General features: G+C 26.4%; 24 protein-coding genes, 2 long non-coding RNA genes and 1 pseudogene across 51 annotated transcripts in view; 10 read left to right on the top strand and 17 right to left on the bottom strand.

The window, feature by feature from the left end:
* Positions 1–2,645: 2,645 nt before the first annotated feature.
* Positions 2,646–28,372, bottom strand: LOC114126031 (phosphatidylinositol-binding clathrin assembly protein LAP). 11 transcript variants are annotated; one of them, XM_050206505.1, is made up of 19 exons: positions 28,074–28,371; positions 27,912–28,016; positions 27,604–27,806; positions 15,565–15,707; positions 15,428–15,503; positions 15,270–15,290; positions 15,001–15,103; positions 14,663–14,871; positions 13,891–14,039; positions 13,728–13,819; positions 8,332–8,482; positions 8,138–8,248; positions 7,839–8,082; positions 7,477–7,755; positions 6,944–7,049; positions 6,765–6,876; positions 6,468–6,521; positions 4,559–4,679; positions 2,646–4,440 (listed from the first exon to the last, which is right to left on the bottom strand). In XM_050206505.1, exons 3-18 carry the CDS (start codon positions 27,731–27,733, stop codon positions 4,560–4,562), a joined length of 2,100 nt encoding a protein of 699 aa, XP_050062462.1. In that variant the 5' UTR covers positions 27,734–27,806; positions 27,912–28,016; positions 28,074–28,371; the 3' UTR covers positions 2,646–4,440; position 4,559. The 11 variants fall into 11 exon arrangements, with proteins under 11 accessions (XP_050062462.1, XP_050062457.1, XP_050062459.1 ...); XM_050206500.1 differs by having other exon boundaries at positions 27,604–27,810; positions 27,912–28,371; XM_050206502.1 differs by having other exon boundaries at positions 27,912–28,371.
* Positions 28,373–28,546: 174 nt separating this feature from the next.
* Positions 28,547–33,163, top strand: LOC114126033 (probable arginine--tRNA ligase, mitochondrial). 2 transcript variants are annotated; one of them, XM_027989900.2, is made up of 6 exons: positions 28,547–28,884; positions 30,256–30,572; positions 30,668–31,497; positions 31,782–31,909; positions 32,265–32,416; positions 32,867–33,163. In XM_027989900.2, exons 1-6 carry the CDS (start codon positions 28,819–28,821, stop codon positions 33,090–33,092), a joined length of 1,719 nt encoding a protein of 572 aa, XP_027845701.2. In that variant the 5' UTR covers positions 28,547–28,818; the 3' UTR covers positions 33,093–33,163. The 2 variants fall into 2 exon arrangements, with proteins under 2 accessions (XP_027845701.2, XP_027845702.2); XM_027989901.2 differs by lacking the exon at positions 28,547–28,884 and having other exon boundaries at positions 30,362–30,579.
* A 3,969-nt stretch (positions 33,164–37,132) lies between these two features.
* Positions 37,133–37,475, top strand: LOC126551334 (uncharacterized; annotated as a pseudogene).
* A 5,280-nt stretch (positions 37,476–42,755) lies between these two features.
* On the bottom strand, positions 42,756–43,330 carry LOC126552086 (histone H2B-like). Its single transcript, XM_050206575.1, has one exon. It carries the CDS (start codon positions 43,181–43,183, stop codon positions 42,803–42,805), a length of 381 nt encoding a protein of 126 aa, XP_050062532.1. The 5' UTR covers positions 43,184–43,330; the 3' UTR covers positions 42,756–42,802.
* Positions 43,331–43,356: 26 nt separating this feature from the next.
* LOC126552072 (histone H2A-like) lies at positions 43,357–44,030 on the top strand. Its single transcript, XM_050206554.1, has one exon. It carries the CDS (start codon positions 43,498–43,500, stop codon positions 43,975–43,977), a length of 480 nt encoding a protein of 159 aa, XP_050062511.1. The 5' UTR covers positions 43,357–43,497; the 3' UTR covers positions 43,978–44,030.
* Positions 44,031–46,639: 2,609 nt separating this feature from the next.
* Positions 46,640–49,500, bottom strand: LOC114126017 (activating transcription factor 7-interacting protein 2-like). 3 transcript variants are annotated; one of them, XM_050206531.1, is made up of 3 exons: positions 49,347–49,500; positions 48,060–48,482; positions 46,640–47,865 (listed from the first exon to the last, which is right to left on the bottom strand). In XM_050206531.1, the coding sequence occupies exons 2-3, from the start codon at positions 48,440–48,442 to the stop codon at positions 46,962–46,964; spliced, it is 1,287 nt and encodes a 428-aa protein (XP_050062488.1). In that variant the 5' UTR covers positions 48,443–48,482; positions 49,347–49,500; the 3' UTR covers positions 46,640–46,961. The 3 variants fall into 3 exon arrangements, with proteins under 3 accessions (XP_050062488.1, XP_050062497.1, XP_050062492.1); XM_050206540.1 differs by having other exon boundaries at positions 49,343–49,498; XM_050206535.1 differs by lacking the exon at positions 49,347–49,500 and adding an exon at positions 49,088–49,336.
* A 1,756-nt stretch (positions 49,501–51,256) lies between these two features.
* On the bottom strand, positions 51,257–51,667 carry LOC126552099 (uncharacterized; the record flags this gene model as incomplete). Its single annotated transcript, XM_050206588.1, has 1 exon — positions 51,257–51,667. A coding segment is annotated over one exon (306 nt), but the record flags the coding sequence as incomplete, so codon positions are not given.
* Positions 51,668–54,961: 3,294 nt separating this feature from the next.
* LOC114126008 (serine/threonine-protein phosphatase alpha-2 isoform) lies at positions 54,962–61,754 on the bottom strand. 2 transcript variants are annotated; one of them, XM_050200662.1, is made up of 8 exons: positions 61,382–61,754; positions 61,128–61,259; positions 59,046–59,276; positions 58,772–58,986; positions 58,589–58,702; positions 58,386–58,529; positions 57,959–58,029; positions 54,962–55,973 (listed from the first exon to the last, which is right to left on the bottom strand). In XM_050200662.1, exons 1-8 carry the CDS (start codon positions 61,434–61,436, stop codon positions 55,865–55,867), a joined length of 1,071 nt encoding a protein of 356 aa, XP_050056619.1. In that variant the 5' UTR covers positions 61,437–61,754; the 3' UTR covers positions 54,962–55,864. The 2 variants fall into 2 exon arrangements, with proteins under 2 accessions (XP_050056619.1, XP_027845665.1); XM_027989864.2 differs by lacking the exon at positions 57,959–58,029 and having other exon boundaries at positions 61,382–61,749.
* A 2,614-nt stretch (positions 61,755–64,368) lies between these two features.
* On the bottom strand, positions 64,369–70,498 carry LOC114126025 (probable ATP-dependent RNA helicase DDX55 homolog). Its single transcript, XM_027989883.2, has 11 exons — positions 70,119–70,498; positions 69,931–70,041; positions 69,582–69,860; positions 69,311–69,519; positions 69,074–69,253; positions 68,875–68,966; positions 67,625–67,830; positions 67,363–67,537; positions 66,747–66,873; positions 66,376–66,673; positions 64,369–64,466 (listed from the first exon to the last, which is right to left on the bottom strand). Exons 1-11 carry the CDS (start codon positions 70,221–70,223, stop codon positions 64,422–64,424), a joined length of 1,827 nt encoding a protein of 608 aa, XP_027845684.1. The 5' UTR covers positions 70,224–70,498; the 3' UTR covers positions 64,369–64,421.
* A 3,765-nt stretch (positions 70,499–74,263) lies between these two features.
* Positions 74,264–79,818, top strand: LOC114126026 (RING finger protein 121). Of its 2 annotated transcripts, XM_050197401.1 has the most exons (10): positions 74,264–74,466; positions 74,577–74,858; positions 76,025–76,177; positions 76,261–76,313; positions 77,029–77,170; positions 77,231–77,385; positions 77,754–77,982; positions 78,290–78,423; positions 78,504–78,605; positions 79,655–79,818. In XM_050197401.1, exons 3-10 carry the CDS (start codon positions 76,148–76,150, stop codon positions 79,773–79,775), a joined length of 966 nt encoding a protein of 321 aa, XP_050053358.1. In that variant the 5' UTR covers positions 74,264–74,466; positions 74,577–74,858; positions 76,025–76,147; the 3' UTR covers positions 79,776–79,818. The 2 variants fall into 2 exon arrangements, with proteins under 2 accessions (XP_050053358.1, XP_027845685.1); XM_027989884.2 differs by lacking the exons at positions 74,264–74,466; positions 74,577–74,858 and adding an exon at positions 75,597–75,907.
* A 9,804-nt stretch (positions 79,819–89,622) lies between these two features.
* Positions 89,623–94,866, bottom strand: LOC114126029 (uncharacterized). Of its 3 annotated transcripts, none has more exons than XR_007606988.1 (9): positions 94,596–94,866; positions 94,441–94,521; positions 94,068–94,185; positions 93,004–93,095; positions 92,597–92,726; positions 91,530–91,744; positions 91,299–91,441; positions 91,008–91,207; positions 89,625–89,936 (listed from the first exon to the last, which is right to left on the bottom strand). XR_007606988.1 is itself a non-coding variant. In XM_027989889.2 (8 exons), exons 1-6 carry the CDS (start codon positions 94,686–94,688, stop codon positions 91,698–91,700), a joined length of 561 nt encoding a protein of 186 aa, XP_027845690.2. In that variant the 5' UTR covers positions 94,689–94,866; the 3' UTR covers positions 89,623–89,936; positions 91,008–91,441; positions 91,530–91,697. The 3 variants fall into 3 exon arrangements, 1 of the variants encoding a protein (XP_027845690.2); XR_007606989.1 differs by having other exon boundaries at positions 89,629–89,936; positions 91,008–91,125; XM_027989889.2 differs by having other exon boundaries at positions 89,623–89,936; positions 91,008–91,441.
* Positions 94,867–99,140: 4,274 nt separating this feature from the next.
* LOC114126027 (T-box transcription factor TBX1-like) lies at positions 99,141–122,440 on the bottom strand. 2 transcript variants are annotated; one of them, XM_050197410.1, is made up of 9 exons: positions 122,015–122,440; positions 110,100–110,313; positions 108,699–108,815; positions 108,370–108,526; positions 108,064–108,219; positions 107,417–107,484; positions 106,744–106,874; positions 100,997–101,231; positions 99,141–99,484 (listed from the first exon to the last, which is right to left on the bottom strand). In XM_050197410.1, the coding sequence occupies exons 2-9, from the start codon at positions 110,162–110,164 to the stop codon at positions 99,340–99,342; spliced, it is 1,074 nt and encodes a 357-aa protein (XP_050053367.1). In that variant the 5' UTR covers positions 110,165–110,313; positions 122,015–122,440; the 3' UTR covers positions 99,141–99,339. The 2 variants fall into 2 exon arrangements, with proteins under 2 accessions (XP_050053367.1, XP_027845688.1); XM_027989887.2 differs by lacking the exon at positions 122,015–122,440 and adding an exon at positions 115,417–115,929.
* Positions 122,441–125,204: 2,764 nt separating this feature from the next.
* Positions 125,205–127,224, bottom strand: LOC114126011 (39S ribosomal protein L44, mitochondrial). Its single transcript, XM_027989867.2, has 6 exons — positions 127,054–127,224; positions 126,521–126,632; positions 126,169–126,426; positions 126,005–126,089; positions 125,619–125,928; positions 125,205–125,538 (listed from the first exon to the last, which is right to left on the bottom strand). Exons 1-6 carry the CDS (start codon positions 127,106–127,108, stop codon positions 125,312–125,314), a joined length of 1,047 nt encoding a protein of 348 aa, XP_027845668.1. The 5' UTR covers positions 127,109–127,224; the 3' UTR covers positions 125,205–125,311.
* Positions 127,225–127,368: 144 nt separating this feature from the next.
* Positions 127,369–144,069, top strand: LOC114126021 (uncharacterized). Of its 3 annotated transcripts, XR_003592554.2 has the most exons (9): positions 127,369–127,534; positions 127,675–127,841; positions 127,971–128,138; positions 128,201–128,465; positions 128,653–128,961; positions 129,040–129,190; positions 129,369–129,505; positions 142,642–142,893; positions 142,987–144,069. XR_003592554.2 is itself a non-coding variant. In XM_027989879.2 (8 exons), exons 2-7 carry the CDS (start codon positions 127,687–127,689, stop codon positions 129,455–129,457), a joined length of 1,137 nt encoding a protein of 378 aa, XP_027845680.2. In that variant the 5' UTR covers positions 127,369–127,534; positions 127,675–127,686; the 3' UTR covers positions 129,458–129,505; positions 142,642–144,069. The 3 variants fall into 3 exon arrangements, 2 of the variants coding, with proteins under 2 accessions (XP_027845680.2, XP_050053971.1); XM_027989879.2 differs by having other exon boundaries at positions 142,642–144,069; XM_050198014.1 differs by having other exon boundaries at positions 127,384–127,544; positions 142,642–144,069.
* LOC114126022 (acidic phospholipase A2 PA4-like) lies at positions 131,668–139,134 on the bottom strand. The gene is made up of 6 exons (XM_027989880.2): positions 138,447–139,134; positions 137,614–137,753; positions 132,600–132,739; positions 132,369–132,528; positions 131,901–132,032; positions 131,668–131,826 (listed from the first exon to the last, which is right to left on the bottom strand). The coding sequence occupies exons 1-6, from the start codon at positions 138,450–138,452 to the stop codon at positions 131,691–131,693; spliced, it is 714 nt and encodes a 237-aa protein (XP_027845681.1). The 5' UTR covers positions 138,453–139,134; the 3' UTR covers positions 131,668–131,690.
* Positions 144,070–146,266: 2,197 nt separating the features above from the next.
* On the bottom strand, positions 146,267–153,406 carry LOC114126007 (apolipoprotein D-like). The gene is made up of 5 exons (XM_027989862.2): positions 153,248–153,406; positions 152,301–152,448; positions 148,097–148,313; positions 147,141–147,292; positions 146,267–146,841 (listed from the first exon to the last, which is right to left on the bottom strand). The coding sequence occupies exons 2-5, from the start codon at positions 152,427–152,429 to the stop codon at positions 146,566–146,568; spliced, it is 774 nt and encodes a 257-aa protein (XP_027845663.1). The 5' UTR covers positions 152,430–152,448; positions 153,248–153,406; the 3' UTR covers positions 146,267–146,565.
* Positions 153,407–155,640: 2,234 nt separating this feature from the next.
* LOC114126028 (ubiquitin-conjugating enzyme E2 L3) lies at positions 155,641–158,245 on the top strand. The gene is made up of 5 exons (XM_050198015.1): positions 155,641–155,771; positions 155,918–156,044; positions 157,284–157,379; positions 157,458–157,644; positions 157,726–158,245. Exons 2-5 carry the CDS (start codon positions 156,018–156,020, stop codon positions 157,878–157,880), a joined length of 465 nt encoding a protein of 154 aa, XP_050053972.1. The 5' UTR covers positions 155,641–155,771; positions 155,918–156,017; the 3' UTR covers positions 157,881–158,245.
* A 1,562-nt stretch (positions 158,246–159,807) lies between these two features.
* LOC114126005 (POC1 centriolar protein homolog B-like) lies at positions 159,808–161,576 on the bottom strand. Its single transcript, XM_027989860.2, has 7 exons — positions 161,262–161,576; positions 161,024–161,201; positions 160,854–160,962; positions 160,495–160,789; positions 160,235–160,431; positions 160,035–160,157; positions 159,808–159,976 (listed from the first exon to the last, which is right to left on the bottom strand). The coding sequence occupies exons 1-7, from the start codon at positions 161,317–161,319 to the stop codon at positions 159,941–159,943; spliced, it is 996 nt and encodes a 331-aa protein (XP_027845661.2). The 5' UTR covers positions 161,320–161,576; the 3' UTR covers positions 159,808–159,940.
* Positions 161,577–163,063: 1,487 nt separating this feature from the next.
* On the top strand, positions 163,064–168,018 carry LOC114126004 (vacuolar protein sorting-associated protein 53 homolog). Of its 2 annotated transcripts, XM_027989859.2 has the most exons (17): positions 163,086–163,140; positions 163,230–163,334; positions 163,410–163,595; positions 163,657–163,871; positions 164,206–164,326; positions 164,396–164,541; positions 164,609–164,824; positions 164,888–165,050; positions 165,111–165,307; positions 165,381–165,623; positions 165,716–165,865; positions 165,933–166,058; positions 166,119–166,197; positions 166,285–166,433; positions 167,200–167,355; positions 167,421–167,580; positions 167,682–168,018. In XM_027989859.2, exons 2-17 carry the CDS (start codon positions 163,248–163,250, stop codon positions 167,835–167,837), a joined length of 2,550 nt encoding a protein of 849 aa, XP_027845660.2. In that variant the 5' UTR covers positions 163,086–163,140; positions 163,230–163,247; the 3' UTR covers positions 167,838–168,018. The 2 variants fall into 2 exon arrangements, with proteins under 2 accessions (XP_050053970.1, XP_027845660.2); XM_050198013.1 differs by having other exon boundaries at positions 163,064–163,334.
* A 654-nt stretch (positions 168,019–168,672) lies between these two features.
* LOC114126019 (electron transfer flavoprotein subunit beta) lies at positions 168,673–170,153 on the bottom strand. Its single transcript, XM_027989877.2, has one exon. It carries the CDS (start codon positions 169,684–169,686, stop codon positions 168,925–168,927), a length of 762 nt encoding a protein of 253 aa, XP_027845678.1. The 5' UTR covers positions 169,687–170,153; the 3' UTR covers positions 168,673–168,924.
* An 816-nt stretch (positions 170,154–170,969) lies between these two features.
* Positions 170,970–171,848, bottom strand: LOC126549566 (uncharacterized). The gene is made up of 2 exons (XR_007603670.1): positions 171,467–171,848; positions 170,970–171,176 (listed from the first exon to the last, which is right to left on the bottom strand). It is a non-coding gene; the product is annotated as an uncharacterized LOC126549566 (long non-coding RNA).
* A 73-nt stretch (positions 171,849–171,921) lies between these two features.
* On the top strand, positions 171,922–177,679 carry LOC114126012 (vacuolar protein sorting-associated protein 33A). Its single transcript, XM_050199034.1, has 12 exons — positions 171,922–172,264; positions 172,337–172,536; positions 172,735–172,819; positions 172,924–173,028; positions 173,800–174,100; positions 174,162–174,273; positions 174,664–174,824; positions 174,924–175,078; positions 175,144–175,296; positions 175,356–175,581; positions 177,231–177,344; positions 177,414–177,679. Exons 1-12 carry the CDS (start codon positions 172,163–172,165, stop codon positions 177,512–177,514), a joined length of 1,815 nt encoding a protein of 604 aa, XP_050054991.1. The 5' UTR covers positions 171,922–172,162; the 3' UTR covers positions 177,515–177,679.
* LOC114126010 (low molecular weight phosphotyrosine protein phosphatase-like) lies at positions 177,508–178,461 on the bottom strand. Its single transcript, XM_027989866.2, has one exon. The coding sequence runs from the start codon at positions 178,153–178,155 to the stop codon at positions 177,673–177,675; it is 483 nt and encodes a 160-aa protein (XP_027845667.1). The 5' UTR covers positions 178,156–178,461; the 3' UTR covers positions 177,508–177,672.
* Positions 178,462–178,553: 92 nt separating this feature from the next.
* On the top strand, positions 178,554–181,069 carry LOC114126014 (D-aminoacyl-tRNA deacylase). Its single transcript, XM_027989870.2, has 4 exons — positions 178,554–178,742; positions 179,870–179,960; positions 180,298–180,530; positions 180,828–181,069. The coding sequence occupies exons 1-4, from the start codon at positions 178,700–178,702 to the stop codon at positions 180,959–180,961; spliced, it is 501 nt and encodes a 166-aa protein (XP_027845671.2). The 5' UTR covers positions 178,554–178,699; the 3' UTR covers positions 180,962–181,069.
* A 1,025-nt stretch (positions 181,070–182,094) lies between these two features.
* Positions 182,095–190,532, top strand: LOC114126024 (cyclin-dependent kinase 8). 4 transcript variants are annotated; one of them, XM_050199023.1, is made up of 13 exons: positions 182,095–182,340; positions 182,447–182,645; positions 183,177–183,243; positions 183,311–183,421; positions 184,110–184,250; positions 184,309–184,498; positions 184,825–184,939; positions 185,884–185,982; positions 186,084–186,156; positions 186,239–186,336; positions 186,406–186,499; positions 188,483–188,665; positions 189,508–190,532. In XM_050199023.1, the coding sequence occupies exons 2-13, from the start codon at positions 182,518–182,520 to the stop codon at positions 190,126–190,128; spliced, it is 1,920 nt and encodes a 639-aa protein (XP_050054980.1). In that variant the 5' UTR covers positions 182,095–182,340; positions 182,447–182,517; the 3' UTR covers positions 190,129–190,532. The 4 variants fall into 4 exon arrangements, with proteins under 4 accessions (XP_050054980.1, XP_050054965.1, XP_050054971.1 ...); XM_050199008.1 differs by having other exon boundaries at positions 183,168–183,243; XM_050199014.1 differs by having other exon boundaries at positions 182,095–182,385; positions 183,168–183,243.
* Positions 190,533–221,799: 31,267 nt separating this feature from the next.
* LOC126549565 (protein tipE) lies at positions 221,800–276,876 on the bottom strand. The gene is made up of 2 exons (XM_050199086.1): positions 275,646–276,876; positions 221,800–222,524 (listed from the first exon to the last, which is right to left on the bottom strand). The coding sequence occupies exons 1-2, from the start codon at positions 276,446–276,448 to the stop codon at positions 222,434–222,436; spliced, it is 894 nt and encodes a 297-aa protein (XP_050055043.1). The 5' UTR covers positions 276,449–276,876; the 3' UTR covers positions 221,800–222,433.
* An 8,512-nt stretch (positions 276,877–285,388) lies between these two features.
* LOC126549567 (uncharacterized) overlaps positions 285,389–288,358 on the bottom strand; it is a 4,599-nt gene continuing 1,629 nt past the window's right edge. The window contains exon 2 of one of the 2 annotated variants that reach the window (XR_007603673.1): positions 285,389–287,912. This is a non-coding gene — a long non-coding RNA (uncharacterized LOC126549567). The remainder of the gene's footprint in view (positions 287,913–288,358) is intronic. The other variant, XR_007603674.1, reaches the window with a different exon arrangement.

Below are 288,358 nucleotides of genomic sequence, written 5' to 3'. Positions count from 1 at the left end.
CTTTCAGTAAACCAACTAGGTTAGGTTAGGATAGCTACATTGTTTTTGATCGCTTCAAACAGTTTTTATTTGGTATTTATCATACGTTCAATGTAACATTTTTATGACAAATAACTACACAAATATGAAATAGTATAACTACGCTCAAAACATGTTTTGTAATTAATTATTTAACATTTTAATTAATACACATGAGCGCCTATATAGGTAACATTTTAGGGGGGGGGGGGGGGTTGAAATAAAAAAAATTTCTCAAATGTAAGATAATATAGATAGACCTATCTATTAATAATATTATGGTTATATTTATTGAGCTACAAGTTTTTAATATTTTTTGTCCAGGGGGGAAGGTGCCCTATCTTGCCATCCTCCAATTGGTGCTCATGTTAATACACATTGAAAATTATTCATAAACTATTAAAAATCGTTGAAAATGTGTGTCAATATAGTAAAATAATTAAAAATATGAATAAACAAGCAAAATAAAAAGTTATATTTGAATTCTCAACAGGTAGGTACCTACTACAAAACGCATATTTTTTATATTAGGTTACCTACTCTGCAATGTAATTTTAATATCTATTTGTTTGTAATGTATACAATATACATCTATGTTTTACTACGTCATATATAACGGATATGCAAGTTCTATAAGTAACGAATCCTTATTATTGGAATAAGAAATACAAATACTCAAATACGTCGTATACTTAAGTATACGAGTAGGTACTGGTACATATTATACGAAAGAACAGATTATACAATTAGTTACGACAATATATTCTTCGGTTCTAACCCGTTTTTATTAATAATGATGAAAATACTTAAATACATATAATTTCATTATAACAAAAAAAAAAAAATAATAATAATAAAATCAGTCGTACACAGCAGCAGTTAAAGTAGTTTTAGAAGAAGTACCTATTAAAAGTTCAAAACGACTATGCTGCAGCATTGTGATTAAACATATATATATATATATATATTGATTCGGGGAGGAAACGTCTCAGTCCGGGGGGAGGGATTCCCGGGGGAGAAGGAACAGAGGGGAAACATCGATATATCAATTAAAAAATACCATTTTTTTCACAAGCAAATAGTTATAATCTTATAGGTATATAATAACTTTTCGCTTAATAAAACAATGACATTTATGTCAATATGTTATTTAGGCTGGCAGGCTGCAATAAGCCGGTAGGTATCATAGAATATTTTTATTACGTTATTAATGTATTATTATATATATTGTCATTTGTCATGGTCAATAACGACAATAACCATTAGTCATCCGTTTCAAAACAATATGTAGGTACCTATTTAAATAGGTAACTAAATGTATCATAATATATTATATATCGTACGTTATTCAAATAGGAATAAATATTACATTATTAACTTTATTATACTGAATAATATCCTATAAAAATGATAAACTATCATTTATCATCATGAAAAGAATACTATGCGGAAATAATTCTATAATAATACTACATATAATACCTGTAGGTATTAATATAAACGACACTTATAACATAGGTATATAAAAAATATATCACTATCATCTGATACAGATAGACGCGTTGAATAAACAGTTTAAAATTCTGAGTGGAGTGTTTAATGTTTAATGTAATTATTTTCAATTTTCAACGCTTATTAAAATAATATGGGAGAAGATTCCGAACTTACCATCACACATGATTGAAAAAATTATAACATTACTGCTATTTACTATATGTCTAGTCAATATCAATAAATCACTTGATGAAATTCAATTTTAGACATTAAGTGATATGTTGACAAAAGTATGGACGGAACTACGGAAGTAGTGTTTGTCAATGAAGAGCTGGGCACCATATCTACTTTGAATCAAATCAAAATAATTCCTCAGAACATAAAAAGTTTTGATGAGATAAATAGACAACGTAGAAGAAAATTATGTGGACCATGATTAGGAGCTTACATGAAAGGAGAAGAGGAAAGAAACTATGAAGCCAAGTTTCTCTTACAATTATTGAGGCTTTTTTTTTGGCTAACCAACTGACCAAACAAATTTTTAAAATAGACCCACTAACTGAAGTAATGTTGAGTTTTAAAAGAGCAATTTAAGAATTACTGGTGTCATACGAAAATGTTTGCAAGAGACATGGAGAATAAAAAATAAACAGACTGTTTATTAAACACATATCACATATCACATATCACTTCCTAATATAATCCTAGATAGCTAGATTAATATTTCTTGTATAATTAATTAATAATGTAAATAAAAAGTAGTTAATAAATAAAAATATTCACTTTATTCTACTTAAATAAAACCTAACCTCCTTTTTACATTGCTTTATGGTTTTGTTATTGCCGATTATGTTATCTAAGCAACTTTTCTGGAACATGACCTTCGAGGATAACAAGGAATTACAGTATTACTACTTAATAGTAATTATTACACAATAAATAAAACTAAGAATAGTTATTCATAATTCACAACAATTTAGAAAATCTGTTTTTCTGATATTACTTCTTGTATTCACTATCCAACATTGATCCTTTTTTATAGAAATAAAATAAAGATTTCAAAAACATTTGTATTTTAAAGAGATAAAGGTACAATAAATGATATATTATACTTTTTAAATTAAAGGCTCATATATAATAATAATAATAATAATAATATATTTTGTGTATCTACATGTCAATACACTAATTACAATAATAATTATAATGATATAATGATAATATTATAATTTATAAATTATATTATGTTATTAATTTTATTTTGGAATGTTTATTAGAATTAACTCCAGAGTAAAAATTAATTTTAACTTTAACAAAACCAAAGCCATTTTACAATAAATAAGTTAAGTAACATAAATATACAAAATTCATAAATTATATATCACATGCAAATAATAAAAAAAAAATTAACTAAAGGTGATGCCAAAAATATAATATACTAACAATATTTCTGTTAAAATAACATCACAATAAATCCGTAATAATAAAAAACATATACTTATAAAAATGGACTGAATTTCTAAATGGAAGGTAACATAAAGTTGAAAGAATACAAACAAAAAAATGATAATAAAACAAAATTATACCTAATAAAATTCATGTAATATACCATAAACAATAATTGTTAATTTCATAATTTTACAATATTTAATTATTTTCAATTAAAATAAAACCATAGTGATGAATTTGATAGAACAGACATTTATAATCAACATAAGTAATTTAAAATTAAATAAATTATAATGATAAAGGTTATTCATAATTATTTTAAGTAAATAAAAATTGAATATAAGAATTATGTTTCTACATAAATATAAGGGGTTATGTTACTTTTGAAAAAAAAAATATAAATATATTTATATTCCACTAAGTTATTACAGAATTCCCAATACATCATTTTTGATGTTTGTTTAGCAATTCTAAGATGTTTACTCAAAATCGTATCCAAATAGTGTATTTAATTTAAGTATTTAACTTATAAATAATAAATTGGGTAACTAATGTATAATTACATATTTTTGCAACAATTTAGATATGATTTTGTTTAAACAGAATACTGTACATTAGTATACTATAAACAGGGTAAATATCATATACCTATTTAAATTTGATACAAGTTTTTCAATAATTATAATTTATATTATATAACATGTAATATACTAAATATTGTATTTTATAGACATGGGAGTATTTATTTTTAATTGATTAAATATAAATATATTACAGTTATACCATATTATAATTAATGCACAGTACCTACCTTAATTATAATATATTATAAGTATATCTGATAGAGAGTGTCATAGTATTAAATAATTATATAGCTATATAACTTTTAAATGGATTAACAATATATTGTCTATTTAATATTTAATATTATATTATTATTACATAAAATAATATTATTCATCATAAAATACATAATATATAGTTTCTGTATTTGTAAATTAATAGATATTCATGAGGTAAACGAATAGGATATAATTTAAATAAAATTTTATTTTATATTGCACTTAATATTAAGTTAAAAAACTTAACAAGATCGTAAGCTAAAACTGTTACTTTATTCCTAAAGGAACAATCTATTTTTCATAGAACACACTTTTCTTATCTCTAAACTAGAGCTTGGCTATTTTTACGTAATAATCTAAATATAATACTTTATGTTTATTTTAAAATAATTTAGGCTAAAATAGGCAGAAATTATTTTGGGCATTTTTTTTATTTTTATACTTTCACAATATAAGTATAAATAATAGATTCTTTAACTAAATAACAGTAATACCTGAAATTATATTCATTTTGCCAATTTAGAGTTTGAAATTATGGCACGAGGGTTGTTGCAACGATGATAGTTATTATATGAACCCTTTATAATGTGTACACAATAAAAACTGTACATTTTGCTTTTCAGTCCCAGTTTATTTCCTAGAACAAATAATAATGAATATAATATACTAATACCTAATTTGTTTGTTAGATTAATTCACATGATTTTTTTTTTTTTTTTTTTATATATATATACAGAACATAATAAGTAATTTACCTTATAAACCAAAAGGATCTAAGACAGGCTGTGGTTGAGAGGTCTGAGTACTGGAAGGTCCAGTCATTCCAAGATTACCACCACCTACTGCACTACCACCAATACAGCTGGGTTGTACACCCTTAAGATATAACACAAATGTATGTAATAAAAAGTATACACAAATTATAACTCATAGTTTTTTTTTTTTTTGTTTTGTTTATTAAATAATAAATAATTCTTATAATCAACAAATAAATTAATTTAGGAGTATATATGAATATTAACATTTGAACAATGATGATTCTATTCAGTAATAAATATAAAAATATATAAGTTACTTTAATAATTAATTAGATTAATTAGATTAATAATACAGATAGAGGAAAAGGTAAACCCATCTGGGCTATACATAGGCCACAGATACACAAGAAGTAAATTTAGGCTTTGGTAGCTTAACCTTCCTTCTAGTGTCAATATTAGTTCCCCTCCTGAATTATTGCTGTTTATTTTGTTTAACAGGTTGACTGCCACATGGCCGCCGGCGACCACATATGAATTTGGTTTTACATTATTAACTTTTCTATGGCGCTTTAATAATGCACTAAAATAAGGACCATGGCGTAGCAGGAATCATTACAATTGTTCTGATATACGTTTTTTTCTCGCATTTTTTTTTTCAATTTTTATTTTTCTATTTTTTTTATTTTTTCCAAATATTTGAGGTATACAAATTTGAAATACATTGAAAAATATGCTTGGCATATAACAAATACCAATTGAATGACCGCCGGCAGTCATGTGGCAGTCAACGTGTTAAAGTAAATTGTGTTTATTATATTGAACTTTTGGTGAATATTATATTATATAATTAAATAATTTATAATGGAACTTTAGCCCCCTCAATATACTTTATTACCATGTGCTTAAGAATTAAATTTAAGCATATAAAATAATGAGAATTGGTAAATATAACCAGAATAGCAATAAAAGTATTATACTTAACAGCAAGTTAAAAATATTCATTACAACATGATAAGCTTATATAAATTTCATATAGATATTTATTTACATAACAAATGTACACGGAAAGTTTCAATAAATTATATTATATCAGTGACAAAAAAAAAATGCATTCTATGCAGAAAGTGAATGTGCAATGATAGCCAAAATAGCAAAGCTACTAAAATTAAAAACAAACTTTTTACAAAATCAAATATTTTGGTATGAAATTACCTTTAAATTTTAAACAAAAAATCATAAAAAAAAACTACGTAATTATTGATAAATTCATTTAAACATGCTGACTAATAAAGAAGCAATTTTCGAATAATAGGTTATTTAGATAAATAATAAATGGGATTTTCAAGTTGCATGTATAAAATTAGATAGGTATTTAATTATACCAATTCAAAAATATAAGCAACAGAGGGACAAAAATATTTAATTGAGACTCAAAGTTTTATATAATTCATTTTTAAAATTATTTTAACTAAACAAGTAATTAAAATAGCATAAATATAGTGGTACATGCTGCCACTGAAATAAAGCAGAGATGAGCAATTATAATTTACTAATGGGACAGATTTTTAACTTTTAATTCTTGCAAGCCGGATTCTATTCTTTTTTTTATTATTTACTTATAAAAAATCAAAAATATAAATTATGTGGCTAACGAGTTGCATATTAACCATCTTTGGTATAAAATATAAACATATTAATTTTTAATTTTAAGTATTTAACAGTAAAAGAAAACAAGTAATTTAAAATATGTTAAATACACATAACATTTTATTAGAGCTAAACATAGACCATATCCATAAATTCTTGTTCAATGTTATATTGAAAATTGAAATTGATTTAAATATTATAATAAGTATATTCGATGCAAGTTTATTTTAAAGCAATTTTACAAGTGAATATGACTTACCATTGGACCATAAGTTGATACAAATGGTGAAGGGTTGGACATCATTCCTTGACCCTATAAACCAATATACAGCAAGCAAAAAAATAAAATAATAATAAAAATGTATGTACATAAATAAAAACATGCAAAATAAAATGTATACAAAAGAAAATACCAAAATACAAGCATAGGTATATTACATAGAAACAATTCAATCAATAAAAATAGATTTTTTTAAGCTGTCTACTACAACTCAAACAAATAATTTTTTAATTTTATATTGTAAACATTAATCAAAATTTACTATATAGTACATACCATTGGTCGATAATTTGCACCAGTTGTAGCGGCCATAGGCTGAGGGCTCCAACCCATTCCTGGTTGACCATTTCCAGGTTTTGGAGTATTTTTAGGAGAGTTCCATTGAACACTTAAAAAAAAGAAATCCCAAATTAATAAAATCATTTTTATAGAATAAATATAAAATAATTACTTACGGTGGCGGTTGAGTAACTTTATTGATAGTAAGATTTTCTGCTAACGATGCTAAACTGCTATCTAAATCTCCAGTTAATACCTTCTTATTACCTGAATCAGGTGCACCTAAAATTAAATAACAATAATAAAATTAATTACAAAATATTTTATCAAAAAAACCAAATCATTTAAGCAAATAAAATATGATAATAATGGCAACTGAATACTGAAAAATCATATTAATAGCTAAAAATAATAATAATAACAATAAATTACAATAATGCCCATGCCACTTATATAATATAGCATTAAATATAAATATTTAAAAAAAAACCACTGAAATTTGTTCATGTACGGCCTTACAACATGTTAAGCCTATAACTTGTATTCTTGCAAAAGCATTAAATAAATTAAAATAATGTGCTACAGGGCAGTAATTGAGTGCCTGCCTTTGAAATAAAAAACTACCCGGAAATCAAGAAAATCATAATTCACACAACATAGAAGGCCGATACATATATGTCTGAATACAATATCATATTATATTGTATACCTGAAGCAATTGCGGCCATATCAGTTTTGCCAGGAGATCCATATATAGGTGGAGGAACACTTTCAGCAAGGAAAATATCTGCGGCCAAATCCAAAACCGGATTAGGATCAGGATTAGATGACGGAAGAGTAGTAGAAGGTGGAGGAGGTCTTGGTGGAGGTATTGATGCCCCACTAGATTTTCTGGACTGTGATTTTTCAACAGATGAAGGACTTGATTCAAAAACATTTGAATCAGAAAAAACATTTGAGGAGATAAAAGATGTCCCAGAACACGCAGCTTGAAAGACATATACACTCAGGGAATTTTTTATAAACATAATCTTCTATTCAAATGTTTTATACTTAGAATTATTAATTTACCTGTAGCAGTGGGAGCAGGACATGATTGGTTAGATTCAGGTTGACCAAAAACAGATGTAAATGATTTATCATCAACGAATGCATTGGTAGTATTTGTATTAAATCCATTGCTCATCCAGTTGTTGGCAAGAGGAGAAGATATATCATTTGAAGTATTTGATTGTGATCCTGTCATAGGATTTGAAAACATGTCAGCAAATGGATTACTTAATTGAAGTAAATCATCTGACGCTTTAGTTGACACCTAAAAAAGGTAAAAGTTAAATTAATTACTCACTTAAAAATATCTGATGTAATACCTGTGTAACCGGGGCTGGACATGAAAATAAGTCAACAATAGGCTCAGATGAAACTAAAAATGGATTGTTGACCGAAGCAATTGTACCATTTACAGGGCTGTTGACTTTGGCCTGGGAAGATAAGATAATAATTATAAAAAATAGTTTTAAAAAAAAGACTATTGAATAATAATAACGAAATAACACTATATTACCTTATATTGATTTAAAACAGCTTCTTCTTCAGCCAAAACAGCTTGCTTCAATGACTCCTCAACTCCATCCGCTTGCTGGGCAATTGTTCCAAAAGAGCTGCTAGTAGAAGAAAGGGCAGATACACCAGTCTTTACATCTGTCCGATGAGTGCTATATGATTATGTCAAGGATAGGATAGGAAATGGAAAATAAAAACAAAATAAAATACAAAATTCAAATAAAAAAGACAACCATAAAATAAAAAAAATGCAAACACTACAATTACTTATTTCTAAAAAAGTTTTAGCTATTTAAAGAAACTTAGTTATAAGTAGATAACATAGGGTGACCATATTTATACAAAAAAACAAAAGAAACAATAATGACTTTAGACTGTGAAAAATTATTTCACCCTTTTATATTTTTTATGATAATGACCTATTTATCTGTTAAACAAAGTGTATTGTTTGATAAGCTAAAGAGTAAAATAATATTATATGAAGTTGAACTTTGAACATGAACCCTATAAGCAAAATTACACAATTCCTAAAAGGCTTGTATTATATTTCATTAAAATCACTAAAGAAAGTGTTAGACTGTGGATTTATATAAATAAATAAAATACGAAATTTCAAAAAGTGTTGATATGCTCATCGTTATAATATTAGTTTCTATATAAAATTGCATAAATATGGTCTAGTGTACAAATTTCATACTTCCCTTACATTTTATTTTTGTTTAGAGACAATGGGATTAGAATGGGACAATTTATTAAAAACAGGACAAAATTTGTCCCATTAGGTCATGGGACATTTTTCTTAAAAAAATAACAGAATTGCTTTAAAAGGGACATATGGCCACCCTAAGGTAACATAAAGTGTTGTCTACAAACAAAAGTATAGATTATTAACAAATCATTTTTACAGTTTTTAATGGTATAAATATAAATGATTAATTAATACCAAAGTTATGTAATCCTATTGGTATTCAAAGGAAATATAATAAACAAATCATTTATTTTTTGCTTTTGTTTTATAAATTTTTATTAGAATTTTGTTAATTTAAATTATTGATTAATATATTTATACTATTATTTATTAACATAACATGTGTATCTAATGTCTATGTATAAAGTGACTATTGTGTACTAAGCAAATTAAAAACCAATAATAAAATATAGGTAAATAAACTAGTTTTAATAGTGTAACATACAGTTCCACAGTAGCAGCTCATTGGGAGAGGCATGTTTAACACAATTTCACATTTATAATAATAGAGAAGGAAAACAGTTATACATTTTTAAATATATCATTTTCATTTGTAGTAAATTGTTGTCTTAGTTCATCAAAAGGAACAATTCATTAAAGATATAAAATATATTATGATAAAATAAGGCAGAAAAATATTGCCTTAGGTGTACATTAGTTCTTTAATCAGTTAATAAATTGCAACATTTCATCAAAGGGAAATTGGTATAATATTCTGATTTAAATAATTGTTATCAAATCAATCTCAATCATTCGTTTAGCATAATTAATATGATTTAATGTGTTGTAAGTTTTGTAATTAATAGTTTTAAGAACATTTTTTTCTTTTTCTAGATTATAAGGAAGTATCTCAAGTATCTACCTCACCAAGAATTTGCTATACAGGTGGCCATTAGTAGTAAAGTACCAAGAACTAAAAACATATTATATTCTGTCTGAAAATGTATAAATCATTTGATGAAAACTTGTTTAATTTTATACAGCAGTAAGAAAATTTTCACAACATTTAACATAATTTATTACCTTTTTAAAGTTTAGTTTAAAATATATAAATCTGTTTTTATGCATGCAAATTAATAATTGGAAGCATAGAAGTGTAAATTTCTATTCCTATGTTATTCAAATAATATTTCGATAAATTTAGATAATTTTTTCTTCACTAGTGAACATGAAAAATTAAAAATTAAAACAAAAACTTCAATACTTTTTATATTTGTATACAAAATCTAAAATGGACAAACGATAATTGACAACTTTTAATGAATATTTAAATTGTATAAAGATTATATATACATTGTATTGAAACATCAACAGGTGCACCAATATGAAACTAACTAATAGGTAGGTAGTACTCTAAGGGAAAGCAAAGTAAAAATAATATAATACATATAAGTACTATATAATAACAGTATTCATTAATTGCAAGAAACACAAAATAATCTTTATAAGTGATAATGTTAAACAACTAAATTTTATAATATCTATTCAATTTAACTTAAATATAATACATAAATTAGTAAATTTTGATTTGTTTTATATAAGTCACTATAAATGTCCAAATTCCAGCAATGTAGGTACAAAGACTAGGCGAAATCTATATTTCCAGAAGTCACTTGTCTTTATTGGTAATCAGTATATCTTTTTGTAATTAAATGATACATTTAATCAATGTAATTTATTGGTATTTTCTAATTCAATTACTCATCAAATAGATTTTAAGTTAAATAAGCACTTATTAAGTAGTAGAAAGGGGTCATGTGCAAATTATTACAATAATTTTTCTTATGAACAAACAGATAATGAGTTGTAAGAACAGTCATCCAAAAATAAACTAAATATCTATTTTATGATTATTTTTTTTTTATTTTGAAAGTTTCAATAGATGTGTTCTACATACTAATCCAAATTTTTTTAGTAGTTTAACTTATGAAAATAAATAAAATATTATCAATTTTGACTATTCTCTAGACCAAGGATGGCGAATCCATGACACACCTGAGGATGCACGAGAAAATAATTTTGAGGGCACGCAAAACATTAAAATATTTTTATTACATATATATCTATAATATAAAAATCGCAAAAGTGTTGTAAGCGCATAACTCAACAACGCCTGGACCGATTTCGCTCATTCTTTTTTTGTTGTCAGGAGATATTTTTTTTTTATATAATATAGTATACAATATTATATAATATTTTTCATGGTAAGATTGAAAAAAAAGGTAATTTTTGACATTGAAATAATTTGCCATCCCTGTCTAGGCAATAACTATATTGTTTAACCAAATTAGTATTTATTGAAATGGCTAAATTCCGATATTTATGGTAACATTAACATAATGTAAGATAAGAAAAAAATAGGTGATTCTAATTATTATACAGAATTAACCAAATAATTAAGGTATTAACTACATGTAATGTATAACATATTTTAAATAATAAATTTATGGCTATTATAATGATATTGCACAAAAACAATTTCTATTTGAAAATACCTACTCAATAAAAATTATTTACTAGTATTATTGTAACATTAGAGTTAAATAATATCATATTTAATTAAATAATAAATTATTAAATTATTATTATTAAATTTAATTTAATAAAACATTGGTTTTAAAATATATTTATTTGTATTTTGCCAATAAAATATTAGATAGTTGTTATTTTTTTAAATTAATTGGCAACATTTGAAAATTAAAATACACCTAGTATGATTTTATTATTTATTTTTATATTATATTATTACAATTTTGAATTTCAACTAAAAATAAAACAAACTTGATTCAAAAATACATAAATTAATGTTGTTTTTCAAATAATGTGAATAATTTTTATAAGATAAAAATTTCTAACAAACAGTCAATTATTAAGTAAAGAACTACCTACTTAAATCACATTCAAACACAATTTTCTAAATAATATTTAACTATAATTAATAAGTACAATTGGATAAAATTTATATAATTAGGTCAAACTAAACAACAACACGCACATAAAATAATAAAAGGATAATTTGAGGATTTTGAAAAATTGTAATGGAAAGGATCTCATATATTTTTAATTTTAAAATTTATATTAAGGAAAAGTGATATAAAAAATATGTAGTAAGAAAAAATATTCATGAAATATATTTGTAAATGTATTAATGGAATGATTCATTTGATATAAGACACTCAATATTTCAGAATAAACAAATATTAATGAAAATATTGATTTGAGTATTTCAATCCATAAAATAAAATTATTGACAATTAGCTTATAATTTGTTTGATTTTTAAACACCATAGTACCTAATTCAAAAAATATTCTATTTTGAAAAAAAAATTTAAATATGTTTCATTAAAAAAGTATATCAATATTAATAGTAAAATAAATTATTTAAAAACTTTGTTTTACAATTTAAATTTATATAAAAATTTTGATTTTTTTAATCATGACAAAAAAAAATTATCAAGAAGAGGCTACTGTGATAACATAATTTATCATTGGTTGTCAAGTACAAATGAAAAATGTATCCAGTTTTTGTGAGTATTATTTATTTAGTTGATATGGTAATGTAGAAGTAGGCATTTTAACATAAAATTAGTCTGATAATGTAATTATATAGTTCACCGGTTGCTAAAGGCAATCTAATTACTATAACATTGAAGCATTAATTTCTTATTTCTTATTATTTGGTTATCAAAATCAGAAAAATTATGTATAATATGAAACATAACATATTTTAAAAATTTGTTCAAGAAGTTAATAATTTTTAGAAATAGTGAGTGTTTTACGATAAATGGTTCCATTTATGATTCAAATCTTATAGCTAAATAACTTATTTTATTATACATTTATACCAAATGTTAATACGACCATAAAGTATGTTTTTATTTACGCACAAATGATTGTAACATACTACATAATATTACTTTATGGTAACATTAAATATGATTTACAATTAAACCAAAATTAATAATTTTTATAAAAATATAAAGTAGTTGAAATTCCAAAAGATACAAGTTATTTATTATTAGTGAATTAAAATAAATATGATACAGAATAATATAATAGTTAATAGTTAACAAAATAATTTATGACACATTTTCATAAAAAATAAGAAATTATGAAATAATAAGGTTTTAACATATTATCATAATACTTTTATTAAATGGTTAAAGAATATGAAATTTAAATGTATCTTTAAATAAAATATATTAGGAAACTTTAAAATCATAAGCTCATGTGTAGTCTTTGTAACAGTCTTACAAACACACAGCATTGCAAATCTAAAATTCAGAATAATCAATTTAACTAAATCTTATTAATATATCATAAGTTTTTTTTATGTTTTAAATTAATAAAAACAATTAAACACTAAATTGCTAATAACTTGCTAAACTAGAGTAAAGTATATTTATATTTAAGTATTAAAAGAACTAACAAGTAAGTATGGTATTTTTTCATACAAACTGGTAATAATAAAATTCATTTACATATTAAAAATAACATAGCAAAATAGATTATTCTGAATGAGAGATTATGGTATGAGTATTAAGACGGAATAAAACAAAAAATGAGAGTATGACATCCTCATAATATTCCATATCACATTCATTAGTCACATAAAAAATAAATAGTAAGAAAAACAATTCTTTACATACCTTGTTGCTTGTGTGGGAGTGTTAGCTGCAGATTTTTTGCCTTCAATAGAAGCTAAATGTTGTTCTAACGCATCCAATAAGCTACTCGGAGCCTAAAAATATACAAGTAATTTAATTATATAAATAATATTTAATAACAATCAAATGATTGAATTTAACATACTTTAGTCAGATCAGGGATTTCACCCTTGTCGATTCCAACATTTTCTGCCACTTTGAGAAATTCGCCTACACGATCCATCCTAATAAGAAACTTTTTGTACAAGTCCAAAGCATCCCGGCATTGCTTTTTATTCATATCAAAATATTTTTCTGAGAAAAAAAACAACATATTTGTGTTTAATATACAAATATAAAGTATAAATAAATAACGATATTACATTTATCTAGCTATTTGAAACAGTGATGAGCACAAACTATGTTTGGTTTATGCAATTACTAATTAATAAAAACACTAAAATGTTTTATGTTTATATAATTACATATACACAAAGCCTACCTAGAAAAGCATCTAAAAAACTAAGTTTAATTGAATTCATTACATAGCACTTTGGATTGGGATATTACTACGTAATATTGGAGGTTTGAAAGTTATACAAATAAATAATTATCATTGGTAAAAAAGTAATTGGTATTATTACAATTTTTAGAATGTTACAAATAAAATTTAAAAAAATATAAATTTGTAAAGGAACCCTTCTATTTGTAATTATTAGGTAATTCAGTTAAATAATACTATTAAGAGTACCAAACCAACAACCAATTTTAATTCCCTTCCATTTTTCCACATCTAGCTGCATGATTTTGTTCCAAAACACAGTCTTTTCAAACAGTTTGGCAAGAAATTTTATATTCATTTCTAAATTTTAAATATTTAGACTTTTGTAGTTAAATGCCCAACACTGTTTTAAATTAATTTATCGTCATATAAATACCTAAAAGGTTAATGATGCTATCATTATAACCAGCAAACAATCGGATCAGATCACGAAATAACAACATGAATGCCATGTTAATAACACCATTTGTAAGATCAGCAGCAGAACAATCAAATTCAAGTAATGCATCAAGTTGTGATTGTAAAACTGGTAATGTTTTTAATAGTTTTTCTGAATTCATGGTGCGTAGTACTCCATCTTCTTTGCTAAAATTAAATGAACAGTATTCAATAAAAATAATTAAACAATTAGATTAAATTACAAGAGCATAATATAAAACATTTTATTATAATAATTTGTTAATGATAATTGTTTTATTAGTTTTATATTAATACCTTCTTTTAACTTTACAAAAATCAAATGCCACAGTACGGTAAGATAAAGCTTTTTCATTTAAGTATTTTGAATAACGTCGAATAAATGGTGACATATCATAACCTAAAAAATAAAAAAATAAGTATAAACATTTTGAACTAATTATATAATAAAATATTACTTATATTTAAAAAATTATAAACAATAAATACCTACTTAAATTTATTTTATTTTTTTTACAAGATTTTTTTTTTTTAATTAACTTAATTTGTTAAATTGTTATTCTTACCAGATCGTACTCCGACAGGTCCTAAATGTACCAAGCATAAAAATAAAACAAGCATATTTTTAATACTAATTTTTCTTCAATTTTATCATTAATATTTTATATATTATAATATTATGCCTAAAAATTTAACATTACTAACATAATTTATAATTATTCACCTTGTAAACTGCTTTTATCCAAAAAATTGCTAAGTTGAAAGGAACTATTACTGGATGCCAAATATTGTGTAAATCTCTAAATATACATAAAATATTAAAAAACTATGATGAAATAATACAAGAATTTGTATACTAACCTCGTTCCCATAACACATTAAATGATGAACTGTGATTAATGATTTAAATACTACTACCCAACTGGCATTTTGTGACCGTTCAATTAATAGATTGGCAAGTTGAGGAATTGACACGTTTGGTTCATTAGTACAATGTATCAAGTCTGAAATAATAAATAATCATGTTAGTCGATGGTTTTTTAGGGCATTAAAATCACGGCCTTAGTTATAATTGTGCGTATTAAAATTATATTATAAAGCTGTTACAAACTATAACACTCATTAGTGTATAAGGTAATTAACGATAAGTAAATAATTAATATTACTGGTATCGATATTGAAAAAATATCAAATCCACTAACACAATAGGTATACCAAATGCAAGCCATAACAATTTTGTGAATGAAAAATTAAGTTAATATTTATTTTATTTCAGTTTCATGATACCCTTGATGTCTTTCTTTCTCTTTTAAATAATCATAATACAATATAAAAATATCGTTTTTTGTCATATAATTGATAATATTCATTGTAGGTATATGTAATCATAAAATTTAAAAAATGGGATTCTAGATATTACTCAATGAACCTAATAATATTTCCTTTAAGTTTAAGGGGATATCGCAACCGCATGTGTTGTTTCCGTCTTATAAACGTACGACATAATAAATTTTCGAGTAAATTTATATTTAAATTAGTGAGTTATGAGTGAAAAATATTAAATATTTTAAAATTATCATAATTCACTTACAAATTAAAATATCGTACAAAACCAACAAGAGAACACAGAAAATGTTCTTACCTAAAAGTTTGATAATAGGTCGTCCTAATATCAAAACATTCAAAAATAAAGACACGCTATTGAAAGTGTGAACGAAAATTTACAATGTCGTAAGTGTGTAAAACGGACACAACACATGCGGATGCGACGTTCTCTCAGCAGCAAATAGCAATATTAATATAACTATTATAACTAATTACTTATAAATAAAATATATTATATAGATATACATCATGCAGGTATATAATATGATACCATAAACATATTATAACAGACAACAGATATGTTTGGACAATTTTCTATAATTATACAAACAATGGTTTGTGATAGATGTATAATACATTTATTTTACAATAATGCGTTTTACGAGGTGTTTTGACAGTTTTGATTATGTATGATGTATACAAGATAAATAACCGAAAAAATTGCTTCGATTTTCATAGTTGAGAATGATGTTTTCAGATAGAAAATTGTGTCTAATTTTTTTTTAAAAGAAGTTAAAATTAAAAATTCCAAGTATTTTTCAAAAAAAAAATCAGGAAAAATAAACAAAACATATAAGATAAACTGAAATTTTTACGCAAATGCGATATTCAACTAAATTTATTTAATATTTTTGTTTTGATGCAACTCATAAATGAATAACTGTAGCAAAAATTTTCACCAAATAATTATATGATCATTATAAATACATAATATAGTTTTCAAAATATTCACTCTTTTTGACTTATTTATTGATACTTGAAATTTCTTATATTCTTTTTAGTTATTTTGTTTTATAAATGTCGATATTTATTCGCTGGGTAAGGATACTTGAAAATTTCATACGAGATCCCATAAAAATTGTTCTTACAGATAATGCCTATGTAAAAATATTAATAATACATCATCACAATTTATTTTATCAAGCATTTCAAGTTCAAATTTTAACAAAATCACATGGTATTTGAACTAGTATGATGAATTACGGTTATTCATTATTTTGTTATAGTTTAAAACATCACCATTCATGAGAATATACGTATACGTATACGTATATTATTATATTTTAAACACAGAATATTTTTAAATGCTATGTCTTCGACAAAAATTATTTCAGACTACCGCAAGTTTTTCTAATAGAAATATCAAAAAGCGTAACACAAAATATATTTAGTAATTAGTGATTATACTGACTGTCTCTGTATCCTTTTTCGTATTCATCAATGATACATCAATGAATTATAATTTATCACATCGTCACAACGATTGTATAGTGACCCTCTCGACACCTACCGTACCCACTTGCCATTTTTATTTTTTATTTGTTATTCTTATTTTATATTGTATTAAAATCTAAATAGTTTATTAAAACTTTTTAAGTAACCATTTAGATTGGAATTAAAAGAAGTTATAAATTTATAATCAGCAACTAGTATTTATATATTTTAATTATAGTCAATTCTAGCTAATATAATATTTTATCGGTTATGGGTTTTATACTCTAATATTGGTAACATACGGTTACTACGGTCATACGGGGTTCGGCCTTATCCTTAGCATAATACTACTTTAGTATACACTATACACCAGACTTTATAGAAATAATAAATACAAAAAAAAACCAGGACTTTGTAACCAACACAATAAAATTAAGTATAGTTATCAGGTTGTCAAAAAAAAAATCAGATATTGAAAACCTGTTTGAATATTTAGGAAATCAATATATTATCTAAATTTAAACTCGAATATAAAGTATTTAGAAAACACGTGTAGTATTATTTTGTATTAAAATTGTATACAATCATTAGATTTTTGTACTAATTTGATAATTTTACCATAGACTACAAATATTACAAATATAATATATAAAATATTATTATCTATGGTATAGGTCAGATGGCAAATTATTTTAACGCTACGGCCTACGAGCCAAAAATGATCTTTTTTTTCGAACATGCCATGAAAAATATTATAAATTAAACTATTTCTATATTAAAAGAAAAAAATACCATAATCTTATTGTATAATTAATACTTAATAGATTAATATAAAAAATATACTATATACATGTATATAAATTAATATGTATAAAAAATATTTAAATTTTTTGCGTGCCCTCAAAATCTTTTCGAGTGCCATGGATTTGCAATCCCTGGTGTTACTGTTTTAAATGTATATTTATTAAATATTAATAGAATAATAAACATAATATCTTTTAGTTTTGAAATAATACAATTTTTAAATTTTTAATTATAGTATCTATTGGGTATTTAATTTCGGGTTTTGACAATATTTTGATTTCGGGTGTAATTTTAAATGGGTATACCTCCGCCCTAAAATGTTTGGATGAATTAAGTTCTTCAATAATTATTTATCTCCACCCTATACACCTAAAAATAATTAGGTCTATAAACACCAATGTTGAGTATATTGACTGAATTGGGTATTTCGTAATTTGGACGTAAAGCACAAAAAAACAAATTCATATACTAGCTAATTGGCTATTAATAACTATAATAAGTAATAACCAAGATAATATTACTTCATAGCATAGACTATTTTAGATACAAAAATAAAGATAATAAAGTGCTGTGTTGTAATGTAAATAGTATTTACCTTTATAATATAGGTAAAATATAAAATATAGATTACCTATAGTTAACTACAATACGGTATGCAAGTATGCGACTATATGATCACAATTAAAATACTTATATTAGTATTTTATATTTCTCCTTTACTGTCATTGTTGTTATAATTGTATAATTTAATATCTTGTTATTTTATATTTAAATTATATTATATAATATATTATTATATTTATATTTATATATACGTACTTTGCACAGTAATATTAATTTTCAAAAAATCATCCCTTCTCCCTACAAACACTAACCAATTTACACCATTTATATAGCACAAGTATAACATATAATATGATGTATACCACTGAATTTTATTTAATTTCAATATTTATCAAATAATAAAGTTTAAAATATGTGTTTGTATACTAAATAATATATTGTATTATTATTTATTACTTATTAGAGTACAAATCAGACAGACAGGATACAGAAACTGGGTGTGGGACATTAGTCTGTTCGTTCATTTCGACAGAAGAGATAAATGAGCAATGATAAATTATAAAAGTATAGTTTTGGATAGAGCTAATGTCGTCATGTCGATATGAGTTAATGAAAATAACAATAATTCTAATGTTTCGTGTACAACCTTCATTTAAAACCTTAAAGTATGAAATTTTAATTATAATGAAAAAAATCTAAAAATAAATTTTTATAACATTATGATTTAAAAATTAGGAAGTAGTAATTATTAAATAATTCAAGCATTAACGAAAAAAATATTTAAAATTGTATTTAATTAACAACAGTTAGTGATCAATGATTATAATATCATCGCATGTAGGTACTAACAATAAAGTATATGTTTAGGCTATAAAGGTGACTACACAGATGTAAAAAAAGTAAAAACGCAATTTTAATGGTAGATTATATTTTTGAACAAATTCTTATGGTATGTGTAATTTTGCAAAGAAAAAAAACTAAATAAAAAATATAATCAAATAATTATTTTATTGTAATAATTTAAAAATTATATACAAGTTAACAGACTAGATTTTGTTTGAAAAAGTCAGTAGTATATTATTTTAAAATTTAAATAATATAAGATTAAAAATTTAATGATGATAGCATTAAAAAAACTTAATACTTTTCAATCGTTTTTATAGAACATACTACAAAAAATTTAATTTGTTCGCAAATTGTGAGCTAGTAATTAAATGTATCTACCATTAGAACGCTTGACCATAATAATTTATATAAATATACAGCACTATTTTAGTAACGTTATTCCTAAGTGGATTAAAGAAGTGATTAAACACTTAAAAATACGATTGTTCAACAATATAGGATAACATGATATGATTTTTGATTAAAAGAATGTATAAAGAACATTTTAAAACTTAAAATTAAATATTTAAAATTAAAATAAGTACGTCATAAATTATTGTAATGATGAATCTATACTATAAAGTAAGCTTAAAATATTTAATTGAAATATACATAAAACTTTTACATGATATTTTAATTTTTCTATAAATTAAATCTGCTAATGATTGTTTAAATATTTAATCAGTATTTGGATTATCTTTCACATGTTAAACTTAATTTGTATTTATTTTTATTATTTTACTAAAAACAGCACAACATGAATGGTTTTCATCATGGGCGGATACCACTATAATTGATAAACCTATCAAATTAAGTAAAATTGTACAATAATACAAATTATAAACATTATTTGGTACCACATACCTAATTATATCAATCAAGCTGAGGTGAAAAGTCAAATTTAAAACGGTCAAAATTTAGGATCAATATTATTATAGGGTCATCATTATATTAACAAAAACACATTTAGCTGAAATCGAAGGTTATATTCATCAAAGAAGTTCATGTTGGATTCAGGATTGATACTTGTTAGTTTTGGGATAAACAAGATTATACAAATATATATCCGAGTATGTATCTGTAGCCAAGTTACATTTTAACTAATAAAATTTCCTACTGGGAAATAGAAATTCAATATTTCTAAGGTCATGTATTTTCTATTTTCTCCCCTTCACAATCGATGACCTAGTTAAAATTGACGTTAATATACTTGAGTTACTATGAACGGCTAACAGGCACGATTATCCTTTATTACAATAAAAAAACAAATGTAAAAATTTTTGTTAATACATAAATACTACCAAGAATACTACATAGTACATAAATTAAAAAATATACGTATGGTACTAGCAAATACATTTTTATATATTTATTAGGAAAAAATATTTAAATTTAACAACTGTACTATAATCACCGGTCTGAGGCATATTTTTGGGTGATTTTTCGGTGGATGTCCAAAATCATTATTGACCCGATGAAATTCATATAATTCCGGTGTATTACAGATAAACTATAAACTGAACTTAAAAATATAGCTCAAAACATGTCGTCAGGTCTAATAAAATTAATTTCACTTATTGTGCAGTGCAGTTCAAATATAAATACTCGTATTTATATAAGAATGAGTAAAATACTAATACATAGGGCAATTAGTATTTGGGATCTGCGGTGCCCAAACATCCGCAGATCCACAATCCTCCCCCCCTCCAAAAAAAAGTCATTACACCTGGTTTAAAATAAAAATTAATCATTTTAAATCAATTAAGTACTTTTTAATCTTTAAGTTATTATAATATAATGTAAAAGTAATGTAGGTACCGATTATATTTTTCGTGCTGAGTAAGACACAATTTTCTTTCACTTTCAAATAGTTATATTGCTTAGGTATTTAGTTATATATTGTTTTAAGGGCTACGGCGACACTGCCTACTGTACTGTAGTACTGTACTCAGTACACCGTGTACTGACATTAGTAGGTGCAGGTTTTACCTTTACTGTACAGGTAAAAATCACTTCCCGCCCGACTATAAGGGTATTTGAATCACATTTTATTTACCTGTTTTTTTTTTAAATAATATACTATTAATGAAATATATATTTTCAAAAAGTAGGTAATCGGAGTTTGAGCTACAAATTTATAATATTTATTAACTATAGATAAATAAAATGATACGGAATATTTCTGCGTACATCGCAAACGCGTTTTCTAACATAAGCTCACGATAAGCAAACAAATATTTATAATTATTAAAAATCAATCATTTTTTTTTTCTTGGGCATTATTATAAATTAAGAGATAAATTATGAATTCTATCGCATTTATTTAAAAAGCTAATTTTACTCGTAATATTACCCATAATATTATTACTACATTTAACATAGACCGTAAATAGTTATTTTTAATATCACGATATTATTTAAGGATTACGCTTTTGGCTATTTTTATTCGTTTATTTGATGACAACCTACAATATTATCGTCGAAGGTGATAATTATAATATATCATTGGCTAATAAATTAATTTATTTCAATAAAGTATACATTGCTACAGCTTACGAGTAAAGGGTTTCATATAAGTTACAGAGATGAACCAAATTATATGTATATATAAATAATATTTATTATTTTATTAAAATATAGTGGCAAATTGCCTAATTGCAGTATACCTTTTTGAAAACAGGTTCATTGTGGACTAATTTTGGATTTTCTATATAATAGGAATAGGCGAGGATCCAGATCATATTTACGGGGGGGGGGGAGTATCTTGAATAAAATTTAAATTAAAAACGCGATCGGCAAAACAATGCATTTTATCAGCTGACGAAAGAGATCAGCGCTTGGATAGGAACCAGTTAATATTTTGAATACAATTTTATGACATCTACAATATATTTATTTTATTTTTAATACACAATAATTTACAAAAATTAATAGGTATTGGTTATAACTTTAATGATGATTAAAAATTAGTAATTTATTATCGAAATTTATCATTATTTATTCTTTTTAATTTTATATTTTTACATTACCAACTAAAATTAATATTTTTATTTTTTTATTGTGTACCTCAAAATATGAATAGTGTATCACCATAATACAAAGATTGAGAAACATTTATTTATACTATAATATCAAGGGAGCGTAGCCCCCAAAAATGCCTATTTTATTTTATATTATAATAATAATATCACCCTGAGAAAAAAACTAGAAAGATAGAAACAGTAATTTATTATACACTGATAAGCCTGTTGTCTTCTGCATTTCCAATGTATTATAATATGGTAAGTTCAGATAATGGTTCAGATTGTGTCTAATAAAATATTTTATAATCTGTTTAAAAATAATTAATAAATTGGGAATCGATTATCAAATATAAAAACAAACAGGTCGACAATTTTAAATTGTTTATGCATTTTAAAATGTTTATAATTTGGTTTGAAATTAAGATATTAAAAAGCCTAACCTAACTTGCAAGGTTCATTAGATAACATTTTTACATGAAATATTGATAATTAAGAAAATTCACTATGGTATTAAGCATACAGAAATTAAATAGATTTTGCCGTCCTCTTAACTGTTGTAAGTCTTATAAATAAGAAAATCACCATTATAGAATGTCAGTTGTTTGTATATTTGTAACTATAAGCCAAAATATTATTATTACAATCATTACACATGTAGGTACACCTGTGTTATTTAATCTAAATACACTACAAAACTTCACATTTTTTATTTCAACAAAAAATAGGTATAATTTAAAAAAAAATAATTATCTATTTTGTTCTGTGATGAAGTTGAATGATTGCATTTTATAAGTTTGTGATGTGTGTAATTAATTATATTTTATTAAATCAAGTTTTTATTAAAAAATACAATATAAGGTTATAATTCTGATTATTATTTTATTAATACCATAAAGGTACCTAATACTGTATACCTAAGTAATTTATAGACACAATATTTTTTTCTTTTAATGCATATCTAGGAATGTTTAGTTTATCATTTTGTATTTGTAATTAAAAATTTTAATTATTACAAGTAAATTAACCTAATATACATGACCCAATAGCATGCCATTCCACAGCAAACTCAAATCAATGAGGACCAGTATAAATAATTCCTACCTTACATAAAACAATTTATGAAATCACTTTGATTTATAACCCTTATAATTAATTCTGAAATTAATTTATGATACAACAATTTTCAAAATACTATATTATACTTGTATTCTAAATATAAATAAGACTTACAGTAATGTAGGTATACTTCAAACAATAAGTATTTACAAATTATAAAATAGATCTGGTGATAATAACCTAACCCTTGATGTTGACACATATATTAATTTAATTTAAAAATAATAATAATAGATATTTTTAGTAGTTTGTTAAGCTATTTAGTTTTGCCCTCTAGATATGTATAACTCCGTGTATTTATATTATTATCTATTAAATTATTCATTTTCTTGAATTTTCAGTTTAGTTTTTAATTAATATAAATGTATAAACTTATTGAAAACATGTATATCATAAGCTTTAATACAGACAAAATCACTTAAATATCAATGAATTCATGAATTTTTAAGGATCAAAATATTTTGGTATTTAATACTTTGTTAAATAACTACATGTCTAAGGGTAGTGTTGAAATCCAGAAGTGAAATTCACCTTAAAATGTACTTGTATCATAGTTAGCCTACTTCTATTATAATAGCTATAATAGCAATCTATAATGATAGTAAAATCTTGTTCAGTCGAGTCTAAATCACTCGAATTTTAAGGGAGGTAAAAATTAATTTGACTTTTGTATTTTAAATTTTTGGAGTTACAAATATTGCATTGTGTATAGGAATTCCATAGGAACAAAAAAGTTATCGAGGTTTTCAAGTTATTGAAACTCGACTGTATTAAGTTATGTCTAAGGAATAAGTATATAAATCTATACTTGGACTAATAGTCAAAATTAAAAAGCATATTTGTAATTATTAATGTCTACTATTCATAATCTTTTACATAAATATGAAAATTATGACCAACCCAACAAACAATTAGATGAATAAATGTTAGTGTTTAACATTTTTAAAATAATAATGTATTACAAAATGCTTACTAACCAATATGCTATTAGTCTAGACAGAAATTGTATATAGATACACAAATTGTAAAAGTGATAGGAGTTAAACAAAAAATGCGGATTTTCTAATAACCATAAACATTAACATTCTATACAAACTTTAATTTCGATTATTTTGTTTGTATTAACAAAATGTTAGCCACTAATAAAACAATAAATAAGAGCGAATAGCCAAGAAGATACCTACCTATTATTATTATTATTATGATTAACAACTAATAACAATGACTGCAAAAATGTATAAGAAATTAAAAATATACTTGAATAGTTCTTCTCACGTGGATTGGTTTTCTAACCGATAAGTTAACTGTTTTTCTCAATTAATGTTAAATATTATAACATAATATGATATGGATGATTTAGAAATTGAAGGCTGATTTAAATTAAAAACAAATTCATAACTATACTTTTAGTATAATAGTTAATTTAGTTATTCATCAGGTAAGCATGTTGGCTACAATATCATCATTTTCGACATGCACTATAAACTGAATATTTGTTAATAGCCTATTTGTAGTATAATCATCAAAACATAAATTAAAAAAGTAATTTTTTTTAAATCTTTAACTTTATTTTTGGTTAACCAAAATTGTGATTTAATGTTTAATATTTAATAAGAAATAGAATTAGATGCATCATATTAATATAGGTAGATACTTTATAGTAAATAATATCATTCAACAACTTGCATCCAAAACGCAAATAACTTGAATAATTCTTTTTTAAAAGACCTTAATAAAAAGTACTAGTTAACCAAAAACTTGAAAAATATTTTATTCTTCAATATCAATAAATGTTGATTTATTAATTTATTCAGTAGTATAATACATCAGTGTTATAATATAACTAATTGAAAAAGTTTTAAGGAATAACCTGTGTGTAATATGAAATATTTAATTTTCCCTGAACAATCTACTTAATTTTGATTTCTAATTTTAATGATTTTTAGTATTTAACACTAATACATTTAGCACTAGAAACCCAAATAAATGATTTAGGTGTAAACCAAGCAAACTCATTGTACTTTTTTTTGGAACAATCAATAGAATAAATATTAAACAAGAACTTTTAAGTAAATTTAAACTAATAGGTAAACTATACTTTAAGCCATAATTTCACTAGAAAACAAAATTAAATATTTTTTTATAAAATTAACACTTCATATTATCTTTCTGACCATTTCAAAAATTATCTAGTATTAAGCTAGCAGTGTACCTTAACAGTGTATTTATACCAGACTAAAAAATAAAAATAGGTTAATCCAAATTAAATCTATACATAATAAATATAATTCTTAAAAACGTTGAAAAAAACTACTACTGGGTACCTAGATAGGTAATATAAATATGATAGTTATCAATTGGTACTTTTCTGTTTTTTATTTTTTTGTAACAGATATTAATGAATAATAATGACAATAATCTATAAAAAATAAAATGATTAATTCAGAAAAAAATATCGATAATTATTTACAGAGAAATTTAGATTTAAAACCAATAATTATAGTTGAACTATTATTAGTATCGTCTAAGTACTAAAAACACCTACAACTGTTTTTTGCTCTATACATGAAAAAAAATACTTTAGTTATGTTAAAATCTCGGTTAGAATAAATTAAACAACACACATGTACCTAAATAGGCATTTAAGTTATATCATGGTTAAAATGTAAAGTAAAATATATGAAACTTTTGTCAAAAGAAAATTAACTTAAAAGATTTTTAGCAGAATAATACACCTGACTTAAATAAAAAGTATAGAATCAAAATAATTTAATAGATATGTACCTACCTAATAAAAATTAAAATAACAGATAATTATATAATTGATTTTTACTTAGATTCGAATGAGGTACCTAGATTATGTTATTGTAAAAAGAACTAAAAGATAAACATGGATAGATACCTACCTACTAACAGATATACCTATTATTTATTTAAATAGGTAGCTAAATTTAAATAAATCCTATATTATGTTCCTATACATTACCTATTGTTTAAAAAAATTAGTACCTATTTGTTTAGTAAATAGAAGTTTAATGTTTAGTTTCTCTAACAAATAACATAGCCTATTTAACTACCCATATATTGGAAAAACTTATGATGCTTATTTATCTTTCACATAAACTAATTATTATCAAGATAAGGGTACCTATTGAAATTTTCTGAAATAGTCATTTGAATTAAATTATGAATATTTCAACTATTTTTTTATTATATAAAGTAGGTATATTGTTTTAAACCAGAATAGGTAAACCAACTTATTTTAACGATTAGATCAAATGATGCATACCTACAACATAAACAATAACCTAGTGTTTTTACAGATTACAATATTCTTAACACCCTATTACTTTCGTACCAATTATTTGCCAAAAATATTAGATATTAAATATTATTTAACACTTTTCCTTCAATACTTTATCAGTTAAATTATTTATCTAATATAGATTTGAAAATTATTTTTAAATAAAACATGGTGCTCGAAAGTTGCAATCATAACTACAACACCTACTTATTGGCTATTACACTGTATATCTGTACCTATCTATCTTTCATAAAAATAGGTAGGTATAATTTAAGTTGTATTGCACATTTGCTCTCAACCGTGAAAATTACAAATGATTTTCTATTTCGAATTATAGTTTACGTTTACGTTGATGATTATTATAAATAATAAGTATGCACTCACAATCCAAGTGTTTCTTTTTTGGTCCGATCAGCTCTTCGGTAGTGGCCTTGCATACGGACTTGGCCAAACCTTGTCCAGCTAAACTGTGTCGAGCAGCCAATAGCCTATCTTGTATTGTTTGGCCGGCCATCGCGAACGATTCTTCGAGTATAAGTGCTGCGCGGTTATCTCTCTCTCTGTTGTTTAACCGTCAGATAAACTGCCTACCTAGGTGGGTTTTAATGAGTCGAATCGAAAAAAAATTGTGATCGATCGCTTGGAAACGGATATACGAACGATTTTGCACGTAAGCGATTTTTTATCCAAACCTTAACGCGTCGTTGAGGAGAGAAACGAATCCTAATTTTTAGCTAACGTCAAGTGTGATGGACTGCCGTCTCAGTCTGCCAGCCAGTAGCCTGTCGCCGACGTTCCTGATAATAATAATAATGACAGCGATGAAAAAACACAGTACACACACGCACACGCACTACTTATCACGGTTCAATAAGACCGTCGTCAGATTTGTTTTGCCGGTAGATCGCAGCCACCTCGTCATCTGTAGACGAGATTATATTATACTTGGTGGTGGTTAGGTCGTTGTTTTTGTGCAACGCGAATGTTTGAATTATTCGTCGTTTCCCCAGTTCCCCACTGGCCGACGTGCACGGAAGGACAGGATAAAATGAAAAACTTTATACGGGGGGGTGCCGAGATAGAATCCTGTTCGCAATTTCGTAACTCACGAGTCACGAGTCACGGGTCACTGCGACTGTAGAACTGTTCAGTGTTCACTGTTCGGACTTTCGGAGGAGAGGTGGGGTTTCGCACCCGTTCGCAGGCGCGAAAATATTTCGAAACCGTCTGCGCATGCGCAAGCAGGGTCATGGTCGAATATTATTCCCATCCCCAAAACAACTTCACTGTTATCACTTATCTCCCACCCAACTGATAACGAAATATCGCTTATTCGAATTATTCGATATTCGCTTCGAGTGCTTCGACAATTTATTTTAACAATAATCCATTATCGCTTTACTGCTTAAGTTTTAAATTTAAATACCTAATACTCGTTGCTGAAGTCCATATTATGCACTTTTGAGTTTCGTACGAAACTGCAAACATTTTTGTATTATAATTATTGACGATTAATGAACTCGTATACCTAAGTCGCGTAACGTGTCTGTAATAAACGAGTATTTACTATACGACGCTAAACTAGAAAAGTTTATAACGATGGTTCGAACTGCTATTTTGTCCAGATCTAGTTATCGACTATGTAAACAATACGTGGCGGAAAAGGTAACAACTATGTTTATTTCTCTTTTAATTGTAAAAATCAATTATTTGTACAAAAAAGTGTCTTTTAAGTAATTTATACTTGGATAAATATATTATATTTAAAATCTATATAATTATTAAGCAATATAAATAAATAATATCTACAGCATAATATTTAATAAAATTTATTATTATCTACTTAATCTTTATTTAATTTTTTTGCTAGATTAAGATTAAAGCTGAAAAAAATAAGACGAATGATTTTTAGTTTTAATAATTCACTACCTACCAATAATAGGTACTTATTTGTAACAAACCATTACATTATTTGTTCAAATAATTTGTATTCAAAGTATTAGTGTGTAAACATATCTATATGTATCCCATAAAATATATAGCTGTATACTCAAATAGTTTTGAAAAATAATTATCATGTTATCCAAACATAAAACAATAGGTACATTTAAATTTTAAATTAAACTCATGTAATTAAACAATTAAATGAGTATACTTTTTATTGTACAGGGTGCAGCATCCAGGACTCCCATATTTCAAGTAATCATTAGCGTGTAATCAAACTGATTAGATTAAAACAGTTTATTTCACTGGGTTAGGTTGTTAATAAGGTTTTTAGTCTTCATCATGCTGTGGTCTGGTAAACAATATGGTTTCATTATTGAGACATTCTTCTAAATCGCCAAATGTGTGACTGCAATCTAAAGAGTATTTCACGCTCAATTCGGTTTGAATCTGAATGAAAGTGTCCTAGATTAAAAACAATTTTGAATTAGTTACAAAATTTTAGATTAACTTAGAACCATTAAAAACTAAAGGAGGTTATCCGTCAAGAAATCTCCAAGATTCCACTCTATATGCTGGCGAGTATGCCTAGAGTTTTAGAAAATGTTCTAGAATGGCTCTAGTGATGTTGCTCGTTAAGGCAATCATTTGGAGTATATAATTTATAATATTTTTTTTTTGAATAAAATTTTTTTATATATATCCTGTATCTTTTTTTTTTTAAATTCACTTCAGAAATGTAGGAGTCCATTAAGGCGCACCCTGTACAATAAATTAAAACTCATTTCATCCAAAAAGTATTTATATGAAGAAAAAAATTACCTCAATTATTGCTGCCTCCAGTCATATTTCTTTGATCTTTTTAAAATATGAATTATAGAATACTTTAGATTTATATTATTATAGATAAATAAACTATTAAGTATTAACTATTATACGTACTATTTACTAAAATATGTATCGATGAAGTCTTATAATTGTTTAAAACTTTTTGAAATATTAACAATACAATTAATAATGTATTAGTTATAAGTTCTATTGAGTTTGTTAGATATCCTATAAAGACTAAATTTTAACTTTAAAATGTTTCAGGTTGCCTGTGCAATTAATAAAAATTCAACAGATGTAGTAAATGATTTTATAGCTAATCTGAAAATAGGTAAAGGAAATTCTATGAATGATATTGGTTTACGTATGCCTCTTAATATTCTTCAAAAACATTTTGGAACAAATTCATTTAAAGATTTTAAAATACCGAGTCATGAAATAACAACTACTCAATTAAATCCTCAACATGTAATAATACATTTGGATAAATATGATTTTATAAATGATATACTTAAAAACAACATTGGTAAAACTCATCAACATTATATACAGAATTCTAAACCGTTCATCGTTGAATTTAGGTAATTGGTAAGTTAAGTTAATCCTATAACTATCTTTGAAATATAATTACTTTTAAATAACTGTGTCAAATTAACATATATTTTAATTATTACAGTTCTCCAAACATTGCTAAACCATTTCATGTTGGTCATTTACGTTCAACTATTATTGGAAACTTCATTTCTAACTTAACAAATTTTATCAATGGTCATGTTGTACGTATAAACTATTTGGGTGATTGGGGACCTCAATTTGGTTATACTTTACTAGGATTAGAACACATGAAATCAGATATGTCTAATAACAACATGACAATTGAATCTTTGTACAATGCATATATACTAGCCAATAAAATGGCAAACAGCGACTCAAGCATTCATAACAAAGCTAAATCTATATTCAATGATTTGGAATGTGGTAATTCTACCACAGATATCAAAAACCTATGGAATGAATTTAAATCAATTACTATTAATGAATTAGAAGTTATTTATAAGAGACTGGGAATAGTATTTGATGAGTACGATTGGGAATCAAAATATTCAAAGGAGAATATTCAAGATGTTCTAAAAAGACTTAATGAAATTGGCTTATTAAAGTTTAAAGATGATGGATCTACTGTTTTGAATTTTAATAACCAAGAAATCACAATTTTAAAAAATGATAGTTCTACATTATACCTTACACGAGATATTGCTGCTGCACTTAGACGTCACAAATTGTATGATTCTGAAGATTTATTTTATGTTGTTGATAATACTCAGAGCAAACATTTTTACTTGCTGAAATCCGTGATTTCACAAATTAATTCAAATATTAATATACATCACATTCCATTTGGAAGGATACATGGTATGAGTTCAAGAAAAGGCCAGGGAATATTATTAGAACAGCTTTTGAATCAAGCAAAATCGACTATGGACTTAAAAAGAAAATTTTCTAAAAGTTGGTATCTATTATATTTAGGGTTCAATACTTTTTGTATTTATTTATTTTAATCTATGTTAACCTGTTTTAGTTTTAAAATATTAAAAAAATGTATATAATAATTTTTGTATATTTTTCACACATTTCATACAAGTATTTTAATGGTATTATCTTTTTAGGACATTTTTCATAATTTTAATTGCATTTTTAAAAAAAAAAACTGTATTACTTTAAGTCTTGAACTCTGACAATAATACTTCATTAGTATTAATATTATAATCATTTGTTTATTTAAATTGTAGCTACCAAAATAAATTCAATGGATGATAATGACATAGCAGATGTATTAGGAGTATCTGCTATAATAATAAATGATCTAAAACAAAAACGAAAAAAAGATTACAACTTTTCTTGGGAATCAGCATTACAGGTATATACCATGTTTACTTCTTTGACTCGACAACAAAGTTTAGTTTAAGTAATTAGTTCGTTTTTCAATATTTAAATAGTTATCATAAGTAGAGTTCTGGATTTATAGCATTTGCATACCAAATAATTACCAATCATGATGTAGTAAAACATAGCAGAGTAGTGTAAAAAATTTTTTTTATAGTAAGAGAATTTAAATATAACTTTTTATATTACTTGTTTTTTGCTTACCTACTTCAAAGGTTTTTGCATGTTTTTAATTTTTTGCTATATTGAAAAATCTTCAAAAATGTTTAACAATTTATAGATAATGTACGACATGTATCAATTAAATTTATCTTATTTAATTTCTTTAGGTAAATGGAGATACTGGTATAAAACTTCAATATACCCATTGCCGTTTAATAAGTCTAGAAGAAGTTAATTCCAATATAACTATACCTGATGAAGTTGTTGCAGAATGTTTTACAGAAACTGTTGCATTGGATTTAATTTTAGAAATATGTCGGTAAGATATTTTTAATGACAAAATATCTGGTTCTAATAATTATATTATTGCATTACACATTTATCATTTTAGTGAGAAGTATTAAATATTGAATTTTTTTTATGAATTTATAAAAAGTTTAATGCATCAATTTTTAATTTGTTGTATGTGAGATATAGATATAAAAAGATAAAATAAAAAGTGTAGAGTTCATGACAAACTAAATTATGTCTTCAGTTATCTAATAAATCAAATTAATACAATTATAACATAAGTAAATAAAAAAGATATCTAATTACCCTTTCTGATCTTAAACTACATTGATTGAATATTAAATCTTAGTATAAATTAATATTTATAGTTATATAAATATAAAGATATATATATAGATAATATATATAACCTATCCTATATTACTGTAGTTTTAATGCATTTTATAATATATTAATATAATATAATTTTTTTTTTCAGATTTGAAGATATATTAACTGAAACTAACCAGGAATTAGAAGCATGTATTTTAGTTAACTATTTATTTCGATTATCCAATTGTATCAACAAAGCCTTAAAAGTTTTAAATGTTAAAAATTCTAGCAGTATTATTGCTCAGCAAAGGATTTTGTTGTTTCGCAGAGCTAGAGAAACTCTTAGTACTGGAATGAAAATTTTAGGATTAGTACCATTAAAATGTATGTGATTTAAAACTTCATTAATGTAATTTTTTTTCTCCTGTACAAATATGAAAAATAAAAATAAATAGTTTTTTAAGTGTTTTTAATTAAACTTTCATTTAACATTAAAATCTACCATAAATCTATGTTTTTAGATTTTAATAATATAATAACCAATTTTCATAAACTGTAGATAACTTTCAACCCCCCACAAATTAACTCAGTGATATCCACTAATCTAATACCAATTAACCATATTTTAATCTGGAAAATAAATCATTATTATTGAATTATAATTTGAGTTAAGTAGTTTTTTTTTAAGCATGCATTTACTATTAAGTTTTGATTTAATTTCTGTTTACAATTTAAGTATATTTAGCATTGCTAGTTTATTCAATTACTATACTTAAAAATAAAAATTCATGTTTACATAAAATATGTATATTAACATATTTATGATCTGTTTAAACAATTAGATACTTTTGAAATTCATCATTCATCTATACTTGTATTATTTGTATTGAGTATGAAACAGTTAAAAATTACACATGTATGTGTCAATCGTCAGGTGCTATATGTTTAAATAATTACAACATATTTACTCATTCATTTTTTATGGTCATATTGAATCCACCTATGTTTAAAGATGCTTTCTAAACTATACATTAAATGTATATTGATAAAATGATATGTGTGTGTATATAAGAGACAGAGAGAGAGAGAGAGAGCAATCCTTAGCTACATTTACATTACTCATATTTCAAAAATTTTATGCATAGATATTAGGTACTATATCTAAAAATGAGTACTTCGAAAATAATTTTAAGTTTTAATATGGGTTGTTAAAAAACAAATAATAGCCGTTCGAGATCAGCTATAACTAATAAATATTTAATATATGATAGTGATGTATATATCTGTATTAACAGTTTTGTTCTAACTGATGGCAAATCAATTTAGTCAAAATCTAAGTAGACTTGGGATTTTGGCAGTACCTTGATTTCATAAATTATAATGTAAGTGCATATTAAAAAAAGCGGGCAAGTGAGTACTGCTCTGCTGTACATTAGGTGCCGTATGGATCATTATTATATATTATAGGAGTGTTAAATTTGAATCCAATGATAGTTATCATTGTATACGAAAAACGATTCTGAACGAAGATGATTTGTCAGCCTAGGATATAATTTCTAGTGGTTGGTGAAAAAGGTGGTTTATGTTTTAATGGGCTGAATACAACAAAATTTAAGTTCTTTTATAATAATTGTAAGTTAAACTTATGAAAAACCTTGTATTAAATTTTCAACTCTTAGCTACTTATACAAAAATTTTTATGAAATATACCTACAAAATAATTTGCAAATATTCATGGTTTTGAAGAATTTTTGTCAATATTTGAACTTCAAATGCTAATAAAAAAAAATTGTGCCTATGTATTCTTATAATTTTTTAATCACTATAATAATAACTTATGAGGAACTTTGCATTAAATTTTCAAGTATTTTGATAGGGCCAAAAAGATTTTATCGACACATAAAAAAACAATTTTCAGAAAAATTGAAAATTTCAGTTGTCTATAAATAGCTCAAAAAAACTCAAAGTATTTTGAAAATTAAATCAAGTAAATAAAATGCCTGGTAAAATCTAAATAACTGGTAAAATTTTCAAGTATCTACGACTTATAATTTTTGAATTATAACAAATATCAAAAATCGTTTGAGGCTAAACCGTTATTTAGCGCGGTTTTGTAAAAATTTAAATTTCAAACATTCATAAAAATTTTTTGTCTGAATCCGGTAGAGTTTTTTTAACAGATATTTGAAGAAAAATGTATGGAGAACCTTTTCAAAACTTAGTTATAAAAGAAAAAAATTTTATGATTTTTCAACTTCAAAATTACTTGCAAATTTTCGCGTTTTCGACAGATTTCGTAAAAATTTGAACTATAAACTCTTTTTAGCTACAATAAAAACAACTCATAAGGAACCTTGTATTAAATTTTCAAAACTTTTTGGTCATCCAAAAATTTTTTATCGACACTTTAAAAAAAATTTCTCAAAAAAATCGAAAATTTCAGTGGTCTATAAATAACTCAAAAAAAGTCAAAATTTTTTGAAAATTTAACTATATACAGATACTACTGACATTAAAATTTGGTGAAAATTTCAAGTATTTTCAGTGATTAGTTTTTGAATTACAACCATAAAAAAAAATCGATTTGGTCGAAAACTGGTTTTGCGTAAAAATTGCCGTTTTTCCATCATTTTTTTTTTTGTTTTGTTTTTCTCGATTTTTTTGAAAACCGTTGGAAAATGTTAACTTTTTACCTCTATAATGCACCAAGGATATTCACTTTTACATCGGAAACCACCCCCATAGTTTGAAATTGGAGTATTATTTCGACTAGTTATGCTGTACACAGACACAAAAACAAAAAAAAAAAAACACTCATCATTGTAAAATCAATACATTCATCACTTCATTCAGAATCTAAAAGTGGTAAATCTAGCACCAATCTACCGTGAAGAATCAATTATTGCAAGGAGGACGACCGTCTGTTTTGGTCTGTGAACTCTTTTCAGGCGGATGCCTATGAAGAGTCGAATGAAATATCAAGTAGATTATTAGGTTATGTATGGAACTACTAGAATGGTCTTATTTTTGGAGATGTCTTAATTGTCATTACGGCTTCGTCACGGCCTAAGTTCATTACATGGTTATGATTTGAGAAAGTGTTTTGATTGAATAGGCGTATTGAGTTGTCCATGACTACTTCACGAAGGGTTTTTAGTTTGGCAGAGTCTCGAACGTTTTGGTTGGATACGAAACTCAGCAGGCCAGCGCTGGTCCATGTGTAATTATTGGTCTGAACTGAATCAATGAGATTCCAGTTTAAGAGCGAAATGCAAGGACAGGCCTGATATACATTAAGTAGATTTGTATTTTAGTTTTAAGCGGCAATGGGCTTCAACTATTTAGGGTGGGTGTAAGCATATTTTTGCACCTACGCGCTTTAACAAAAGTATTCTTAACGTGGTTATGGAAGGTTAGGACCAGCTCTGCGAGAATCATAACGACAAAAAATTTACTCCAGCCATCTTTCTCGACGTGGAAAAGGCCTTCGATAAGGTCTGACACGAAGGTTTACTCCACAAGCTAATTAAAATCGGTACTCCAATTCACGTGGTTAAACTTATCAAATCTTTCTTATCGGACAGATATTATAACGTTCGTGTCGAAAATTCCATCTTCAGTATCCCCAATCAAAGCTGGTGTACCACAAGCCGGCTCCTGACTGTCACCATACTTTTACCTGATATACACTAACGACATACCTGTTAACGTAAACAGCATTCTCGCATTATTTGTCGACGACACCATCTTTTATATTTCAAATCATAAATTCATAAGCCTTAATACGCAATTACTGCACTTCAAATAAACAAATTAACCTAGCCTTAACGTGGTTAAAAACCTGGTGGCTAGTCATCAATACAAGTAGGACAGTAGCTATTCATCACTTTTAACTTAAATAAATTTATCACAGCAGATGTACACACCCGTAAACAAACCATGCCAAGTAGTAAGTAGTAAGTACCCCGGAATTACTTTGATGTATTTCTTCAAAACACAGAAACTGCCAACTGGACTTGCCTTTAAAGATGTAGAGTAGGGGTGAAAGGCAGGAACCCTACTTGTATTTGTCTTGTCGTTGATTGTTGGTCGACTACTCGTACTTGGAACGAGCGGTCTGATAGGAATGATTTGATTAGGTAGTTTTATTATATTTATTGGAAGTTCAGTACCTATTAGTTCAAAACACAGAAAAAAAAAAGCACCAGTATTTATACACGAAACGGATTCGCATATGCGGTTCTTATTGGTCGGCGTGTGAACGATAACCAGAGAGTGGGAGAAATTCGATAGCGCATTTCGATTGGCCGAGCGTGCACCGAAAAACGCATAAATACAACGGCGTTCGTTCTTCGGACAACAGTCACCGTTCAGTGTTGTAAGCAGCAACTCTTCCAGACCACAAATAGAAAACTACATAAAATCATAATGACTGGGCGCGGAAGGGAGGAAAGGTCTTGGAAAAGGAGGTGTCAAACGTCATCGTAAAGTGTTGCGTGATAACATTCAGGGAATCACCAAGCCCCGCCATCCGTCGGTTAGCTCGTCGTGGAGGTGTGAACGTATCTCCGGTTTGATTTACGAAGAAACTCGTAGAGTTTTAAAAGTATTTCTGGAGAACGTGATCCGTGATGCAGTCACTACACCGAACCACGCTGAGAGGAAGACCGTCACCGCTATGGATGTCGTCTATGCCCTGAAACGTCAAGGACGTACCTTGTACAGTTTCGGAGGTTAAATACTTACAAGCTTACACACATTATCAATTATTAAAAAGGCCCTTTATAGGGCAACAATTCGGTCATTTCTTTTTTGACTTATTGAATATTTCACGATACAACAATAAAGTAATCAACGTATTATTTCTTTGCTAAAATATTTTTATTCATTTACTCGTCATACATATATGACCTATATTAATCTTATGTAGTTTTGGTATATAATTAAATTTTAATATTAATATAAGTAATAATATATATGTTTTCTTCTCATTGCTTATATTATTATATAATACAATAACATGTAAAAAATTGTGTAGCTAAATAATACATTTATACAATAATACATATATTATGATTATATAAAACAAAACTTAACAAAAATTACTAGTTATACTACTAGAATCACCAAGCCCCGCCATCCGTCGGTTAGCTCGTCGTGGAGGTGTGAACGTATCTCCGGTTTGATTTACGAAGAAACTCGTAGAGTTTTAAAAGTATTTCTGGAGAACGTGATCCGTGATGCAGTCACCTACACCGAACACACTAAGAGGAAGACCGTCACCGCCATGAATGTCGTCTATGCCCTGAAACGTTACGGACATACCTTGTATAGTTTCGGAGGCTAAATTCTACACTTACATGCTTAAACACAAACACTTATTAAAAAGGCCCTTCACAGGGCCACCACTTACAATTTAGTAACTAATGACCACCACTTACAATTTAGTAACTAATGACCACTAATGCATTTATGTTTATGCCACTTAAACTTTACACATAAATAATTACTGAATAATGTAGACTAAAATTATAAATTGCATAAACTCTCTTAAGCTTTGACATTTAAAGCTTCAGTGTTAGTTTGCATCACGTGTATTTTTTGTATTTTTTTTATCTGTGATCTGCATTAAGTCTTAGTGTCTTACTGAATCAGTAAAAACTGCAATATACAACAAAATTTATGTGTCTGAGACACTCAAAAAACGAGAAAAACCACAACTTCACCAATTAGTGTAACAACTATATAGGTGCTATTCGACAATAGGACCCAATTCGAAGCATAACTTTTTGTATAGGTCATTCCTCAAAAGACCAATTAAAACCAGGAGGTAGTTTATAAAAGATATTGGTTTTATTTATTTTGGAAATCACTCATCGGTGACCTGTAAAAACATGGAATATTAAAATCTGGAATTTTAAAATTCGAATTCCGTAGAATCTGGACCACAAATATATATTTTAAGGGGCATACTAAAACTAAAACTAAATATAAATAAATTAAATACCAAATTTAGTGCTATAAGGTACACCTTTTGTATCATGATAAACTAATTAGTTATTAATAATGGCACTGCATATTTTATTTTTTTACTTCGATATTTCTCAATTTAACAACTGTAAAATGGTATTAAATTAATAACATTTGCCGTTATATCGACGAAAATGGTTTTTTATGGTAAAAATATAAAAAAAAATATCAGCCAATTTATTATAAAATAGCTAATATATTTACTGCAGCAGTATCAGTGTGCTTAGCATTATTTTTTATTTTGTTTTTGTGACTTTATAATTTATTGTTGTACATGTATATGAGAAATATTAAATGCGATGGATAAAATTATTTCACGCGCAGATTTTTTAATTTGAAGATTTGTTCACGATTCCGGAAAGTGATTTATTATTAACTACCTAGTACCTACTCTAATTCAATTAAAAGGACAGTGCTTTTACGAATTGTTTAAAGGTAAGTTTATTTATTTATTCTATATTCTTTTATAAGATTGAGACAAATTGAACGCAGATATTTCGACCTTGCATTCAATTTTTAGAAAGAGTAGACTTTTAAATGAACAGTGTCGCAAAACTGTTACTGATACTGATACTGGGCCGTATTTAGAAATTTGTTACCTTGAGGCAACAAAATGAAAAAACGCCTCGTTATACCAAATAAAAATGTAATGTAATTTAAATTTAAAAAAAATACAGTGCTTGACTTGGCAAAATTAAAGTAAACTGTAAACTTTTAAAAAAAGAACGTCCCCATCACTTTTTAAACATTACTGAGTCATGGGGGGCTACGCCCCCACACCCCCTATTTCCTCTCTTTAAACATATAAAAAATATTTATAAATTATCAATTACAAAAACCTGAATATAATAAATGGACTTCATTGGATCAAAATCATACCCATTTTTCATTGATTTAACATGCGTTTTTCTTTAATTAAATGACTTTTTTTTGAGTATATTTATGGACAAATGTTCCTATGTGAACAATGATTGTTTTATTAACTGTTTATTTAGTATAAACCCCATACGCCGTTTCTTGACTAAAAGAAAAGGTAATTATGTTCACCGTCCGTATAAATACGTGATAAAACAATAATAATCATTAGTGTTGGCGAACAATATCGATTATCGATATAATCATATTATTATAGCATTTTACATAGCATGGCTAATTTTTAAGGTTTTCGGTATCGATGTGGAATTAAATTTTATCGACATAAATACATAATTATACAATATTAATAATTATTATAAACAAACCACCGACCGGTGACGGTCACGACTCACGGTGTCACATAGTGTTTTCAAACAAAAGTTATCAGTAACATTACCACTGTCAGGTTTAATAATAGAACATATTTATAAACATGCAGTGGAAAAACCCAACTGCGGTCTGTGGAAAGATATTCTGAGTAATGGCTATCGTGTTTATTTTACAACGATCCCCGTCCATTAGCATATATTGACCATTACCGCTTCTTCGTTGTTACCGAGCTCTGCTTATTCTAAAACTATAGATTATAGAATGGCTTTAATTTATTAATTGCTGAATTTTAATATTAAAATATTACAAATATTAAATATTTAAGATATTTTAATGTAGAGAACAGTGATTAAATAGTTAATATTTGATAACTGCCTGTTTCAATACGCCGTGTGCAAGTATGAAGCAAATAGACCAATTAAGAATAAATAATAATAAATAATCCAGACCTGTAAAGAATACTTAACTATAATACTTAACTAGATACTACTCAAATACTTAAATTGTATAGTATTACCAAATACTACTCAAATAGGTACTTTAAAAAAGTATTTGGATTACTTTTAAAATAGAGCGTCCCCATCACTTGTTAAACGTAGAGACGTCTATGCCCCCACTACCCTAATACACATCTTTAAAGTTTAAATTAAAATTGAATTATTTATGTACAATAAATTAAAAAAAAAAAAAAAAATAGTTAATATAAGACATGGGTTATATAATTACTGAAGGTACGTAATATAGTTATAAACTTATAAATAATAACAAACACAAAATAAAAGTAAATAAATTAATGGTTTAGTTATAATTAGTTAATATTAACTAGTTTATGAATTAAGCAGATATGGTACCTATCTAGGCAATTTTGAAGAATGATGAATCCCGTGTGTTCCCCCAAAAAATAATAGTAGGGGTACGCTAAAATTACTCCGTCCCCTTGTGTCCACCCACAAGTCAAGCACTGCCTATGCATGCCCCTTAAAATATATATTTATATGGTCCAGATTTTTACGGTTTTCAAATTTTTAAATTCCAGATTTCTACTGTCCAGATTTTTACTGTCCAGATTTCTACAGTTCAGATTTTAACATTCCAGGTTTTTACGAGCGCTCCACTCATCGTTTTCCACATCCCTGTAATCAGAGTATATGATTGAACGTGACATTTGGTGTGACACACTGTTAAATTTTATTTATGTCATATTTATTTTTAATATTTAAATACAGATGAAAATACATCCATTCTAAAGGTATATTTACTCGCGTACCTACCTTTATTAAGAACGTTTTGGATAAAAAATTATTATACCGCTAATAGATATTATATAATTATTATATATATAGGTAGATTCACACCCGGTTTACGTCATAAAAGACGAAAATAATGTTATACATGTAATAATCAGATCCAAAATAAAAGTATGATATAAAATATAACCAATTACTTCTGGGAGGATTGTCTGGTATAGGCAATAATATACAATATTACCGTCCCCTAGAAATTAATATATCCCACACAATTATAGTATTTTTTAAAAAGACACTACCGGTCAAGACCGAACGCAATCGTATCGTGCGCTCTATAACACATAACAGTCAATCACCAATTATAGAGGCACTTGCAGAAAGTTACAATATAATAATATGTTGCATATTAATAGAAATGCAATTTCGAGATACGACCATAAAATCATATTCGCACAACTCAAAAATTTGTTAACTCAATATTCATCGATGAGTATAAAATTTGTACATTAAAAATTTAAGAATAACTATTTTTTTTTTTTTGAAAAATCCTGTTATATAAAACGTATATACACAAATTCAGAGTGGTCATGATTTCTTTTTATTATGTTTAATGAACGAAAAAAATACTTCATCAATTAACTTAGCATATCAATGACGAATGTATAGTGTATATACTTTGTATAGTATACTAGTTGCTTAGGAAACGATGAGTAGTTTGGGTTAAACAAAAATTGGTGGCTAAAGGTTACTAAAGGTTTAGTACCGAATATAAGAAAAAAAAGCTGATATAAGCAATATTTTACAACTGTTTTCCTTTCTTTAATCCACAAAACGTTGTTATTACTGAAGATGTTATGGCTAAACAATCTAATAAACTCTAATTTATCAATATTATAACAATGATAATATGATAATAGAAATGATAGTCCTAAGTATGGGAAAATATTGATTGAAAATTTTTAACGTAAATACCTACATTTTAAACTTTAAAAAAATATCACGGAATAAGTTGACCACTAAAGCTGTGAATTGATGCATTTAAAAACTATTAAATAATAAATATGTATGTACTTATGACCTTAAAACCGAAAAAAAAATGTTCCACAAATTCTTATAATAATATGCTTTCATTTTTCAACTATATGTTAAAACAACACTAAATATAACTTTTAATTTTATTCTGATTGTCTATATATGTCATCCGTGATCCGTTATATTATACTTAAATATTACTTATTTTCAGTAAATTAATTTGATCTCGACTTGTAGTAAGTTGAATATAGTCAATAATACTTATTAACTATTATTAAGTACTCAACTAAAAATAGAATAGTCACAATGAAAAAATAAAAGTATGGGTATTATGTATTAAAAATAAACTAGTAAAACTAGTAATGCTAAATATTAATATGTTAACATATTTTGTTTTTCTTAATAACAGTAAATTAAAAAACTTCACACAAAACGGAAGTAATATACTTATTAAGTGATCGTGTTCAATAGTAGTTATAAATTATGTAGAAATAGAGTTTGGTGGCCCTTAAAAGGGCCTTTTTAAAGAATGTATTTACAGAATTCATTTATTTGGAGCTGGTGTATTTGGTGACGGCCTTGGTACCTTCACTGACGGCGTGCTTGGCCAATTCACCAGGCAACAAGAGACGGACGGCGGTTTGGATTTCCCGACTGGTGATGGTCGAGCGCTTGTTGTAGTGGGCAAGACGACTGGATTCGGCGGCGATGCGTTCGAACAGATCGTTGACGAAACTGTTCATGATGCTCATGGCCTTTGAGGAAACACCAGTGTCGGGATGTACTTGTTTCAACACTTTGTAGATGTAGATGGCGTACGATTCTTTCCTCTTTGGCTTGCGCTTCTTGTCGGACTTGGCGATGTTCTTTTGAGCCTTGCCGGACGACTTCTTCATCGCTTTTCCTGCGGATTTACCTCCTGGAGCCATTTTGATTGGTTTTAGGTTTAGGGTGTTTGTTAACTGTACGACGGTAGATACACGATTGATACCGGTGGAGCGAAAACGACGGTATATAAAGCTAAGACTAGGTGATCCGTCGTTCGTTCATTGGCCGCAATGTAACAAGTATAACAGATCAAATAGGATTTGACAGCGGTCATGTGTTTAATGAAAATACTCGTTTCTCCAGTAACAAATACCGTGATGATGTCGATTAAAAACGACATGGTTTCGATAGTAGTGTCAATGTATTCGGTGTCGTTTTATAGCGTCATACCGTTTAAAATTGTCCAATCGTGATAATGTTTTCCAGTTTTCGACTATATAACGGCTGCCATATCGGTATGAGCACACACACCATCAACGTACACGGTACCGAACAGTCGTTTATCAAAACTACAATCATGAGCGGAAGAGGCAAAGCAGGCAAATCCAAAGGAGGTAAATCCAAGACCAGGTCGTCCCGTGCCGGACTCCAGTTCCCGGTCGGTCGTATCCACCGTCTGTTGAGAAAAGGAAACTACGCCGAACGTGTCGGAGCCGGAGCACCAGTGTACTTGGCCGCCGTCATGGAATATTTGGCAGCTGAAGTATTGGAGTTGGCCGGTAACGCAGCCCGTGACAACAAGAAGTCTCGTATCATCCCCAGACATTTGCAATTGGCCATCAGGAATGACGAGGAATTGAACAAATTGTTGTCCGGCGTTACCATCGCCCAAGGCGGTGTATTGCCAAATATCCAAGCTGTTCTATTACCAAAGAAAACCGAAAAGAAAGTTTAATTATTTCAAGTTTTGACTATTCCAAATTATGTCTATTAAAAAGGCCCTTTTCAGGGCTACTAAAATTATTTTTACTGTATAATGACACAATCTTCTTAGAATTTCAATCCAATACGGCAATACATACTTACTGTCATTATCCCTTTTTGAAACAACCTTACTTAGGAGTTAAAATTTGATCAATCAAGACTTACAACGATGAATTTTATGTCAAACAGTCAGACAGACTATCAAAGTTCTATAAAAAAATTATTCTAAAGTAGTTCAGGTTATACAAATTCAATTTAAAAAAGTATAGCCCAAATATTTATAACTTATCTTACTAACGAATAAACAACCTACGACAGTAATAATTATAACAATAAACGTCATATAAAATTATAAACTATCTTATGAGTAGAGCCCGAAACTTAAAACTTATAATCTAAAACTATATATAAAAAAAAAAATTCATAAAAACGATATTAAAAATGTTAATTTTAGTGTAAAAATTGATTATATATATATAAATTATTTTGATATTATTATATATTGTTTTGATACAAATTATAACTATAAATTAATTAAATACAACTGTATATTATGTACTACAATTACTTTTTTTTTATAATTAAAAAATGTACTTTAAAATTAATGGAAATGAAAACACGGAACTTAACACTATACAGTAGACACTATCGAACTTATAATGCTGTTGAACTCAAATTAAATGAAAAACGGAGACACGAGATTATAACAAACACGGGTTTATGTCGATTGCGATCTCCGATTCTGAAACATGTGTCCCTGACCTAATTTAGTAGGTACGCCTTACAGTTTTTTAAATAATGGTAATATGCGAAATAAAAGATAAAAGATAATAAACGTTAATAATAAATAAATGGAAACTGCATACTTTATAATAAAATGTAACTTTTAACAAGAAAAATGCAAATACCTATAGTACCTATGTAAAAAAATTCTAAAAATGAATAAAATGCACGAAAATTACTAAAAACTGACCGTAAAGCATAAAACTCCCTAAAAACGCAAAATAAAAAAAGTAGGTACCATAAAATGTTGTACTTCATGAATTAAAGGCTATAGACGCGTCTTGAATGTTGACACAAAGCAAATTTCAAAAAATAGCTTATTGATTGACTGTTCATTGAACGTCGTTTATGATGTGTAATTCAATATTTCACTCCCCAACATGGCTGATAGGTACCATCGTCACCACCGCTCCAGCTGCAAACCGCAACATCAAGTTTCAGCATTTTAGTTGTTATTATCTAATGATACTAACCATACTGCAAATTGAAATCTCAGAATAACATAATATATTAAGTAGAATAAGTAGATATATTATTTATGGATATCTTAATTTAAATATTTGTTCAATTTCTTTGTTGTTATCGATTTTGGATATTTAAATAAAAATTAGATAATGATTTTAGGATTTTTCTATAATTTTTATAATAGTTTTATGAAAATTTCCATATCGCTCTATTTTAAGTATTTATTGATTTGTAAGTTAATAATAAGTTAAAAACAAATCATAGGCATAAATCGGGGGAAGGCTTGCGGAGCCTAAGCCCCTCAAGACCCAAAGGTTTAAGCCGTTTAAGGTACTTATTACAGCTGCTCTAGTACAGTAGTGCATATAGATGTAATGAGCGTATAATATTAATCAGCCCCTTCCAGTAGTTTCATAAAATTTCTGCTTATGAAACAAAATATGTAAGTGGTACTGCGAAAGGGTTTGAACTGTTTGAAGTTGTAATTTTGTAAATTGAATTAAATTCTGCATGGGGACTCTGAACACAACTATTATGGCTTCAACTACTTAAGTTAATTTTCTTTTGTTTAACTACAATGTTGTACATTAATTTATAATTGTTTATTTTAATAACGGCGTCGATGAATTAATGCGGAAGCAGTTTCCACGATGTCGTCGGTTCATTCAAACATGAAAAAATAAATAAAAATGTGTCTGCTAGCACAATGAGTGGTTATTTTGAGTTATTTATTTGAGCTAGTTAAAACGTTAGCAGCACTTTATTGAAAATTGAAATGAGTATTTTGACACCACCAAAACGATCAATTTCTGCAATGTTTATGAGTCTAGGACTGAGATTTTAATACCCTAAAAAATCTCAAAAAATACCCTTTAAAATATACAAAATGATTTCAAAAATTCACTATAAAAATGCATTTAAATTATATTTATTATACCAAATTGGAAAAAATATTTTGTACATTATTTTTTTTTTTATAATATAGTATTTGTTACTTGTTTAGTTCTAGACGTACTAATTGGTTATACTAATTTTGTAATACTTATGGAAGACTAGCTATGATAAAATTGTTATCGATGATAACTTGTCGTGCTACATAGTTAGGTTCATACCATCGGCAGTTCAGTTAATATTTTAATAAAAAAATTATATTTTCTTGTTTATGCATAAAGGGCACCTACAATGCATTACGCCCACAGGCCTCCACATACCTAAATCTACCCCTGATATTTCTTATGTAAGAAAGATAATCGTCTAAATCTCTTTAGAGGCTGTCTTTTTTAGATATTTATTCTGTTGTAAGCTGTCTGGTATCTGATTGATATTATCCAATATTGATAGACATTAATACCTAAAGAATCTAGTAAGTGCATTTGAAAAAACCATTAATAGGTAAGCAAATACTTTATTTGTACATAGTATTGAATGAAATATAATTACAAAAATCAAATTATTCCTTGTTTTAAATATGCAGGTAAAAATAATAGATATCAATAGGCAATGGTTTACAGTGGAACAAATTTAAAAGGTTTATATTTAATATTTCATAAATATAAAAATATATCCTCGACATTAAATTACTAAAACAAGGTTAGGTTATTTAATTATACATTTCAAAAATATTATTACACAATACTTAACCAATTGGCTAATAACTTAGTTATAATAAATGGTTTAATATTTAACATACTTAGTAAAATTGTTAATCTAGATCTTAATTTGTTGTAAAGCAAAAGGGGCACATCTATTGTGAACATCCACCGCTCTCAGAATAAAATAATAAATATAGCCTAACTCAAACATTTCTAGTTCACAAGCCATAGGCAACGTTTTTGCTTCTATATTACCCTTCTTTTTCCACATTGACACGTCTGGACGTGCATCTGTTTCTTGACATACAAACAGTTCATACATCTTGATTTCTGCAGTTGGCAAAGACAAATTCAAATTCCATGATAATGTTACTTTATTTCCGGAAACTTTAATTGACATATTAGGTGTTGGTGGCAAGTTTTTCCATGATGGTTGTGTATTATGTGGCGGTACTAAAGGATACGGTGGTGGATACTTTGAACTTGAAAACTTAGGGCGAATATTAGGGTTTTTAGTAACTTCTTTTTTTGATGAATTACAATTTGACAAATTTGTTGTTTTTGATTTTTCGTCATTAATACCTTTATTTAAACACATTTTTTTTTCATCAGGTTCCTTACTGTAAGAATAGGAAGAAATCATATCATCAACAAACATTGTTTTTGATTTTGGCCCAGGTTTTCGTTTACACCTGATTGTAGATAAGCATTTTACAGTAGTTAAGTTTTTTTGGTCTAATTCAGTATTTAATGGCATTACTTTATTGGTACCATTAAGTTTTACTTTTAAGTTACGTTTAGAATTTTTTTTTTTGGATTTCGGACATGGCTTATATTTTATATTCAACTTTTTGGAACTATTATCCGATTCTGAATTACTCAAATTAGTATTATCAATTTTTGTCATTGTTGTTGGTTTGGTTATTGATGTATCAGTGATAATGATTGACTGATCTTCACTATCTGAAGATATTGTAAATATTTCATGATCCTTTATAGTATTCCCACGGACAGTGTCTCTAAACAAAAGTTAAATAATAATATTACTATTTAATACTCATGATATTGTATGTTAATTCGTGTTTATCTTAAATTATTTGTTTTAGTATGATAGAAGTAATTAACAAATCCAAGCTAATTTTATGTTTATAATTTTAAAAATGGCTTGAACCATACAATTATTTAAAAATATATTATTTTAAATTTGTCTTACATTTGTCTTTCCAATTGATTGTAAACGTTAACATTTTGACCAAATGTTAAATATGTACATCTTTTTGGTTGAGCAAACTTATTTCTTTTTAAATCTTTTTCCAATCGTTTTACAACCTTATGAAAAACTGTTGCCTCAATACTCAACTTTTCAAATTTTTTTTTCCAAACCTCAACATTTACCAACTCTTTTGGGTCAATAATATTTTCGTCAGCAGCCTCATTGTTCAAGATATATTTAGTGATTTCTCTATCTAATATTTCATCAAACTTTGATCGTGGAAGTTGAATTACTTCATTGTCTACTTTAATAGATATTTGAGGGTCTTGGTTTTGGTCATTAATTTCTTCAGCCTTATCATTATTCATTTTGTTTTCATTCATGATTTTATACAGCGTGATTTTTTTATGATGGTTTTTGTTACTACAAATTATAAAAAAATTTTAATTATTCATAAAATAAAAATATAGTAAATGAATAGGTAGTTACTATGCTGTACAACAGTTAATAATATATAATGTTAACATAATATGAAATTTTCATTTATTTTACATTACTGTTATGAAATGTAAACCAATCCATAGAAAAGTATCTAAGAAAACAGTATATATATATAGGATTACTACAAATAAATGTACATTTTTTATAATTTAAAATATATAGGTATACTTGTGTAAAAAATTTAGAGACTTAGCTCTTAGAAATATCTTATAAATAAAATTAATTCACTGTTATACACTAAATTAAAAGAATTGGTGAGCACACATTATCATATACCTAAATATACTTAAATGATATATTAACACATAACAATAGTCATTACTCATTTACATAGGGTCAGAAGTAAGCTGAAATTATTATAATTTAATGAAAAGTGGAATTTGTATTTTAAATGAAAAAAAAATGTATAATATATGTACAAATAAATCTGGGTTAACTTTATGAAAGCTCGTTTTTTGAAAGGGTATGACAAAAACTTCGAGAATACAAATTTAATTTCTTCAAATAAAAAATAATTAAATACTGACCAATAAAATGCTGCGTAGAATAAACAAAACAGATAGGTTCCTATTGTCTACAAGTAATTTCAACCAACACAAAATAATAAATTATCATCGCTGCTGGTTAATTATTATATATAAAATCATGTACTTAAATAACCACAGAAACAATAAATTTCAACGCCGCCGGGTGGTTAGAGTAAGATCTAAAGGTGTATGAAACTATGAACTATTGAATTGAAGTATCAACTATCAACAGTGAACACACATATTGGCTGTTACCTACTTGGATTTTGATTTTTGACCGTTCTGAAACACTATAGGTAATAAGCAGAAATAATAGTATTAATAAATAATAGTAGTTAGTATAGTATCATAAAAATAAATATAAACAATAAACTGAATAAACATTCAAAAAAAAAAAAACAAAAAAATAACATCACATAATGATAAAATGTGTAATTACATTATCAATGGACCACATGGTAGAGCAGTGGTACCACACCAGCGGTCCATAGAGTAACATAGATCCGACGATACTGGATTGACGTTAAGCCGTTAAGGTGAGGATCGACGACTTGGACTAGTGCTACCACTTAAAATGGGTAAAAATATTGTGCACAATGTTTAATACCTTGAATTTATTTATATTACAAAAGAAAAAATCAAAAAAATATTTAAATTTATAATAAATAATAATAGAATAAATGTAGAATAATATTACAATAGGCATGATAATTTTTACAAAAATTATTTAATCTTGACAATAAGTAACTAGGTACACAATAATTAATAAATCATAAAAATTTACAAAATAAAACAATAGTATATTTGCCAAAAAAAGGTATAATATATTAATATTTAAAAATTACAAATGTAATACATTCATGTTATTTTCTATTGACCTCTGAATAAGATTAGTTAATTGTACCATGTCTTCAAAGATAGTTACTCGTTTTGGTTTATACGTGAAAGAAATTGACTTTGTTAGTAAAGTAACATGGTCTGATAAAGGACTCGTGGCATCTGCACTATGTGATTTTATTGATTTAAACAATGTCTGGTTCAACAAAAAATGATGAAGAACTTAAAGAACTAGGGTTTGTACTTTAAGAACATTGCTATATTTTGGTAGTTTTCACTTCTAAGTATTTTCAGTATGTAAACAGATTAGTATTACATTCTCACTTGGATATGTAAGTCCTCCTTAGTTACCACCTCTATTCTTTAAGGTTATTAAAGAATTCAAAAACGAATCTTTGTCAACACTACATAAAGATTTCAAACATATATCACAATGAAAAGTAGATGTTAATTTGTGAACAACAAAGCCTGCAATATAAATAATTATTTCATTTGAAAAATTACTAACGGTAAATTGATTTCGTGTACTTATCAAATAATCATGATCATTAATAAGTTCATTAACATGATTTATGTTTTCCTCAGATATAATTATATCTGAATTAGGATTTGATGAAGAACTATTAATGGTTTTAATAGGATCAGCACTTGAATAATGCAAAATGTCAATATCTTCCAATGAGATTCAATTACCAGAATTAAAACTTTGAATATCATTTATTGGAATAACTAATTTTTTGTATGCTCACTGAAATTGTTGTGTTATTGTTATGCCCTTCTAATGATCTGACGTTACTCTATGTATAAACCGGTAACGAATATCAAAGAACCAACTACCTATGCACAAAAAATTAACACAATCCATATACTTATACGATATATACCGTACATTGATCCAAAAATGTACAATATACTACCATTAGAAACTAAACACAGCAACTCTTTTAAGATTCAAAAAAAAAAATTACACTTTGACAGTTTGGCTATTATAAGAACCAAATATAGAAAGACTCATAACAAACGTATAGGATTACTTTATTATTTATCATATTAGTAGTATAACTAGTAATTTTTGTTAAGTTTTGTTTTATATAATCATAATATATGTATTATTGTATAAATGTATTATTTAGCTACACAATTTTTTACATGTTATTGTATTATATAATAATATAAGCAATGAGAAGAAAACATATATATTATTTACTTATATTAATATTAAAATTTAATTATATACCAAAACTACATAAGATTAATATAGGTCATATATGTATGACGAGTAAATGAATAAAAATATTTTAGCAAAGAAATAATACGTTTGATTACTTTATTGTTGTATCGTGAAATATTCAATAAGTCAAAAAAAGAAATGACCGAATTGTTGGCCCTATAAAGGGCCTTTTTAATAATTGATAATGTGTGTAAGCTTGTAAGTATTTAACCTCCGAAACTGTACAAGGTACGTCCTTGACGTTTCAGGGCATAGACGACATCCATAGCGGTGACGGTCTTCCTCTCAGCGTGGTTCGGTGTAGTGACTGCATCACGGATCACGTTCTCCAGAAATACTTTTAAAACTCTACGAGTTTCTTCGTAAATCAAACCGGAGATACATTTCACACCTCCACGACGAGCTAACCGACGGATGGCGGGCTTGGTGATTCCCTGAATGTTATCACGCAACACTTTACGATGACGTTTGGCACCTCCTTTTCCAAGACCTTTCCTCTCTTCCGCGTCCAGTCATTATGATTTTATGTAGTTTTCTATTTGTGGTCTGGAAGAGTTGCTGCTTACAACACTGAACGGTGACTGTTGTCCGAAGAACGAACGCCGTTGTATTTAAGCGTTTTTCGGTGCACGCTCGGCCAATCGAAATGCGCTATCGAATTTCTCCCACTCTCCGGTTATCGTTCACGCGCCGACCAATAAGAACCGCATATGCGAATCCGTTTCGTGTAGAAATACTGGTGCTTTTTTTTTTGTGTTTTGAACTAATACTGAACTTCCAATAAATATAATAAAACTACCTAATCAAATCATTCCTATCAGACCTCTCGTTCCAAGTACGAGTAATCGACCAACAATCAACGACAAGACAAATACAAGCAGGAGTACCGCAGGGTTCCTGCCTTTCACCCCTACTCTACATCCACTATGTAAATGATCTTCCACTTCTCGATAGAATACAAACATCCATTTTTGCAGATGACACCATGTTCCATACGGCCCACCAAAACAGAAACTACGCAATATGTCAACTACAAAGACAAATGGACCAGACCACGACCTGGATAGACAAATAGAGACTCAGATTAAACATAGACAAGACCGAAGCCATTATATTCGGAAGAAAACAGGAAAAACATCTTCGACAAATAATAATAAAAAACCAAGAAATCAGGTGGGAAAATAAATGCCTGGAATAGTTTACAGGCTTATAGTAGTCGCCCTACCTAGTAAGTAGTAAGTTCAACGGACTCAACGGAGTCATCATTTGATATTCAAACCAAAATCCAACGACCAACACTGAGCTTTATTCTTAAAATAAAAAAAAAATTGACTCCGATTACTTAATAATATGCTGCGTAGAATAAGCAATACAGATAGGTTACTATTGTCGTCTATTGGTCAATGGTGATTCCAACCAACACATAATAATAAATTATCATCGCTGGTCGCTGATAGTTAATTATAACTTATAAAATCATGTACTAAAAAGAATAAATTTCAACGCCGCCGGGTGGTACCGGGTAGGTAAGGCTAGGAACACGTCATGGGTGTTTTTTTAACACACGGCATTTACACCGCGCTGTAATTTTACAGCGCGTTTTGTTAAAATACATTAAAATGAATATAGCACGAGTGTCGCGCCATAATCTATCGATATTTCGAAAATAGTCGCGTGCACATGACTTCACCGCGCGGTAAGATAAAGCCCGTGTGTTCCCACCCTAACGTCCAAAAATGTATGTAATATTGATAGAAGTATCAACTATCAACAGTGAATACACTTGTAACCTGTTACGTACTTAATACTACGGATTTTGATTTTTAACTGTTCTAAAACACGATAGGCAATATGCAGAAGCAATAGTATTAATAGTAATTAGCACGGTCTTAGAAGATATCTTCTAAGACCGTGGTAATTAGTAATATAAAAATAAATATAAACAACTGATTAAACGTTCAAAAGAAAAAAAAATAAAGAAAACATAACCCTACATTTTGATAAAATGTGTGATTACATTATCAACGGATCACACATATAAGAGCTGCAGTGGTGCCACACTAGCATAGATAATAATTATTATCTATGCACACTAGAGCCCGCGAAGTTAAGAAAAAAAAAGTGGCCCGTTACAAATGTTTAAAAATCCAATTTTTATCTTTTATTTTTGCGATTTTTTTGTCGAAAATTTTTCATTTATAAATTTTACGATTTAATATCGACATCACTCGTACACAAAGAGTGTATAGATCTAACTATACCTTTTTTTTTTCGGTTTAAAATCGACGATGCAGCGAGAACTGTTTTCACAATACTTCCGCGGAAATCAAACTATACCTAATATGTATAATATAAATTATACAACATGTACCTCAATCTGTAATTTTTTTTATAAGTCAAAAAAATATATAAAAACAAGTCCAAAATGTATTTATATATTGTACAGTACACTACTATAGTATTATGTAGTATGTATAAGGTATAACAAAATTATATCATTAGATTAAGATTAAGAATATTTATACTTAAATATTTGGTAGCCCACTTGTTTATCCAAGTGGCCCGCCGAAGAAAAAAAGGTTGGGCATCACTGTGTTAGAGTATTCTCATTTCTCTTAAATTCATGGTCATGACTCATAGAGTAACTCTACGTCATGACCGCAGTCTTTATTTTTATATTAGACTTGGCAAGTCTAATTGTTTAAAACGAACGTGTTTTTAATTCTTATCACCGAAAAATTATATTCAGCAGCAGGCTGTGCTCTTACACATTTTATTAAAGTAAAATTATATGTTATACATGATGGTTGAAATATATGTATTTTACGTTATATTGATGGGTTACATAACAAAATTGATTAACTTAATGGACCACCGACCAAAACGGGCCACTTAATCATGTTTAAGAAACCATCGGTTCAGAATAATTATTCAATTATTGACTATTGATGTATTAAGTGTTTAGTTTTTGCGATTGGTCATGGAGTTTGGCATATATATATGTTGTGAACAGATTATCTTTTAGACCAAATGACCCAAATCCCAATAAGTGTTCCTTCCAATACGAATCTTCGACAAAGATGATAAAGGATTCCTAATCTTTTATATTCTTCTATACAGTACACATATCGAATAAAATTACAAACAATAAATACAAACTAAAAACAATTAATTTAATAACTTGAACTATGTGTATAAAATCCTAGCTTATAAATTCTATTTAAAATACAAATTGTAACGTAAATGTAACGGTAGAATTCACCATGGGAGATCTAGATTTAAGATAGGTATAGTATAAAATATTATGTAAATTAAAAATTATTATCATAGGGATCATTTAATTTTTAATGCATAATCGATGTAAAGGGTTACCAGAGTACCCGGTGTAAGGGTGGCGCCTCAACAATATTTAAATACATACAGGTACATTTTAATACAATAAATATTTAACATTTTATTTTTTCATTTTTGGCCAAGCATGCACCGCATACCTAGATTGTCCTGACCGCACGGCACTGTTAGTGTTGTATACCATTAATAGACCAGGGTTAAGTTAGGTCAAGTTTACAATCTATCATGCTAATATATTTGGAAACTAAAATATTATTTATTACACTAATATTATTTTTTTATACATAGCCATATAGGTATAATTATTCCAACTGGTAACAAATATATAGTTTAATCTTTTATCATTCAACTCGCCACTTTTTGTTTTATTTACAAGAGCAGCAAACAAAAACATAATAATTTTCCATTTGATATATAATAAAATAATACATCTACTATCAACAAATTACAGTAAGTATTATATAGGCAAAGTATTTGTTTATTGCCAAAAAAAGTAATACAAGACGTTCATTAAATAAATTACATTTTACTACTTTTAATGTATCTGCATATTTAATGCATAACATACATGTACAGTATAATTTTTAATTTAATATATCGATATTTACATTGCATGTGATTTGTTTTAATACCAATTGGGATCGTATTCAACACTTTCATATTTGTTATGTTCTGATTTACGCATTTCTACTAAAAATGTACAATATGTTATAATAGTTTTACAACGAAAGTGTAATCTAAATACACAAAACAATAAATAACAATAATTATTAATTTTAATGTTGTACTTAACTTTGGGATTTTGATTTTTGAAATTTGTATAAAACAATAGTTTTATAAATACATCATAGTTACAATAAAATTTATGAGCTAAAATCCGATAAAATAACAAATATAGTTGATTTCATTATAATGTAACAATTTATTTAGAGCAACTATTCTGAATAAATTGTGACTCCTTACTTTGTAGTAATCGTATGCAGTTTTAAATATATGGACAAAACTAAGTTAGCAAAAATAAAATATAATTTAAGACTTACACTAAAAACAAAAAAAGAAAGGAAAAAAGACCGAGTATGAAAAATAAAATAAGTGCAAATACAATACATCAATAATAATATTAAATTATTAAAAATACTTCAAATTAGAAGTTAATAAAAATGATCTTGAGATTTTACGTTAACGTTATGGAGTTCAAAAGTACTTAATGATATAAATACATAATTATTTAAACTAGTTACTCGGTATAATTTTTTTCTATATAAAAAAAAATTTCATTTGTTTTCATATTATATAACATTTAATTTTTAAAATTATACTTTGTTGTTGCATACCTAGATATAGAAATATATATTGCATCAAGATGGGTTATTTTTTATTTTTTCCTTGTTTACCAGATCCTCTGGGTGGTGTAACTGGTCTGCCTGACGATAATCCTCCATACATGTATTTTCGTTTGTCGGCCGGCTGGAAAAAATATTTGGTTTAGAAGATCAATAGGATTATTATGGTAATAGCTAAACACGCAATTATAAACAAAATATAAAAAATTGGTTGTTAAATCATATATTTTTATGCATGTTAAAGTTACTACTTAATACTATACAAAAAATTTCAAAAGAATAATTTAGTTTAGAGTTAACAAGCTAAACAGTTGGTAGAATAATTTAATTTATCATAACTGTGTCAAGATCCCAAGATCGTTTACCTTAAAAATACAAACGCAGCAGCTTTGGTTATTATCACTTAATTTAAAGGTTGACTCTTTTTATAAGTAACCCGAGGGAATTATCATACTTTAAGTTTAACTAATAAGATTATACCTTTATTTAAAAGACTTATACTAATGAATAAAATAATATAAGTTAATTTATTTAGAATTAAAAAAAGACCTATTTTGAATTATTCGCAATTTAAATTAAATACAGGGGGTCCAGCTGAATGTTTTTGAAATGACTGTTATAAGTGCTTGACAGTTACACTGTTTTCAAAATAATTAATACCTACTTATCAATGGATACATGCCATTTTAAATTCCATACATACTATACAATTAGGTGAGGATCCAAGGGGGGGACTAAGGGTTTATTCTATACCCCTTCCCCTTTAGAAGTGTCTTTTTATAATATAAACTAACCGTTCATTTCATATTACTAGATGCTCCCTGTATACAATGGGTTATTAAGACGGCATTTCCCAGAATGCCTAATTACAATGTGTAAAAAGACGGAATAACCCCTTAGGTCCTGGGTCCTATCATTCACCTAGTGTCTACCTAAAAATTGAAGTTCATATAAACTAACCACTAATTGCAGAAAGTGGATATGTCCAAGTTTTAACAAAATTGAGTTATCACTGAAGTTGTATACATCTACCTTAGAATTTAGATACATATATTGGGCAAAAATAGGATTAGTCATTAAAACCATGGTAAAATATCCACATCAGATGTTTTTGTATTACTATCTCCTTCCTATACCTTATTCAGAATAAGAATGTTCACTTGACCTTACAAAACTGATTTTGTTCATGGTTGTTTGTTGCCACAGTGAGCACTATACTTGTAGCCACCGAGCCACCATCATCTGTAAACACGCGACAGTTAACAGTGGTGGTTGACAACCGACAACCAATCACAGTACTGTACACCTGGATCTCACCAGGGGGGTTGAACTGTTCCAGTGACTCAGTATACATGCACGAAAGTGGGCATTCTTATTCTGAATAAGGTATAATTTTATATAGACATTTTTTTGTGTCCCCTATAAAATTTAGTTGTATGGACATGTCTCTTTTCTGTAATTTATATATATATCATACTCTTGAAGATCTATCCGAAAACAAAACGAGAAATTTTTCCTACTTATCTACAAGAATACCTAAACAAAAATGGAAATTTCCCTAGTTATTTATCAAAAATAAACGTGTATTACAAATGGAAAACCACTAGTTTTAAATAAAAACAATACATTTTTTAATTGATTCAAAATTAAATGGGCGACAACCTTTATAAAAACATAATACTTCTCTGTCAGACCATGTATGATATAATTTTTTTATAATAAACTAGAAAGTAATCTTATATAGTATACACAACATTTATTTATACTACAGAATTACAAATTCCTTTTCAAACTGGCCAATTTCCAACATTATGTAAATAATAAATACTGAATTAACAAGCAAATATTTCTTAACACTTCAAGAATCACATAACCAATAAACAAAAATTAACACTAGTCATGCTAGTTTAAATAATAACTTAATTAATACCAGGTTTTAGCCAGATATATGTTAATTAAATATTTAAATTAATAACAAAAGGTAGGAATTGGCATACTCAGATGACTTGGGACTGCTCTTATCTTTCGTGCAGTTAAAAATTAGGTCATAAGAAAATAAATAAGAACAACTATAGGAAAAGGTTTAAAAGATTGCCCATTCAGACTTACTAATTAGATAACGGAAAAGATGCATTAGCATCATAGAATTTAATGCGTCTCCAGTATTTGAATCTATCAGTCTTTAAAACAAATAAAAGAAGTTTAAGTGTTATTTTAAATATAAACTCTCAAATAATTTTCCATTATTTAAAAACAGAAACATTTATGTTTTTTATGAAATTGGAAATAAAAATTGAATAAGATTGTATTAAAAAAATAATATTCATGTACCTATTGACATATGTGACTTCAACTAAAACGAAATTCAAAAACACTATAGTACATAACACAATTTCTTGAATTATGTATTAATCAAATCAATTCCATCCTATTACATCTATATACTTACTTAACCTAATAAATAATTAGTTTTTGTAAAAAAATAATGTTTATAATTAACTCCAATTGTATGAAATCAATTTAATAGCAATTATACCTTTAAAATCTGGAATGAGCACATTAGAGTTTCATCAACAGACATCATTGCTCCAGCATTGTCAAACTCTCCACAATAATTTGGTGCTGAAAATAAAGTGACCAACTGACGCTTAGCAAAGAATTCATAACCATCTTCTACAACCTAAAAATAAAATTATAAAATTAATCAACAGTATTGACATTATTTAAATATTTACAAACCTGGTGAGCCCTACATATGAGATCGAAATCATGTTTATGCAAAAATTTAGTCACAACCTCAGCACCAAATGTGAATGAAACACCTCTGTCATTTTCTCCCCAACCCATTGTGTCCTTTAAAATATATTATTCATTTAAGAATTATTAAAATTTTTATAATATAAATTAATAAAACATTATTACTTTATCAGGATCAGACCAAAGCAAGTCACACAATAGTCCCTGATCAGGAACATCTGTTGGCCTCATAATTCGCCTAATTTGTTCCATTGATTGTAAATCTGGACTAAGACCACCATGACAACAAAAAATCTTTTCGTCAACAATTGCAGCCACAGGCAAACAATTAAAACAGTCCGTAAATATTTTCCAGAGTTTTATATTATACCGCCGTTTACCTATAAATAATATAAATAAATTATTACATTAAAAGGTTAACAAATTTTTAAATACTTACATTCATCATAAAATCCATATATTCTGTTTATACTAGCGCATTCATGATTGCCACGTAAAAGGAAGAAATTTTCGGGGTATTTTATTTTATATGCCAATAACAGACATATCGTCTCCAGAGACTGTTTGCCACGGTCGACATAATCACCCAAAAATAAGTAATTGGACTCCGGAGGAAAACTACCATACTCAAATAAGCGCAGTAGATCATAGTATTGACCGTGAATATCTCCTAGAAAAGAAAAAACATTTCACTTTAAATTAAGAATATTAAAAGCTTTCTACAGTATGTATAAAAGAATGTCTAATTTAAATTGCCGATAATTTATGGTTTGTGTGTTGGCGGAATTGTTTTGGTTAAAAAATATCGTTGGTTAATTCTCCATAATGAAATGCTATGAAAGTTTTTTGAATTTAATTTTTTTTTATGTGACCATAGTGTAACTTAAAATTTAAGAACGCGTAATTAAGACATTTGATTGTTACAATGTAAGTTATACTGAAACAACAGTGCACAATCTTTGATAGATAATATGTCATAATGAGGTGCCTAATGAGTCAATAGTTCATGGACTAATGGCTAAATTTGTGGAAACTAGCTCAATGTAAAATGCTAAAACTCTAACATGTTAACGCAGTCACAAATCACTTTTCAACCAAGTAATGGTTCAAAACAGTGTTATATTTAATAGTAAATCACACATTAGTTACTTAAAAAATAAACAAATAAAACTGTCACATCTCATAGCAAAGTTTGCAATGGTACCTACTTTTAAATAATTAATAACAAGTCAGGCAGTTCACAAAACAAAAATTACAGGGCAATTTAAATCCGACATTCTTAACGAAAAGGAAACACCCTTATATGTACACAAATATAATATAGGTATATATTTATACCATACAAATCTTAAGTTGCAAAGTATTATACTAAATATTTAACTATTTCAGAAAAATATTTTTAGTATCTATAATAGTAAGTTCTTAAATGAGCACAACAAATTTTTAAGATTTTTTTTTTCATTTACAATCTGGGAACTAAAAAAAAGTTGTACGACACATTTTTACAAATTTAAACTTTATCAAAACAAATAATCCAATCAAACAATGGTACAATATTTTATACCTACAAATTAATTTATTAGAAAATATATTTTTTAATATTTATATTATATTCTTCTATATTAGTTTCAGACACAAACCAAAATTGAAAAATCGAGTAATATACTTTGCAAACCATTTTAATAATTTTCCAATATAATGGATTTAGTGATTAATTGTTAATTGATAAGACTCATTCAACATTCATTACCTTAAAGATTTTAAATCTAAAATACTTTTTTGAACTTTTTATGTTTTAAGTTTAATATACAATCTTTACCTAATTTTTTTTTTTTTTTTTTGATACCTCATATTTCTAACAAATTTAAATGTTGTAGTGATGTCATAGAATACCCTCTTTTTCATTCAAGTAGTCAAATTATGTACCTATCCATTTGTAAATATAGTGCTTATTATATTGCTTTATACAAATTGGAAATAATAATAAATATGACACTTGATAGTGAAAAATAAAAATCTTCAAAAGTAATTGAAGTAAAAATAATTTTTTTAAGCTAAGATTCAATATCAAGGTCTCTTGTAGTGAAGGAATATTTATAAAAATAATAGAAAACATACATTAAAGCACTATTATCTAAATAAATTAAAGTTTCAAAAATAATGCTGATCTTCTAATGCCTGAGATTAATAAGCAATTCTATTGATTAAATGTTAACAGATAAATTTTAAAATGTAATATTTTAAATCAACAACTACAATATTGTTTTTTCAAATGTTTAAGAATTTAATTTAATTAAGTTTAATAAATAACAAACAGCATTATACACTTTGTGGTACTTACACTTGAACAAGAAACGACCAAAGTATTTTATTTATTTGATAACATACGAAAACATAATACATACATATAAAGCGACCAAAATATTCAAATAACACACAGTACAATAACCAATGTAGTAATAATTAGTAATGATGTATGGCTAACAACCACGTAAACACAACATCCAAGATAGGTACTCACCACATATTTTCAATGGTGCCTCAAGTTCTAATAGTATGGGTTGCGAAAGAAAGATCTCCCTGGACTTAAGGCAGAGGCCCCGAATTTCACCTTCGGACAGCTGAACGTTCTTGCCTGGTCTCGCACCGCGCACTGTAGAACAGTTACAACAAACGTTACAAATGAATCGTCGTCGGTCTCAGGCACCAACCAAAATAGGTACCCAAATTCGGACGGCGGCGCCGCATTCGCGTAATGGCCCGCCGGTGGCTTACCTTCCAAGAGTCTTGAGATTATGTTGTCGATGTTCAATTTGTCACTGTCTGTCATTGTTTCGGCGTGCGCGGTGTGTGTGTCGTGATTATCGTCGTGCCGGAGTCCGTGGTCGTGGTGATAGTTGTAGCCGCCGCCGTCGCCGCACGATGCTAGATGTGATGATCGAGTGTGATGTTAAGCCGGCGTGCGAGGTGCAGATACGTGCAAATGACAGAGACACTGCTAAATGATGGTACGAGGTTTCGTTTTGCAGGAAGCCGGATAAAAATAATAAAATAAAATATTTTGTTTACGTTATCGCGACCGACGAAAAGGGAACGCCGTCGTACTCGTCCCGAGTATGTAAAGTGAAATGACTGAAATGGCGTAGTTTGGACGTTACGTCATCAACCATTTTTTCTCCTCTCACTACCCCCACCGCACCCGGGAATGTTTATTCTTCCACGACGGATACCGAATACCGACCGTTTTTCAAAATCATACAAAATTATTATGGTGGGGTTGTCGTCTGCACTTCTGCAGCGACAACGGCGTCTTGTGTTGTTGCATGATTCTATTTCTTTTAATTTTTTAACGAATTTTTTGATTTTCTATTCCAAAGAAAATAATAAAATTAAACAATAATTGTTGTATTGTAATTTGTAAGTTTTTTAAACTATTAAACTATAACCACAGAATATAACTATTATGGCTATAGTTATTGACATTATTGTAAACCTGTAACTATCATTTATGGGTAATTGATAAATATTTAAATTTTAAACTATGAATGCTTGCTTGATGACCATAGAAATTAGAAATGCTTTGATAAGGCAACAAGTAACCATCTGTGTAGTGTGTTACTACTCCGGAAGTCTACAATATTATAGGTTTACGTTTAATTACCAATGACCGCGAAAAATTGGTTCTTAGTTTTTTTAGCACATCGCCGATTAATACGGTTTAGTACAAAATAATAAATATATACATTGAGATACAACGCACGAATCTAATCAGTTGATAGTTATAGTTTCGCACGCGTATTATAGGTACGTCATAATTAGGCACCGAGGTCGCGACAAGACCGTATCGTGGATTATTTGCTATGAAATTGAGAGACTTGTATGATTGTAGTGGGTATTGTGTAAACGTTCTACTGATCAGGACGGAGAATCACGAAATTAATGAATTACCGAAAACCATAGAGCTTAAATTTATTGGATGATGCGTAACTTATGTCTACTTAAAATGATTTCAGACAGTCCGTGTTTATACTTGCTGCTCAATGATTATTGATAGCAATAAAAAATTAATACATTTTCCTAAGTTCGACAATCTGGTGGTTCAACCCTATTCCTATTTTAATAAAATTATTATAAATAGTTTAATTATAGAAGTTAATTTATACATTACATAGGGCGAAACACTACAATAAATAATTGCTTGGCAATAAAATATAAATTCTGATGACGTATAGGATATTTTTATAAGACAGACAGCACTTATAAATAATATTAAACTGTAATACGACTATATTATGTCTAAATTATAATAATATTATTTATTTACCGTAAACTGTATTAATTATTATTCATATTATTGTTATCACAAATAGTGTCAAGCAATCGTAATGATGCGAGCGGCGGGTAGGCACGGTGAGTGGTAACAACTAAGGAGGTATGGCAATTGCAATTAGTAATAAATTATTTACATTGCCTAAGCGGTTATTGTTTTTGTCGAGAATAAATTTATGGTACGAAAACTTTTTTTTTCTAAGTAATATCGTACTTACGAGTTGTTTTAGTTTTTAAGCTTTTAGAACAAAATTATTATTATTATTATTATTTGAATTATTATTCAACAAGCCTTCCAAATTTGGATAGGTAGTTAAACTTGAACACCATAGTTTTTTCAGTGTTCCAGTGAAAATATACAGTTTTTTTTTCTGTTCCACAGTATTAAAGTTTATTATTGTTACTTATACAGTTATACCTAATTAGGAATAGATCGAAATTACATTTTTACGAACTCAAACTTAAATTAAATTGAAAATCTATTGTCATATTCTATGATTTCGAACTCGAATACACAAAAATTAAATTTTTTAAATTATGAATTATTAGAATTTTTAAAGAACGAGATGTTTAAAATCTAAAACTCATTGTGTAGCAAAATAAATCTAAAATTCTTATTCTACCTATTACCCCAACTTTCAGTCATTTAAATCTGAAACAAAAATAAGTATAATTTTTTTTATTTAAATTATATTTGTAAGACAATAATAAAAATTTAATGTTACTGTAATTGTTCTGTGATGTAGCTATTTAGTAATTAGTATTATAATATCTCTTATGTACTTATATCATAATACACTTGTACCTGTGTTATGTTATACTTATAATATGAAGAACACGAAATACGTTGTGGAATAATTAATCTTAATTTACCGATAAGCTCCTAAATCTTCATCTATACTCAGTACTCACCCATTTAAGCAGTGAAGCAATCACTTTACATTATATATGAGTTTGACGCCATTGAAGGTGTTCTAGGATTCAAACATAATATTATCTGGTGATTAGATGTCTTTGTCACTGTTTTAATCTTGTAATTTAAATATACCTATTCAAAATTAATTAGATATGTAAGCATTACAATCTGCTAATAGTATCATACCCATTCCATTGTAAAATAATTATTTCTGAACATTGAATTATAATATTATCAATTATAATATTATGATGTATTGAAGAACAAATAATATTATTAATAATGTAACCTTGACTCAAGAGTATATTATTTGATTGAATTTAACTACACACTTCCTTGTTTATTTAAGAACATTTAAATTATAAACAAACTTCTAATAAATAAAATTACATTGTTTTTTTTTTTTTTTTTTTTAATGATGTTCTATTGGTTAGATATTATTACATAATCAATTCTTGATATTATAAAATACTATACAATAAATAAAGTATTAAAAAAAAAAAAAAAACGGTCAACACTAATTTTTGTCATTATTTTATTTATATTCATTTCATTAAATACAATACATTTTTAGACATTTTCTCCAAATTCTATATCAAATTGTTCTTTAGATATCTGAAACAAAAATATTCAAGCATTTAATAGGTAATTAAAAAGTAATTATTATATTTTATTAAGATGAGACTCGTATGTTGTTTTCATTTTGCTACTGCATAACATACCAACAATTACATGTAGTGGTTCCAATGAGCATTTTTAAATATTAATATTTTACTACATGCTCACTTAAAAATTATAATATTGTTAAGAACCAATAATAGAAATCAAATAATTTTGTCATATCACAATTAAATGATAAGTCAATTCATTACTTTTCATAATAATCTAAAACAAAATTAAAACTGCTGGACATAAATTTTGGTGATTCATAAAATGGAAATAACACATGCATGTACAATATCCTTTGATAATATGCATCAAATATTATAATTTACAATATTGCATACTTTATTATAGATAAAACGCTTAATAGTAAAACAGTTAAATATTTAAAAAGCACAACTAGGTAAGAAAATGAATGTATTATTTTCCCTTGCATTATAACTGACCCTGATCATAATCTATTATATTTACTAGTCGTGATACAAATACCAGTTGTAACTCCTATGTTAACAATATCACTGTTAAATGTTACACACTGAGACACTGGCTATTAAGTAATGTTTATATAAATAATAATTAATAATTTTAATATTCATAATAAATCATATTTATAAGTCACAAGCCATATTTACAAAAAAATTGTAAATACATAATATTATGTAGAATAATGTTTTAATCACCCAATTACAACAGTTATTTAAAAATGTTTAAAGTATTATTTTCCTTTTTTAATGTATTTTATATTTATTAGTTTAATTTAAAATATATACGATTTCAATTCATAAATTTGAAATTTCTATACAAAATTTTTATACCTTTTTATTTACGAGTTTATGACCTTTTAAACTGTATTTTAATAAATTGATTACAACATTCAAAGTTTGTTGTTAACCTGCCAATTGGCATTCATTTTTCTATTTCAAACATATAAATAGACCATTTTGTATAAAAAATTCACAACAAATTATTATAGAAGTTTATTAATTTAAAACAAAATACATAATTATTGTTTTTATTGTAAGATAAACCTGTTCTGCTACAATATTGGCCGAAGTAAAAATTAACTATAATGAAATGATTCTAAAAATATCAACGGCACATAACATACTGAACAACAGGATGATAGAAGCACAATGTACGAAAATATTTGATAACAACACACATATTTGTAGAGTTTTTTATATCTTTTGAATCTTTGCTGGATATTATGTATCAATGAGTAACAATAAATTATAATCTCATAAATAAAATAATCGTACATAATTCAATAAATTTTAACAAGTAATATACTATTTAAAAAAAATTTTCAAACTGAATATTTATTTTATTTTTATAAGATGGATGTATTCTCAGATTATTAAAATTAAAAAAAATTAATAAAAAAAAGTACTACCTATATAACTATATCCAATACCCTACAATAGTTTTATCAATTACATTTACATATCAGATTATGAATTATAATTTATAAATCACATTCATTTGAATATATTTTCTTATTAGCTTTTTATAAATTAAACAAAATGTGCATGTATATTTTAGTAGTATATATAAATATGTTCTATACTCTTTACAACTTAAGAAACATACTCAGCAATTGACTCAATAAGGGAGATAGACAGGTGTTGTTCGCTCTATGATGAAAATTGTAAGTCACCACGTATGTGCTTATTAAGTTGAACAGAGTATAGTTTTAAGTGTTTAGACACTGTGGACGTTTTTTTTTATCCAATAGATAAAAATACTTGTGTTTATTTTCAAAAAGGTCAAATTAAGCTTAACTGTAATTTAGCCTGTAATAAATATATTGTTTTTTTCTGGTCAAACAATTTTATTCATAGATAGAAATTCTAAAAATTACCTTTTTATTTTTTAATTTTTTCATTAACGCAATATCTTTAGCTAAATCGTTTAATTCTTCTTGACTGAAGGCTTGTTCTCGTTTCTTTTTTGCTTTAGCTTTTCCTTCTAACTCCATTTGTTTACGTAATTCTTTTTTCTTTTTACGTTTTTCTCTTCTTTCAAGCTTTTTCTGTTTGGCATCAGCCCATGCAACAGTTTGTTTTAACCCTTTTTTGTGTTTTGTTTGACCAAGCCAAATTCCAGTTTCCATGTAATTTTGTAACTTCTTTTGTCGCGACTCTTCTCTCTCATTATTTCTAATTAAAATTACAAAAATATATTTTCATAATAAAAATAATCAAAAAATTTAATTATCTATAAATGACTTACTGATATTTAATAGAATTGAAATCAATATCAACAGGAATAAAATCACTAGTATCCTTATTTTTTAATTCTGGCATTTTTGGAAGTCTTAAGAGACCAAAGCCAGTAGCAAGTTTACCAAATTCTAAATCTGTATATAACAAATTCATAAAAATAACAATTCTGTTAGAATAGAGAAATTAATTTTAAATTATATACATAGTATTATATACTGAACATTTTATGGACATTAGTTTTTTTACAGTGTTCAATTATTTTACTTTATTCAAAATAAACAATGACTAAAATCACAAATATACATAACACGGCTAAATATAAATCAGTCAAAAAAGATATATCAGAATTTACATAACATTCAAAAATAAACCTGATATTTGAACACAAGCTAAATAAAATCAAAATCACAGGCATACAAGTCATTATTATATATACTCCGATCTATCATGTAGACATGTTTCCTTACTAATGGTTGAGAGTATAAGAAATATTACACCACTATATTATACAATACTTTTATAATACATGTAATTTGCTATAGCTAATAGTAAGTAAAAGTATTAACAGTCGTTTTAGTCATTACCTTATTTCTAACAAAGCATCAGTCACAAAGATAAATTACCTTTTATTCGTAATAGTAGATGACATTCGTGTTTTGAATATGCTTGTATATAAGAAACAAATGCTTTATTAGCTTTATCAAATATTGTTCTATCTTTGAGTTGACGCTTTCTAACTTTTTCAACTATAAGATCAACATTTTCAACTTCTAATTCAGGCATTAATTCCAATATTACCTAAGAACATTTATATACATGATGTTATAACACATATTCTATAAAATTACTATAGTTAGTTAAATTAGTAATTACCTATACATTTACCTTTTGATTTGAATAAATAAAATGTATGTAAGCATCTTCATTTGGCATCAACATAACCAATGAAGATCCACTTTTACCGACTCGAGCTGTTCGACCAGCACGATGTACAAAAGAAGATGCATTATTAGGAGGATCGTATTGAATCACCCAATTCACTTCCGGTATATCAACACCACGTGCCATTACATCCGTACATATCAAAATACCTAAAATATAAAATGCATTTTATAAGTTATTACTAAAATATAGTAACAAGTTATGCAAAAACAAATGTTTAATAAAATTACAGAAAAATAAATAAAAGATTGAGATTTTTCTTTAAATTTCAACAATAAAGTTTTATGACTTTTAAGTTTAAATACTATTAAACAGTCCTTAATAAGATACAAAGTTTTTATTTGATTTTTGGGATCACTATGAACAAATGATTTGCAAAATATCTAATAATGTATCACATTAGTATTATACTAAATATGTATATAATTCAGTGTTAGGGAGAAACTTAACTTAAGTTACAAGTTACTATAACGAAATTACTTTTTAAGTTATTTGATGATAATTTAATTATATTTTATTGTAAGTAATTTATGTTATTTGAGTTACTTTTTGGTAGTAATTATTACTTAATTACTCGTTACTTTATTTGGTTTAATACATAAACTAAAAAGCAATTAAGATTAGTGACTGTAATTTTGAAAATGCACTTTTGTTTAAAATAAATTTGAAAAAAAAATTAAATGTTTAATATGAAGTAAAATAAGTAATTGTTAATAATTTCATATTGTTGATTGTCATTATTTAATATTTAGTTTATGAATTGTCATATTAAACACATGGTTATATTAAGCTCCAGTGATATTTTTGAAAAAAAGTAACTTCTATTGTAATTGAGTTACTTTTTAAACTCAAAAGAAATGTAACTTGACCAAATAAAAAAAAAGTAACTTAAAAATAATTTAGTTACAATTTTGATAAGGAATTAGTAATGTAATTTAATTACCGAAAAACAGCAATTTCCTCAACACTATGTATATTTAATTAAATGTATTGTATAGGTACACATTTCAAAAAAAGACACATAATCAATAGTTAAAATATTGTATGAATTATTAAGCAGCGAAACAAATGTCAAATATACCTATGATAGATTATTAATCTAAAATAATAACCACCACTGGTTTCATCATTTATTTTAAAAGAACTAAGGTGTCTACTTCAGTGAATATGATGTTCATAATTTTAGTATTTACCTCTTTCAGCTTTCCAAAATAATTCAAATATTTTGTAACGTTTATTATTCATTTTTCCATGTAAGCTGAATAAATTTATTTCGGGTATTAAACTGTAAATTATAAAAATAAAAACTAAAATCATAAAGGAAAACTATATATATAATGATATAAAGTACAAACAGTATTAATGATTATTATTAATTAATATAATATTTACCTTCTTAAAATTATTGAAAAGTATTCAACACAAGCACATGTTGATAAAAACAACATATATTTTGAATTTAATCCATTTTTTTTTAAAAACGTCACTAAAAATGCTAATTTTTTATCAGCATCACATATTGTATAATAATTTTGTAATGCTGAGGGTGTAGATATGGATTCAATTTGATTACTGAAAAATGTATAAAATATAAAAAATAGTAGAAAATTAAATAATACAACAAAATACCTTTTTGGGTTTAAACAATGTTTTTCCTTGACAATAACCATAATAGGATTTCTGAGACCTGCCTTAACAAGCATTGCTACCTGTTTAGTTTGAGTAGCTGAAAACAACCCTGTTCTTCTTTGTGTAGGTAAATATTGTAAAACAGTATTTATAGGCTTTTCAAAACCTAATTCTAACAGCTTATCAGCTTCATCTAACACCAGCATTTCCTATAATAAATTCAGAATAATTTAATAGATAGTTCTAAAAAAGAATAAATTCAATTTTTTACCAATGATTTAAGAGATTTGTGTAAATGAAAATTAGGTATTTTTCTAGTTAATAAATCCTCTAGTCGGCCAGGAGTGGCCACAATAATGTTTGCTCCATTTTTATTAAATGCTTTAACATCAGTTTCTATTGGATTTCCGCCTAAAGTAAGCATTTGTGTAACTCCTTCAATATTGTTCAAAAATTCAGCCAAGACATGACTAGTTTGAGTAGCTAATTCTCTAGTAGGAGATATTATAAGGCCTCCCACTTCATGTTTTTTTAAAGGATCGCTGCGTTTCTAAACAAACAATATTTATGTAAGTATCATAGAATTGAATTCTTTTAAAAACGTGAGAAGTAAAACTTACTAAAATTAATTCCAGCATAGGAACTAAAAATGCCAATGTTTTCCCGCTACCAGTGACTGCTTCTGCAGCAACATCTTTTTTTTTCTCTAAAAAATTCTTTATAGATTCGACCTAAAATATTATTATTCATTAATTAATTATGTACATAGTTACAAGTTATTAATTATTATTATGTTGCAAATTATTACTTGAATCGGTGTCATGCATTTAAATTTGAAGTTTTCTTTGATTGTTTTTAGAACCGGTTCAGACAGATTTAAAGATTCCCATTTTAAAGATGGTGCTAAAGACATACTTACATTTCTTTTATAAATAAATATTTATAGAAAATATATTTTTTAATATTACAAACTAATACTAATTAGTAATATTAAAATATACTATTGTTAATATTTATAACAGAAATGTAGAATAATATTATAATTTATAATATTGCCATTTGCCACTGTTATTGTTTTATTCTGTGGTTATATCTTGTCACACGTGTTGTTGAAATATATATTGTTATCACAGATATCAGTGATTGTTATCATTGTTTTTGTTTATCGATGATATCACATTTTCACCAAGTACTATCAGCACAGCACGAATTAAAATAGTAAAAATAAATTATTAAATATATTTTAATTCGTGGCTATCAGTTTAGATAGAATTTATTATGACAAAATTTTGTCATGGAATTTATCATAAATATACTTATATTTATTTATCACGCTCTGTCGCTGTTAATGTTTCTTTGGCACTAGCGTCTAGCACGATGTAGAGACTAGAGAACATCTCTAAATCGTGGGCACTAGTATAATAGTTAACGTTTTCATAACTATTTTTACCTATACTGCACAGAAGATTTTTTTTAGAAAAATCATAATTTATGTAGTACCTATAATAAATTATTGTTTAAGTAAATAATAAGATGTTGGTGTTAAATAAATATTAAAATACCTACTTCTATAGAGAGTTATTATTGGTGGGGTTCCAATGCCCCCCTTATATTTCTAATTTTACTCTCCACTCAGACTTAAAAATGAAAACTATACACGAAGAAGCTAAAACGTACTATAAACGTTTTTTCAACAAACTGGTTACTCACATCCTCTCAGTGGCGTAGTTATGGGGGGAGATATGGGGATAGATCCCCCCCAGAGCCTTTTTTTTAATGTTTAAATCATTGACTTATTGGAGCCCCCCACTTTATGTTTAACCAATAAATTGTATATCCCCCCCCAGAACAAAATCATAACTACGCCACTGCATCCTCTGATATCCGGTCTAGCCACTCGCACAATTCTTGGAAATCCTCCACGGCGTTTAAAAAGAAACTGGTGCAGAGATCTTAATGAATAACGAAAAAATAAATACCTACATGTATTTCAGCAAAAGAATTCTTTTGCTTAAATAAATGTATTTTTTAAAGTGCGATCACTGGATGGTTTCTTCCCTCACCGTATTCATGTTTTTTAATATAATGTAGCACATATTCTTATTATGCCTTTGGGCAAGGCTAGGTATTAACGAATTAAAAATTAAAATTAAGTTAATTAACTCGTTACTTTTTTTTGAAATTAACTTTTAACTCAGTAAGTTACTTTTTTTTAAAAGATTAACGTGTTAATATCAAGTTAATTTTATTCAAAAATATTTAAATTAAGTTAATTTTAGTCCAAACAATGATGCACATTTTTGAATAGTATTTTTAGAAAAATAGGTTTTTTGGTAGATATTTTATACTTTGATGTATCATTTTCAATTTCCCCAGTTATTTTCTTGTGCATAAATAAAAACTTTTTAATAAACATTATAGTGTCTGGATTTTTTATTGTGAAAATTAGAAAATTTTAACTTTAAGTTAAATTATGTTACATTTTTTTTTAAAGTTAACGTTTAATTTAACAAGTTAACGAAAAAAAAATGAGTAACTTTTAACTTAACTTGACTTTATTATTTTAAAATAACTTAACTTAACGAATTAAAAAAAATCGTTAACTTGCCCAGCCTTGCCTTTGTGTATAGATTGTATTTTCTCTAATAAAATTATAAAAAAAAAAACAAATTATTGGTGGGATAACGTATATTATGTCTCACTATGCATGTAGTGTTTAGTTTTATGTTATACTAACAAAGTACACAAATATCATAAACACTTTTTTTAATTATATGTTTGTTGGATATATTATTTGAATAAAATTATGTAATAAATGTATTGTATTATATGTATAATTTCAAGACATAAAAATAATAAAATATAAGTATTACATAAAAATAATTGGGTATTTATTATTTAGTAAATTATATAGTATACTTGGATCCTTTTATAAATATTACAAATATTAAACAGACCTATTAAAAAATATCATTATACATCAAAGTTATACTGCACTTATACACCTGTACCCCTATACTATACAGTTGTTTTTGATACACATTTCCGACGAATTGATCTACGAGTATACTTTTTTTCTTTATTGGCGAGGATAACAAACTAATAAATAAATATTTGTATTGTCTAAGTTCAAGATTTCTGAATTTCATCGTCACTAGATTCTAATAGGACAGGTTTCGTACTTTCGACTCGCCAGAAGGTGGAAAATAATCTTTATCATTATCAGAATCATCACAAGAAGTTACCTATACTATATAAATTATCATCAGAGGGAATTTCTTTAAATAACACATCACAATCTTACCAAAGTTTAGACGAAAAGCCATTTTTGAAAATCAAAACACTTAAATATAATAAAATATATTTTCGAATAATGGAAATTTACTATACCAACTATAAGGAGTCAACTATCAACCTGTAGTTCTACATTTATATTATTATACTAGTCTTAATGATTAACAGAGCTCAAATTTCATTACAACAAAAATAATCGTTCTTTTTTCAAAAGTATCATATTTGTTACGATCGGTGGGAACTGTCTCTTGGTCAAAAACTTACAACATTCATAACTCATTAGAGATTAGACAATATTTTAATTCACGCCAATATGATTTGCCCAGTGAACAATGAAGGACTAAAAAGTAAAAAATTAGTTATTATTCATATTAATACTATACCTATACAATATTATCTATTCGTTTATAATCTACCAATAATTAAATCAAGTATATTCTGACTCAGGCACGTATACAGGGGGGGTTGGGGGGGTTCGCCCCCCCACCCCACCCCCACAAAAAATTCATATTTGTATAGTTTATTTATATCATCATTCATCGATAAATATTGATTATTATAAATTTTTTTATGACCCCCTCCCCCGAAATTTTCTTTTTGTGACTTGCCTGTTCTGACTTCTGTATAATTAAACTTTAATTAAGTAGGTACTAACTACCAACGTCCAAGGATAATAATACAAGATTGGAACAACTAAAACGTCTGAAACTGAACAGTACCGCCACTGACGGGGACCACTTTGTAGTTAGAAACTTTGTACCGATGTAACGAACGTGGAACCTAACTCTTTTCTACTCGTTACACCTATGTAGTCATTACATTTATACCGATTACAACAATAATGACCTAATCACTAACGACCCACCACTGTAGTGAACGAAATTATGTTATGTTGTAGCTGATTACAAGACGGAAACAACCATTGACTTTATACTTAGTATAAAGTCAATAGAAACAACACATACGGGTTCTTTTAAGAGGTGTAAGGTGTTGTTTGAATAAACAATTTTAGTAAAATATTAAGACAACAAAATATAATAATAATTATTTAAACATAACGATTTAACTTATTATTAGTAATTATGTATTATGCAGTAATAATTCATGGTATTCAATTTTATTGATATTAAAGTACCTATGGAAAAAGTTGAGAATGCAGTTCCAGAAAAATATATTAGTCATGGAAAACTATAACAACATTTTTAACGATAATGATAATATATTATATAAGTATACACAGTAGCGTGGCAAATTGAAATTTGTCAGAGGTAAAGAAAAATATACTAATAAGGACCCACCCATCAATATAGAAACAAAAATAGTGGAGGGAGGGATCAGTTTTGACTACCTATTGAACATCATATTACATTTACAATTAGGGGACCTATCGACTACAATCCACACCCCAATTTAAAAAAAATATATATCAAGCAATTGCTCCTGAAATTATTGTTTGCCACGCAACTATATATACACACACGTATATGATTTAATCAAATACCAATTACTCATACCTACCTATATTTTATTATAGTCGCTGGAGTACAAGACGTGTTCAACCAGTTCAACTGATGTATATTATGCGATCTATGGTAATGGACGAGTAGTGAAGAGTTTACCACGTCATGTCATGTGGAATCACAAATCTTAATTCGTGTGCAGATAATAGACATGAAATATTTTTGCCTTCCACCATTGCTGATTTACTTAAATTGTGTTTTGTTACACCTGAGAAAAGTTTAATTTCGGTTACCAGTTGAAGCGTAACGATGACTATTGCGGAAAAATCCGTCCGGTGGATGATGTGAAAGTGGGAATCCCGGTTCATAGCGGACGGAAAAGTGGAAATCTTCACAATGCAGGTTATTGTCAAAATCATATCAACGTATATCATTATGTTTTGTCGTTCTATCCAGTAAATAATGTACTAACTGGTAGTGGATTATACTTCCTGCTGTTCTATATGAATCAGTTTGGAGAATTTAGATAGCGAGAGCAGCAATAACAGTTCATTGTGAATTGTCATAAAATCAATAAGCGTTTTTGGAGGTAGAAAAAGCGAAAAACAATAGCCATGCCATGGCACATACGGGATGGCAATTCCAGTGTTGGCTGAAATCACGATTTACCGTGATAAAGTAAAATTAAGCCTTTGCATGCGGTTTGTACTACAGCCGTTACCCGCGACTGAAATAACTTTTCGCCTTTGCTTTGGTTGCCACTTTGCCAGTGATCACACAATACAACTATACAAGTAAGGTACCTTTAGTTTAGGACCGGTAACTGATTAGGTACCTAGGTATATAATAATAATTTGGTATAGATTTGTGTATGTTTTTAAGCAACCATTAAGTTACTTTAGTTTTGATTTTTTTGAGTTTTGAATATTTTTTTTTGAATTTTCATTGATTCTATACTGTATTAATACCTAATTATTAAAATTGATTTTACTTTTTATTGGATTTAAATACTAGTATACATATACATATATATTTATTACATCTTTGATAAATGTATATGTGTTATTATTTTTTACTAACGAGGCCAAGGTATGAATATATGTAACAAGATTATATTATTTAGTCCATAAAATATCTATATTGCCTACATTATACATATATATTATATAAGTAGGTATTAAGGTATACAAAAGTCAAAAGGCCAACAAAATTTGTACTTTTTCTTACTTTTAAATTATAAGACAATATAAACTGTAGTCTTGTAGTCTAACAGAGTAGTTATAGTAATGGTATTATTAGATTTAGATACATTATATATGGTAAATTATTTTTAATTGGTACGTAATACTTAGTTTCATTAATAATGTTATTATTATAAAATCAATGATATACAAAATATAATTTGTGGAACAACTTGTTTATGGAAGAACGTGATAAAACCTCATTACTATAGATAATATATTGATTAATGATTAGAAACAGAAGTGATGATGATACATAAAATATTAAAAATTTAAGATCTTTAGGTAATCATCACGCTATAATTAATAATTGTTAATTTTTATACTTTTTGACTTAGTGCGGTCTGTGATAGTCTGTAGACGTATTAATTTATCTTTTATCACTATATAATAGTAAGGTAGTTGCAATAGTTATTATTTACTTAAAGTAAATATTGATAGACTTCTTAAAGAAAATATGCTACAGTATTCTTGTTATAGTTTTTACCAAGTTGTACAAATAAATTTACCAGTTGCAATAGTTTAGTCGTAGATTCTTTCAGTTTATTCATTTTAATTTTAAGACTGTTTTTATTAAAGTATCTTATTATTTTCTTTTGAAGGTAAGTGTCATAGAATGTTATATTATTTGTTAAATATTGTGTTCTTATTCAGTATAAAACTATTTATATATAATGATATAATTAATGTTTATTATTTACTATACTATTTTCTATTAGATACAATCAACTGATATTCGATAATTTAAATACATTCAACAATGTATCAACAACTTTGTTAGAAATTTCAAAAAATATTAGCCAATTATTAAGTGATTAATCAGTATTAGTCAACATTAAGAAATGGACGATATAAACATCACTGGTCTGGCTGTGAGTTTTATTTAAGCATAATAATGAGATCATAATTCTGTAGGCATATGAATGTTAACTGTTGATAAATATTTTCTTTATAGATTGAACCAGTGGAAAATGTCACAAGGATTTTGACCCGTGAAGAGCAAATGAGGTATGCACTTATTAATGTACAAATCATTAAAAATACATTTTTACGTAATGTATTTTAATTATATAAATTATTATAATGTAGTCATATGCAATAAAAAAAAAAAACTTATATGTGATATTGACTACTTAATTATGGGAAACTAAAAGTATAAAGTAATGTTATTAAATATGATACATATTTAATAACAATAAATATTAAAAATATAACAGCATTAATCAGTCAGTAAATAATATATTATTGAACTTGTTATCAGTATAGTATAGTATAACTGCTGGTGATTTTAAAATCACTAAACTTTTTTTTTTAGTATAGTTATAGGTATGGATTACATAAACTACATTTACTACATTTCCATTTATTAATTGTTAGTAATAAGCTAATATTGATACTTGTCCATTGAATGAATTTGTTTTAATAATACAGCTATATTATTCTTATTTTTTTTCATAAAATGCATTATAAGTTAAGCTTACTTAATGGCTATGGCTAATCTAATTATATAATTAAAAAATAGTTTTGTTTATTAAATAAATAAATAATAATATGTCCACATACTTAAATAGATATCTACAGAAATGAAAATTATTAGTTAGAAATCATCCTAGAAATTAATTAGTACATAAAATGTATTTTTGTTTTTAGTGAATAAAGAATTCTTGTATTTTTTTTATGTAAAATGATTCATTAATTAATTACGTAATGTTTTAATTCTTAGAGAAGAGCATCGAAAATTACATGAAGCCCATAAAGGTCACGAGTCAATGCATGCTGAGATGTTAATAATTTTAATGATCACTATGATTGTTGCACAGATAGTTTTATTGGAATGGAAAAGGAGGCATTTTAAATCATTTCAAGTAAATTTTATTTTTAATATTTATATTATATTCTCTTGTGCGAACTGATTAATTTTTTAGGTTGTAACATCCTTAGCCTTATGGATAATTCCATTTATAATGTCAATTCGTTTTTCATATTGGAGGTTTATTGTATTTTGGACAATGTTTTCATTGATCACAGGACTTGTGGTACGAAAAGCTTTAGAAAAACCTTTACAAGGATCAACACCTAGGTATGTTTTTTATGCTTGTCAGAAGGGCGCCCCATGAAAAATAGTATAGCTTATGCTAAAATGAAGATTATTTTTCTTTCTAAACTACTAATTTCCATCAACAGAGTTACTAAACATTAGTATTAAAAATATTTTTATTTCACTTTTATTCTTAAATATGTGGTAAAGAATAATTTTATTATCTATATATTATTTACTATATTTTGATACTACAATTTGAATTTTAAAACCATTCTACTGATTTTTATCTACTTTCCCATTATAACTTTGGGGGCGCTCTTGACTTGTCATAGTTATCGCTAAGGCGAACGCTTATATAAAATAATACATCATGTTGTATGTAGTGTGATGGCATAAATGTTATCCAGATTGGTGTACAAATGGTTCTATTTCAACTACAAACTAACTTACGTACTTGGTATTGTTGGATACTTTATCATGATTGCTGCATTCTTTGGCATCAGTGTTGTATTCAATGTTAACCCAGCTATATGGATGGATTATGGATTGATAATTATGTACTATGGGTTGTATTTTGGTGTCTTAGGACAAGATATTGCTGAGATATGTGCATCTAAAATGGCTGCACACTTAGGAGTAAGAATTTTAAATTTATAAAAAATTGCTAAATAACACCATGTACCATATATATGTAGAATATTTAATTTCTTTAAAACACTTTGTTAAAAAATTATTTTGCAAAGGAAAAGCACATAATTGATAAGCACACAAATTTCTCATTCATGGTCAGATTGTAAAACTTTAATAAATTAATGACAATAATAATTGGAATATTATTTTATAAACATACAAAAATTTAGTGAGAAATTAGTTATAGATAATTGATAAGTTGTCAAACAATCTAAATATTACTAATTATTTATTTTTGTTTTAATATTATTAGTATTATACACCTCAAGGAATGCCAACTAGAAGCTTAGATAAAAATATTTGTGCTGTTTGTGGTAACAAATTATTAGTGAATGCTGGTGAAGAAGGAATAATTGAATCTACTTTCCAATTAACTTGTGATCATACGTAAGATTTTTTAAAATTATTTATTAGATTTACATTTAAAACAAAATACTTATAATAACTTTACATTTTTACATTTATAGATTTCATGAATTTTGTATTCGAGGATGGTGTATAGTTGGTAAAAAACAAACATGCCCATATTGTAAGGAGAAAGTTGATTTAAAAAGAATGTTCCGTAATCCGTATCCTTTTTATTATAAAGATATTTGCTATAGATTAAGATTAAATATTTCAAAAAAAAAAAAAATTATTTATAATTATTGTATAAAATAGTTTTATTATAAGTGAATATGCCAATTTTTTAATAAAATAATAATTAATGAAAATATAGGTACATTAATTTTGTATTAAATCCTATTACTTGTAAATTAACAACACTAATTAGTATTTATTTTTAATAGAATAAAAACATTTTATGAATAATATATAACTTAAAGGAAAACTAATTGTGACATAGCATTTATAGTTTTCAAATTATTAAAGCTGTTATGGTTTTATTTATTTTCTATTTCAGATACAAAATTTCAAAACCGGTATTTGTATATTTTATTCATAAAACTATTATTATTTGGACTTTAAACCAATATAATTTAATTCCAGTTTTCATTTTGGATTCTTATCTCCTTAGTATTAATTTAGAAAAACCCTATTGATACCTAATGTATTAAATATAGTTCATACTTAAAATAATTTTTAATTTAAACCATTAATATTTTGATGCAAAAAAGGTAGATTAAAATTGTCTATTTTCTTTAAATTTTGCCACGATTTTTTGTTAATAATTGAATTATAAAATAAATACATGTACATGTCTTATTTTTTTGAAAATTTTAATTCGTTTTTTTTTTTTTAAATTATTTTATTAAATATTTAATTTCAATTACCTATTTAGTTTTGTCTAATTTTATTCAGATTAATAGTCCTGAGTTTTATGACATACTAATTGTAATTAACTAAGTAATAAAAATTATATGAAATTATTGATGAATCATAAATGTATTATAAAATTTTTTAAATTATAAGAACAAGTAAAATATTCAATTATTTTAAGATTTTGTTCATTAAAAATAATTGGTATTTATTAAATTTAAATCAGCAATATTTTTATAGTATGTCTTTATGATTACTTTTATAAATGATGATTTACTTATGTAAATGTCTAAATGTCTAAATGTATATTATTTATATTTTAATATAATATGTACTTATCCTTAACTTTTTAATTGTCCAGATGGGAAAAACCTCATGTTTTGTATGGTCAACTATTGGATTGGTTACGTTGGTTTGTAGCATGGGGACCAATTATAATGAGCATTATACAATTTTTAAATTATATTCTTGGATTAAAATAGTTTCATTTTTTCAATAAACATGAATTTAAAATTGTTTTGATTACATGATGTATTTATATTATACCTATTTATAGAGATGTCCATATGCTTTGACTGTTGTCGTGTCAGGATGAGGGATATTTCCATTTTGAAAATATGTTCATTAATATAAACAACATTATAATCGATATATAAAAGAATGGTTTGTAACAATAATGTTCTTTGAGTTTCAATATTCTATATGACTTCATTTGTCAGATTTAGGTTTTTATTGAATTTTATTAAAACATATAAAACTTAAATATTTTTGTCATTCCTCTTATTCACTCTTCAAAAATATAACCTTGTTTTCATTGTGAGTTCCATTATCCGATACATTTTTTAAATTGAGTCAGATTAAGTATAATATAATATTGTTGTGTTTAACTTTATATTTGTTAAAACATGACGTTTGAGAGATGCTCAATATAGAAAATTAAAACTCAACAGAATCAATCTATTTTGTTAACTTTAATATTGAATTAAACTATTGAACAATTTTGATTTTCTTTTTTTTTTTATATTGTAAATAAGTGAAAATACAAGAATAGATAATATTCATAACTTGAAGTTTCTTTTTAGGTAAGTTTACTTTATTAATTATTATTAAAAGCTAATAAACTGAGATTAGTTTTGAACAAAAATTTGCTGTTGTTGTTTGTTGGTTAGAGTAAGAAAATTAATACTGGACTGAAAACCTCTTAAATATTATATAAAATGTGTAAATGTGCAGGATTCATTCAAATCTTAATTGTTAATAAAAGTTGTTACTTTTTGTAATAGTTTGTCAATGACAAAGTACACTGCAATATTACACTGCTAATGTACTATAAGTATATATACATGAACATTATCGACAATGTCTTCATATTTTATTTTAGGTAGGTCGTAAGTATTTACCTACGCTATTATAATGGCTAGTTTGATTCATAATCAATTAATCAATTCATTCTCTATAGAGTATTGGTCACTTTTAATAACAAAGCAATGTTTTATACTTCATAATAATAATTAAAAGAAAAATACAAAAAAAAAAACTAAAATACTAAAAAATTTAAAAATCAAAATTTTATTAAATTTATTATTAAGTTAAAAATGGTTTAAGCATGATTTTATGAATATGAATCGCCCAATAAGTCAATACCTATATAAGCATAAAGTTAGTAATGTAGTATCTAAACAGAATATTTTAATATATAGGAGATACATCAGTCCTATACATACTCTATTAAGTTACGTTACTTTAGGTTTTTAGATTCTAAAAGAAGTGATGAATGTATTGATTTTACAATGATGTGTGTGTTTTTTTTTGTGTGTGTGTACATCATAACTTGTCGACTTATTTCGACATTGTTGAAATAATGCTTCAATTTCAAACTTTGGGGGTTGTTTCCGAGGGTAAAGTGAATATCTTTGGTGCATTATAGAGGTCAAACGTAAAAATTTTCCAACAGTTTAAAATAATCGAGAAAAACATAAAATAAAATAAATAATATAAAATATATTATTTTTGACTCACAAAAAGACAAAAATTGCATAAATACAGTACGTGAAGAATTTTGTGGTATATTTGTCGTTAATTTCTGGATAAGTAAATCTAATCTATGGTTATACCTAAGGCTAGATTCAGGGGGTGATTGATGGCATTTGTACCAGAAATTTTGGCCGGGAGAGGGAGTGGAAACCGAAATTACTTAATAATTTTTCTTCTAATATTTCTAATTTTTTTTTAGAGAATAACAGTGATACATAATTATTAAAAATGATGGCGTATTGGCGTAGGTAACAGTGGTTTATGGTACGTAGACGGTAGTATAATAAGAGGGGGCTGAATAATTGAGAATCATAAGAGGGCGCACTAATTTTATACTTTACTTCGCGTAAAAAATATAATAGATCCGGTAAGGTTTTACTGGCATAAAATATAGTTTGCTCTCCTCCATACAAATTTTTTAAGATACGCAGGTACACGGTGTGCCTTCACTTATCCTATACCATCGTATTAGACACAAGTGTGTGTGCATTGACTGCCTTATGCAGGCGATGTCAACAATTCAACATACCTATTTTAAGTTCAATATATTTTGCAAATCTATATTAATAAACAAAATCTAATTAATAATTATCCATTTGGGTGTTCTGAAATAATTATAGTGTCTTACACTAAACAGATCATCTCTTATTTATTTAGGTACAATTCAAAATTATTATTAAATACGCGTTGAACGTCACATATTATACACATTGCGGTGTGGAGTCGTATTTCATATTTCACACAAAACCGTCGATTGTGGGGACAATACGATAACTTCACGAAAATAAAATCTGTTTCGTCCGTAAAACAAATCGATGTAATGTGACGGATGTATGTTTCCACGAGACACACGCTGGCGTATATGCTGCATGTGGATCATATTATATACGTCCGATTGCACGTGTAGGTATATAGGTATATATACTCCGTATAAACGCGCTAATACATTAATATTATTTTGTATAAATATATAAACGTTATATGCCATCTACGTATATTTGTATACATATATATATATATACACGTGCAAGATGATAGATATGGTAATAATATAACATATGATCTTGCACGGGCCTAGAATAATTAACGTTTCCGCGAACCACCGCTGTATTTATATATGCTCGAGCGACACACGAGTTTCGACACGACATCTCTAGAGGGAATTTTTTTTGACAAATTACCCAACACCAAGGGTGGTCAACTGGGTCACAGTCACACGTCCGTCCGCACTCGCCTTCCGGGCAACACACACCCTCGTCGCGAGTTCTCGATAAAAACAACAACGTTTACGTTCATATTAACATATTTTCATGTATACGCTCACTATTATATACAATATTAGGTATACCTATATTATAGGTTTGTTATTTATTGTTATTTGCGATACACGCATGTACACGATATGTTGATATTACACATTTTACACTTAATGCGTTCCAGCACTGCGTGCCCGCGCAACGTCCCCGCGTCCATATGTATGTGTGTGCGAATGTATCACCCGTCGGTCCTACCCGATATACGACGTACGTAAACACGAAGATATTATTATTTATGGGACGTATAATATATTTCATTATGTGACTTATAAAAATGATATAGACGGGTAGTCCGGTGACGCGGCGAAGGCTATTTTTTTGAGGCCAGATTCGGTGGATGGATCCAGGGTGCCCGGATGCGTATAAGACCGTGAGTTTGAGGTAAAATTGACTAATAACTGCATTGGTTAATAGTTACGTTTAACCTATACCGTACATTTAAAAAATATGATATAAATGATAAACAGTGAGTATAGTTATACCTACTAATCATTTATTTATGAACAATAAATAAGGGTAGAAAAAATAACTAAAATTGTTTATGGATATATTTCATGATGGGTACTGGGTAGGTACCTACCAAATATATATCAATAGCGTGTTGAATTATTTTTACTGAACTAGGCAGTGAAAATTTGAACATACCAACCGCCAAACCGTATTTTATTTAAATGTGCATAATATGTGATAATTACCTGTTAAAACCGCTAACTTTGTTCGAATTCTAAATTTATTCAAACATTTATGAATATGTCCAATGTCCTTATTGTCATTAAAAAACAATGAAACATGTTTATACATTTTACATGTTTTAGTAGTTAATGTATAAATTATGACATTTTTGAATTTCCTTCTTAGTTAAACTTTTAAATAAAATTAATTATGGTATTATTATAGAATATTAAATATTGGAATACTAGGTATATATCTGATCTTAGTAACATAATACACGTATAATAATTTACGACCCTGCACCTTTACAATTTTGAGGGAGTGGCCTCTCCTATAAAATTTTAAGCATGCTACTGCCAAATGGCAAATATAAGTAAAAGTAACGTAAGTTTTAACTTACAAAATAACATGTCGTCTACTACAATGGAGTATGATAAATTCGTTATACATATAGATATTTATTATTTAATGTGAGTACGAGTAGCGTATGGACTCACTGTGTGTGTGATATACAGTATCCACAATATTATATGGTAATACCGCGTTTTCAGTACCACCCATATAGACCTAACTGTATACATCATGTAAAATGAGAAATGAGTAATAACACTAATAACTAATCCGTTATTGAGGGTACTATATAGTGTGTTTTAAATGTTATATAAAACACGCATTGGCCGTTGGTGCTTTAAACATAATATTCTGTTTACTACGGCGTTCAAATTATTGGGTAATTTTTTTTCTTTTTATCGAACATTATAAAAGTTATAATATAGTTTTAAAGAATTAATGATACCTAATGTATAAACACGTTACAATTTTATTTTGTACGTATTTTTAAATATTTATTAACTTTAAACAAATATGTGTGACGTATAACGTATCTGATATAAGTAAGTAAGCTATTTAAATATAAAATATAAACTATAATATTCTTATAAGGAACCTTCCAGTAGTGACAGTAGCATACACAGAATTCGTTTATGGGGGAGGGATTACCATTTATATGTATATAAAAAATGTAATATTATCTATTTTAAATATTTCATAAAAGAAATCATTATACATGTTTTACTTATTGGAGGGATGGGGGGTTAAACCTCTCACCCTTCCCCGTCGGTACTCCAGTCTCCAGTAGTTAAGCTAATCTAGTAATTTATCTATATAGCCTATATTTTAATATAGATTTGTTTAATACAAAATAAGGAATTTCTTTGAGAAATGACTTTTGGAATACTTATGCGGTAACTGTGGTTTAACTATATATCTATATATCTAGGAATATTTTAAAATACTTAATATTAATATTTTTTTGATTCAGAATGTTGTTTTAACATTTTTGTAGGCACTGAACTACCTAATATTACAACATATTTTTATATTATAATAGTTTATATTTTATAAGTGCTCTTGTGTAGTCATAACAGTTATTATTGAAAAAATGTGTTTCCTATATAGGTAATCAACATATATTTTTTGTAATGTTTATGTTAGATCTATCGATCTATGTTCTACCAAGTTCGTACCAACTGTATAATGTATATATATAGAAAAATAAACAATAATGTTTTTAATTTTTAAGTGGTTTCAATTTAATTATTTTACTATATACAGTAGCCATAACGCCCATAACTTATACGAGTATAATACATATATTAATATATTATACATTTATACAGCTTCTTAGTTAAACTTCAAATTTTATAATTTCAATTAATTATTTAAATACCTATTCAATGTAATATGATATTTTGTTGTTACTTGTTCCATATTATAAATCAAATTTTCACATTTTGTTATAGCTATACAAAGTTATATTTATAACTTATGTGAAAAATTAATAGACAATAATACAGTGGAAAATAAACTTTAACATCTATATGTTGACGTAATAATTATTTAGAGTACCTATGAGATGATCTGTACTGTTTTAGATTATTAAATATAGCCCCGGAAGCAAGTTGCCGAGCTCTAAACTTTTAAAATTTAATTTTGATAAGTATAAATGTAGGTAATTACTTTTATCATAACTAGTAAATGATATTTATTTGGCAGCCTAGTTTATACAAGTATCAGTTAATTTATTGCATGTACCTAATTTATTTATTTTTTGTCCAGTCATTCAAGAACAACACAAATTAAAAAAAAATCAACAAAACCTTCTAAAAAGTGATATCTATTAAGTTAGTCCTCGATAATTATTGTAATAATTTGTAGGAAGAATGATATTAATCGTTCCTTTATGGACAAAATTTTCTTCTTGTAGCGAAAAATTATTTTTTATTTAGTACAATTTTTATTATACCTTCAAATGACATTAGTTATAGGGTAGTGGGTTAGGTCAGGTTTCATATTTTTCAGTTTTTTAGAATAATAACATAGGTATTACCGCTTACTGGCTCCTGGTGAATAATATGCATGATGAAAACCAATCATTAATAAATTTTAATTTTTAGATTCTACATAGTATATAGTTACAATATGCATGATATAGTGTCACATTGGGATTTAGTATCATTTAATGATGTAACCTATGAATCTACATGTCTAACCAATTCGTAAAACCTAACCTACTCGTAACTACTGTATACCACTTAGGTAAATACGGTTAACGTAAATAAACGCTATAAATTTCACGAAAAAGCGGCCAAATATATGCCACGGACGTGAATTAAATTTTTTTTAACTAATAAATTGTTTCGATCCATGCAGCCATTAGGTATTGAATTGGACGTCTGCCACATACGTGCGACCGTTTTTGACGTTCCACTAAGTTGTAATATATGGTTCAGGAATGCGAATTGAAAGGTATCCGCGCTATTCCTGCTTGGCCGTTGTTCTATTTGGCCGGACGTATCCAAGTTGTATCACGACAGTTAAAGTACAAGAAATATGTTAATTTTTTTTTATATATATTGTATCTACCCTCAAGTGATAATTCTGTAATATTCACCATTCGGATACACGACCCCAGCGCGAGCTGGAAATACCGGATTCATTTTATTTTGATGATCAAGGCTTGTGCAATAACTTTGAAAGGTCGTGCTTAATTCCATATTATAATACCTATAACTCATTTACTTATATAATATAGAACTTAAATTAAAATACCCAACCATACTGTGAATCACACTTCTATTATAAAAACACGGTTGTGCAAAGGTAATTACACACTTTTTATGATAAATTACAATTTAAAATAACATTTTTTTTTGTATTATACAATATATAATTATATATGTATTACGTATGAATTATTATTGTGTGTCTACTGTCTATTATAATATAATGCTACATTTAATAATTGACCGCAGTGTATATATGACATTGTGTATATAAGGCTCACCCACGTCGATGATGGCTAGCCAAACCGACTATAGTGTATACAATTATACACATATATAATATTATAAATCATTCAAAATCGATAAAATATCGAATACACATAAATATACACTGTATGAACAAAATTTGAATTAAATAAACTAGTGAGATTGTATAACCATTGTAAGAGTATGCTATAAATATATATTTAATATTATATTAATTTAGGCATATAATACTCCGACTATCGCAGCTATTTAAAACGTTTGCATTATAATATACGCGAGTGACAAAAATGTTAAGTGAATTTCAAAGATAGACTTTTTTATTACAATTGACTTGTATAATTAAGTCTAAACTGCAAACGCGTATATCTAATGATGATACTTTATGATTGACGATTGTTTTAAATTTTTAATACATTGCACAAAATTACAGAAACAACTATTTACTATAATAACATGTATTGTAATAGATAATAGTACCTACTAATTATATGTATTATATATAAGTATAATAGTACTAGAACTGGCTCAAGCCCTCCAAAACCATTTCTCTGTCGATAAAAATAGAAAGGTAGCTTAGAAATATTATAGTCAATAACTTTTTTCGTTTAAATGGATTATGAAAATTGTATTTCAGTTTTCTCTGTATTTGAATACTTTTCCATATTATAATAACCATAATATCACACAATCACAAATACGTATTACACAGAAATATGTATATTGTAAATCGTAATATTAATCGTGCATTATACAAGAGAAACCGAAATGTTTACATACTAATTATACCTTTATGGGATAGTGATTCTTCGGCATTTGAACAGCACATGACCCGCGACCGAATGCTCATCACGAAGAGGACAATATTATTATTATTATTATTATTATTATTATTATGTGGACGTGTTCAAGTGGCGTGCAAATAACAGACGAAAAAACGCACGTTGCGGCTAACGAGGCGGTTTTACTCGTAAGATATACAGGAATCTCTATATACGCTCGCACATTTGTTTACAACTCGAGAATGTAATATATGTGTATATTATTATATCTACCGCAGCGTGTGTGTGTTATACAGTGTGTATACGATGGGTGTTGTGTTACGCGGTAGGTAAAAGAAAAAAAAACGAAAAAAGAAAAAACCATCCCCCGGACCAGACGTCGGACTTTTTACGATTATTAATAAGGGATAGGGTACGAAAATAAGCAATCTGTCTGCAGAACGTATATATACGCGTTACGTCGCGTATAATATACGCACACGGTGCGTATAGTAGTATATTATATGAGGTGCACGCGTATACACATATCGGGAAGTCGTTAAAAGAAAAAACGGGATCGAAACAGTCGGCCAGATGATTTACCGCCGGCGATGATATATACATTTTTATTTTATTTATTTATTTTTTTTGTTATCCCTTTGCACGCGACCCGAACGAACCTAACCCGTCACGTCCATCACGCGATTTAAACGTATACGGCTGCTGCTGTACCACGAATCGATGATGATCATATTATATAGCTCTACGGTCATGTCTCGTGTGGTATATGTTTAGATCTAATATTTTAGACGACGCATTGACGCGACTAAATATAGTAGGTAGGTGCGTAATACAAAAAATTATAATATATACTAATAATAAACTATGTATGGCCATATAGACTACGATTTATAAACACTATTCATGGTTAGACATATTTTTAATTTTAAACGTAAACTATTTTTTTTACAACTAAAAGAGAAACACAGGTTCTATATTTCTTATAGATGTATTACAAGACGTACCGTATAGTAGGTCCCTACGCCCCTACGTATAGTCATCACTGTGTCTCTTTTATACATTTTATTTACCTATATACCTATATACCTATATAATGATATTTTTATTTACCATAATGTTATTATTGTGTGAAATGTATTAACCACTGTGTAAGAAAAGAAATCCAAAATAAAGTTTGATAAAAAAAATTATGATCTCAAATCAACATCACATAATAATTTTTTAATTATCTTATTCTTTAGTCTAATAGTTTATAAAGATGATATTATAATGTATAGATTAGCGTTTTACTTCAACTAACCTCCAGGCTTCAATCACTTCTTCAGTATTATGTAAAATAATATGTATTATATTATTACCTATAAACATTTATTTATAAAGTTAGATTTACTCGGGTATATTATGATAATAAGACGAATTGGTTGACTCGAAATAATATTTTAAATTGTAAGTGATAACTTATTATTATTTTCTACCTGTATCGGTAAGTGAAACAAATACATACGCCAGCCAAACGATTTTGAAATGTCCAGATATAAATGTACTGTAGGTATTCTATTATATAATATATGTGTACAAAGCTGTGAGCTTTAAGGTGACCATAATAATATCACCGCCATCGAGCGTAAACTCGTATGTTTGGGGTGGCCCGACCCATAAATCATAGTAATAGGTATATTTTATATAATTTATATGTGCGTGTGTTTTAAAATGAATTATGAAATGACTTATTATTATAGTTATTATTTATAAAACCGCTTTACTATATTATGTTGAGATACAAATATAGGTATTTATATTTATATTAATAATTATGAATTTATTAAGATTTACTAAATAACTATATTATTAAGAACTATAATATTTGTAAAGTATTATATTATGAGTAGTTCATTAGTTTAACATTTTACAATTTTTATAAATATTATTTTAATTTTTAATAAAGTTTAAGTTCATAATACTATTTATTACATAAAAACATGTAATTTAAATAATGCTTATAAAAAATAATAATGTATTTTTGATATAGGTAGTTTAATTGATAAAAATAACTTTTGAAGAATTTTGCGTTACATATTGAAGCTTTTTTAATCGAGTGAAAAAATTATGCGTATAACAAATAATTAAAAAACAACTAAATGGTCGAAATTGTTTTATATATATTATATAGCACAATAAGATACAAGATACATTATAAGTCTATGAGTAAAATAATGTTGAAAAACAAATTATATATAAATATATCATAATGTATTGTATATTAGTATAATTATACCTACGGCTAGCTATGCGAGTAGTTTATATATGTTTTCCCCTCATAAACTCATAATATTATTATATCACATTTATTCTCAGCTATATAGTTAAATGTAATTTACGTATATTATAATTCATGTTGTACATAATTATATTATATTACTCGTGAGTCCAGTGAATGTTATCAATTATTTGAAAGCAGGTTGTTTCCGAAGTTCAATAAAAAGCGTTCATATAATTAAGTCACGTACAACCTGTCAGCAATGTGGTATGTTGATATATGATAAAAAATAATATGAACACGAGCTTATATTTGAGAAGTGGGATCCGGGCTTCATATTAGTTCATAATAATAATCACTGGGATATTTGTTTATGGTGGAGAGGCATTAATGTAAGGAGGAGGTTGGGTGTTGTATACAATATTACTATACTTAGATTATTAGTCTAATTTTGGGGGAAAATGTTATGTTTGTTACTGTTATGTTGTTGCTGAAAAATATTTATCGTGATAATGTGAATCTACATATAATTATAACATCAGCAAATATTCTATTATCTGTAGGGCGATTAAGCTTTTAACAGTAAATACTTGTTATCTCGAAAAGTATAAACATTTAATTAAGTAGTAAATTTAATTGTTATACATAATTAATTGAAGTCTTATTATAGATCAAACTTTTTTTTAAGTTCTATTTTTTAATAATTATTTTTTTTTAAGTAAGTAGGTATACCTGTTTACTTATTTGAATGACAACGCAAATTTGTAAATTTTAAATTTATAAGCGGAGGGATAAGTGTACTATATTGTAACAATGAGATGTGTTTTAAATTTTTTTTATATGCACACTATATATTATATATAAAAAAAATAATAAAATGTCTCAATCTTCAGTATGATAGTTTTTTTGCCTTTTAGTTTTAAATTATATCCTGTATATACTTCGGGGAGCAGAGAGAACAAATATCCCTTTTATTATTTAATAATAAAATGGGAAAAACTGAGAAAAAACGGGATGTGTGCCTTCATTTATTTGTATTTTAGATACTGAAGAATAATATAGTAACTATAAATTATCTATGTTTAACAAATATTTTCTAAAACGATTATATTTTAAAAGATAATAAGTGTTTAGTATTTACTGTTAAAAGAATCACCCCAGAGTTATTAAATACCTACCTATTAAGTATTAATGAATAAATTATAATCAACTGAAATACAATTGTCAATCAAATGTACTATTGAAAAATCTCTCGAATTTGGTAGTATAGTGGTCGAATATAAAGTATATTTATGTTGTGTAATAAATAATTAAATAGGTATACCTATACACTTTATGCAACACTGCTGCATCTATTGTTTGTCGGTTACACGCACTTGAAACGCGTTTATATACGCTTGGTATAATATATAAGATCTTGCTGCCTCCTCGTATTCAAGAGGCTGTAACAGTAGCTAAATCAAACATTTAATATATGTACAATTTATATTAAAGCATTTTTCCAAGTATTTTATCGGCTGTTGCCTGTGACACGTTATTATATAATGTGGATTAATATATTATTATTATGGTTAAAATGGCAACAAGACAGTATTTTGAAAGAAAGACTTCATACCCGACATCAGGCGGCTATCCACAATCCATGTAATTGTGTTTATACTTGTAAAAACGATGATTTATTTTCAATTAAAAGAGTAAATATTTTTATTTGCTAAACATTAATAAATTATTATATGCAGTTCATAGTACAAAAATCACCTCCAAAAAAAAAAAAAAAAAAATACACAAAAAAATGTATTAAAATAATAATTATAATGACTAAAATAATACGACTAGATCATTATACCTATAAGTATATCAATATATCCAAATTATTCCTTTTATATACAACATGGGATTCATTCATTTTTATTATATTTAGATTTAATTAAGTATTCAGTAATACTTATGATTTGTAAGACCAAATGTTCTGATTTTATATCTATGTTAATACATTATTCATTTGCCACTTCTGTTATGAGCTCCATATATAAATAAAGTACCAACTGTAAGATGCGTGCGCTAAAAAAGTTAAAATGTTTAATACCTATTAATATTAAAAGATCACTTGTTTGTTATAAAAATATACAAAATTACGTTAAATATGTATGTATAAACACAAATTGATTGTTGCTATTTATATACGAAAAATAATGGTAATGTTTTCAATATTTATGGTAATGCTTATATGATTAATTAATTAATTTACTAGCTATAACGTTAAGGTTAAATGTTTAAATAGGTAGATACTTAAATAACATTTATATGTAATGGTTTAAAATGAATACTTAAAGTATGAAATTAGTGAGTGGGTCTTTTCTTTAACCCAGCTCAAATTAAAAAAAAACCATCTCAAGTAATATTCAATTAATAATAATAAAGGTTTTTAATGCAAATCTAAAATATATTAATTGAACATAATTTTCCTATCTAAGTCTCATGAATAATTTTGAAAATGTTCTAATTTTATCAGATACCTAAATACAGTAGCACAACAGAATTGCAAGACCCAGGTGTTGCTGCTGGTGGATGCGGGAAAGGGTGTTATATTTTATTTGATGTGCCAAACGTTACGAAAAGTTCTTCTTAGTTGTGTTGTCTTAACGCTAGACTATCATAATATACCTTAATGATAATTTATATCCATATTATATAAATATAATCTATAATAATTAAATAAACTTAATAAATTAGTTTAAACGGTTCGAGAGAAAGAAGTGCACCTACACCCATATTATCGACTTACAAACTTTTTTAAAGTAATATGTAGAATATAGATTAGGTATATAAAAACTTAAATATTTATAAAAAATTATGAAAAAACAATTTAAATAACTTAATAATTTTAATATTTATTCTTAACAATTTACATACCTAAAACTACTAACTGCAACGTAGTTGGCTTACAGTCGTTCATGCAGTATTCCTTTAAAATACACAACATTTCCCCAATCAAAGTTATTCCTTTAATACATAGCCACGGGTATACCAGTTGATGATAATTCTGAAATTTTGATTGAATGATGTAATAATTAGAATTTTTATCCATGTACGCTATACGTATTATTATTATTATAGTACATAAAAATAAGATAGTATACATAAAAAAATCAAATATGAATATTGTGTATCATATTATACAGTTTTATCTTAAAATATCAATATTTTAGTAAATATAAATATATATTATATATTGTATAAGATATGCTAATAAGAATTTAACATTTATTTAAAATGTATACTTATTCTTACTACTTATTAGTAAATTAATAACATCTTACCCGGATAAGAGCAGCAATAATCACCAAAATATCACAAATCGTTGATGTAGTAGTGTAAGCATATCCCCAATACTCTTTGAAATGACATATGACTGCAAACAAGTACATAATTTATCAAAATATGTGGTAGAAACAATTAATATTACATAACTAGTATATAAATAGTATCTACTATAATATAATACATTAATCTCTTTTCTATATTCAGTAAATAATTCCGATAACGTTTTACAAAGTCAAAACTATAATGATAACAATAATAATAATCAAAACGTATTCATCAACATTTTTTTCAATAAAATTTCTTAACCGATGGGTACCTAAAAAATAGGTATAAATAGTAGATACCTATTTATAATTATTCATTTTTCCTTCTAGTTTTCTCTTATTCATATTGTATTCGTTACTTGTATATTATTTCCTATAGGCTATAATTTTGTCTCGTGTATATACTTTTGTTCAATAAAAATAAAAAAAATATTTCTGATGCTTTATTTGTAATTAATTTTTTCAACTAAAATTAATGTTTATAATTGATCGAAATTCGAATGCACAATTCATAATAATATGCAACTATCGTTTTTGTTTACATACAATTTAAATATACTATAATAGTTATATTAGTTAAAATACCAATGGCTTTTTTTAACATAAACTTTTTTCATGCAATATATTATGTCTATAGTTAATTGTAGTACCTACTTATTATTCTTACTATACTTATCAATTTGATATTATTAATGATAATTTATAAGACGAATCATAATAATATTATAATATTGCATGTATATTATGAAACACCTAATGCGTAACTATGTAGTATACACATCATCACTATAACAAACAATTAATAGCTTAATAATAATTGTAAATACCACACGCGTAACTTTATTATGTTGATTATTATTATATTTAGATAATGGTCTGTTTATTAGGCGGTTGGCATATTATTAGTAATAGTTTCTATGGTGTAAAATATTTTTGTGGATAAAATTAATTTCTTGTTCATGCAATTGCTGCATATATATATATTTTATAATAAATATTATATATATTTCACTTACGAAATTCGTGAAACCGATCTTCTAAATTTGATACATGTATTAAATCTGTGACAACAGGACAACTATAATAGTCGTTACACAAACACCATTTTTCAAAACCACTTACAGCCTTTATCATCTAAAATAAGTGAAAACATTTAAAATATTATTTTAACTATTTTGAGATAATATATTGTTTATATTAACATAATAATTTTCTCTACTTAGAAAGTAACGTTTAATTTTAATAACAAGAAAAGGTCATACTATCCTATGATGTCCAAATTATTAACATAGCATATAGAGTTATATAAATATTAGAAGATATTCTTTAATATTATGACTAGGTAATGAATTTTGGTTCAAATTATCGAACTATCATAAGTATCCTTACCAGTGATGATATAACGAAGACTATAATGTACCAACTTATAGACGGACACGCAGACTTTGAGTTTGTTATACTTCTTTTGATCTAACCAAAGGTAATATATTATATATTTGCAAATATTTATTTTTTAAATTGGTTTTAGTGTTTAAAAAAATTACTTGATATATTTTTAATTGTAAAAAAATATGTTCACCATAATTTACCAAAAGTTTGTTAAAGTTTGAAATGTATGGCGTCATTTCAAATTTCATCTTTTTGAACTCAGACTACCTATTTAGAATGAGCCCATTAAAACAAAAAATATAAAACAAGTTTTTAAGATTGAAATTTTAATTATAGCGGTTTCTATAACACGTAGGTATACAATCGTAGAAACATGTATTAGGTAACGAGCTTGTTATGCTCGTTCTCATTTTATGTGAATTTTGTTACTCTGGTCACCATTATATTATTGATTTGTTTAAGTATGATAATATCATAGGTATTTATACTATTTATAAATTAATTAATTTTTTTAGCTAATATTATATTAATTTCAATTGACATAATTATTAAATTGATGAAGATTCTATTATTTTTTTATAAAAAAAGCATATTCTAGACAATTTTATAGTATTTAAATATGGATGTATTATAAATTAAAAATAATATGTCATATAATTAATAATGTTATAGTTCTATTTTATTTGAAACATTTAAAAAATTGAAATAACGCTTATACTTTTCTATGGAAGATATATATATTTTTTAATTAGATAGCTATTTAAGATTGCTCATTGAATATTATAAATAGGTATATTGGTATAATATGGTTTATTACTTTTGTTAAATACTTAAACAGTGGATGAGACTGAATATATTAATTTTTATTTAGAAATAGGCAAATAATCTTATTAATTGTTCAGTAATTTTAGAAAAGTATCTTATTAAAAAATACTTGTTATGAATACTTAAAATTGTCTACCATTATTTTATAAAAATTTACATTCTATAATATTTACCATTCAAAGAATCCAATAGTTCAAATGTTACGTTCAAATTTTAATTTTAATTTTTGTTTTGACTCACTCGGAAATAGGTATTATTTATTTAATTAATGTTGATTCAAACTTTTATTATTATTATCGATGTATTTTAAATTCTATATTGCACTTTAATTTTTAATATTTAATCATTGTCATTGTGATTATACTTTTACACATTTGACCTTTCATGGGGTATTTTAATAATCATATTATTATACAGTTAATTACTAATATACATAACACAATAAAGCTAGGTATATATTATACGTACTATTGTTTTTAAAATGCATGAGAAATTGTTCGATCTATAACATTAGTCCTGTATAACTATTAGGTAAATATACCATTTCAAATTTTAAAAAATAAAATATTATATTATTTTTATTTACTATACTAATAATAATATGTTGTATTTGTATGAAATATGTACTGCCTTTTTTTAAAATTGTTCTATACTTCTACGTAAAATAACAATAATGAATGAACAAAAACCAATGAGTGGAGTAATTACGGGCGGGATTTGGGTGTCGTATTCCTCTCTTGACTTTTTTTTAAAAAAAAAAAAACCTGGTTAACTACATTTATTACTGATATTATTGTATATTATTGAATTTGAATATTTTATAATTATTTGTTTTAGTGTCACATGTATACTTATATACATTTATTGCACTGAAAAGAGATGCTTATGATAAGTACAATTTTTTTTGAGGGGAGGGGGGATAGGCAAAATGTAAAAATATTTCATCCCCCCTATAAACATGACCAAATTACACCAATGAAGCCAATCAATTTATTTCAGTTTGATAATACACTTTTTTACAAATTCATGCGAATACCTAGTATGTAGAATATAGATCACTTATTAATTTACGAAACCTTGTAAAATTGCATGTTTGATCTACAATATAACATAAATATATATAATATATATACATGTATCAAATATAACACAATCACACATACTACACATACTAACAGTGCATTTTTCGATTTTTTTCAATTTTCAATTTTCGATGTTCTACGCATCTTGTGTAGGTACAAAAACATTTCTTAAAATCATTGGACTAATAACTATTATTGTTTTTTCATTTATGATCGTATTTTAACACTTTTTGAAACATCGTACACATATGTATATTCTATTAACTATATATATTATATTAAATATATTTACTGCACCGACGTTGCACCCGCCAAAAACGACCGCGCAAAGCGCACACGCGGCATTCCTCTCGGCGGCGGCTTGTCTATTTGTAGATACAAATCGTTGTAAATTACAATCAGACTCTGAGACGAAATAGAGCTTTGTGTCTCACTAAATAACATTAACTACTTTATCTGCTGCCGCGCGCATTGCACCACCATCGAATCAGCAGCCACCGACACCGCATCGTTCCCACCGCCACAACGGCACATGTTTGTTATTAACCCCAATATTTTCGTTGGCATGGACCATAATAATTATGTCGGTGCGCGCGTCTGAAAAGAGAATAATATTATGATTATTTTGAATAATAGTAAAATACATATTATTACACCTATAGTATGGACGTATGGTTATATTATGCAAAAAAACATTAATTAAATAAGCGTGTATATAATATATATATATATATTATATAACTTAACGAATGAGTATAACATATTAAATATGTTTAAAATACACTACGTACTGTTATTTTGATCCAGGTATACTTACCAGTGGGTATTTTGGATGTTCAAAATAATTACTGATTAATTTTTAACTATTTCAATTACATAATAATAATTGTCTGGTAATATTTCTTCAGTTTTTCTTCACATTTACATAGTTATACACATAGGTATTGAAATATTTTATATTATGGTATCGTTGTAGTATAGTTCATAATTGTTAAATACGGTAGCCCACCCGGTGTTTCTATATTATATAATACCAACTTATATAATTATAATTATTTTTCTTTATCCATATTGTAACTTATTTTAATCAGGATAATAATTAAAAATATCATGTAAGAACAATATTATTTAAAATCTTACAGGTGATATAGAGCATTAGTAATTATTGTTGTTATAATTGTCGGTACATAATTATGCAATGTTATATAAATAATATATTGTAAATAAACAAATAAACTATGATTTGCTAGAATTCGATTAATAGAAAACTACTTTACAATTGAAATAATGGGTCGAAACAGCATACAATATATGTATATTATATATATTATATTACCATATACCTAATAGAATAAAAACTGAGCCTATAAAACAAGTTCTTTTGAAGTTTTTTTATGTTGACATGGTTGGTAATACGACTTCAATACTCGCGGATGTAAACTTAATGTAGTATATCGTCATACCCTTTGCAAGTCATATAAGTATTTTAACGGCTATTACGCATTATCACTGTGCCGTTTACTAACACTAATCTTAGCACCTAATATATTTAATATTCTAGAATATCTTACTCGTGAGTAGTGACGTTAAAAATGTACATGCGGTGTCATCAAAAATAAATAAAATCTATATATTGCAGATTTTGATGATGTCTCAACTCTCAATGTGGTTAAGCCGTTAAAAGTGAACTATACACTAACAACTAATTATACTTTAAAATTTCTCTTAAAGACATTAAAAAAAATAAAAAAAAACATGATTTACTAAATTATTTTTAATCTAACCAGGTTTAATAATTTATAACATTAATAATGAATAATAAATAGAATGTTTTTTAAACAGAATTTTATAAAAAAAAATGAAATAATGCACTGTCACTGAATTACATTTATAATTTGAAAAGAAAAATTTAAGTTGGTTTTTGGTATAGTTTAGTTATTAGTTTAAAGTGATTGATATTTTTTCTCGAGTTTTTGAACCAAATGTTTATGTGAAAATAAATCTCTGAAATTAAAATAAATAGTCATGGGACGATGTTATGGTTTGAGTCCCTGACGACCTCGATAATGATTAAATGTTAGTGCACGGAAACTAAAACCGTCGTCTTGTAAAAATCGTTTAGACTCTAACGGCTGTGGGATAGAGGTAGAGTGATTTCTACCCCTTAATGGGCTGCTGGAAACACACGGGTGGTATCGGGTACAGGCACACGCGACCTCTGCACCTACCCGCCATCAGTCATTGCAACACATATACGTAGAAGATGTTATAAGGGTGTTCAAAACTCGACATGTTTCTTGTATTTTGTATTTTAAAGGTAATCTAACATTCTAACCAGAAACATAACTATTGGAATTATGCTGTAATGGCTTTTGTGTTTTAGGTTCAGTGTTGTTATTAATGTATAAAACGAAGTAAACTCAACTGAAAGATAAAAACAATTTTTAATATCGTGACAATTTTATTGTCTTAGTAAAACGAATAAATTACAAAAGATAAAGTATTTTATAATTACAATATTACCTGTATTTGCCAATAACGTTCATATATTATGTGTATCACACTAATAATTTAATTATAATAATAACATGATAGAAAATATGTAATTTGAAATCTGGAACGTATACTTACTCTTAAAGTTATTAACTTATAACTTAAAGTAAGTAGCTACAACTATTAATATTATTATAATTATAATACCTAAACTATCGTCATTCACGTCCTTTCTTTTTTATTTAAAATTCTAAACAACATTTAAACAAAGTTTAATATTAGTAATTAAAATAAAATGTATTAGACGTTATAATTTTCTATATTCTATTTACATAAGTATACAATCCCGTTCAATAATTTATACAAATTTTAATTCCACCTAAATTTATATTATGCAACTTAATATTTAATATTTATTTATATAATATATAATATATACAGTATACATTAATAAGGATAAAATTAAACTAATTAACCGTTTCGACGAGAACGCATCGTTCTACCTGGGTGCGTAATCATTTTGCAAATATGTATTGGATGTTTTTTGAGCTCCGTGAAACGTGGAAGGTCTATGATGGTAATGATGCTGGTAAGACATGTGGTATCCGGTCGCTATTTCAGTGTTAGAATTCTTTTGATGTAATCTATATAGGTATAGAGATTAAAAAAACAAATTTTAAAATTTCCATTTTTTCTTTTCTTAAATGAAAATCGTAAATTAATATAATATAAATTATAAATATAAAATAATTCATATTATAAATTTATTAAACTATAAGATGATTTTTGAGTAAATCAATAATAATTATATTTTATCGAATTAACTTAAGGGAATTTAGTACTAATGCTTAATGTTTATAAAAACATACGTTATTTCGCCAATTGTATGAACAAAAATAGTATACGAGATAAGAAATTTGAAAACATAACTCAATTTGTTACTAAGTTTAAATTTTAAATTGATCATCCTATTCATCATATTTTATCAAACTTCATTTCTAGAATTCTTTTTAAACATGATTACGAAATTGACAATTTATTAAACAAAAGTAATATAGAATTTAAAAAATAAGAAGAGAGATCGATTTCAAGTAAACAAATTAAAATATGTTTAATTAGTGTTCTGGAATCATTTTTATATTGTGCAGTGATTATACTACGTAATACGCACAAATACCTTAGAAATTTTGAACATTACTTCTTAAAAAGCCATTGATATAGAATTTTCTTGCAGGTATTTGATATAGATATCAAATATGCAATTTAAATCATAATTAAATATTGATTTTGCTAGTATTGCAATAAAAAAAGACTATACTTAAATATTTTAATTATTACATTTTTTGTGGTAAAATTTTATTTTAAAAATATCAACATGAAACAAAATTATTTCAATATCTATTACACTAATTTATTTATGAATTTTATTTTAGTAAAATTAAAAAAAAAATCAACAATTCAATTAACTACAGGTCCTTAGATATTACTTAGAATTCTAAGTCTTGGATGATTGAGATGTGCTCAGTCTTTCTGTATACTAATTGACGCAATTATTTTGTTTGCACGGTACATTTGACTCGTAACGTATAATTTGAATTCATATGTCCGTCTGACAGTGACAATACTATACTATATTATGTCTATGTGTTTATATTTATTATTAGGTATACATAGACAATCAGTGGGCGCCACCGTAACGTTCTTCACCTCTATGGTGATTCCAACACTAATTTTGACCCCTTGCTATTGTAGTTGACACCCATTCATCAATTAGATTCATTCCTGTTAGCCTTTTCCATTTTAGTTTAAAATTATTTTAATATCACCATATTTATCTATATTATGTATATTTTATACAGTGCAGCTATAAAGCTGTCATAGACTCATAGATACAACTGATACAAATTATTATGGATTTTTAGCTGAGACCAGAGACATATAGCACATAGTACACCTTTTAGAACCAATCACTGGTCACGAGACTAAATAGGGGTGCTATAGGTATCTCAGTTTTCTTGGTTTTATACAAATATTGTACAAAGTTACGTCACTATACTATGGACACTATACTTATATATTATATTACATGGTGTATACACTATATTATATATTATACAAAAATACTGTAAGTATAGTGTTTGGTAGTAGGTATTTACCTGTCGTATCCGTGAAACGGTGAGTAATTATGATGTGCATATGTAGGTGACGCGAATATTGGTCCATAATTGCACACTTGGCTCAGGTAAGGTGTGACTGGTACGGTTGGGGTAGTAATCGCTGCCGTCGAATTCAGAGGAACTTGGTGTTGGCCATGCCCATGCGTCGTGACTTGCATGTGTGGTGGCGAAGCCGATGACGAACTATCGCTGTTGTACATGTTCTCCATCACACCTGTTTATACCAAGGCACACACAGGTATATTAATATATTATAATGCATTAATGCCATAGTCCATAACTATAAATGTATGTATAACCACATTACTATGTATGCCAGATATGCCTGCATTTAATTAATTGGCAATCGTTATAACTATTATTGTTCGTTTTTAAATAATAAAACACCAATTTCGTGTTATGTTACCGCTCAGATATAAAAACGATTTTATAACATTACAAATATTTAGTATATACATTAAAAAATATCAAATACATATTGAAACTGACGTCTCATAAATTCAAAATAAAACTTATCTAGGATGACCAAATTTAAAATATAAAACCTTAATTTATTAAACACGTCATATGCAATAAGCATAACGTGTATCGTATATCGTAGGAATACACTGCATTGTTTCACTAAGAACCTAAAACATTAATTAAATATGTAGGTATATGTTACCGGAAAATATGATAATTCAGAAATTGTCGTGATAGCTTAGTTATTGTTGACAATGAATAGAGGATAGGCAATGATGGATATTTCGTAGGTTTATCAACATTTCCATATTATACCTATTTGGCAATGTTATAAATCCGTACAAAAACAAATATCAACACCGCTTAATCGGTGATCGATCTGATTATAAACATAGGTATTAGGTACCTATAGTTTATATTATGGTAAATCCGGTTTTATGTTATCGTTTTTATTGCTTATAAATTATTATAAAATTGACAATTGAACAATTATCGTACTATTTAATTTACATCGTTATGGACACATTTCGTAAGTGACTGCACAGTACTGTTAGTGCACTGAAATAGTGAATAGCAAAATTTATAAATTGTCATTAATAATCTGTTTAAAAATGGATTTAAATGTGTATAAAAATTGACAACCCAAATTTATCAATAATTGAAAATAAACTAAACAATGATGTTTTTAGATTAAGAATATGATTTTCCCTAAATATATAATAAGTATTAAAATATATTATTCGATTTTTAACTTGATTTTTAATTTTATCATCGATGCTTTCTTTTATTAGGAATTGTCATCAATAACTAGTTATTGACATTAATTCCTTACTAAATCAGGAAGCATTGTTATTGACTAAATGTCATCTTTTCTGGTAACATATAAAAGTATAATATTATGTAGATCTCCTCGAGATAAAAAAAATGCAACAAAATAAGAACAATTTAAAGCATGAAATATGAACTAGACATCCATTTTTTTACGATATTTTATATGCCAAAAATATTATGATATACATATGAATAAAATTATTTATATCTAACAAAATTAATAATAAGGCATTAAAATATTTTACATTCTACAAAATCAGTTAACAACTACTAAAAATAAACAGACAATGTAGCGTATAATTTATATAATCGGCACATAAGATATTTAACCTAATTTATTCCATATGCATGTATATAGCAGCAATTAGGTGAAGTTACGTGAGATAACCGAAAAATAAGGTGATGAAAATCAGTTGTTTTGTATTTTATAATACTTACATGGGCTACATGCATTTACCCACTTTACAATATTATATTTTGGTGGATGAAAAATGTATAGAAGTAGCACATTCCGTTGACGTGTTTAGTGACACAAAATCGGTACCCACGGTTAGGATATTGAAAACCACTCGAAATCGTTTTAATCCCATGGGAAAAAATAGGTTGGTATGGTATCCAAGTTTCATAAGTTCATTAAAAAATGTTTACTATTATTTCGAGTTATTCGGATGTATATCTCTCACGTCTCATCTATCTATCAAAATATTTTAAATAATTTTGTACTTAAAATAAGCTACAAGACAAGTTAGAATATAAAATAAAATTTCAACCTTAAGATATTGGATTCTATTAATTATTTTTATTATTAATTCAATTTAGTATAACAGAAGACTATAAAAATTAATATATAGTATAATTTAAGGAAAATGTATGTAATAAAAAATAAACAGGTATATCTATAGCATTTATAGTCTTAAGATATCTTACATGTATTTATTTATTAATAAATAAAAACTTATTCATTCTTATTTTATTTATAACAAAATAAACTATATTTTTTATAAAATAAAAATTAATAACCATTAACGTTCTTGTAAGATAATTTAATTTAAATTTCTTATGAAATCGAAATGTAGAAAGTAATTAACTCTAAAAATTATAGTATGATTATAAGCTGTAGTTCCTATAACTTTACAAAGTGACTTAATACATTTTATAAATATATTATACTTGCATGATAAATTGAAAATACTATTAAAAATAAATTATTTATAAACATTAATCCTTAATTTATAAATATTAAGAGTATATTAATTTTATTTTTAGGTTAACGATATATAATTAGTATGTCTAGATGTTTTATGGGTAGATTTTTTTTCGTAAACGTTAACTGATCCAGTATAGGATTTTTGTCTACGTGACCTCGATGATTTGTGAGGTAGTGTGATGCACATTTATCATTCTAATAGGGACGAATAGTCAGTCATTCGAATGAATACAAAATTGTTATATATACATTATACATTTATACATATAATTCATTTAAATGCAAAGGATTATTGCTGTAATTCAGATATAAAGTATTAAATTTTGAAACATTTGATTAGTTTCATAAAATTTAAACATGAATTAATAATTATTTTTTATAATAATGAAATGAATTATAATAATAATATACTTGCTCGTATTATTATAAAATATAATATGTATCACATATTATTATGCTGAGATAATAAATTTCATCATTGTAAAAATGTATTACTCCATTACGTATTTTTTTCAAAACAAATATGTGATATTTTATTATGTGAATTTTTTTTTGTTTTTACATGTAAGTTCTGCTAATTAGACAAATAACATTTTAAGTCTTTTGACAGTCAGTTGGTTTCAATACAAATTACTTATAGTCGAGATCCAAAGTGGTGTAGGATTAAGAAAAGAGATTGATAGGATTTTTAGATTTTTTTTCAAATCGAGAAAAAAATCGTTATTTTTAACCGGTATATTTGTATATATTTTATTGGCATAAATTTAGGCTGTAAAAAAATGAACTGAGGGATGTGGTGAGGACTGCTGTCGGAAACGGTACGAGCGTCACACATATTTTGACATAGACGTCGCTACTCAGTTTACAAAGATATTTTTATTTATACACATTATGTATGATATTTAATTTATTTTGTTATTTTGTTCGGATAAACGTTTGGGTGGTACAGTAATAAATTGACTAAGATACCCACAACAGTGACAACTGTTTTCAAATTTAAATTAATTTGTCGTGTATTTTATTTTGGCACCTGCTATCGGCAGTAATAAAACAGAATTGAAATAATGTAACTTATAAAAATATGATACACTCTTTACTAAAAAAAAACTAATACACATGAATAACTTTAACGTTTCATTAGTCAATTTTGTAATTTCTAATAATTTGTAAGATACCTAAATAAGTATTTAAATTATTTTTTTTGTACTTATCTAGTAATTATTATTTTTAATCAAAATGATTTAAATACATTTTAAATTTGCACAATAGTAATTTTGTTTGACTTAAATTTTATGATAATATAAATAATTAATTTATCATTCAAAAACACATTTTACATGGATTTAATTTTTTAAAACTTGTTTCTATTTTTAATTTCCATAGCATAGAATATTACCTATACCTATATGATTTAATTTTTAAGAATATCTTTAACTAAAATATTATAATAAATAATTTGATAGTATTTATTTAATCAAGGTTAAATAGGTTAGTGTCTGTTATAAAGGGGGGCACCTCAAAAATATTTAAATACTCATATATATTATACATGTACCTATTGTACCTAATATTTTTAAACTGAGAACCGAAAAGAAATCTTTTTTTGTTACATAAAAACATAATTTTTAGTTATTAATAAGTAATAATTTATTACCTTTATGGTCCTGTCATAGTGTTTTTGTATATTATTGTATTGTTTATTTATTTTCATATAATAATTTTATAGCTAAAAAAAATTTGTAATTTATTATTAAGAGAAGGGGAGGTATATAAATATATGATTTTTATAATGCCATTATCATTACTCATATTTAACTAAATGTATGTGTATTTATTGTCTGTTTAGATAATATATGTCATTAATCTATTGTTATGTTTTTATGTACCTATATAAATATTAAATATGTGTTGTGTATATTCATATTGAATTAACAGTTAATTAATTTTAATTGTACTGAATGTAAATATAAAAATTACTACGAGTTTTTAAAATAATCATATTATTTAATTCCATTTTTATCATCAAATGCAATAATAATAATAGGCAAGGAATAACGTATAATATATATTACCATACTATTAACTGCTTTACTAGAATATAAAGAAGTAGATAGTATCAGCGGATCAACTTTTTATCTTCCATAAATAATTGAAAAAAAAAAATTGCTAATTATTAATTAAATTATGTTACTTTTAGTTGATAATAGAAATTTTTCGTTTAGTGCTTAAATAATCAGATAGAGCTAACACGGGCACGAGATAGTTTTTAATTGTCTCATTTAGAAACAGACGAGAGACTGCTAATGCGACGGAACGTCAGCGGTGGTATGCCTATTTAACGTTTCCCTAAAATATTATGATAAATGACTACCGCATAGACAACTATGATAATTAATGACAGTTTTCGGGTACAAGCAACATAATTTTGTGTACAACGCCCCGCATAATCTAGGTTTTTTTTGTCATTTAAAATTTTATTTTTTATGTTTTTAAGCGACGGACATGATTTAAATAGCATCTAAAAGTAAAAAACGTAGACATTAGTTTCAACATGAAGGCGTTGAGCTCGAAACGATTAAAAAGTATACTAAAAGTTAGTTGGTTAGGTAGGTATACTTACATATATTGGCTATATTACATTAACTTAACTTATAGAAGGACAGACGTACAGTAGGTACATTAAATATTTCTATTTTTAAAATTTCTTAAATAAATATAAAACAAGAGTAAAAACATTTTGAAACTGTTAATATGTTATATTTATTTGCTATAAACTAATATTAATTGTTAAATGTGATCTTTAGTTTTTCGTTTTTTATAAACACATCAAAACCATAAAAATAAATTTCAAAATATGATATGCATAAAAATTAATGCATAATTTACTTGATAAGAATAATTTTTTGCTTTAAAATTTTTGTTTTTTTAAAAAACGCATTTTAAAACTACAAAGTAAAATTTATTTGTATGTATTAACTACTTAATCACTGCACCTTTCATAATAATATGTACATATTTTCAACTAACGTTTAATTTTAGTAATACAATTATTTCATTTAATGATATTATAGGATTTGTTTTATTAAGTTAAAAAAATTCATATGTGATCAATAAAAACGCCGTTTAAAATGTAAACATTTTAATTTTGTCGGTAGACCATTAATCTATGTATATATATATATATATATATTCATTGATAAAAATATATGAAATAAAAAAAACATACCCAAACTTCCTGTTGATTCTTTATTTGGGAACTGAACACAATTATTATTGTTATGGATTCCAGTGACATTTTTTTTGCATTGCGATTTATTATTGGCGGCTTGTGGTTCACTATCAATAGACATAGGGCCACTGCATGAAAAAAACAAAAATAATTTTAACTTCCTTCATAAAAAAAATACAATTAAACACACATACACACACCCACACGCACATGTTTCACACTTTCGCATATTTAAAGCAATGTGTCGAGCATAAAATAAGAACGAATTTTTTTTCTAAAAATCATATAAACCGACATTTATTACTATTTATGTGCCAATTTATATAAGCACACCTACAATGATTGCCAGCAACAGGGATTTTTTAATTGACTTGTGTTATATTATACACCTTTTTCTGAAATGTACTACTAATTTACTAGTGCATGTATAATAATATGTATATTTGAGATTGGTATAGCACACCGGTGTCAATTAGTAACGCTTGGGTTTATTCCAAGAGGGTGGAATGAAGAATGGAAAAAAATCTGTCAAGATTTATAATCTAGTAGCTTCTTTAGTCTAATAAATATATCAAGTGTATTTTACACACAAAGCTTTTATAATGGTTCATTTAATATTTAGATATTAGAATAAATGTAAACGCATAATATAATATTAATATGATATTACCATTCTTCAGTCTCGCAGTCTCTGAATCCTTTAGCAAATGGATTACTAGCGATTTTTAACTGTGTTATCTAAAAATAATATAGTAAAACAAAATATAATTTTTCTTATAAATAAAATAGCCATTCATATTTATACATTTAAAATTGAATGATTTAATTGTAATATTTGTTTGAAGTGTTTGAACTTAATTAATTAATACCATATCTAATATTTCTCAATTTACTGTACAACTGTACTTACATGATATTAAAGGAAAAAGTTACACAATTTAAAATTATACAATATTATTATTTTCTGAGTTAGAAAAATGTAATAAATAATAAGTATTAGGCGTTTAGACTATTTAGAAGGGGTAATTTAAAAATAAAAATAGTGAGTTAATGAAAGAAAAAAATACTTAGATACACAAATAAAAATAATTAGTAGTAAAATCATAAGAATTTATAATATGAAGTGCAAGAAGTATATAAAATAAAAATTTAATTTAAACTTTCTGGTACACTAATACGTAGAGTTATCAATGTATACTAATTAAAAAAGTTTTTCCAAAGAACGTAACCCATCATTCGTAAATTAAAATTATTTCGCGAATGGTTTTAATTAATTAATTATTTATTATTATTATTTTTTTAAAATGTATTTCTTACCCTATGATTTTGATAAGCGGTGACAGCTGTAAATTTAGTCTCTGGAAACATAAATGTTTTAAAATTGTTTGTGGAATTTGAAGAGCCCTCATCTCTTCCTGGAATGTAGAGTACATGAAATCTGGGTTGGTATCGATGCATTGAGTTAAGGATAATCTAAGTAAAAACATTTTTTGGGATAAAGAAAATTAATTTTATCTAAAACGGCGTGAAATGTAGGCAATTCTTGTACTCATAGGTAGAAACAATTTTCTTATAGGAAGTCGACTACCTATTGTTAAATAAAATATTTATATTTATACTTACATGCCCATTGTCATCCATCTGATTGTTGGTCAACTTAAGTTTATCGAACGACACAACTTGTTTTAACCACTGTCCTCCAGACGCCGGAGAATCTGGATGAATATGTACTCTAGGAGGTGATATAGGATCCGATTTACCAGCGACCACCCAGCTTGAACTATGTGCAATATACATATAAATATCACATAAATGATCAAATAAACTTTAAGTATTATATTTGATAATTTAACTTTAATATTATAACTATAATTTTTAATATCGTTCTTAATGTTTAAAAATATAATTATGGATTTTAAGACACAAACATTAAAAATTATGTATATATTTACCTATGAAATGCGTATCTATATCTTTTATCATCTACAGGAACAAAGTCCATCATAAGCATGTACTCTGCTACTGGATCCAAACCATACAATCGGACTTGAAATGTAGGGAACATTCTTCTGTAATACATACATTCGTAATTGGTAATTTTGTTTACACATTTTATGTATAAATGTATATTATTGTATAAAGATTTTAAATATTATGAAATAATACATATTATATATTATATTATTATATTGTAAAATATAATGATAGGTTAAACTATGAATTATGATACGCTCGTTCATGTCTCCAAATCTGATATGAGTTATTGATTAACAAAAAAAATGATATAGGTATATATATATATATATATATATATATTAGTACCTATATTACACACTATGTACAAAAATTTAATTTTGCATTTATTTTTGCAAAATATTTTTTTATAAATTTATTTTAATCAAAGTTTTATACATAACATAATAATCAAGTGAATATAAGATCTTTTATTATAAGTACTGCTATCTGATAGAATATTTCCATCAAAGAAAAAAATGTATACGTTTTTACATTAGTATAATATATAAACATATAGTTTAAGCGTCAATAGTTCGAGTGTTTGGCACTCGTCACTGTGGTCTTTGGCGCCGATGTGACGCTTTGAAAATATATACATAGATTTTTTTTATGAAAAACAACTCCGAATAGTAATAGATAAATTAGTCAATGCCTATGTAGTAATAATATGCATAATATTTACCTTTTAAAATTATATAGAAACGTGTACATATATAAAGAAATATAGATACTCTAATAAGTATATTATATAATACTGAATATTGTTTAGTAACTACATATTATAATATTCCCTATAATAAACCCAGAAATAAATTTTAAAAAAATATGATGAAAAGTCAAATTCAAATCAAGGTAATAGACATCAAAATTACATTTAACAGTTATAATTCCTGTGAATATTGTATTATGAATTATTTTTCTAATTATCTAGGCCATTTAGGATTACTTACTAAAATCAGTAAAATTGTATAAAAATTAAAGTGAATTATATAAGTATAGTTTATAGAATATAGACGGTTGAAATAAATTAAAAAAAGTAAAATAAGTTTTTTACTCAATATTTCTTAATAAATATTGTACATCTGAAATTCTGAACCTAGTAATATTATAATTTATAGTCATAAAAATGTTTAAATTTATCAGCAGATACATGTATAATTGTTTATGTATAATATCTTTAAATTTCGAGCAAAACAAAAATGTAAATCGGTATTATAGACATGTCATTTTACAATCATACACAGTTTATTAAAATATAAAATATCATAAATTATTTATAGTAAAATATATTTTTGCGATAATGTATTGATAAAAATTAACTTAACTATTTATTTTACCTGCCAGCTTTGGTGACGATCATTTCTGTACCGAGCTCATTAAATTCTTCCCATAAGTGTTTCATTTCTAATGCAGCACCAACTCCAGAAAGTTTTGGATGTTCTTGATTATTGGCCCCTGCATCCAATCTTTTTCTATCAGATGATAAATATGATTGGTGAGAAGTTGATTTAATAGCTTGTATATTCGTACTCGATACAGTTTCTAAACATGCTGTAGATAAATAAATAATTTTTTTGTTATTTACAATTAACATGATAATGATTATTAATTATATTACTTTAAATCGTTGATAATAGTGTGACTAATGTGTGTATTATATATACTGTTTATACTCAACTGCATTTAAATAATTTTGTATTGCATAGTAGGTTTAGTAATATAATAAGTGTATGTAATCTCAATTTAAATATCTAAATGATTCACAACAATAGTTTAAGACAATTTAACCAAAGTAATATACTACGAGGACTTACTGCTTGACTACTTATATTTAAATATATTTTTACACTAAAATAACATTTTCTTTCTTTAGATGCAGATAAAAATAAACAAATACATATATTTTTCAATTCTTATATCTGAATTTTAAAATTTTTTGTATGAATAATAGTCTTCATTTTCAAGTTATATTTTTTGGCAGCTATTTTGTTATTATACAATAAAATATGTTAAATATATTTTGAAATTTATTGCTAAAATGAATTTCTTGATAAAATTCAAATAATTTAACTGAGTATATAGACACTAAAAATGTTAGTGAATTTAATTTAAAATTGGTAAGTTAATGTTAATACAAATATTATAAGTAAAATAAAATAATAGGATAGGCGGTAGTTCGTAAAGATATTAGTTTTGTTCTATAAAATAAGGACTAATTCTACTTATCTTTACGAAAAATAATTCTAACATTAATAATATATGAATAATATTATTATCATGATTAAATACATGGTTTAAATTAAAATTAAATGCTATCATAATAAGTTTAAAAAGTATGTATCTCACTGAAAAGTAACCTTAAAATTTTACCACCTATATTTTTGTTTGAAATAACAATTAGGTATCTATAATTATCGGGTTATATATTTATTTATAAATGTATCTACTAAATAATTGATACTAAATATCTAAATATTGTACGTCTTAATCTTGATACAATAGTAATAATTATATAATGTTTCATTTCAATATTGTTTAGAAACTACTCTTTAGATAGATATTACTATTTTTAAGTTATAAGTGTAATATTTTTATTGTTTACTAATTATTATGCAGTGGATATTAAAAAAATATAGATACAGGTATGATATTATTAAATATTAATAATAATACATTTAACATCTGAATAATGAATCGATGAAATTGTATTAAAATATGTACTTACAATTTACATCATTGACATCTAGATTAGTATTACTATTTAAGTTTATTTTGAATTAAGACCAAATAAAGAATTTTCTAATAAAAAAAGTTCTATATAAACTGAATGTTAACTCGATATCATATTTTATACGGAAACTAAAGCTTAACTAATTCTTTAAATTAAATACATTTTTAATGTTATGTGTTTTTAAGATTAATGAAGTCACGTAATGACTTATTTTATTGTAACTATAAATTAAAATAGATCACTTTACTTAATAAGATATTGAAATGAAGATAAAGTTTAGTTTTATAAAATAATTTGTACTGAATATTTGACTAAAATCATTAAAACGTTAAAAATGTAGATGGTATGGGATTTTAGTAAAACGAATTATACATTTCGTCTTCAATTGTTATTTATTGACCCTCACAAATATACCTATTACTAACTTAATTCTAAGTTCTAACAATACAATATATTGAAACTATTAAAATATTATTTAATTAGGTATTAAATATTATATAGTTACTAGATGACAAATATTAACTGCAAATACATTTTAAAAGGAAAAATATTTTTTCAAGCTTTATATTAATATAATGCACATTTAAAAATCCTAAAATTATTATCAATTATTTATTAATTTTAACTATAATCTTTAGATTCCTAGTAGATATAGTGTTGATACAACCGTACGTTTATTTTATAGGTATATAACTATACAGTTTTGAGATTTTATTAATTATATGCATTTTTATGTGATTTTGTGACTATTTTAAATTTTTTCTGAAAAAAACATTTTTGCTTTTTATAACTTATGGAACAAAATTCGTGTGTAAACCAAAATTTAGTACGAACTCCGGTGGCTGTGATATTGAATGGCCACTTAAGAGCTCAAATTATAATATGTGTACACAATTTGGTGCCAATTAGTTAAAAACTGAAGATTTGTGTATTAATTAAAGAACATCTCAGATACATCGTATCCACTTAATAAAATCGCTTATTTCATGAAATGGACATCCACTTCATAAAATGTATCCATTTCGTGAATATGACGTTTTAATACAATATACATGGTTAATTTCTTGACCTTTTCATGAAGTGGATGAAATTAATTTTTATCCAAATTGTATAATATTAATATGATACATGAGTACTTTTGATGTTGGGTTATTGTAAGATTTGTATTAGGTAATATTATTTAAAATAAATATAAAAGTTGCTTGGTATACATTGTAACTTATGCATTGTATAAAATAAACCGATTCGTCTATTTTATAGTTATAATTTCAAGATAAGATATCAAATTGTTGAAAATAATTATACAGATAGCAGTGTATGATGCCGTTGACAATAATATACTCTGACAGTCTGTCTTTTACCAATTGTTCTTTATTGGACTAGTAACATGTTATTTAATCATTTTATATAACATGGAAAATATTATTTTATTTTAATATTTTTTTTAATTGAATGTTATGATACGAAGCCATTATACAAAAAATAAACTCTACAAGGTGGAGATTGCTTAAAAAATGTGAAAATTTTTTATCAAATAATGAGGTTTTATTAGACAAAAAGCTAACTGTTCATGATACTGCGACAGTCACAACAGGTGGACAAGGTTTTTCTTCTTGTTCATGTACCTAAGTCAAAAACCCCATGTCAAATATCAAAATATTAAAAAAAAAAAAAAATGTTGTACAATGGTCGTTGCCATAACTCTCAACCTTACGGTCTTGTAAAAATAAATAATAAAATATAAAATAAAATGTAAAACTTAATTTTCATATTTCATTAGGTATTTAAAAAAAAAAAAATTAAGTATATTATATAATATTATATCATACCTATACTTTTATATTTTTATTACCCAACATCAAATTAATTAAAATTGATATTGATTGATATTCAATTAATATTGAAATGTGAATAAAGTGAATTTCACTCACTTCGTGAAAAGATTAAAAAAATTTCTATAATATAGTGTATTAAAACGGCATTTTCACTAAATGGATACATTACATGAAGTGAATATCCATTTCATGAATGAGCGATTTCACTAAGTGCTTGTATGCGGTACATTTAAAATAATAAGTATATTTTTAAATAAATTTTATTTTATTTGTTTTATATGTGGTAAATGGAAATTCTGTATTGCTTATTAGATTATTTTAATTTATTTTTTAAGTGACTATATGATTGAAAATATAATAGGTAATTTAAAGTTTAATAGATATCTATTGTTATATATATATTATATATCTGTATGAATGTTTCTGTTAATATATTGATTGAACTTGAATCTAAATAACCTATTGGCAAAACACCAATTATCCTAATTTGAAGGTACAGTATAAAATAATAATTAAATAATAAAAATTCAATGTTAGTATACGACTTGTATTTTAAATCGTGTATTAAACAAAATGATAACATTTAGGTATAATTGGGAGAAAAAAATAATATATTATAATATTTTCTACTCTTTTAATGCAGCTAATCACGCTAAACACATATAGTATATTTAATATACTAGCTAAAATTAATATTGTATAAAATAACATTTCTTAAATTTATATATATTATGGGTTAGATGGTAGTGATTAAATTGTAATTGAAAATAAAGACATATTGTAGGCGTTTCTTAATAATGATTGAATGATATTGAAGTCTTAAAACATTCGATTAAATTATTAAATGTTTTTTTGGTATAGAAATATAATATAAGTTCTGTATTATCCAATTAATTTTATTTACAATTTTTACTGTAATGATTTATAAGAATTATTAATCTTATAATATTTATAGTTTTTCAGAATTTAAAGGATATTTTAATTCATTATTTTTATCAGTTATATTAATATTTAATATTAAATATTTGCGTATAAAAATAAAAAAACAAAATTAATATGAAATAAGTGGTATAGTTATATTTAGCTTTAGCTATATTATGGTAGTATAATAATTTAAAAGCCGTTACACATGAATTAAAAAAAAAAAACATAACATAAAACATTGGTTTATATAATTAGGAATATGTGTATCTAGTAGGTACAAAAGAAAATGTAAATGTAGTTAATTGTTTAGATGATTAAAATTGTAAATACTTATAGATGCAATTTTATAATTATTGTAAATCAAAAATTAATATAGTTTTAAAATTAGCCAGTATATTATAATTCACAAACACAATGGCTATTATATGCTATGCTATATAGTATACATAGCCATAAGTTCGTAAAATATGAATTGGATCCTACAATTTATATCGATAATTATACCTACCTACTATATAAAAGTTACAACTACTAATAATACGTAATACCTATATGGTAGTTCGTATATTACATACTAATTAAATGATAATATTTCATAGGAATTTGTAATAAGTAATTATTTATAGTGTTTTATAAATACAAAATCTAACTATTATATTAGTTTTTTTTAAAAAAAAAATAATGATTAAGTTTTTACGAGCATAATTGTCTATATTTTTAAATTATATTAAAATTCTATATATATATATAACTACGCATATTACTAATAATATTAAAATATTATACAGAAAAATGTAGATTAAATATATTAATTTGACAATTTATTTTTAATGCAGTTTTAAATAAACACAGAAATTAAACAACTTTTTTTTGTATTTATACAAAACAGTACGTTCTACGCAGTAACTGAATTTTTATTTTATGTGATAAATCCTAGTAAATTATATGCATGATATTATGTATTTGTAATTGCAATCTCATGCAATAAAAATAAATTAAATTGAATGTACAAATTATTTAGTCACACCAAAGGTAATTTGGTATATTTTCAAAATCCATACAATACTAATAATTAATTCAATATTCTAAAGTACTGCAATAAATATTTTGTAAGCCAATAAAAACAAAAAGAGCACAAAAAATATAATATAATTTAGAATCTACCTTCAATATCCTTCATCGGTGTATTGGATGGTGGCGCTACCCAGTTGTCATCATACAGGTGTTCAACATTCCCACTGTTGCTATACGTATTATAAAACGGGTGCATGCTGACCACCCCTTAAACACTTATTTGTCAACACCAATTTTTTTTCTCACTTTTTTGAAAAGTTGATTTTATTTGGTGGAAAAATATTTTAAAAAATGATATTCATCACTATAGGAAAACAAGTTTATACAAAAGTGTAAAACGCCCTTGACTGATTTACACGACAATTATTGTACATTTGCCATCGTAAAATACGGACGATGATTTTTTTATTGCCGAAAAAAAAATTAAACAGATAATTCAAAGCAAAACAAACGAATATCACCCTGTCAACAAGCGCGTGGCTAGGGTATTTAACCAGGACAGATTTTTAAAGGTGGCGAAAAAACAACACCGAATCTCGCGAACCTTTCACCAATACTGGTCTATTTCTCTGTCATCCCGTTTTCTCCGTCACTAAAATCGTTTTATTTTTAACGTCGTCGTAGTACTATTTTTTCATCATTCACACATTTCACAGCCCACCGGTGAAGGGATTGGCTTTCTCTTCGGATTGGCCAAGTGGGTTGGGCGTACGCACAATTCCCCTGCTGTTTTTATTCGATCCAGCCTCTCGTTCCCCCTCTTTTGAACACACCCTCCCATGCATTTATGCTTAAATATTTTTATACTGTACCTAATGTAATACCTATACGATTTTTATTAATTTTCAGTAGTTGCAGTTGCTTTATTGAGTGGTAATTAGTTTTTATAATATTTATTAAACAGTTTTATTTTTACTTCCTCGTACTCATTTACACCTTTCTTTTTAAATATTTCATAAACCAAGTTATTAATTGTTATTAAAATATTATTATAAATAGGTGGTACACCTTGCATATATAATGATCCATGTTGTCTATACTCACCTATCATACATATACAAAATATTCAAAATTTTTCTTAAAGTCTCATTATGGCTTATGCAGTATTTGTTTATAATGTTAATATATGTAAATAATAAATATGTTAGGTATACATACATAAATTTGATTTATAAATCAAGTAATATATTATAATTAAAAATAATTTTTTAAATGCCATTGTTTATGCAGTGTAAGAATATTATTTTTAATATAAAATTTAAACTTTATACTTACACATTTATTAAAATTATATATTTACAGTGGCATCACGAATATATTTTTTATCAATCTTATATGGGTGGGTAATTTTTTAAAGTGTAAAAATATTTTTATATTTAACTACCATTATTTAATAAGTAATAAATGTATAATTCATTTTTTTGTTAATTCAGTGTGTTATAAATCAATACAGATTAACTCTAGGATTACATAATAATACGTATATAAAAAAACGCGTATGTACGTATAGATGATAATATTAAGTATGCGTTGGGTATTATTATTGGAACATTTGGAACTACGATCTTTTATATACAGTCATATTTATTTAATAGTGTAAGTACACGCCACTATTATATAATAGACATCGAAAAATGTACTACATATTTTTTGATTACTAAGTTATATCTATTTACTTTATTAAAGTATGTAAAACTTTACAACTTTGTATACAACTTTGTATAAAATAAAAAGGAAATTAAAAATTTGACAAAAATCAACACATATGACATATGTTATGTGTATTATTTATACCAAAATATAAACATATAGTATAGATAATATAGTAAAATATAGTATATTTGTATTTGGTTTATAATGATAAATTATATTGTTCTATCTATATTCACTTTTTACTATCTATAAGTGAACTGTGAAGCTATAATATTTAAACTTGTATAATTTTTTTATTAAATTTATCTTAAGAGTAGAATCGATAAAATGTATCAATAACGTTTGTATATAATCACAAGTTATATTTATAAATAAGTATATAAGTTATTATTAAAATGAATACCTATTAGTTATTACATACGTCATAAATGATATAAATCTATCAATATGTATATCTATTTTAAGTTTATGCAGAATATAACCATTAGATAAATGTACCTATCCTATAAACTTAAAATAATATAGTAACAAGTAATAATAATATTAGTTATAAAATTATATAATTATTTTACACCAAACTATTTAATATCTTTATTACTAATAATAATATATTTATCTTAATAACATCTATATTTAAATACAAATTCTTATCTCTCAAATATTAATAACGTGGACTGTAGGGTCACTAGGGGATTACTGTTTGCATAATACTTCTCTTATACATAAATATATAAATAAATACCCAAATACATGTCGAATGTCGATGTAATTTGTTTGTCAAAACCACTTGCATTACTGTTGTCAGAGATAAAATGCCAAATTTTCAAGTTACACATCAATATAGTTATATTACTAAACTTACTCAGTTACTTTATAATGTATATGAACTATGAAGTATGAGTTAGGTAGGTATTATAAGGTGCATAATGTAGATACTGGCATATTAAACGTTACTACTTATTAAAGATGTTGCTAATTCTCAATGTTACAGTTATTCACCAGTAACTAGACAATTATTAGATAGTATTATATTATATTTTCAAGCTATTAAAAAATATATTTATATATTTTAATCCCTATTTTAAATACCTAAGTATGTAATAAATGTAATATACTTTATTGTTTATAAATTGTAAGTTATTATTATTTATCCATCTAACTATGTAATATAAATATTATTAAATGTTTTTAAAATTAATATGTATTTATTTATTGTCTTAAATAGTAGTTAGTTTAGAAGTATTTAATTATATTATTATTTGATTATACCTAGCTTTAACCCATTTAAATATGTGAATAGTTTATACTAATATTATAGTACAGAGTATAAATACACATAAAAAAAATTATTCAAGTTATTTGATTATTGTATATTTGTACATCCTATATTAATTTTAAATAAACCATTTATATCTTCGAAAAATATTCTATTTTAAAATTACAAAAATACTAAAAAACTGATGTCTGTTGCGGGTTATACGTGCATGACCACGAAGTTTTTTTTATATTTATTTTATGCACCTAATTTTTATTACACTGTTGAAATATCTACGATGGCTTCTACATCTAACAGGCGTACTTGTATTATAAACTTCACATATTTCTTTCTATTCTTCCTCTCTCTCTCTATCTTTACATTACATTTTTACTAGCCATACAGGAAATAGGGCCAATGTAAGTTGTCATCACCTCGCCTTCGTGGTGTATATACATGCAAGAATTAATAACTCGAAGTGAATGTACGCAATAGGCAGACGGAGCTTACTTTTCATTATACGATTCATAATAATGCGTATAATAACAATAATGAATATCATCGTTATTTCTAAGAGCAATATTGAAAGATTCAGTCCAAGTGTAATATAATATAATATATAATTAATGTTATTACTTATTTTCAAGTATAACTTTATCAAATTTAATCTTAACATTTTCCCATTTTTTTAATTATTAATTCTCCCAAGAATATTAAATTGTTTGTTTAACATTAAATTAATAATTAATAATTATTAATATAACTTAATATATTTCTTATTACATAGAAATAATCAAATTTGACATTTCGTTACATACCTATGTTAGGTATATTATTATCCGGATAAAATGTCATTAAGTTATTAAATGGTTATTTGTATACTGTGAAATATCAGCAAAACCAAAATTATGCTTATTATGTATACCTATATAGATTTTTACCAATTTTTTTAAAAAAAGTTTAATAATTAAATATATTAATATAAAGAATTAGAATAATTAAAAGAGTATATTAATGAAATGTAGGAAGGGCTGAAATCAGATAATTATTGTACAGGTATTATAAAAAGTTTATGCTGGTTTCTCCTTTTTTTTAGGTATTAAAAATTGAAATTGTATGTATAAATAATAAATATGTATGAACGATGCTGGATTTTAAAGTTATAAATAGGTACCAGGTTTGTAAATTAGGTTTAAATTTTTGTTTGTTTTTAAAAATTATTTATTATTTTTTATTTATAATACACCACATTCAAGGGATAATTTTCATAACTTCTCTGAAAATTTGTGGAAATTCTTAGTTATACAGGTTAAAAATACAAACAATTTTTTTTTCTTTTTTAAGATGATAATTATATAATAATAATAAAATTAATTTATAGTTGGTAACTAAATCCTGCTGTTTTTACGCAGTCGTTCATTCAATAATATATTCCGTGTTATTTCTATGAAATGTTTTAAATTAATTTTCTTGCAATTTTTTTAGTTTAATTGAATAAATATTTTGATATGTATGTAGGTATCTTGAGAAAAACAAATTAGATAATACAGAAAAAGCCTTATCTTCCATAACTATAGTAGTCTCAATACTAAATTCCTTAATGTTTTTAAAGCATATGTTTAGGTTATTGAATTGTAACTTTAAAAGTGACTTCCTCCTTATTTTGTGGTTCAAATTCACTCTCGCTGGGATTAACGATGGTAAAAATATTATTTGTGTACCTACTCGAGTTAACCAAATACGATTGATTTTTTGTCGAGTTATCGAGAATAAAACGCTATTAACTATTAAGTGTACCTAATGGTAGTTTCAAGGGGAATTCATTGTAATTAGAAATAATGAAAAATTCAAGATAGCGACGTTCAATATAATAAAAATCTACTGCATTTATATTATTTTTTTTTAAATTTTATTTTTGTAAGTATAAAACGGTTAAATAAAACTCTTTAGCAAGTAAATAATATAAATATTGTACAGGTTTTACCGTAAGCAAAAAGAAATAAAAAAGAAATAAAGAAAATAAAGAAAATAAAGAAAAAATAAATAAAAACATAAAAACAAAAAAAAAATAAAAATAAAGAAGATTTAACATTAAATTAACATCATTATATGTATATATAAATAAAGAACAAAGGTTAGCAAAAGTATAATATTGTTAAAGTATAGACAGTAATATTGAAACGCAAATAATAGAAAAGAAAGGTATAACAGTAAACTAGATATACTATACTATACTACTAGCATCATACTACTTTACAAATTACAAGTAGCTAAAACCAATCTAGATTCTAGGATAATAATTCCGGAGAATGAATAAAACTATTTAATCGGTATATCGTATACAATATGAACATAATATCCGCAACATTTTTACTAGACAAGCAAGACGTAAATCTTAATAAATTGGATAATTTGCAAGTTGAACTAATCTCTTGAAATGGGTATATCCGTATATATCTACCTAATTTAAAAAATAATATTTAAAAAAATGTATATTGATTACTATTTTCAATCATATAGGGTGCGAAGTATTTTTAATTAGTCTTTTCATTAAAATCATAAAATTATACAATATAAATAATACATTTCGTCTCTTCACTTTAAGGGAATTGGTGACGGTAATTTCCTGTCTTTGTCAAACACACGCACAACATACAAATTCAGACGTGTTTTTGTCCAACATACCGATTGATACTGTAAAGGATAAGAATTCTGAAAACAAATTTGAATATGTCATCAAGTCTACTTGAGAACGGCCAGTCCACATTTTTTATATTAAAATATAACTTTTAAAACAATTGAAATATGACAATTTTTTAATTACTCGTTTGTAATATAATGATTTTAGAATTTTGGGAGATAATAGCCTAACCATCATAAATCACAATACGATGTACTCAGACACAATACTAAAAAGTTGCCTTTATTTCATTTAATTACATACATTATTAATTTTTTCAATTACGCCCACCAGGATTGCAAAATGGAGATAATCGGTATGGACAGAACTACAAAAGGACAATCGTTTTACGTTCAAACATTTCATTGATTTCAATAATCGATGTAATTTTCACTAAATCAAATTTATAAGCTGAACAAAAACAATACTTGTTTCACAAATTAAGTCACCGATCGTAATGAGCAAATACGATTACGTAGTTTACTATCTAACAAAGTAATATGCTTATATTATTTAATTGTAAATTAACTATGAGTTTGTATTTTCCACTATTAATGATTTTAATTTGGTAACTTTATAATGACTTTTTAATAACAATTATTCTTACCTATAACCTACCGACCTATTTAATTGTATTATTTTAAAATTAAAATAGATTTTCAACTATTTTAAAAATAATATTATTATTTAAGGTGCACGTACCTACAAAAATTTGCAGTATAAGTAGGATAGGTACCTAAGTTTTGATTTTATCAATGAACTGAGCGTTAAAAATCACACATTTTGAAAAAAAATTGAAAATATTAAATTCTACGTATTTTTGTTAAAAAAAAAATATTTATAAGTTACTGAAAAACAGTACTTTTTGAAGTTTTTCACCGATAACTTCAAAATGAAATTTGTCCAATCTTTTATTTTTACATCCTTACAGAGCATTATGCAAAAACACAAGTTTTAGGAAAATAATCGATAGGTTGCTAAACTGAAATTATACCAAGTTCTCGACTATGAATAATTAATAAATCTTAAATAAAATATATATTATATTATACTATATATAGATACCTAACATATATCTAAAGTAAATGTAGGCGTCTTACCTGGAGTGAAACTTTCTGTATTTTGCTGTACTAAAAGGCCTACAAAAACGACTAGGTGCACGTAGCCAAAATGTTATATATATATTTTTTTTTGAAAGAGAGAGAGGGAGGGGCTTAAGTAATTTTGAATACAATTTATAATTTTGTTTTTTTTTACACGGTTAAATATACAAAACTTTTTATTTTTAAAAATGTCAGGCGGTCTAGAGACTAGACCTTTCCGTGTATACGTGCCTGACCACAGCGAGACTTGCTAAGTCACAAATATTTTAAATTTATAACTCGCCACTTTCGCATAAAACACAATACTAAATACGCACTTCAACGTTCGCGAATAAAGTTTAATCGAAAACCATAGGTGATACGTGGTCAGTGGTAACAATTCACGCATTTATGAGGATCTAAAGTTCTCAAGATTACCACGATTGTTCGGTTGCGAGTACTAGTCAATGGATGAAATACGGCAGAATATGGACGGGGATCGCCTTTTCAGATCGCCTATTACCACGGTCTAATGCGTGGTCGCCAAGCTTCTGAGTTTAGAACTTCACCGGATTTAATTCTTTCCGGGAAATTGCCGCCGAAATGCGATTTAGCAATTATTTCACGATTCGGCAACAGTGATTACTAATTATTAGACACAATAGTTTTTGTTCCTCTACAAAATAATATCAAATCGAGTTCGCTCATTAACTACTACCCTATGTAATTTAGTCTGTAAGTACCTACCTACATCAATGCACTATACTTAAATACCTTCTACGTGTCAACCCAATGGGGAATGACATAATATCATAGATAATACATAATATACATATACATATTATGTATTATTTATGTATAATATGCATTGTTACTGCGATTATACCTATACATTAATATTATATATTTGTATTTCACTATTAAGTATTTAAGTGTATTAATATTTGTCCAGTGTGTATCCCTGGAGGGGTAATAACCCCCGGAGAGAAACGTATAAGATTTTTTTAATTCCCTTCGTAAGGGAATGCTTCCTTGAAAATTTAAGCTACTTCTCTCCTCCGCGAAATAAAAGGTCTGAAATAAACACTACACTCGTCACGGGACAACCCAGATATTAACACCGGGCACCGTTGCCATATCGAATAACATTTTATTACTTATATTGTGGAGGTGTTGAAGTACAGTATATAATATAGTATATTATAATATATTATATTATGTTCATATAGCTGTTTTTAAACGACTAGGTAGTCGACAACATGCGCACCCGACTGCCGTAGTCTATACTTTATACACTCGTATTTTGCCGTTTTTGTTACAGGAAGTGGAATACAGGATATTGTATATTATAAAATTAATGTGCGTGTGGTTTTTTTGAATAATTGCACCCGTATACCCGAATGCGCTTATAGAATAGGCTCGTGACGACCGCTGATGACAAACGCAGAGTAAACATTGACTTGATTTGTTGACACAGGCTGTATAGTACGTATAATAGTAATAATAATAATACAAATAAATATAGTGAAAACCTACAATGCATTATCGCGTGTGAAATGATATTATTGCCGGCTGATGACAGACCCAAGATCGCGTACGACACAGCCACTTGGCACTTATATAGGCAGTCCATCGGCCATAGAAGAAATAAAATGTGTACAATTTTTACGATTATATAAATAGATAGGATATAATATTATTGCTTAACGGCTCGTACGGCCAAACCACTATATTTTTATAGGTTCCACTTCCTACACTTCCTAAAAACGGATTTACATAATACACAATAACTATATTGACTTTACATGATTTAAAATTTTGTAGCAATGTAGAGAAGAAGTTCTACCCGATTTATAAATTATTTGAATAGGTATTTGAAATCAATTTAAAAAAAGTGTAAACAGTAAATCTTTTTACTTATCATAATAGTAGCTACTAGCTATATAGGAAGTTTCCCAAGCACATTTATCCTTTTTATAGATTTCCAATAATAAGTAGATACCTACTGAGTACTGGTTACTGAATATTTTATTCAAACTCAGATTTTTGGAATATTTACTGTATTTGTATATTATATTTTGAGATAGGATCTACTCAGATTTTTAATAACATTTAATAAAAGTATCTCATCCACTTCTGTGCCAATATGAACTTCTTTATTAAACAAGAACCGTTATTATTTGGTATTATTTTCCTTATGACCTGCTAACACGTGGGAGGGAGATGAGAGTAATAGCGTTAAAATTACTTCCCATGCCATACAGCATAATAAGAATAGACTTTATTTTGAGTAAATACCTATATTATTAATCATATGATTGTATTGAACAATTTGAAAATGTTGATACATCTTAAGTTCAAACCTAAAATCCAAACTAATAGTTTCTGTATTATCATTTATTACCTATCTACATTTAATGTAGTAAAGTATGTAGTTAAGGATAACCATTTTTACTTAATGGTTGTACAATAAACCAGCGGTTCCCAAACTGTGCACCGCGAGCACTTCCTAAGGGTACCGCGGTCTACAGTTCATAATAAATAATTAAAAATATAAAGAATTTTTTTTTGTTCTGTCTTTCATGGTATTAGCAACAGGACACCGCGGCTGAATTTGATCCTAAAAAAGGCATCAAAAAAAAAGTTTGGGAACCGCTGCAATATACAATATACATATATATATATATATGAATGTTTGTTTGTGTGATACTTGTGCATTCCATAACCGTAAACTTAAACCTATTATGATGGACTATTATCCTAAATAAGGAATTCAAAACATACTTGATTGAATTTCAATTTATATAAAATATCGAAATTAAAAATAATAATAATTTTAGACTGAGTTACTGCTATATAAAAAAATTACAACTTTAAAATAATCATAGCTCACATTAAAATTTTAATATTATAAATATTTATAATAAAAAGTAAAAACCAAATAAATAAAAACTCATACATTCAGTTTTTAATTTACACAAGCAAAAAAATTATATAATTGCTTGAAAACAAAGTATTTATAAGTATTTATTAGTAAAAATTTTAACACTAATTGATAAACAATTGTAGGAAATATAAAGTAAAAAAATCCATGAAAATAAGCAATGAGTTGTTAATAACCACGATTTAAGATATTTTTATAGATATATCTTAAATTGTGTTATATAAAATTGCAATTTCATGGTATGTTCGTTACTATATTTTTTTGCAATTATAAAAATAAATTATGACTATTTAATTTTTTAAATTTGATAAATTTTTATTATGGAACTTAAATTACAAATTTAATTATAATTTCTAACTTGATGTTAAAATTTAATTACTACATGTTTCTTTCGCCATACGAAGTTCATAATGCATTGGACGAGTTGGTAGGATTTTTTGTGACCATTCATTCACAAATAAATTTTTAACATTACTTTCACATAACTGATCTAACTTAAGATTAAATGGAAGTAAAATATTATCTGAAGTGCCAAATAATTTTCGCAAACTATCTCTTGCTGCCATTTCGTGTGCAATATCTACAGTTTCTCCAAAACCTATTTCCAAGAAAACATTAAAGATTAAAAATCATTTTTGAGTAATTTAATTAATTATGTTCAATGAGTTGAAAATTTACCTAAACCAATCATTTGTTTGTTGTGTGGAGTATATAATCCTACTCTAAAGCAAGCCAATATTGTATTCTTTCCAGAACTTCCAATAAGTCTAGGTTCAGGAGACTGAATACCATCTCTTGCTAAGATTTCTGATAAGAGCTTGATAGGTTCTTCAGGTTCCCAAAACTGATGCAAGTCTTTATCAGCTATTTGTGTTATAATAAAATCACGCACAAATAATGCAGCTCGACTATCGCCAGAGCTTTCAACCAATGCAGCTGTTATTGATTTTAGCACATTGGATAAAGTAAGTTTTTCCACAGGAAATTCCTGCATATAAAATAATAACCAATTATATATTTAAAATATTGTGGCTTACAAATTAGTATTCACATATTATACTAACAGCACAAAGAATCAATTCAGAAGTACCAATATGGAATGAAACATGAGACAGTGTTTCAATACTTGTTAAATACTTGTGAATTCCTCTGAAATAACAAAGTAATAATATTTATAAGACTGTTTAATACTAACAAGATGACACTAATACTTTTGGAATATACATACATGATTCCTTCTTCTGGTAATCTAGGTAAAACCGTACGCAAATAACGTTTTACCACATCATCGATAAAATCTGAACCTTTGGAAACTAACTCTTTATTATCAAATAAATTTAAAGTAGGTTGCTCTATACCGACATTCTTTTGTCTTTCTTCTTCACGAATAATATATGAACGTTCAGTTAATGCTTGTTGTAGCAAATCATTATTAAACTCTTCACCTAAACGTTTACTGAATGCATATACCTCGGTATCATAATTCCTTAATAGAAAAAAAAAAAAAAAAAAATACAAATGACAAATTATTGGAAATACTTATCATTATTAAAGTTCAAAACTAAAACATATATTCTTACCACTCAAGGAATGTTTTACGGTGAACTGGTTTATCAGGACCTAGACTGTCTTTTCTGCGTTTCAATTCTCTCAATGTTGGAGCTAACCATCTATGAAATGGTTGTTTGCATACTAGTTAAAAAAAATAATAAAATATGCATTAATTTTATTGTAAAACAAATTATTAGGTATACCACATAAATATTATTGAATGATTGTAATTAAAAAAAATATTTATTCTTATAAAATAGAATCAAGGCATATTAAAGGAAGATAGAAATTAATAGAGTTAAAGAAAAATTAACTGATCAAATGTGGAATATTAGGGTTAATTTAGTTCAAATATAAATTGTGATTAACATTATTTATTATGGATTGTACTGTAGTAGCAATGTGAGTGGTTGGAAGGAAGGGATAAAATATATAACATATAATAACAAATTCTTATTTAAAATGATTGAAATTAAATAACTTCATTGAATAATTTAGTAATACTCCAAAATATAAAAATACCTTAAGATGCAATTTATTTGTTAACATTAAATGAACTTACTTTGGGTGGTTTTCAAAACTTTTAGAACACGGTTAGCTGTACGTAGAGTTAGCATGTTTATAATATACTATAACGAAAATATTTTATTTAAAAAACAACATTCATTATACAATTTTATTAAGATTTAACATCACACATTTTTTCTCATAATTTTATTTGGTTTTAAAAATTGATAAAACATGCTTTCACTTATCAAATATCTAATAATGATAAATAAAATAATCTCTTTGAATTATTTTTAAATTTTTCAACCACGGTATTTAATTATTATCTATGTCATCCTTATCACTTTATCAGTTAGCCTCATTGAATAAAATAAATAAATATTGTTAAATAATAAATATTTCATGAACTATGATCTTAGCACAGAATAGAATATAGATTAAATCAATTCTGTGATCTTAGTTGATGAATATTAAATATTATTTATTTAGAATTGTAGTCTATTTTTAAATTTACTGTGTCACATATACTGTAACTTGTAAGTATAGGTACCTATTATCGATTGTTTTTAATTTTTCATACTAAAAAAAAAATAAACATAAATATATTTGTTTGTCATACCTATTCAATATAATTTCTTAGATTGAATTTTATGAATATAATTATTTTAAATTTTAGTTGACAATCAATATGGCTGCTATAACAAAAAACAAGGGAAAACAATCTACCAAATACTTGAATCTAACTGATTTTGAACGTCTTGAAAGCCATGTTGAGTCGGAAGGCGATTTGTTGATAAAAAAATTATCTTTGAAACAAACTGACAAACATTTAACTCTAGAAAAGTAATATATTTTTATAAATTGAAATAATTACAATTATTTATGCTTTAATTTTTCTTAATGATAATAAATAACAATAAAATAATTTGGGAGAATCGAAATTTGGTATTTAAATAAAATTATTATTTTCAGGCATTTGAGTCAAGAGCGTAATTTTATTACCAGTCATGAATACATTTCTATCACTGAAATTACTAAAGGAGAAATTACATTGCCAGAGTTTTGTACTAAAGTCAATGAAGCATCTTCTAATCAATTAAATTCTAATAGTATTCAAAAACCTTCTTTAAAAGTTTCAGAGTAATAAGAATTATTTTTATAATATTTAAATTTTAAACTGATTTTTTAAAATTTATTTTTAGTTGTTTAAGTCGCCATGAACGAGAATTAGCATTATGCGTGAAACCTAATAGTACCGAAACTAAACTTTTAGCATTTGCTTTATCATGTGAAGCAAATGAAATTACTAAACTAAACAATACTTACCCTATCGATCATCCAATCAATCATCTTGGTCAAATACACAATGAACAATTTTCCCATTTTAATGCTTCACCAATTAAAACTTCAAAAATGATTAGACGGAAACGAAGACAATTACTCCAATCTTTTAAAAAACCAATTGAGGTAATTTAACCTTAATTAATAACTTAATTAAAACTTACATTTTGTTAAAATAAGATGTTTTTAATTTTTAGTGTTTATAAAACATATACTTGTATTATAAATTAAAAAACTGAATGTAAACAATAATAGCAAAATGATTACAATCAATATATTTTTGTATTATGTTAACATTATATTTTTGTTTTAGATACCTGAAAAACCAATAAAACATTATTCTAATCCTAAATCTCTTTGGGATTTAAGAGAAGATTGTGCAGCAAACTCTGGCTTAAAATTATATACGTGTGAAACATCCAAACGTACAGAGCAATGCATTGGTGTGTTAGAATTGGCAAATGAAGAGGATAAAATTAATAATTTTTCAAACTCTATCCATGGTCAGCGTTTTGTTGCTAATAACACTCAAGTTCCAATAAATAATTATACTAAAATGAATGAAGATCAATTGAAAACTTTACCTTATTTTAAAAACTATCAAAAAGGAATCCCATCAAAAGTGAATACTTAAAATGTTTTATTAAATTATTAATAGTATACCTAAGATTATTTTTCATATTAAAATTTATTTATTTAGATATTGTATGTGAAAAATATTGCCAAAGGTGTTTGTGAAAAACATTTGATATCTGTGTTTGGGAAGTACCAAAAGTTACAAAATTCAGACATAGTTTATAGATATATGAAGAAAGGAAAAATGAAAGGACAAGCTTTTATTGAATTTGAAAGTAATTATTGTTTTTATAAGTTTTGTAATTATACATTTAATTAGACAAATTTATTTTATAATCATTGAATTTAGAATTTAAAATAGAGTATAATAGCTTATCTTTTAAAATAAAATAAAATATTTAACAAAATATGATATTGTATAAAATAAACTTTAAATTGATTGAAAATGTTTAGAAACTGAAGTGGCAGAAAAAGCATTAGAAGAAAACCTTGGACTTATACTTGAAGAAAGGCCATTAATTATTCAATTTGGAAAGAAATAATTGTTGTTGATAATTTAATTTTGAAGTTAAAATTCATTTTGAAAATATGTAAGTATTAATTATAACAAATATAAATTTATGAAACTATATGTTTTTTGTTATTATTATTTATTAAAAATATAAAAATTTTAGTATAAACTTAAATGAATCAAATATGTTCCAAAGAGTGTGCTTTGTTTATTATGTTTTTAAGGTGATCTGAGTGGATAGGCCTCTGGTTGTCTTGTGAACTCATTCTATAATAACTAAATTTTAAATATAAAGATATTTCCACATAATTATCTAGTTATCACACATATTGTTAGTATTTGTTAATTGGTATGTATCATTGTTCAAGTTACATACACATATGAGTATGATCCCATCTTCACTATATTACTACAAGACATAAGTTAAATTAATAATATGTAGAAAGTGTTAAGTACTTGAAATAAATATCTATTCAATATTAGTTGTCATAACCAGCACTATTTTTATAATTTTCTGATATTTCTGCATCATTATACATATACATTATTAATTTTAAAATGTCAGTCAATGTACTTTGTTTGTCTAGTATTTTAGAATTGCTTTGATTATAAATGTATATGATGTGTACTTTGAGCACATTGTTTTTGGAGAGGTAAAATAATATTAAACATATTTAAAATTTATTTTTATTTCTATTGTAATCTTTGTTGTATGATGAAAGAAATATACTATTATTATTTTGTATAAAATTACTCATTATTAAAATTGAAAATAAAAAATTTCTAGTGCCTAATATCTTTTTTATAGGAGGTATTTGTTTTTGTTTTTTTTTTTTATAAAAATAATGTAATATACAAATCTTAAATACTTACTGCTGAAAAAGTAAAACTAAAAATTGATTTAACAAACCGTAGATAATATTTTTATTTACAATTTTATTGCAATGGGTGTTTTTGCTATAAAATCATTCTAAACCGATATTTGATCAAGTATCTATTAGTGATTTTAATCGTACTGATATAAAAACTTTTGTAATAGCATTTATATTTAAATTTTTAATTTAAACTTATATTAAACTCCTTAAAATTGCTTACACTTGTCTTGATATTGCTTATCAATCATAAAATGATGATCTATCTGTGTTATGGATATGCAACCAAAGATGTACCACTGTTGTCAATCTATTGATTATTTTACATAATAATATTTAAATTTTATTATTTTGTATCTATTGGTCATGATAAATAAGTATCTATTGCATAAAATACACTATTATTAAAACAAACGTCGTTCGTGGATCACGAAACATCCTGCTAATTCGATTCTTAAGTTACAAGTCGTTCAGGTCGATTTTTTTATACTGTGACTAAAAAACGAATTACTGTAGGTAAATACTTTAAATTTTCATCAAATGTTTATATTAGTATTATCTATACAAGATAAATTAAAACAAGGTTCAAAGTATTCTGGCTTTTTTTTTAATTATTTATAGACAACTGAAACTTTTGATTTATCTAAGAGTGTTTTTGTTTTTGATATGTTGATAAAAAAATGTTGGACCCCAAAAAACTTGAAAATTAAATACAAGGCTTTTATAAGTTATTCTTATTGTAGTTAAAAAAAAAAAAATCAAAAATCGTGGTTCACAATTTTTTTTAGAAGCGTTTAAAGTTCAAATTTTTTATGAAATATGTCAAAATCACGAAAATTTTCAGTAATTTTGTTGTTGAAAATTCATAAAATATTTTGTATAGGCTGTCAAATCATTTCTGTTCAAAACTGTTTTTCATATACAATGATACCTATCATTGCATTCAAATTCAACACATCTATTATAGACCTACTCTTATTTGTCCGAGGTCCACTTGATATCTACTGTACAACAGAGCGTTACCTACTTGACCACCCATTTTTAATTTGAATGAAAATTACAGGTGATCGATTTTTGAACTAATTAAAGAAATAAGAAATTAAACTACTAAAAATCTGTCCGCCGGAATTTGATAGGAACAGATGCATCATCTTTGATTTTTGAAATTATTTAGATGGATTATAATAAATGTAAAGAATGTAAAAAATACATTAAATTATTTGATTGGCCATTTTTTTGTATACCTATTACAAACAACGAATACAAATTCTTAACAAGTAGTAGGTATCTTTATTATTTAAAATTATTATTGTGCTTAATGACGTATATTAGGTAAAATATATTATTATAAATTAAATAGTCTGCAGTAATTCGTTTAAAAATTAAATACAATCATTTTAATGTAAAACGCACAAAATCCATTACAATTTTTGTAAAAATATTGAAAAGATTATCTGTGGTCAGGATATCCATACTTCTGCCTTGTTGATGATAATTTGGTATAATTTCAAACTTTTGAATACATCCCCTTAAAATATATTTTAAACAAATTAAATATTATACATTTTTAGTTATTATATAATTCTTGTTTTTTTATCTTACCCAAATAAACATTCTTCTTTAAAGCACATAACTTTTACTATATTAAAAAATATTACACCCAATGTATGAGCAGTGGATGTATTGACTTTGTTTAAACATTGCTGAAATTTTCCATCACATTCACAATGTGATCTGAAATGTAAACAAATTATTTTATTTAATAATATTAAGATTTTAATAAAGATTTTTTAGTTTTTATTTTAAAATTATTTTAATAAATATTTAGAATTCTTAATTTTGATCTACTATAAGTACCTAACAACTATATCTAATTTTCTTTGAGAAATCTCTATCAAAGTTGATTATCAGAGCATTTTTTCTACTAGAAAAAGTTACTTGAGATACAAAAATAAAAAATAAATAAATATTAGCTACTCTTATAATTTAAAATAAAACATAGTTATTTTTTATTTTAAATATATTATAGTTTAGTAATATAATAAAAAAATGCTAACTCAACTAACTTACCTAGTATAAGGAGATGTATTGCAAAGATTAAAATAACATTGACCGGTTTCTAATGTTCTAGTACAATGATCATGTTCTCGACAACAAATATCTTCATCACGATAAACTCCCAGGTCTGAATAATTTTTGGCAATGTTACCTGGTCCACACCATTTTGTTCCTATTAAATAGAGTATTATTTTTATGATTTCTTTGACATTAATGTTACTTAATCATTTTCATTATTTTTACCTGGATATATAAACTCAATGTTTTGACATGGTCCTCGTTGTGTGCCTTGGCATATTTTATAGAACAACTCTACTGATTCAACATACATTGATTCATAAACAAATAGAGGATTTGTTTTCAAAAGTACTTGTATCTCATTTCTATAATAAATAAAATTCAAATTACCTATTCATTACACTACTGCAGTGTTAATCACATAATTCTAACTTAAAAAAGGTAGGCAAGAAGTACCTACTCACTCTGCTGTATATAAGATATTGAGCGAAACTCGTTGTTGAGTACTTAAATAATTATAATGAATTTTTTTAAGTTTTAATTTAATGATAATCTATTGTATAATCTATTGAATGATTCAAAGCAAAGACCGTCTAAATTTTGGTAACAACTGTCATAAAAAAATTACCTATTTTAAAAATAATATTAGATAAAAATTCCTGTCTTTCTTACTGAGAATTTTTAATTTTTGCCTGTTTAGAGTACTAACTAAATTAAATTTTCTATCTAAAATCACTCTCAAAGTGAAAATTGAAGCCTTTTATCGACTATTTATTGTGTACAATGTACATAGGTAAAAAAAAAATAAAAACACGTCATTATAAAATCAATAAATTCATCGCCCCATACTTGGAATCTCATAGTTATAATTAATCCCCTATTACTATAAAATTGAATAAATGAAAATTATAGATAGGTATTAGAAAATTAAAAAAACTACACACGTGCAGGGTATTAAATTAAAATAATTTTTTAAGTTACATAAATTAAGTCTCAAGTGTTTTAGTTGAATTAGATGACTAATACATATCTTTAAACTCTAATTTTGATAAATCTTTTAAGCGCTTATAAAGCCGTAGCCCATAGTTGTTTCTCGTTTTCGCAAACACACACGATGTAGTATTGTATAAATTAAATAGCATATTATTAAATATGTTTATTATAATCTTGATATAGGTATATCTTAGATTCTGAGCAAAGTACCTAATGAATCTTGATTTTAAATTACCTAGGTATGTATTTTTATTTTTACTTGTGAAAAAATGTTTTGATCTTCAATATTGTCTATTCAGAATGGATTTTGGAAATAATAATAAATAATAAATAATAATTGGATTAAATTTATAATTTGGTACAAAGTCAAAATAATGTAAAAACTAATAGTAATTATGCGGCTCCAATTATTTTTAAATTTTTTTTTTTAGATTTTCAGTGAAGTGTTGAATTGATTTTACAATGATGTATGTGTTTTTTTTGTTGACTAAGCATTTTGGGGCAATAAAAATAATTCAATTTTTAAAAATATGGATCGTGTCTCATAGAAAATAAGATCTAGTTGGTACATCGGGGAGTCAAAAGTAAAAAAATCCTTAAAGTAAATTTTTTAATCGGGGAAAAAAAATAAAAAAATTAAAGAAAACACTGATTTTTATGCTCATCCTATTTTCGATAAAATCGATTTTGTTTTTTTAGTGTAACGTACATATTTGAAGTTAAAATATGGTAAATATTGGTAAATATTAAATAGTTAAATTCATAAAAACTCTTCTCTTAATATCTAAGGTTTGAAAATTGAATACAAGATTTTCATAAGTAATTTGTACTGAATCTATAAAATCTAATAGAGACATAAAAACAATTATTTTTATAGACATTTCAAGTTAAAATTTAAACTTATAATTACATTCTTATTTAAAGATAAGTAAGGATGTTAATTATTTTACTTTAAATTAAAAGCATTTTTCCGAGTAACTTGTATTATATTATAATGAATTTGATTATAAGTAGGTAATGACAGTTTTGATTTATTTTAAGATATTATATATTTATAGAATAAATCTATTTTTTCTGTTTTACGATATTTATTTAATTTTAAGTTTTATAAGTTGATATAATATTGTATAAATATAAATTTATTATTATAATAATTAAATACTGTAGTATAATTAATGCAATATTTTCGGGAAAAAATATTTCAACCTACCGTAATACTAAAAGTAAAATAAAATACTTAAATAATTATTTTCCAAAATACACTTATAGTGTTATATCATTTTAAAAATAGATTACCTAAAGCACTTAAAATTTATACCGACTATTTAAAAAATGGTTTAAACATGATTATTTTTTTTTTTAAATGAATTCAACTGTTTTAAGTTACTTATAGTTATTTAAAAACAGTTTGAATTACAATTTTGTTTCTCGGTTAAAAAGCTTGATAATGCAATGCAATGTTCTTTGCAAATTGTTCCATAGAGTAGTTAAAAATATCGAATACTTAGTCTAAATTTGTATAAGTATTTTAAGTTTACATTTATTGCATACTAACAAAACTTGTCAAAATCGCGAAACACTGTAAATTATTTTGTAGTTCAAAATTCAAATAAATGTTTAATTTTAATACCTATAACAATTTAGGTTTTGAACATTTAATACACTATTCCTTAAAAGCTGTTCTTATTTAAATTTAAAAGTTGAACATAAAGCCATATTGTTTTTATATGAGTTTTTAAATTTCAAATATAAAGATATTGAATATTCAAATGTAAAATAGCAATTTTTGCTCAATTCATTTCGTTATTTTGTTGAAATTAAAAATATATTAACAGTAGAAACTTGAAATATTTTACTATTGATTATAAATTAACTTTCTACACATTACAATTTTCTAAATATTTGGACAAAATAACATACTTTTATATCAAGAACCTATTGGCTATTATCACCACCCTACTTCCTACGGTATGTCTATTATAGGTATGATAAAAAGGTAATAATAATAATACCTATTGTTAAAAAAAAAAATTAATAACACTAATATAAGATATAATTTAATAATTATTAATAAAACACACTAATATTAGTGTTGTTTCCGAGAAAATTTATGAGTAATTGAACTATAATATAAAATATTTTTAGAAGTATAGGCTGGCTCAGAATCGTGTTCCGCATATGTTTTGTGATTTATTATTGAATTTAAATTTAAAACAAGCATTACTGTGCTCCACTCAACTTCCTATATGAGCACAGCAACTTAATTAACAACAGATCGAATTTCCTTGTTTTTTCGTTTATGCGAATTATTGAAAATAAACTTGAACAAATTTAGTGAAATGTATTCTAAACTTTTAAAGTTTAAAACTAATGAATTTTGTTAATCGCAACTACCGTGCATGAAATGTTAAGAATTCGGCTATTGTACTTGTACGGTAATTATATTTTATACATGATTGTGTTTCTATGACAGATATGTCTTCTTTAAGGTTAGTCACTGTTGGAATATTAATACAAAAATTTACAATTTTTGTTTGTATACAAACAATTTTCTTATTATTTTTTTTATTAAAACTATTAATTGGGTAAATAGAATTTTGTATAGAATTAAGTATATATATAATATATATAGCTAAAAATTATTAATTCATTTTAAATATTTATTATTCGTTCAATATTACTGAAAATTATTTAATTATAAAATGCTAATTTTAGTTACCTTATGATAAAATATATAGCATAACCATCAAAAATTATTAGTACATTTAAAATATTTATTATTCGTTCAATATTAATAAAAATTATTTGGATATAAGATGTTAATTTTAGTTACCTAATAATAAAATATGTACCTAAATTATTGTATATTATCGTTATATTACCTAACATGAATAATTATCATAACGATTTGTTTTTCTTACTAGTTTATAAATCACGAGTCTAAAAAATTATTAAAAAAAACCTATAAAACAATAATTAGTCTGCTATGTGTCTATGTATACATATTATGCAGCGACAAAATATAGTAATTTATTTTAAATTAAAATCATTTATAATATTGTTTTACGAATTTTAATTTAATTATTGATTCGATTTTTTATGTTAAAATTATGTACTAAAATTATATAAAGGTATGTACTCAAAATAAAAAGATAAAACCAAGAGCATCAATTAGATTTTTTTGAACTTAGCAACTTCCTAGTCATTTATAAAATTATTAATTAAATTTTTTAAATTACTATAAGTTTTTGAGTAATTATTTTCATAATATATTAAATAAATAGGTACTTATTTTTAAATATTTATAAATATATTAATTACTAAACGTTATGCATGTTCCTATTTGAAGCAATAAAATTTATTTAAGTTTGATAATTGTAGGTGTTGCTAATTTGCTAGAAACAACATTTTGCATAGTCAATTAATTTTTAAATTGTTATACATACATTATTTTACAATTGTTAATTAGGCTGTTACAACTTAACCATGGTGAAATATATTAGATGTTGGTACCATAATAGTATTGGCGTATCCTATAAGATGAGAGAAAAACATAGGAAGTGTTTTTAACATTCAAAATATTAAAATAAAGTAAGATGTTATACAGTTCAAGAAATGATATAATACATAACAAAGAAATATTTGTAATTTTACATTTTGAAATTAAGAGCAGTTCACCCAAAGATAAATTGTTAATTATTATACTTGTTGTTATACTGTATTACTGTATACATGTAAACATCCTTGGGTCAAATTGTTGTTTTTACATTTTTTGTACATTTATTTATATTTTACTCCCTCTCAAATAGAGAAACACATTGTTCTTGTTCATCACGATCAAATCTAATGAAAATGCATATCTTGTCCTCGTAAAATAGTTTCACCTGATGAGGTATTATACTCTTGGTCAACAACCATTAATATTAATTAGTAATTGCTCATTCGTAAAATTACCGGATATAGGATTAGTATCTTTTGGAGTGTATAATAGTGTTACAGATATTTTATTTTATTATAACATCGTGATGATTGTTGTAGTTTTGCTGATTACAAAATATTTATTTTTAAAAACGACGATTTATTTTTTTTATTAATGATATATTGTCTAATTGAAAACATTATGCCATTCACCAAATTGATTAAAAATATTATTATTTTTAAAATCGGTGTTTGTTATGAATTTACGAATTTATGATTTTTAATATTATTATAGTTTTATCACTACTTTCTAATTACTATATTATACCTGTTATTATAAATTCGGCAAATTGGACTTTTGAGTGTTATTTCCAATGCTTTTTTTCGTAATTTGTCAACTATTATCAACGTCCCACTGCAGTTTGCCGACATTGCAGCAAAAAACAATAGTATGAGAATTAATGTAATCTAAAACATTTAACAATGAGTTATATTAAGTCATATTCTAAAACGAATAAAATACAGAAAGCTTTTACACTTTATAACTAATATGTGTGGATTCAATTTAATTATTTTATTATACTTATTTTTGCAAAATGCCTAAATCAAGTTTGAATTTAATTTTTTATATGATTAATCTACCTTTAGGTATTATTTTTATATAATATATTGATTATAAATTATAATTAAATACAATTCTATGTATTATTTCTTTTTTAAAAACTTATAATTTAATCTATTTTCAATTGATTTATTTATTTAAAAATAATATTTTGATACATTTTTACAACTATTTACATATTATGCAGATTTTTAGAATGCATTTATTCATACTATCAAATTTATTTGTGCATTTAAATGTACCTACGGATTTATATTTGCAATATTTATCTCGTAATTAAAAATGACATTAATCATTTATAAAAAAAATTCTTAAAACGCATTTATAATAAAATGTATATACCTAAGTACAAAATAGGAATTAATTTATCTAATAAATTATTTTTTGATAAATATTTCAATGTATTAACTATTATCTATACCTATATTATATTGTTGTTTAAATATTAAAAATATTAAATTAACTTAAAAATTATTTTGATCAAAATATTTGAAAATTGTAGATGATTAAAAACATATTATATAGTATTATTATCTTACCTTCATCACTCTAAGAAATGCATTTGAACTTTTTTCATTTTTTACAATTAAATTAATTTTGAATAATCAGAACTTGAGCTATAATTTAATAGTTAAATTTAGCCAAACCGGAAAAATATACATGCACTATTAATTAAAATCTCTTTAATTTAACATAAAGTTTTAACAGAAAAATTTGTTAAAAATCTTCTTGTATAGCAAGTTAAGCTATTATAGTTTGGTATATCTTAATAAAATCGGCTCTCTTTGAATAATGATGAGTTCATATGCACCTCATCGAAATTTCCGTACACGATACTATCGGACACCTAAACTAAACTGCTCATCGCTTATGGAGTGTCTGTTGACCTCTTGCTGTTGCAGTTTGTTTTGTATAAAACTCAAGGATACTAAGATACTAAGCACCTCCCTCCGGTTTTTGGCCTTAGCTTCTGTTATAGTTAGCATAAAATCCTGCCACGGTGGTCACGTGTTTTATGTAGATATAATATTTATAATTATGAAGTCTATTCTAATACATAGGTACATGACATTAACAATATTATTAGAAATAATGTCTTATTACATTCGTAACTGTGACTAATCGATATTGTTGACTCGTTTTAAAGAAAAATAACTCAGTTCATCCGGAACATGAATTTTCCCAATTTTACTTCTTGTCATAACTACCTTGGCTGGCCCGCAGGGTTTCAAAGTTGTGACCACCATCACGTCTATTTAGCTAGCCATCCGTACATTAATTTTATTCCGATTATCCAATTTTCGGCGTTCATTGACCTTCATTCGGCACGTGTCAATTTAAAACTTCTATACGATTTTTAACTGTCTAAATAGTTTTAAAGCTCTATCATAACTATACAATAAAAAAAAAAATAATAATAAAATTAAATTAAAACTACCTTTAAAAGCAACTAAGCAACCACATAAATCGAAGTACAAATATATAACACTGGTTTTTATTACTCGCAATTTGTGTAGTTCACGGTGAGTTGTATGTAGAGAAGCCGATCGTATTTATTTCATTAGATTATATTAATGATTATATAACATAATATTAATGATTTAATTGATTGTCGTTCTCTAAAGAGAATAATCGTGATGATGTACATCCATTAGTGAACTTAAACAATGTTAAATAATCTAACATTTAGATATAATGTTGCTGTCAGTAGTAGCGCGTAGGTGAAACTATACATGATTGATAATTTTGCCCATCCGAAATCTAATCAAGAAAGTATATTATATTGTATTATTGTGATACCGGTCAATGGTAATTAGCGTATGGGATTGGCCGGCTACACTTATTATATAGTATACACACGGCGCTTAAATCTCCACATCTAATGATTTTAAAATAAATCGAAAAGGACTAATTAGTAAAAACCTTTATAGAAAATATAAAAATGTCTTTTTCCTAAGCTAATATATTAGTACCTAATAGTAATGTATCTAATTAATTATAAATATACTTATACATGTATACCTATACGTATGTTTTTTAACATAAAAAGGTATCAAAGCTTCGTATTACATACGTTACATGAATTATATTTATATATTTATTTACCTCTATTAAAATAACATTTTATACAAAGTCTATTGTTAAACTACGACAATTTACTCGCCTAAAATAAAGAAATAAATGTTTAATACCTATCCATTCCGAGAAAGTTATTATTGTGATTTTTAACGTATCATCTAAAACCTCTTATTTTTTTGCAGAACCACCATTTCCTCTAATATGTTTTCTTTAAGTAATACATCTCCTAAGTTATTATAAAAGTGAAGTATAACTTATCCTTAATTCTCACTGTCTTTTAGTTTCATCGCTAATATTATTTTCTTCATAAAATTATCTCTATGATTTGTAGTATTGCATTTTTTGTTTTGCTTTAAACTATTATACAATAACTGTTTAACTAATAAAACCTCAGGCAATTTAAAATGGATAATACTATGAACACAAAATAACCAAACTATTTAAAATGTATTATATAGCTAAATAATAAACAATTATCAATAACTATTTGATACGAAGTCGCAACTATCTGATATAATTCCTATTTTGTGTAAGTACCTATTTGATTTTAACCAAGGCAACCAATTTTGAATTGTAGTGAAATTATATTAATTATATTAACCAAAATTTGTCAACACGTTACAGCAATAATTTTGATTAATTTAGTTATGGCTTATTATCGTGTTACACCATCGATGTTAGGCACATAAATCCATAATTGACTGTTGTTAACAGAACCAAATCTACTTATCTGATAATTAAAACTTATTATATCAATAAATCCCTTCACCCTTGCCTACCATATTAAATGATAAGTGATTTCTTCTCAAATGAGTCGACAAACCAATAAACAATCGTTATTCGTTCTTTACGTAATCAATTATATATGTTACATTATAATACACACGCTACGTGCATACTTAATGTACTTAATATGTTTAAATGGGAGGTAAATACAATTTATCTAAACAGGTTTACTATGTTTCCATAATAAAAATATTCTATTTTGTATAATATTATATTACCACGGAATAGATATAATAGATATTACCATATAGGCATTTATATAAATATCGGAACTATGCATTATAAATTGCATTGTGTATTGATGTATAAATTATGTATATTCTATATTTACCTATATATATATATATATATATATATATATTTTTTTTTTTAATAAAAGGAATACAACACAATTACTTATTTATGGCGTAGGTAGATAAGAATTGAATCTATACGTATTGCATATAGATTATCCCTATTAACTATACTTCTTGATAACTTTGAAGTCTTAGATTCTGTGCGATGAGATGTGTGTGTGTTTTTTTTTTGAGTTTTTTATTATGTTTGAATGAGAAAATTTGATTTAATCTTCAACATAAATGTGGTTTCTTATAGAACATTTTACTTAATTAGTACTTGAGTGGTGGTGTGGGGAGCGAGTAGATTGAAGTTATCTAACTATGAAAATGTAACAATTAAATTGTAGTTATAAATTCATTAAATCGTTCAATTTTAATATCTTAGAATGATATTTTAATACAAGGTTTAAAAAATTGACAACCTCGTATAAAATCGAGGATATCATCAATGTGTATCAGAAATTATGAAATGTTTATTATATTTAGTGTTAAATACATCTAAATATAAATTAATATATCATAAAATATAATACATTATTCATCCTGAATTATTTTGGAAAGAAATTATAAAATTTATAATTTATTATTTTTACTTTAAATTGTTAAATAAAACCCTTAGATACAAAAAACATATAAACCTAGATAAACTAATGATTTATTTTTAAGTTCAAAATTTTTCACTTTTACAGTTAGGGCATATTATCAATAATGAATAACTGTATTATTTCATCGACCTTCATAAGACTAGCACAATTAAAGTTAATACATATAAAATACTATTATTCAATAAAAATAGTTACAGGTAGTTGATTTACATAGTTATAGGTATATACATTTCCTAACACGCCCCTGATACCATTAATAAATTAATTTGTCATTAGCCATTACTTAATAAATGAATTAATAACGTATGACGTACTTACTGTCTAACTTAAGCTAACTTGCACGTCAACATAATATAACAATGATAATTAATATTAATTATGTTTCTATTTTTCTATAAAATGACGAATTTGTTAATTGTACAAGTGTAACTTGTATTATCAATATTGTGTCAAAATACTAAACACTCAAATTTATAGTTCAAATGCAAGCAAAATTAAAATATTAAAATGGAAATTCGGTTGTTTTATTTACTAAAATCTATAGTTTTTAAAGGTAACTTATACGAAACATAACCGTATCTTACTATAATAGCTTCATTGAAAAATATTATACTTGATTCTCGGTCCTCTAAAATCTTCATTTTGATACAAGTAAGATATTGTAAGATGATATTATATAAGTATTAAGTGAACACAAATCATCAATGAGATTCTAAAATATAAATTTAACATGCAGCCAAAGTCCTTATAGCGCGTCATTATTTCAAGACGACCGTGAATAAAATTAGTTCAGATGTTTAACGATAAATACAAATCGGAAGTATACGAGTATATACCCACACATAATACACATACAATATAAATTTAAAACCTTCAACGTTTTATAATACAGTGTTTAATATTAATTTTTTTTATTTTATTCGCAGTCTTTTGAAAGATAAATCGTCGCCGTCGCACAATACTGTTACTCGTGTAAAACGATAAGTCATCGAAAAAAATATTGCCTCCCTTAAACCTTATATGCAGTTATTACACGACCAGACAAGATATCCTACATCACTATCAGACACATTATATACGCGTATTTCTAATTGTTATCTACTATGGATATATATTACTATATATGCGGTGCATTTACTCTATACAATTATGTAATTGCGTTGTAATAATACAAGCATGTATGTAATTACACGGCTTATGCACTCATATGTTTGATACAAAAATACATATTTTATATTATGTAAATAATATACAGATATATGTGCATATAGGTGATGATCGCAACTTACGTAATACGATTTCAAAATTGCCCGATTAATAATACAAAACAGCGTCAAAATGTGTTGTGGAAACGGACGGATGTAAACTTCACTTGCTATAACAGTATAATATTTATATATATATTATGACGTCAGTAGAAATCCGCGAGAACCATAATACATTTATGCTGTACGACGAGTACCGCCTAATATTATACCGAATGACGATGACGTATAAACCCGCGTCGTTGGTGTTAAAGTGATTTTCGTTTTTAAGTACCTCATAATCGGTGGATTTACTGAATTATCGTAAAATAGATTCACTATTTTTGTGTAGTTTACTATCGTGAGTGTACATACGCATACTATCCATTCGTTTTAAAAGGTAATCTATTAAAGCTTATACATTATTTTGAAAAGTTCTAAGTTTTTACTGTTTTGAATAACATAACTAATATTTTTGATTTCATATTCCAAAATAAACTATTTTTTTGAGTACTTCGATACATAAATGTATAAAAATCAAATTTTTAACGATATTTAGTTATAACTTATAAGTATTTAAAATTTACAATTTCAATGAACCAGTGAATAGTGGCCTAACATTTTGTGAGGTTACCCTTTACCAATCAACTCCGCTCATCTAAATTTTAAATTGTTATGATAACTAACTAATAGCGTTATCAATGTATTGTAATATTGTGATAAATATTCTACTTATAGAAAAATTAAAATTAAAAAAAATACAGATTTTTTTTTATTTATTTCCTTTTAAACATATACCTAATAGTTAATTTAGTGTATAAGTATTTACGCATTACTTGTTTCGCTGTTTAATATTTTGATGTACATGTTGTTTTTTTTTTTGTATTATATGCTGTTGAAAGTTGAAACTATATAATAAAACAATTATTTATCAATTATTACTAATACAACAGCATATAAATCTCTTACGTGAGTCTTACGTGTTAGTAAACTTTGTTGAATATTGTTTATCTCTAAGATGGTTATGTTATATTATACTATTGAATTGATCTAGTAACCAAATATTATATTATATATACCCGTTAATAAAATATATTTTAATATTTTTTATTGATATTTAATCTATTTAATATGTACATAATTATATGAATATAACTCAGAATTGATTGACATTTTACATTAATTATATAGACCGGAAGTCAACTTAAACAAACATAAGAGATGAATGTATATTAAGGTTTTTAAAATGTTATTTTATATTTCAAAACTTATGGATTAGTCCAGGGCTAATATATAACTAATAAAATAAAATCTAGGATGCAAGTAGTATATTAGTTATTTCACATCATTTTTCAGTCATGGTTCAAATGACAAAAATTAATAATCAGATTTCTTAATAATTCCATATTATGGTGAATTTTAAGTATAAACAACTATATATTAATTTATTAAGTAACAAATTCGTACTCATTTTAATACCTACCTTAAAAAATTTAAAAAATGAAAATTTTCAAAAATACGATAACTAGATAAACTTTTTTACCAACAATAAAATATTTTGATTTTAGATTTTTTATACCAAATCAAAAATGCATTCCAGAAATTTTTCCTAACATCCAGAGACTAGTTAAACACTATTAAACGTAGAGTACCTATGTCCTATATAATATGTTGTCATATAAATTCTTCACTTTGATAATATGCAGGTAATAAAAATTGAAAATAGGCGCCAGTCGCCAGACCGACGCGACAAATGCGATCGTTAATATAAAGTCTAGACTCATTTTACCGTAGACAAAATGTGACAACATATCAATTTCAATATAGGCATTTAAAATTGTAATATAAGCTTATATATCTACTAGATTTTTATTTTCTATTAAAACATCATTATACTCAAGTCAACATAAAAAAATCCATCATTAATATTGTGTGCTTAAAAACACATTTTTTGATGAATCTTCGGACAACAATCGTGGCAAGAGTTCTACAATAGGTAAGTACCTAATTTTAAATTATAAAATACAAACGCGTGGTATAATATATTTTTCAAGTATATTTCCGATGGTGTTTTTTAGACTAAGTGCGATAGACACAATATTAAGATTTAAGAGAGACAGGAAGAACAACAATGGATTTAAATAACTTAACAAACATTTAACATTTGGATAGTGCAACATAGTTCCATCAATTCTATATAATAAAATAACCAAACGTGCACAAAATTTAGATTGATACCTATAAGTTAGAAACATAGATAATAATTTTAGACAAAGGTGCAAGGAATATCGATGAAGGATATATGCTTACAAAATTATACCTATATTTTGTCAACATTTGATTTTCCTTAAAAATTGCAATTTTTCCTATTATTTTTTTTTATTATTATTATTATTTTCAGATATTAAAAAAAAAACTCAGAATTGTTTGCTTTTTATTTTTCAAAGTACAAATTAGATTTTTTATTTTGCCAGAATCTAAAAGTTTTTAATGTATTTTATTGATTAGAAATACCTATTGTAATATTTATCAATCTGTAAACATATAGGTGGTCGAAGATTATCGACGGTTATTGACCAATAATAATGCTTATAAAACAGATAATACTACCTAAATATAATATTGTGACTATCGTTTATGATGGAAATGGAACCACTGTTGTAGAAAATATTATCTACAACCGTGGATGGAACAGATAAGAATTATTGTCACGCCAATTAGTTATAAATGATTTTTCAGGAATAATATTATAGAACAATTATTTATTTATTTTAATATTTACTATATGAACATCCAAATGACGGAACAAGTTCCGTCGATGATAGTTTAGATATTATCCATTTCACGAAAAATAATTCATGTTGAGTAATTACGTGAAGTGGAGAAATTGCTGTTCCATTTCTTGAAATGGATGCTAACATTATCCATATCGTGAAACAGTGGCGGCTATCTAGTAAATGAAAAGTTGCTCAAGCACGCCTTCGTCATTTTGGCGGGTAGGTGGGTGGGTAGGTACCTAATTATTTTAGTGAGTACCTGTTGTATTTTCTAAGATAGCCGCCACTGTCGTGAAACGTACAATTCCGTGATGTGGAAGCGACATGTATGAATATAAAATATAAAAACATGCGAGAGGTGGCAAAACTGAAGTTAAAAAACTTAAATTGTTTTGTCCAGATCGGTTTATAGATACTTTAAGCTTTTTAATGATCCATAACGCAATTATTAATTGCCTATAATATGCAAAGAACACTTTCAAATTTTACTAAGCAAAAATTAGGAAACTGATAAATTAAATAATAATATATTATACTTTTCATTCTGTATATTTAATATCGATACAAAAATGTATAGTTTAATAATTAAAATCGTACCCGTAAGTCGTAACTAATATACAAACTGCAGTTGTAAAGTAAAAAAATTAAACTATATAGGTACTAAATTATATTATTATTAATTATTATATTTTGATTATCAGTCATGGGAAAATTTGTTGTAATTTAAATATAGATATAAATATAGATATTCCCGATTATTAACTACAACAAAAAAAATTTACTTAGTTCATAACTATGCAATGTTGTCATTACAAATTACGATATTTATCTATGGCATCCATTCGACGTCACTGTTAGGATCGTCTTTGGTATCATCTGATTTACTCGCCGTTTTGATTATTTTTTTTCCGCCTTCGATCACATACTCTACACCATCGCCGATTTTTGATCCTACTTTGCGTACCGCCTGACCAATGTTCTGTGAACTGAACGTTTGATCATTGATTTCCACACGCATCGATGTGTTAAGATGTGCACAGTTGTTCTGATCAACGATAGTTAAGTCAAATGGATTTACGTTGCTCGAAGAAATGCGATTGCGAACCTAAAAATAAGTTTTGACATAATTATAGGTACACTTACATTTGTATAGAAGTTCGTTGCATTAATCCTATTACTACTATATTGAGATGTAAAAATAACTAGAAGACAGAATGTATGAATTTTTTGGAACAAGTTGAAAAAATGATAGGTTTTTTGTCACAAAAACAGACTTTTTATAATGAATTGTTGTAATTATTTAAATAAGAAATTATTATATTTGAATAAGTAAAAAAAAATCACCTTTCTCTATCACCAAAAATTGAATATATTTGATAAATTATTTCAAAAAAAATAACTAACCTTATCGACGTATTGTTTATCCAAAGTTTTTGATCTAGATAAAATCGTCACTGAATGTCTATTACCAAGAGGTATTTTTTGACAAGAAAATATTCCTGCGTAATTTGTATAGTCCGTTGAAAAAACTATAAACGATGCTTTACCTGCAACACCTTTAATTAAAAATGTATATTTATTAATATATTTTAACTTTAAGATGATTTTCAATCCTTATTTTTAAGTTGAAACAAAGATTAAATAGCTAGTTTTACATTTTTTTACGATGTAGACCCATTGATTTTAAATAATAATAATTCTTATTTAGTATATTACTTATATTATAGTTATATAAATAAATGGTAATTATTCATATAATAAATAATTATTACTTATTGTCAAAGTGTACACAAAATTAGTATTAAAAATTAAAATGTTCTTTTTATGAGTAAAATACAAACCTATATACCTATAATTATTATGTATTAAAACAATGAGCAAACATGCAACACAATTAGGTGATAAGTGAATAAAAACCATGATATAAAATAATTCGTTAAAGTTGTAAAAAACAATGACGTTTTCTATTATTTGTATATAGGTAGGTACGTATGTAATTATTATTATAAAATATCACGACTTTATTTACGCTTTAGATATTAGATGTCTACAATAAGGGTCAAAGATTACTCAAGTAAAGACAAGTGTTGGTAAAGAAGTTACATTTTTAATTAGTGAATATATATCCAATGATTGTATGAGATAATAAACGATAATAGAAATGGAATCGTTTATAGAAACTAGAAAAATGTGGCTTCATAGTTAATACGCAATTTCTAGTTCGGTGTGAAGCGAAATCTTTAATGAAATTGCGTAAACCATTAAATTATTTTAAATATATTTAATGTAAACTTAGTTTTTCTTATTTGCTTTCGATTGAAGTATCATATTACTACAAAATATGTCAAACAGTTACTTACTTAATGGAAAATTAGCTATCATTCTTGAAGGTAAGTTAGGATCCGCTTTTAGATTTCCAATATAGTGGTAATTATTGGATTTCGCCACATTTATTACTGAATTTTCACTTGTTTGATCTAATTTGTATGAGTAGGGCTCGTCTGTTTTTACAAAGTTGTATTCAAGACACCGACTTGACGTTGATGTTTTTTGTATTGCATACCATTTTCCTAAAAGCTGGAGAAATATAATACAATTAAACTAAAATTGATTCGCTTTATAAAGTATATATTGTAACACTTAATTTGCCTATTTAAAATAATAATTTTAATTCATAAATTATAATATAACCATTAGATACCTAACATTGTAACAACATAATTTATGTCATATCTATTTTTAGTAAATATATACGAGTGTATAAGGTGTATCAGAAAGATAATGACGATTATAACAATATTAAATTTAAATTACATTTAAATGCTTGATACTTGATGAGATTTTATGTCATATTTTTCGAATTGTTGGTACAATAGTTCTGTATGGGATTTGAACGACTGAACAATTTACACTCACTAGTCATAATCACATTTAAAATAAACTCATTTACATTTTAAAAATTGTCAATTTACATGGTTACAAATATGAATTATCATAAACACCACTATTTATCATATTACGTATCTTTATTGAAATTGGTTTTTAAGTAAGTGTATGTTCGTAACCAGGAGCGGATTGGCACTTGAAGAATTCAGAGATTTTATCTATGGAAAATAATGGTTTTAGTTTAAATTTTCTAAATTCTAGTTAGGTAATTTATGAAAACATTCATAAATATATTTTTTGATAAATAAAACAAAAAATATATGACTATTTTTAAGGTCATAATAATCTTCAAATGCAATTTATAACCTATTTATAATTTAAGGCACAACTATTATGGCATCATATAGGTAAGTACCATAATGTCGTACGAATAATACAATTGATAAACTATTGTACATTTTTAAATAATATTCGATATTATACAACACTTTTCAGTGGATAGTTATGTTGTATTTTATAATTTATAATATATTATCTTAAATATATTTACAGTGTCTGGTGATAAAAGTAGTTGATAAATTTGGTAAACAATAATGATTACAAAATGTTATAACCTTGGTTCCTACCAAAAAATTTCTAGAATAGAAATTAAGTAGGATATCTATTGGTTTTATATTTTTATCTATGAGCCATGGTGTGATTATGGCTACCCTGCCGATATAGTGACTAAGCAATGAACAAATTATTTTTATGTAAAAAAGAAATACAAATAAGTTTATTGAAACTATTATTTATTTTAGACCATTCCTAAAAATGTGAAAAAATATTGATAGTTACAAATATACACTTGCTTAAAAACTAATTTCAATAAAGAACAACGATATGATAAATTTTGAATTAATAATTGTATATTTCTCTGATTCTAATTCAACTGGTTCATATTTATAATAAATTATTAGTAAGGACTATAATATAATTTGTTACATACATATTAGTTATTAATGTATATGCTAAAGAATATAATTAGCTACTAAATAATTTATTTTAATAAAACTTACCAAATAACAATTTAAGTAAATAATGTTTAAAAAAAAAATTTAATTCAAAGACTTTTATTGACGAATTACAAAAGCAATAAAAGATCCCTCAACGGAGGCAATAATGTTTAATAAAATATATTTACACCTAAACGAAAGATAACAAATATATTATATTTAATTAATATAATTTTGTGTCAATATAATGGAAGTTCCCTAAATTACTTTTTAACACGTTTTCATTTATACACATTGTATATTTACTATAGGTACGCGTACATTAATACAATTATGCATGACTCACAACTTACACATAGCCACAACAATGATAATCTAATTTTATTAATTCAATAAAGATAGTTATAACTTATAACTAAATATAACTTAATATTATGATACAAAAGTATCAGCCTCCAAGCATCGAATTATTATCTATTGTTGGACCTGTATAATAATATTATTACTCTCAAATTTTGAGGTACCGATATAAACAAATATTATAGTTCAATATCAAGTTTTATATTATAACTCATATAGTTTTATGGCTCATTATGTTATCAATTATCATTTATAAACTGCAGGTTTTGATAAAAGTGTACAAAAAATACTTAAATATCAAAACGTAATTTTTGTAAAAGTAAATATTAGTTTTTGATTTTTGTTCAAGTGTAGATATACATATAATATTATAATATAATATAAGTTCTCTGACCACTTTATTTTATTTTTATATGTTTGTGAGATCAATATTTATAAATAATTTGTTAAAAAATATATATCAATATACACATTTTGTTACAATACACCAAAATATGCATACATAATCGTTAAGTTAATAATTATTAATATGAAGCATATTTTTTTAGTTATTAGGAGTTAACTGAGTTAACATACAATACAGCTGTTAACCAGAAAAAAATTAAAATGCAAATTCGTACAAATCTAAGCGCTAAAACATATTTTATAACCATAAATTAAAATATTCTTACATTTGTACCTACTTAAGTATTAGTATATATATATATATATATATTATATATGTACGTGTGTTCTTATTATTTGTCATAATTTCATGAATTTTACTTTTGCTAAATATTTCTACAGATAGGTAGACGAACATTCAACATTTTTCAAATCAAAGTAGAGACTATTATTTACTATTATCTATATTCTATATCATTGACAAATAATAGAACCAATTTACATAGGTAATATACAAGTATTTAATATTGATTAATTATACGCGTACACTGAGCATCTAGTACCTACCATTTGCCCTTTAGACATGATCTGCATTATCGTATTTACTTTTTGTTATTATAATTTATAATGATTAAATTTTCTTAATATTCCAATAATTATTAATGTATAAACATTAAACATCTGCATTACTTAACACTAAAAATAAATTAAAACGATTGTCGATAGTCAATAAATATAATTCATAATAAAATCGTAAATATTCAACATATCAATAATTTAAATTATTTTTACTTTTTGTTTTTGTTAATTTTTCAACTCTATAGAAAATGTGAGGAGTGTTGAAATTAAGATTATACAAATCGCTTTTTCAAGAAGTAAAATTATTATTTATGAACTGATCTAATTTTTAAAATCATAGACATACGTCTTGTAATATTGGTTCCAAATTGTTTTTGTTATTAAGAATACCCATACGTAGAGATATCTTATGTATATTGCAGTACATACTACATTATACAAAATAATAGTTATGTAAGACAATAGATTAAATAAAGTAGAATTTAAAAAAAATGTATCATGTCATATAACGTAAAAATATTTTAAATTTAAAATTAATTGTAATTTTATTTTACTTTAAATAAAAAATACTAAAAATTAATTAAAAAATAAAAATATAAGAATTGCCTAATTCCAAGAACAACTACCAACATTTTATTGAAATATTTTCCCATGATTTATAGGTATGTGTTACAAGCATTAAAATAATATTTTAGAGTGTATAAGTACTTCCGGTAATATAATATAATAAATAGCACCCCCGGATCCAGGCATTCCACTAGTTGCTTATGCAAACGTCTATTATGCCAGTAAGCAAGAAATCAGAATAATTATTTATTTTTGTAACTAACAAAATGAACGTCTGACGATGCCGTGTAACGTATTCAGTTTAACATTTGAATATTGCACTCAGAGAGCTGGTGCTAGTTATTTTTTTTACATATGAGTATGAGATTCATTTTCGGATTCCTATAATTTGATCATCCTTCAAAAAATGGCACTCTTATAAAAATTACTATTAATATTGTTAAGTAATGCCACTGTGGGCTTATACACTTATGCTTGCTTCTTTTGCCCCAAAAAAACCAGTCCTGATTGCCCAATACACTTCATCAATTATTCAATGCTTTATGTATATGTATTTCTATAATTTTACATGATAGCCGATAAGACGTTAATCCTTAATATTGTACCTTTAGTGTTAAACTATAGTTGTCTACATGACGAATATGTATATATTTTAATTGTATATTTGTATGTACCTATTATTTATCTATAGTAACTTTTTGAAAACAATTATAAATATACATATTATATCATTAGGTATATCATATTAAATTAATCATTATAGGTACATATTATATACAATATTATGACTTACCTTATCCATTGAAAAATCAGCCATTGGTTCAAGAGTTGGACATTGGCCGAAATGATATGAATGACACTTCACAGAGTACAGAGATGAACAGCTAACCATCAATACAAGAGCAATTTTCAAAAGCCCCATTATTAAAAAATGTAGATACCTATAAAATATTAACATATCAAATATCAAATATCAACTCCAGTAATTATAAACTAAATTTACAAAAACTACTTGTTATAATTTAACTTATAAATGTATATTATTATTATTTTTTTAATTTCATTGAAATTTTGAGAATAATTTTATAATTATTTAATGTCTTTAGTGTTTGTTTAATCTTTATACTTCGGTATTTCAATATTAATTTAGATAACTAGGTTTGTGTAAAATAATGTAGGTATAGTAAAAACAAAGAGTTTGCCTCCTGCCATAACTTAATTATAATTATGTACCTACGTAATTATTATTTATTGTATTGATAGGTATTAAAACAAAAACATGCAATTCAAACTATGATAGGCCATGAGCCTGTATATTATTACGTTGTTCTAAAAATCTAAAACTTTAATTTTTACTGTATTCAATTAAAATATATTTTAATAAAAAATAGTTCTCGTGTTATAATTAAGTATAATAATGTAATCGTTATATTTTTAAATTCGCTTCTACATATCTAAAATTAACATTTTCTACTCGTTACTTATTACTTATTAGGTATTTAGGTACTTATATAAGTGATAGCAACATATTCAAAAATTAAAATAAACATTTATTTATTATCTCTTACCTGTATTAGTAGTGAATTTAGTACAATATTTTAAAATTAAAATTTTTTTCAATTATAAATGTATCTTATTATTAATAATATTTTATAATAGGTATTACTAATATTACTAATAAGTTATTAGTAATATTATAAAGAATACTATGCATAAATTAATTATTTTTGATGTACTTACAAAATATAGGTATACAATGGTAATCAGTTCAAATACGACTTCCTGAATCAAAATATTATAGTGCACTATAGCTGGAACGTTCACTCACTAGATGTCTAGTTTTAAAACTTCGTGTTATATACAGTTGATATGCGTCTTATTATATTATAATATTTTCTTCCCACTCAGTTACTGATCTGTAGGTTAGCTGTTGTAATAACTATATCTGCTGAGTCATAGTCCATAGGTAGAATGGATTCTAGTAACTCGAACAGATCAACACCGTTTTAACGATATATCATATGTGACTGGACTGGTTTTTTAAACAATGTATGAGTGTATGACTCAAAACTTGAATGTAGGTACATGCATAATAATTCGATTTAAATACGTAGAAGTTAATTTTTATTGTATGCCTAGTAATGATAATTGGTTTAACATAAAAAGACTATTATTATTTTAAAATTTATTAATGTTTTTGAAAATATTTTTTACATACATAATTTTAATTCGTTAAAATTGATTAATTTTTAGTATTTTTTTTTAATGACAATATACATTATTATGCTTTATTTCAATGCAACATGTTGTTTTGCGTATACTTTGATCCATAAAATCGAATTTTATACAAGTAGTTTATAAACTAAGTTTTTTAAATTTAAATGAGACTAATGAGAGTATATATTAGACATATAGTGCCATGATGTAGAGACATATAAACTACTTGTTCAACGTTTGATTTTTGTAGATTTATTTTAAACATGTATATTTTCATTAAAAAGAGTAAAAAAAGTATAAAACGATAACCATAAAAAATAGTTATTTTTCTAAAAGCATTATAGTGTTTTCTGAAATGATAAGTGTTGGTAGGTATGTTGTTGTTGTGTGTTGTTAATAACACACAGTGAGGTTTAACCAATATACTTTTATTTAAACTTTATGGTAATACAAAAATTCACTAATTTAGAGGGGCTCTACCTACCCCTGGGCCGAGAATGGTCAGGTAGATGTAGATCCGCTGTGGCTCAAAACTGTCCATGCAGCAGAATTTAAATTTAACCTAACCTTCCCACAGATTCAATATTCATAATATAAAATGCTTGTCTTACAATTTAGTATTTACTACTTTACTAGCCAATACTTAATGAAATGGGTTAGGTTGTCTTAAGCGAAATGGATCTCCATCTCCTTATATATTTTTACAAGTACTCTATGATATTTCCTAATTTACCGACACCCAATTCTTCGTCAGAATTCACATTTTTTAAAAATACCTAATTTTTAGTTCGAAAAACGGCCAACGGTTGTCGGCAAATTGGAAGTTGGTGAGCTTGGAACAAACCAAAGTTATACTAGTCTACCTTTTTTTTATTGGAATTATCAATTACCTACCCAAGTATACAGGCACGTATACAGGGGAGGTTATGGGGGTAGCCCCCCCAGAAAATGAATAGTTGTTTAGTTTATTTATATCATCATTTATCGATAAGTATTAATTATTGTAAAATTTTTATAAACGCCCCCCCTCCGGATATTTTTTTTTTGTGTACGTGTCTGAAAGTATAATTTGTCTAATAATAAATTTCGTTCGTCAAAAAAATAATTAAATAAAAAATATAATATTATGTCACAAGCATTAACGTCATATTTTTGTTCAAAATATTAAGCTAAATGTTGCTAATGGGTGGCTTTTTAAACAAATTCGTGTTTATGCAAATAATAGGTATTTTTACATATATCGTTGTATAAATTACATAATTCAAGAATAAATTTAAGTTTTTTAAAAAAAATTAAAAATTAACGACTATAAATCAATAATAAATGTTAATTAAATGGGTTATAGGTATAATATTATAGGAAATATTTATATACCTATTATATTTGTTTACAATTTTTACTTCAATTTATGGCGTGGAAAATGTGTAGATTGCTTCGATGTTGGGTTGTTGAAAATTTTCTGTTGAGTATTATATTATTGACGTATTGTTATATTTGATCTTCGTTGGATGAATTAAAAATAAATACATAAATAGTACCATTGATTATAAAATCATAGACCTTATACTTTTAGTATAAATAGACTATTCTATAATCAATAATAATACTTAGGCTAGGTAGGTACCTACTTAGTTATTAAAGTTATTTATACTTGTCTTTTTGAAAAAGAAAAGTTCCTTCTACCTAGAAATACTTTAAAATGTATGTTACTCGTAACAGTCGTAACTATATGGTTCAGTCTTCAGTGTACATGTACAATTGTATAATGTTGATATTAAACGTTAAAAGATAGAAAAAAGCGTTAAAAGATTGAAAAGTTGCGTACGTCAGATGACTGTTGTTTCCTGCTGTTTAATGATTTAAATTATTACCACCAGAGAAATTTAGTGCCGTCAGAACCGTCAACACTGGCGTAGAGTGCGTATTTTCTGATTATATAAAAAAAAAACAAAAAAGTGAGAGAAAAAAGAGGAGAAACTAGAACCGTGAAGAGTCGTGAAGTCATCGAGACCAGGACATTCTGGTGCCCACCAGACTATTATCAAAGGTGGAAATTATTTTTACTCAATTTAATTTTATAATAAATTAGCTGTCGACGTTGCTTATGCAGGGCCAGCCGTGGGTTTATTCATTATTTTAAAACATCCAAACAATTAAAAATTGTTTTGATATGCATGTGTTGTGATTATATAGTTTACGTTCAAAACTGCGAACACGGCCTTCGTTTTTAGATTTTAAAGTGCACAAAATTTATCTCATTTCGTTTCTCGTCTGAAAATATAGTATATTCACCATGGCCGCCACAAGGAGACTTCAAAAAGTAAGTACAATAAATTACACTTATTAAAATAATTATATATAGATATATATGTATGTATGTAACTGATTAAAATAACAAATTAAATACATAAATTATATATGTGACGGGACGATCATTGTACAATTAATAATTATAGCATTTTCCCGCGCCATGCTGCTCTAAGTTTACAACATAACATAATATACTAAGTACAGCATAGTATCATAATATTCTGTATTTACTCCATTTGGAGTTTGTTTAAATAACCACAACATTTATCCATTTCTTTTGATGATCAGTTTTATCATTGGCTCAATCAAAAAAATTTTCATTTTATGATAATCTAGGTAGGTACCTCATAGCTGTATAATTCCATTGACCAAATTAATAAGACACTTGGCTTTAACTTACAGTAACTAACCACAGTTGGTTTTTTCTGCACAAACAATTGAGCTATTCAATAAACTATAAACAGATTATTTATGTATGTTAATATGTAGGTTTTGTATTGTAAATAGGTAAGTGACTTATTATTTTTTTGATGTGTAAAAATTGGATCAAAAAAATTGTAAATCAGAAAATGTAATTCATAGGTAAGATGCAATTGGTAAAATCTTTCTGGAATTTATGAATTATTATATTTTTATTAATAGGTTATTTTTGTCTTCAATAAAAATTCCACATGATATTGATTGTCAGTTTTCAATTCAGAATAGGTAGTTTAAATTGAAGTTATTATCAATCAACTCATAATTATATACTTGAGTTTATGAGTTTTAAATATTTTTAAGAAAATTATGAATTAAAATATTTAATAAAATAGTTGTCTTATACCTAATCATTGATTTTAAATTGCATAATATGGAACATGAATAGATTTATTTTATTAATATATATGATTTATCTTTGCACTTAATTTTTAGTGTATTTATTTTGAATTCAGCACATTTATACAATTAAAAATCAATAACTAATTTCTAAAATATTTCTTATGACCTTTTACTTCCTAATTAATAAAAATTATGTATAAAGTGTCTAAACCTAAATGAAATAAAGTAAAAGTACCTAATACGTATTAGATTATATACCACTTAACTATATACATAAATTATTATCCTCTTATCTAAGTAATATAAGTTCAGTCATAAAAACCATTTTATAGAATTGTAGTTTAAAATTTAATTTTTATTGCTTAAAAAATATATTTTTAAGTTTTATAATTAATCATGTATCTATAACAAGTTTAGTTTCTTGTCTTAGGAACTTGCAGATATCCGCGATTCTGGACTTAAGTCATTCCGTGATATTCAAGTTGATGAAACAAACATATTAGCTTGGCAAGGACTGATTCTACCTGTAAGTATATTAATAATAATATTGTAAACAATGATTTATAAATATAAATCATCACTTGTATTGCACTATTTTTTTCAGGAAAATCCCCCATATAATAAAGGAGCATTTAGAATAGAAATTAATTTCCCTGCAGAGTATCCATTTAAGCCGCCCAAGATCAATTTCAAAACTAAAATTTATCATCCTAACATTGACGAAAAGGGTCAGGTTTGTTTGCCAATCATTAGTGCTGAAAATTGGAAACCAGCTACTAAAGCTGATCAAGGTATTATTGATTTATTTTAATTGTTTTCATTATATAACGGCATAATCAATAAATTCTATTTTAATGTTTTTATATTTTCAGTTATTCAAGCGTTAATAGCCCTAGTCAATGATCCTGAACCAGAACATCCTCTACGTGCAGAATTAGCAGAAGAATACTTGAAAGATCGTAAGAAGTTTTTTAAAAATGCTGAAGATTATGCCAAAAAGTTTGGTGAAAAAAGACCATCTGATTAAAATTCACACTATAATATTTTTATACACAAGAGTGTCGTTGAACTATGATCAACACTAATTGCATTACACAGCAACAACAACTTATCACCAATATGTGTAATCACACAATTTCGATCAATTAGTTGAGATTACAAGATTGTAACCAATATTTCTATCACTATAATAAACACTATAATTTGAATAAAGGTTTTATTTTTATGGTTAGAGAAACATAAGCGTTAATGTTTTAATTATGCTTTTTCTTATTTAACGTATTTATTAAATGTTAATTTTTTTCTCAATTAAAATTGTACTTCAAGTATAAAGTAATATAAATAATATGTAAAAAGTATTAATAATTATAAAAATAAATTTTTTTGAAAATATTTTGTACCTATATAATATAGTAATACACATATATAATATATATATATGATACATTCGAGGTATGTCCATAAAGTAAGTTCTGTTAGGTAATAAAAATAAGTAAATTATATATTTAAAAAAAAAAACATAACAAATTATTGGAATGTTAAAACAATTAATATAAAACTATTTTTCAGCATAGTTACCACCATTATTTAAGCACTTATTATAACAGGACACTAGTTAGTAGTTATTGTTTTCTTCGTAGAAATATGCTGCTAGTGATTGCAACTATGTGTTAACAGCTTTGTCGACATTATTGAAGTTTTGCCACCAAGAAGTGATTAAATATGTAAAAAAGATAAAAATCACTAGGTGCCATATTTAGGCTGTAAGGAGGGGATGATCAAACTGTTCAAATGCAAAATCAACAAGAAGTTGTAGTAGAAAATGGAACTTATTTTCTGGTTAATCTTATATCAGTAGATGGCTATTGTAAGTTTAAGCACAGTCTAATTTTTCTTAGATTTATCAGAAATCTCATGAATCCAATAATTTAATAATGTTTTCACAACAAATATTTTCATTAATAGACTATTAATCTATCTTTATGTTTCATCACTACAAGTTTAAAATATTAAAACAGTTGTATTTATCTCTCATTCATTTAAGACTGACATGAGGTGAAATTGAAGACATGATTGAAAAAATTCTTGAGATTACTTATAAAGCTAAAATAAATTGATAACAATATGTTTTAAAAATATTTAATTATATTTATAGACTTGTAGTAACTTCTTTTAAAATGTGGATAGAATGTCGCATAGGTACTTAAAAAAAAAATGAAATTTTGTAAAAGAATTTTAAAGGAAGTATTGAATGAAAAAAAATATGTATCTTGATAGTTTAGTATTTATGAAAATTAAGGATAATTACACTTAATCTATTCACTGTGAAAGCTTGGTTGAAATTTTTGAATATTGAGGATCCTGTAAAAATTGATAAATATTACTGTGTGCTACAAAGTACAACAGTCACCTACTTGCATTATTTCTTGTCGGAAATTTGTAAGCAAAAAATATGTTCAAAAATAACCAAATTCCTTTAACTATCATTGCCATAAACTTATAATTATTATTAGTTCATACCAATTGATTAGATTTGAATTTGAGAACATCAGATTTCATTTATGGAAAACAATTTTGCTTATTGGTTAAACCTTAATAATTCAAGTGTACATAAATAAATTAATGAGTATTCTATCAATAAGCACACTTTTAACCTTGAGAAATCATTACGCTCAAAAAAGTTGAAAATTATACTTGAATACAAGGATGTTACTATAAAAAAATACATCAGTGGTTGAAAAATTATTTACTTAAGGTAAAAGCTACTTTAAAAGTTGAAATTTTTGTTATATAACAATATTACATATAAAAATAATAAAGAAACCTTAAATTTGATATTATTTTAGAAACAAAATGAAAAACTGGTTTTAAAGTTAATGTAATTGTTTAAAATGTCTCCTCATTTATTACCGTTTTTATATTTTTCATGATTAGTAAACGATATTTTTTATAAAATAAAGCGCATTTTTTTTTAAATATCTATAATTTATAAATGAATAATTTTTACAAATAAATAAAATATAATATGTACAGAAAAAACTTTACATAGTACCATATAAATCTAAGAATGTAAACTGCATAAAACCTTTAAATTTTCAGTGTCTCTGCTTTCCATAAAGTAATCTGAAAAATATAATGTCATATAAATATATAATAATTAGCGTTGACTAATGTTTATTACCTCATTGTCAAAATGAAATGATGTTGTTGCAAGTAATTTATCATCTGAAGAAATATTCATTGATTTTATTTCATTAAAATGATCAATTGAATACAAAAATCTACCTTCATTTGTATCATAAACCTGAAATTTTTAAAAAAAATAGTAACAACTAGTTATTATCTTATTTTCTTATGCTTAATTGATATACAGTTAATTACATTAAGTTTTTTATCTTTTGAAACTGAGACCAAACACGGAGTCCTATTTTGATATTGAATACAATTTACTTGACTATTATGCTCACTGTATTTTTGTAAAACTTTTAAAGCTCTCAAATCAAAAATTTGAATGGACCCTAATTGTGTACCCACTGCTATTGAGAACTCTTCTTTTACTGAAAGTGATTCTGCAAAATCTAATAAATGCATAGAAAAATATTTTAATCTTAATGTTTGATTGAAGTTATTTTGATTATTACCTGGACTTAGGTTAAACTTTATAACGCATTTTCCTGAGCAACAATCAAAAACTTGTATAAACGAATCTTTTGAACAGGAAACGACAAGTTTATCTTCTTTGAAAAACTTTGCTATGTTAACCCAATTACGATGAAACATATTACTAGCAACAAACTTATTAGATTGACAATCCCATATTTTAAATGTTTTATCATTGGAACAAGATATTAAATATTTATTGTCGATAGAATACTCAACATTACGTGCACATTGATAATGACCTCTGAATTCAGTTAACATCTTCAAACTTGAAAACTAAATTATGTCATAAAAATAAAAATAAAAATCATAATCTGTAAATATATTATATAAGTAATACTTTAAAGTTCCACAATTGGATTTTTCCGTTATCTGAGCATGTAACTATTTGATTTCCTGAAGAATTACTCGCCAAACTTGTAAGTTTACTATTATGTTCATATTTTGACCTGCAATAAGTACATGAAAGATTAAAAGACTACTTAAATTAAATACTTTTTATTATATTACTTTATAGTTTTTAAATCAGCTTTAGACCAATCATATACATATAAATTATTAAGATTATCTAAAGATGCTAATCTCTGTGTTAGTCCTAAATAAGACAGTTTTGTGGTGTTGCCCTTTGTCTTCAGGTTTAGCCAATGTGACGGTTTCAATGCTAAAGTGTATTCTGTATAATCCAAAACTAAAAAAAAAAGACAAATTAAAATCTATTATACACGACTTTCAACTATAAAATCATTACCATTAGATGGTTTGAAACTTGTTGTATTCCATTTTAAACATTCAATATCAGTAGCCATAATTTTTAAATATTCACAAAAATATGCATGTAACAATGTAATTAATTAAATACGTTATGCCACTACATAAATACATAATTCAATAAATATGAAAAAATACTATGATGGATTGTTATTCAATAATGTTGATATAATTAAAAGTTAAAAATTGTAATAGGTACCTACTGACTACTGATCTAATTCAATTAAAAAAAAATAAAATTCAAACTCGAAATATTTCAAATTATTTACTATTTAACAGTCAAGAAAAAGTGATAAGAAATGAAATTCCAACTGGAAGTTGTACATATCTACGAATGGAAATAAAGTCAATAAATAGCATTCATTGATATCAGCTATTTAGAAAGGACTTTTGTTCCACTAAATAATTGTTCTAAAGTGTATTAGTTCGATTTGAAGTTGTTTATCTTTTTTTTTAAACTTAGATTGGATATTATAAAAAAACAATTGTTCCTATAATATATATTTAATAATTTTATAGACATTAGAACAATTTATGTGAAGGCTTGAATTCAATTTTCAAGAATTTTGACTAGATGAATAATTTTATATGGAAAAATTGTTACAATTATAAAACTTCAAATGTCTATAAATAACTCATAAAAAGTTAATATAGGTATTATTTAGAAAATTGTATTATGAGTAGCCGAGTAGAATATACTAACATACCTATATATTTTGTGAATATTTCAAGTATCTACGGTTATTTGATTTGAATTACAAAACAACATTAAATATTGTTTGAGCACTGATGAAATACCACGATTAAAGATATCTTTAATCGTGTGAAAATGTGAAATACCAAGTTATTATTAGGTGATTATACAATGTCGTAAAAACTTAGAATTTCAAATTTCCGTCACTTTACAGTCAATTTTATTTTTTGTATTTGATAAAAAAACTTAAAAAACTAATGAGGAATCTTGAATTAATTTTCAAGTATTTTGACCTAGTGATATACCTATACAATATTTTTTTATAATATTTTAATAAAAAATAAAAAAAAAATTAATATGGAGTGTTTATAAATAACTCAAAAAACGTCAAAATATATCGAAAATGTTAGCATGTATAAGAAATGACATTAAAAATATTTTTTTTTAAAAATCAATAGGTATTAGGTAGTATATACAATTATTTGTTTTTGAATTACAACCAAATATCAAAATTAATTTAGACAAATACCTACTAGTTTTGCGTAGAAATTTTTTTCCTAGTTATTTTGAAAAATATTTTTTACTTTTGACCCTTAAGGTAACCCGATCCTAATGCTACTATGAATGGCATAAATCACCCACAAAGTTGAAAATAGATCATTAATTTTGCTCTTAAAGTAAAAGGAGATGATGAACAGAAGAACAAAACATCGTTTTAAAATTTATATATTTATATTTATCACTCAGCAGTTAGCACTCTGTATTGCGTTCAGAATCTAAAAGACATTATTGGTTTATAAGTTTTAAAATAAATATCAACCAAGTTATGTTTATCAAAATAGGTAATTTTTAGCTAAGTAGATAAGTTGTAAATTTGTTTTAAAATTTAAATTACACTTTGGTAGAAAGTAGAAAAATAGAACATAATGTCCTACGGTAGAAATTGAGTCAAACAGTCCTTATCATTTTTCAGATTTTACGTAAGTGATATTTGATAATAGTAGATAATAATTTGATAATATGATTTTAAATTTTTATCATAGAAAAAAATTAGTTATATTTATTTAGTACCTAGCATTGAATAAATGTTTTGTGCCCATCAGTCTCATCTCTCATTAGTCATTTCCTATTTGGCATGTTCTATGATTTGGATATGAGAAATTAAGTTTAGTCGTTTGACTTTTCTGTGGCTTGGTGTTTTGTGGTATTGGCTTATACAAAAATATTAAATATATTTTTTATTATAATAAATAGGTGTTTTACACTTTAATTATGTCAACCATCAACGATGAAAAAATTGATGTAGGTAAAACTGAAACATTGGTATACTCGGCAGAAGTACAAAAAGCAATAGACGAGGTACACTTTGATATAATATACATACTAATTATATCATAATGTGTTCAATATTTAAAAGAATATTGTTATTTATAGATACTGCCGAGTGATGATCCTCTAGATAAACCAGATTTTGACACAATAGACCATATCAACAAACTGTTTCCAACAGAACAGTCGCTTAGCAATATTGATGATGTCATTAATTCACTTGAATGTAAAGTAGACTCCATAGATAATGATATTCGATCAGTTATTAGAGGACAAATTGATGTTAACAAGGTACAGTTCATCATAAAAATATATGAACAAATATTAGTGTAGATATTAATTGTCCATATAGGATGGTAAAGCTGAGCTTGAAGAAGCCCAACGTTATATCAAACATCTTTTCAGTCAGATTAGAGAGATAAAACAGAAAGCTGAACATAGCGAGGAAATTGTTAAAGAAATAACGTTAGATATTAAACAATTAGACTGTGCTAAAAAGAATCTCACTACTTCTATTACAACACTAAATAATCTGCATATGCTTGTTTCTGGTATTGAGTCACTCAGGTATGTTAGCTTTCAACTCATATTTAGTGTCTTCATTGTTTGTTCATCTAATATTGTATTTCTCTATCCAATCTTGCCTATAGCTTAATATTTTCCTAAGTATTTAAATATTTATTGACCTCAATAATTCAACAATTTGTATTTGCATTGGTTATTTAAAGTTTTTTTAAGTAAAACATATTTTACTTATTTTGAGTTTTAAGTAAACCAAAATAGTTGAAATGATTTCCAAAAATGTTAATAAGATACTGATAGTGATGGCAATAAAAAAATTAAGACGCTCTTTTTCTATATATTTATGTATATAATTAATTTAATTTAAAAATATGCTTAGAGGTTTAACTACAAAACGTAAATATGGAGAAATTGTGATGCCTTTACAAGGTGTAACTGATGTTATGAAACATTTCAAGAATTACACAGATATACCACATATTGCTCAGTTATCTACTGAAGTAACTATTTAACCATTTTGCTTTAAACTAGTTTTGTATAATGTATCTACATTATTTATTCTTTAATAGGTAAAACAACTACAAACGTCATTAGCAACACAAATCATGGCAGATTTTCGTGAAGCATTTTCAGGACCAAATGCAAAGAATTTTGTACCTAACAGACAAATGACTGAAGCATGTTTAGTCGTTTCAATTCTAGAGCCAAAAGTCAAGTATGAAATGTATATATTGTATATTATCACAAATTTTTAATAAAATGTACAATTTTTTATTTCTCAGAGATGAATTATTAGAATGGTTTATAGATATTCAACTCTCTGAGTATACACACCTATTTGATAGTGCAGAAGATGTAGCCTGGTTAGACAAACTCAACCAAAGATATGCTTGGTTTAAACGACAACTTTTACAATGTGAAGAGAAATTTAGGGCTATGTTTCCTGTTCAATGGGAGTTATCTGAAAGAATTGCAGTTGAATTTTGTAAAATTACTAAGTATGTAATATATATTATTTAAAAATTGTCTTAGCAACTTAAAATCACAAATGATATTTCTAGAAATGAATTATCTAAACTTATGGTTAAAAGAAAAAACGAGATTGATGTCAAGCTTTTACTATTTGCAATTCAAAAAACTGTTGCATTTGAAAATTTGATGGCAAAAACTTTTAATGGCAATACTATTATTCAAAATTATGAAAAATCCTCAAACAATTTAACTGTTGGTATTAATATTTTATTGATAGATGAATTATAAATCTATACAATCGTTTTGTTTTAGAAACAATCAATAATTAACACTGAAACTGAAGATATTCTTCAACCATTTTCAGAAGAATTACAAATATCTGATGCATTGGAAAATATGTCATCACTAACAGAAAAAAATGAACCAAAACAAAATGCATCTCCATTTTATGGTTTGATAAGTGATTGTTTTCAACCATTTCTCTATATTTATATTGATAGTGTAGATAAGTAAGTATTGAATTAAGTATAAACATTAAAAAAAATACACATTGGGTTTTTAATTAAATTAATTTGTTTAAAGAAATCTGTCAGAACTAATTGAGCGTTTTGTAAGTGACAATAAGATAACATTAGCAAAAGAAAATATTGATGATCAAACAGCTAGTGTTCTACCAAATTGTGCTGACTTATTTTTGTTTTATAAGAAGTCACTAGTACAATGCACTGAGCTTAGTAATCATAATCCAATGCTTGCATTAGCCACTGTTTTTCAAAAATATCTTAAAGAATATGCGACTAAAATACTAGAAGTTAACCTTCCAAAGTATAAAAATTTACATTTTTAATTAATTTTAATTTTAACATAATACCTAGTATAATAAATTTTATTGTACTAAGTATGAAACTAATTTATAGAATAAGTCATCCAGCTACTTCACTAACAACAAATGTTTCAAATATGACCAAAGATCTAATTAAGGATTTACAACTTCTTCCAAGTGGGATGACTGAAACTAGTGTTAAAAATATAAATTGTACTCCTCAAGAATTAGCTAAAATATGTTGGTAAGTAAACTACTAATAATTAAAATCATAAACATAATACACATTAGATATTTAATTTGTTTTAAAGTATACTAACAACTGCCGATTACTGTATGGAAACAACACAACAGTTAGAAGAAAAATTAAAAGAAAAAATTGACCCTTCTTTAGTCGGAAAAATTAGCATGATCAATGAAAACGATTTATTTCAAAAGTAATAAAGTCATCTGTAATTTCTAGATATGTGTTTCATGATATTTTATCTTTGTTTCAGCATTATTTTTATGTCTATTAATCTTTTGGTTCAACATTTAGAAGCTGATTTGGAACCTGCATTAAATAATATGACCAAAGTAAATAATATAGATTGCTCGGATTATATAATTCAACATGTATACTGTTATTTTCTTAATTTGGATTAAAATACATATCTCTTTCAGGTTCCTTGGCAAAATATTACAGCAGTTGGAGATCAAAGTGAATATGTTTCAATTATGACTACACATTTGAGAGCTGTTGTTCCTATTGTTCGAACATATTTATCAACATCTAGAAAATATTTTACAAAGTTTTGTATCACTTTTGCAAAGTAAGTTATTAATCTCCAATTTTGATTATAGATATTGATTTTAAATCATGAACGAAATATATTTTATTTGTTTATAAACTTATCAACTATACTTAATTAAACTTCATAATAATTTATATCATTCTGTGCATTATTATAGTAGCGTAAATATATATATATTTTTGTGAAGGTAAACCTAAAAATTTATCAGCCAGCACTTACCCACCATCATTAAACATTTATAATTTCAAATTAGTGTAAAGTCTATCAGAAATCTATTTACATACTTACCACAAAATTATTGTTTTTTAGGCCCAGGCAAGTGGTCACCTCTGTGGCCATTTGCCTCTTTGCACTATTGGAACTATATTAAACATAGTTATATATCTAGCTATGATCTTCAGAATTTTTTGATTGATAACATATTTGAACGATTATAATCATTATAACAATAATTTATTATAATTATTACAATACATTATTTTTGTAGGTCTGTGGCTAAATGACAATCTTCCCAATAACCTTCTAATCCTTTTTAAATATTAAAATGTATCACTGGACTGTTTGTTGTTACGTATAACATATAATTTTTAATTACTGATGCATTGTAAAAAATTTATTTTTACTTAATATATATTGTTAATCATTACTAAAACTGCTGTGACTACTGCAGAACTGCTATATAGTATTTTATGTTTAATAACACTAATAATAGTAATAAATACATGTAATAATATAAAAAAAGTAAACCTATAAAATGTTTAACAGTATACATTTTAATTTTTAGTTCTTTCATACCTAAATTTATACAACATTTGTATAAGTGCAAGCCGTTATCAAATATTGGTGCTGAACAATTATTGTTGGATACTCATTCACTGAAAACAATTTTATTAGATTTACCATCGATGAACCTTGATGATAACCGTAAAGCTCCTGCTAGGTAACAAAAATTATAAATAATTTTCACGTTTATTATTTTGTTTTTTTATTGTAATTTTATTTCAGTTATACAAAGGTCGTAGTAAAAGGAATGACAAAAGCAGAAATGATATTGAAATTGGTAATGGCTCCGACAATAAAACACTATACATCCTTTGTTGATCAATATTTAAAATTATTACCAGAATCTGATATGACAGAGTTTCAGAAAATATTAGAGATGAAGGTATATGGCTTTTTTATTCTTTATTTTAGACATTGCTTTTAACTATGAATGTTTATAGCACAATAATTTATTTATAATTAAATGATTAAATTGTATTACAGGGTTTGAAAGCAGCTGAACGAAATGAACTTTTAAATATCTTTAGACCTAGGAATCCAACTGGTAGTTTTGTTACTAGTACAGCTGCATTGTCGAGTTTGAAACAATATACTAGTCGTATAAAAAAAAATTTGATATCTAATTCTAGCAATAATTAGTCTTTTGTATGTTGAATGAAAAAATATTTTTGTACATTCCATTTATTTATATATATATTATATATTTTTATTCTTTTTTACAGAATTCCAAAAACATATTATATATAATCTCATTTGAATTTATATAAATCATATAGATCTTTAAATATATTATGGTTGTAATTAAAGAATTTTATTTGTATATTATGTTTAAAATATTTGAAATTTTTATTTTCAACACTGATTTAAATTGTTTAATGAAAGACAACTTTTTAGTTATTATTATATCTTCTGAATATTAATTTAACTGCAAAACATAAAATTATAAAATAAGTAATCAAGAATTATAAATACAAATATTAATCGATTGATAAATCCATCCATAAAATATGGGACTACTAGCCCCAGACTAGGTTATTGAATCTTAATAATAATCATTAACTAAAATTACATTTTAAAATTAATCTAACTAAAAATATTAGAATAAAAACAAAAATATTTTATAACTATTTACTTGACAGAGGTATACCTATAATTATTGTACTTATAAATCTCAATTTATTTATTTACTTTTAATCTCTGTTATATTAATTCATAATTATATAACATTGAATAACCATCACAATATAAGTCTGCTAAGTTTTGTTTCTGCCATCAATTTAATGCCTTACAGTATACTTGCAATAACTTTAAAAAATCATTAACTAGGTCAATAAATTACTATCTTTTTAAAAACTTAGTTTTATGTACCTAATATTTTAATAGAAGAAATATAATCTGAACCGTTTATAATATGGTTCTAATAGGTGACATATATTATATACTATTGATTGAAGATAAAGTTAAAAAAAAAACATTATGAGTAAATATATATTATATTATTTACTAACAAACAACAATAAATTGGTAAAAATATTTATAACATTATGTCGATGAATTCTCCAAAATATAAAAAGACTGCCATTACATTGTTCATGGTATTAATATTTTATCTTTTAAATTACAAGAAAAAATATATATGTTTTTGAAAAAAATATTTGTAACAGCTGTAAATCACAAAAAGAAATTTATATAACTAAAATAATAGTGTCTTCACGTCAACATCACATTACAAATGACCCTTTTCTTTTAACTTGGTGATAAGAGTGTCGACATCAGGCACGATAGATCCTGCCTGTCTGGTAGGCGGATCTTCTACGCTCAACACCTGTTGACGCGGAGCCAAGTCCACACCGACGTCTGCGGCTGAAAGCTTTTTGATGGGCTTTTTCTTGGCCTTCATAATGTTGGGCAGCGTGGCATACCGCGGTTCGTTAAGTCGCAAGTCGGCGCTAATGACGGCTGGCAACTTGACCCTGACCGTTTCCAAGCCACCGTCCACCTCGCGCTTCACCAGCACATTGCCGTCCGACACGGTCACCTCGGACGCGAACGTGGCCTGTGGCCAACCCAACAGGGCCGCCGTCATCTGGGCAGTCTGGTTAGAATCGTCGTCGATCGCCTGTTTGCCGACAACGACGATGTCCACTTTCTCGTCCACCGCCACTTTGGCCAAAATCTTGGACACGTGCAGCGGCAACAGAGTGTCGTACTGGGCCTGTGGCACTTCGACATGGACGGCACGGTCAGCGCCCATCGCGAGAGCGGTGCGTAGCGATTCCTGGGCCTGTGGCAAGCCACACGACACGGCGATCACCTCGGACGCGATTTTCTTCTCCTTGAGGCGGACGGCCTCCTCGACGGCGATCTCGTCGAACGGGTTCAGGCCGTGCTTGACGCCGTCGGTGACGACTCCCGACTTGTCGGGCTTAACGCGGATTTTCACAGCATAATCGATTACGCGCTTCACGCCGACCAAAACGCGGGCCATGATTTGCGACGATTAAATGAGTTGATACGAACCGAGTAAAGAAATTATTGTAGCGATTGATCGACGTTTGGCTAGAGAATTAAGTGTAGATAGACCATTGCCGTTTGACCACCGATCTCTGAATCCAGAAGTAGTCGACGAAGAGGAAACGCGAGTTTGGACCAATAGTATACGTTGAAACGGTTCGCTATCAGACGATCTTATCGCACGAAAGGACCTTAGCGAACAAGCAGCTGCTGCAGCGTATAATCCATTAATAGACAATAGTACATTGACTACATTAATTATGTACTTCACGGTTTACTTCCTGAAAAACGACCTATTGACCGTCACTCAGTCATCACGTAAATAGTAAATAGGTGGCTAGTGGCTAGTACGTAATCAATTACGATTTACAGCCGTTGCTCATCCTCCATGCCAATTTATTAAATTATTCAATTTGTAGGTACAATATTTTTATTCGTTAATATTGTTGATATAATTTGAAATTACGGAGATGGATGTCTCTTCCATAAATCATTTTTTAATCAATCTCCAAGTCCTGTACTCCTCCTTATCCTACAATATAGCAATGAGACTTAGCTTGAAGATATAAAGCAAAAAAAAAAAGTTATCTATGATAAAAAAATAAAAAATAAATTTTTTTAGGCAATGTCATATTGCGATTAAAAATTTGTCAAGTATGTGGAAGTTACATGATTTGTAATAATTTTTTATAGAATTATATAGAAATAATCTTCATTAAAAACAATAATACTCAAAATTTATGATACTGAAATACCTAAGTTGAAAGAAGTAGGTATCCTAGCATTTAAAAATTTTTAGAGTAAAGTAACTAGATACATTTTTCAGAAAAATCTCAAGAAACGCAATAAATTTGAATAAAATTAATGTTATTTTGTAGTACAAATAAATTTGTACATATTATAAAACTATATTACAATGGTAGTAAGATATCTTGAAAGTTGAAAATTTTAAAATAATTGAATTGTTGACTTAAAAAAATATTATAAATAAAATATGGAGAGAACGATATTTTTATATTATGCTAGTTATGAAATAATTTCATGATATTATATTATTTTAAGTTTTTAAATAATTTTCATTTTATCTATTAAAAACAGGTTTTTAGGTGCCTGTAGTGCTTCAATAAATGAATACAAAAATATTTCACTTCAGGTACCTATTAATCTATAATTATTTAATATAAATAACTACAGGAAATTAATACACCAAATACATAAATAAGAATTTGAGGTAATATTAATAATCAAAACTACATATTATACAGTTGGTAGTATTTTAACTACAATATCATTTTATTTCAATAGAAAAAAATGTTTACATAGTACATATCTAATTTTATAATAATGCAACAAAAACATGAAGTATAGTAATTATGCTCGTGGAAGACTTTTAAGATCATACAGAACCCAAATAGGTATGATCAAGATTGATCCAGATGCAGTACCTCCGATAAGCAATTGTTGCTAGAAAAAGACAATAAAAAATGATTGATATTATTTGTTAACAAAAATAAACAGTTATATTAATAAATAAATAGAATCTATTATGTATTATTCAAGTAAAATACATTTTACAACTTAAATCGATATAATTATAATTTTTAAGATTTTATCATGAAATAGTACATTCACATACATATTACAAATTATAATTAATACAAAATCTAAGTTGTATCCACTTAAGACATGAAATAATTGAAAAGACAAAACGTATTAATTCAATATAAAGCAATTATAATAGAAAAAGTATTTACCCATTTTGGCATTCTGACTTGAGGTGGACCATTAACAGTAATATTTGTTCTCTTGGAAATTACTTGTAAGGATTGCTTGGCCAAAGGCTGGGCTAATTTCGTTAATCCAAACATGATTCTAAAGTAAATTGAAATACAAAGGTGTTTATTTAGCAAAAGACTTTAAGTTCAGGATATTTTATAGACTTGAATTCCAAGCTACCTTATAATTGCAAACAAATTTGTAACCTTTACATAAAATTTTATCTATAAGAAAATAAATTTGACTTAAACATACGGTTTACAGTGTAACCAACTACGTATTATCAAAACTATTAATAAGTATATTTTTGACATAGATAATAAAGATATCTTTATTATCTATGATTTTTGATAGCATAATGATACACCTTGTGTCGACTGTGTACCGTATATATATATATATATATATTTTGGTGTGCTTTAAATTAGATACGATAGGTATTTTGATTATTTAAATATTTAAATATTAATTATTTTATTGAGCATCACAATATTAGTATTTAATAATTGATGCACTTAATATTTTTAAATTATAATAAAAATGAATTTTTAGTAAAAAATATCCTTGTATATTTTCATTTTTAATACAAAGCTGTTATAGTTACTTTTGAACCTAATTTATTATTTAAAAATTTATGTTCACAATTCATTATAATATTTTGTTAATTGTCAACCATGGCTAACTATTTAACCAGTAGTCGAGTAAATATTAGTTTACTACAAGAAAACGCGGCTAAAGATTTAATTTACTTATTGGATAAATGTGATGGTCCTAAGGTAAAAAACTAATAAATACCTAGTCACTAAGATATAATTATTATGATAAAATAATTAAAATATAATATGCAGGTTATAATTTTGGACGAAGGATTAACAAGACCTATTGGTTTAATAGCTACTTATAGCCTGCTACGTGAACATGATGTTAAAGAAGTATTTATTCTAAACACTGGCAAGTTAAGTAATTTTCGTGAAAAGGTGAAAAATGTCATATTTATTACAAGACCATTTTTAACACATATGGATATGATATGTGATAATATTCATAAGTATGTGTATTTCATTACAACCAAATTATGATTTGTTTTTATTAAGTTATTTGTTTGAATAATTCAACCAGATATATTTAACAAATGTATTTTACATTCAATGATTAAATAATAATTAACTAAAAATAATTATAATAATGCTACTTATACGAGGTAGATTGATTAAATTATTCAACTAAAATAAATACATTATTTCAGAGAAAATCAAGATGATCTCAAACAGAGAGAATACCATTTGTTTTTTGTTCCTACTCGCAGTTTATTATGTGAAAAACGTTTAGAAGTAAGTTCTCATTACTAGGTATATTATTTTATATTTTTTGTATGTTTATGATTTTATTGATGTATTCTATATATATTTATAAATAAACAATAATAATTTTTCAGAGAAAAGGAGTTTTAGGGAATTTTGTTCTCATTGAAGAATTTTGTTGTTTTTTATTTCCTTTGGAAAATGATCTTATGTCAATGGAAATGAATGATTGTTACAAGGTATTTATTTATGTACCTAAACCATTACTTATTACCTTTAGTATAGATGTGCACTCAGGGTTCCCATAAGGGGGAGTGTGGTTGGACCTGAAATAAATTGATCCGTTGAAATGAATTTGTAATTTTTGAAATTTTGATTTATTTATTTTATATTTTATGATAAATATATTTTATCATTTTAATATTTTAATCTGTAGGTTAACCTTTTATTATCTAGAAATTATTGTTTCTAGACACCAATAGGTATTGTTTGAACTATATTTAATTAGAATTCAAGGCCCTGTACTAGATTTGATCAGTATTTTTACATATCCTGTGTGTTTTACACCAAATTGTCCTAAACCGTATTTAAATAATATTTTAATAAAAAATATATTATTCTTAAAATTATTATTATTGTTGGCTTTTAGTAATTTACTGTAAATTTTATTATTGGAAGTTTTGTATAGGACCAACAAAAATATTTAGTTCAGGGCCTAATATTTGATGTGGGAAGCCCATGTGCATTTGTAAATTATTTACTTTTAAAAGGTTTATACAATTTGTATTTTTATCAGTTTTTTTTATTATATATACATTTACAAAAATGAATAATTATGTGTGTATAATTGTTGATATTCAATAATGACGAGAAAAAATATATGTCAATTAATAAACTGAATATCTCTTAACTGACATTTTTCAATATATTTGATATTTATTTTTGCTTACTCTAACTCACCAAAAATAATAAACTAGATTTTGTATTATAATTATTTTGTTTATATTTAGGAGTTATCATTAGAAAATGATCCAACATGTTTGTATCGTGTAGCACAAGCAATTGTTAGTCTAGAAGATCTTTATGGGCGCATAGGCCGCGTAACTGGCAAGGGCCCTGTTGTTAAACAAGTTTGGGATTTAGTATCTAAAATATCTTTAGAACCTCGCAAACCTAGTTCTAAAGCAAACAGAAATTATAAAACAATTGATCATCTGGTTTTAATTGACCGTTCTGTGGACTTAATGACACCAATGGCTACCCAATTAACATTTGAAGGACTTATTGATGAGCTTTTTGGAATTGATTGTTGTAAGTTAATTTTAAATAATAGGTTTTAATTATTTAATTATATTATTAAATTTTGTTTTAGGTACTGTAGAACTACCAGCTAACAAATTTGTTTCTGAAGAAGATAATGCTAATACATTAACATGTAAAAAGCTTGTATTAAATTCAAACGATGAGATATTTGCTGAAACAAGGTATATTTTTCAGTGGATTTACAATAAGTTACTATAAATCAGTGTTTTCCATCTTTTAATACGGGCCACATTAAAAAGTATAAATAATATAAGTCTTACATTGTCAGTAGCAGTAATAACGACAAACGATTATTATTTTTTAGCAGTAATAGTTATTACTGCTCAGTCTGCTCACTGTCAATTGTTAATGTATTCTTGAAATAGAAAAAAAATTATGCATATAAAGTTAATGAATACTGTTTATTTCTCAACTTCTAATTTTTTTTACTAAAAAAAAGATGATAAAAAATATCATTGTCCACCATTAGAAAAACACTCCTATAAACATAAAGATTATAACTGTTTATTGAATAAAAACATTAATATTTTTATTTTATTGTATTTAAATAGAAATAAGCACTTTAATGCAGTATTAATGAATTTAAGTAAAAGAGCCAAACACATTACTTCAGAATATGATGAAAATCGAAGTGGTAAAACTGTTCAAGAAATGAAACAGTTAGTGTCTAGACTTCCTTACATGCTGGCTCTAAAAAAACAACTTTCTACATGTAATCATCCTGTAATTAATTTTGCTTGGTAGCTCTTTAATGAACATAAAAATATTTGATATTGACTAAATGTGATCTTTTAATTTATGCGTTGATTAGATACCACAGTGGCTGAACTAATTAAAGAACTAACAGACAAAACTAGTTTTCGAGATTTAATAAATGTACAACAAGAACTCATTTTGGGTATTGAGTCGGACAAAGTATTACCCCAGATAGAAGATTTGATTTCCAATAAATGTGATCTTATAACAGTAATTATTAGATTTGTTAATGTGCTTGGTCAAATGTTTTATCAAACATTCCATATATGTTGCAGGTATTGCGATTAATATGTATGCAATCTGCTGTAAATTCAGGACTAAAGCAAAAAACTTTAGAGTATTACAAGAGAGAAATTATTCAAGTGTATGGTTTCAAACATCTTATAACAATGACCCACCTAGAAAATGCTGGTCTTATTAAAATACAAGTAAATATATTTCTTTAAATTTACTCTTTAGAATATCATTTAACGGTTATTTATAACAGGCGAATTCTAGAAGTTATGCTGTTTGTCGCCGTCTATTAAACTTAGATGTTTATGAAATGAGCGAAGTCGATCCAGATGATATTAACTATGTTTATGGGATTTATGCTCCGTTGAGTGTTAGATTAATTCAACATATTTCCAAATCAGATAGTAAAATATTGTCTGATGTTCTGCCATTATTACCAGGACCTATTGTAGAACATGTTAATCCTGATGTTGATCAAGGTATTTTATTTATTTATTTTCATTTAGATGGGCTATAGCTTACAGCAATAATAAAATTAAAATAATTTTAAAAAGCGAATCTTCTATTTGTTTTAACAAAGTCTCACAGGGAACAAAAAAAAATTCATATTATAGAGGAATTTGTTCAATAGAATTAACGCATGGGTAACAATAAAGGTCATGGTTCTCAAAAATAATTTGTTAAATATTTCTATTTCTATTTTGTTAAATGAAAGTTTCACTGTATTAAACAATAAATGTTTATAAGATATAATGAAACACAAAAATGAATATTCCAATTATGTAAGACGCATAGGTACTGTATATATATTATATTTATATTCAACAAAAATAAAAAAAGGAATTGTAATTAATTTATAGATAAAGTAAATAGGCCTATCACATTGATTTAACGCTATACAATTACAGCTATAATACTGAATAGATTATAGTTATAATAAACTATTACGGTGATTTCAAATTAGGTATATGGTTCTAATTTTTGTTATCTGCTGATTTTGTTGGATTTTTTGTCAATTTCTACTGTAAGATTTCCTTTCTTTTGCATATTTTGTTGTATTTATTGTATGTTTTTAGAAATATTTAAGGTCATATTATTATAGCGCATATTTATGCAATTTAAGTGCTTTAAAATCCCAACCCTGCCTATTAGCATACAAAGTGTAAGAAGATCAAGAACAAAAATATAAATATATAATACAGATGACAATCAACATGCAGTACATTTGCATCAAATTTAAAAAAATTAAGATTCACGTGTTAATGTTGAAAACTATTACAACTAGTGTTGGCCCAGAATATAAAGCAGCGGTCCCCATTACGCGGCCCTTAAACAGATTTAGTGCGGCCCGCACTATTAACAGCACTACAATACCTTTCCTAACTATACATATAATATATATAATTTTTATATTTTTAATTACTATCATTAATAATGTATGCGGCCAGCAAATAATTTTCAAAAATTATATTAGGCCCTTTCTAAAATCCTAGTGAGGACTGCTGATATAGGCTTCGGCTGCAATTTTCCTTTGGGGCCTCAATTTTATTTTATTTATTTACTATGAACTAGGTTGTTCATAAGGTAATAAATTAGTATATATCTTCTTCCCTTCACCTCAATTAAAAACTATAAAAAAAAAAAGTTCAGGGCCTCAGCCGCATTCACAGCCTTGCGGCCCTGGCTAATCCGGCACTGATTATAAATGTTAGAAGATACCAGATTAACTAATACTATACTCAGAAATTAAGTATACAAGTAAGCACTGAGAGTAGTTGTAGTAAACTTAAAGTTTATGTTTACAGACTTTAAAAAATAAAAATCCTAGTAGGCTTTAGTGGTTATGTTACCAATATGAATATTGAACTTTTGAAGGTGAAGTCCATTAACAATAGGTTGAGTGTGGTGGCTTATTAGAACTTGAGAAACAATTTACAAGTTAAGAAACTAACCAAATAGTTACAGACTTAAGATCTTCCTGGGAAGCAGCTTATGCTCGATAGAATTAATATTCAGGAATAATTTAATGTCATCACTTATCATCAATAAAAATAAACAAAAAAAAACATATATTTTAATCATATAAGTACTTACTATATAATAATAAATGTCGATTATTATTTTTTAGCATCTAATATCAGTTTTTTGGCAGACTCTCAAAAAGTTGTGCTTGTGTTCTTTATTGGAGGATGTACGTTTGCAGAAATATCTGCTCTCAGATTCTTGTCATCACTTGAAGACTGTAAGTTGCATAATATTATGTTTGTATTCCTACAAATTTAAATTTAAACATTTTTTTTTGTTTTTGTAGCTACAATTGAATATGTTATTGCCACCACCAATATTGCAAATGGTAATAGTTTTCTCAAGTCATTATTAATCCCCGAAATAAACAAAAACTTAAATAAGTAAGCTATTCAGTTTTATTTCATATGTATACATTTTATTATTGTATAAATATTGTCTTATATATTATTTTATTCAGTAATTATTAAAAAAATTAAAAAAAAATCATTTTGTTTATTATTTATATACTTGTTATCATTTAATAAAAGTTATAACATTTTATTTTATTGATGTTGGTCTAGAAATTCTTGACACGACCTCATACATTGTTGAAAACATTTTTCAAATCCTCGAAGATCAGAATCAAAATATGGGTCTTCTATATCGGTTTTTCCAGTGATATCTGCTTCTGGATCAAATGACCCTAACAGTAATATCTTTGCCCTTGTATTGTCTGAGGGTTTCTTTCGATTGATAAAGTCCACGTTACTTTTATCCATTCCAAAAACAAAATCAAACTTCTCCAAGTCATCCAAGTGAAACTGTTGTGCTGAATGTTTGTACTTTATACCATTGTTTCTCAGTACAGTCATTGTTCGTTGATCTGGCGAACAACCTACATGCCAACCTCCGGTACCAGAACTTTCAGCATACCACTTATCAGCTACGCCTTTTTGCATAGCCACCTCGTTAAACACTGCCTCAGCCATTGGTGATCGACAAATGTTACCCAAACACACAAACATGACACTACGTTTTTCAGCCATTGTTATTTAGCTTGGTTGAAAAAAAATTGATATTGTTTATAATGCTTTTTAAACAATTCTCTTGTTTCAAATAAAAAAAATCACAATCTGTACCGTAGTCCGTGTATTTCCGTCGCAGAAAGTGATGCTACAAATGCAACTACACAGCACAATATCAGACAGATAACTTTTTTGACAGTTAAGGATGTTTAGGTTGTATTCCCCATTCACACGATCAATTAATTGGTAATGAATAATGATTATTGATTTATGATTAATGATGTAGATTCACTAGACAGTTGTAGACACTAATCGCTAGATAATATCTATATATTATATAAAAATACCACAGAATAATTTTCTGTGATAATAATAATATTATTGTTTATCTTTTATCATCTGATATATTTTATTATCAACTTACTGGTGTACACATTTTACGATTTTACTATTCAAATTTTTAATATAAAATTCAAACGATTTCTCTGTCAAACGTGATGTTTTTTCCAATCTTTAACTTTTGTAGTTGCTGTCAATTGAATATATAATTTAAAATTTTTACATTATGAAGGTAGTCGTTCAACGTGTTTTAAGAGCTAAAGTTTCAGGTAAATGTTAACAATATTTTTGTTATAATATCTACCTATTGATTGTCACTATCCACACTATAAATTTAGATATATAAAATGTTAAAATTTAATTAAAAATTAAAAACCGTTAGGTAGTTCTTTAAATGTAATTGAATAAATATTGTTGTTATTTATTTAATTTTTAACAATCTACATAAAAAATACAGAGAAATATTTAAGATATAGATTGGAAAAGGAAAAATTTACTTGAAAATGAGCATTACAATATTTTTGATGATTGTTTTTAAAATGTATTTTTTTAGTACACAAGTAACATTATAAAAATGTTTTAAATATTTTGGAATCATCAAACAAATTGCTACCTATCATATTAGACATCTATAAATATTACATAATATGATGAATTTTATGTGAATTGACTTTGAATATGTGCAAATATTCTTAACTTAACTTAAGTAAGTAGTAATTTTCATATGATCAAATAGTAGAAATTATGTTTTTCTTACGGGTTATGTACTAGTCAAGTTTCTATAGTATCAAGTAAAATCTAGAGTAAAAAGTATCCATCAATCTGCTATGTTTGAATGTTTCCATAAAAACTTGATTAAATAAAAGTATAAATACCTAATGATGAAAATAAAAAAAATGTAATCTAATTTATTTCTAATAGGGACTAAAGTTTTATGTGAGATGCAACAAATGACAATCATTTAAATATATTTTGAAAGTAATAATAGTAAATAGTAATATATTTGTATATTAATTAATCAATATTAAACATAGTTTGAATACTATTTCCAAACCGATTTACCGTGACAGTCACTAGATATAAAATAAAAATAAAATTCTAGATATCTATATTAATTATATAATTCTATTATAATATCAACTAAATGTACTTTATTAGCCTATTTTCCCATTTATGATAATTGAAGCCTGAAGGATAGAATCATTCTAGTATTAACTATTAATATTAAAAAATAATAGTTGTATTATTATAATTATTTATTATTTTATTTTATTATTAAGTTTGTTTCAACGGGAAATTTTTACAACTACCTAGAAAATAGTCTATCTTGTTTATTAAATAATGCTTTTGTTGGTATAGATGAATTATATCCAAATTTTATTATTTTTTTTTTTAGTTGATGGAAAGGAAGTAAATTCAATAACTAAAGGCTTATGTTTGTTAGTTGGTTTGCAGAAAACTGACAAAAAAAATGATATTGATGCTATGTAAGATAATATTGAATTTATATTTTTTATCTGAGAGTGATTTACTTATGAATTAACTTACATTACCTGTATATAAAATTAAACATGGGGTTGTTACTTGTTATTAACAACAATGTGATAGAATAAATTTTTCATTGAAATTACTAATTCTACTATATAATAATTTGTTAATGAGATATTTGTCAAATTTTTAATTTTTAAAACATTTACTAATCTGTAATATTTTATAATGATAAGTTTTTTAATAGTAAAATATAATCAATATTAATAATATTTTTAATTATTGACCTAACCTAATCTTACTTATATTTTATATTTATATTATTTATTATTGCAGGGTGCAGAAGATATTGAAGCTACGTCTTTTCAATCAAGATGAAAAAAAATGGCATTGTAATGTAATGGATATGAGTTATGAAATATTGTCAATTAGTCAGTTTACTCTATGCTATAAACTTAAAGGAAACAAATTAGATTTTCATATGGCTATGCCTGGAGATCTGGCTAAGCAAAATTATCAATATTTTTTAGAAACTTTACGTAAACATTATAACCTAAGCAAAATTAAAGGTAAAGACAAATTAATTACATTAAAGGTATTCTTTGGTTTTATTATTTTAAACTATTTTAACCTTAATGGTATCTACATTAAATCTAAAAATTAAAGAATTAAAATATTGATATTAAATATATTTATATATTTAATTTGCTCTTTTATTTAAAATCAAAAGAACTAAACTTTCACTTATTAGAAAATTATCAGAATGATTTAATTGTCATAATATTTAACATTCATGTACACATTATGTTTTATAATAATAATAATTATTATTATTATAGTAATAACTATATAATAATGTATTTTAGATGGAGCATTCGGGGAAATGATGGAAGTTGAAATAGTGAATGATGGACCAGTAACTGTTCAATTAGAATTTCCCAATCCTGAAAAATGTGTTGATGGAAAATCTGATAAATTGAGCGATATGGATAAACTATAGATTAAAAAATATTTTTTTCTTAATTAATAAAGTATAAGTACCTATTATGTACCATTACACACATGTATAGTGTTTAATTATAATAAAATAAAAACTGCTAACCCAATACTTTAAGTAATTATTTGTATTTCAGTATTTTTTTTTTTTTATTGTTTTGTTTTTTATACTTATATTACGCTACAAAAGACTCGTGAATTTGCAATTTCTGGAAACAATGATTAGAGTGTTATTGCTAAAAAAACATGTTTTTACAATACAATAATTGGAATCAAAATTATTATATTACAGAATATTGTATTATAATATACTATCTAATCCTGCATGACTTTGTTAATAAAAAATTTAATCCCCATAGATTTACCTCATTATAAACTCCATTAAATTTAAACTTAACATTTTTTTTTTTTACATATTTATATGGGTAATTTAAATAAAATATAACATAAGTTTAAAATTATATCCAATAATAATAATAAATTAATAGGTAACTATTTTTGTCTGTATCCAAAAGCTATACTGTCTTTACCCTATAGAAATCCTTTAATTTGAAGAACGCCAAAATACACCGTCAAAAATGCTTATTAAATATAAATTATATTTTTCACTGACATACAAAATGTAGGTATAATAATATATGAAATACTCATAATAAAATGGCGTATTATTTTAGATACAGGTATTAATTAATATCATTGATAGGAAGTAATTTTGACAGTTGATAGATATGTGTAAAATATGATCCTATCCTTTACATGTATAATGTATATAAATATACAACTTGGGAAATTTTTATGGAATGGCAAACTTTATTTTTTGTCGATGTACCCGTATACTTAAAGATATTCAGAGACTAAATATAAGATAATAGTCGGATAGTTAGTGTTACGGGCAGATACGGTTTATTCGGTAATTGGTAAAAAACGACACTGCAATAAGCAGATATAGTGAATAACATCATAAATAAAGTTATTTTAAAATATAGGTGTATAGATATTCAAAAGCACGCTTGTTGAAATAAACTTTACAATAATTGCATTTTTATTAATTTTTGCACTTTAGGTTTTACTCTATGATGGTATTATTATTTCATAACGTTGGCTACACCGATCCGGTCTCTATTATCAGCATGCAGTTTGTTTACGTTTCAGTGTTTTTAAAACAGTGGTCAAATTTTAAAAGAGAAAATTCATCGACATTTACAGTTTACCAATTGGTTATTTTTGAAATATGTATTATTTAATATTGCGGTGCTGAAAACTACCTTATAAAGTTAAAAATCCTTTGCTGCCTGTTCTATTGTTTATTGAGTTGATACTGGATAGCGTGTTCTTCCGCCCATGAATTAATCGTTGCTATAATATTATGGGTCTTTTCCATAGGTGTGTATGGTTTAATAATTATGGGAAAAATATCAAAAATGAACTGTACGTCTTAAATATGATATTTATATCTAGTTAAAAGCACTACTTAATCTTTATGTTATAGGTCAACAGTTAAATGATTCATGTGCCTTAACATAAACATTGTGTTTTGGTTCATTGAAAGATTATAATTCAATGGATTACGAGTTTAAAATTAAGACGGGCAATGAGAGAGCCAAAGTGGAAGAGCTGTTTGACTATGAAGGGTGTAAAGTTGGAAGAGGTACATATGGTCATGTCTATAAGGCCAGAAGAAAAGATGGGTACGTAACATATGTACATTATGAATAAGCAATAATATGATATACAATTATAACATAATTTTACAATAATGAAAAGTATTAGTATCATAGAACCTTGACTAATAATATTAAACACCTACTTAATTAAATATTACTACATTTTACTAAGAATATGATTGTTGATTTGGTTTGTATCTATTTATTTTAAGCCACTATGGGCAGTTATTAAGTTTTAGGCTACAACTAACTAATTTGCTACATTTTATTTGGTATTATTTTAATACTTGGTCATTTAAGGAGTAACAATGTATATACTTCAGTATATCAGTCTAGCTTTGATAATAAATTGTAATAATATTATTGACTATTCGGTCTTAAAATACTAAAGCATTGTTTAGTATGTGAATTTTATTATTACAATAATAAATAACATTGGATTGATACATTACATGATACATATTTGTATTTTGTAATGCTAAAATTGCTTGTTATTTTTTTAATCAGATTATCATAAAAAGTTATTGAATATGCTAACTTTTTTAGGGATAACAGTAAAGACTTTGCTTTGAAGCAAATTGAAGGCACTGGATTATCAATGTCAGCATGTCGTGAAATTGCTGTTTGTATTTAAATTTTATTTACTAATTTGTCGTAATTTAAATAACCAATTATAATTTTTATTCTAGTTGTTACGTGAATTAAAGCATCCAAATGTGATAAATCTAATCAGAGTATTTTTGTCGCACAATGATAGAAAGGTTTGGCTGCTCTTTGATTATGCAGAGCATGATCTTTGGGTAAGAATTATTAAAATTATAGAACACTATAAAAAGGTTATGAATTATAATTTTTATTATTTGTAAAGTATATTTCACATGGATAGGTATAGAAATTAATTTGTGTTTAAATCATTATTGTTTATAATTTTATATTATAAGGGATTAATAATAGTAGTGTTTGATTAGTAGTACCTATAAAATTTATAATTTATTAAAAAAGGTTTGGTAAATTAATGTAATTATTCATTTAATTTATATTCTGTTGAGGACTTGAGCAACATAATGTTTTAAATTAAATAAATTAAGTTATACGGTTAGTACTTAACTTACTTACTATTGAATAAAAATGTCAATAAAACATGTAAAATATTTTTATGTTTTATAGATAAAACTTAAAAAAAAAGATGACTAGTGTAACTGTTATTTATACAATTATTATCATCAGAGCATAAGAAAACATTTTACAATAACTAGTAATACAAAATTGCATAATATTAAAAATATTTATAATTAACAGTTATTTATTTTATTTTATTTAAACATACAATGTTACCTTTTTTATATAGAATTTTAAAAAATAACATATTTTACAGTAATCAGTGATTATAAATTCTATGAATTTTTTAAATTTATTAATATTATTCAATAAATATTAAAAGTTTCAATTAATCAGAAGTCAACAATAAAACATTTTATTCTGTTTTAGCATATAATTAAGTTTCATAGAGCAGCAAAAGCAAATAAAAAACCAGTAATGGTTCCCAAGGGAATGGTCAAATCTTTACTGTTTCAAATCCTTGATGGAATACACTATTTACATTCTAATTGGGTTTTACACAGAGATTTGGTAAATATATTTATAACTTTTTTTTTAGAATTTTTATAACAATTTTTTCAATTTTTAGAAACCAGCTAATATTTTAGTAATGGGCGAAGGCCCCGAAAGAGGACGCGTAAAGATAGCTGACATGGGGTTTGCTCGACTTTTCAATGCTCCATTAAAACCACTAGCTGATCTTGATCCAGTTGTAGTTACATTTTGGTATCGTGCTCCTGAACTTCTATTAGGTGCAAGACATTACACCAAAGCTATTGGTAACTTTATTTTAAACTACGTTTTTTTTAAAAATTAAAATAAACAACTAGCTTATTATACATATAATTTAAATTAGTATTACATTTTTGCAAGCATTTTTTTTGTTTTTATTATCATTTTTTGCTAGTGAAATTATTAACCTAATTAGCCAATAATTACCATATTTAAGATAATGTTATATTTACTAAATATTTTAAATAATTGAAAAACAACAATTATCCTTATTAAAAATAAAAAAAAATGTATTATAAACATTAAAATACATTTTTTATTAATCATTGTGTATTATTACTAATAATTTTAAATTATGTTAAATTTAATTTAGACATTTGGGCAATTGGCTGTATATTTGCTGAGTTATTAACATCTGAGCCCATTTTTCATTGTCGCCAAGAAGATATTAAAACAAGTAATCCTTACCACCATGATCAATTAGATAGGTAAGTTGAAACTAAAGCATACTGATTTATAAAGTCAAGTTCAGTGATGTGATTGAACACATTCATTTAGTATGTAATGCAAATGAATATGTTCAATTTTAAAGAAATTAACATTAACTTTATTACTTATTAGTTATATTTTTGTATATGAACTTATTGGTTCATTTATTGATGTTAAACATAACTTATAATTTAGATTTTATATAAACTATTACTTATTGTCATTGAAGTAGAACATTTTATCCAATTAGTGCCCTATATTTTCATCAAAAAAACAATTTTAACATTTCTGGATTGATTTGGACGGATTTAGGTATCTTCATTAATTTGTAGTGTATAAGACAAATTATGATTATGTTTTACATTGATTATAAATATCATAATCCAATAGTATTTATAGTCTTAAAATTATTAATAGTATAGTGCATAACTTGTACAAAGTTAAGTATTTCTCTGAAGACTTGTTTTTATAATTTAAAAAAATGCAGGAATTTAATTTTAAATATTTATAGATTTGTTCATGATTCATCTGAAAAGTTACTAATTATGTTATTGACAATATTATGGTAAATACTTAAATACATTATTTTGTAAATAATATTTTGTGTGTTATTTACTATATTTTGATGTTTACAGCAATATTTTTACTAAGTTAATTTGCTCTTAATTACATTTGTTATGAAGTAGTTTATTTTATATAAAATAGAAGAATTACATATCACTGTTAAAGTTGGTGCAAGACAATTTTTCAAACTGTTTAATTAATAATCTCAGAAAATGCAATTAATCTGTAATGTTTTATAATACATTACAGGTTTTTAATAATATCTTAATTATTAGCAACATTGTTATCATAAAGTTTCTATGTTATTACTATATAGACAGTATATTATGTATTAAAATTATTATATCATCCAAATGTGTATACCTATGTTGTGTTTTAGAATTTTTAATGTAATGGGCTTTCCTCAAGAGAAAGATTGGGAAGACATAAAAAAGATGCCAGAACATCAAACTTTAATGAAAGATTTTAAACGATCAAAGTAATTAGAAATTATTCATAACTTTAAATAAAATATTGTAATACTTAAATACATTAAGTACAAATTATATTAATTAATATATTATTTTTTAATTATTTTAGCTATTCAAATTGTTCTTTAGTGAAATATATGGACCGTCATAAAATAAAACCGGATAGCAAAGCATTTCATTTAGTAAGCAAAAAAAAAAAAAAAATACATTCTAAACTTGATCTATTATCAAATAAAATAATGTTTCTATGATTATTCTGTTTAGTTACAAAAATTATTACTCATGGATCCAAACAAAAGAATCACTTCAGAACAGGCTAAACAAGATTCATATTTTCAGGAAGATCCTACACCTACCTCAGAGTATATATATATATTTATTTTTCTGAAAATTAACTTAAACTGTATTTCACTTCCATTTTTTTTTTTTAGTGTGTTTGCTGGATGTCCGATACCATATCCTAAAAGAGAGTTTTTGACTGATGATGATCAAGACGATAAAGATAAACGCCAACAAGCTACAAATGTATGTTTTATTTTAATTTTTTTATGAATAGTAGTACAGTTTTGTTTGATATTTTTATTACAAACTGTAGCTAAAATAAGTATTTAACTATTTTCAAAGTATTTTATTTTTTATAATTTTATGTTTCAAAAATAATACATTTGCATTATTTGTAAATTAAAGTAAAATATTCATATTTAAAGTAAAATAATATTTATTATTTAAAAATCATACCAATATTTAATTAATTTACCTCTCACATATGACATATTTAAATTAATAATAATTCATATTGTAAAACCATTTTAGAAATTATTATGATTAATATTTGGGTGTGTTAGTATAATATTAAGCAATCAAAACTGGAAAATATTTTCTATGGATAAGCAATCCAATATAATTAATAATTATTATCTATTATAAATTTATAAATTGATATTTAGAAACTAAAATTTTCTATTATTATTTATAGTTCTTAAGAAAATGTCTTATACATATTTGTTGTCTTTAATTTACATATGTATAACTGTATGAGTATGAGTATAGCAGTGTATACTTAATAACTGTGTACTTAAGTGTTTCTTAACCTTTTGTAAATCCGTAGACCCCTGATGTAAAATTTTTAGATATCTCGTACCCTATAACCAATTTTTCTCAAATACCTTTTATTTACATCTCATGTTATCATAACCAATATTATAATTATTATTTTATATTAAAAATTACATAACAAAACATTTACATTTATTATAGTATCCTGTCATTTATTGACGTGTGTTATATGCTTATATGTTATGGCTTCTGTGGACCCTGGACATGAGTATCGCGGATTCCCAGGGGGCTGCGGTTTATAGGTTAAGAACCACTGGAGTATAGCATTGTTAATATTCATTCAAAATAATATTATTCTAAACATTAAAATAAAGCGTTACTATAAAGTATTAATTTAAAATATTTTTGAGAGAAGAATAATATAGATGTTTTTTCTCTAACATTAAAAATAACAATATTGAAGCGTATTTATTATTTCATATATAGTTTTGACTAAGTTATGCATATGTAAAATGGTAACAAAAAATATGAGTGTCATGTAATCTAAGAGTGAGGAGATCACTGAAAATGATTGTCGCTATCTTACACGCATGCATTTTATAGTATAATAAAACTGCTCTCTGTACTTCACTATTTGTATTATATTAAATTGCACTATTTACTATAGAAACTATGTTTGTACAATATAATCTGTTTTTTGTTGACAGACTTTTTTATATTTTAATTTATTTTAAGTATTTTGATTATTTTTTTAAAGTTATAGTCATAATTTTTTTTAAAAATTATAACACCCAGTTAAGAGTTCTGTTTATTAACAAATTTAGGTATCATATTATAATAAAGTATTTTGAACTATGTAGTTACAATACAATAAGCAAAGTATCGAGAGCAGTTATATATTTTATGACATGTAAACTAAAGAAAACTACTGATGCTTTTTCTTGATTATATTTTTTAGTTTATTGTGTGCACTATGGTCTATGTACTTGTGTGAGAGTAAAAAATAATTATAAAAGTGTATTTCATTTTAAATGCATGATTATTAGTTTAAAAGACCATGAAGTAGCTAAAAAAAAAATAAATAGTTTATATTATTAATTGTTGTAAGTATTTAATAACTTTGTAGAGATGCTTTTTTAATTTTACTGATATATATATCATCAAAATAATACAATTTAAAAAAAGTAATTTAATTAAAATTTGAAAAAAGTGATACTTGAGCATTACCTTAACTTTGAGATAGCTGTCATTGATTTTTACTTATTAATAAAATTAACGATTCATTTTTTTTTTCATTTCCATGGTTTTTTAAATTTACAATTTTCTCTTTGATTTTTCTATTGCTTACAAACTATACTTCTTTCAAAACAATATATTTATAAATCATCATATATTAATACATATTAACTGCATGCTCTTCAATACTTTATGACTTAAATATTATTTTGCTAGATTTTTGCATATGATCGTGGACGTTACTTAATCGATAGTTCTAACACTCGCATTTATAATAAGAACAATAGTATCACGTCTAGATTTGACAGTATTACCCAGGACCATCGTAATAGCTTAACCAACAACGCTTATGTTAATAGTTTGCACGATTGGCATGGCTTAAGCCACACTACGCTAGAGGTAATACACATTAAGTTTTTATTATTGATAGGTTCTAAAATTGTTATATTTATTACAAGCAATTACTGTACTTACTATTATTAAAATGTGTGCTTAGAAATTTAATTTTGGTAACATTGTTGTGTAGTATTTATTGATTTTTTAATATTTATAGGCATGCGGTGACAATTATTTTTTAATTTTTTAAACAAAAAACATATTCTTCAAATATTTTTATAGTTGTGATAGATTATATTTTTAATTTTTATAAATAAATATTATCACAAGCTATAGTCAATTACATTTTCAACAGTTAACTATTTTTTTTTGAACACATTTGAATCAAATAATAATATACTAGTAAATATACATTTTTTGTTCTTGAGTTTTTTTCATGTAATAATGTTGATTTATTTTGCATACATTTTAACTTATCATTCTTTAGTTAAAGTATTTAATATCTAATTAAACAAAATTAATAAAAAATTCTCAAACTCAAAATTTGTACTACAAATACATAAATTTAATTTTTAGCTAAACATAACATTTTAATTATCTAATTAATCCGATAAGAAGTGGTATTTTAATCCAAGCTCTTTAACATAAATTATATACTTAATGTTAGTAATTTATTAGAAGTTATTTATAATTGTTAATTATAATTATAGTATAAAAGATAATTTAAATAATTTCAAACTATTAGGATCATAAACATATTTAAGTTTCTTACGAATGATTAAATTACTAAAGTGTAAAGAAAGTGTCATGAAACTGTATTTTTAAAACGTTAAGTTGATTTTTTTAAACATTGATGTTCAATTCATTTTATCATTTTACTGTATCTTTTAAATTATATTAATTAGGGTGCACATTCTGATCAGTCGGGTAGTCATCATAGTCATCAGCAACAGCATGCAGCTAATCAAAAACGTATGCGCATGAATGGGCTTGGCCAACATCCTAGTGTCAACCCAGGAACAGTTATGCCACCTACTGTTCAACAGCAGCAGCAGCAACAACAACAACAACAACAACAGCAAGTGCAGCAGCAACAACAACAACAACAGCAAGTGCAGCAACAGCAAGTTCAGCAACAACAGCAGCAGCAGCAACAACAGCAACAGCAACAGCAACAACAACAAGTGCAACAACAACAACAACAGCAGCAACAACAGCAACAGCAACAACAAGTGCAACAGCAACAACAAGTGCAACAACAACAAGTGCAACAACAACAAGTGCAGCAACAACAACCTCAACACCCACAGCAGCAACAACAGCAACCACAACATCCTCAACAACAGCAACAACAACCACAACATCCACAACAACAGCAGCAACAACCACAACACCCACAACAACAGCAACAACAACCACAACAACAGCACCAACAAGACTTCCATCATGTGCCTCAACACCAACAAATGATGTATTCTCAGGTTAATCCCAATGGGCCAGGTCCTAATTATTCACAAAGGTTTTAAATTATTTAAGGTAATTTTTGACCTATTTGACTGATAAATTGTATTATTATATTAACCTTTATCAAGTACATAAAAAACTGAGCTATCAGTTTAACTAAATATGTTTTGGCTAATGAATTTATTCAAACCATCTGGTTAAATGTGTACATTTGTTAAGTTCAGATTATACCATATTATTTTTTTTTAATATAATTAACTAACATTTAAATCCATTCTATTTTTTTTATAATGCGTATTTATGAATTATTTTACCATTAAAATGCAGATATTTGTGCTCTTTTAGTCCAAAAGATATTTAAAACTGTTGTGATAATGAATTATTAATGAATTAATTTATATATTACGTTAGACATTGTATATGTACATAAAATTCGCAATGTGGTATTAAAGTCAATTATTTCTTGTATGGTAGTTATTACTAATCCAACCGTAAATACTGTAAAGTATCCTCTTCTGACCTTCAATTTAACTTTTTAATTAAAGAATTTGAAAAAATCTTTTATTTATCATTGTCGTCAAAAATTAAATTAGTATGACATGTATTGTGTACTTAAGGTGTATTATTCTTGCACTAAAATTCTAAGTTCTCTTAAAGTTCTATCATCGTATTATCTATTTAATAGGAATACATTGTTTTAAATGCCGAATGTCAGTAGGGTACTGTATAATAATACTAAAGACAATGATTTAAGTATGATATGGTTTACTGTATTAGTTTATTACTAATTTTTAGACTATAGTAACAATACAATAATTATTAAAATAGTTATTTATGCTTACTGAGTGTCAGGTTCTTGTTAGATAATATCGACTATCACGGCATTACCCTCCTGGATTTTAAGGTTATATGATGACCGAAATACGATTAAATTGCCGACATTAGCCTTTGAGTATAAATCTTATGGAACCTGGTAAGGATTCTCAAAATATATTAATTACAAATGAATATTAGTCGTTAGCATTTAAAATTAATATATAATATTTTATAACGGAAAAAGTAATATTATTAAAATAAATTATGTCGATTAAAAATTTGTAATGGTAAAACGGCGTTTTGGATAGGCATTTTAGGTACACCGGTGTTCGGCTTTCAGGTAACCTATGATTTGTCATATTCTTATAGACAAATTATATTATATACTATAATATCTATTTTAATTTTCTATTTTTTAGCCGTATAATATATATAATATTATATTATATATATATATATAAATCCTTTCATTTTTGGCGTAACAGCGTTAAGTAACTGAAACTGAAACAATAACAAACAATGAAGTTTTTATGTTCAATCGTTTTATTTATATTACTGTATTACGATAATGGTAAATCATATTTATAATTCATATAATTATAAATGTACTGCCGTATAACTATTCATAATTATAATCAGGCGTAAACATACATTTTTTTGCCCTTTAATAATTCATTTATTCTAAATCTGATATTTAAAATTTTTAAATGTACTCAAAAATCATATTTTCACGATTTTAAGATTTTTTGAATTATTTAAGGAATATTTTGTGAAGATACAAAGTTCCATTTTTTCAAATATCAATTCACTTTTTATACAGTAAATTATTTAATGGACAATTTTCTGAAAATGTTGACGTGATAAAATCAAAATTTGAACGAGTTCCTAGTTAAAAGTTTTTAAGTTTATTTAATTTTGTTAATGCTTTATTATAAACACAATATCAAATATTTTTTCTATTTTATGTTTTTTTTAGTCATTTTTAAGGAGAATTATTCGTATAAAAAATATTTAACTATAGGTAGGTATATTAACATTAAAAAAAAACCATCCACTAAATAATTTACAATAAAAAATTAATAATTTAAAAATCCTAATTATTGTAATTTGAATAGATTAATTATTAAATAAAAAAATAAGGTGGGCAAGCTTGGTGAATCACTATGTACAGCATACATATTATGTATGAATGTATTTCAGCAAATTCAGATAAAACTACAACAGTCGAGTTTTTCAGACACGTTATTGAAACGCGCTTTTAATTTTGCAGCTAGGATTCAATCTGGGCATTGGTGAGTATTAAATATACTTACGTATTTAATAAGTTTATACTTTGTAGTACTTATAGATATAATTATAACTATTATATATTATTATAATTAAAAAACCTATAATTGTTATTTTTAGTTTCTAGTTTACACACAGGTATACTTTTGGATTATATTATGGTTGACAAATTGTGTATTTTGGGTTGTGCTTGGTCGTTGAAAAATGACAAAATATTTTTTTTGTATACTACCCATTAACTGGTAAAATCCAGTCACCATCATACGATAAAAGGCCGGAAATAGAACCGGACGAAGATAGTGACAGAGATGACGACGACTATTGTTTAAATTATTGAAATAAGGTAGATAAAAATGCTATTTATCATTATGATTATTATCTGAACAGTAATATTATTATTTAGATATATTATATATATATGGTTCTCATTTTATTTGACGAAATTAGACGATTGACCACTTCGTGTAATGCATCCTCGCGCGACGATCGCACGCTCCGCCCCCCACGCCTGACAGACGCCTCGGGGTCGTCTGGTCTAAAATGAATGCCTGGCTGGAAAAGGGGGTCACACCAGCCACAAACGTCCTTGAGTCAATTGATCGAATCCCTTTTTTCCTCACCTTAGCGACGGTACTTTTTTTCTACCCTCACAGCACCCACACCCTTTCTACCACATCCCTTGCCATGACTGTTATACCGCTCTTTTGCTCTTGCTCTTTTTCACCTTGTGGTGTTACTGCACACGCAGAAGACAATGTATAAAAATAGCAATGGCCAATCATATTTTTAACTGTTATTATAATTAATAGTATTATACTTCCATCGGCTAAATTCGTTTTAAAGTGTTACAAATAGTCATACAGGAATGTGGAACATGGAAATCGTGGGGATTTTTTTACCAAAATATTTAACGGTTTTATTTGGAAAATATTCCAAGCAATATCTTTTATAGATTATCTTATCTTTTAAAAAAGCTCTAATATGTTCGTGTATGGATTTAGAGTATATAGAATTATACAATCTATGTAAACACTTGTAGTTACTTATAGTATAATATAGTCTAAACTATTTGTTTGAATCACAGTAGGTAACATTATTGTTATTATTAATTATTCTTTTATTGTATCACAATAGAAACGGCCACAGCTATCATGTGGTTTTGTGATAAATTTATAGTTTCATACTACAGTTAACAATATTATATTTTGTGAGTAGTGTACATCATGATATCGTAGTTGTTTACATAAATATAAAGCATAAGGTAGGGCCTCGTCACATTGACTAATCTCAGATACGATTTTCCGGCGTTTTCTCGGATTGCTTTATACGAGGATTTGAGGAATTTTTATAACATAATATTATACAGTTGATATTTGGCAATGATCTTAAAGTTTCGCGGTGGTTTGAACCGAAGTGCACCAACACTACTACAAAGAAAATTATACTTTTCAAACCGTCTATGTATTTATTTTTTATTTTGCATCCAAACACGTCAATTTTTTAAGATTAATATTACCTTAACGGTTGTTATTGCACACGAAGCGGTATTATGCAGGCTTTGTATTCATTGTAAATATGATTAAGTATTGTATTCATAACTACGGTTTAGGCGATGTTTGTGAGTAACATTAAATTAATAATAATAATACAACCACGACACTGATATAATGCGAATTGTTTACATAGCTACGTAATTATTGTCTGCCGACTTGTTATATAACCGTCTATGATAATATTGTACATCGTGTTATAATGTTGTTTGAACGATAATTAATATAATATATAATATAATAATTGTGTAAATGTGTATTAATAGCATCTTTTCACGTGCAGCCCGGCGTATTAATACTAATTACAATATTGCTAAACCAGCTAGGTGCGACGACCACACGTGCGCAATTCGCTGAACTAAAGGAAGTCAAAATTTTCGGCGGTTTCTGTACTGTATAATACGAATATAATTTATTGCGAATCAACGGCCATAGCGATATAGAACGCCCATAAAAATTGCATAACAGTTTATACGAATAATATAGGTAGGTACCTACCTACAAACAATATGCATTTAAAAATTAACATTTCGAAGTTTTATATTGATTTGATGATAGTGTTTGAAATAGAAATCGTTAAAATAAATGTCGACCTTCGATATTGTACGGTAATCGTCATCCGCTATCGTCATAAATACCTATCATGGCGTGCGTTAATTTTTATAATTTTTTCAAGTTATTTTTACCTTACATAATATAATTTTTACATTTTACATAGATAACAGAATACATGTATATGTATTATGTATATTATATGGTAATGAAATGAAGTGATAAAAAATCAATTATTTTGAAGTCTGTCCTTTTTTCAAAATAATTATAATTTATAATAATAATAAAAAATGTTGACGAAGCACGTTATTATTTACTTATAGTGTTATTCCAGTTTATACAGTCTTAGTGGGACTGTTGTGAATAATTAACATAATAATTTATACATTTAATATGTGTCCACTGTGCAGTACCTATACTATGCATGATATAAAAATATAAAAATTAGTAATAATAACTAAAGTAATTTTTTAGATAACAATTATTGCATAAATTGTGTTTGTATTTTATTATCTTTATAATATTAATTAAAATTATTTAAAGTATTGTTCTGCGAAAAATAGATAATGAAAAACCTTTGAAATGTTTTATTTTTTATCGGTATTTCTATTCACCAACAAAAGTTATTAACAATATTCTAAGAATAATTTTTCTCCAGAAATAAAATATATTATTAAAGACATTAACTTTCACAATATAAAAAACCCCAGATAGTACTCTAATGACGATATTTTACGGATTATTCCATAGAAGTATAGAACTGTATAGAAAAAATAAAACTATCCCCCGCTAACTATTTCAAAGTATCATCTCGTATACAGAGTGTGTTAAATAAACATTCTGTCTCGAAAACTAAACCTTATAATATCTACAGCGGTGGAGAAACTTTTTATTAATTCAGAAATTAATAATTGCAACAGTCTTGTCATTTTCATCAAGTAGGTATTGTCTATTGATATTAAAATTTAATAGATAACTATTAAAAATATTTTAGCTCTTTTACTCTATTTACAGATACTTAAATATTTATAATGTTTGATTTATTGTTTTTAATAATACACTTTTTAAATTAATATTTATTTTGAAATGAATGGAGTTTATTAGATGTACTAATTTTCGTTTATACATTATATTTTTCAAAATATCTGATTTCAGCTACAGAGTTTCAAAGTGCTAGAAAAATTCATCTTTTAAATTCTAAGCGGAAAGATGCGAATGTTCTATTAGATTTACTAGATATGCCATGTGTGTTTTTACTGATATGTCTATGACTATCATTTTGGAGCAGTTCAAATGTTTTTAAATTTTGAAGGTGATTTATTAGTAGAATTTAATTTAGATAGTAATTAATGTTGAGGCTTATTATTTTCAGACAATTGTCTCCCTTCTAAAATGTTATGGGTAGGTACCTTATAGTGGGTTCTGAAAAAGTATTGTGAATTTTGTATTTTGTATTTATATGCAAAATAAATGATAATTACAACTTAGATTAAAATTTAAAGTAGGTAAGTACCTGATAATTTACTAACACAGATAATACTTATTACTAGGGTTCGGATTTTAAAGCATAATATGTTTCTTTTTTTATAAATAAGATAGAAATATATATTTTTTTAATTCGTTTTACATCATTCCGATTCCAAATTAACCAATTTATTTTTACTTTTTTTGGCTTTATTTTATGTAAGTGATTTTTTTGTTGCTTTTTTCGGTTATTCCAGCTGTAGATTGTTGTATGTTTATTATCTTATAGAGATAAAAAGAAATTGATTAATAAGAAAATATAAAAACCCGAAATATGCGGACTAAATGTTTATTTTTGATTATTATTGTTTTCGTTATCGGCTTGATTATTAAATATTTAAACATACAGTTTATCGATCTACATGTAGCCTGTAGTACCTATCTACGCTCAGTACTCCTATACAATTGATATCGATCGTATCAAAATTTAAGATTTAATGTATTTTGAAACCTCTTATATGATGTATGCACCTATGACCCATCACTTCAGTGGACGTTGAGCGTTCGTTTTCTATGTACAAAAACATTATGTTGGGCATTAGAATCAATTTCACTACTGCAAATCTAGGAAAATACATGGTGGTTAATTTTTGTTTTTTTAATTTAAATTAATTTTTAAAATTTTTTTTCAGTTTTATGTCTATTTAATGTTAATTTTTGGTCATGTTTTTTAAAAATAAATATGCTTCTTTTTTTCTTTTTTAAAACAATCGTGTGTTTTTTTTGTTATTCATTACGCTTTAAAATATACGCCCTACTAATTACCAAGTCTATTAATATTATAAAGAAAATGCGAGATATGGTGATATTACTGGTATTTGATAAATAAAAAAAGTTTTATGTACAAGTATATATTTATAAAAATATAAATAAATAATAAACTAAAAGTTTAAAAATGCTACAGGGTGATTTACATAAGCAAACGTGGTTTTTTGCGACACTTTTTGTTGTCAGGACTTTGTGTGCTTACATCATTACAGTAACGTATACAGATAGAACTGTGATACATTTATTAAAACTGTATAATAGTATAACCACAGTATATTAATTTTTTATAAATTTGACTTTAAGGTTATTGTACAACGCGACGTTAGATAGGTTTTTTTTTAGAAGACCGCCATAATGAGTTATTGCAAATTCGTACCAACCAATTAATGGCAGCATCCAAATTGTCCCCACATATAAAAATTAACATTTAAATTGGTTTAAGATATTTTATGTGACTCATATTCGAATTGAGTTTTACTAGGATTTTTTTAATTGATTGCAAATAAAAAATCTACGCAAAATGAAAAGTTATAATTTGGTTATGATTACAGCTATCAAATAATATTTTCTGTAATTTATGGGTGTATAAATTATTAAAAAATGACAACAATTTTAATAAAAAATAAAAATGTATGAATATTTATAACTCATACCCACTGTAAATTCATGAAAACTTATTAGTCTGTAATAATCTATATAAAATAGGAAAGAAAATTGAAATTGCTTTTAAAATCTAAGAACTATTTGGATATAACATTATGTTTCTTGACAACCCTTTGTTCGAGAATCAATTCGGATATACTCTTTGAATAATTTAGGAACTAACTTGGATGTTTCAGGACCAATTCGCAAATAATTCTTATTATTATCATAATTTCATAATTTATCATATAAATTATTATTATTGAAAAAAGCTATAATACTTAGTTAATAATATAATATGGTGACGACAATATAATAATAGATCGATAGACCGCAGTTTATTCGCACATATACTATACATGCGTATTATTATTGTATAGAAAATACTTCGGAGAAGTCGAACTAACGCAATCATATAAATAATAAAGTATACGCATCGTGTATTCATGTAGGTACACACTCCACAGATACGCGTGTACTGTGTATATATCAGGTAATTTATTTAACGTAAGACATCCATTATTTAAAAAACTATTAACATTTTTTAAAATATTATTTTTAATCCAATAATTTAATTTTTTTATAATTAAATCAATAATTTAATTTAATTAGTCGTTAACAACATTTGCCTAAAAATATATTTTAAACATTTTTTTTTTAATGACAACATTCGTTTTTAGTTACCTTTTCCAAAACAGAATATTTTTTGGAGTATTTAGATAAGTACATAACAATTAAATTTTGGTAGATTATTAGAGTAATCTATGGGTTATTAGTATTTAAAGTTGTGATGAGCGGAGTAAAGTGGTACAGGCGTAATTTATTAATTGTTCACTGCCTTAGTAAAAATAACTATTAGAAAATCTACTAGATTTTCTCCAATAATCATTTCGGACAACCTACTAGACAAATTTTAATAGTTTATTAATGTATGTTTTTTAATGTATAATAATACATTTGAATAAAAACAGTAAACATTTAATTGTTTTTCAAAAACGTTTTTTTAAGTAATAATAATGTATTGCTCAGTATAGCCAGTGCACAATATAATATATTATGAAGTGTATATTATAAAACGTACGCACCCACTCGTGCATTTTACTCAGTGGCGGAAAGAGCGGCCAATTGCATGTATTTGATATTACCTAAAGGTACGTTATTTGTGTGTATTTCACTTCATATTGTTTGAATAGTTTCGCGAAATCAAAAATCATTAAAAAAACTTCAACGCGCGCGCCGTCATATTATGTACATTGTACGTCTAATATTAATTATATATAATATACTAGTATGGTAATATAGCGTTATAGACGTTTGAGTACTTCTATAGTTCTGTGTACATATGTTCATATTATAATATACAGTGGAAATCGGTAACAAAAGTATATTTTAACAACATTTTGCTTATATCAATTAAAATTTTAAGTTCAAACTATATATTTTTGATATTATAATATTTATTATTCTTATGACGAAATATATCAGGATTAATTATTACTTGGTATGAATGAGCTTTAACACCTTTTCATGAATTGTCTATTTGTTATAACTATTGACTATTATTGTGTATAAACAATTAAAAGTTACAGATTATATATGTATATTATATACAAATTCCTATATATATAGTATATACATATAATAAATAATAAAATTGCCTTTAGGTAGTTTTGTTCAAGTTTTACAGTGTTTTTATATATTAAAGTATTTTTGTACAGTAAATAATAATTTTTTTTTAATATTTCTTTTAAAAATTTTTTTTGAGGCACTTATGAGTAACAATACAATTTTAATCTCTCCTAACTATATTATTATACTTTAGAATGATTCACTAAACAAGATAACTTTATGGGAGCTAAGAAAGTTTTTTGAAAATTGTAGTAACTAATGTTAAAAATGGTACATACGATTTTAATCGGGTTTTCTACGCGAGGTAAATTATTTAGCTTTCGGTACGCTTTTGGAAGTTAATTTTTAAGCAAAATGAACAATTCATAACCTTCTCTACTCCAACATATTATAAGATAAATATATTAAGATTAATTATATCCAATTATTTTTTAATATTGACACATGATATAGTCATATAGAGTTTTGAAATGTAAATCGAAATTCAATAGAATTTTAATTCAACTGAATAATATTATATTTTAATATCTTTAACAGAATTATTCATTTAAAATATCATTGTATTTTGCAGTATTATTATTGATATATAATTATTCATATCATGTATTATATGCCACATAGTAAATATTTTCACCAAATCCAAATTTCCAAATGTTAAAAAATGAGATTAATAATTCAACTTTTAAGATATTTGAAAATGGAGGACTAGGGCAAGCTAGTGTTTCAATAATCCAAAAACGTGTTAAACTAATTTTTTTTAGAATTTTTATTTTTTTGGCAACTAAAAAATTAGTATTTGTACAGCGGTAATAATTTAATGAGTAGTAGCAGTATTAGTAGTGATCATAGTAATATTATACTAGTATTGTATTGATGGTGGAAGAGGTGTTAGTTGAATTTATATATATTATACAGTTAAACCTTGTAGACTGTGTAGTATATAGTGGCTCGCAATTACGTTCAGCTTCGTCCCTTTCCCTATGCAATACAGTCCTCCCGCAACAGCTCATTCGACCACCTGTCGTGAAAAATCATAAACTACGCCCGAGGGATGCTCTTAAAATTACTTTTTCGACTTCACCTTGCGTGTAATATATATATAAATAGGTAGGTAAACGTATAAAGTGGAGTGAATTGTATTACACTCACGCACACTTGTGTTCCTTAACACGAGTGTTGTTCCTAACATAACGCTTTGTAATAAAAACCCAACGCAATTGTCGTAGACCTCATCTGAACGAATGATATCATCATTGATAAATGTGATGGTTGGATTATTTTCGAAGGGGATTTTTCGCGAGAAGTTTATATTATAATTTATAAGTATGAAAAAACAAAATCTGTAGAATGCTGACAATTAAAAATTAATAAGAGAAAAAAAATAAATTAAAATTCTTAAAAGTGTTAATGTACTAAAATTAAATAATCTATAGTATTATAGTAAGGATCTATACAATAGATAAGAAAGAGAAAATATCAATTCAGACAACGATAAAACAATAATATTTTACACAAGCTATTTTATTTTGAAAAATTTAAAACGGGCTGTCGTCTAATATATGCTGCGATTGCCTATTTGACATGTAAGACAAATCGTGTCTTAGCCATCGATATATTATTATAACTTATAAGAGTTAGTCTTCGCGTATTTTGCTGTGCGTTAAGTGATTACATACAACGAGTCAAGCGTAAATTATATATACTATTACACATAATATAATGCATTCTTTGTAATACATTTTCTAAGTGAAAAAAAAGATACTGGAAGGTATAAAAAATTAACAAAGGACGTTTGACCTCATTGCGCTTCTTACTTCGTTGACGTATAATTAAATCGTATTTAATATGCACATTGCACATATATCTATAAATGTGGATCAATGTGTATATAGGTAATAAATTATAATATTTGACGTTGATTTGAATTGATTCAAACCTTGGAAATTAAATTAAAACGGCAATGGTGTTTCAATGCGCACGGTTGTTGAGTCGTATAACGTAATTTATTATGCATCTGAATTGCTCGCGATTCTCAGAGTTCAATTTTTTGGACAGTTAATATTACCACCACAGTATACATATACTTATACACAATAAAAATTAAGTAGTATGAGTGAGTTTTGTATACTTTGTACACTATATCATATAATATAATATTAACATAATTAAATATTTTTAAAATGTATTTATCGACCTGAACAGATTAGGTTAAACATAGTATTAATAACAACTGTTTATTGTTATGATTTATATATTATACATAATGTGTTTATATTATAGGTAATATGTATCATCAAGCACATTACAATGTGATGTAGTAGTTCAGAAGAACTGTTCACAAGATATTGCTGAATAATTCCATTAATCGAGATGAGTGATGACTATAAACCATAAACGAGTATTGTAACCAGGTAGCCTACAGGTATATGTTTCGATTTACAGTAAGATACATAATGTACACATGAAAAAATTACCAATGTATTGTTAAAAATCGATGTATGATCATTGTTTTTTACATTTATAATATTCAATATAAGATGGAGTTTCCCAGTATGATTGAAATCTACTAGAAAATTTGATCTCTGTGATTTTTTTGTTTTTTGTATTTTCGTGCGTCCCGCAGAATCCTGAATCTGAAAAAAAACTATTTCATTAATTTATCATCAACTTTTATAATCGCGTTAATCTACTAGTCAAAAGTCGAATGTCGAGTCCGTTATTATTATGCTGAATGTGAAAAAAAAATTCATTCGACCATCGGTTGTGGTAGATCGTTTACTCCACCGCATCCCATTCAATTGCCAGCCATTGGCCCGGGCCATAAGTTTGTCTCTGCATCACGACGTGTTTTGGGTAGATTATATTGTTGTAGTGTTATTATGTACATCAGCCATAATAACCATTTTATACTTATACCACATGTATACCTAATTCATATATATGTGCACGGTACATAATACTACGTACAATGTCATATATTATAATAAAATATTATGTTTGACAGACATATATAACATGTTATTATATAATTTTTTGTTACAACATACAAGAGGATACAATAAAATAATATGTTACCTACAATAATTTTTTATCAAACTAATACAAATTACAAATATTTACTGTCATTAGGAAATTATTTAAATTTAAAAATTTTTAACGATTTGATATTAGCGAAAACGACGTGCGTAATATTAACACGCATCGATAGTTACAGGAATTCACTGCTAGTAATTTTTGTTTAAACATTGTAGTTTTACAAAGTTCCTTATCTACCTTGTCATCATACTAATTATGATGTCGATCAACCGTAAATATTCAAGATAATCAATTGATTTATTGATTAACATCTATGTTTAGAAAGGTAATTGTATTATTTTTATTAAGGTAGAAATAAAGGATTGGCAATATCGTCCAAACGCGTAATTAATAAATCGATCGATTTCACAATTCTGGCACGTAATGCATGTCTATCTAGTCTATTACTGTCGGTATACCTCAAGGTTCTAAGCTGGGCCCTATATCTTAATTAGTTTAAATTTCTTTATTTAACATTTATATTTCCGATACACTTTAGTCATCACGTACTGTTCCATTTGTAGACAATAGTGAATCCTATAATTTATAAGCGATAACACATATTATAAGGTCACTTAAATGTATGAACAATTTGGTATAAAACAGGGAAATACAAATCAACGCGTAAAAAAGCATAACGATCATTTTCAGCTTTTGTCGATATTCCACATCACTACCATTAAAATTCGAAAACGTGCCTATACCTTAGAAACCGACAATCAAAAACCTCGAAGTCACAGTAAATAAGAAGCTAACCAAGTGGCCACATACTTATCGATAAAATTAAAATTACAATACCACCTTCCATCAACAGTTTTATTAGCGTTTTCAAATTCGTATAATACTGTGATTTGTAAATTTTTTTCTAAGATTATTTACTTATATTAAATTATATTATTATCTATTTCATTTTCAAATCAAATATTTTTAAAAGATCATAAACTAGTGTGTTTTGGTTGTTTTGTGCATACTCATCTTTCACTTTTATTTTCATGGTCAAATAAACAAAACCAGAAGGCGGACACGGAGTAACAAAGATTAAAAAAAAAACAACGATCCTGTTGCGGTAACGTTGTGCAGTTTACAATCCATTTATACTTTCTGCCACGTTTCACTAAAAAATTGAGACATACGTTTTCAAGTTTGAAGAGAACGAGTAATAACTTTTGAGATTGATTAGTGATTACAATGATTATCTTTATGTTAATATTTCAGCACTATAATTGATTTTTTAAAACCTTATTTTGAAAATTTTAAGTGTTCTAACTTCTAAGTCTCTCACTTATTAAAAATCACAGTGATATTTTTAAGTTTTTATGGAGGTTCATCGCTTACTAATAACACGCATGGTTCTGATTTGTATAATACGATTAGTTATACCACATTACCATCGTATAAAGAATAATTATATTCTATTATGCGTTTAAACTAAATTGTATGTTTAAATCTGTTATCATTTTCACGTTTTTATATCATAGTCTGACTTGTTTCGTATAATAGGCGTAGAAGAGGGACTGAATAATATTATTAAATTATTAAAGTGTAATCACTAAACAAAACAGTGAAATTCGCAATGTTAAGCCACGCACAATGTTCGTCTATGGAATTTTCTTTTGATAAACAAAAACGTATTATGTTACACCCCGTGATCGCATACCAGAACGACGACGCGTTTTCCATAATTGTGTAGCAGATCTCTGGAGTATGGACATTATTTTTTGCTCTTGTCTTACGTTTAAGCGCGTATTTTACATTATATACTATTATATGCAAATCGTTCGGGCGTGTCGAGCTTATAAAACCACCTGGAACGGCTGGAACTTATTACTCTGAAAATTGTTTTTCCGCCATTATTAATCCCATTTTGTCTAATACGATTTTTAATTGAACCGTGTAACTCTATATATAACCAAATAGAATATATCATTATATTATGTTTGTAGATTTTCCTAATGACTTATCAACTGGCTTTACAAAAATTGCACTCGCGTATGGAACAAGTATATACAAACTGGGTCACCTGATGTAAGTTAAACATTATTTACTATATGCCTAAAATATTTATTATAAATACAATATGATATGCATTATGATTTTATTGATATGTCATAGGCCATCGTGATGTACCTATACAAAATGCCGATTAAAAATAATTAATATTGTGATAGGTACTTGTCTAATTTACCCGACGCCTTGTCTCCATCATATTTCAAAGATAAAATACATCAACCGAATTATTCAAGTACGGTAAGTGTGCAAAGTTTTAGCAGGTATATGATATAATATTGTGTGCGCATAATATATAGAGGTTAATGAAGGCAACCGACAACCATTACGGGTAAAAAACCTTTTAAATAGATTAACAATTATGCGTAGTGCGTATTACGTATATATACATACATGATACATGCGTATAACAGTATACACTAGCTTTAACAATATGTTTGTTCTTGTCTTTAACGAGATTCGTATGTTGTATGTACCACGTTTATAACTGATATACGCCCCTGACGATTTTGGAGTGTTATAGGGTCAAACGACGGCTATTTTAAATTTTGATAGTTTTCAGAATTTTCTTTCAATAACGCATTAAAGTATAAAACATAATATAATACACGCAGGTACGTTTTTAATATGTATTTGAGTAGTACCTATCATATATTCAAATTTTATGATCGAATTTGTCATGATTTTTCTACCGTTTTACTTTTTTGCTTTCATGAAATATAGCTCATAATATGATATTATGGTTAGTGATTATCCCACCAATTATTAAACCTATAACTGAATATATCGCAGTACTACAGTTATATTAATAATAAAAATCCAATTTTTGTGTTTTTAAATAACATTTTTTTAACGTCAATTTGAGTACGCACTAATATTTAAATTTTGGAAAAAAATTATTAACCGTTTTCTTTAATAAATTTCACAATTTTTATTTCGTGTTCTTAAACAGAATACTTTTTTTTTTTCAACTGCTGATGTATTAATATTGGATATTGGATAAAAAAGTTTTGAATTAAGAATTTATGATTTACATGTGTGGTTTAAGAAATATTTCTAAACCGTGTCTTTACTGGCAAATCGTTTAGAAATAGCGAATTTTATGTTCTAAGATGTTAAAATATATGGAAAATCTACGTACAATTTTTTATAAAAACATTAAAAACATTCTGTTTCAGGATATTAAAAACATATAATAGGATTAAAAAAAAAATGAAAATATCGTTATGATAAATAAATACATTTGTAGATTTTTTCACCAAAACTTGATCAAAATAACGAATTGATTATGTTAGTTATTAAAATAAAGCCACCTCTTTACTTATATTTTTTTTACTCGAATAGTAGATAGTTTGCAGGTATTCGGATGGTGCCATGCGGGGGTGGTTTTAATGATGGCGAATGGAATCGAATTCCATTAAATATTTTATAATAAATTGACGCGCAACAAGGTGTAAATTATATATTAAGTTAAAATGAATTGACGACTTGCTACAACATATATAGTATACGATTTCAAATAACATGCATAAGTATATTATTATCGCATTTTTGTACGATTCGCACATATTATGTATGACACACATGGATTTCTCCACAAAAACAAGTCTATACACTTTTTTTTTAAGTCAAGGCAAAAACATGGGTTTTTATCCATACAGAATGATTCATCAAACATGCTAATCCCTCTTTTTATTCTTCAGTAGTGAAGTTGTTCAAATTTCGAATCTTGAAATTTTTAAATATTATACTTAAAGGCCAATACTTTCAATGAATTATTCAGGTTTTTTGTTATACTTACTGTTTTGTGCGGAGATACAAACTTTTGTTTTTAAAATGGGAAACCTTCTTTATTACAGTGAATTATTAAGTGAATAATTGCTTTAACTAGTATTTTTCGATATTTAATTGTGTGTAGTAAGAATAATAGGTCTGGATGATATATAGACTAAGTTGATTTGAAAAATTTTGGTAATAGTATAAATTAATCTATCAAAATGTTTCAGTTTGCAAAGATGGTCTAAAATTAATAAAATTTACTAGATCCAATTATATTACTTATAATTTAATTTTTTTGTAAAATAATTTTTAAAGGATTATTATTCTTAGTATAAACATCTTTAATAACTAAGAATTTACTTGTTTGGATTTTGAATTATTATGTATAACTGAATTTTTTAAAAAATTATATACTATAAATAACTAACAGGTGTTCTCATAAGAAAAATTAGTTTAAGTAGTTTAAGAAGTACAACAAAAATCTTAATAATTTGAAAATATGACCTTTAATTAAATTTAAAAATTTAAAAATTTAAAATTTGAATAAATTTATTATGAAAGTAAAAATGTGGGGTCAGTATGCTTGATGAGTTACTCTGTAATCTGTATACTAATATCTACACGTCAACTTGTTGACTCATGTACAACCCTTCACTCAAAGCCAGCGAGGCGTCTCTGTATTGTAAACTAAAAAAAAAGTGAAACTCTAAAATATGTTTAAAACTTTAAAGGGCGTTACGAAATTAATCTTTTCACGACACGATGCTAATTTGTATATAAACAAACAAACAAGTAAAAGTATTTTTTTTTAATCGTGCTCTAGTAATTGCGCGAGGTTCAAAAAATTATGAAAATAAAAATATTAAATTACTGTAAAGAGTAAAAAACAATTTCTTATATACATATTATATTATAGTTATGTATTTAACATAATATAAATTATATTGATATGGTTTGTAAAATGAAACCCTGCAATAGCTGTATATTATATTATGCGTACTATTTTCACTCGAACATAACGTTTATCTTGGTACTTGCAAACAAAATTATAAGAATAAATAACTATATGTACACGAATATATTTCAAGTATGAGTTAGAACAAGAGTTTGCACTATTTAAGAAAATATATGACTGTCCATAGTGTAATGTATAATAATATTTTAAAATAGCATAAGCCTTCGACTTTAAAAAAATAAAATTAAAAATATGTTCTCTGTGGTAACGCGTAACTATATTGTTTTGGCACTGGCATCTAAATAATTAACATCATATTTTATTTACAATAGATTTGTATGATTATGGTATGTACTGAAACTGCTTCCAGATAGTAAGATAGGCACATTTTTTAGGTATATATCTCGTTATAAATTATAAATTAACTTTATTCAATGCAATTCTGTATAGTTTATAGTTAGTATATTGTTATATTAAAGTTCGTTTTAAGTTTTATTTTTTGTCAACGAATATGTTTGATTTTTTTTTTTGTTTATTTATCGAATACTATGGTTCGTATTTTATTCATGGCCTGTTATTTTTTTTGCAAATGCATATTTTAATTTTTTTTTGTATTTATAACAACCATGACATAAGTATATTTTTTATATTTTTGCAGCATATGAATGTATTTTTTAGGGAATATTTCGTGTTTTTTTAGAGCATTCAAATCTGAGGCTTAGTTTAAAAAGTATTATTTAATAAAAATATTCAAATACAATTAAATGGCGTCTAATACCATATTAAATTCTATTAATTTTATGTAATTAATCATGTGTAAAGTATATTTAAACAAGCTTAATTTTCGAGTTTAACATTAAATATAATACATTATATCAACAATTTTGTAAAGTTTTTGTTATTCAAAATAACTAAAACTTTAAAGTTATAATGGAAAACAACATTAATTGTTTAACTGTTATTTATTTAATTTTATGTTGAAATAAATTTTATAAGAACTGAATAGTTACAAAACAAATTGTTACGATTTGCATTTTGAAGTTTTTCAAAATAATGAACTGATTAATTGTTTAAAGTATCAAAATTTTATTAAGTATATTTTTATATATGTTAGTGTAATTATAATTATTGTCAGTAACCCTTGTAGCATATATGAGCTCAAAAAAATTTTTCATAATGCATCCCAAATGTGTTACAATAATAATTATAGGTAATACGATAAATATAATTATGAAAAACTTGAATCAGTAAGGTAGGTACTTTTCGATAAATCGTGCTAGTTAGTATTGTTTATGTAATATTATTATTTAAAGTCGGTTGGTAAAAGCGATCAATATTATGTGTATTAAGCAAAAATACGGATGATTTTTCTCACTAAAGCGGCAACGGTACTTACTAAAATAGTAAAGGTAACAGTATAGCGATGATCAGTAATTTTTTATCCACGTAATAATATTATACCCGTTGCCAGTAGGTATATTGTATATACCTGACCTAACGGCCAAGTAAACAAATGCGTATTAATGCGTGTACATGTATCATGTATTTCGGCATCGGTTTTCGGGCCTTTAATAAATGTTCATGTACCCATCATTCCCGCAGCGTAAACCCTAACGAGCCCTCTAGACCACCGGCCTCACCTCACCGCCCGACTCTATAATCATCTCTTTGTATTGGTATACGTATGCGCAAAAAGCGGCATACAGAGTGTTACGGAAAATACTGATAATTATAACCGCAACCGTGTTATAAATTATATTTAATTTTGTTTTTAATACAATAATGAACAGTAAAAAAAAACGTTAACATAATGTTTAGAATAAAAGTATTGCTATACATTATAGTCAGTAATTTCTTTCGCAATCCGACACTTACATTATACACTGGTTGTTATAATTTGTACGCGGTATACCAGAGCGTGGTTAATCTGGCAAACAAGTCATCATTATATTATTTAAGCGGGTGTTCGTATACACTATACACTATACACAATAAATATGTGACGTTTTGTATAGTAATACAATATTTTACACGAGAGCCGTTTTAAATTGTCTAATTTTGGTGTTTCGGAGTTGAAAGATAATCTCGGTTGGATTTTGTGTGTTGTAAAAGGAATAGTGTTTTTAGTTTATTTTGGTAAAAATCCTAAATATTAAATTAGGTAAGCTAAACGTTGTACGTTCAGGCCTGCATTGCGACTATTAAATTCAAAACATTTTTTTTTGTGTTTGAGTATAGCAGGAGTATAAATTAAAATATAGGAACTATTTTTTGAGCGTATTAAGTCTATTTTTTAGTGTAGCAGTGTAGGTATCTTCCGTTAAATAGGCCACTGAAAGAGACATGTTAAAATTTGATTTAATAAACAATCTATTTATATACGATTCTGAGCGTAGTTCACATGTCAGTCTTTATATGTTTAATGGTACCTAGGTATTTTATTGTAAATTTGTATTGTTGTTAATAATATTTATATTTATATTCAATTAATAGTTAGTAATACAACTGCAGGTGAACATAATTTTACAAAAAACACCGCATATGAGAGTATTTTATCATAAACTATTTATATTTTTAAAAATATTTCTTCTACACAATTCAATAATTAAAAATAATAAAAAAAAAAATCAATATTAAAAAAAAAAAAAATGATATTTTTTAATTTTTAAAATTTTGTACGACAACATACATTTTTAATTTCATATTCTGAAGCAGAATATTATTCGAAGTATTTTTATATGTAAAAACATGTCAATATAAAACTCGAACAGTGATGAATGTGTGAAACTTGAATTAACCATAAATCATTGTACATATTGCATATGAAAAACGATTATGAGCAGATGCTGTCTGTCAGTGGCTATATTACTGAAAATATTTTATTAGTGTATTCTAATTAACTTAAAATGTCATGTAATATAATATATACGAGTATTTTAGATTTAGTTTCTTACTTTTGAAAGTAAGAATTAGTCTGGCTATAGAATTATAACAACCATAAATCTCTTTTGTTTTTAATTTTTTATTTCTTCATTAGCTTGTCTCCAAAGTTTTTCCAGACTTATTCTTTATCAGTATTATATAAACCATTATATTGTGTCTCATATTTTTTCTATTAATGTGTGGATATTGGAAGTGCGATGTTAATTTTATGTCATTAACATTATCGCAAGTGCAACATAAGAATTTTATTTAGACGTATTTTCAATTTATATTGCAACTTTTAATCGGTACCATTGATCTTGTAAAATTATGAAAATTATAAATTCTTATGAATTACGAGAACAGATTTACATTTTCGTCAACTTCAAAACGAGTTTTCAACATTTTTATTTTATTAATTTATAGGTGTATGAACAAGTAGAATCAAAAAATCACTTCTGTTTGACATAATTTGATTATCTCTTCAACAATTCGACGATTTCAAATTCTTATAATTTGTTTAAATATTTTGAAAATGTCATTAAGTCTTCATTTTTTTTTTTTGATTTTATTACTTATAATTATAAATATTTTCAAAAATGTTAATAATTTTTAAAATAATAAATGGTTCATGATAAAAAAAATCTGTATAATTCATTATAGGTATTATTGTAATGACTAATGAGTGAACACCGAAGTACAGTTCACCGTAGAATTGTGTGAAAAGGTTTACGAATGGTATAAATATAGGTTAAAATAATTAGTACCCATATTTATATTTATTAATGGACTTTAATAAGTAAATAAAAAAAAAAAGCAATGTGGTTTAATATTATGCTTAATTAAACACTTAACATTCTCCGTCATTTTGAAATCACATTAGCTCGTAGAATACGGTCATACGATTGCACTTATTTTTTGGCCTACTACATAACATTTAATATTAAATAATATAATATCATGATATTATAGTTTATTTGTTGAATCGAATCGTCGTCGCGCGTTCGGATACGACGATGACACGGCGGGGCGTAAAACGAATTATCGCGCGTTTATTTCTACGACCGACTTTGTTCGATTTTGGCGCGCGGCCCAATAACCGTACTATTAGCGAGGGAGAGGTGTAATACATTTATATACGTATATATAGTTTTACGGGAAACAATTGTGACGGGGCCGACCTTTTAGCGAGCGTCCTTGTCGATATTATATTGTTTGTTCGAAAAGTAACTTGTTTAATGTTGGCGCTCGCTGATTTTGTGCGTTTGGCGATTAAATTAAACTCCTCGCGTCTTACGAAACTATACATAATAATATATACGTATTTATTTATTTATGTATAAATATAATATATTGAAGCGCATTAGATGGAAATCAAATCGTAAATATTCGTAAATTGATTTATGCAAATCCAGTTTTCAATAAAAAAATAAATTTTGTTTTTTTATGTAAATTCTTAAAATTATTATCAACTGTTTATATTATCAGTTTTGTTTTTATTTACAATAAAAATTTTGAGATATTTATAGGTGTGTTAGGTAGGTAATTCGATTTTTCTGAGAATTTCTTTTGAATTGTCGATAAAACAATGTCGGATGACCAAAAAAACTTGAAAATTAAATACAAAGTTCCTTATGAGTTGTTCTTATTGTAGTTAAAAAAAAAATTAGTCACAATTGTTTTTTATAAGTGTTTATAGTTCAAGTATTTACGAAATATGTCAAAATCGTAAAAACTTGCAAGTAATTTTGTAGTTGAAAAATCATAAAATTTTTTGTGTTTATAGATATCTAAGGTTAAAAAATTCAACTCTAAGTTTTCCATAAGTTTCCCTTTAAGTAGCTAAAGAGAAAACTCGAAGCATCATTATAGGAAAAATTGTAAGTGCGTTTGAGTTTTAAATTTTTACGAAATTGCATAACGATAACGGTTAAATTTATGTAATCTACATATTTATTTTGAGGTTAGTAGTAAGATGTGTAATTTATTTATTTTGTTGGTATGTACTACATATTATATTGATTAATGGATTAATGGTATCGTCGACTCATCATATTTACGTATAGCTGCAAGGCCCATATTTTATGTCATGTAGATATACCTAAATAATTATACTTTTATATTTTACACTAAAGAGTTAATATATTCACGATAATCTGCCCACCTATCACAGCGTATATTACTATTATTATTATAGAATGGAACCGCCCCTTACCTAGATTTGCGTGTAAGTTTTATAGAAAGTAGGTAGAGACCAGCCACTGTAAGTTTATCTCTTGCGGTGAATTTGTTTTTTTGTTTGTATTTTATCATTAATTTCGGTTTACTTATCCTGAAAAAAAATCATTAATTTTTAATTACATTCACCAGGAAAACATTTCATCTATAAAAAGCGCATAATATAATGTAAAAAAAAATCATACGTACGTACAATGCATATTGTATATGGATAGGAAAAATATAAAAATATAAAACAAAAATATTAAAATCCTAAAAAAATTACATTTGAGGTTTCATTTAGAGTACCACACGCGTAAATGTATATGCATAAAGTATAATTTCTGACTTTTGTCGTTTGTGCGATGTAATATATTGTATAAGACTTGGGTCGTCGGACGCCACCATTGTTGGGGAATCCGGATTATGCATAATTAATAATATATTTTCGGTTTTTTTTTCATTTCCATTTAAGGCGATCTAGCAGCGATAATGATTCGTAACAAAAGAATCGTAGTGGTCGCCACAGTCGTCATATATATCCTCTCGGTTCTTTCTAACTGACTCTTTTTAATATTATAATATACGACGTATACTGGTTGGCGTTTTTTTTTCTATTATTATTATTTATTTATTTTTTTTTATGAATAATAATAAGCGCGTGAGCCGAATTTCTGTATAAAATAATAGCGTACGCCGCGGTGGTCGGCGGGAGGGCGACGGCGGTGCGCACATAAAAGGAGGTCATAGCGAAAATTCGATTTCTACTTTATGAAAGCGGCGACGACGACGACGGTGGTGGCGGTGGCAGGGCTGTCGAGGATTTAGTGTTCACGAGAACTTTTTGGACCGGGGCCCGACACAGAGGAGACTATTTTTTCCCCCAACCGTCACTGTGTATCTACACACATACACGCACTCATATATGTATATGTATTTATATAGTATCATCCCGAGTCCCGACCAACCACCGCCATTGATGCCGCCACTTATGCCACCCCTCAGATATCGCAGTTCGTGCCGCCGTCTGCATACATACACACAAATCAAACAGGTTTATTTATTTCAGGGAGAAATATCTGCTCAGCTTGAAACTCGGATCGTGTGATGTATATGTATAGTATAGGGAGGAGGCAACTTCGAGAGAGAGATTTCGTAATATTTACATTGAATAGTCTCAAAACGTGTAATTACTTCAATTATGATGAATTTTGTTATGTTAAAACTTTAATTTTTTCAACTAGTTTTGTGTATAGATGATATAATTATTGTAAATGCACGTTTTTCGGTCTCCCGCCTGCATAGACGTTTTAAATCAATGGATACTTTGCTATGAGCCGATGGAAAGTCGACTCTCGTCTAATAGTCTGTTTTTAATCTTGCATCAAGCGGAAAGAATATTGGTAAATGCGTAGACACCTACTTACAGAGCGGGAATAAGAAGAAACGCGCTTAGAGACAATGTTTTTTTATTATTGTCTACGCCCTAGCAGTACACTAAATTTTCGTGGTGAATGTGTCTAAAGGTTTATTTCTCGGCATACCTTTTTTTGCTTTATTATTAGAAAAAGTGTTAATTAAATTGAATATATTTTTACTTTTGAAACATATTTTTTTCTATGTTTCATATAAATAGGGCCTTGGAAGAAAATTAATTTATTTCTAACAATAGAAAAACTTAAATAGTCCACAGAATTGAAAAATACCTTTATCCAGATTAATTTGTTAACACAGCTGAAAAGTACATTTTGAAAAATATACTTAAGTTGAGTAACATATCTATGAAATTATTTTTAAAAAACAACGATATTTGTAACACTATGTGATGATTAATGTTCTAAAACACATTCTCTACGGGCTCTTATAATCGCTGTAAAATATTGTAATTATCTTCAAGACAGATAATAATTATTTTTATAGTTTTAAAAATAAGATGTAGTGCTTTGATTGAGATAATAAACAAAATTATTGATTTTGGGTTCCAGGAAATTGAGTATAGTGCCTAATGATCAATCTAATTCAAGGTACCTATTACATTTTATAGAATATTATATTAAACTATTTAAAAATTATAAAATATTCAAAAATAAATGTCCTTAATGCAACTTGCTGTGCTGTAGATATGAAATAATATAATAAAACATTTTGATTATTATTTATTAATTGTATTATTGATAAAATATGTTAATATATGTAGTTAGTTATCGCTTTATCGATTATAGGGAAGATTAATGGTATAGGTACTACTTAATATCATTAGAAGCCGTGTACATGTCTGTTTTTGTTTTCCAAGAATTTTAAGCGTTGTAAAAAAAATAGAAAATGTTTTCCATAGAACTTTTATTTGAATAAAAATTGAATACAGAAGGTACTTTTTCAGCGTTCAAAAATTCCTTGTGTTCGATAATTAAATCTTGATACTCTGTTGTAGTGATGATGTGGACCAACGTTTTACGGAGTAAGTACACCCTTATACCTAGACATTTAATTCTTGTATATATTAATCTAAAATGCTTCTAAGAATATGAAATAAAAATATGCTGTAAAAAATAAAAATAAAAATCCAAAAAAAAATTAGAATGATAAAAGTAGTATAAAATACTAAAATACCAAGAACATTATTTGTTTTTGTTCGTTGGATTTTTATGGTAATACAATTTTTCTGCGATGCATTAGAATTTTTAAATAGTAATATTTTATTTAGGGAGCATACTCATAACTTTCAATGACATTGAAACATCGTAAAAAAGTCAACTTACAAATACAGATAAAGTTCTTGATTTTAAGTTTGATATCAGGTCAATTTACTTTCTAATATTTACTGTTAAACATACAAGGTTGGTTTTGATTAACGCAAATTTGCTTTGTTGCCCGAATGTTAGAGAAAGAAAGAAATAGTGTGCTGGCATCCGACATAAGCCATAACCTGCTATATTCATTTAGTTAATATTCATGTATATTTGTGAGCTGTAGTAGATATTATTTTAATATAATATATATTACATACCTATGTTTTATAACACAGCATAACAATATTGTGTACAGTTTTGTATATCCGCGTCACGTTTTCATGTTATACGTATGAGTTGTATTATTTTTTGGATTAAATACCGTTTATCCAGTCATGCAAAATATCCGAGGTTTAAGCTCGTCGGATATTCATATAAGTCATTCGTCGTAGATCCTATTATTTTCGTAGACACTGCGGGTTTTTTGCTGTAGTTCACGTTCTCTAGTTGTCTTACGCTATTTCGTAGCGTAGAACATGACGTGATAAAATAGTAGAGCCCGTCACGTCACCTTCTGAAATGTTTTCAAAATAAGTCAACCAACATACGTGCGGAATACTGAAATGCGAAAAAGATTTATCGTGTGTTATGGGAATCCCGAAGCTATCTTCGTAGCTGATTGATCGCCACGGTGACCAATAATACGCGAAGCATTATAGGAAAATGTATGACAAAATTTGTCTAGTCAAAAACTTAGTTATTGAAGCTGTATGTAGGTATTGTTCTTTTCATTAAATATTATATTTATATTTTATACGAGTATAATCTTAACAACTAGTTAGGACTTTATGTAGCATATTTTAGCTATATTTACAAAAATTGTGTATCCATATTTCGAAATTTCGAATACTCAATAAAGATATGAACGTTTGAATTAAATTGCCTGATTTTTGGAGAAGGCCAATCTGATTTTAATTTTATCGTTTAGTCGCCTTACCCAGTATATTGATTTTTAATCTAAATACATGTATATAATCATAACTACGAATTTAGTGTTTGTACTAGTAACAAAGAGTTAATTATTCAATTAATTATCTTTATTTTTGATCCACTTTATAGAAAAACAAGGATTACAATTTCAATTCTGTATTTACTCACTTTTTTCTTCAATTATTTACTGTAACAGATAATAAACTGCGAAAATTTTGATTTATAAAAGGTCTTATTTTCAACTCTGCACGGTAATGATAAATAATAAAAATAACTTTAGTCTGCAGTCGGATATAAACCGTAATGCAATTTTTAAGTAACGTGGTGAATGGCGAAATAATATTTTTATTAAATTATAAGTCAAGTGGATATTATATATATTATATTGTGACTGCTACTATAATATTGCTTTAACGAAAGGAGTGAATATTTCAAACGGTGTTATACCGCATGGCCGTTTGACGAGACGACCAATGACATGTCTAAGAATTTATAAGGGTGTATCAGAGATATTTATTTCAAAGCATATACCGTCTTTATTTTTTAGAGGTTATAAAACTTTATTGAAAGCAAATTATGTTTATTCAAAAGTGATTTATTTCCCTCACAAAACTTGAGTCATAAGTCATAACTTTAAATACTTTAAAATATATATACATTTTAAATATCTAAAGCAAAAAAATATTTAAATTAATAATACAATTTATTAATTCTATTGATAGCACCTACGTCCTACAATCGTCAAACGATAATAAGTCGATTAAATACTTTTATGTAATAGGTACAACATATTAAACTCATATTTTTATTAATAATTATAGTTAATAAAATTTCAATTAATAATGTTAGACATAACTCATAGGTAACTATTATTTTCAAATATTCATGTTTTTCTATGATTACAGAAATGCCTTTCTAATTGTAACTAACACACGTAAACACAGGAATACACAGATTTCAAATCGAAGTGTAAGTTCATTCAAAAATAAAGAAGTATAATAAAGTGAAAATATCCTTAAAATATTCAAGTTTTATAATACGTGTTACAAATTTTCAATATGACCCGATAATAATGGCCGATTTGCGCTGACTTAAACGAAGGACGTAAAAGCTTTCTGTTGTGGGGTCACTATCCCGACACTAACCGTCGGTAGTTCGCTAACATCATAAACGCTTATACACATCACGAGCTATATTTTTATTTTTATTAGCTACTAGTATAAATCTATGAAGCTACATTTATTCGCAACGAAAAAATAAACACAACGAAAGTAAACTTGCATGTCTTATCTTTTCAATGGCATATTGGAGCTCGTTTCTCTGGGATTTACGGTTACACCGAGCTATATAAGTTCGTGAACTAGCGAAGACTTATTTTGATTCATCGTGAAACGATAGCAGTGATGAAAACGTCGTATTGATATTACCGTCGAGACACTGCAGCTGGAGAATACGCGCGTAGTAGTACATAAAATTCCAGAGGGACCGTATTTCGCGTATTATAATATATTATGTTATATTTTATATACTACGGTAAGGGTATACAGTATTTATAGTCAGCGTTAGGTTCGTGTACGTATATTATTATAATTTATAATATTTGGCGCGTAGCCTATACGCGCAATTATTATTAGCGTACGTCATTATATTGCCGTCTATACGACCGTGCACCAGTGTCTATACAAACAAATAACAATAATATGATATATGACGACGCGCGTCGTGTCGGGAACGTAAAACGCCGGGGCTAAAATCGGCTGTAAAGGTTGTTGCGGGACTGTTGTAGTTGCTATTCAAACTCATATAATATTACTGTAATATTTTGCTATATATATATATATTTATGTGTGCGTATGTGTTTCACGCTATATTATACCGTTGGTTCGTAAAGGTTAACGGGTTTTTTCACTCACTCCCTGTCTTTACAGTGCAATAAACGCCGCCCGGTCGTGTGTAAAGGTCAATCGTTTTGCGTAACAACCGTATTGTACCTACTACTCCACCGCTGCCGCGCCGGACGCTAAAAAAGGCTCTTACCAATTTTATACCCACATCTTAAAGTCATCGATCAAAATGAATATTAGTGCGTTGTCGGACAGTGATATTATGGCATAATATAGTAATATTACTGAAATAATACCAATACCATACCTATAGTATTATGCTATTCATAATTATTACAGTCGGAGCGTCGTTTATCCGCACTACGAAATATTTGAAAAAAAATGTATTTTATTTTATATTTTTAAATTTTAAATTCAAATTAACTTTACTATTATATTACGTACTTTTAAAAATACCTATATGTTTTTTATTTTATCATAATATTATGCTTTGTTACAGCATACGGTAGGTAATAGGTATATTAGTTTTATTTTTAATAATATCAAACTTTAAACTTTAAATTCATGTTTATTGTGTATAGTAGATACATTTTTAATCATTGTTTGATCACCTGTATAAATTTATTGTCCGTATCCTTTCGGTTCCAATTAATGCGGACAATATTGACGTCTCCATTGTACAATGTATAATACAAGGTGAATTATCAAGCATGTTTAGTGTTTATCCCCCATTTTTCATTTAATAATTTATTTATACAAAATTTGATTTTTGGAGTATTTAATAGTTCTATTGTCTATAGCCCATATATTTATTTTATAGTTTGAAAAGTACATAAATTATTGTACGTTTTTATACCATGTTGAAAGAATTGTTTAAAACTTGAAAATATAAAACAATTTTTTGTTATTATTCATATACTTAATATATAATACAATAATTATAGAAATTGAAATAAAAATAAATGGATTATTTAGTTAAATTTAAAAAAATAGTCATAATTTAAATATATTATATCTGATTGCGGTAAAAATCTATGGGTTGGTCGTCGTCACGACTCATATCTGTACATCTTAGTTGCATTTAATATTGTCGAGAAATATGTAGATTTATTTAATTAAATAGAAATACCTATGTGTTCAATGTTAATAGATTAAATATTTCAACCTTTAAATTTTAAGTTTATAGCTTGGAAGCAACTTACTCTTTTGGGTTTACCTCATCTTTTCTACTTCTATTGTTTCATACACTAAATTTATACTAAGTATGTGTATGTTACCTATGTGTAAATGAAGTACAATTATTATTTGACATAATGCAAACATTGTAAACGGGTGATGCGTACTTGAACGATTCATAACCCAAAAATTGTAAGATGGACAATTGTCTTACAAAATTGGGTTGAAATGAATAGTAGTGATATGTACAACCGATTTATGGCATGGCACTACAACGACTTTATACTTAGGAGCAAACCAATATCTAACTAATATATTAAATCATGTGTTGATTTTCAGTTTTATTTTCGTATACGATTAAGGGCCGTTCTTGCAATGTTCGGTTAGTGCCTGGTAATGTTAACCGGAAGAATTTATCATGTGTTAACTGATAGGTTAATCTTAACCGATATTTAACCAGACATTGTAAGAACGGTCTTAATACTTCTAACCCGTCTAAACCTATCTTTTCTTTATTAAATGGACGTGTATATTTTACTTATAGCAATTATAAATTATATAACTTCATATCGAGGAATTATCGCAGATGTTATTAAACATTTCTTTATGCAGAGTTTTGATATTTATTTTAAATATCGATTTTTCACGAATTTTAATTATTTTATACCTATTACCTATATAATAAGTGAATAAGAATAGTTTTACAAACTTTTCTTCTAAGTATATAAGTATTAAAAATCTAAATGTTAAAGACATTTTTTTATATTTTTTTATAAGCATTCAAAACTTAATTATATTAACATTTTTGAAGCAGCTTTACACGAGTGAATATGTGGTTCACTGTTTCACTAATATAAACAATTAGGCATAAAAGTTGTTCATAATAAATTGTCCGTTGAACGTTCAATATTATTTTATGTTAAAATATATATGAAAGTATTCTGTTTTAAAATACGTAAAAACTATAAATATCTATTATATTAACCGTTAAAAAACCTAAACATTTATAAGTGATTACATTCCCCTCCCCCATAAAAATCGTAGTAGTACAAAAGTATTTCAAATAGCAATTTATTTTTTTTCCTATACGAATTGACTGTTAACTGATAAAATACTCTACCTATTAATGCATTACACTACATCGTAACATGTAAATATCAATAATGAAATAAAATTTGTGACCGTATACCTACTGTGATCAATAATTCAAAGAACGCGATTTAGTAAAAAAAAAAAAAAAAATAGTTATTTTTTAAACAGTATTTTTAAATGAATAGGTATATAATATAATATTTAACGGTCACACACATACGTAAGTTCATTCGAAACACGTACATGAGACTCGAGCCAGCTTAATTTTATTAGACCATATTATTATATTATATATTATATCCATCCCTTGGTCCATACATCCGGTCATTATATTAAATGTTTCCTAAATTGTTATACGTATATAATAATATTATGTTATATATAGAAAAAAAATCCTCCCCTTTCCATATCGTGGAACGTTTCCAAGTCCGAGTTATTATATTGATATTTGCAGCGTGCCGGCTGTTTTAACATGATTCCGTATTATTATAGTATAGGTATGGGTTTGATTTCTATCGGGGCTATTTTTATTTTTCATACGCGACGTGCATTACGTAGGTACCTTTGTGTATGGTGGGATTATAAATTAATCAATAATATAGTTTCTGTATTATTAACGTCATCGTCGTCGTCGTTTTATTCGTATCATATACACCGAGATTTCTTCAATATCATAATAATACGAGTTCCTTATAATATATTGTATATATTATGCTAATATGCTATATACAGTGTATTATTGTACAGCATACACAAAGGTATTATATTGTTTTATATTCTGAACGGAACTAGAAATAACCAAAAGCTAGATAGGTATAGAATATTATTATATCGATATCGCACCAAGTGGATATTTCGACGAATATGATAATATAATAATGTATTATCGTATAATATGTATTATATTACACAGCTATTTTACGGTTAGACAATCAGAAGTAATGCGATTGTACCAGGACTTTGTGTAGGTGTGTTTAAAACGTTTTGTCAGTTTGTCACAGTCTAACAAACATGTTTGACAACCTTAAAATAACAATCTGGTAAATAGTTATTAATTATTATACTATAATATTATTCATGCTGGTAAAGTACCTATTTGAGATAATTCTTGCTATAAATATTTTTTAGCTTTTGAAATATTTGTATTAGAATATTAATAATTATTGTTCAATCAAAAAGAACTATTTTATTAAAATATACGTTAATATTATACTCATCGTAATATTGTACTATAAGACATAGTGTAATGTATCAAATATTATAACTGAAAAGTAATTTAAAATTTGATTTAATTGAATTTTACATGACCAAGAAATTTGGACTTCTTTTAATTTGATATAATTTACTGAAATGGCTGATTCTTCGTATAATCAATAGTTGACTCGATAGTAGTGCAATATTAAAAATTGCGTATTTTAATATATAGAGGGACATAGAGAAGTCCGGTAGGTTTGTTTGAGGTATGTGCTTAGCACCTTCAGGTTTCACATAAGCATATTTTACAGTTTATCCGAATAATTTATTTTATACAAAAATGAAAAATTGTGGTTTGGATTTTAAATTTGTATTTAAAAATGCACTTTGATCTATTATTATATAATAATAATAATGTAATATATTATTATTATTATTATTTATTTTCATTCAAGGAATAAATAAATGTTTGTTATCAATAATATAATAATATCGTATACAAAATCATTATAATTATTAATATTTTAAAAATATTTCCTATTTTATTAATTCAATAATATATATGTTTTAATTAAACGGGCATGAAGTAACTGGAAGGTTGTGGTCGGGTCGAAGCACACATCTGCGTTGAACATAAATCATTTTAGCACACCCTAACTACTGTGCTCCTATGATTGTATGCATTTATGTAGTAATATTACGAAACGTACTATAGTATAGCTAATGCGAGAGTGCGCGCCGCGTGGCATCATAATATATACGTATCACTATTTACTACATAACGTATAATAAAATGAACGCAATGAAAATATTACGTTTAGTGAAGATGTAATAAAACAACAATAAAGTAAAACAAATCGTTTATATAATTTTTTTATTATCAACGGCGTTCTATACTTTATTTTTATTCGTTAAAATGTGCGTTATATATATATAATATATATATATTTATATAAACATATATAATATAAATAATATTAATAATATTATTGTACAAAATATGCAAGCTCAAATATATTGTTCACATGTACAATTTTATGTTATCATTATATTATATTATATAATAAATAATATTAATTGTAATAATAATTTAGTAATAATAATCATAATAATAATAATAATATCGCATTCGCATAATATATCTAAATCAACACTCAATAATTATTCTTATTGTATATTATATAATTTTACTGCGTTTCAAAAATGAAAACTTAACAACTCGTAATTATATAACTGTACACATTTTCGCGCTAACGTACACTTCAAAACACATATAATATTGAATAAATATCTGTGTATGCGTGTAGTATAATATGTAATGTATAATGACTGCTGTGTCTCAATTCGAACTGAAATAACTCGAGTTTGTACGTGACGTGATGTATTTGTCGAGATCGCGTGTACGTAGAAGTCTGCTCGACTTTGCAGAGCCACACGGTCGTTGGATTACGATCGTGGTATAATAACAACGGTTTTAACGGTAATAAATAATAATAATAATCATAACAATCACAATAATAATAATTATACATTATATTATTATTATGTTGTATTATTATGCGTTGTATATTCAGTTTGCGCCGAGGTACACGTACTCAGCAGCTCGTCTCCGAGTATTGTCATAATCCGCTCGGTTCGCCATGCAGTGCTCTGGACGCTTCCATTATTGCTTCGTCCAGCCGTTCTACTCGGGTGCTTATCGAGTGGTCGCTGTAAAATAACAAAAACGACGATATAATAATATATTAATAATTTTTCGTTTTTTTTTTTTTTTTTACTTTAATTATTTAGATAATATTATAATAAAAATAGAACGACGACATTATAACATGGTTACTGGTTAGCTTGCTGTATTTACTTTTTATGAGTTTTACACGAGATAAATAATATTATGTTATGTATTTACACGTCGATAATTTTTTACCTTTACATATTGTTATACATTAATAGTAAAGGTGCTTGTTTTAGTCAATTATGATAATTACGGTTTTTAGAGAATTTTGGTGGCAGTTCTGTCCATGTAACCATGGATACGCGATACAGGGTATTCGGTTTTTGTAATTTGTAAAGACTGTATAGCAAACACCATTAATTGTACATCAACTTTATTTTCAAGCATAATATATTATTTTCGTGGAGTTAAAAAACACCTATGTTATTAATTTCATTATACATCGTGTTTATTGCAATAGTTGATATATTATTAGTTTATATCTAAGTATAAGTACGTATTCACTAAATACTAGATAAAACATCACATAATGTATTTTATTTTTCATAAGAAATCATTATTATAAGTATGATTTTATTATTTATTTTTTGTACATATATTTTAATAGCACAGAAATTTCTCATTTGAATTTCATTTTAGTTATTTTGAAACTTTTAAAAAAGTCATATATTCAACTGTTTAGTGTTTATACTAAAAAAGGGATTGGTTCTTATTTGAAAAAGGAAATATTTTATTGTTACGCTATGAGTAAGAAAATCTAAGTATTTGAATCTATGATGGTAAAATGAACTTAAAAATGCCTATAAACTTATAATTCAAAAGATTAATGCACATAACTGGGGAGTGAGTATGATTGGTAGATAACCCTGTTAAATCGTAAATATAATATTATAATATACCCGTGCCTTTTAATCGTTTGTTTATTTTGAGAATTACCCGTCCTGCACGTTTTACGTCAATTTATCTGTCAAACGAAGTGCGCGATCGTTGTAGGTATAATAATAATGATAATTAGCATATTTTGTATAGTTTACACGTTTTACGTATGCATTAAAATGATTTGAATAATTAAATAAATGATAGTATGCGTATTTTACGATTGATGTAAACGTCGCATGATATAACATGTACCTTTAAGGACGAAATAATATTATATAATACACTAATTTAAACATTTTATTATATAATATATGTGTGTATAATATATAAGTACATTTTATTCTAGAGCAAAACCTAGTTCGAGAATCGCGTACTTCGTACACAACTTTATAGCTTCGGGTCTATTTTCTTGGAATGTTTTTAAATTTATGTTTCACCAAACAATTTATATATTACATATATATATATATATATATATATACAATTTGTGCGGGGTAACTAATATATTTAACTCGAGAAAATAAAAATGTCTCTGATGCACAGAATTCCTCCGGAAATGAAATATTAACGCGATAAATTGTTGTCAGAACATGTTCAACGTTTACAGACAGCTGCAGTGGAATAATATAAGCAATGTAAGTAATAGAGTCGCAGTGCTAAAAACCAGCGAACCGAGTTTGTACATGAAATTAAATTATACAATATTGTTTTATTTACACTATATATAATATCATAATTGTTGTACAATATGTTATACACTACTTTGGGGCTTAATACAATTATGGTTTAAATGAATTATTTAGTGGACATAAGTTTATCCGAAAATTGTAGTTATTTTTCGAATAAAATAGTATTTTTATTTTTGTTAGAACTATATATTTTGACGTATGGTATATTTTGTGAGTCAATTATTTTTATTTTTATACACTTAAACCCATCAATGTAACAAAAAATTCAATTTTTTTATAAGTTTTCTTATCATAGTGGTTTAATTTTTTTTTAATGACAACCTAAAATGTTTTTAATGCTAAATTTAGGACTATGATGTGTTTAATACACATTAAAATAACGCTAAGTAGTTTTCAAAAATTGTAATCTACTACTCGACAGCGTTCATCTGTAAAAAGTATTTTTATTTATTCACTACCCTATATTTACATAAATTTTTTTAGGTATTCTCCTGCAACCAATATTGAAGTTCAATGAGTAAATTGTTATTACCGGACAGATTTGAAAAGCATTATGATAAAAACAGTATGTGTAATTACTACATATTTTAAACTAGTATAATTCGATATTTATTCAATGGAGGAATATTAAATAGATAAATAAAGCTTGTGACCAAGCAATTTTTCAAAGATTGATTTTGAAAAAATTAGTGAATTAAGTTAAAAAGATTAGAAACTGTATCATTTTGTAAAGAAGACTTTGGAATAATATTGAGACGTAATCGGAATATGACAAATAATCGTCAAGTTACTATATCTACTGTAAAGTACCGACGTACCTAATACTTATAATATGACCTGTAAAATAATGCATTGCAATACAAAATAATATACAAAATTTTTTTTTATATTTATATATAATATTGTTATAGTATATAAAACAAACATTATAAATCACAATATTACTTCGTGGGAAAAATAATAATCGTTCCGAGATAGAAAAAAAAATATGATAAAAATACGTATTTTATTTATGCTTGCGAGCAGAGTGTTTTTTTATGTATACAATACGAAAAAGTACGCATTAAATGTATGAATACATACACACACACACACACACACACACACACACACACACACACTAGAGTGATAGAGATAAGAAACGTTTTTTATTATGTGACACGTTCGGCGGCGATCGCACGAAAAAAGTCGCCGGTTCCGCTTTTAAACTCTGCACGAAATCCAAGTCGACTGTCTACGTTACTCCTTTACAAATACGTCAAAACGTCGTCTTCGTCCTTCGTATCATGAACGTCATACGTATCGGCATCGAACGAATTCCGCAGAGTAATCCTTTGCAGGATTAATCCTGGAGACGTAAAGCTCGATCGCACGAACACTGGAGGCTCGCGAGACGTTCGATCGCATTATTACGATGATGACATTCTGATGGTACGCGTTAATGTCGTAGTATGAACAGTGTGATGGGCATATTGTTTTATTACAGTGGCGGTGTGCGTGTCGTCTAATTCGTTTGCCCGTAATCGATAAGATACTGCGTACCCGCTGTTGTGTTCGGGGACGAATCGATTTTAATATAAATGTATATTGTGTGTGTGTGTGTGTGTGTGTGTGTGTGTGTGTGTGTGTGGGTGTTCGGAACAGAAACTAAAGTTTGTTACCTAATTTAACTTGTGCTCCCGAGCAGATATCCTAAATTGAAAACACAATCTCGAAAATAATAAATTATATTATTAAACTGCGAAAGTTGAGCGACCGACTTGTTTCGGCGCTGCGCGGTATCGGATTTGCATACCCAGTGTGCCGGCTTAAACTTATAACGGAAAAACAGTGTGGCTTCCAGATATCACGCGCGTATATTTCAATATTACAATGCCGTACGCACTGCAAAAGAATAAACTGTGGTCCAGCCGGGGTCTGAAACTTCCGAGATTTAAAAGCAGACACGATTTTATCAGTGAATTATAATGTCTATTAAATCAAAAATAAGAAGTCGCACATGGTTTCGTTAAAATATTGTAACAAGTTTTGTATTCGCTTCCTCCTACTCAAAATTCGTTTTTATTTATAGTTTTTTCATAACATTTATTTCAAATTGAAATTATCACGAATGAAGAAAAATCGTGCGAAAAATTCAACCACCCATCTAAATATATTTTATGATTATAAGTGAGTTAAGTTAACACATCGTTAATAGTTATAAAACTATATATTATTTAATTCTAAAAGATAAAATTTAATATGGAGAAAAATATTCACATTGCTTTAAAAATTATTTAACTTTACTCATACATTTTTAAAATAACAATCAAGCATTTTGTTGAAAGTGTATTGTGCAATGTATAAACTGCGTGAGTTTTCCAACATAGACTTTTTAATCAAAACTAATAATAGTCTATTATTCAAACATTAATGGTCTGAGGCCAATTTTCCGTTTGCACTATTGGTTTTAGCGTGTTAAAAAACATATGGATAACAAAAAAAAAAAAAAAGGAATCTGAAATGTTGAGTGTCCGATAACAAAGAAAATGACCGAAAATTATTAAATTAAGAATTCATATTAGATCGTTATAATACATTTCAATATATATGACCCGGGTTGTAATTAAAAAAATGTTTATTTTATGTAATTAAAATGTCTTTACAAACCATAAATTGCAGAGAAAAAATAAAAAACATTGTATTATCACTATTTCAATAAATCGACAATGTAGCCGATAAATTGATTTAACGGGATACATTGTATTTTTTTTTTACAACCGACGCTTTATTAATTTAACTATACTAACTATAAGCTCATAAATTTAATTTGTTCCCCACAGCGTAGAAAAAGAGTATTTTATATTATTATAATACTTATATATTGTTGGTATTCTGTACGCTGGTTGATGCGATGCGTCGAAATAAGTATGATACACAATAATCACTGCAAAAGTTCTCGCGGGTAGTATTATATTATGAAATCGCGTACATTTTTTTCTACTCTCGTTGTATTTCACAATAGCTTCAGTGTACGTACATTAAATCCGAACCGGAAGTATATAATATGACGACATATATTATCGTACGTCTTGTATATGCACCATGTCTAAAGTATATGGTATCTAGGTTACGGGATTACCACGCGAAAAACTATTTTTCCGTTGAAATGTATCTTACGCTACGTAGGCCATTTACGAAATGCAAACCTAAATAATAAATAAAATATATATACATTTATAGGACCTTACGTATTGGAATACCAGCCATGGATGGCGTACTCTCTATTTCTGTTTCGTATGCTTTCTATGTTCGTCAGCACTACGCTCGCTAACGAATTGAAATGCCAAATCGAATTTTCCATTGGTATAGTACAAAATACGTGATGTGTTTACCGGTATTGGTGTATAAATAAAAATAAAATTCACTACGACCTCGGACGAAGAACCTCTCTTCCGTTTTGTATAATATAATATTATGTAGTTTAATATGTACATAATATATATATTTAGAAAATATACGACTTTGTGCGATTTTATTCGTTCATGCGTCGCACTTTGGGAAATTTTTTTTCACCTCTTCGAAAAATTGTTAAATAATAGTTTACGTGTTTAAAAATTAAAAGCCTAATAATAAATAATATTTTTTAAGATAAACCTTAATAAGCAATACTTTTGGTGATTGTAAGTTTTTATTTAATTTTTAATACATTCATTATTTACTTGAAAAGATTATGTCATTTGTAAATTTTTTTTTATGTATAATTTTAAGTTAGATGAAATATAGTAGTGGTATGTCGGATCCAGGGTTGGTTTAGATCAAAATCGATCAATGTAGAAAGACAAATAATTATTCCATGTGAAACTCTATTTACTCTTAACAATCTTAACCATTAAAGATTTCTAGTTAAAATGTTATTCTCTGACATCTTTATATTTTTAATATTATTTTATTTTTTAATGACATTTTGAAAAACTACTTCAGTATTATGGAGATGTTTTGACAACTTAAAAATTTGAATTACATTTAAGATACGGCTAATGTTCGTTTTCGAATCCACACATTATACTTTCGGTACGATCTTTTAAATTACGATTTGCAGTAAATTGTTTGTTTTTAAATATAAGTATAGCACTATTGCTTTATATATTATTAATTTATCAAAGTTTTTGTTCTATCCAGGATTTAAAATTTTAAAATAAAAAGCCTGGGGATGTTATGATTTAAAAACCTAAAAAATCACAGCAGACAGTAGAAATTTAGTTAATAATTTATTTTACGAATTTAAATTCGTATAAAAAAAAAGAAAAAATCCATTGGTTACATTAAGTGCCTCAAACATAATATAGAATAACAAACATAATAAGAAATATAAAGTATACAATAAAATATAAGTAATTATATATAGCTTGCATTACAATAAAGCAGTCCCGTTCTGGTTTAATTTAAATTTTAGATTTATTTATTATTTGATTATAACGATTGATATATAATTATATAACTTATCGAATTAGCACCTAAGGAACAATCGAGTATAGTTTTATACGAAAACGACGATGAATATACTGCGAACATCGCGATCAAATATTTCGTTTGTACTATGTAACACAACAATAATGGTACCTAATAGTTTTGTTATGTTATAAAAAGATACAAAGATATTATTTACGAAAACGTACTGAAAAAGTTATTATGCATTATTATAAATAATAATATTATTATTATTAGCAACTCTGTTTGATGAGATTTACTTTCTAAATGTTCGAGCTTATATTTTTATTTAAAATATAAACTTATTTACAACTCAAAAATTAAATAAAGTAAATAAATACAACAGAGATAAGGAATAAAATAAAATAATTCATGTGACTTGTAATAGAATTATTGTTTTGCATTGTGCAATGCAAAGAAGAAAAAGAAAGCGTTAATTAATTAATTTAAATTTTGAGGTTGACTGTGAAAATTACTGCTCTGGGTAATATTCTGTTGATGCAGCTTGAAAGAGAAGCTTGGCAATTTTTTAATGAACCATTTCTAATATATTAATTAGTTTCGGTACGTCGGTTCCAACTTCATTGCAAAGATCACGAAGATTCATATTTTTGTATGAGAAATAATTGTCTACTATATATTTAAATAGTTTTTAATTAATGAGTATATCTGAGTTGTCTAGGAAAATAATAAAAATATTACTGCATGGTGGTTTTGTAGTAATCTAGTTTTTTTTGTATTTTATCTTGAGCTAATAATGACAGTGTACTCACAATCGGTACATGGTAGCACAAAACAGCTACTTTTTGGGAATGGTTTTTGCTTACCATAGTACGACCATAGAGGATCACGCCTATATGTTTTGTATAAATAGGATTGTAGATTCTATTACAAATTAGACGTGTTTTGATTAAACTAATGCTTGACTGTTGGAGTTATTCTATATTAACGACTTATCTAGCTGCCAATATACGTCTTGGTAAATAAACATTATTTTTATCTTTATTAAATTGTTGTTTATTTATTTCAAATTTCCATCATCAGAGTAGACTTACGACAAGTTTGACTTCGTCGCTAAATCGTTCTGAATCTATCTTTTCCGAGAACAGCTCTTTACAGTTATAATTATTATTAATCGTTCTAATTCGTTGCTAAATAAATTATAAGATCTAATTTTAGATATTTTTTTATGGTATTATTTGTTATTGATAGGTTTTAAATTTTCTATCGTTTTAGGTTTTTTTATGGTTATAGGAATTTGTGTAGATGAAGATAACGGCAAAGAAGGATAGGTTGATACTCTATGCTTCATATTATTTGGGTTCAATAACTGTGTCTTGTGAGTTGGGCTGATTTATTGTTAATTTAATTTTTTAGCTGGTTATATCTGGTGCTATGTTTTATTAGTTAATTATGTATTATTATATTTATCTTTCATAATATTCGGAGATGAATTGTTTCATCCATTTATATAAAATATATTATATACGATAAGAATAGAGTTTTTGTTAATGTTTTTGCATAATGACGGTAAGTGACTCGTTTGTTTACAAAAGAAACAAGTGATCTTGTCGTCCTTAATAAATATTTAATATGTTATATTTTCGTAAGATACCGAAATCGATCCTAGAAGTTTAGAGATGTCGTCGATGCTTATATATAGTTGTCTACGAAAGTTTGTTATATGAGTAAACTTATTTAATGGAAATCCAGACATCAACGTGATAATGCAGAACGTTATTTTTACTCCTATGTGTTTCAGTGAATAAAACAGGTAGGAGTACCTATAGCTTTTTTATTTTTTAGTTTAGTTTCTTAATTTATAATTTATTTATTTATTATAATCCATATAATAGTATTATCATTTATTATAGAATTAGTCTATAATTAACGATACTATTATGTACATACTACATAGATTAATGCTTTTATATCATTATTCTCCTCTGGATAGAGAAGAAATCATCCATAAAAAAGTTACACTTATCGTTTTTTCTAGATATTTGGTTTATTTACAACATAAGTCTCAATTGATAATTAAATAGTAATTATCGATTAATTTAATTATTTTTATTAATTTATTTTAATCCAATGTTCAATTATTAAAAAAAAAAAAAAAAAACGGACAGAAGATACATTAGAGATGAGCTGTTGTTTGTAAAGATATTATATTGTTATCGTATATAAGTAATAACTTTTTAGATTGTAAACTGTTGCGATTTCCGAGTCATGCAAAAGTACAGAAATATCTATGCTCGTTAAGCATATAATATAATAATTCATATAATGTAATTTATTGAATACTGTTTATTTCGTTCGATTTCCCGTTCAAAAGCTAATAGTGTAGAAATGAAAGAAATATTTTGTTTTTACTTATTAACACACTAGATGATTAATTTAATGCGCTCTCTACCATAATATTTTCCAGTAATAATATATGATTATTAATTATTGAAAATGTATTCAATTATCATATATATTGCGTGGAATGAAAAGATAATGATTTCTAATATCGATTATATAAAATTCAACTAGCAACATATTATGTATGGACAGAATTTGATTATGATGTATTTTAATGTTATATAAGCAATTCTATAAGTTGAACACATGGATTCATCTTACTTGAGTATGAGGAGTCTACGCGTGTAAGTTCTACACGAAGTTGGTTAATTATTACGATTTACCTTTCCTCTGGAGTTTTTGAAACAGGAATTTTGTTTTAAAATGTTGCTTTAATGTCGAAGTTTACATTATCATTGATATAAATATGCGGTGACTTTTCCATTTAAAATATCTATGTAGGTATTTTATTGATCCAAATGTATTGTATCGCATGTTTATACATTTTTGGTGACCTTATTGCAGATTATTTGATTGATCTCTTTGCTAAGGTTATTTCCTTTTACGTCTACATGTCTATATATATGATTAAACTTATCATAACCTATCGTAGTATAGAATTTTTTTCTACAAAAAAAGTGTTTCTTATGTAGACATCAATATGTCCCTCGAAGAAATCAATTTTACTATGTTTTGGCCTAGCTTAAAAATATCGTATACGCTTAATAACAAAATTGTCATGAAATTGAAAGAAAGAGTTTGTTAAATTTTATATTTAATTTTGTACTCAATCTGGTGCGGACCGCACGTAAATAATTCCATGTATTATGAACTTGACCTGTTCGAATTAAAACAATAGTAAAAAATCTCCATTATTTAATTAAATGTTAATTTACACATTTATAAATATTTTATTGGTTTCGACAATTTCTGTCTGTTAAATGATTTAAGAGCAATTATCGGGGAGTGATGACACGGCTGTCGATGCATTCGTACCATTAAATATTCTTTTAACCACACTCTTAGTTAACACATTTTTAGGTAACGTTAATCAAAATAAGTTTTTTGCTTAATTTTTAGTTTTATATTAATATATTTGTTTGAGAATTTTTATATCATAAAAATCAATTTTTGAACTATAGTATCTAAAGTATAGGGGTATATAATTATACGTATTGCAGTTATTTATCTACTACTGCTTTAATTTATTTTTATTATCTTAAAATTGAATACCTATCTATAACTAATTAACTGGTCATTCCAAAAATTAATTTTAGTTCTTACTTATAAATTCGAATAAAATGATTCAACTTTATAGAATGTTAAATTAAAAATAAATGTTGTCATTCTAAAATGTAACACATTTAAAAAAATGTATATTTATAAAAGTTATATTTCCAAAAATGTTGTTATGTAGTTTATTTAGATTATGTAATAAAAAAATATTTTCAAAAACGTTAATACTTTTTGAGATAATGAGTATTTACAGTTTGAAAAATTAGATACTATTAATATTAATATAGTTTTGACTCAGCCACATAACAGTAATCGCGTAATGATGACTGTACTCTATATTTTATAATATAGAACAAAAAATTAATAACGAGAAAGAAAAAAAATAATATACACGCGTGTGCTTATAAACTTATAATAAACGCGGAACACGCAAATACGACGCACTATTATAATAGTCTACTATAATAATGTTATTCTACGCATATACAAAAAAGAAAAAATACACCATGTCCAGAGAGTTTATCTATTTCCACGTTGTGAAGATAACGTGCTATATATATATATATATATAATGTATATAGTAATGACTTTGAATGACAAACATAATAATAATAAATAACATAATAATGTGTTCGTTATCGTATTACATGCCTAATGCCTGGCTATAGATATAATAAACATCGTGTTACGTTGTATAGATATTATGTATTAAAATGTATTATAGATCAATATGAGTAGCATAAATTTATCTTAGAAAAATCGTCCGAATTATAAAATAAATAATCAAAATGATTCAAATTATTAATATTTTGAAAATATTTTTTCTGAAATTTTAATACTTAAGCATTTTCTAAACCAAACGCGTTAAAGTGAAAATATTATCCATATTATTAGAGTTTAATGACGAAAAAACAATTATCTATCAATCGTGAACTATGAAATATATAAATATATAACATTTTTTGGTTTTATACATGGAAAAAATAACCATCATTTACATATGTAGTCAATCACCGCATTGCATATTCCATTCAGTTTTCTAGTAATTTTTTAAATATTCGTTTAGAATTCCCTAGTCCCGACGCAAGATAAGTTATAATGTTTGTAATATATTTGACTTAGAACTTTATGTTTCCGGGTTTTTCAGTCACTGCGAAACTTTTCACTAATGTAAATTATCTTTTTTATGTTTTATGGCATAGTTGCGAGCTCATAATATGATATAATATTTAAAAAGTATTTGTTTTGTTTGTTAAAAACTATTCAATTACATTATTAAAAAATAATACAACTTTACTATATTATAATTAAACGTATATTCTCGTATTATAAAAATACGTTTTCCTATTTTTTTATTTTTTTATGTTTATAGCGAATACGCTTGGGCAAGATTATTTAAAGGTCATAACCCCCTAGTATTATTCCTTGATTACAAAGTGTCCTTGACCACGACTTCTGTTATTTATTTATGTTTTGTTTTCTACAGAGTTTTAGTAATAAATAAAAATAATATTAAATTGTACTTCTATGATAATGTATTTGAAATTGTTTGGTTGTTTTGGATATTTGGAGTGTATTATTTCTGTGACGTTGAAGGTTACAATTTAGTTTGTAAAAAAAAAAAAATATAATTCACGGTCTCAATGTGCTACAATTTCTTCTTCTTCTTCTTTTTTTTTTTTAATAAAGGTCTTTATAGAATTATATCAAAGTTTAGTGTATCGTGTAATCTGATTACACACTATAAACCTCGTGTATGGGTGTGATGTAGAAGTGTAGATTAAGAGGTGTATAGAGTCTTTCGCTTTACCAAACGTATTGTATTATGACCAACGTATTAAAACTTTTTTTAATTTTATTGTACAAACGGGTCATAGAGAACCGCTGTTAGCTAATCTCTTCTCGCGCTTAAAATCTTATACAAACATTAAATTCCATGGCCGTTTCTTTCCTTTTACTGTTAATTGTAAATCGCGACTATAACACAGCAATAATTTTTCCCTTTTGAGTTCATTTTCATTTCATGCCACGGGTTTAAACTGACCATCTACTGCTTACACATAAATATTTTCCAGCCATGACTTTTGATCCTATGATTTTTAAATAACCTATATAGTTTGTTTTCTAAATAGTTTTTTGCTTCGTTTCAAGTACTTATTTTAGATCAGTCGCGATTCTTTAAATTTAAAATTAATACGTTTAACATGAACAATCATTCAAGTTCATTTTGCTTATATTTATCGAAATTACTTTTAAATTTATATTAAAACACAATTGGGTACCTACCTAAGATGATTTTTAGAAGACAATTATTTTTTATAGTACGATTCTCCAGTTCCTATAATACATGGTAATTTTCTTTTTTAAATAATCACATACTAACTAACGAACTAGAAGCGATTGATTTTCGCTGAATTAAATACAAATGGAATATATATTAATCTATATTATGTTTGTATTCAAAATACGATATGTCTTTGCTTTGCGTATTACAAATCGAATTAATTAGAAATCAAATTTTCAAGTTTTATTTCATAACAAATTAATCTGCGTTATATGATTCCATATAAATATTATTAACTATAGAATTTTTTTCATAATGGTTATTTATTATAAAGAAAATAACTCTTAACCATTGCATACCGTTCAAACACGGAGAAGAAAAACGGCAAAGGAAAATAAATCGTTAAAATAAATATTATCTTGTTTATGGTCATTCGATATTGATATTTAAGTGTATATGTATTATTACATATAGCGTGACTTGGTCATAAACTGAACATTTTTATAATACTTTGAATGTATCTATAGTAATAATAATGAAAATAATATAATGTTATATAGCTACCGAGTGGTCAACCACTCGCCAACTTTTCCGCCGAGAAGACAGTAATCACAATTTAATGTTATATATATTATTAGCTTAGTCATGTGTATAACTTTGAAATATAACGATCATTTTAGCAAAAGTCTTGAACAGATATTCACGTTCAAGTCATGTACCCATTATTTGCAAAGGTTAAGTTATTAAAACAACGTTTAGAATGTTTGTTAATTAAAATTATTTGTTACAACTTACCAATGTCACCAAATTATAAATTCAACACCAAGAGTTGTAAGTTAATATAGGTACAAGTATTAACTTAACTCAGTTAAAAAAAGTTATCATTTGGGTAATTTTAATTCACACAAGTAATGATTTTCAATTTTTTTTTTAAATCTAATAATTTTTTTTTGAAAATTAATTGTAATATATCACTTCTTATTGCGCAATATGGTTTAAGCAAAATTATATTATTTTTTTGTTCATTAAACTTTCAAATCAAAAATAAATATATTGTTTACTTTTATTTAAAGAAGAAATACAACATTATATATATATATGTATTATTTTATTAAATTTTAATTGTATTCACACTTTATTATAGATTCGTATAAACACTATTGTAACTATTTGATTATAATATATGATATTACATATAAAATACAAATCAAAAATAATTACTGTGGACAATAATTAACTTTATCTAGTTATTAATTTGATTAGATGACTAGGTACTAACTATTTAATTAAAGAAATTTAAAAACTTTTTAAATAATTGAAGGCCGCATTTTTCTATTATAATAAAATAGTTTATATACTATAATATACTGCATTATATTACTCGACAAATATTTTACTATTATTGTGTAATTTTAACATTTAAGCTACGACGTATTTAAGTTTAATCCATATACAAAGGTAAAGTGTGCACGTTAAAATAAAGTTTATAGTTGTATAACTGTAGTGATGTACTCTGAAAATATATCAACGTATGATGGCGAAATAGTTCTCAGGCTTGTTCAAAAACATCATTCCGAAAGAATCTGGTGAGTATTTTTTTTTATTTTGTAGTGAGTAGTTAAACAATATGATTTAATGAGACAATGGTAGAAGTTTTGTGTTTTGGTGCTGAAAATTACTTGATTAATAAGTTAGAGTACTCGGTATAACTTTTACGATGTTCTTAATTTTACAGTCAAAAAGTTTATAACTTAACGTATTACGTAGGTACCTGCTATTAAAACATCATAATTTTCTGGTTGTATGGTAATAATAATATATTAATTTAAGCTAGATATCTAGATATATATAATATTAATATCTAATGAGTAGTTGGGTCCCATGTGTTCAAAAATAATTTTATTAAAAAAAAGTATTTTGAAAAAATACTTAAAACGATCGATTATATTAATTCATATTTTCTCTACTAAAACCCCTAGGAATGCATTTATAACACTAAAAGAGTTTAAGAAATTATTGCAATTATTAGAAGTTCGAAAAAATCAATCTGATCTATGATACAGAATTTCATAAAACGCAGTATTTACAGTGTATGACATATAATACTATAATATAATAAACTATAATACTATATTATAGCATATTATTATTATTATACCTAATTCTTAGATTTAGACTTTTTAGTTAAATATTCGATGTCGTTTGGTTGGATATGAAATTGTAAGTGTCATTGACTAAGGGAAAGTGATCTCGGAGGAATTAACTTTTAAAATTTGAAATCATCCTAAAACTTACATTGCATTTATTATAAATTTAATGAAAACTTGTCTTATAGGTATTAATAATTATGTATGAAAATATAAATATATATTCAAACCAGTTAATTACTATTTTTTAACTTAAGGTTTGTTTTATGAATTTAAATATAATATAGATTAATAATAAAACTTGGGGTTTCAACCCCTTCCAAATATATTTTATCAAGTCCCGCTTATCGTGGGATTATACATGCACTCGAGTGTTAGACAAATAATAACTTCTATAACCGTATATATATCATTGAAAAAACAGTTTCTTTCGTCTAAATAACTGCAGCAGCAGGGACATTTTTTTCAGAGAACTGAAAGAGTATAAATGTTTCTACTGCACCAGCGGCTGTATAAATTTATGTGTTCCGGACGCGGCCGTCACGGCTTCAGATGTTATATATTATATTATTTTCCGTTTAAATCGTATTATTATTCCGTTTCACGTTCGGCCGTATAGTATACGTTATTGTCAGAAAATATAGCGTTCCGCAGTCGACTTTTGAGTTTTAATTTCGCAAGCGAGTGCGTGCAGCGTTTGTTTTGCGTTTCGCGTGTTCCCAAAGCTGAATTTTCGACAAACCATAATAACTACATAACGATATAACAAAAGGCGGTAAGTTAGTAGTAATACAGGGTGATTCTTATATCTTAAACACTAGACTATATTTTAGGAAATACAATTAACGTTTCGGTACTTATTCAGTATATTTTATATTCAGTATATTTTTCATAATTTTATAAATTCTAAATATTTTAAAACGCAGCGTTTGCCAAATAAAAAATATTACGTGTGGCACCATTTCATTCTCGGTACAATTCTATATGCGATTATCGGAAGGTATATTATTGGTTCTTAATATAATATTAAAAAATTAAAAACTCTCTGTATTTTCTGGCATACCATATGTATACTTGCCCCAATTCTTAGATACTACTGGTATTCTAAGATTCCGATTAAATTTTCGAATCCTAGATGTTTTGTATCGAAATCAATATCACCATTACACTCCATCTCATTAGCGTATTGATGCGAACACGTCGTTAGCTTGTTCGTTATTATTTCACTGTGAGCTAAACAATAGAATAATATGTTTGCAGTTTCAATGTTTCAGCGTTGTCTTCGCCATGTTTCGCTTTGATAACTGATGGTAAAAGTATAAATGTTGCAGTCGTGTAAGGTCATGTTTATACGTGTCTAATGTCTATAATATATATATATATATATACGATATTAATTCACGAGAGAGAAAGAGAGAGAGTGAGAAATTCAAATTAGTTACTGAATTAATTACCACCGGTAGCGACGCGTCGTCATGATCCGAATAGCAATAAGCGAAGACCGCTGCCGACGCCTCACACGATCGTGTCGTACTATAATTACTAAAATTTAAATTTTAAAATATTATTACACGTTTTTTATGACGTATACTACGAGAGAAAGAAAGAGAGAGAGAAGCCCTGTGAGTGATAAGAGGGTAAAAATAATAACCTAACCTAACCGGTGCCCGCGATATGTGGTATTTGAGAGACGGGACTTTTAAAGTTGAATGCTATATGAGGCGAGAGAGGAATGAAGATAATATTATAAAGCCACGGGTTTCATTGTTTCGTGACAAAATAATATAAAACATTATGAAGAAACATCAATAAAATGGTTCGAAAACAAATGGTCATATATGGGCGTGGTTTTTCGAGACTGCCGTCAAGTCGTATTATACTCGCGGCTGTCGGCTTGTTATATTATTTTGATTGTGTATGCTATATGTATATGTGTGTATGTGTAAGTGTGTGTGTGTGTGTGTGTTTGCTTTGTATTTTATAATAATATTATACTTCCTTCACCGGTGGCACCCTGCACCATCATGACCCGCCGTTTCTTAGTCCGACACGTATCGCCCGACACGAATAATATTAATATTACAAATATTATATCCGAAACGACGATGGAATCGATCGAGTTTACTATAAAATAATAATATAATAACCTCACGTATAATGGTGTCTCAGTGGGCTGAGGAAGAAGAAAAAAAATACGTTGTATTTACGACGGTGGTAAACAATAAGTACCTATATAGGAAAAATAATAATGCCAAACGATGATATATTATACTATACCGCAGTGGTGTATTATATTATTTTATACTATTTTATTACATTGGTGATTATTTTAACAGTAAAATACTTAAAATACTAATTACTGATTATCCCAGAAAATATAATCTCAACTTTTTAGAAAGATATTGTTTTAAACAAAATTTTAAGCCATTTAAAAATAAGATTTTTGGAAAAACAATTATATCTTACTATTTTTTAAAGTTTTGAATGACAGCTTTTATTATCTATTTTCACATTTTGATTTTTAAATTTTGATAGTTTTATAAAATTCAAATTTTGAAAAAAATCAGTGAACTAGTTATAAATTATAATAGTATTTAAAGTTTTGATTAGCCAAGAAATTGAAAAATATTTTGCGGAATACCCTTGTGCCATTTTAATGGATTAATTGACAAATGTTGAAGTTTTGTAAAATTTCTCGGACAATAGTTCTATTTTAGTGTAAGAAATTAAAAATATTGATATATATTACCTAATATATGTTGATTATTGGTTAAAAATGAGAAAATCGTGTTTTAAATCGATAAAAATAATGTTGTTGTTAATTTTGTTCAGTCAAACAAAATTAAGTAAAAATTGTTTTTTCAAAACGTCTATTTACTTTTCGATATAATAAATATTTAATATTGAAATATACACCCCGTGTATATTGAATTTCAATAGTCCAATAGTAGCAAATATTATATTCAACGAATTCTGGTAGTTTTATTTTTTACTTTCCTTATTAGTTACCTTTGATCGTTTTTTGATTTTTTACCGACGCTGCTATCGTTGCCTCTGACAGCCTGCGTAGTTTCGTGCAATACCAATTCTATTATATATTCATCGTTATTATTATTATTTCCCAAATAAAGAAAAAGTCGTTAAAATTAATTGAATTTTGCTATGGTGATGAACTACTACGCGTTGGACATTGTACGCTTAATAGTAACAATAATAATAATCTATAATATATTGTTATTATAAAATAATAGTATTATTGTGTTCGTAGCATAGTAGGTTATTGCCTATGGAAATTATTGCAGGTAAGGTTCGAAAAAGTGTTATTGTCGAATCCTTTGATATAATTATGATTACATCGATTGCACATTGTAACATCGTAAACTCAGCATAGGTTTGAACACAATAAACTTCTGTGCAAGTGTATTTTTTAATCGAAGTACATGAACATTTAATATGTCAAATATTATTGACGTGGGAGTAACCGAATTGGTTCTCGCTTGTGTTTAGGTCAAATATAGTTACAATTTTATTTTTTTTATAATTGATATAAAATATAAATTAGATAGTATAAAATACAAATGTAGGTACCTAAAATCTATAGTAGTAATAGATTTTTGGAGGCTTAGCAAGTTAATGCTGATACCTCGATCGATTATGTTAACGATTGAGATATACGTACTTATATCGCTGTACGGGTATATTCTATACATCCTGTATACGTATGACAATAATGTTAGTGAACACTGTACAGTCTCAAATAACACATCGTTATTTATATAATATATTAATATATACTCGTAATTATATAAATTTGTTTTCGCTTCTACATAGATCGTACTTAAATATAACATATATTTTAATTTTAATTGTTCGTTATTGTGGAGTTTATATTTTAGTCAAACTACCTATGTTATTGATTATTATTTTTAACCAAGCCTACTTTAAAGTTGATAGTCTTAAGCCAATATAAGACTGAGAAAGAAAATGTGCTTAATTAAATGAGAAACATTACTGCTTACCTTAAAAAAAAACCTTTTTCAAACGGGAACTATTTTGGCACCAGCCAAACGAATATTATTAATATATTTTTTGTTGGAGCTCTTACAATTTTTACATACATTTCATAATACCGGGTGTGTATATTACGTATAAGCTATAGTTTTAATATTTGAGTTTTAAAAATTTGAGTCTTGTGTTTCCCAAAGTAGGATATAATATTATATTTACTCTGTTTCATTCAAATCAGTCTTTTCGACAGAGTTTTAAAAAATGTATATACCATCAGATTAATAAGTTTGTAGCTTAAAATAGGATAAGAGTGTAAACTCTATGATTTACCGAATATATTATAACTTAAGTATTAAAGGATTTTTTTTATCGTTGAAACTAAACCGATGGAGTAGTATTTGGGTCAGACAGGTGTGAAAACGGATAATATACAATACAAACTCGTAAAAAAAGCCAAACTATTCGGTTTCAATCAACTTAAAAAAAAAGGAAAATTGAATAATATAATAAAATATCAGAGCGATCGCCCGAGACCAACGAAAACAGTTTCACAAGTCAAAATAAAGTACGAATTTATACTAATGATATTATTATTATTATATCACTATTGCTTACTAGTATATAATGTAATTATATATTATATTTATTAAACAAATATGTAGACAAAGAAATATATCATATGGAAGGGGGGATCGGAGGTATAAATCTATAAAAATAACCAATATATAAATTTAAATTTAAAAATTATAATGTTTAATATCATTATTTGTAAAAAATGTTGAGTGGATTTGAACGACCAATCCAGCCGTTTATATCCGGCCGGATTACTATCTAAGTGTCTGCTGATATATTACATTAAGTTATAGATACTTTTACGAATATATTATTCACATTACAAATATCATCCATTGTATACATTTAATGCAAATAACTATTTTTTTTTTTTTTGATTATGACCTATTGATGATTCATAGATATTAATCTTATTTTTGAGTTTAGATATTTTCAATATCTATATGTAAGTAGTCAGGATATAACAAAAAAGCTATAGATTTTATACAGCGATTGCACGTGTTCTGAACACAATTTGTAAATATGTTTAAAATATTATGGAAACCCCTCTATGATTTATTTAAATCGCAACCGCTCCTTGGAAAACTCATTTTCGCATTAATTCAAAATAACCTTCTCATGTTTACAATCATAATGTCATTTTATATCATGTGTATATAGTTGTATATCTATATGTTAGGACGTAGGTAAGTACATACTGACGTTATTGTGACCTTTTGTATGTTTAAAAGTCGAATACCCTCGCGCATATCCAGTAAACTCTAAAATAAAAATAAAAAATGTTATTGATTTTTATTTCCAAACTATATTATAATATTATTATGTTATGTTATATCTAATAAAATAGTAGAATAAAAAATGGGAAATTCAAGAGTTGTTCGCAAGGCTTTTCTCAAGTTTTCAAAGTTGACCTATTTTTAGCACATCACTACAGGTTATTGTTATCAATCAATGTTCAATTTTCCATATACATAATAATAATAATATAATTGATTTTTCCGTTAAAAAATAAAAAAACAAATCCCACTTAAGACAAATATACTAAAAAATGTATTCCATTATACGGTAGATTATACTATAATATGGTCATATATTTTGTGTAAGTAATTTGTATCAAGAAAATGTACTAATATTTCAAATGACACTTAGTTTTTAAAGTTTATTCTAGTAGTATTATTTAGTCTAAATAATAAGAATATTTTAATCGTTAGAAAAATAAATCTAAAAACGTTTAATCATTGTTTAGCATTGTAAGTTTTAAAGTATAAATATTAAATATTATACTAAAATTAACTATTATTTTGAATTCAAAATTATATGCACTTTATATTAAAATATTATAATATATAGTTTCTAAAGTGTAGCCAAAATATGAATTGATTTTCAAAATAAAATTTAATTTAAAACTATACAGTATGATTTCTCAATCTATATTTTTTCTATTAACAGTGTATTTATTAAAATTTTGATTTTTGGAATTTTTAAGTATACTTAAAGATATATTTTCTATGCTGGTTATTAGCTAAGAAGTGTAGCGGTAAAATTTTTTTTAGTCCGAGTACTACTCTTTTTTTACTGTAAATTGTTAAAAAAATGATATTTTAAAATATTAAATGTATATAAATCAAAGTTAGAACGAGTGAATTATGCAACTTAAAAAATATAATTATAGTTGTCTATGTTAATAGGTTTGATTCAAACCGTTTGAATATATGGGTACTATAATAATTTGAGAATAATAATGATTAATTTTATTATGATTATAATATGTAAAAATTGTGAACCAAAAACGGAAAAAAAGATCATATTATTATATGTACAATATACATTACAAATAAAACAATAATTAATAATTAAAAATTAAAAATATACATTTAAATATTATATCAAGAACACTATATTTTTTTTGTAATTTTTTCTTATAAATTGTAATTTAATAAAAATATAATTTTTTTTTTTAAATACATAAATTCATATTAAAAAAAAATTGTTTGTAAAAATTTTAGGATAAGATACGAGCCGCAAAAGTCTATGACGCGAGCTACAGTTTGGTCACCCCTAGTATACATTATGATTCTTCTAAAATGGTATAAGTACAAAAATCTATAGTATAAAATTATTTTATTCAATAACATTAAAAATACAAAAAATAAGGCTGAATGCACTCATAAAGGATTAAAGGGAGTGGATCACTATGACACTATGTAAACAACGGAACTGTGATTTTGAGTATGCTAATTAATGTCGCAGTTTCAGAATGTAGTGAAACATACACGAGTGTATTTTAATTTGTAAACAAAATTTACGTTAAAAAAAAAATAAAAATGAGTAATAAATAATAATTTATAACATTTGCTATTAGTTTTGACCAGGAAATTACTTTAATCTAAGACCGAATATCACCTTGATATTTAAATCTTTTTTCGTCGAGTGGTAGCATTTTTTTTTACCAATATTTACCATTGCGATGATAACATGAAAGTATAAATATGGTCACTTAATATTCGTCGATTCATTAAAAATTAATAGCTATGACCTTATATAAAGCACATTACGCAAAGTTGTTATGAAAATATTTATAAAATAATTATATTTTATGATAATTTTATGTCTTTGTATAATTATTTGAAGTGGTATACCACGCAGAAGAATGAGATTTTAATAATAGTTTTTATTTTTTTTTTTAGATTTATTTGTGAATTGTCTGTCTATGGATAAAAATAAAACATGCTAGCGGGTGTTGTAAACAAAACATTAATAATACATTTTAAACTTGTATACACGTACAAGTAAGTCAATAAATGTCAAAATTTTATTTCGTTGCGTTAATCGTATTATTATTAATTGTTCGAATACAACATTTTTTGAACATTTTACTGTTAGAATATGAGTTGGCATCAATTATATATTAATATATAATATAACTATTACAATTGTTTACAATTAATAGAAATATAACTTATACATAAACTTTTATAAATATATTAAAAAAATTAATCCTAAAATCAAACATAATTAAAAAAAATAACTGTTATGATTTGTAAACATGGCTTACTCTCTTAATTTCGGACATATTATCTTATGTAAATACATAAAAATTAATAAAAATTTGAATACAATTAAAAGATATTAGATTTATGAAAACTTTTAAGTATTCGTTGAATCAGTTTCCAGTTTTTTAATTTTAATATCAATAATTTTGGACAGAATTAAGAAGTGGTAAACCATAAAATTATTCATTGTAAGTGTAGTGTTTGTACTACAATTATTTACGTCTTTAAGTCAAAGCTGGCTAATATTCATAATTTTTTTTTTAAACTGAAGGTAAGCCAAAAAAATTGTGAAATTCTATGTTAGATAATATGTAAGTCATATATCTATAACGTTACAATATGTTCTCATAGAACTTAATAGCCATATGTATTTGACAGAATGAAAATTCTATCTAGTTGTTAGTATCATAAATAGAAAAATTGAAGGAGTGAGGTGATGTTAATTTTCAAATGATAGATTATATATGTATTTAATATTTATATATGCGTGTAAGTGTATTTGTATATACTCGTAAATGAATTTTATTCAAATAATATAAAAATAAATTCGGTTTTTAGACACTTTGAATTATTTTACTATCATGTTAATATGCACAATGCATATAGGTTACGTAAATAATAATTTAAAATATTAATAAAATAAATAACGAGTATGTCTCTTAAACGACTTATATAATTTATGTATTATATACAGATATAAAGTGTACTCAATAACAACATAAACATTAATACTTTTAAATAATAACTATAAAATCTATAAAAAAAGCTTTTAAATGATTTTAAATTGTTATTTATTGTTTATAAATGTTAAGATATCGTGGAATGATATTATTATTATTTATTAAGTATATAATCATGATTTGAAGTGCTATTTTGGTGGCCATTGAGTTTAAATTATTATTTAAATCTATGATTATCAATAGACAGATGTATAGATGTATAATCAATCAGGTCAACATTTTATTATTATTAACACGTTAACAATATCATATTTTAAGTTAATATGTAAGATTATAATAATAAATAATAAAATATTAACGATAAAAATTAAAAATAATTATCAAGTAGAACGTATTTATAATATTTGGAACAATAATCACCGTTAAAAAAAAAAAACAAATAAGAAAATTAGAGGATCTAAAAGTTACAACTCCGATTTAGTCTCCTTTCCTATAATAAAACCATTACTGTAGTTGGTATTTTTGTCATTTATCGATGTTATATCAGTTCATCTTCCAAAAATTTACAATAACTATGTATAGGTATTTTATTATCATGATCACTAAATCCCATTTCAACCATTTTACTAAAATTTTTGTTTTTAATTACACTAGGTACGTGAAACACACGTAATACATAACATACAACATTTTTCACAGTATAAAATTGTACGAAATTAATTTTATTTACGATTAACATATATAATTGATGCCATAAATTCACATTTCGTATCACACCAAACAAGTCTTAAAAAGATTATCATGCTTCTATATGTTTAGTTTTATCTAAAAGTGTCAAAATTTTATTCACTTATTGTTATTGTCAAGTGCTCTAATTTTATTTTAGTATGATATTTCTCTACCATACTAAATGTGTATACAATTTAAGACAAAATATGTACACGTATTTTATAGTTATAAGCCTGGATATCCACACTGACTTGTATCAGATTAATTTCACTTTGATTGCAGGATTATGATAATGTTTGAATATGAAAAATATATAATAATTATTATTTTACCTCCATGAAGTGTAACAACAATGCTATTATTTTTATTTCCATGGTTACAATTGTAGGTACCTACATACCTAACGGTAATACAATATTTCATAATCTATAGCATATTAAATTCAATCAATTGATAAAACTATACCATATAATAAAATAAAGAAGTTGAATAAAGTAGAATAAAATAGATTTTTAAAAAAGTTAAAAATATGTATTTATTTATTTTACAGGAATGTTTTTTATAACAATTTAACAGTTTATAATTTATTGAACGACAAAGTCAATATATTTATTTTTTTAAGTTGACAATTTTTAATAGATTTTGATAGTGCTTATTATTCTAAATAAATTTATATACTCATCAATTTTTAATTATTGTTTTATTAACTAATCGTGACCATTTAAAGTTTGGTTAGTTCATTATTAGTTTTAACTTTTAGTTAAAGTAATATTGAAATAATTAGGTACCTATATGTGTGGCTATATATACTCGAAAAGTTAATATAGGTAATTAATATAACTAATTATATATACCATACATTAATCGTCAGAATTTAAAACGGGTTTCTACTTATCACAAGTAATATTAATTTTATTATATAGTTTAAAATGTTTTAATATCATAAAAGTATTTCAATCACAAAATATTATGGCTACACGGTGTTTTAAATGGGCATCTCAAATATACTGTGTGCGTTCAGATAACAATATGGTTTATTAAAATATTTTAAGTAAATATTAAATAATGTGTTAAAGAAAAAGCATACAATTATTAATTTGTTATGAGTTAATACTTATTAGTCAGATAGAAGAAATAAATATAAATAATAAAAATATATTTCAAAGTTATTGGGATTATGTGTACTACTTAAAGCGTGTTTTTTGGAGATACAAAATTCTGTTTTTTTTTTTTTATATAAATAAGAACCCTAATGTCCTACTATAAATCATCTAGTAAATATTTTTTCTGAAAATATTTCAAAGTAAAAATACAAATTTGAACGACAAATTTATGAGGTATTTAACTTTACGTATTAAAGATAGTAAGTCTATGATAAAAGTTTTGGGTTACAATATGGTGGTTATGATAGCTTGAAAATTTTATTCAAGTAATTTGTCAAGCTGATCGGAGTATAATAAATATTAAATTCAATAAAACATAAATTTTAAATTTGTGTAAAACCATTTTTAAGGACATTACCGTAAGTATAAACATTTAAATAACTGAGAAACTAACCAAACGAATTTTGAATTAGATACTTTCATCAACATTTCATTAACTAAAACTCAACACTCCTTAAATAATACAAACATTTTAAAGAATTTTAAGATATGACCTTTATTTATTTTTAAATTTCAAAAATCAGTATTTATTTAAAGAAATTATTAAATGCAAAATAAGGATGAGCCTGAACATGATGAATATTCTCGTGGAAATGTATAAAATATTTTTTTTTCTTTCAGTAAATTTCTTATTTTATCATTTCTAAAAAATATATGATATCTAGTTAGGTTAGGTTAAAATTATTAAAATTGTTTAGATTGAAGATATTGAGTTAAACAGAAAGCGTAGGTAATGTAAAGTAATATTATTGAAAAATTGATTATTCATTACTTTTAATAAAAACCATATTATTATACAACTTACTGTTATGGGACGTAGTTCAAATTAAGCACATTGTGGATACAGAGTAATGAAATGTGAATTGTGTACTAGTCCAACGGTTAAGGACACTGAAAAACTCACACATATATATTGTATATATAGTTCTTCAATCATATAACTATTATTAATTTCTTAATCCAAAGTAGAGTACTATGATGTTCTATTAACAAATAAATCTAAAATGATAGAGGACACCCACGAGCAAAAGTTGTTCTATAGAGACTATTTGCTTAATATTTGATATTTACACAGGTACCTACATTAACATGTTAAACAGCGTTTTATCCTCCTTTATAATAATAAAATATAAAAACAAACCGATTACGGTGATTTTACTATCAACACGAGGTAAACAATAAAAAAATAATGAAAATGTATAACCTCTGTATATGAATTCTGACATTTTGTGAATTTTAAACTTTCAAATACAACTCAATACTTGTAGAAACGGTGAGTGTTTGCTTATTTTAAAGGGATTGTTTGTTAAATTGATTTTGTAACATTTTATAAATGGCAAAAAATATGTTAACACGACTAATTAAATAATAACAATAAAAAAAAAAACCGTCCATCATTGTATTCACATAACTATTGTATGCATGTATTACTAATTTAACATATTATTATAACAACCTTAGAAAGTTCCCGTTTGTCCTCAACAATATTTTATTTAAGAAATAATCTTTTAGCTAAGGCTCGTTGAAATATTAAATAGTGGGTAACGGACCGTGTATTGCACGCTCAGTACTGCGATATAAGAACACACGTATTTGAACTTTGGCCACTTTGGACGGTAGTTGACAGGTCACTGAAAACTACCACGCCTATGCGATATTTATCATTGGATTTTCCCTCTTGTATACATACATATACTGGCTTGGGTTATGTAATAATAATTTATACGTTTGTATAAATAAAAAGCTGTAAAAGCAAGGGCTGAATTCACGAGAGGTCGTGTTTTTGTTGTTTTGTTGTTTTTTTTTGAAATATTTTTCTCTCACAATTTTTGATGGTAAATTCTTACAAATATTATTGTTATTAGTGTTAATTTTGGGAAAATAAAAAATTCAAAGTATTTTTCTTTTTTGATCAAACACAAATAATACATCGATTTTATATGATTATATTAATTATATTGATCATACATAATTATTAAAATTTGTTAATGTTAATTAGTTATTAGTAATGACAAATTCAATTATTGTTTAAAACTATTGAAATAATGTATTGATTTTAATAATATTATAATATGTAATCCTTAAGAATTTTAATTATTCATTTTTATCATAGTTTTTTATACTGTTTGCAACGTAGGTAAATAATTATTATAAATATGAAATAAAATAAATAATTTTCAGTCGACCATCTTTGTTATTATTTTTATTTTCATATAACGACATCACTGGTGCCGATATGCTTGTATATTATACAGATTGATTTTTTTTTAAACTGGAACACTTATTATTTCGAAAAATACTTAAATAAAAATAATTATTTTACAACATTTCAAGTAAATATAAAATAACAATTAAAATAATATTTTTACTTTCTTAAATGACAAGGTATAGTTTTAGTTGCATACACCAAAACAGTGATTAATATTAAAAGAGTACCTAGTTTATTAGTTATAAGTAGGTATTAAAAGTTTTGATGAGCTGAGTGGAGTGGCACCGGGCTATAGGGGTAACCCACAAAGTGTTGGTATACTTCTCCGTTTTAACTAAACTTTAAATACTTATAAATAATTATTAACTAGATGTTCAAAATTATACTTTGTAACAGAAAATTAAGAATATGTTATTCAAAAAGAAAATTAAAAGATTACCTTAAAAAAAAAATGTTACTTTATTAGAACTTAAAATTATGTAAATAAAATATTTTAAAACCATTTTATTACTTGAGATAATGATTGTTTACTATAAAGATAAATGTCGCGTTATAAGTAACTCGTATAATATTATAGTATACCCCGTGTAATATTAATTAAAAAAAAAAAAAGCGATTACAATATATATTATAAAACCATAAAGCATTTAGCTCAGTTTTACCGGTTATAGGTATAATAGGTGAGCAATTTTTTTTTTATCAGTAATTATATAATTGATTCCAGTAGATGCATTGATGTAAACCATAATTTTATGTATATTCAAATTGAAATAATAATATATTGTTCCAACTATAATGCATGTTCACGTTTTTTTTGTCGTATTGTACTTGCATAATTATGGCACACTCTCTTTAGAGAGGTAATAGAAAGGAGAACACAGAGAGCAATTCGCTTTTTTTACACGAATGGCCAATATATATCTATGGATAGGAAGTACCTACTGTTAGAGTATTATTAGTGTGTATCATATCGAATGCCAACTATAAATGCATATACAAACCAGCTGCTAATTGCCATTAAAATATAATAATATGCACGTTATTGTTCATACAATATACAGACTACAGAGTGATTCATCAGATAACCTCATGTTATTTCTATAATAATTAATTTATTCATATTCACATTTTTGGAGTTTTTAAAAATAATTAATGACCATATTTTAAAATGCCTAAGATTTTTAATGCTATTTAAGGAATATTATATTGCTAGACAAACTTCTATTTTTATAATAAGAAACCCCATTTTTTCTGTAAATTGTTTAACTGATAGTTTTGTTGAGAAGATTGATGTGGCTAATTCAAAATTAGTATTAGTAGTAGTAGTTTCTTAGTGTTATTATCATTATTTTACAAACATTTAAATTTAATGATATATTGGATATAATATTTATTAACCTTGGACCAGATTTACAAGTTATTATAAATTATATTGATTGGCAGGTATAAATTACTAAAATTTTCAAGTTATCATAGTCTCTATAGTCTATAGTCTATATCATATAAAAAACCCATCATACCTGATTCTTTTGTGAATATAAAGTTCAATTTTTAATTTTTTAATCATCCATTAAATAATTTACGGTAGAAGATTAGGATTCTTGTTTATAAAACAAAAGTTTGGATCTCTAAATTATTGAAAATGATAGGTATTTTATATATTATATTATATTATATATAAAGTATTTAAGTATATTTGTAAATATATATATATTTATTTATTTATGTATTGAATATACCTATATAAAAATTCCAAAAATTTGGTTTCAAGAAAATATATTATTGAAGAAAAATAAACTGGGTAAATATGTTTGGCGAAACACTCTGTATAGGTGGGAACTATATTAAATCATATGTCTTATATGGGAATAATAATAATTATTAATATACACGTAGTGGATTAAACCGACCGTAATAATTTGATTGATATCGTGCTACAACGTAAACAGTAATTACCACTCGATAAATTAATAATTATAATATAATAATAAGGGAGAAAAAATATCACTGGAGATTATAAAATTAATCATAATAATCTATTTAAATTACCAATTAAAAGTTATGATACCTATTTAAGCAAAAAAGTTTTTTGTTTAAAATAATACATAGGTACCCACTTACTGTAAACGAACCTACAATAATAGTAAAATAATTAGGGTGATTACAGATTTTTTAATTTTTACTACGAATGAGCCGTGAAATGAACTTGGAATAAAGTAAAATGTATGTCAGTACCATTTTTACATATTTTCGAGTATTTTGAAGTTAATATAGTTTTAAATAGTACCATTATATTTTTTGTTTAACAGATATATCAACAATTATCATTATTTTATGGGATGTTCAATCTTTGATAAGTATATCGTAATAGATAACTAATGAGATCGTATATATCATGGTTTTGATATCACCATATCATCTAAACAATTTATTAATACTAAATAGTGACTAGGACTTTTTTCGCTCGAACTTTAGTTTTTCTATTTAATACTTAAATTTCTAATTTTATATAACTACAATTTCAAAATTAATATAGAATAAACAATGTTTTATTAAATATTACATTTTTATTATATATATTTAAGTAAAAAAAAAAAAAAACGACATTAATATTTATTTATTTTGACTTTTTTATGACATATAAATCTGTACTTTTGTTATAATATAATTTATATATATTTAAAACTAACTTCAAAATTCAAATTTTAATTAAATCCTACAATATGCACTCTATAATAGTATTCATAGAATTCTTCACATTTTATGATACCCCAAATAACTGAAATAATAAAACACAAAATATGTATTTTTCTGTAACTCAATTTGCTATGTTGTAAGTATAAAATGGAAACAACATGTGTGAGTGTAGCGGCTATTATCATAAGTTCGTTAAAATATGGAAATACTTTTACACTCTGCTTGCTGACATACGTTTCAGTAAAGTACGGTAAGTATTTTATTTATAATTACAATATAAATATAAATTCTTTTCACCAGGGCAGATACTCATTTAATTGTAGTATTATTCACAGTCCTTAAATAATAGGAACGACTCTTCTGACTGCGATCGAGATGACGTATTTAGGTCCCGGATTTCGACGATCTCATTGTACTCTTAATTTGTCGAGCACATCGCCCAGTACACACGATTCAAATAACGGAACAGTGATCCGTCTGGCATTTTTCGTTTTTTTTTTTATTTTATTACATTTTAGACGTGTGCGTGAACATTTATTATTGGACACGATTTCGTCAATATTATAGCAGCTTTGTAAGCTTTATTTTTATGCAATAATACACGCCATACTCGTAAAAATATGATACCTATATATCATATATAATGCGTCGCCACTTGTCGTTTATACATAAGTTCACCAGAGTGCGAATAACGGAACGATTGATTCCAATCTGATCACTTTTAAATGTATTAAAAACGATTCAGCTCCGTCTGATAAGCTCAAAATTCCATACGTTTAATTTATCGAGTGCGTCTTCCATCGTAAAGCATATATACGACTAACGTCTAGAAAAATCAATAGCTACCGTTCACTTGTGGCGTGTTCTTGCAATCTAAAATTGTACAAGCTGCATAACATCGTGATGTTATTATAATGTGCATATTATATAGAAATAAAGATTTCTCTCTCTCTCTTTTTCTATTTCTCTGTCAACTATCCCACCCTATCAATCCAATTTATTCGACTTTTCGAATATTTTATCTAGTAAAATATTTATATAATATTGAAGTATATTTTAATCAAAACTATCGACTACGAGGTGGGCGAGCTGTGAACAATTATACGCGAGTATTCAGCGATAATTATTCGTTGTTGATATACGCAGTAATTGTTATAATAATGATGATCGTGCTGAATTAGAATTATCTACTATGGATTTATATTATAATGTATACCAATATTATTCCGAAGTTTTAATTGGAAAATTTCCCTTCGTATTATTATAAAAATTGGTTTTACGATGACCGATTGAGATCGTAGTTGAACCGCACCAATAAGGGTCGTATACGAATGTATGTATTTAATGCGTTTTTATACAAACTAATTTATTAATATTAATATTATATATTATATTATTAATTATTATATTCTCTTGTAGAATTCTACTCACTCCTTTCCAAGAATAGATTAGGTTCCTGAGTCATATCGAAAAGAAACTATTTCAAAGTTTACCAACAATATAATATATAATATGTTCATTTACGAAAAAGTTAATCTAAAAATAGGTAGAAATAAATAAAAATAATAAAATAAATTGAGTATATTTAAATATATTTTCATAAATATAAATTATTTTAAACTAGCTATTTTCAGTCTTCAGACTGTTGAAAAGTAAGTAATCACAAGATATTTGTATAATATATTAATATCTGTAAGGTGACGTCATTTATTTAAATGTTATAGCAAGTGGCTGGTAAGTAGAAACAACACTATTGGATGTCGTTCGTCAAAAAACTTTTTGAAATACTCGCCGTTTCGGTAACATAAATTTACATATAGCTGGTAATAATAATATATACCAAAGTTCTGTGTGTAAACGGGTATGGTAATGTATATAAATATAGGGGGCGGGTCTATAAAATTTCACGTTTCCAACGAGATGTAGATTAGATTACAGCTAACGATGTTACAAATGACTTTGATTTTTACGGGAACCATATCAATTGCGTCAGAAAAACATATCATTATGTCACGAGAAAACATCGAATCGACCCAATGAGTTTATGATATATCGTTCACATAATTGCGTCCATTGTTAACGGATTCCCGCAGTTTTTTTCATTCAGTTCTCTATTCTATCTCTACCTATCTTACTTAATAATATATATATATATATTTGGATGTATTCATTTTTTATAAAATATGTTATATATTGTTGACAAGGGAATATTGTCAATCATGAAAACTTTGAAAAAAATAACAGACGTGGTGAGCATTTTGAACGTTGTTGCTACCATATATACCTATAACTTCGTTGAAGGTTTGCTATAAACCAGGATGACGATATTATGTTATATTATGATTATAAAACATTATTTTTTTTAATGTCGATTTAACGTCGTGTCTACGTTCTACGACGAATCTATTAAAACCGCGTTGAGAAATCCAATATTAACTGCTGTACTGTATCAGTATCAACAACTATGTGTGCAGCACCAGTTATACTGTGGCAAAGTCGTTTTGTAGAGGTGTTTTTGCTGTAAATGAAAAATGTATAACACGTGTCAAAATCGAGTAGTTTAAACGATAAACTCGACTATCGAAATACAGTAATTGATGTGCGTGCGCCTTATTATACATGAAATCCCAAAATACAAGTGCGAATAAACTGTCGGTCGTCAATAGACTTAAAAAAATATTCTACACTTCAAAATGTCTCGTTTTTTTAAAGAACCTTTCCGTAATAACTATTATATTTTAAATAATTTATTTCAATGTTATTTTCTTTAATTTTCACTTTTTAGTAATTACAAGCTATAACACGTATTGACGTATTGACAGCTGCGTAAAAATGAATATTTTTTTTTAAAACGAAAACTGCGTGGGAACATATCAACAGTATCGATATGAATGTGAGGACTCAGCGAATGATTACCTCTCCCATCAAATGTACATAATTAGATTTTAATGTTTGTTCACAATTAGTGTTTTGAAATGTAAACATTTTGATCGATAACGAAGCTGGTGGTGTCTATTTGCTTACATATTGCCTATACCCTCTCCCCTCTTTGAGAACTCTATATTATATTAAAAATATAAGTAATATATATAATACATACAGCAGAATCTCAATAACTTAAATTTCAAGAGAGGTAAAAATTAATTCGAGTTATCGAAGTTTTTGAGTTATTGAGACTCGATTATAGTATATTTAAGAATACCACGATGTTCTTTTATTTTATTATTATTATTATTATTATTATTTATAACTATTATTAAAGCTTTTTTTTTTTTGTTATTACAGCCAGCTCTTTTTTACTGTTTTTTTGTAAACATATTGATGAATTAACTTAATCTAACTAATTTAACTCCCCAGCATCTCATTCGGAGACGGTGATAACCACAGCACCTCGTTAAGAGAAATATAATATTAATGACTAATAAGTAATAACAGTACGACACGAGTACTGTGTAGGTCATATTGTATACAATATTCGTAGACGGGCGTAAATCACCGAGTTCTGCCGGAAATATAAAAAGATAATAACCTCCCCCATACCCATCGCCCGACACCCCCATGATAGAGAAAAATTGATTTCGTCGCGCGTCGATACCACTATTGCCACAATATATATATATATATATATAATATAAATGTGAAATGGTGTATATATATTTATTTATTGTGCACGTATTTATTCGTATATCGTATTATTTTGTTTTACTTGTTATATGTTTTCCTCCGTAACGACCGGAACTAGTCCAGTGTCGTTATATACACGACGGCGATGATAACGACGACGGTGTCGATTTTTCCGACTCTTTTTTCTTCCTTGTTTTCGGCGCCCGGAAATCGTTTTATCGTTTATAATATTATAGATTATGTTATCGTGTCACGAACATATCCATAGATGTATAATATACGGAACTCTTTAGAGCCGAGACGTCAATTTAGATAATGAAATGAACTGCTGCACAGTATCTGCTACTACGCGTATACGCACACTCGTGTATACTATATAATATTATTATTATTTTTATAGACATGCACGTGTGACGGTCGACAGAATAATAAAACGTCGGCTTTGCAACGTACAAAGGTTACAACATGGTCATTCGCCAGATCCCGCGAGTACCGCCTACGCAGGCCGTTCCCGTCCCCCGAGAAAACGTCAACGGTGTATTTTTCTCGCCCACCGTGCGATGTAAAATATAAATATATATATACATTATACATTATATACCTCAACGAAAGTTTTTCGACCGAGTTTTCGTAGATTTAATAGGATTTTCCGCGTCTCCCGACCGCAAATAATCACTATATATATACGTGTATAATAATAATATACTCTGTGGAATTAAACTCGTCGAGCATTTATGTCAAACGGTGGAAACAGCTATATACTATAACGTACAGCAGCAGCCTACGTATGTACGACAGTTGATGTGGCGGATCCAATCCCTTGTCGACAGCGGGGCATAGGACGAATCGAAAGCCGTAGTTTTTTTGAAAAAGTGAAGTGTGTGACCCGTAGAACACTATATATAGAGAAGGAAATGTAGAAAATAAAAGGTGACGCGACAGTGTGTACGTTGCATTTCTCGGTGCCGAGTTAAAAGCATTTGACATCGCCTCTGACAGTTAGAAGTGCGGAAATGCGACAACACACACACACACACACACACACGTCATACAAGCGCGACGTTAAGGGTTTTAAATTGTACGCGTCAAACACACGCACTGTGTACAGACATGTATGTATATTATATACAATTTATTATTTATCTTATACTTTTAAACGTTATTTTCTTATAATATCTTTTCATATTTTTGTGCAATATATATGTGCTACGTATTCACGGAAGTGGCAAAAACCTTTATCGTTACAATAGGACGTATTTAGGTGTTAACTATGTTTTAGACTGCAAATCTTAACTGCTGTTATTGTTGTATCATCCTCGTTTTTCAAGATATTATATAGATCAGAATCGGTTTCCTCTCGAAGGCAAGATAATACAACCGACAATATTATTATTATCTGTGGCTTACTGTAAGTATTTTTTCGATATATTTTCGAGTGAATTGCGATTATTTTGAAATGTTTATGTTTCACTTTATTTTTATTTTTATTTATTTCAAATTACAATTTCGAAAGAACTCCTATAACTACAACAAACCATTAAAAATTTAGTAACTCCTACGTTTAAGTCATTTTAATATTAAAAGCTAAGCTAAAACGGGCTAAACGTCAATTTTTCATATAAACTTGTAATAAGGAAATAACATATGTTTATTAGGGTATTTAGACCTCGCTCTTCAATACGACGTGAGCACATTCCAGAAAAAAAAAACTGAAGAGAAGCTGCAATAGAAATTTAAAAACGTCAGAAAACGGAGAGGACGGATGAAAGTCGTGAGTGAATCCTAGAGGTAAAATACCTGTTGCTGTTGAAGTTTCCAGAAACGCGGATATGGATCATTGGTAATCAATAAAACCTGGTAAGTGGTAAACACACACCTTATAGCCATGGTAGATCGTGTAGTCTTGCATTGAAAACCACTACAGCTGAATTAGGCGATGTTCTCGGTATCATGCTTCGAGTAGAGTAATAGTGACTATTTAGATGTAAAATACGTAAAATAATGTTTCACTGCTAAACAATTTTCGGAATGTCAGGTAAAAAAAAAAAATAATACAATTGTATACCGAAGTAAAATGGATATTACCGAAAATTGACGTTGAAATAAGCCAATAAACCGAAAGCTTCGATTATTCCTATTGTTACCTATTTTCTACATTTAATTTTACTTCAATATGCGTCGCATTATTTGTGTCCAGTGCGTGCGCGTAAGTTTGCGTGCTTGCGTGCGTTTCGGTCCGATATAATATCATGAATTCATGTGTATTCTATACAGAACAGTGCATCAATTTACATAATATGTAATTGTATATTACACACAAAAACGTGTACGAATCGAAAAAAGAATTATTTAGGTAGGTAATGCATGCTATATCTACGGGTTCATTAATTAACATAATATGAATATAATACGAACTGTGTAAAGAATATTATATTAAACTGGCCCTCGACAATTTGTCCATGAAAATTTTCAGGATTCAACGTTCGTCGACCGTTTTGCGTAGACATAGTGTTACACCTATTATTATTTCAATTCGGGTGGGATGAAAATGTGTGGGTAGAATGTTTAACAATAATAATAATAATTCCAATTATGTTATTCGAAAACCACTACCATTGCATAAAATAAAGTGTACAAAGTATGCGTGTGACCTCGCGATAGCTACTGCTGTCAACAGAATATTGAGAATAATGAAAAAGTTTCGTAAAAAATCAAAATCATATTTATTTACGCGACTTATTTAATAATTAATTATTTATTGCGCGCATACAATCGAAACAATCAATTTACTTTTGAGTGAAACGGAATTGAATAAGATACACTTATTGTATTATATTATATAATAAGTATTTTTTGAAAATAACGAAGTAGTTTGTGGTGTATACTGTATAGTGTATAGTATAGGCATTGATAAATATATGATTTCACTTAAATTATATATTGATACAGGGTTGAAGTATTACTTAACGATGTACCTCGTAAATAAGTAGAAACAATTATTTTATTATATTATTTACAACAAAATAACTTTGACATGTGAACTTTTGTTTCAACACTTATTCTGAACGGTAGTTGGTGAAAAGTTATAATTTGAAGAAATGTGCTCTGCCATTTTATACGCTTTAACAAAAAAACCGTTGTTTATACAAACGACCGAAAACAACGAAAACAAATAAATGTATGACAATACATTTATTTAATATAATATAACTGCAGTGACTATATACATAAATGTATAGTTGTTTGTGTTCACCAAACGTTCGAATGAGAGATACGATAGTAGAAAGTATTATTTTTAAATTGTGTGGAAATGTCATTGGTGTTTGTATGTTTTGTGTAAAACAATAAATTTCTTCTACGCTCTCGTGAAACGGTGATTTTATTAAGTACTTTGATTGTACAAATTTCAATAATTTAATATTATGCATATTTTTATTTTATTATCACGTTATGAGGTGCGCTAATAATTATTTATTGCAAGTTCGATTATTAATGCAGAAGAATATATGAAAACACTAGACTCACAATAAGTGATCTGAAGTCTGAGCAGAAACAAAATGTTATTAAAATTAATAAAAAAAATCACAACTTAATAATACTTATGGTGGCTTGGCTGGTAAATTATTTTAGACTGCTTCTCGCTATTAATAAAAGGTAAAAGCTTTTTTTTTATTCAAACATATAAATATTGTTTTCAAACTAAAAATATGTTATTAGTTTTATACTTATCAATAATATTTTATACACCTGGATAAATAATTTGATGAAACAAAAATAATAAATCGTGTTATTTATATGGGTTTGTGATCAACTTATGTTGGTAGATATGCCGGTAACACTATTATGATCATTATATTAGATAGCCTTCTACATCGTTTATTTATGATTTTAAATTATAATACAAAAAAAATTGAATGGTAAATAAATCGTTTTTAATAGTTAAGATTTAAGATTGTCTTTGTCAATTATTTACCTTAGATGCATTTTTTAATACTATACAAAACAAACAATCTATATTGAAAACACTTATAAAAATATTTGCAAACATAATTTACTTAATTTATTCATTAGATTTAAGCTATGTGTTTTTTTTTTAAATACAAAATCTATTGATTATTATAATAAATTATGGGCGAATGTTTCGTATATAGTATAATAAAATTACTCTGTATTACACATACCTGATTATCTACAATCTGTCGTGTGAAAATTTTCAAGTATTAAACTTAGTTAATAATATATAATATGAATATTATAGATATATAATATATTATATTATAAATATTTTGTATTTTGTAGTTTTATTGCAATTGTTTAACTGAAAGTGAAGCCTATGGAAACGCGGGATTTGTATTTTTACGTGTTTGGCAAATAATGTAACACGGCGTCTTGAATAGGCAAAATAGGTGCATTGCTGTCGTGCATCTCTGATGTTCAAAAATATTGCTTAATAATAATATTCATTTCAATAATTGAAATGTTTAATTATTAAACAAATTATAATAACATGGCTTCTTGAATAAACATTCTGGGCTGTTTAGTATTTATTCCAGGTATTTAAAGTGATATAAAACGTATAAGTAAATAATACAGTTATTATGTATATTTCAGCTACCGAATGCAATTTTAGAGTTAGTTTGAATGTTCGAAAAGTAAATATATTATTATCTGTATAGTGTGTATAGTGTACCTATAGATGATTTAACAACATTTATATACACATTCGTAGTCCTAACACAAAAAAAAATAGTTTATGGTAATATATCATTGACTATTGAAGAATAAATTTTCTCGAAGTTACGAATTTGTCGAAATTCTAATATTGAGAATTTATAATTAATTGCAAACATTTTGACTTTTCGGTTTGGTAGAAATACTAAAATTACAGTCCCTTTTGACGTTTGAAATTGCACAAAACATTAAGCGATAGAAAAAAATGTGTGGGACGAACACGATATTATCATATTATTATTGTTTTAAAAACAGAGCGTATTCCTACGTTGTTATTAATTTGTAGCGAACTGTGACTATTATTATATACAGAAATAATAATAAAATATACGGTATTATTATACAACAATGTACGTTTTCTAGGCTAGGTCATACATTATTATTATGTTTTTGCAACGAAATTATTGTTAACGCGAGTATCCGACTCGTGTAATATAATACAAATGCATATTTGAACAGGGACAAGAGTGCGTAACCGGACGTTTAAATATTTACTACGTTTTATGTAGCTGCGATCATTTGCGGTCTGATATAATTTAATAGGAAATTACCTACGCTTGTTATTATTGTATGTACAGTGTTCGCCTCACCACCACTAAGCGTCACCGTCGTTACGGGTGGTGTATAATCGTGTATTCACCAGTTATTTACCGGTTTAGGTAATAATATTTCCTTATATGGTGAAATTATGAATATTTTAATTTTTTTTAAGGACGTGCGAATAGAGTAGTTATTAAAGTATACACATATTATAGTTAAAAATGAGAATGTTCCTCGGTTAGACGTAACTGGTTACTATAGTTGTAATTTATACTAATTAAAGTCGTGCATTTAGTTACAAAATAATTTTGAAATTGGATACAAGTAAGTATAGCTATACTGCTGTAGACGTTAGTACTATCTCTAGTTATAAGTTGCATAATAATAATCATTTCTTCAAGAAAATAATAACACTGCTATATATTTTTTTTATACATGAGAGGTTCATAAAAAAATATATTACGTAAGTTATAAGTTATATTACGTTGAAACGTATTAAAATATTGGTTAGAAGTCGTAAGATATTACAAAATGTCATACTTATAATGTTTTGTTAGATTATGTTACATAAATAAACGTCATAATATAATAATATAACCACATAGATTATTTGGTCTGAATAAACATTCTCATCATGCTGAATAATGTTTCTTATAATATTATATACCTAACATTGTACTTAATATAAGACTTTTGAAATATCTACGACTTATATTATATGATCTACTATTTCCTTATGTGCTTTAGATGAGGTATTATTGTTTATAATAGATTAATATTATTTAATTAAAAAAAATAATAATAATAAAATATGTGCTTACAAATAAGTATAAATTGTGACCAATAATCGATGTAAACTCACTGCAAGTGACACCAGAAAATGAATATCAAGACTCGATGAAAGATATCCAATACGTGATTAATATGAAGATAGCACTCAATTAAAAGTTAAAATTTGACATCATATTTTAAACCAGCGATTGGTATTTTGATGTTTAAATATTAAGAAATTGATGTTTTAATCTAACTTTTAAACTATATAAATTATTTTTTTTTTAATTTTAGTTTTGAATTGCAAATTTCTTTTTCTATGTATTGTAAAATCTACTATAGTGAACATTAAAAAAATAATGGATCTATCTAAAATATAAAATTTATAAAAAAGTGAAACATAATATTCTTTATTGTTTTGAAATTAAAATCATATTTAATTTTATAAAAAAAGATACATTTAATTTTTGTGACAGATGTGTTTTAATTTATAAATAATGTAAACATTACTTATATGTAGGTAACAGCGTTACACACATTTAGCCAATTATTGCCAGTTCTCCGAGAGATTAAATCCTAATTCCGAGGGTAACGATAATTAAATAGTTAGATTTTGTTTTCACTGTTCCGATGGTATTAAGTCTAATAGTGTACAAACTATATTAAGCTCTATACCGTATAGGAAGCAAAAATTTGCAAAACAGTCAATCGCAGAGTTAAACGAAAATATGCAAGAATAATACAATATACATCCATGTAAGCGAATACGGTTAAAAAATCAATATATTAAAAATAATTTATTGATGTAATTATATCTTTTATTTTATTATGCATAAAACGATTGATCTCGGAAAAAGGTTTTTTTATAAATTTATTATTATAAAATATTTATTTAATATATTTATACAATACGAAAAATATCAAATACGCAGTATATAATTTATTGTTTACTATACTTATGATGTTACAGGGATAAGACTTCCATTCAATGTCGATAATAATAATATCGAATTCGAGAAAAAAAATAAAACGTTTTATCACGACAACGGGCGTGGCAGCTCTTACATAATATAATAAACATTATTATATGTATTGTCTCTGTGTGGACATTCAATATACATTAGATATTATGATATTATAATATATAGGTATAGCCGATATAAATGTAAATATATTTATTACGATAATGCGAAAATTACGTATATTTTCGGATCGCGTTTTCACAATTAAACGTGTCCGTTAAAGTTTATTTACAATATTGCAGTACACGGTTAAAAGCTCTCTCGGAGTTCTAAAACCGAACACGCGTGACGTCGACGAGGCGAATATTGGTACCATATAATAATATTGTACGTATAATATACGATGTATCCGCGCAGGACGATCACGCCTTCGCCAAAACACGCGATACCCAACTCGCGGCCTTATCCTAAAAGCTCATACCATTTTATAATAATATAACATTATATTTTTATTAATAATATTAATTTTACGAGCCGTTGAATACGCAGGTATACAAAATTATCAAACGATACTAGTGAAAGCATGTCGCGTATTTTTTTTTTTCTACTTAACTGCCAAACTTGAAAAGAATATCGAGATCTGATCAGTGATATATATTTCAACATAAATTGCGTGCCAGGTGTTGCAGCATCGCAGTTAAAGTTGTCTTATAACTTTTGTAAAAAAAAAAAAAATAATAAATAATAATAACATCTCAGAAATCTTGTGATAGTTTCGTTAAATGGAAAAGTGTTACCAAAAAAATGATAAACACACCTAAAAACGGCAGCTTCTATTCCGTAATATACCTATATGGCACTATGGAATGACGTATTAAATCAATAATAATTCTTTAAACGATTATCTGAAACCTCGAGGCATGAGCCTATTTGTTTACTGAAGATAAATATTCTTTTAACGATCTAAAGATCTACGTGTTCATTAATTTCCACATCACATAAATGTATAAATGTATCAGTACACGCGATGACTTGAAACCGAATTGTATGTATTAAAAACATAATTTAATTCACTATTAGGATTCAAACTTTTTCAATTTTTATTTAAATTAGTTTTGAATATTTATATATTTTAATTAGATGCGATTTACTGCAAGATAATATTCAATTATTTAAATTTTATGTATATTATTAGTTATCACTTTTTTGGAAGTAGTTATCAAATGATTAAGTCTTTTTATTGATAAATTCAATGTACCTATATGTACCTATCATCGTTAAATTACAGTTAAGTTATAATATTTGTGCACTTAAAAGAAATACCTTAGACATTTTTCATTTCATCGTATTTCAATATATTTTTTTTTTATTTTTGCGCGTTCATAGTTATTTAAAACATATAAAGTTCGTGAAATTTCAAAGATAAGTGTTTGTAAAAAAAGTATTCAGCTGACCCACGACATTATATAGTCACAAAATTACTCGATTGGAGATATGTAGTAAACATTTTCGAATTTATATTTGTAAAAACCAGGTTTGAGTTCGTTCAAATTCATTGTGTACGGTCTCGGTGCGGATCGGTGCAGGTCAACCTACAGCAGCGCGTACGTGGGTCGTCGTCAGCAATCGTTATATTGTGCTGTTATGTGTGAGATGCTGTGGTGGCCGCTGATTTAATCGGGAAGATTAAAATCGCTGGTTGCGAGCTGGTTGATTCTAGTCTCGCCGCGGGTTGCCCCGGGTAACGGTTAGGATTCGGACGGCGCACTGTGGCGATGGAAATTGTTATTATTAATCTCGTTTTAGCGAGGTTTATTGTAAATCGGCTGACGGCAACAATATGTTTGAGGTGTTTGCAAACACGGAAAATGCGTTGCCGGGAAAACTCTGCTCTTTACAATAAGTATATGACCGTGTGTGTGTGTGTGTGTATATTTACGCTTAATACACGCCTCGTGTCTGAGGGTCGAAAACTCGCACCGGGGTTTTGTTAATGACGACATATATCGCGCGCGCACAATATATTATATTATATATGTTGTACGGTATATTTCAGCGCACGAAAACTGCTTTGTTGTTCCGGCCGACGCGGAAGAACAGATAATATCACAACGCGACCACCGGAAACCAACCGTTTAGACTAACGTTTTCCTGCAGAAATGATCCGGAACGATAAATCGCACGACGGTCCAAATTATACATATAATATGTATACCGCCTAACCTAACCTACCCACCACTACTACCACCGCCGTAACTGCCACTATAACCGCTGCTGGAGTCTGATATCAATATACATTAAACAGTAAGTAATTATCGCTGTAAAATCTGCTACACGTGTAACCATGTGTATTATTAAGTGTATTATATAATAGAGTAGGAGTAGTACCCAAAACTATAATACAACATAATTTATTCAACACAAAAAGGTGAAAACTTAATAACGACGATAATATAGCATATCATCGTTGAGCTGCAACCAAAAATATCGATTTTAATATTACACATAACATAATATTATATACTATAGTTTATTTTTATTATCATCATTTGAATTTGTTCTCGCCAGAATCTTATAAATTTAATGCGTATGTTTTCAATCGGTACGATTCTCATGCCGGATTGTTCAAATAAATATCCTAAACAGAAAATTTGATTAATTTTAAACGTACGTTGATAGTTAGAAATATTTATTATTTTTTAATATATTCTACACACAGGTTTCTGATTCATCAGTCATAAAGATTGTAACAACGTACTGGATTACGAAAATTTGAACTCGCGTTACTTTGTTATAATAATATAATTATATAAAACAAAGTTCATAAAATATGCTTAAAAAGTCCTGTTGACGATATTAATAGTTTTCGCTATAGTTCGGCGAGGAGGGTGAGGGGTCGACGTAAGTGTGATTATTTTTTACCTCAAATATTCATAAACATATTTGTACAACACATCATGTACAGTGTAAACAATTTATAACACATAATAAATTTATTTACAATACATTACAATATAATATTATTAAACCACACAAACAACACAGCCCATTTTATCGATTGGGGAGTGTCACATGTCTCGTTTTATATACGCCTCCTCCTCTTACCACACGTCTTCACTCCTTCCCCCCATCGATTGAAGGCTAGGTTATGTGTGTTATTTATTATAAAGTCTATGGTTAAAAATATATATACATATATATCGAAATAATAAATGTTTGTAAATTATTACCGAAATAAAATGTTAGCGATTTGCCATTCGTGCGCGTATATAGGTACGCGTATACAGAACGATATTTAAATTTATGGACTTACACTGAATAAAATATTTATAGAAATATATTCACGTGTATATGTTTCACATAACGGAAAATTGGATCGCTTTGCCGAGACCGTTGCAGTTGTCGAACAACATTAAATTTAATTTACAGAGCATAATAACAAAACTAACAGATTTAATAATTTTTATTCTTCTAATGTAGATATTAAAATTGTATGATATTAATGTTAATTTAATTATTATATAATTAAGAAATAAAATCGTTTTGATAAGAAAGAAGTTATTATACGTATAGCAAGTTAGTTAATTTAATCATTGTCAAATATTTACGTTACGCCCTGACACTATATTATAATATTATTATGTATTAAATATATTATATAATATGAGATATTTCGACGGGACATTGTACATATTTTCTTCAGCAAACAAATTTCCCTTATTGTTCCACCTGTGGATTTCATGTTATTTAAATTTCCTCGCTGTTTGTTCTTTTTTTTTATATATATATTTTTATTATATTATCTCCTCTCTGCCGATGTTAATTTTTTGGCACTAGATTTTCTCATAAATCCTACGACGTCCGCCCAAACACATGTTCCGATATACACGCATTATTTGTGTGTGTATGTGTTGAGGAAACGGCATTCTAAGCCTCTATAGTGCTTTGTATCGATTACGCTGGCGGGCAACGCACTGTGTGTATACACACATTACGATATTACGCGCGATACACTTAAGATAATACGGTTTTTGTTTTGAATGTGCAATTTATCCTCATGAACCGCGCGTAGAAAACCCAAGATTGTTCTCTTGGTTACGCCGACGGCCAAGGATGAAATAAAATTCGGCACGCGTGAACTTTTTTATTTTCATCTACGATTTTTTTCTGTCGACTTAACCGAAATAGTCGTCTGTAGGACGGAAACCAAAATTGAACCGATAACGATATAAGCTAGTGTATTTAGGGCTGACATTTGTTGACATAAACATGTGTTTCGACTGAGGGTCTAATTTTTATCTGAAATTCGTAAAAAAATATTGTTTTGTTACATAATAATATAACGATGTTATCAGTTAATAACGTCGATATTGTCCTTATAGTAAGTGGCATTAAATAAAAATATATTTTTTTAATTCTTTGCGGTTTAAATGACATGATCTTCATGATCTAGTGTAATTCTCAACGATACATAGGTTATATAATTCTGTTTTAATTGGCCATATTTATGACAAAATAAGTGTAATCAGTGACACGACTTAAATCTTGATAATTTATTGATATTTATAGTATTTATGAACAGTTATAGAAAATAAGTGTTTAGGTATTTACGTCCTACTGTTTGATATTCTATTGATATTTATCTTAAAATATCACTTTTATAATGAAGATATGATATAAATAAATTATTATCATTACAAAAATGATAAAACTATCTGGGTAGTAAAATATTATAATTTAATTATCTTTTGGCTTTTAAAAGAAACGAAAAATATAGTTATACATTAATGTTTATATATTTTACTATATTATAAAAATAAAACATTATTATGTATTTTAAAAATCATAAACTGAAATTATATTTCCTAAATAAAAGATAATTTAAATAAATAAATATCTATGTGTAATGTGTATAATATAATATAATATATCCTTTTATAATTATTTAAATTATTTAATGTTAAAAATTAAATCTATAAGTATACCGACATTAACTAATCGATTTTTTAAACTTTTCATTTAAGTTTTTGTTGCAAACATTTTAATTAAAATAACTACAATTCTTATTATATCCATACTAATGTAGTAAATTATACGTACCTAAACGAATGGAAAATATATATTCGTTTTAAATGTTTTTATAATTATATGCTCGTATTATTGTTATATTATTTATTCAGGGAAACGTTAAGTGTCCATGGTATTTTTTCGCGTGTAAATATATATAAAATGTGGAGTACCATATCCATTATGATAGTATATTATATAGCTGGTAAAAACTTCAAAAATGTTTTTATACCACAATGAATATAATGTTTTCTTTAAAAAAAAAATTTGAAATAACGAAACTTTATTATTTTACTTATTGTAATAAAATTGTATACAATATTTTATATTATATACATTATACATTTATATACAGTATAATATAGTTATAAATTATTAATATAGCTTTATAAATAATTAAGGTAACTATTTAATATACTGCAGGTTTATCTTTCCAGTGGGTTTTTTTTATTTAATAAGCCAAATGAGTAGCCAGATAATAATAAAACAATTATAATAATGGAATAAAGAAGAGTTATGAATCCATTTACTCTTCTAGTATGGTTTTAAAATTTCAGGTATATAGTTGTTGATAATATTACAAGAGTACATTTTCTGAAGCGTAGAAATTTAGTAATTTTAAAGTTTTAAACCAAACTAAACATGTAAAAAATTGATACAAAATTTACAAATTTTTCTCATATATTCATATAAAATTTATACAATATTATATTAAAAAGAAAAACATTTTAATATCTTAGGATAATATATAGTTTAAAAATGTATTTATTTCAGAAATGTCTTACAAGGAAATGTTTGAACTAAACTAACCTAATCTTCTACAATAAGGAATAATATACAGCCTAGATTGCAGATATCACTCGGTATTCGACTTTATGAGTTTATAATGACATTCGACATAATACGTATCGATCTTTCTAGTATATTTTTGATTATTGTTATTTGTATTATTATGTTCCTTCAAACGAGTCTAATATTGTAGTTTAAAAGAGTAAAACTATATATTAGGTATGCATCCTGATTGAACATTATATTATTATAATATATTCGTAAATTTGACACGATATTATTATTATAATATATTAGTGTCGAACTGGGTCATATCATATTATTTATTTCTCCAAAGTCATTATAAAATAGCCGTGTGTTGCACGAAACGTTGCCTAAATATATTTTTTATTAAACACGAAAATGAAATTTTATCAATACTGACAGGGTATAAATGTATAATAAATTTTGTGTGTGAGTGAAATGTATATGTATATGATATTATAATTACAAAGATAAAACGTATTCAAAAATAAAATGTACGTATGAGAAAATAAGCAATTTCAAACAATACGTACGTACGCGCATCAATCGCGTACACTCGTTCTGCAGTGTAATGCGAAACATAGTTTCCATTAAATTAACCATTGTTCGAAGTAACTTTTTTTTCGTCCGTAAAAAGTTTAAATTCAGCATAATACATATTGATATCGATTCGGCTACATAGTTTACCGGGCCAATAATATTATATATAATATGTACCGACCTTGTTTTTACGCGCACGTACGTTTTATTTCCTTTTCTGCAGACATTGTACGCCGATAAAGAGCACATGACGGCTTTAAAATAATCTATTATACGCGTAATATTAGTGTGAAATAATTAAAAATTATTATTGTTTCGTCGTCGACAATATTATTTATTATTAGTATGTGTCACATTTAACGTATTTATCGAATTTTAAAACATTAAACGTACGTGTAAACTAGAGGTACTGCACGAACGAAATACATCGTTTACGAATGTTGTGGAGATAAATCATTTCAAGTTTCACTCGCTCACTTATTATTCTCGATATGAATTTATAATTGACCTCTCGTAATGATCTACTTACCGATACAAAGCATATGAATATAGATTATGAAGGGGGGGAGGACTATGAACCACGTTTTATACCGTCAACTTTTTTTTTATCCTTAACAAGCTTCGACGGTTTGTTCACTGGAAATGTATTTAGTTGAATATTATATTATGCTAAGTATATTGAGTCTGAGTAATATATATAATAATATATCCGACTTGACGTTGAATAAATAACGCTTCACGCTGTAAACATACTTCATACATATTTTATAATAGCATAGTCGGCGCAAAAGAAAATTATTTTAGATATATGATATAATAATAATCGCCATGTTAACAGTTTAATGAAAAAAAAAAAATACGTAAACACGTAATTTCACATTTAACCCTGTCACGTCATGACAGGTTATAAATAGTTTAACCTCTTTTTTTCCGTTGCGTAATATTATATATTATGGAAAACAATTTTATAAAGGTACTATATGCAGAGTAGACGCGTGATGGATATATCAACTGTACTCTACGAGTTTGAACATGTTTTTTACTTCAATAGCTATACATATTAATATACACTATATTATAAATTTCGAATTAAAATCAATTTACGGCTTAAATATTATATAGCTTACTAATTATTGTACAATTCAAGTTCAAAATGGAAAAACATTAATTAATTTTTGTGAAAAAAAAAATAGTGAAAGTCTTCTGCACAGTTTGGTTTTTCTGTAATGCGCGTGAGAAGCCATGTTTTTCCAAGACTAGAATTGATATGGTATTTTGGTGTTAGTTTTAAATTAATAAATTAAAACACTTCACCCTAGGGGTATTATGCCGAGTAAAATAATTACAGCACTAAGTTGGAATTAAGTTGGAGCGCGTTAATCACTTTAATCATTAGATAATCAGGCACATACGTTTAAATCCTTGCCACTATAGTGGGTTTATTTATTTATCTTTTAATAAAAATTGTAACTTGAGTAATTTCAACTAACGTCAGAATTCTAATGAATATGATTTTGGAAATAATAATTGAACAATTATTCATTTATTATTATTATTATTATTATTATATAATATTATGTACGGAGCTATTTTGTATGGTATAGCTGTATTGTATGAGACAGATGACAACCCATATATTGAAAAACGCAGTTTTCAGATGCAGAAAACTCATAAATTGATATTATTATACGAATATGTCTATTCTTACCTACTCCCGATAAATTATATATATGATGATAAAAATATATGGCCGTGTAAAATAAAAAATGTATTCAATTGAGCACTTTTATACTTGTTTAAAATTCGTTTTACTGATTTCAACTATGTGTCAAACCGTTGAGAAGAACTATGTTCTATATATTATTATTGTAGAACTATGAAAAACGTGTATTAAATGTGTGTCACAGCTTTTTTTATTGCATGCCTTACTGTTTTGCCGGTGAAAAACGCAACGAGCCGTATCTCAAATCCTTTTTTTTTTTAATCATATATGACGTGTGCGAGCAAAGTGTTTATGTAGACATGTGCACGTTGCGATGATTTAAAAACTTTTATCAGAGCTGAACAACTTGAGATTTTGACAGGAAAAAAAATTCAACGTGAAATGTAACAAATATCACGAGTGTGCGACCATCGATTGTTTATTTTTTACATATTTGTGTTCCAACTATTAATTTATATCCACTCGTCTTGTGCTGATATAGAAGATGTTTACGAAAGGAAAGTTTTTCATCTCACTCAGATCAAATAAAACGGTTGTGTGATTTGTAAAAAGTATTAGGTAAACACCATTTATTTTATATAATGTAGCTACAGTGCAAATAAAATATGTCATCAAATTTCAACCACGAAAATACATGAATTAAATATGCGTATTTGCATTGAGTGGATATTAATATACAATTTAAGCATACACAATATTTTATTGTTGACTATTAATTTATAAATCATATAATATTGTATTAATTTTTTTATACTTTTAAAATTTGCTTTTACTGTTATAGTATACACATAATATTTTTTTGTCGATTAAATCAAATAATAATGTTCACACGCAGTTTATATTAGGTATATAAATATTTATTATTATTATTTATTTTTTTATTTTTTTAATTGGAACGTAAATATTTTTAGCGATAATTTAATCGTATAATATAGTAAGTAAGTAGGTAGTAAATTAGATTTATAATATTTTTCACGTTGTAGTTATTGAAGTTTGGAATCAACTGAATATAAATAGTGAGTAAATTAAAATATTTTATTCACCTTCTGGAAGATTTTAAAAACAAAAATAATAATAACAGATTATATTTTATTTAACTCATTTTTTATTAATCTGAATCTCATCATCATTTCTTTTGTTTACTATACGATACTTAAATTTCAGAGATGTAAGCTTTGAAAAGTTTCGAATAAATGATTATGTTTCATAAAACATACCTACATCAGAGTTACGAAAAATAGAAAAATTGGATGTGTTCATAATAATATATTTCGACGTCCTGGGAAATAGGCGCGTGCTATCGTTTTGATAGTATGTGAAAACGATTTTTGTTATAATAGAATACTTATAAAAAATACATATATTAAGGATTTGGAACATTTTTACTGAATAACATTTTGAACAGAATTTTACAAAAAAAAAAAAAAAAGCGCATAAATACATAATATATTATCATGCGAGTGTGTACCTACTACTTACCACTTTAAAGTTACTCTTTAAATATATCTACGTGGAAATTCAATTTTTTTTCAAAAGGCATGATTTTATTGAGTTGATAATACACATTTGCATCAATACTTGAAGAGAATTTTAATTGCTATGTATTGCTATTGGGTACACGGTTTTTGTTATTTTAATAACATAATATGTATATTTAATATAATAGATTTGTTAATTTTTAAGTTTGTTTTTTGTACAATATTATTATAGAGTTGGGTTATTGAAAAAATAAAAACGATACATCATCATCTGTACAGATGAAATTTTATTTATGACATAAACTTGGTAGTTATATTCATTATATTATTATGAGTATGTGCTTGATATGGCGTTGTTGAAGGTTTCTGCAAAACTTTTTTCATTTATAAATTCGTATCCATTACACAACAAACCAATTAGGGCACGGTTTTGACACGGTCACATTTTTAAACTTTTCTTTTAAAATACGTATTTAAACAGGTTTTGATCACATAATTTTCGTATTATTTAAGAATTCTGTAAAAATGACCTAATTAATCCCGGACATTTATAACGTCCTCTTATAATACGATGATATATTACATTATCCAAGAATAATGTCTTTATGATATTATGACAAGGAGTATTTATACTATTGTTATATTATTTCTGTTAAAGTGTTAAATTTTGTTGTTTTATGAAATAACTACTATCTAATTAATAAATTACCTACAAATGTCAATTAAAGTATAAAATAATATATGAAAAAACTATTTATTTTACTTTAAATAGTTATTTCATATAATATCTAGTTTTTCTATACAATTTTAGTTTGATTTCAGCTTAAGTGTAGAATACTCGTATATTTGAATTTAAAATACATTATAATATTTAATTTATTTGAAACCGAATAATTATAATTGTATCAACTATTTATGCAAAGCTATTGTGGTATTAAGTATTGCACAATACCTTTTTTTTTTTTAACAACTTTTTGCATTACATATTTTGGTATAAGTACACTTAAAATAACTCTGATGAGTTTTCAATGCAGTGATTAAGCAGTTTTTACAGATTTTAATGTAAGGTAGAATATAGAATATAGGTGTTTTTCTTTTAATTGCAATGATAGATCGGAGACAAACGAACAAACATTGAACCCGTCTAACTATTGAACTATTACTCAACTTTAAGCCTTCGAAATTGCATTGAACATTTTAATATTCAAACAATAAATGCACAGATTACGTATACGTTTACAACGATAATCTTATAATGATAATTCAATATACGTGTGAACATTGCCATCACCGATAACAAGGACGTCAGTGTTATCTGATTTATTATTATGTTGGACTGTAAATAACAATATAGTGTATACTATCTGTACAATTCAACACATTAACAGTGTGAGTAACGGGGATGTATGAAATAACTAGTTTAAGTGTAAATCATATGTATTGCATACAAGTTTTTGTTATTTCACAAACTAACTGATTCAATACTTAACATAATATTAACATTTATAATAATTTATACATATCAATAGCAAATATCGTTTATCACGAATTATTTAAGTGGATAAAAACGGAATGCGTACAAATTTACAATACATTAAAAGCTACTGTCGTATTAGAATACGTTTTCAGACACAGACTACGATTATAAATTACAGAAGAAGACGTCCGACAAAGAATAAGGACCTCGTGAGTCGTGTCGTCGATAAACTTAAGTGCAACTACGTGAGTATCAGAGCCAAAAACTTTAGGACGACTACGTATTTTTAATGTTAAACATGTTAAACCGTATACAATCGTCAATATTTTTTAATGTAATTTGATGCGTCCATTTATCGTTAAAAAAAAAAAACAGTATTAGCACCGAATTAAAACACCTAAGTCGTATATTATTATTAAACAGTGTTTGTGTAATCTCAAGTAGGTATAAGTAAACATATTTGTCGAATAATCAATGAATTTATTTTGAAAATATTTTTTTGAACACTGATTTCAGTTGGGAATTACGTATCCACGTAAGTTTATTTTGAATTTATGCATAACAATGTGTGTTTTTACATGATATGAAAATAATTCACTAAAATTAATAACCTCGTCACTATTTTTTTTTTACTTCAATAATGCATTTTTATTAAATTGAAAGTTTGATTTTTGAATTTCTCAATAGACGGTAAGTATAGCATAGTATACTGTACTATTTTTAAATAATTAGATTCTTTTTACCCATTAGAAGTATTATTAAACGCTGTAAATTCATAAAGCTTAACAAATCAGAAACTATTCGTTTGAGTTTTATTTAAATATATCAAACAATTTCAAAAATTTAAGTCACGCAGGGTTTAAGACTTGTAGATATTTGAAATTTCCTTATCAGATTTACGAATATAATATACAAATATGTTTTAGTACTTACTAAAAATTTAAGTATAGAATTATTAATTCACTTAAACCCACTATTACGTAAGTATAATATTAAAAATAAAATATTATATATAATTATTATTATTATTATTTACATTAAGCACATATTGTAAACAATTATATAATTTTAATTTTAATTCGCTGATTATAAATATAGTACTATCTTTATTTGAACTCGAGTAGGTATGAAATTTTACAGGAACAAAGTTATTTTTGTAAATTTATATTGATTTAAATGTTTTAAATATGTACATGGTATATTATTTTTAATTCTATGCGGAATAAACATTTGTTTGAGGGAAATTTATCTTATCGATTAATTTACATGCAAGTACTAACTTAGCTTTCACTTGACTATGTACAGAGGCATATAAAAATATCATATATTAGTATATTTTAAACAACGATGTTTTATTTTTGACTTTTATGAAACTTTTAAAAATTAACTGAAAATACATGTTTCTTTTTGAAAAGTTGTTACGACCATAAAAGATATTTCTACATTTTTAATGCATAATATTATGAATTTATTATGATTACATTTTTGAAGCATATAACCACATGGTTTTACGTCTAGTACTGTAAGTCATTGCACATTCTGCTTATAAGTACCGTTGGGGTTTTCTATGTTATTGTCTTAAAGACTCGAACGCCCTGCGAGAAGACGGACTCGCCAACTCTACGTTACTGTCACAGATCGTTAAATTTAGAGTACTTTCTCTCTCTATAGTCTATACGGTTATTGCTGTAGTATATTCAGTACGCTCGTCAAAACTTAAAACTACATTCGAGTTTATTCAACTAGCTTTTGTCCGTACAGTTAACGGATGTCACGCTTTTTTGGAATTGGCACGGTATACAGTAATCTCAAATTAAGTACTATACTGCAAGCAGTGCACGTGCGGTATAAAATGCTTTGTTTTTGATGTACAATTTTGCTAACGTCAGTGACAATTATTATTGACGTATTCAAATGTTTTTACCGTTCCCAAATGGATTGTTTCACGTTTTGTTAAATTCAAATGTTATAATTCGGTTATTATCGAAATATATAGTTCGAGAAGAGTAACGACTCGTTAAACTTTGACCGATCTATCGATCGACCTAATACAAATCTAAGGATTCTAATATTCTAATCGCCTGAAACAACATCGTCGTTTAAAATACTATAATACTATATATTATTCTAAACTCGTCGTTCGGACATTATCATCGCAATTTTCAGAGATATTTTTTACGTTATTATCGACGAGACAACAATATAATATATACCTGTAGCCCTCGGTGTGCGAGTGTCCCGCGGAACTCCTGGACGGTTCCGGCAGTGCGTTCTGTGCGGCGGCAGCGGCCGCGGCCTGCTGACAGTCGCAGTGCATGACGCACAGCACGATGGACGTGACCACGCACACGGCGAACGGGACGGCAAAGTAGTGGACGATGTCGGCGTACTGCTGCCGCTTGTCGTAGTCGACCACGGCCAGCGTGTGGTTCTGCCGGGAATAGTGACACGGGAACGTGGCGCCCGGCACGCCGTAGGCCTTGGTGAAATTGGAACAGGCCACGGCCGGCGGGTAACCGCAGCCCTTGATGTTGACCAGCAGCACGGCCTGGGACACGCTCACATCGCCGCCGCGACCGGACGCCAGCCGGACGCCACCGCCACCGCCACCGACGCCACTGACTCCACCGGCGGACGTCCGGTACTCCACGTAAATGTGGCTGCAGTTGTACACGTCGCTGGTGCAACCCTCCCGGCACGAGCTCCACGTGCAGTTGTACAGGCCGGCCAGCTGTTCGCGGCGCACCGTGGTGCACTGCACCGGTTCCGGCACGAAGTCGGCCAGCAGAGTTGACACGGCCGGGTCCACGTACAGCGGCACCAGGAACAACAACGCCGAACCCGATCCGACGGCGATCATGGCGAACGACAGGGTCGAGTAGAACCACACCTTCTCCCGCAGGGTCCTGGGCGCCCCTCGTTTCTGCTTCTTGGCCGCCGCTAATTCCAGCAGCTTCTTCTTGCGGAGTTGCTGCTGCTTGGTGTCCAGCAACAGTTCGGAGCTGGCGGACCGCATCGCGTCGCATGGTGCGCCGCCCCGCAGCCGACCACCGTAGTCGGGCGCCGCGTCACGTGCGGTTCGCCCGCCGCAACACCGCCACCAAAGCCGCCGTCGCCGTCGCCGACGTCTCCTCCACTTTTACGAGGATAACCGGCCCGGCGGCCGTCGACACCGCCCGCCGTGGCCGCCGGTGGCCGGTTCCCTGTGTCGTCGGGCACGTACGTATCCCGATTTTCGGGACCCGTGTGGCTGCTGACGCGGGCGTGTGAGCAGCGTGCCGATCGACGGGGGCGCGGCGACGACGCGATAGACCGATGACGAGACACGGACCGGCGAGACGGGGTTTTCCGCGAGTTAGGCTGTGGTGAGTGTTCCCGTACCGCCGTTAGCCGACACACTGACTGACGAGTCGCGCGCGTTACGTGCTTTTGACGGCGCGCCGCGAGTCGCCCGGCGTAAAGCGCTCCGTCTGCTGCTCGCCGGGGCGTTCGCAACACGCACGCCCCGTCGACGGGCCGCCGCTCCGACCGACCTCCCGTCCGCCCGTCCGCCGCCGTCCCGCGCTCGCCAAATACGTCTCCCGAATTTCCAAACTACAATAGCGGCGGACGCACGTGCGTGACCAGAAATCGTGTACACCGCCTACAGCAGGTTATTATATTTTATTGTATATTATGTGTACCGCACAACCCTTTCCACTTGTATATCGTCGGACCTTCGCTGCATTTTGGTCGCGGCGCGCACGTTATCGTCGTATACTTGCCGATGTCGTAATAATAATTATAACCGTCGTCGACGGTCTATATGAGTTATAATATACCTACTTCGAGTTAAACAGTTGTTTAGATATAATTTTATTCGTCGATTTATCACAATAATAATGTGTATTGTCGCCGACCAAAAAATATTATAGTTAAAGGTAACACAGTGCGCATAAATCAGTGCGTGTTCCGCCACTCGGAACGAACGACAATTTTCGATTTTTACGCAATTATTATACGATTATTAGATAGCCACACCTCGTATATAATGACTGAATGGGTACCCCGGGGACAAACTGTAAATCGACATTATTGTTTACGAGTATTGACTATACGATCAGAGAACGAGTAAGAAGAAAACGGCCCGAGTTATGGGAAAACGATTCGTGGATCTTGTATCGAGACAACGCGCCGGCTCATATAATGCTTTATCTGTGAAGCGATTTCTGGTTAAAAACCTAACTCCAATGCTTCAACGCCCCCCCCCCCCGGCCATATCTGCTAGATTTAGCTGCGTGCGAATTTTGGTTCTTAATAAGGACACATTTTTTAAGTCGGCTGAAGCTGTAAAAACAAAATCGACAGAGGCGGTATTAATGGCATTACAAGGAAAAGATTTCCAACACTGTTTCAACCAATGGAGCGATGTGTCAAACTTATTATAAATTGTGAATAAAAAAATTTTACAATAAAAGTCTCGTTATTTAATAACCAAACCTCGTATTTTTAAAAATATTATGCATTTTATGTCGTTTTTTTCCGCGTATTACACGCGACCAATCCCGCGGACCGGTGCAACGCAAACGTGCGTCGAGTTTTGCGTCGTCAACAGTGATATTTGAAATCTGAATATCTCTATTATGTTTGCGTGTGTACGAGTTTTTTTAACGTGAACTGATGTTCTTCGAGTTGATAGACACGTCGAGTTTAGAAGTAATTTCGTTTTGATTTAGTCCAATATAATATTTGTTTTCCAATATTCACATTCGACTTATCGGTATCGTACAACAAGTCAAGTCTATTAAGCATAATATACCTACTGTGATTATATGTTACGTATTAATTTCACTAATTATATGAGATGTGGTGAACCAAGTTCGATGGGAGTGAAAGTCACCTTTGATAATTTAAATTATATTTTTAGTGGTGGGGGGTAGTGTTTTTTCCGAATAATTTTAGATTATAACCTTTACCTTTTTGTTATTACTGATTACTGATATACACACAACACCCTCATTATATTATTATGTTGTTATAGGTGATTTATTTTATTTGTATATAATATTATGAATATTGTAATAATTATTTTCTCTTACATTGTCATAATATTATATTAGTATTGTCTCGACTTCCAAACCGTACGGTCTTATTGTAGTTTCGTGGTCGCAAACGGTGCATTTTTTAATAATTTTATATTCTCGGGGTATACTCACTATACTCCTAATTATTTAATTTTCGAAACTTTTTAAAATAGTTTTCATTTCGACTCATATACATATATTCACTGCAGTGTACTATTATTGTTACATTTAACGTGAGCGGCAGATTTATTATTTTATTTTTTTATTATTTATTGTTTTTGTGTGTTATCGTAAATTTAATAGATTTTATATTATACCTATCGGCTTTTATAACAATTATTTTAAAATACGGTTATGTGTATTAGATTTAGGTAGCAACTGGCCAGCAAAGCATCGACAAAAAGTGAGTTATTTTTTTATTATTTATTTTTACATTTTATTTTATATTCAATTGTACAGAGTTGTTTGAGTTGAGCTAAAAGTATGTATCATTGCCATATCATAGCATATTAGTTACCATATTTATCATTGTTTAATGATTTTTTATTAATAATATTAATAAGACGATTAAGTATATATACAACACACACACACACACAATAATATGTATATAAAATATTCATACGCACTTTAGTAGTTAATCACATCATACGTTGTTCATAAATATTTGCTTGGTGATCATTATCACTGCTGGTAGAGTTACTCACACTACACTACGCACCTAAACACATCTGCATTTAAATCGGTTGTTCAGTCCATTATATTTTTACTAAACCCGACAAAGTTTATTGTATACGCCTACCGCGTGGTTAACCTAACCTAACCGGGCGCACGCATAAAAATTATTCGTTCCCGGTCCGTACATAATACAAAACGTTGATTATATAATTTTACCGACTAATAACTACCTAAAAAATTATTTTCAACAAATTCCACTTCGGTTGACGTATTCTATTATTGTCGTTTTGGATTAAAAATTTTATTTCCAACCTTGAAATTGAGGTTGCTTGTCCTAGATTCGTAAAAACGATACATGTGAAAGTAGTGAAACAGTTATTATTATAATATTATGAAGGGTCATTGTGAATTATTCAAATGGTCTGTATAAAAGTTACACGTTTTAAGCGCGGATATCGAAAAGAAAAAACCGAATGGATTTTGCTACAGAATAGGTATAGCTGTGTAGAACACTGAAATGATTTTGTGCTCGGCACTCGTATTTATAAGCACATGGTCTGGCCCGCTTAATCGTCATGTTTGTCTGTTGCGGGTGGTTGCACGGCGGCAATAACGCTGGTTGCCAGCGGCATTGTCAAAGGGGGAAAGAGAACCGATGGCATTCGTATAAATTAATAAGAAATGTACATTTATGTTTAATATCACCAAGTGAATTTTTTATCCTCTCATACTTCAATAATTAAAAAAGAATGGTCAAGCGAGTAACGCTCTACTGTATAGTAAGTCACTATCACACTATAAAGAATGTACCTATTACATTTGAATCCAATATGATACCTAGTTATCGTTGTACATACGAATAAAAGATTTTGAACTGAGATGATTTATCAGCTTACTGCTTAGGATATATTTTCTAGTAGATAGAAAAAGAGATAGTTTATGTTTTAATCAGGGCTTAAATCAAAAAAAAATAATACCGTTTACTGTTATATGGATATTAAACGTTATGATCGATTTACCGTTTACCGTTATAGGGATACCAAACGTTTTGATCGATTTAGCGTTTAACGTTATAAACAATTTAAACGTTTAAAAAATTTTCCGTTTAACGTTATGATCAGTTTAAACGTTATGAAAATATAGCGTTAAACGTTTAAATGTTATAGAAATTAAATATTCATAACGTTTAAACGATATTGATAATGCGTATTATTTATTTAAAATATTTATTATTTATCGCTATTTTAAACTTCCATACAATACAAATTTAAATAATTTTAATTGTACCTAATGGCTAATATTAAAGTCACTATATTATTATAGTCCTATCAAGCAATAGTTTTACAAAAATAACTAAATTATAATTATAATCTACAGATAATTTTTAATATTAATACTTTTTTTTGTTAATTATTGTAAGCAAAATTATGGATAATCTTGTATTATAATGACATTTATATTCATAGCTATATATTATACAAAAATTTTTGTACATTTAAACTACAAAATTACTTGTAAATTTTCGTGATTTTGACATATTATTTCGTAAAAAATTTAAGTTTAAACGATTATAAAAAAAATTTGTGACTAACGATTTTTTTTTATAACTAAAATAAGAACGACTTATGAGAAACTTTGTATTAAATTTTCAAGTAGTTTTGGACATCCAAAATTTTTTTATCGACACTTTAAAAAAAATTCTCAGAAAAATCGAAAATTTCTGTTGTCTATAAATAGCGCAAAAAAAACCAAAATATTTTTTAAAAATTTTATTGTTTATAATTATAATTCGGTGAAAATATCAAGTAAGTATTTACAGTGATAATTTTTAAGTTATAAGCATTTAAAAAAACTGATTTTCCGTTTTTCCGTCACTTTTTTTTTGTTTTTCTCGATTTTTTTTTAAACTGTTGGAAAATTCTTACTTTTTACCTCAATAATACACCAGAGATATTTATTTTGCCATCAGAAACCACCCCCGAAGTTTGAAATTGAAGTATTATTTCAACAAGTTAGTAGTTATGCTTTACACAAAAAAAAAACACACACACACACACATCTTTGTAAAATATTAATACATTCATCACTTCCCGAGTAACAATTTCAGGGTGTGAGGTCGGTTAAATAGACCGATAGGTACATGGAGAGTGCTAATTTTATTTTGAACTGTTTTTAAACTTTGTTTGGTGTCTGGTCCGTTCGATCGACTAAACCGTGCCTGGACCGTTCACAAATTAAATTATTAACCGAGTGAAATAATATTTTGGTGTTAGGTCCGTGCAATAGACTGAACCGCGTCTTGACGGTTCAATTGACTTAAATTGTGTATTATTGACGGTTAGAGTCTATATATATATATATATATGTATAAATAACTTATGTTTTTATATAATATATACCTGTATTTATTATACATAACATACATAATAACTTATTAATAACTAATATGTAATAACGAGAATTTAGCAAAAAATGTTGAAATGTTGACAAATTGAAGACGAGAGCCGTTTTAGATACGGTCTCGGTTGTAAAATTAAGAAGTCGGTATTTTTATCATATTATATATTGTTATTGTTACTCGGGTTCGTTCAGAAATGACCTATTTCCTAGAAAATTAGTGGGAAGTTATCATTGATTTTAATTTAGGTGATTATTTTCTAAATGTGTGCATACGTTTTTTTTTAAGTCCTCTCGTCTTTAAGTATTTGAAGTGTTGATTTTTTAAAAAAATGATTTGATCAAAATCCATGCAATGGTTTAGCCGTAAAAACGTATCAGATAGACAAAGTTATTATCTCATCTATATTATAGATATCATGAGGGTATAATATGAATATAATAACTCCCTCTAAATTTGTTTTCTACTCACGCTAAAGTAATATAGTATATTAGTATGTTTACCTGAAATTATTGATAGATTAATATATTATATAATGTATAAAATTTATACATACACTATGTATACAATTGACTAAGTATAAAAATTATTTTATAAACAATTAAGGCTTACTAAAATACTAAATAATCAAATATTGAAGAATTGAACATAAACGTAAACCTAACTACAATAATATATTAAATAAAGAATAAATAATTTATTAATTTTCTGTTATTTTTTTATTATTTTTCATTTTATCCAATTATACAGCTAAAAATGGGGAAAACAAAATTGAAAAAAAAATAACAATAAAAATAAATGGTTATTAAGATTTAAATTGTAGTTATTAAGATAAAATTCAGAATACTGGCATTTGAAAAACATGTAAAATAATGATACTTTTAATAAAAATTATGTTTTAGTTGAAAATTTTTAAAAGTAAGAGTTTGTTTCAGGATTTCCATCTAAGCCACTTTTTGGTAAATTTATGGTTTAAATTAATCAAAAATTAATAGCCAACACAGATTAGCCTATTGTGAATATTGTTCACAAATTTTTTAAAATTTGAAACACTTGAGGTAAACTTTTTTTCTAATGTTTAACCCTTCTCAGACTCATGTATACAAATTTGAAATATTTAAATTGATACAGAAGTTATGATAAGTGTACAGTGTAAATAAAACACAAACGTTATTTTTAATAGGTAGATATATGATATAACGTTTTTTGTAATTATATTTTTACTTGACTTATTAATATGTGTTTGAGTTATTAATACTAAATTATATTTATAGTTATAATTATATATATAATTTTTCGTTTTTTGTTTATTGATTTTGCTTAATTTTTGTCGTTGTAACTTATAATATTATAATAACCAATTTTATTCATTAAGTTTAATTACATATAATAATAATAATATTTTGAATTTAGGTTTTAAGGTATATTTGATAAACTTTGTATTAATGTTATTCATTATTTAGTAACGATGCATAGTTCTAAGAATCAAACTGACGAATGACAATATTTTTATCATCGATAATAATATATTAATATGCACCTACCTTTATTAATCCAATCATTCCACTGCATTGTGCACCTATCATACTGTTTGCATTTTTGTCAAAATGGAGTTATACAATATTGAATCATATGTTAGAAATAGCGGTGGATCGATTGGCATCATCAGATTAAGTAAAAACGTACTATTTCCCATTCAATAATCGTTTTTAAAATAGTGAATTGAAGCAAAACGAACTATTTGCACAATATAAATTTTATCAAAATGAACTATTTACTGTTTGATGCAAAACGTATTATTTGCTATAGATTTTGTAATAAATAGTAAAAAAATGTTGTCTAAACGTGCGAATTACATCAATTTTTTCAAAACGTACTATTTCCACCCACAACACAAAATGTACTATTTACCAGTAGGTACATGGTATAAGACTGAAAATGTATTGATGAAAAACGTATTATTTTCAAAAACGACTGTGTTTTAAATTTTTTTTTATTGTTACATTTTATTAAATTATACAGTTTTAATATATTATGATATACATTTTTTGTTTAACATATTATCGACTTGTCAACCTAAATTACAAAAAAAAAAAAAAACAAAAATCGTTTGTAGCTTTGTTACATTATTATTATGCACTCCAAGACTTAATGATAAAGTCTAAACAATGAAATTGAATCATTAATGCACATATTTTATTTTTGATGTACTTTACTTTTGCAGCTTGCTATTTGCTAAGTGTTGTTTACAAATTTCAATAATTTATTTATATGCACAAAATTTACCAAGTCGATGAGAATAAAATTGATGCCTACCATCGGTTTTCTATATGTTATATATTTTCTTATTTTAAAGAAATTTAATTGAATAAGTAATATAATATAGTAATAGTGTAATATTATTACATGAGTCAAAGTATTTTAATTTCTTAGCTTAAAATTATATTAAATTATATTCATTGTAAAATTTAATTTATGTACATAAAACATTTTCTAAAAATGTTGATCAAAATTTAAAAAGCTATATTTAAGTACAAAATATACATTTTAAAATTGTTGCGTCCCGACTAGGTCGATTCATGCATCAACGTACAAAATGAATACGTCGTGTTGTTCAAGTATAAGTTAATTGTTTATTAAAATAGTTCTTGCACGAATACAAATATTATAAGCTTAATGTAAAATATATAAAATAAGATGGTGAGTGGTGTTACGATCTGCCTCAGAAACTGATATCAAAATGACTTGAGTGGTGTTACGACCGGCCTCTGAGTGTCATAGATATCCCTATTCGTTGGTTATACAGTAACCGTCTGTCGAGCTCTTGTCTCGATCCCTCTTATATATGATTTCTTACAAGAGTGGGCGGTGACTTCGTCATACGAGGGGTCCCGGAACGACTGCTTGTGTATTCTTACCCATGATTCTTATCGAATCGTTAAGACACCGAGTTTCGACTTTTATAAAGAGACGTGTGATTTTACTTTAATTGTCAAATTATTATATTAATATAATATTCTACTCTCTCGTGTCCTGTACTCGTGTGCCTGTAGTATTAATTTTATAAGTTAGGAAATTTGACATTGTATGATCTTATGCATATAAAATAATCAATACGGACAGTATAGGTCCGTAACAAAATACTTTTACCTGCAAAAATTTATTTCATAGATTTTTATCTATTTTTAAACATTTTTGCAAACGCAATTGCGTTTTATATATTTTTCAGGAAAGTTCATTTTCTGCTGTGCATTAAATAATTGATATATAAGTTAAAAATTTTTAAAAAAAATGTATAAAAAATAATCATGATATTCGATATCGCTGAAAATACGTTGATAAAAAAGCTTCATCTCGAGCTAAATTTGTGATAAAATCGAATCAAATAATAAATATAAATATGATTTTATAATCAATGATTTTTATATTTTCATTTAATTAGTATTGATACATTAATTTTTAATGCAATATAATATTCCAAATATATTAATAAACTACTAACACGTTAAATTAAAATGCCTACGAGCATGTACCTATATTTAATCCAAAAATTCCAACTTAAATTTTAATTTTCGTTTTTAAAAATATTGATGACATCGATAATCATTTTAGTCTTGATTATTTATTTATTTATTTAAACATTGACACTCTCAAACAATAAAACGTATTTAACATATAGAAAATCTAATCATAAAAGGTATATTGTAGTGAGCCGGTCTCAATAGAGATTGACTCAGCACGATTTAATGATGATGTCCCACTTTGTTGTAGGTCCGCTTCGGCGATGAGAGGTTTGTAATAAATAAACAATACTTAATAAAGTTATATAATAAAGTTTATTTACTGAGACAAGTTAAAAATATCCCGATAAGTCGTTAATATAGAACAACTGCACCGGTCTATGTATAATTGTTGTTAAATTATATCTAATTTCTAAATAGCAACTACGACCCTTCTTATACAGAAAAATATGTCGTAGTTCCCGGATGTGTGTGCGATGGTAAACAAGAAAAGACAACTATTTGTTTTTTTATCATGTAACAGCTTCGCAAAAAGAAACATAAATAAAAAAAATTGCTAAAATATCTAAAATGTGTAAATTGACTAAAACGATGACATAATAAAATAACTTATACAACTAGTAATACAGTTTCTCAACAGCTCAAGATAAAATAATAGGAAAACATTGGATTACTCTACATTTCTCCCCTCTAAGAAAAATTCTCCAATTTTTGCAGTTTAATATGAAGTCTTCATTTTTGGACACAGTGATACTGCTTGTTCTTATGGTTCTTCCATATATGGTTCCAGTATTGACTATGATGATGAAATTGATGTTATTGTAGCGTGTTCGTTTCGGAAAATGATTTCCATGCTTCTCCTTGACCTATGGTCAAGTTGCACTATTTTTATTACAGATTTTATCATAAAATTAAAAACCCACAATCTCTGGTTGATGTTATTAATATTAATATACATTCATATATTAATTATTTTATCCTCAATATCCTCAAAAGTACGTATATTATTATTAAGAAATTGTAAATAACCATATGTATGTTTGAGACTTAATTTAAGTCGTCCATTTTGTTATTCAAAATGTTTTTGGTTTCCATTGTTGCTAAACTGGTCATATTTGTATTAGTTTGACATATTGAATTAAATATAAAATCTGGATACGCTTCTTGACTGGTTTTTTCCTGGTATAAACATATCTTGTGTAGCGTAATCTTTACAAGTTTCATTAAGGTATATTATTCCTACCCCTTCTATAGTACTTGATTCCTTGCCCAAATTACATGTAACGAATATGTTCATTTGTATTTCTCTTACTTCGCTACTTTGTGGTGCGTTGAGTGGATCTTGCAGTAGTTGTACTTCACATATTGGTCTTGTATTTATAGGATGTAATTGATTAATTTCGGGACATAAAAGGATATCATGAGCTGTTTTACATGCTGAATACTGAAACTGATAATATTATGTCGAATACAATTCTTTTGTCTTGATTATTGCTAAAAAGTTATAACTAGCTTTTATATAAACATAATTTGTTAGTATACATACTGGTTTTGGAATTAAATGATACAATGTTTATTCATTTTTATATACTAAAGATAAGGTAATTATAAATACAATTATATTATCTGAAAAATACACTGTCAAATCTGAAAGTCTAAGCCACTCATACGCGTTTGTCAGCATGGAGCTCCTATTTTAGAAATTAGTTTCGTGGATTTTGAATTACCGGAAAAGCATGCAATTATCAATTCAAACTTTTCAGAGGTCGACGCGCAACCTAATTTTATCTATACCTATAGTAATGGTGTCGTAAGACATAGAGCTATTGGAGACATTTTCATGTATAAAATATTCCAAGCAAAATTTTCAAAGGTAAAAATAAATTTATTAGACATATATTCGATGATTAATTAATCATTTTATTTCAAATTCCAAATAATTGTTGCACTGAGGCTAGTGCACTAACATATTATTTAAAAATAATTAACCAAATAACGGAGTTTAGTGTAGGCAACCAAATTAACAACTATACAACCTTGAGCTGATTGGACATGTTTCTATTATATTCTTTTATTGTAGTTTTGGACAATCATCATATTATTTAGTAATATGTTAGTAATATCTACGAGATATCAAAGCTAAATTAGTATGACCATGGCTCGTGTCGAGGGAGATGCAGAAACGTAAGTATCATTTAAGTCACTGAATATATTAAGTATAAAAAATAGATAAAAATAAATAAAAATAAAATTTAATTATTATTTTATAGAGCACCTCTATTTGTTATACAGATAAAATATTAGATTTAATAACAGATCCAACTATACCAACCGATGCAGAGAACACCTTAAATATAAAAAAGGATGAAGACTCATTAACGGTCAAGACGCCTGTAGAGAATACGGCCTTAGATTACTGGACTATAGCACATTATAAATGTTATAAAATTAATTAAATTTTTTTAAATAAAAAATGTCCTGCTACTCTTTTAGAAGCGATAACGAGGAGTCGGTTGTAGTATCCGAAGTAAGCAAAAAAACATTTTTTTTTATTACAATAATAGATATAATTAATTTAATCAAAAGACATTTTTTAAAAACAATCATTAAATATTTTATGAAAAATTAATTTTGTAAACCGACATCAGCTTATCGTCTATTTTAATTATAGGATAATATTGCAACAACATCATCACAAAAAAAAAGTTCAGCGAAAAGGTTAGGTGTGAAACCGGAGAAGAAACCGGTATCAAAAAAGACGAAAAAGGTGAGTTATACCAAAAAATATAAATATAATTTATTTATTATTTTATAGAGCACCTCTATCTGTTATACAGATAAAATATTGGATTTAATAACAGATCCAACTATACCAACCGATGCAGAGAACACCTTAAATATAAAAAAGGATGAAGACTCATTAACGGTCAAGACGCCTGTAGAGAATACGGCCTTAGATTACTGGACTATAGCACATATAAATGTTATAAAATTAATTAATTTTTTTAAATAAAAAAAAAAATGTCCTGCTACTCTTTTAGAAGCGATAACGAGGAGTCGGTTGTAGTATCCGAAGTAAGCAAAAACACATTTTTTTTTATTACAATAATAGATATAATTAATTTAATCAAAAGACATTTTTTAAAAACAATCATTAAATATTTTATGAAAAATTAATTTTGTAAACCGACATCAGCTTATCGTCTATTTTAATTAGAGGATAATATTGCAACAACATCATCACAAAAAAAAAGTTCAGCGAAAAG

The sequence above is a fragment of the Aphis gossypii genome, chromosome 1 (genome assembly GCF_020184175.1).
Source record: "Aphis gossypii isolate Hap1 chromosome 1, ASM2018417v2, whole genome shotgun sequence".
Taxonomy (NCBI): Eukaryota; Metazoa; Arthropoda; class Insecta; order Hemiptera; family Aphididae; genus Aphis; species Aphis gossypii.
The sequence above is the reverse complement of the archived record's forward strand: the minus strand, read 5'-3'. Positions and strand labels throughout refer to the sequence as shown.

What these genes read in the sequence shown, in the direction of transcription:
- LOC114126012 (XM_050199034.1), top strand. Translation starts at nt 172,163, where the DNA reads ATGGCTAACTATTTAACCAGTAGTCGAGTAAATATTAGTTTACTACAA. An exon ending in TATGTGAAAAACGTTTAGAA is followed by an intron (nt 172,820 to 172,923) that starts GTAAGTTCTCAT and finishes ATAATTTTTCAG; the next exon opens with AGAAAAGGAGTTTTAGGGAA. An exon ending in TAATCCTGATGTTGATCAAG is followed by an intron (nt 175,582 to 177,230) that starts GTATTTTATTTA and finishes ATTATTTTTTAG; the next exon opens with CATCTAATATCAGTTTTTTG.
- LOC126552072 (XM_050206554.1), top strand. Translation starts at nt 43,498, where the DNA reads ATGTTTTCCAGTTTTCGACTATATAACGGCTGCCATATCGGTATGAGC.
- LOC114126021 (XM_027989879.2), top strand. Translation starts at nt 127,687, where the DNA reads ATGGCTGCTATAACAAAAAACAAGGGAAAACAATCTACCAAATACTTG. An exon ending in AAAAAGGAATCCCATCAAAA is followed by an intron (nt 128,962 to 129,039) that starts GTGAATACTTAA and finishes TTATTTATTTAG; the next exon opens with ATATTGTATGTGAAAAATAT. An exon ending in AGCTTTTATTGAATTTGAAA is followed by an intron (nt 129,191 to 129,368) that starts GTAATTATTGTT and finishes GAAAATGTTTAG; the next exon opens with AAACTGAAGTGGCAGAAAAA.
- LOC126549565 (XM_050199086.1), bottom strand. Translation starts at nt 276,448, where the DNA reads ATGCGGTCCGCCAGCTCCGAACTGTTGCTGGACACCAAGCAGCAGCAA. An exon ending in TCGCACACCGAGGGCTACAG is followed by an intron (nt 222,525 to 275,645) that starts GTATATATTATA and finishes GTTATTTTACAG; the next exon opens with CGACCACTCGATAAGCACCC.
- LOC114126022 (XM_027989880.2), bottom strand. An exon ending in TGCCGAATTTATAATAACAG is followed by an intron (nt 132,740 to 137,613) that starts GTATAATATAGT and finishes TATTTATTATAG; the next exon opens with AAATGAGATACAAGTACTTT. An exon ending in AAAGAAGAATGTTTATTTGG is followed by an intron (nt 131,827 to 131,900) that starts GTAAGATAAAAA and finishes ATATATTTTAAG; the next exon opens with GGGATGTATTCAAAAGTTTG.
- LOC114126004 (XM_050198013.1), top strand. Translation starts at nt 163,248, where the DNA reads ATGTCAACCATCAACGATGAAAAAATTGATGTAGGTAAAACTGAAACA. An exon ending in TACAAAAAGCAATAGACGAG is followed by an intron (nt 163,335 to 163,409) that starts GTACACTTTGAT and finishes TGTTATTTATAG; the next exon opens with ATACTGCCGAGTGATGATCC. An exon ending in GAATTTTGTAAAATTACTAA is followed by an intron (nt 164,825 to 164,887) that starts GTATGTAATATA and finishes TGATATTTCTAG; the next exon opens with AAATGAATTATCTAAACTTA.
- LOC114126024 (XM_050199008.1), top strand. Translation starts at nt 182,518, where the DNA reads ATGGATTACGAGTTTAAAATTAAGACGGGCAATGAGAGAGCCAAAGTG. An exon ending in AAGGCCAGAAGAAAAGATGG is followed by an intron (nt 182,646 to 183,167) that starts GTACGTAACATA and finishes TAACTTTTTTAG; the next exon opens with GGATAACAGTAAAGACTTTG. An exon ending in ACATTACACCAAAGCTATTG is followed by an intron (nt 184,499 to 184,824) that starts GTAACTTTATTT and finishes AATTTAATTTAG; the next exon opens with ACATTTGGGCAATTGGCTGT.
- LOC114126005 (XM_027989860.2), bottom strand. Translation starts at nt 161,319, where the DNA reads ATGGCTACTGATATTGAATGTTTAAAATGGAATACAACAAGTTTCAAA. An exon ending in AAGTTTCAAACCATCTAATG is followed by an intron (nt 161,202 to 161,261) that starts GTAATGATTTTA and finishes TTTTTTTTTTAG; the next exon opens with TTTTGGATTATACAGAATAC. An exon ending in CAAAAGATAAAAAACTTAAT is followed by an intron (nt 160,158 to 160,234) that starts GTAATTAACTGT and finishes TAAAAATTTCAG; the next exon opens with GTTTATGATACAAATGAAGG.
- LOC114126019 (XM_027989877.2), bottom strand. Translation starts at nt 169,686, where the DNA reads ATGGCCCGCGTTTTGGTCGGCGTGAAGCGCGTAATCGATTATGCTGTG.
- LOC114126031 (XM_050206500.1), bottom strand. Translation starts at nt 27,733, where the DNA reads ATGGCCGGCCAAACAATACAAGATAGGCTATTGGCTGCTCGACACAGT. An exon ending in TAATGTGTTATGGGAACGAG is followed by an intron (nt 15,504 to 15,564) that starts GTTAGTATACAA and finishes ATGTATATTTAG; the next exon opens with AGATTTACACAATATTTGGC. An exon ending in TCCTGCTCCCACTGCTACAG is followed by an intron (nt 7,756 to 7,838) that starts GTAAATTAATAA and finishes ATGTCTTTCAAG; the next exon opens with CTGCGTGTTCTGGGACATCT.
- LOC114126010 (XM_027989866.2), bottom strand. Translation starts at nt 178,155, where the DNA reads ATGGCTGAAAAACGTAGTGTCATGTTTGTGTGTTTGGGTAACATTTGT.
- LOC114126008 (XM_050200662.1), bottom strand. Translation starts at nt 61,436, where the DNA reads ATGACAGACAGTGACAAATTGAACATCGACAACATAATCTCAAGACTC. An exon ending in TCATATGTAGGGCTCACCAG is followed by an intron (nt 58,530 to 58,588) that starts GTTTGTAAATAT and finishes TTTTATTTTTAG; the next exon opens with GTTGTAGAAGATGGTTATGA. An exon ending in TCTTTTCCGTTATCTAATTA is followed by an intron (nt 55,974 to 57,958) that starts GTAAGTCTGAAT and finishes TATTTTTTCCAG; the next exon opens with CCGGCCGACAAACGAAAATA.
- LOC114126029 (XM_027989889.2), bottom strand. Translation starts at nt 94,688, where the DNA reads ATGAAATTTGAAATGACGCCATACATTTCAAACTTTAACAAACTTTTG. An exon ending in TCTTCGTTATATCATCACTG is followed by an intron (nt 94,186 to 94,440) that starts GTAAGGATACTT and finishes CACTTATTTTAG; the next exon opens with ATGATAAAGGCTGTAAGTGG. An exon ending in AGATCGGTTTCACGAATTTC is followed by an intron (nt 93,096 to 94,067) that starts GTAAGTGAAATA and finishes ACTTGTTTGCAG; the next exon opens with TCATATGTCATTTCAAAGAG.
- LOC114126026 (XM_050197401.1), top strand. Translation starts at nt 76,148, where the DNA reads ATGGACGATATAAACATCACTGGTCTGGCT. An exon ending in CAATTAACTTGTGATCATAC is followed by an intron (nt 78,424 to 78,503) that starts GTAAGATTTTTT and finishes TTACATTTATAG; the next exon opens with ATTTCATGAATTTTGTATTC. An exon ending in AAAAGAATGTTCCGTAATCC is followed by an intron (nt 78,606 to 79,654) that starts GTATCCTTTTTA and finishes TTAATTGTCCAG; the next exon opens with ATGGGAAAAACCTCATGTTT.
- LOC114126011 (XM_027989867.2), bottom strand. Translation starts at nt 127,108, where the DNA reads ATGCTAACTCTACGTACAGCTAACCGTGTTCTAAAAGTTTTGAAAACC. An exon ending in AGTTTTGAAAACCACCCAAA is followed by an intron (nt 126,633 to 127,053) that starts GTAAGTTCATTT and finishes TTTTTTAACTAG; the next exon opens with TATGCAAACAACCATTTCAT. An exon ending in CGTAAAACATTCCTTGAGTG is followed by an intron (nt 126,427 to 126,520) that starts GTAAGAATATAT and finishes TTTTCTATTAAG; the next exon opens with GAATTATGATACCGAGGTAT.
- LOC114126027 (XM_027989887.2), bottom strand. Translation starts at nt 115,522, where the DNA reads ATGCACCCGTTTTATAATACGTATAGCAACAGTGGGAATGTTGAACAC. An exon ending in ATCGTCACCAAAGCTGGCAG is followed by an intron (nt 108,816 to 110,099) that starts GTAAAATAAATA and finishes TATGTATTACAG; the next exon opens with AAGAATGTTCCCTACATTTC. An exon ending in CCGCTTATCAAAATCATAGG is followed by an intron (nt 107,485 to 108,063) that starts GTAAGAAATACA and finishes TATTATTTTTAG; the next exon opens with ATAACACAGTTAAAAATCGC.
- LOC114126028 (XM_050198015.1), top strand. Translation starts at nt 156,018, where the DNA reads ATGGCCGCCACAAGGAGACTTCAAAAA. An exon ending in CCACAAGGAGACTTCAAAAA is followed by an intron (nt 156,045 to 157,283) that starts GTAAGTACAATA and finishes TTCTTGTCTTAG; the next exon opens with GAACTTGCAGATATCCGCGA. An exon ending in AGCTACTAAAGCTGATCAAG is followed by an intron (nt 157,645 to 157,725) that starts GTATTATTGATT and finishes TTATATTTTCAG; the next exon opens with TTATTCAAGCGTTAATAGCC.
- LOC114126007 (XM_027989862.2), bottom strand. Translation starts at nt 152,429, where the DNA reads ATGGGGCTTTTGAAAATTGCTCTTGTATTGATGGTTAGCTGTTCATCT. An exon ending in CTGATTTTTCAATGGATAAG is followed by an intron (nt 148,314 to 152,300) that starts GTAAGTCATAAT and finishes ATATTTCTCCAG; the next exon opens with CTTTTAGGAAAATGGTATGC. An exon ending in GATAGCTAATTTTCCATTAA is followed by an intron (nt 147,293 to 148,096) that starts GTAAGTAACTGT and finishes TTTTAATTAAAG; the next exon opens with GTGTTGCAGGTAAAGCATCG.
- LOC114126017 (XM_050206531.1), bottom strand. Translation starts at nt 48,442, where the DNA reads ATGAATGAAAACAAAATGAATAATGATAAGGCTGAAGAAATTAATGAC. An exon ending in AATCAATTGGAAAGACAAAT is followed by an intron (nt 47,866 to 48,059) that starts GTAAGACAAATT and finishes ACTTTTGTTTAG; the next exon opens with AGACACTGTCCGTGGGAATA.
- LOC114126014 (XM_027989870.2), top strand. Translation starts at nt 178,700, where the DNA reads ATGAAGGTAGTCGTTCAACGTGTTTTAAGAGCTAAAGTTTCAG. An exon ending in TTTAAGAGCTAAAGTTTCAG is followed by an intron (nt 178,743 to 179,869) that starts GTAAATGTTAAC and finishes TTTTTTTTTTAG; the next exon opens with TTGATGGAAAGGAAGTAAAT. An exon ending in TAACCTAAGCAAAATTAAAG is followed by an intron (nt 180,531 to 180,827) that starts GTAAAGACAAAT and finishes AATGTATTTTAG; the next exon opens with ATGGAGCATTCGGGGAAATG.
- LOC126552086 (XM_050206575.1), bottom strand. Translation starts at nt 43,183, where the DNA reads ATGGCTCCAGGAGGTAAATCCGCAGGAAAAGCGATGAAGAAGTCGTCC.
- LOC114126025 (XM_027989883.2), bottom strand. Translation starts at nt 70,223, where the DNA reads ATGTCTTTAGCACCATCTTTAAAATGGGAATCTTTAAATCTGTCTGAA. An exon ending in CTATGCTGGAATTAATTTTA is followed by an intron (nt 69,861 to 69,930) that starts GTAAGTTTTACT and finishes TTGTTTGTTTAG; the next exon opens with AAACGCAGCGATCCTTTAAA. An exon ending in TTATTTATTCAAATCAAAAG is followed by an intron (nt 67,538 to 67,624) that starts GTAAATGTATAG and finishes AAATGTTCTTAG; the next exon opens with GTAATATTGGAATTAATGCC.
- LOC114126033 (XM_027989900.2), top strand. Translation starts at nt 28,819, where the DNA reads ATGGTTCGAACTGCTATTTTGTCCAGATCTAGTTATCGACTATGTAAA. An exon ending in AACAATACGTGGCGGAAAAG is followed by an intron (nt 28,885 to 30,255) that starts GTAACAACTATG and finishes AAAATGTTTCAG; the next exon opens with GTTGCCTGTGCAATTAATAA. An exon ending in TTAATTTTAGAAATATGTCG is followed by an intron (nt 32,417 to 32,866) that starts GTAAGATATTTT and finishes TTTTTTTTTCAG; the next exon opens with ATTTGAAGATATATTAACTG.